This window comes from Peromyscus eremicus, chromosome 6 (assembly GCF_949786415.1).
Source record: "Peromyscus eremicus chromosome 6, PerEre_H2_v1, whole genome shotgun sequence".
Classification (NCBI taxonomy): Eukaryota; Metazoa; Chordata; class Mammalia; order Rodentia; family Cricetidae; genus Peromyscus; species Peromyscus eremicus.
In genome coordinates this window covers 7,295,874-7,584,231 of record NC_081421.1, presented here as the reverse complement: position 1 = coordinate 7,584,231, position 288,358 = coordinate 7,295,874, and the positions used below count along the sequence as shown (strand labels likewise).

General features: G+C 35.8%; 1 pseudogene; it reads right to left on the bottom strand.

The window, feature by feature from the left end:
- Positions 1-113,244: 113,244 nt before the first annotated feature.
- LOC131912814 (large ribosomal subunit protein uL10-like) lies at positions 113,245-281,485 on the bottom strand (annotated as a pseudogene).
- Positions 281,486-288,358: the final 6,873 nt, after the last annotated feature.

Sequence of the window (288,358 nt, the reverse complement as noted above, 5' to 3'; positions counted from 1 at the left end):
TATTTAGATGTAGAATGAGATAATTATATGGATTTCCCTTTAGTTGTTGTTTTTCATTTTTTTCTAGTCATTTTGAAATCTGCTTAAAAAGTGTCTGCCAAAAATGCTACCATCAAAGTTATGCCTGCTGTTTCTTTATATCACCATGTTGTTTATCCTTATCCATAATTCATTATCTAAATATATAAGTTAAAAAGACAGAACAAAGTAAAAATAAATGGTAATACTGTGTCAAAGATCCCTCAGGGCCTGGCACTGAAACATAGTTCATTTTGCTTCTTGTGATCACATTGTCAGCAAACACACATTGTGAATGCTTGCTTAGTCATTTTTAAAAATCTAAAATATTCCATTAATTATCTTTATTTCAGTAGGAAAAAAAACAATATTTCCTTTCCACTCATCTTGACAAACAAAAATCCAAAAACTCAATTACAATTTTAAGATGATCTGCTTACATATAGATTACCTATTGTTGAATAATGAACTTCAGTAACCTAAGGTAATCAAAAATGCATTTTTCAGTATGCTGCACTGGGCGAAAATGCTATATCAGGAGGAGATGATACCTGCTTCCAGGTCCTTTGTCTTTCTATACTCTTCTTTCCTAAAATGAAGCCTGTCAAATGTCTACTAAGTGTGGAACCAGTAAAACATGAACTTCTGTTAATTGTCAAGGATAATGTGAAGGACACAAAATTTAATGACAGGACTCCATCTATCATGAAAACATTGAGAGACAACACTTGGAGTATGGAGTATGAATATCTTGTATTAATCTGAACTCTCTATTTGGAATAATTCACTACATAAAACAAGTTATTTTGCATTTCAATTTCACATTTAAAATGGGAGTATCTATCTACATACATGGCAGAATCACTAAGAAGTTAGTGTAATCTATGTTCAGTTTTTAAATTAAGTGTTGACATATTATATAACAAGGGCATAAATCAAAATATACAATTGAATTGACTCCTTCAAGATTCATTCAATTTTTTCATTGCTAGATCTAGCAATTAACAAAGAAGAAGAGTTTACTAAAGTAAAAGAAGTTATTTATCATTTGAAAAGAATTTGACATTAAAGAACAGCATAATTTAAAAATTAACTAAGTAAATTTCCAAATGTTGACTAATAAAGATTGATACTTTGTTAGTAGAAAAAGCAAAACACTCCTTGAACATGTAATAAAAATGGATTTTTGGCTATTACAAACACATTGTTTGTAATAGCCAGAACATGGAAACAACCTAGATGCCCTTCAACTGAAAAATGGATAAACAAAATGTGGTACATATACACAATGGAATACTACTCAGCAGAGAAAAGCAATGACATCATGAGGTTTGCAGACAAATGGATGCATCTAGAAAAAATCATCCTGAGTGAAGTAACCCAGACTCAGAAAGACAAACATGGTATGTACTCACTCATAGGAGGATACTAGGTGTGTAACAAGGATGACTGGACTGCTACTCACATCACCAGGGAGGCTACCTGGAAAACAGGACCCCAAGAAAGACACGGGGATTGCCCAATGATGGAGAAATGGAAGAGATCTACATGAACAGCCTGGACATGAGTGGGGGTAATGAGGGGTGAGGGTCGAGGGAAAGAGAGCTTGGGGGAGCAAGAGATACCAGCTGGATCAACAACAGAGAGGGAGAACAAGGAATAGGAGACCATGGTAAATGAAGACCACATGAGAATAGGAAGAAGCAAAGTGCTAGAGAGGCCAACAGAAATCCACAAAGATACCCCCACAACAGACTCCTGGCAATGGTTGAGAGACAGCCCGAACTGACCTACTCTGGTGATGGGATGGCCAAACACCCTAATTGTCATGCTAGAAACCCCATCCAACTACTAAGGGATCTGGATGGAGAGATCCATGGCTAGGCCCTGGGTGGAGCTCTGGGTGTCCAATTAGCAAGAATGAGGAGGGTTTATATGAGCAAGAATTGTTGAGACCAAGGTTGGATAAAGCACAGGGACAAATAGCCAAACGAATGGAAACACATGAACTATGAACCAATGGCTGAGGGGTCACCAACTGGATCAGACCCTCTGAATGGGTGAGACAGTTGATTGGCTTGATCTGTTTGGGAGGCATCCAGGCAGTGGGACTGGGTCCTGTGCTCATTGCATGAGTTGGCTGTTTGAAACCTGGGGCCTATGCAGGATTGCTTGGCTTGGCCTGGGAGGAGGGGACTGGACCTACATGGACTGAGTCTACCAGGTTGATCTCAGTCCTCCGGGGAGGCTTTGCCCTGGAGGAGGTGGGAATGGGAGGTGGGATGGGGGGAAGGTGAGGAGAGCAGGAGGGGGGAGAACAAGGGAATACGTGGCTGATATGTAGAACTGAATTGTATTGCAAAATAAAAATAAAAAAATAAAAAAATGGATTTTCGTATATTTCAAGGTTTAACATAAACTGAAATATACATATAATGGTACAACCTGAAGATCTGTGCTAGTGATTGTTCACAACTATATGAAAATTAGAAAATAATGAACAGCTCCAGAAGCATCTGCTTATAAAAACATGAAATTCATTTAAAAAAGTCCTTTGAAATAAGTACAAAGTTATTAACTAAATTTATTCAGAAGTAAAATAGTAAGAAATTTGTTGTGCTATATTAAGTTGGTAGACCAATGAGTAATGTATTATTAAATAAGCTTGTATTTTCATGATTATTTTTCAAATAAAAAGGCAGAAGAATATTGTGGGGTTTTTTTTTCCACATGATAACTAGAACAATTTGACCATCACACGTGATAGTAAGAGACTTCGTTACTACAGTCTTTACAATGGACTGTAGCCCGAAAAAGCTAAATGTAGAAATACTGGAGTAAACTGGCATTATAAATCAAATGAATATAATAGATATTTACAAAATATTTCACCCAAACATGAAAGAGTATACTCCCTTCCCGGTATCTCATGGAACACTCTCCAAAATTGACCACATAGTCAACAAAAACTGAGTCTCAACAGATACAAGAAAATTGAAATAATACCCTGCATCCTATCTGACCACAATAGATTTGGGCTGCATATCTACAAAAGGAACAGCAGAAATCTTACAAACTAATAGAAATGGCCAATATACTACTGAATGATTATATGGGACAAGAAACAAATTAAAGATTTTTTTTAAATAAAATGAAAATGAATACACACCATACCAAAATTTATGGGAAATAAGGCAGATCTAGAAGGCTAGTACATAGCACTAAGTACCAAAATAAAAGAAGCAAGTAAGCAAACAAACAAACACTGAAGAAGCCAGGCAGTAGTGGAGCATGCCTTTAATCCCAACACTCGGGAGGCAGAGCTAGGCGGATCTCTATGAGTTTGAGGCCAGCCTGGTCTACAGAGCGAGATCCAGGAAAGGCGCAAAGCTACACAGAGAAACCTTGTCTCGAAAAAAAAAAAAAAAAAAAAAAAGAAATCTTATACTTGGAACTCAACAGCAAACCTGAATGATCTAAAACAAAAAAGAAAAATAATCATATCAATAGAAGTAGACGACAAGAAATAATCAAACTTGGGGCTAAAATCAATAAATTAAATAAACAAAGGGAGAAAGAAGAGAGAGGAAAAACCCAGCCAAGCAGTAGCAGCTCACAACTTTAATCCCAGCACTTGGGGGCAGAGGCTAGCAGATATCTGTGAGTTTGTGGCCATCCTGGTCTACAGAGTGAGCTCTAGAACAGCCAAGGGTACACAGAGAAGCCTGTCTTGAAAAAGGACACAAAAGCAATAGCAACAACAAGAACAAAAACGATTGACAAACCCCTATCCAAACTAACTCAAAGGCAGAGAGAGAAGATCCAAATTAACAAAATTAGAAATGTAAAGAGAGATATAACAACAGATACCAAGGAAATTCAGAGAACCATAATAACATAATTACAGACTTTCCCCTAAACTGGAAAATCTAAAATAGATGGATAATTTTCTCCATACATACAATTTTTCAAAGTTAAATCATGACAGATAAACAATTTAAACAGACATATAATATCATATCTAGTGAAACAGAAGCAAGACTTAAAAGTCTCCCAATGGTAAGTAAAACAAAACAAAGCAAAATAAAAACAATAACAACAACAACAACAAAATAAAACCTCAGGGCCACATAGTTTTAGCTCAAAATTCTACCATACTTTCAAAGAAGAGTTATTGCCAATATTTCCCAAATTATTCCACAAAATAGAAGCAGAAGGAACATTGACCAATTGCAGTTACCCTTATATCCAAACCACATAAAGCCCCAACAAAGAAAGAACAATTTCACTTATGAACATAGATGTGAAAATTCTCAAGAAAATACTTGTGAAATTAATCTAAGAACACATCAAAAAGATTGTCCACCATAATCGAGCAGGCTGCATCCCAGAGATGTGGGGATGGTTTTACATATATATGTAAGCTGATAAATGTAACTCATAACATAAACAATCTGAAAGACAAGAACAATATGATCATCCCATTAAGTACAGAAAAGGCCTTTTACAAAATTCAACACCCTTCATCATAAAAGCCCTGAAGAAATTAGACATATAAAGAATATCCCTCAGCATAGTAAAGGTAGTTACATCAAGTCCATAGCCAACATGGATGTAAATGGGGATAAAATCAAATCATTTCCATTAATATCAGAAATAAGAAGAGTTGTCCACTTCCTCCATTTCTGTTCGATATAGTAATTCAATTATTAGCTAGACTAATAAGACAACTGAAGGAGGACAAGGGGATGCATATTGGAAAAGAAGAATTCAAATTATCTTTATTCACAGATGATACAATAGCATACATAAGTGACCCTAAAAATTCCACAAGGAAACTCCTACATCTGATACCTATTTTCAGCAAAGAAGCTAGATGAAATAAATTAACTTACAATAATCAGTAGACCTCCTATATACAAATGGCAAACAGATTGAGAAAGAAATCAGAGAAACAGCACTTTTCATAAAATAATCAAATAATATAAAATAATTTTGGATAACTCTAATCAAGGAAGTAAAAGACTTGTATGATACAAATTTCAAGTCCTTACAGATAGAAATGGAAAAAAATATCAAAAAATGGAAAGATCTCCTAAGCTCATGGTTTGGTAGGATTGATATAGTAAAAATGGTCCTACTACAAGGAGTAATATACTGATTCAGTGAGTATAATCCTCAATCAGATTCTAACACAATTCTTCACAGATCTTAAAAAGACAACTTTCAGCTTTATATTGAAACACAAAGATCCCAGGATAGCTAAAACAACACTAATTCATCAAACAACTACAGGAGGTATCATCCCTCATTTCAAGTTTTAGGGCCAGGGATATAGTAATAAAATTGCATGCTGTTGGAAAAAATAAGACATGTTGGTCAATGGAACTGAACTGAAGTCCCAGATACAAATCTACCCACCTGTTAACTATGGACATCAGATTTTTACAAATAATCAAGAAATACACACTTGATGAAAGACAGTATCATCAACAAATGGTGCTGGTAGCACTAGATGGATGCCAGTATGAGAATGTAGATCCATACTATAAGCCTGCACTAAACTCAACTCCAAATTGATCAAACATCTCAACATAAGGTCAGACACAATGAACCCAATAGAAGAGAAATGAGAAAATAGTCTTTATTTAATTGGCACAAGGAAATACTTTCAAAAAAGAATAATATTAGCACAGAGACTAAGAGCAATGGTTAGTAAATGGGACATCATGAAACAGAAGCTTTCTGCACAGGTCAAAGGACACCATCATTAGGACACAGGGGCAGTCTACAGATTGGGAAAATATTTTCACCAATTACACATCCAATAGAAGGCTAATACCCAAAATATATAAAGAACTCAAGAAACTTGATATCAAGAACACAAATAATGCAATTTAAAATGTGGTACAGATCTAAACAGAGAACTCTCAAAAGAGGGAATTCAAAATCTTAGAAACAAAGAAATGTTCAATATCCTTAGCTATCAGGGAAATATAAGTCAAAACTACTTTAAGATTTCACTTCCCCAGGTCAAAATGGCTAAGATCAAGTTTTAAAATATGAAAGCTCAGTCTGGCAAAGGAGGCAATCATCCCTTGTTGGTGGCAGTGCAAACTTGTATATGTACTATATAAATCAGTGTGACAGTTGCATAGGAAACGGGAATCAATCTCCCTCAAAATCTAGCTATACTACTCTTTGTCCTATATAAAAAGGATGCTTCATCTACAAGGATAGTTGCTCCAACATGTTCCTTGCTGTTCCATTAATAATAACTAGAAATTGGAAGCAAACTAGATGTCCCTCAACAGAAGAATGGATAAAGAAAATGTGGTACAAATCTCCCCCAAGATCCAGCTATACCACTCTTGGGCATATACCCAAGGAATGCTCAATCATACCACAAGGGCACTTGCTCAGCTATGTTCATATCAGCATTGTTTGTAATAGCTAGAACCTGGAAACAGCCTAGATGCCCTTCAACTGAAGAATGGATAAACAAAATGTGGTACATATACACAATGAAATACTACTCAGCAGAGAAAAACAATGATATTATGAGGTTGGCAGGCAAATGGATGGATCTAGAAAAAATCATCCTGAGTGAGTTAACCCAGACTCAGAAAGACAAACATGGTATGTACTCACTCATAGGAGGATACTACATGTGTAACAAGGATGACTGGACTGCTACTCACATCACCAGGGAGGCTACCTGGAAAACAGGACCCCAAGAAAGACACGGGGATTGCCCAATGACAGAGAAATGGATGTGATCTACATGAACAGCCTAGACATGAGTGGGGGTAATGAAGGGCGAGGATCGAGGGAAAGAGAGCTTGGGGGAGCTGGATCAACAACAGAGAGGGAGAACAAGGAATAGGAGACCATGGTAAATGAAGAACACATGAGAATAGGAAGAAGCAAAGTGCTAGAGAGGCCCATAGAAATCTACAAAGATACCCCCACAATAGACTACTGGCAATGGTTGAGAGACAGCCCGAACTGACCTAGTCTGGTGATAGGATGGCCAAACACCCTAGTTGTTGTGCTATAAACCCCATCCAATGACTGAGGGAACTGGATACAGAGATCCACGGCCAGGAGCTCCGGGAGTCCAATTAACGAGAAAGAGGAGGGTTTATATGAGAGAGAATTGTTGAGACCAAGGTTGGATAAAGCACAGGGACAAATAGCCAAACGAATGGAAACACATTAACTATGAACCAATGGCTGAGGGGTCACCAACTGGATCAGGCCCTCTGAGTTGGGTGAGTCAGTTGGTTGGCTTGATCTGTTTGGGAGGCATCCAGGCAGTGGGACCGGGTCCTGTGCTCATTGCATGAGTTGGCTGTTTGAAACCTGGGGCCTATGCAGGGTCCCTTGGCTCGGTCTGGGAGGAGGGGACTGAACCTACCTGGACTGAGTCTACCAGGTTGATCTCAGTCTGTGGGGAAGGCTTTGCCCTGGAGGAGGTGGGAATGGGGGGCGGGCTGGGGGGAAGGTGACGGGGGCGGGACGGGGGAGAACAAGGGAATCTGTGGCTGATATGTAGAACTGAATTGTATTGCAAAATATAAATTAAAAAAAAAAAAAGGAAAAGAAAGAAACCTGGGGCTTGTGCAGGGACACTTGGCTCAGCCTGGGAGGAGGGGACTGGACCTGCCTGGACTGAGTCTACCAGGTTGATCTCAGTCTGTGGGGAAGGCTTTGCCCTGGAGGAGGTGGGAATGGGGGGCGGGCTGGGGGGAAGTTGAGGGGGGCGGGAGGGGGGAGAACAAGGGAATCTGTGGCTGATATGTAGAACTGAATTGTATTGCAAAATATAAATTAAAAAAAAAAAAAGAAAAAGAAAGAAACCTGGGGCTTGTGCAGGGACACTTGGCTCAGCCTGGGAGGAGGGGACTGGACCTGCCTGGACTGAGTCTACCAGGTTGATCTCAGTTCTCAGGGGAGGCTTTGCCCTGGAGGAAGTGGGAATGGGGTGTGGGCTGGGGGGAAGGGGAAGGGGTGGGAGGGAAGAGAACAAGGGAATACGTGGCTGATATGTAGAACTAAATTATATTGTTAAAAAAAGTACATATGTAATGGAGTATTACACAGTTATTAAAAATATTGCATCATGAAATTTGCGGACAAATGGAAGGAACATACAAAAATTCATCCTGAGTGAGGTAACCCAGATCCAGAAAGACATACATGGTACATATTTGCTGATTTGTAGTTATTATCTGTTAAGTCAATGATAACCAACATGTAATCCATGGAACCACTGAAGTTAGGTAAGGGATATTGTAAGGAGTACAGGTAGTTCTCCCTTGAAAAGGAAAATAAAATAAATAGTTAAGGTTGGATGGAGAAGCAGACTAGAATGGCTAGATTGTGGATAGATGGTCAGTAGTTATGAATGAGGGAGAGAATAAAGGGACAGACAAATAAAATTGAGAGCCATTTTTGGATTATTATGGAATCCTAACACAGTTTAAGATTCTATGTATATTCCATATATATGTGTGTGGTGATATTGTGTTCCCCAATATATTATGCACCATAATAAATTTATTTGGGGTCAGAGAACAGAATAGCCACTATATAAACATAGAGGCCAGAAAATGGTGGCACTCACACCTTGAATCCTAGCCTTCTGGAGGCAGAGATCCATTCAGATCTCTGTGAGTTCAAAGCCACACTGGAAATAGCCAGGCATGGTGACTCACACCTTTAATTCCAGGAAATAATGGCAGAAAGCAGAAAGGTATATAAGGCATGAAAACCAGGAACTAGCCTGGTTAAGCTTTTAAGCTTTTATCAGCAGTTCAGCTGAGATTCATTCTGGATGAGGACTCAGAGGCTTCCAGTATGAGGAAACAGGATCGACTGAGGAATTGGCAAGACGAGGCTGTGGCTTGTTCTGCTTCCAGCATTCACCCCAAAAACTGAACTTGGGTTTTTTTTATTAATAAGACTCTAAGATTCATTATATATATATATATATATATATATATATATATATATGATTACAAATATATCAATAATATGTGTATATATGGCATATGTACATGTATATATGATATATCCATCATATATAAATGGATATATATCACACATATATAAATGTGTGAGTGTGTGTGTGTGTATGTGTGTGTGTGTGTGTGTGTGTATGATGGAGATATAAATGAAATTGCCAGATAATGGGAGATAAAGAAAGGCCCCACTGGACATCTTTTGTAACAAATGAAGCATCCAATACTGGGAATGGATTACATATAATATATCTAATTTAGTAGTTGGCCAAAGAGATTCCAGGGGGCCCTTCAAACACGCCAGGCTCTTGTGAAGACTATATGTTCCTTTCCACAAACTGGTGGCAAGGCCCTGTTGCTGAAGACAGCACCCACACAAATCCCTGTATATGGAGAAGTCTAGCTGGTGCCTACAAAGAGCCTTTACTCATACAGTCTTCAGATTTTTTTGAACAGGAAGGTACTCTGTAAGCCAAAAGAGAAACATAAACACAAAGCCAGCCACAATCCTTTTGATCTACAATGGTGACCTGTCTGCAAGATATGCTAGTGCAACGGTGGCACAAAGCTTGTGGGGTAACCACACAATATCTGATTTGATGGAACCACCAGATGAAACCCATGCCCGACAATGCTTCAGTGACCACAATCCTGAGGCTAGACTGCCCAGGGACCTAGAGGAAAAGAACATATTATTATAAAAAACAATAAGACGAAAAAGGGTAGCAGTAAAATGATTCCGAAAAGCCCAGAGCCAGATATTGGGGTGAAAACTGAGAGGTCACAGGAATAGGAGAAGCCACAGCCAGCTTCATCTTACCAACTTTTCAGCCTCCAGAGAGAGCTACTTCCTGTATATTCACGCCTATATCCTTTCTGAGACTTGTCATCTCACTTCTTCTCTCCACCTAGCTGCATCACTTCCTCTTTCTGCCCTGCTCTATCACTTCCTGTCTGTTTGTGCAGACCTCCAGACCTCTATGGTTAACAGTGCTGGGAATTAAAGGCGTGTGCAACCACACATGGCTCTGTTCCCAGTGTAGCCTTAAACTTGCAGAGATCCGGATAAATCTCTGCTTCCCAAATGCTAGGATTAAAGGTGTGTGCTACCACTGCTTGACCTCTATGTTTAATATAGTGGCTGACTTTTTCCTCTGATTTTCAGACAAGCTTTATTGGGGTGTACAAATAAAATATCACCACAAGTGTCCTGCTCAGCCATCATCAGAGAAGCTTCTTCCTTCAGTAGATGGGAACAAATACTGATACCCACAGGCCAATATTATTACGAGAGTGAGAGATCTTGGAACACTCAGCCCTAACCTGGATGTCACCATCAAGTCTCTCTCCTCATGGCTCAGGGAACATCCTTAGGAGGGGACAGAAAGAGTGTAGGTTCCAGAGAGACTGGAGGAATTAAGAATACAAGGCCCTCCAAATCAAGAAGATTGATGCACATATGAATTCACAGGGACTGAGGTCCCATGCACAGGGCCTGCCTGGCTCTGCACCAATTAGGTTCCTACAACTGAAAAATGTTTAGGGGGCCCCCAGGCAGGCAATGGGATCGGGACCCATCCCTGGTACATGAGTGGGTTTTTTGGAGCCCAGTGCCTATGGTGGGACACTTTGTGCAGCCTTGGTGCAGGGAGGAGGGGCTAGGACCTGCCTCAACTGAATGTAACAGGCTCTGATGACTTCCTATGGGAGATCTTGCCTTGGAGAAGGTGGAAATGGGGATGGTTGTGGGGAAAGGCTGGTAGGGCGGGAGGACAAAGGAGAGGGGAATCTATGGTTGATATGCAAAATGAATAGAAAATCTCTTAATAATAATTAAAAAGAAAAAAATTAAAAGAAAAACTTCCATAAAAAAAAAAGTAATGGACACGTGTAGCTCAGAAGTAATCTCCAATTGATAACTACTTGCAAATGGAAATTGAGTTTCCTCTAAGAGAGTCTCGCTGGGAAAGCAAACTACCCTTAAACATAGACTGTATGCAGCACTAGATGGCCAACAGCAAATGAACTCAATAGCATCTTTGAGGTTGCTTGTCTCATTATGTCATGTCAGAGTTCTTCCTTTAAAAAAATGCCTATCTTATTATGTTAGCTCTAATTTTTTCCTTCTCTCTTTTACCCTACTGGTCTTCTGTGTATGTATTATGGCTTTCTGTTTAGTGTTTTTATGGCATTCCTAAGTATGCAAACCAGTAGATCTCTGTTTTAGGGACTGTTGGTTTTGTCCAATTCTGATGTGTTAGCTTTTGTTATATTATGTTACGATATGTTATCAGAGAAGCCTTTTTTTCTAATGAGACAAAAAAGGGGGCAGATCAGGACAGGCAGGTAAGTAGAGAGGAGAAGGAACTGGGAGAAATAAAGGGAGGGGAATCAGGACGCATTGTGTGAGAAAAAAAATCTATTTTCAGTAAGAGGAAAAAATAGGATTTTTTTTTTCAATTTTGTTATTCAAAACTTGAAGAAAGCATGGTCACATTCAGTATTATAAAACTCAAAGTTGGGATTTTCAAACAAATTCTTCATTTACTGATCTTAAAAATAAGTACAGATGATATTTGAAGAGATTGTCATGGAAAATCACTCATATTTGAAAATAATGGCATGAATCAAAGAGACCACTAATTTAAAGTAGTCTAAAAATGTTAATATAAAAGCTAGAGGGAAGGTTACATTGCTAAGAAGACTTGCCTTCTTTTCATAGATTCCCTGCTAACATATCAGGAATCTATAAAAACGGCTACCTGTAGCTTCAGGGAGATCTTGTGCCTTTTCTGACTTCTCATGGCCCCTGTAGATATGACACACACACATGGTCTCACACACATACTGAAAGTAAAAGAACACTTTAAAAGTGAAAATAAAAGTGTAATTCTGGTTCCTGTCCTGGATCTTGCTCTGTAGACCAGGCTGGCCTCAAACTCACAGATTCACCTGGCTCTGCCTCCCGAGTGCTGGGATTAAAGGCACGTGCCACCACCGCCTGGCTATATTTATAACATTTAATAAATTTAATAGTGATTAATATAATATAATAATAAAGAATTAATTGTTTATTTAAATTTGATAGAATTGAAGATAGCTGAGTAAATTATAAAGCAATAGGAGGAAGATAATTGGAAGACATTTTGCAGTAGCTACTTTACTAATGAAATATACTTGTTTAGCACTGTGTTCATTTACCTCTTGAGTTTTATCGATATGAACTATATATACATTTCAATCTACTTTTAAATGCAATTAAATTCTGTGTCTTGGTATCACTTGATGATTTTTTATGAAATATGGGACTTTATGCTTAGAATATTAATCATAATTAAAGAGAACAAAAAGTAAATCCCTTGTTTGTATAAATAAAATGCCCAGAAGAATGGAAAATTTACGCTGTGGATTGGGACTACTTTAATGCTTTGATAAAAATGATTTGTCTTCATGTGACATACTCTGTCTCCCCTCATACACAGGATTCAACAGGATTCAATGACTTTTATAGAAGTTTACACTAAGGCAGAATCACACACCCTAATAGATTTGTAATATTTCATGATCACTATTGATTAAGTTAATCAGAATAGTCTAGATGTCACAACAAAATACATTTCTTATTTGCATTTGTTTTGTTTCTCTGAGACAGAAGGACTGAGGAAGTTAGTAATTGTTGCCATTTGTGAGGAGGGGACAAAGAGGGTTAACCCAAGGTGTACACAAGAAAGAGATGGATTACTGTCACAGTTTCTTGTTGTTTAGCAGTCTAATCACAATTATGGCTTCATATGCACATGAGGTTGAATAATATGTCTGTCTTGATACATTTTTAATGAACAATGATATGTATTTGCATAATCATAATCATATTTATTTAAATGTATGTTAATCTTTATCTATACATACATCTGTATGTATGTATATATATTTATGCAATGTATTTGTAATATTGAATAATATTAGTATAGGAGAAAAGGAAGTATATAAGTAAACATTTTAAATTTTGTACATTGATGAAGGAATGAATTCTAACTAACCCATTAACATTTAAGTCTAGTTAATATGCATGATAGATTTGTTTTGAAATTAATATTAATATATTGCAAATAGAACCAAGAATTTTTAATGTTTAAGACATTTACCATAGTCTATATGCCAACTGGTAGCTGAAGCCTTACTTATGTCATTAATATATGTCACGTATTCCAACTTTTACAAATGATAACAAAAGGAAAGGTGTTGTTACTATTAGTTTGATGTTTTCCACAAATGGAATAATTGATATTTTACCTTTTTCTCTTATTTTATAGACTTCTGCTTTTGCTAGTGTTGCCAATTCATTGTCATTTACCTCTCCCCAGTTACGAAAATATTTTCTAACAACATAGTTCTGAATTGGATTCCTCTGAACATTCATTTTTCTTAAAAATATGTTACTAATATTCCTCATGATATGCTAAAAATGAACTTATATCAAAATACTTGTTGCTGACATTTTTGGTTTTCTTCATTGTCCAATGAGCATTATGAGCCAACTCTAAGCCAGCTTCAGTATAGCTAGCTATCAGCTCATTATACTTTATAACCTTTACTACAAAACACTTAGTTAATTTTCTAATGTGGATCTGAGTTTCATAGCTTCATCCCTCATTTCAAAAACAGTACAATAATGGACAAAATATCTCAAAATATTTTACAGTGTACACACAAGCTCACAGTAAGAAAAAGAAAGGAAAAGCTCCAGAAGCAAGAAATGAAAAGGAAATTCAAACACAGAGCATTTAGCAGTTATTAAATTCAAACAGTGAAGCTAGGGATTAGAATCACGCCCAGACACTGAGCTGCTTGCAGCAATACTTTGAGTGGAAGAAGGTGAAAATGAATCTCTACAAAAATGTGTGTGCCCTGAAGGACTGAGCACAAAGAACTGAAGCAAACTGACCTCCTTGAGACTTGGGTAGCAAAAGAATCACTTCAAATAATTGGGAGCCATGAGTGTCCCTGAAACTCAAATGAATGGGAAGACTACCCCCTGAATAGCACAACTGTAAATGTGTTTGCATCATAGATTAAAAAAACAAAGCAACAAAAAAGCTTTATGAATGCTTAATCACAATTTAATTATAAAACACATGAAGTGAAAAAGCAAAATGAAACAAAAAGTAAGTGTCCATTTGATAACTAAATTACAAAAATGATATCTTAGACAAAACCTTAAAGAAAGTTAATATATTCTTTCTATTAGGCAAAGTAGGTATATGGACATAAAATGCCATTGATGAAAAGTGGTAATTTATTAACTAAACCTAAAAACACCTTTTCCATAGAAGTTTCTGAAGCATCTACATAACTATGTAAATAGTAAATATTTAGATAATGCTTTTTAAATGTTATAAATTGCGAAGATGTGAAGTCAGTATGTTGTCACATGGCTGTATTAGCACTTATGTGGCAGAGGTAAAGGAACTTCTGTAAGTTCCAAATGAGTCAGAGCTACATATTGAAACCTTGTCTCAAAAACTATATATAAAATGTTGATTTTCCAAAAACAAATGGTCAGCCCTGAATACATACATACAAGTAATGTTATACAGAAAGAGCAAATAAGATTTTGAAATATATATGTATATAAATATACATATTAGTATGTAGCAACAATTAATAAAAAGAGGCCATGAATCTGAGAGCAAAGATAGGCATATGAGACTGTATGGGGGAGGAAAGGAATGAGGGGTATGGTACAATTATATTATAATCTCAAAATTAAAGAAATAACTTTAAAAGGAATCTAAAAATTTGTTGCCGAGAGAGTCACACCTTTATTTTTATCTCTTATAGCTAAAGAATTCAGTATTTTAAATTCTGAAAATTGTTGATGAATCATGACAGGACACCAGTAGAATTCAGATGTTTCTGGTACATAGACTACTCTCACCAAATGTGAGGTAGAACTGTTGGCCTTGTGTACATCCTACTTCACGAATGAGTCTGTCAGATACGTTAAGCCTATAAGCTGAAGATGATGCCCCAGTGCTGCAGAGAAACCTCGGGTGACTGTCCAGGCAGTTGGCTGTTTCTGTCAACTCACAACTTTTTTGGAAGCAGCTAGCATGCACTTCCCGTTTTTATTTTTTTAGGTAATATTATTTCCTTCTTGGGTCTCTGAGGGAGTTGAAGATTAGACAGTTATAGCTAGTTAAATATTAGATAGTTATAGTTTTCCTTGTTAAGAATTTAAGAAAAGAAACTCACTAAAGAGGTGTAAGTGTATACATTTGAAAGACATTATAAAATAGTTCTGTTAGTAATATAAGTTAGGATAGAAAGTGAATCAGGCACATTTTGGACTTACCAAAATAGGATAGATAATGGAATTATTTTCTCTGAGTTTGTCAAATGCAAATGTACTAGACATTGTTTAGGTTTTTATTGCTTGTATATATTGTATATAGTTATTGTACTTATTGTATATAGTTTTTCTTATATTAGTTATAACTTTTTTCCTTTTTTTGTTTGTATTAGAATAGAAGGGTGAAATATGATGATATTTTATTTGTGCTGAAATGTGATTTTATTTGTATGTTAATAAATAAAGTTGCCTGGGGGTCAAAAAAAGAATTCAGTATTTTAAAAGCAAATATAATTTTATCAATAAATCATTGCTGAATACTACAAAAATATCCTCAATTTTAGAATGGTAAATAAATCAGTACATTAATAAAACACACAGCATACAGAACCTATCTCAGAGTGAATGAATTAATTCTAAACTTGCTAACATGGTTGATTCTTCAAAATGTGAGAGGTAGCGTGAAACTTTAAAAATATAAATTAAAGAGTGATGATATAATTTACTATTGGACATTTACCTAGTGTTCATAACATCCTGGGTTAAGCCTTAGACCTGGAAATACACACACACACACACACACACACACACACACACACACATGCACACACACACACAATTTAAATTAATTTAATTATATCTTATTGCTGTCTGGGGGACCGCAGTGCTGGGCTCAAAGTGAAGCCGCAGAGTTGGTGCATGCTAGACTTTTTTTTTATCTGAAGGGGTTAAGGTAAAAGACACTCAAACACTCTTGATGGGTTACTCTAGACATTGTCTTTATTCTTCTTTTGCATTTTCTATTCTTTATTTTCTTGGTGGTTTCCTTCTCTCATTCCTGATGTTTTCCTTCTAACTCTCATTCTTGATATTTTCCTTCTAGCCCATTTTAACTCTCTTTAACTCTATCTCTGTTCTTTCCTTTATGGCTTATACAACTCATCAATGTTGTTAAGGCAATATAAAAATTATAATGTGGTTATATTCTTTTTTTCAAGTGGATGATTACAATGAATACAAAACAAACAGTAAAAAAATAGCATGTTTTCCATACATATTACAGGTAAAACAATTATCACTCCATATACAATCATACCCAAATAACTTGTTATAGATTAACCATGTGGGCAAGTAAGGTATTCTTCTTAGGCAGGTCTTTTACTGGCATGCTGCATTTTGCAGTTAAAAAAAAAAAGGGCCAAATACTTTATCTTGAAAGGTAATCTTATAGGAATCTTAAAGGAATCACAAATCTAAACTTTTATATTTGAAAAAGAATCAGCCAGCTCTACTTTAAATCTTTAGGGTACATACCTACTCATCAATAGATTTTTATGTCAGGAGATTGGGGGCAAAAGTGTGCACAAGGAATTAACCATCACCTTTGGTCATCAACCAATCCTAGCTAGAAAAGTGTATCAGCAAGTGAAAATTGGGCTGCTTTGTTCTTGATCCCTTACCTTAAGGAGTTTCACATTCAACAATGTGCTTTCTAAAACTTTACATTATCTTCTTGGGTTTTTCATCTCAAAGTTATTTGACAAAAGCATTTTAGTCTAACTATTTTGAAAGCTTTGTTTCTGCTATTATGCACTCCAAAACCGGTGAATACATCTCCCAACCTTAAGGTTAAAAGAATTACTAGGACTCAATTGTTTTTCTTAATCATTAACCTAAGCCACAGTCTATACAGCTCCTCAATAAAAACTCGTGTTCTAGCTGTGTTCTCCTTTCCTTTAATTTCAAAACTCTGTATAAACTAACATTATTGTTTATTATTATTATTATTATTATTATTGTTATTATTATTAATTAGACATTACAGCTTAGGAAGAAATCATCTTCATAATAGTCCACAGGTAAAAATGCCCAGTAGAAAGAGATGTTTCCATGAGAAAAACACACTACATTACAGGCTGTGGGAATCTCCACACACCCAACCACACCATGCTGCATACCAGAGAAAGACAGCAGCAGCAAACATGTAAAGGCAAGGCAGGAGCAAAATATATTCTGGGGTCTGTGGTCTCAGGGCCTTGCCTGTCTGAGATTGATCCATCAGTTTCCTCCTGGTGGACTGACACCTTGAACTTCAATTGCCAACTGCTGCTTCTCTGACGTGGCAACAGGCAACATCTAAACATAAAAATCTCAATCCATCTTTGAGCTGATTCAGACGGCCAATTGAAGGGAATTATTACCCATCTCCAATACTCAATATCCAATGAATTAGGAGCAGGGCTTCCTGAGCTCCTGCTCAACCATGCTAGACTGTGGAGGTACCATTCTTATGTAGATACAGTGCATCCAATCACAGCTTGTGTGAGTTTATGACTGCGATCTTCATGTATTTCCTAGAAGATGGCTTTTGCAACTAAACTCTCTACTTCCAGTTCTTACATTTTTTTTTTATTCACGCTTCCCCAGTGTTCCCTGAGCCTCTTTTAGGGCTAAGAACAGTCAATCATTTTTTTTACTATCAGCAAAATGAACAGCCACGAATATGTATTCACCTGCATTCATTAGAAAATGTCAAGGGTCAGAGTAGCACTTGCCTATGAATATAAATGTGTATCTATAATAGGCAGGTTTATGCTCTGTCTATTTAGATAAATGGAAGTACTATGTTCCCCTATAGGCCCTCTGGCCTTTTTGCCATTTTTTTTTTGCCAGATTTACACTACCATGCAGGGGTTCCCTTCTTTGGAGAAGGTCTTAAGTCCAATCAGAGAATGGTCCATCTCTTTCCGAGATAGCTGGACCATGGTAACAAAAGCACACATGCTTTGCCAGCCAGATTGCTCTTACATTTTACAGTGTTCGTGACTAAAACAGTTTTGGAATTTCATGGTGTTATGGAAAAATATCAGAATGGTAATTGGAGTAATTTATTGTGGCTCATGTCCAATGCATGTAAAGTCAAATTACTCACAATATTATATATCTTTTGCCAAAGAGTCTTTGGCAAAGCTTGGCAAGATATTTGAGATGGTTTTCTATATATTGTACTTGTGACAGATGTATGTCTATCTACCAACTTAGCTTGCACATCTCTCCTCAGAAAGGATTGAAAGAAGTAATATTCAACTGCTATTTAGTCTTTGACTTTAGAGAATCATTTCAATATTATATGATTGAAATATTTTAATATTTATATACGTACTGCTTCAATTTTATTATGTGACTTTAGTTTCTTAGCCAACATTATCCTCCAGTTCCATTAATTAAATAAAAATACAAGATTTTTGCATATTTTGATAAAAAGGGTTATACAAATTCTATTTAAAAATCCAAAAGTATCCTGTTATGAGTGAGTACATACCATGTTTCTCTTTCTGAGTCTGGGATACCTCACTCAGGATTATTTTTTCTAGATCCATCCATTTGTCTGCAAACCTCATGATGTCATTGTTTTTCTCTGCTGAGTAGTATTCCATTGTGTATATGTACCACATTTTGTTTATCCATTCTTCAGTTGAAGGGCATCTAGGTTGTTTCCATGTTCTGGCTATTACAAACAATGCTGATATAAACATAGCTGAACAAGTGCTCTTGTGGTGTGGTTGAGCATTCCTTGGGTATATGCCCAAGAGTGGTATAGCTGGACCTTGGGGGAGATGGATTCCCAATTTTCTAAGAAAGCGCCATATTGATTTCCAAAGTGGTTGTACAAGCTTGCATTCCCACCAGCAGTGGAGGAGAGTTCCCCTAGCTCCACATCCTCTCCAGCATAAGGTGTCTTCAGTGTTTTTGATCTTAGCCATTCTGACAGGATACTAGATGTGGAACAAGGATGACTGGACTACTACTCACATCACCAGGCAGGCTACCTGGAAAACAGGACCCCAAGAAAGACACAGGGATCGCCCAATGACAGAGAAATGGAATGAGATCTACATCAACAGCCTGGACATGAGTGGGGGTAGTGAAGGGCGAGGGTCGAGGGAAAGAGAGCTTGGGTGAGTGGGAGATCCCAGATGGATCAACAACAGAGAGGGAGAACAAGGAATAGGAGACCATGGTAAATGAAGACCACATGAGAATAGGAAGAAACAAAGTGCTAGAGAGGCCCACAGAAATCCACAAAGATACCCCCACAACAGACTGCTGGCAATGGTCGAGAGACAGTCCGAACTGACCTACTCTGGTGATGGGATGGCCAAACACCCTAATTGTCATGCTAGAAACCTCATCCAACTACTGAGGGATCTGGATGCAGAGATCCATGACTAGGCCCCAGGTGGATCTCTGGGAGTCCAATTAGCGAGAATGAGGAGGGTTTATATGAGCCAGAATTGTTGAGACCAAGGTCGGATAAAGCACAGAGACAAATAGCCAAACAAACAGAAACACATGAACTATGAACCAATGGCTGAGGGGTCACCAACTGGATCAGGCCCTCCGAGTGGGTGAGACAGTTGATTGGCCTGATCTGTTTGGGAGGCATCCAGGCAGTGGCACCGGGTCCTGTGCTCATTGCATGAGTCGGCTGTTTGAAACCTGGGGCCTATGCAGGGTCCCTTGGCTCGGCCTGGGAGGAGGGGACTGGACCTACCTGGACTGAGTCCACCAGGTTGATCTCAGTCTGTGGGGAAGGCTTTGCCCTGGAGGAGATTGGAATGGGGGGCGCGCTGGGGGGAAGGTGAGGGGGGCGGGAGGGGGGAGAACAAGGGAATCTGTGGCTGATATGTAGAACTGAATTGTATTGCAAAATAAAAATTAAAAAAAAAAATCCAAAAGTATGAACTATTATAGGCTCAGAAGTAGGATGAGCAGAATGAATGGTAGTTCTTTCTAAAGTGTTTGGAAACTTTGATTCCTTAAACAGTCTAGTGCTTTCTTTGTGGAATAATAAGTATGTGATTAATATTTTCAATCCTCTAGGGAAAAAAATTACATTTTCCAATTCCATCAGTTTTGGTGAAATTTATATTTTATTATTATTATATGTTAATCTTGGCAGTCTTTCAGCATGTTTTGATGTTTGCAGAAGGAGGACATTCATTCCTTTTCCTTCCTGAAACTACTGGGCCTCGTATTCTCACAGTTTTTTTTTCATATTTCTCATGCTTCCAAGGCTTCTGAAATACTTAATTTCCTATTCTATGGTCATATGTGTCACTGCACATACTTCTATTAAGTCTATTATTTCTAATATTGGTTTGCTTCTGTGTTTCAGTTCTCCATAAATCATTCAAATTGTTCATATACATGCTATTTTCTGGTATGTGTGTGTACTCTTCAATATTTCCTATTGAGAAAAAGCATACATTCTTTAAAATTGCATCCACCATATTTTCATGACCATTTTGGTCTGAAATATTTTTTATTATCAATTATAAAATTATGTACTAATAAGGTAAACAGTGTTTAATTGTCACATGTTTAACATAATCAATTTATTCTACTATTGATTTCCAGTTCAACTCTCCATCTAGTCAGAAAACATGCCAATACTATTTTCATGTTTTAATATATATTGACGTTTAATGGTCAGTATTTGCCTGTCCTTCCATTAATAACATAATAACATTGTAAAATGTATTATCTATCAAAGAATTGTTTTTCTCTCAAGAGCAGAAACTATGGGAGCATGAGCAAAGCACTGGGATCTATTTTATGTTTGTGATAAAACTGCACTATCAGTCCACAGACCAGTCGCTGGGCTGTAATGAAGCAATTAAATGTGTGGAAAAGATACAGAAAAAAATGTGTATCATTGTTTCGTTTCTCTGATTGCTCTGAGGGCAACCCATCCTGGCAGCAGCTTTCAAATGAAGTCATTCCCCACACACTCTGTCTAGTCCCAGGGCTAACTTCACTGAGGCCTAGAAAGTATTTGCTGTCATTTCCAATCTTTTCTCTTTATTAATATATATTTTATTTTAGCAAGGCGGAATTGCCACAGCTTAAACTTATGAAGATCAGTGAAGTTTGAAAGGGAGATGATGGGCTTTTATCTTCTATGACCTACCATGCACACAGACTCATTACATTCAACATCCTTGATGGTGGACTCCTAAAATAGAATGAGGGTATGAATTTGAATGCAGGAATGATGAAGTACATTGTGACCACATATCAGATCTCCCACCTGCCGCCTTTGGTTCCAAAGTGGATGGGCTTGTGTCCTTGGTCTGTGGAGTCTTCTTTGTTGTTAGACATAGCCCTTTGGGGATTGAAGCTTATCTCTCACTGCTATTCTTTCTTTACTTTGTTATTTATGACATAAAACTCCTGAGGTACATGTTAGACACCTAAGGCAGGTAGCTCCAAAACCCACATAATTATATGAACGTTCTGCAAAGACTTCAGGTCTCCAGAAGTCGTCACTGAATCGCCAGTTTATGATTGCATATTTTATTAATTAGACATTGCATATATTTTCTTTTCTGTTGTTGCTTTGTTTTAGTCAATTTTGATTTAAGCTTTGCTTTGATTTGCTTTATGGGAAGGATAGCTATTTCATTGTCTTTTTCTGCATCTATTTCATTAATGTAAAATTTAAAATACTGAGAACAACTCTCAGCCAATTGCAGCTAACTACACATAAATTTAGTGAAAATGTTTAACTGCATTTTAATTTTAAATAAATCTGACCCAGGCTTTTTTTTAATTATACAAGTATGATAATAACCACAACACTTGACCAAATCTTACACATGGTAAAAATAAAATGAATTATCATTTATATTAAGTCACTTTTGCGAGAGGAATATAAAAATGCCTTCAATTATATAGTATTTGAAATAATTATATGGTTTATATACCCATACACTCATATTGTTTGATACATGCATTGTTGTGACACTTTTTACAATTTGAATCACCTTGTATATCTTTGGTATTGTATATACAGAGGTGTACTCTTTAACTTCAAAGAAAGTAATATTGAAAACCCAGATAACAGCATTTTCCAATGTTAAGATATAAGTAAAGCAGAATTATTATTCTTTCATAAGTATTTTCATGTATTTGCTTACCTATATTTTTATATAATGCTTTGCTACTAATATTTTTAAAGAACATATTATTGTACAAGGTCCCTTAAAGTTACATTTTATTACCAATTATAAAATCTTTAATTGACTCTTTTCTGTCTGAAGTTAACATTTTGAGGAAATAATCTCACCCTTAAGGGTTAAGTAGGAAGGAAATTACATTAGCTATAGTTAATAATACCATTGACTATTCCTTCATTTTTATTATTATAATACATAACTAAAATAAACTCAACATTTTTCTGGGTATTGCTTTTTTCCTATAGTTCTTAATATTTTGTATAACTCTTTATTCCACCACCAAAACTCATTAAAATTCTTGTCTATACTTAAAATATTTTGAGTGTTTGCCAAACTAAAATGTTCCACAATCATAGTCTTACTGAATTTAATTCCATTCTACTACATAATGTAAATGTTTCTAGTGCAAACGGATGCTTCATCCAGTGACTTTTCCAAAGGTTAAGAAACTAATTAAAACAAGTATGCAATTTCAAAAGAAAGTCGTGCATCTTATTGCAGATTTTGTCATTTTTTATATTCAGTTTCTTTCTTCCTTCAATAAAAACAAACTTTAATGTCTTGTTTTACAAGCTTTATTTTCAACGATTGCAATTCTCTGAAACTTAAAAGGCTAAAAAATGGATGCTTTCATTAACTATGTTCTTCCAAAATTTCCAAGTAATTTTGAAAAAACAGTTTAAATTTGGGGACTCATTAACATTTAGTAACCACATAGATTGTTCATAAGCTCATTAACAAACTGTTATTCAAATGTTTGAACCTTAAAAGTTCAATGGTGAAGTTACCATAGAATAAGATACTTTAATATTAAACTTTACCTTTGCCCCAAATTTTCTAGATTAGTAATTCTATTTAGCAATTATAGGTGTATTTTGACAAAAGTAGCCTTGGTTTAATAGTTGAAATTTGGTGTTTCACACTTAAATAGGTATTACAACTAATCTTCAGTATAGTACTGTTCCAAAGAATTTTTAATTTATTAAAAAGTGGGGATACACGCTGATGTTGAATTTGACCAATGTTACCTAATTGTGTTGTCAAAGGCAAGCCCTTTTCCTTCAAGGTTACACCTTTTATCTGAGTTTTCAGTGGAACTTATAATAATAAAAGTGTTTCATAACTGAAGAAAGAGCTTCTAAGTCTTGCTTTATGGACTGCCACAACAGTATTGAGCTATTATTGGAATCAACTTGTTTTCTATTTGAAGAAAATGTGATACAACCTGTTGTAAAACTAATAATTTTTTCTGCTAGTAATACCAATGTTTACGGCTATTGTCTACATACTCTGTGAGCAGAAGTTATTAGGGATTTTATAAGAAAATATTAATTGTAGGTAGCATGAAAATGTGTCATTTTGGTCTGGTCAAATGAAAGAAAGTATTTGTCTTCCAGAAGAATAGTCAGATGAGAGAGAGCCTTCACCTGCAGATACTTTGGAATCCAGCACATCCTTGGCATCTGTCTGCTCAACAGTTGAGAAAAAGGCTTGTTTGTCCAGGTAGACATGAAGCCTATCACCTAGTACTAGAGTCCCAAAATGATTTGTTGATATCTTCAAACCTGTGATTCCTCTTTGGACCATTCATTATCCTAGACAATTGTTTCTTCTGAGACTTTTGACAGATGTAAATTGAAAATCTCTCACACTGCATAATTCCCTTCTTTTTATATTAGGAACTACATCAAATACCCAAATGACAATGCTCTAATGCACAGTACCTCAGGGTGTAAAGTTACTGAAGACAAAATATCTGAATATGTGATTGAAACAGCTTTCTGTTAAAGGATTGTTTAGCATAACTAGTGTAAGAAATACACACAGCAGAAAAAAGAGGTTGTGGCATCACGGTAAGAAGGCCCTTGAGAAGAGAAATTTCCATGGCACTAACTCTTGTGCACCTTATGAATCTAGACCTCCAGCTATGGCAACTGTGACAAAACACATCCCAGTTGTTTAAAGTAGTGGGAGGTTAAGTACCATATAATTAAGACCTTTCCACCATACCTCTCCTCCCTCAACCCTTCCTGGTCCTGTCTTCTCCACCTCTTCTCAAAGTCACGGCCTCCTTTTCTTTAAAGGTTATTGTTTCATTTAAACACACAGATATACAAAGACAAACACACACACACACACACACACACACACACACCCCCTTACACATATGCACATGCAATCTACTGAGTCCATTTAGAGCTGAACACTTGAGGTTGGATAACCAATCAGGGAACTTAGCCCTGCGGAAGACTAACTGACCTTCCTCACCAGACTTCAACTGCTGGTAGCTATTCATCTAACAGAAGATTTCCTCCACCCATGTTGCCATGTCAACTGATGTTCTCATTGTTGATATCTCGTTAGGAAGCCTCCTTGCTGAGATTTCATGGGTATAGTTTCCCTGTCATAGCCAAAAGGAAAAATCTTACAGTTAAACAATCTTCAACTTAAATAATAGTATGTTTTACAGAACAATATTTAACTGCATTTTCAGCAGTAGTTTACTTTAAACAATAGCCCTAAATAAAATTTCATTTTAGTGGCAGGAGGTTTTAAAATAGATGCATATTCATCATCAACCAATTACATAATCAGTGAGGTCTGTGTATTCGTTGGTTAGGTAATAAATGTCAGTAAATATTTTGGGCAAATTGCATGTGAAAATCAACTTTCTTAAGAAACAATCATTTGGTAGTTAAGTATTTCTTTTTTAAAAATACATATGTTCAATGGTACTTTTTGTTTAAAAGTAAAAGAGTTTTGTCTAATTAAAACTTCTGTCATATGGAAGCTAGATTTTCTGTCCACTCTGCCTTTGCTTTGCATACATTTTATATTTTCTCCAAACTCTTACTTATTTTTCTCTTTCTGTTACACATTACTTAGAAGCTTTCCGTGTTTTATAAGCTCCTGTGCAGGCCACAGAACAAGGCTCACAGCAGAAGCTTGCAGCATCAGCACTGTGACGATCTCCCACCACAACCATGTGGAAGGAGATGGTTCTCTTGCACAACCAGCTTGCTAAATCTGTTCCACTCTAAAGTATCTCATTTTAATAACACAGCCAGAAAGAAAACAGCATCAAACTCTCCTTTAGTCTACAGTCATGAGTCATGTTAACATGAAAATTCAGCTGATTCTCAAACACTCCCAGGTACAACTTGTTATAAACATTGGAGGATTAGGATTGATTAAATTCATAATGACTTATTGTTGTAGCTACTAATGGAGGCATCTTATTAAAGTGGAAATTATTCAAAAAATTAACTGGATAATAAGGTAGGTCAAGAGGAGCATGACTTCCCCACCTTTATGCTCCTGATCTGTCTCATAATATAAGAAAATGAGCTGGCCATGCATAACTTATTCACAATAGTATCTTCTGTAAAATACTTGAAGGTGTCTCTGCTTTTAGCATAGTGGGTAACAATTTTTCCTAATACAAAAATGTCACATGGCTGTCATTTTGTCTGTTTTTCAATAATTTCCCTCATTCAAATTTATTCTATGGTTAGATCTGGGATATCCATCTACCACTGTGATGAAGAGATTTATTTTCAGCTTTTTAAAAAAATTATTTATTTTTTTTAAGTTTTTTTTTTTTCATTTTACATACCAATCCCGGTTCCCCTTCCCTCCCTTTCTCCTGCTCCTCCCACCTCCCACAATCCCACCCCTTATCCACTCCTCAGAGAGGGTAAGGCCACCCCTGTGGAGTCAACAAAGTCTGGCATACTAAGTTGAGGCAGAACCAAGTCCCTCTCCTGCTGTGTCAAGGCTGAGCAAAGTATTCCACCCTAGGGAATGTGTTCCAAAAAGTCATTTTTTTAAGATGAATAGGGAGAAACCAGGAGCTAGGGAAATCTCCAGGAACCCACAAGGATAACACCAAATAAGACTCCTAGCAATAAATGGAGAAGGTGCCTGAATTTACCTTCCAATATCATTAGATTAGTGACTACCTTAATTGTCATCATAGAACATACATCCAGTAATTGATGGAAGCAGATGCAGTGATCCACAACCAAGCACTGGGCTGAGCTCCTAGACGTGAGTTGAAGAGAGGGAGGAGGGATCATACGAGCAAGTAAGGTCACGATTATGATGGGGGGAAACCAGAGACAGCTGACCCAAGCTAGTGGGAGCTCATGGACTCTGACCTGTCAGTTAGAGGACACTCATTGGACAGAACTATGTCCTCTTATGTATGAGACAGTTATGTGGCTAGATCTGTTTGGGAAGTCCCTTGCATTGGGACAAGAACTTATCCCAGGTATATAAAACGACTTTTTGGAAAGTGATTTTTTCTACATCTTCACATAACTTGTAAAAATACTGATTATTGTCTCTTAAATATTGAAGTCAGCTATCAAGTATTTATATATAAAATAGTTCTGAGCTGGGTGGTGGTGGCACATGCTTTTAATTCCAGCACTCAGCATGCAGAGCCAGCCAGATTTCTGTGAGTTCGAGGCCAGCCCAATCTGCAGAGTGAGATCCAAGACAGGCAGCAAAACTATACAGAGAAACCCTGTCTTGAAAAAAAAAACAAAATAAATAAATAAATAGATAAAAAAATAAAATAAAAAATAAAATAGTTCTGACATTGAATGAAATGCAGAAAAAACTTTAAATATTAGTTAATCATTAAAGAACTACTTTTATGCAAAATTGATAAAGAAAATTATTATTTCTTCATATAATTCATTCACAGAACTGATTTTGATATCAATAAATTCTCATATATGTGTATTTATTTGTCAATAAGCCAACTGAGACTGACAGGCCTTTTGTTAATTATTATTTCTAAATGAAAGAGTAGAAATGTTTAAGAGTATAGGGTTTATATCCAGGGGAACTTTAGAATCTCACAGTAAGTGACAACTCACTAGTGCGGCATCAGTGTCTATATTTGAGTATAATAAGACAATAATCTCTAAATGATTGTTAGATATTATCAATTTAAAATAGTGTTTAAACTTTCCCATATTTAACTAGGAATTGCTATAATCAGCACAGCCAGAGGTTTATGGCAAGTTAATGGTTAACAAAATTACTCTTTTGTGGAGCCCAGGAGAAGGCTAGGTGGATCACGCACTTACAGTGTGAAGACAACGGTTCAAATTCCCAGCACCTATGTGAACTGGGTGTGCATGTCCCCCACCCCTTTAATACCAGCACTCAGAAGGCAGAGACAGAGTACCAGTATCAACTTGGCTAGCTAACATAGCCATTTGGGTAAGTTCTGCTTTCAACTGAGAAGTACTGACTACATTAATAAGATAGGAAAGAATCCAGAAAGACTGTTGACATCATCCTCAGTCCTACACACACATGCACAACACAAATATATGCATCGGCCCTCACACATGTAACCCTACTAATGCAAAAATGCCTAGATGCATGGACAACACATACAAGCATATTTCCAAAATTCATCTTTTTAGTTGTTTCTTAGAATCCACAGATAAAGCATTAGAAAAGTTTCCATAGAATTATCAAACAGCACAAGGAAAGCAATAACAAAAGGCTCGAGAGTTTGAAGGCAGCATGAGTGAACATTTAAAAAAAAAAACAAGTAATGAAAAGGGGCTGTAGAAGAGTAGAGGGAAGTAGAAGAAAAGCAATAAAAGAAGGGAAATAGGATCATCAACGACACCAAGAAGAATTAATTATTACTAACTGCAAATCATGATATCATCTCCTAAATTTTAATGGGAAATTTGTGGGAGTTTCTTAGAAATTAGGCTATGAATTCTATGAATTGTTTGTTTGTTTTAAACAACAAAGTTTTTTTTTGTTTTGTTTTGTTTTGTTTTGTTTACCAAAAACTTCAAGAACGATTCTAGAAGTGCTGCCTTGGTCTCCTGAAATATTTTACCTAGAAATGTTAAAGGCATGGCAAGACAAATCAAACCTACTAGGTTACATCGTTCTCTGACTTGGGCTAAAATGAATACAAGTTCCGTCTAGCGAATTGGGAGTATTTGTAGGGACACAGATGGCGTTTTTATCTCATTTTCCTACTGAATAGTATGACATTGTAAGTGAAAGGAGTGTATGAAAATGAAGTATTGGCTAGGTAGATGGTGTTGAAGATCTGAATTTGGTTTGAGAGTCTTGGCAGAGATTAGACACTTCTCACATAACCCAGGAAGAATGGATCTGGCAGGAACTGGTGATCTAATTAAAAGCATTGGCAGCTAAAATAAGGATAAAAGGCAGTATAAAAAAATGAAGGTATTACACAGCTAAGAATCAGAACTCTGTAAAGAATTGGCAATTGAATAGAAAAGAAGAGAAAAAGCATCCAGTAATGCCTGTGAAATAGTAACTGTCATTTCAGACATTCACATAATCTATAGCGTGAGATAAAATAATGTCGTATTTTCCTAATGCGTTTATTCTAATTAATTAAAACATTTACCAATATTTTGCTGGACATGTAGAGATCCATAAGGAAGTAACAAAACATTAAGTATTAAAGACATTTACAAATTGTCATATAAATGGCCTTTTTAATGCCCCATTTTGAAAAGGTGCCATTTTAGGGATAATAAGATTCCTTAGCAAGAAAAGGCTGCCAGCCTGAGGACTTGAGTTCTGTCTCCAAAACCAACATGGTGGAAAGAGAAAGCTGCAACTTTCTCTCTGAACTTTGCATGCTTCCCATGGCAAAATGTACACATACATGCTCTCTCTCTCTGTCTCTCTGTCTCTCTGTCTCTCTGTCTCTCTCTCTCTCTCTCTCTCTCTCTCTCTCTCTCTGTCTCTCTCTCTCTCTCTCTCTCTCTCTCACATACATACACTTTAAATAAAATGAAATAATAAATTAAATTTTAAAAATGTGTCACATTATAATCAAAGAGTTTTGCTCATGTAGTTAATATTATTGCATTCTATTTATAACATTTGATATTCTTTATTTCAATCTAGTTTTCCAACATAGTGTACACACTTTTATTCACTTATTATGTAAATTTGACTATATTTCTTATACTGATGGAGAAAGATGGGTATATCGATTTCATCTAGAATTTATAGAGATATCTCTAAAATGTTGGCCTTTTGATTAATGAAGCTCTATTTTTATCAAATGTAAATGTAAACTATTAAACTTTTCATGAGGAATGAAAACAAATGATTTGACACTTGTCCACTTCTGAGGACATGAAAAGCACATTTCTTTGTAACTGACATCTTGCAGACTAGACCAGGTACTTACAGCTCCAGGAATGACTCTTAATTCTGCTTTTTTCATTATATATACTCATTTATATATCTGACTGAAATATTTGTAATCTGAATATTCTCTGAATATTGCTACTCAGAGGCTGGCCTATTCATAATGTAAATCACACTTCACACTAGTCAATATTAAATCTATCTTACAAACACATGCAAGAAACATGATTGCTCCTAATTTCAGCAACTTCTGGCATTTGTTTGTTTGTTTGTTTGTTTTTGTTTGTTTGTTTGGTTTTTTTTTTGTTTTGTTTTGTTTGTTTTTTTGTTTTTGTTTTATCGAGACAGGGTTTCTCCGTGTAGCTTTGCGCCTTTTCCTGGAACTCACTTGGTAGCTCAGGCTGGCCTCGAACTCACAGAGATCCGCCTGGCTCTGCCACCCGAGTGCTGGGATTAAAGGCGTGCACCACCACTGCCCGGCCGATTTGTTTGTTTTGAAATTGTTTTTGAAAATATTAAACATTGCTTGGTGGTGGCGCCGCATAACCTTATTCCCAGCACTCAGGAGGCAGAGTCAGGTGGATCTCTATAAGTTCGAGGCCAGCCTGATCTATATAGGGAGATCCAGGACAGACACCAAAACACAGAGAAACCCTGTTTCAAAAAAAAAAAAAAAAAGCAAGCAAGAAAGAAAATATTAAACATGAAATTGAATTTCTGACAATACATTGAGTTGCTATTGAAGACCAGATTTACCTTGTTTTTCTAAGTCCAACTTGTTTGATTCTATAGGTGAGATTCTAATTCAAACTTGAAAAATCTAAACATTTTTTATTTTATTTCACACTGATTGACGCAGATATATTCAAGTGGAAAAAAATTATGGCGTCCAAACTAATGAACAGAACACAGATAATTCTTTCTTTTTTATTGGAGCAGGATAAATTGGGAAGGAACACATTTTAGCATGAGATACTGGGACAAAATGAAGCTCAGATATGCATTTTCTAGTCCAGATTCCCTAGATCTTTCTGATATCTAAGCTTCTCTTCCTGTTTGTGGACTTACAGGTGCATTTTCTCATTATTCATCCCTTTATATTTCTTTTCCTGTTTCCTTCTTTCATTGTTATTTTTTGATATTTTGTTTTAGTTTTTTGAACTGAGTTACTAGACCATTCACATGAAACAGTAACATCTACATCTCTTGAAATTTCAAACAGAACCTCCCCTCTAGGATTTTCTCTTCTGATTAAGTTTCAGCTTGTGATCACCTCTTTTGTGTTACTAGTGTATAAAGATCTGATTCACATATAATGTTTCACTAAAGACTGCTTCAGTTGCTTTGAAATTATATTTACAATGGCTCTGCCATGTGTTGGTTATTGATGTGGTTCATAGGTGTCACAACTAGTAGAAATATAAATTACTTTCCTCCATAGACAGCTTTGCATATTTGCCCTTATTATATCTCAAGGACCTAGATCCCCTTAACTGTAACCCTGTGGTTTTCCCAGTAACTTCTTGTACATACTGGACCTTTACTGCTACATATCATGTGGGAAGTAGGAGTGGTGGTTGCAGAGGAACAGCAGTACTCAGCAATATTACATGGCTTCTTTATCATGTGCTCTTCAGATGCAGTGATGAAGTAAGTTGTTGTTTTTAGATTTTTCTTAAAATTAGGTCACATGTGTGCAAGATTTGCCAATTGTTAACAGATTTACAAATGATGCCAAACATAGAAAAGGAAACAACAATAAATAAAGATTGTTACTAGGAAATTTAAATGTTTATTCTGCTTCTTAATCATTATTTATAACACTTTAAAATCAAAAGGATATTTCCTGATTCTTTATTCAGACTGAAACACACTCATTAATTCATGCACTTTATTTATTCAGGAATTTCCCCATATACAATAAATGACTGCCAGAATGATTATGAATATAAACAGGTATTATAGAGCTTTTTCCTGTGTAATTCGGGCAGTCAAGTAGTTTACTTAATTAATTATTCATTTTAATGCAGTTGAACATGAATATGAGGCTGAAAGATATATGAATAAAACTATATTATTAACTAACTCACAAGCAAAAGGTTCAGGCCCCAACAAATCATATTCAGCACATTAAATTAATTTTAACTCAGAAAGTCTTCTTCAAATGGAAAGGGTGATGATAAATTGCTTTAAGCATCTACATGAGTTCAGGGACTTCTAATAAAACATCTTGACCCAATAATATTTAAATACAATAATAAGTTGCTGATCTCAACTGAACAAAAACATTGTCAAATTTTAAATCCATTCACACAATGATTGAGTTTCCTATCTCCATCATAGACTTGTGACTAGAAATCTACATGAGCTTTCTTATGTATTAAAAGAACTATTTACTTATTTGTAAAGCATAGTATATCCAAAGACAGAAGAAATACTCATATAAATGTAATGATCCTGTTCTTATTATTAATGTAGATAGAGATTTGCTTTCTTGACCTTGATGAAGACTCTGGGAGACTTTTTGAAAAGTAAACTACCTATGGATGTTTAAAATGTAAAAAGTAGAACAATAAGTAATTTGTAGCACCTCACACTATTGAAAACTCATTAAAAATTGATATATTTGAACATTGAACTTAAAGATATACTTATATATAATAGAATATTAAAAATGAAATTAATTATTGTGGAATTAAAAAATAAATATTCTTGAGCTGGCATTAATTAGGTGACCAGGAAAAATACAGTCTTTATAACACTAATAGTTTTTAATTTAATATGAAAATATAGCAGGTATAGTTAAACAAATAGCACTTTTATTTAATTTTATTTTTTCCGTTTTTATAAAGTTTATTTGTTTTATTTTATAAGTATGAGTGTTTTCCCTGCATGTGTTATGTGTACCAGGTATATGCTTGGTACTTATAATTGCCAGGAAAAGGCATGAGATCTTGTGGAACTAGATTTAAAGATGGGTTGCGAGCTTCCCTGTGGATGCTGAGGATTTACACAGGTCTTCTGCAATGGTATCAAGTTCTCTGAAACATTCAGCAATCTTTCTGTCCACTATTTCTTTTTTTCAAAAAAAAAAAAAAGTTGGTGTGTGTGCTTATGCCTGTGAATGTACGTTTGCATGTGAGTGTTTAAAAGCTGTAGGTCAAACTTAGATGTTCTTCAAATAGCTGCCCACTCAGTAGGATGTGGATATTCCCTATTAGGCTACCCTGGCTGGCCAAGGAGTGAGAGAGAGGCTCCTGTTTCCATCGCCTAGGCACAAGTGTTACCAACAGGCATCATCTTGATTGTTTTTACAAGGGTTCTGAGGATAGAACACTGGTCTTCATCTTGAGCATCAAGAACTTTACTAACTTAAGCATTTCCTCATCCCCACTCCTCTCTGTTTTTATAGCTCAAATATCTTACTAATGTCAAATTGATGTGAATGATTATAATATTTACAGGTACAGATGGATCTTTAGGTTTTAGGTATAACTGAGCAAATTAATAATTAGACAACTCTACAAATTAGATTAAATGCAATATTTCTCATAAATTAGGAACTAAGATGAATCCTGTTGAGATGTACATGAGACTTCTTTGTGTTTTTAAACTAAGTAACTCTCCTCCACCCGCCTTATCTTTCAAAAGAAAAACATGAGTGAAGAGTGGAAATATAAATGAATTTCAGGAATTCAGGCAGCATGCAATCCTTGACAAATCCCTGTGGATATTAAAGACTGTTTTTGAATTAATATATGTGAGGGAATCGAATTGCTACGGCAGAGATAAAAGTGATTTCAGAGGCACATTTAAGAGAATTAATTGGAATAAGACTTTTAAAAATAATTCTCTTCTCTGTTATCCATGCTCATCCTGATAAGCTTTGCTGGCTTCCTACAGATTGTATCAATGCAACACTAAATCTGTGTGCAGATGACAGGCTGAAGACGGCATTTAATGACCAGATGCCATCGGGCACTCTGGCTTCAGGACATTTAGATGCATATGGTACAGACATCCTTCTCGCCTTGCTGCTCCTCAGTTGAAATACTAACCAAGCTTAAGAAGTTACCTCCATCCACATGGGCCATAATGACCTCCTCCTTAGAATTATTCAAAGAGATAAAGTCTGGGCTCTTTCTCCAACACTGAAAACATATTGAAGAGAATCTACTTCCTAGAACCTACGTGCATATCTCACAAATTAGGAAAATTTACATAGGGAAAGATGTCTAGGAAAGGCCAGTTTAGATGTAGAAATTGACTGTAAAAGTGAAGTTAAGAAAGCAGTTATGCTTTCTATACAGAATGTTCTGAGCTTTCAATTTCTATCCCTAATCGTAAGATTGTCACTATCATTTTATACAAGGAAAGATGAATTTAATGGGGAAATTTTATCCCTGGCTTGTCTAGAAAAAAGAAAAACTGGAATGTTTTCTTGCGTCTACTGTTTCTCAAGTTCCTTTTAACTCAAAATAGTCATTATGCAAGAGTGGCAAGTTCTGACACACTCATTAAGACAACTTATGGTTCCAGCAGAGGAGCAAGTGTGGTTTTCACATGAAAGCCGGTTGATGTTTTCTTTACATTAACAAGCAAGATAAAAATGAAATAGCAAAGCCATATGTTAAAATTTTACTTGTCATCGAATGTATGTGACTTCTTTGTTGAAACAGATTATGGTTTTCAAATACTGGAAAGATCTCATCTCCAGTCTTGTGATATTTAAAATGTAATAGCTACAGGCAGCCACAGTGTTGATTTTAATTTGTGTTACTAACACATTCTTTTAACCCTGATTGGTAGCATTTTCCAATTTCAATCTGCTAAATGAGTGTTAGTAGCAGTAAGACAGGAAAATTTGGAAAGCCCAGTTCTCCAGTGCTGGCTCAGATGAAGTCACAGAAGGAAATGGCACAAAAACTTCCCAGAAGAGGAAAATAATGACAGTCAACCAGATAGCCCAATAGTGCTGCATACTCTTGCCAAGGAAATACCTGCTGCCCATTAAAAATGAAATATGTTTTTGACAAGTTCTGTGACTGGTCTAAAGTAAATATTGCATAGATACATATTACAGTATTTAACATATAGTTGTATTCATGATGTTCTATAAGGAAGCAAGTTAAGTACACAGTTAACCGAAGAACTTGGGCTTGGAGTGGGATACAGTAAAGCAAGGAAGACTTGTACTGGTTAATGTTGAGATGAGAGAAGTTTATAGTGTTTGTTTAGATGATTGTGTGTGCACTAAATATGTTTCTTTTATTTTCCTTCATAATTAATTCAATCCAAAGTGTTATTATGCTCATATTCCCCCTAGCATTATTATAAGTTCCTCAATGTGACTAAATTCATCTAAAAAGGAGGAGATGGTAGGAGGATTGAAGGAGGGAGTGGGTAGGGGATGAGGGACAAAGAGACAGAGAAAGGGCTTAAGGCTAACCTTAGCAAGATATCTTGACCTGAGTAAGGCTGATACAAACAACACAGAGATATGACAGAAGACAAAGGGAGTTAGAGCATTAATTAACTTTAATTGATGTCCCTTTCTCTGTAATTTCTGTAGCTCTTGTTTGCAACTCATGATACCTGAGGAGGAAAATAGTGAATTGCCTTCTCAATTACAAACTACTTCCACCAATATATTGCCAATAGGAGGGAGCTTTTTCAGTCCAATAATTTCATAATAAAATAGTTTTCTTCTTCAAGCATGTATTTTGTAACTCTATCAAAAAAAAGACAAACACATTTCTGTGTCTATTGTTCAGTATATTCAAAACAGACATGTTTGTACCATAACTGTGTCAACTGAAGCAAGATATTTTAGTTATTATTATCTTTCCTGTAAAGTAGTAAATAAAAAGAGAAAACAAAAGGTACAATTTACATTATCTGATTATAAAATGATGGAGACACACACGTTCTCTTGATATTATGCAATTTTTAAATTTACTTTTATTTGGGGTTTTTTTTCCTTTCATTTTTGAGATTTTAATTGCATAATTCCCCCTTTACTTTTCTACTCTCTGTATCCTGTCATATACCCTTCTTTATTCTTTTTCAAATTCATGATTCATTATCTTTCTTGCATTAATTGCTATTGTATGCATATCTGTATACACACACACTATATATATATATATATATATATATATATATATATATATATATATATATATATATAATTGAACATAATCTGCTCAGTCTGTATAATGTTACTTGTATGTATGTTGTCAGGGCTAGTTATTTGGTAATGGATAGCCAATTGGTGTGCCCTTCCCTGAGAAAGACTATTTGTCCCACGCTCAACTTTTCTTAGCTCATTGAGATTTTAGTTAGGGTTGAAGTCCTGTGGTCATTCTCCTATTAACCTTGACAATATTATGGTTGTCTTTGTTAAGCTCATATTTATGCAGTCATGTCGGTGAACCTTTATGAATATAGTTTCTATGACATGCCCAGAAGACACAATCACATGGCAAACTGTTTGATTCTCTGGCTCTTGCTATTTTTCTGCACCGTATTCTGAAATGTTCCTTGAACCTTAGGTGTGGAAATTGTTTTGTAGATATATCTATGAGGACTGGATTGCACAATTCTGCACCTTAATTGGTTTTGTTTTTCTGTAATTATCTCAACCCACTGCATATTGAAGTTTTCTTGATGAAAGATGAGGATTATACTGATACATGTTTATAAAGATAAATATTTAGAGTATAGTTAGGGATTTTGCTGGTTTAGTAAAGCGGTGGTTGTAGATTCTCTCCTTAAGATCCATGAATTCACTAGCCAAGAATATTTGGCTAGGTTTTCAGTACCAAACATGATTCCCCTGTTGTGGGGCAGGTCTCTAAGTCCAATTAGAGAGCTCTTGGTTACTGCCAAGGTATGCTTACTGCTGTAGAACCTTTGGCATTGTCCTGCCATGCTGTTCATTTTTGTGGTTCATAGATGCCTTAGCTGCATAGGACTGTTGGTTGCTTTGTTTCTTTGGAAGATTGCATGGTGTCTTTTGGTACTATAAAGGCTAGTCCTATGGGAAGAGGCACTCAGGTAAGTTCCAGATCTGAGAAGTCTAGACCCTGGGTCTGAAGTGCAATTGTGTCTTCAGCAATAGGGACTAGCTTTCTACCTCCAAGGGGAAAACAAGGGCAATAGCAATAGCTTATAATGTGCTGGGAGCCTCTTTGAATAGACTTCTCATGCCTGGCATTACTGTTGTTTCACTCCCTCCTTCCTTATAATATATGATCTTAATGCATACCTAAACTCCACAAGTTAACAGGATGGACTTGACTATTTATTTACTTAAATGACCAAATTATATAATATTTGGTGCCTAAAATCCTTATCTTTATATATTTTACCTATGTAGAGTTCACATATTTCTGATGACAAATAACATTAGCAACTAGTTTCTACTCAAAATTTATTTTCTCTCTCTATGTGTGGCTGTGACAGCAAAAGGACAAAAAAGAGAAAGCTTGAGAACAAGCTTGGAGCTTTCCATGTCAGTCCTCACTTTCCTTCTTACAGAAGACAACCCCTCATCCTTCCTTCTTTTTTCCTTTGCTGTAGACACCAGGCTAGATGTTTAGGGAACTTCTAGAGAGCCTCCATTCTCTGCATCCTACCTTGCCATGGGCGCACCCAGACTGTAGACACTCATTACTATGTTCAGCTTTACATGGTTTCCTGGAGTTCAGACTTGGGTTCTGATGATGAAGAGGCAGGTATTAGCCACTGAGCCAACTCTTCAGCTGTCTGCACAGGGATTTTGAATAAGTAGATACCCAATATGTTCACTCATTTTGTCTTCATTGATTCAGCGGCAGGGAGAGTCTTGTATGCCCTGACAGTTGTCTCAATTCTCAAATGAATGGTGTCATTGAAGCATTCTGCAGTGGAAATAATTTTCCCTGACAGAATAGAAACTTTAAACAGAGATGGATAGTAGATTATTTGACACAATAGAAAGAGGGACCATCTTCTTTTCATGAGCTTTCATTTGTGGCAGCATATTTCTGGTTACAGAAGTGATACCATCACATCCTCCTGGCCACTGGTTATATTATGATCTGAATCATTTCTGAAAGCACTAGAGTCTTGTACTATCTTGTTGCAAGTTGTCTGCCAGCTGGCATTGAAAGGGAGCCTTCCTTGGGTCATTACATAATTCTGTGAAACTGGCTGCTTTTGGATTTTGAAACATATGGAAAACACCTCTGTGTGTGCGATCCCTCATCTTTCCTCCTTTGTCAAACAATCTTCCCCTCTCCATGCATGATGTTTCAGTGAAAAAATATAAAATGGATAAGGCCTTTATAGACAAGTTCTGTGGGCAGAAATATCTTTTTTTTAAGAAAACAATTTTATTACATTTCCTGTAAAAGAAAACATCCTTTGTAACACTGATTACTCATTTTCTGTAATGAGCAGACTCCTAGGTAAATGCCACATATTAATTTATGGAAGCTACAACAAATACAGTTAAAGCCACATAGCCATGTAGCATTAAACCACCAAAAAATGGAGCTATTTGTATGTATCTTTGGATGTAAACTGGATTTGATCTGGTTGATGTGAATGAATGATTTAGACTTATTTTGTAATGGATACATTAGCCCCTCAAAGTTGGTAAAAGACACACCCAGACACCAAATTCTCAGCTCAGAGATGTATTACCCCAGAGGGCCAAGCAGGGGTTGGGGGCTGCCCCGGAATTTGGCAAGGGTAGACAACAAGAAGCAGCAGCAGCAGCAGCAGCAGGTGTTTTTTGTTTATTTGTTTGTTGTTTTGTTTTGCTTTATGCTGACAATCGAGGCATCATTGTTAGTTATCCAAGGAAGCTGGAATGTTGGCCAAGGACTGGAAGAGCAGGCTTGTCAGTTGATGTCCAAGCTCGGCTGGACCATCCGGTACTAGGAAAGTGCAGGCAACACTGGAGGGAAGTGTATCTAGTGTTGGAGCAGTCTGTGGGACTAGCCTCTTTGGACCTATCTAGATGCAGACTCAGAGATATCATCTGGGGCTGGAAAATTGTGGGAGCAGCTTTGTAGATTATTCAAAATCTGCGGGGACAACTGGACTAGAAACCGAAGATACAATTAAGGAGTTTAGGGAAAAATTCTTATCTTGGATGTACATTTGAAACGTTTAGACTCATCGTCCTGGTAATTGGGGAAGTGGACTCCCAAGACCAGAGAAAGGAGAAGGGGACCAGGAAGAGGGGGAGTGATCCCACCCTCAGGAAGAGCCAAATGGGAAGCTTAGGCTGTGGGATGACAGGTGTACTTATGTGGAGTTTATTTACCTGTGACAAGTAAATTCAAATTTATTTCCTGAAGCTTACAAGAAGTTTTTAAGTTTATAAAAGATTTTTAAGTTTTAGATATGGCCGGGCGGTGGTGGCGCATGCCTTTAATCTCAGCACTTGGGAGGCAGAGCCAGGCAGATCTTTGTGAGTTCAAGGCCAGACTGGTCTACAGAGAAAGATCCAGGAAAGGTGCAAAGCTACACAGAGAAACCCTGTCTCAAAAAAAAAAAAAAAAAAGTTTTAGATATGTTAGAATTACCACTGTTTGTACTCTGTACTGAAGTTCATATTGTAGAAAAGGTAATCTATTTATTTCTTTGAGTCATATTAAAAGTTTGAGGATTCAAACAGTAGCATAGAGAGAAGGAAAGAAATCTAAAACTATTTTTCATATGCATTAAGCCACTTTCTCAGACCCATAAATCACTTTCTCAGACCCTTATGACTTACTTAGGCTTTCATATTCTCAGACTTTAAAACATTTTTATAACATATTTACAGACTTTTTTTTCTTTTTGGTTTTTTGAGACAGGGTTTCTCTGTGTAGCTTTGGCGCCTTTCCTGGAACTCACTTTGTAGTCCAGGCTGGCCTCAAACTCACAGAGAACCACCTGCCTCTGCCTCCCAAGTGCCGAGATTAAAGGCGTGAACCACCACTGCCCAGCTTACATTTACAGACTTTTACAACTAAGCTTTCACATCCTCAGACCTTCATAAGCTGTATTTATATACTTAAAACATTTTCTTAGACTGTCATGAATTCAGACCTATACAACTTGATGAGTGGGAAAGGTAGGGTGTTACATAGTGGTGACAATGTTAGTTTGTTGACATACGTTGTAGGTTTGGTCTGTGAGGTGAGGTCAGATATTTTTGGAAAAACAACAGAAGAGATTTAGTATCAGAGTGAAATATCTGATCTAAGTAGGGAATAATATCCTGTGTTATAGGAAGGTCATGTATGTTTTTATCTGGGAAGTGGATAAAGTGGGTGAAGTGTAAGTCATACAGAATGAAATGGCAGCTTGATTGGCTATCATGTTGGCTCAACTATTGCCTTTATTAATAATGGAGGAGTTAGTCTGATATGTCTTATGATGAATCAAGCTAATTGGAGAGGGTAAAAGAAAGGCCTGGAGGATGTTATGGATATTATGAAGAATCAGTAATTGAGTTGTCTTTGATGTTTAGAAATTCTCTTTCCTTCCAGATGGCTAAGTGTGTTAGCAAGATATGGAAAGCATATTTGAAGTTTGTATACACTATTAATGGTATAATTTTAGTGATTTGGAAGGTTCTGGTGATAACTTTAATTTTGTCTGTTGATTGGTAGTGTGTGAGAGTTAGGAGGTTGCCTCAATAATGGCATTATTGGAGACTACTGTGTGTCCCACACCATGGAGGCCATCTGACAGGAAGGAGCTGCCATCTTTATAAAAATGTAGGCAGATGTAGCTAGAGGAACCTCTTATGTATGAAAGGGATAGGGGAGGAGGTCTTTAAGAGTCTCGGAACAGGAGTGAAGAAGGTCTAGTGAATGTTGGGGTAAAGGGATAGTGTGGATGGGTTTAGGGGAGACAGGTAACAAATGTGAGTGATGAGTTTTTGATAAGAGAAGTTTGGAGGGATGGAATCTGAGATGGTGGAAGGGATTGTAGTCCTTTTTACATCAGAAGTTGACAAAGAGAGAGTTGTAGGAATAGACTGAGAGGGGGGAATCTCAAAGTTACTTTGGTGGATTTAGAGATGAACAGAGAGGCTGAGGCAAGAGTGTATAGACAAGGAAAATAGCTGTGAAACGATGTTGTCTGGAGTATTGGAGAGATTAGGAAAAGAAAGAAGGGTAAAGGGCAAACCAATCAGAGCCATGTTAGCCATGTTTCTGTTAGATATGACTTCATATACAGAGTCAAATTTCATTTCTTTTTCCATGATAAACAGTGCTTTACAACATGGCCAGTTTTCAGACATCTTGTACTTTTTCCTGTTCTTTTGTTTTGTTTTGTTTTTTGTTTTGTTTTGTTTTGAGACAGGGTTTCCATGTGTAGCTTTGTGCCTCTCCTGGAACTCACTTTGGAGACCAGGCTGGCCTCGAACTCACAGAGATCTGCTTGCCTCTGCCTCCCGAGTGCTGGGATTAAAGGCATGCACTGCCACTGTCCGGCATATTTCCTGTTCTTGTCGATGTGACAGAATCCCAAATATTCAATCTGTAGTAGACACCCACTCTTTTTTTTAACCTTTTTTTTATTTGAGATTCTTTCATTTTACATACCAACTACAGTTCTCCCTCCCTCCTCTTTTCCTGCCCAAAAAGACAACTTTAAAGGTTGTATTGTAGGTAAAATTTTGAAAGAATAGACTGTATCATTGTGGGGAACACATGGAAGCTTGGGTTGTTAGTGGATGTAAGAGCTGGTAGAATCACTTCTTATTTCTCCAGCAGCCAGGAAACAGAGACTTTGGGCTGAAATGGAAATAGGCTTTAATTCTAAAAACATGTCCTCTTCCTAGACACTACCTTTTAAGTATTCTACCTACCCAAGCAGTACCACCAGCAGAAAAAAAAAATAGGTTAAAGCACATAAAACTGTGTGGGCTATTTTATATAAAACCATAATAGACTTCTGTGCATTGAACCATTATCATTGATACATTATAAGACCAAAGACCAACAAAACACGGTTTCAGATAATCATAGTTTCATTCAAAGTTTTTCTCTGTTAATCATTATATTAAGAGAAATATGCCAGGGCTAGAAAGACAAACATCACAAGTTTATTCCCATATGTGAAACCTAGATTTTTAACTATCTCTGATTGTAAGAGGTAGAAAGAGAGAAGGATATTAGAAAGAGACCACAAGAAGGAAGAAATCTTATTGAAAAGAAGAGTTCAAAAGGGAGAGCATATCACAGAAACTGAACTAAAAACCAGGGAACCTGCATGGAATTGACCTAGGCCCTCTGCATGTATGTTACAGTTGCATAGTTTGGTCTTCTTGTGGGACGCCTAACAGTGGGAACAGGGGATGTCTCTGACTCTGTTGCCTGCTTTGAAGACCCTTTCCTCCTATTGGATTGCCTAGTCCAGCCTTTAGAGAAAAGGAAGGGAGTAGTCTCACTGCAACTTGGTATATCATGGCTGGTTGATATCCATGGGAGGTCTACCCTGTTCTGAAGAGAAACAGAGGAGGAAACATTGAGGAGGAAATGGGAGGAGCAAAGGGAGGGGAAATGTTGGTTGGGATGTAAAACATATATATATATATATATATATATATATATATATATATATATATATATATATATATATATTTCAAAATATAAAGAAATTGAATACCATTCCTTGCTTGAAAAACTTGACATCATGATGACTAAAAAAAAAATGAGAGAGCATGATGGATTACATGTGGCATGAAAATAGCAGGAGGTGATTAGATTAGGTTGAGAAAGCAAGATGGAAAATAACAAAGAGAAGGGATGATTAACAATGCTATAACTTTGAATACTATAATACTTTATATTTATATTTATACTATATTGAATATATAATACTTTAATAAAATATAAATGTATCAATCCTTTCATGTAATATGGAATATAATATAAATAACTTACAATTCTCAGTAAGGACAAAGTGGTACTAATGGAAAATGGCATTTAAGAAAGTGGGTGTCTTTGGGTGCATGAACTGTCTCTTTATAGCCCATTCCCTATGGTGGGATGCCTTGCTCAGCCTTGATCCAGGAAAAGAGGGGCTTGGTCCTGTTCCAACTTGGTATACTAGCCTATGTTGACTACCCAAGGGGAGTCTTATTCCCTCCAAGGGCAGGAAAAGAGGAGGGAGGGAGAACTGTGGTTGGTATGAAAAATGAAAGAATCTCAAATAAAAAAAGGTTAAAAAAAAGAAAGTGGGTGTCTACTACAGATTGAATATTTGAAGAAAAGAGGAAAGAATTGTATTAATGTGTGCTTATATATAAATGGATGCATGTGTGTGCAAGCATCCATACATATATGTATGCATAAACACATACAAATACATACATTCCCAGTGGTAGAATTTTCTGAAGATTTATATTTATGACCATGCTTTGGATATTTTCAGACATCAAAGTAATAATTACAGAGTTGTCTTAATTGAAATATTCTATCTTTGTTTAAAAAATGGTATGAAGTGTCCTGATATTTATATTCTGTCAAAGTTTTCCTGGTAAAACAATTTATGCTATCTATTTGATTCTCTTGACAAGTAAATACTATGAAGGGCATTTTCCTTCCTTTTTCAGTCATCCCTTTTGTAACTAAAATGAGGTGGGATTTGAGTAAAAGATTTTAAAGTTAAGAAGCCAAGGCCTACAAGGTTTCTACAAGTCCATTAACGGGAATGTTGTCTCTTGCAAGATAAGAGTTTGTCTCTCCCACACAAAATATGTCAGGTGCTTCAGAACTTCTTTGTTGAAAGGCACTGATTCCTCCCTTGTTCCCTCTGTTAACTAAATGCTAGATAAAAATCAGACATATCAGTTTCGCTTTGCATTTACCTCCTTTTCTTTAAGCCAGATTTCTGCTTAATGGTGCACATAGACATGTCAATCATTCAATCTGACTTTCTAAATGTAGATGATACTTAAGGCTTCAAGGCTAAGAGCACACAAGTAACAAAAAATGATGCCACTTCCTGTCTTCTTTTACAGTGTCTTCCCCAGATCTATGGAAAGGGGTGTGAATCTCTCTAGTCATTGTCCTAAGACTACATTCACACAGGTTCTAGGAGCAAGAGAGGTTTTCAGATTGCCCCAGGATAATCATGAACTTAAGCACTCACATGCATATATATATATATATACCAAACATGTATAATCATGCCCTGGGAATCAGGCTGTCTTCTTAAACAATAAAAATATTTTGAACAACCTAGCAGACTCAGAACTGAGATAATACAAATCAGATATCCCCTCCAAGGTAGCTTAACTATGTACGCTTCTACCCCACTACCCAGTTCTTCTAATTAAACTTAACATGTATGTCACATGGCTGGAAAAATGAAATAATGCATTGTTCAAAGGCACTCATTGCTCTTGCAAAGGACCCAGATTCAGTTTCTAGTACCCACATGTTTCACAACAATCTATAACTCCAGTTCCAGAGCATTGGACACCATTTTCTAGCTTCCTTGCTCACAAGGCATGTATGTGGTACACATACATACATGCTGGTACGTACTAATTCACATTTAATAAATAAACAAGCAAACAAATAAGTAAATATCTCTTTTATTTTTTTTCTTTTTTTCTCCCCGAGACAGGGTTTCTGTTTAGCCCTGGCTGTCCTGGAATTCATTCTGTAGACCAGGCTGGCTTTAAACCCAGAGATTTCACTGCCTCTGGTTCTGGAGTGCTGGGATTAAAGGCATGTGCCACCATTCCCAGCTAAAAGTCTTTTTTTTACAAGCTCATGTAAATAATTCCAAATGGTCGGAGATACACAGCCTTCCCTAAACAGTCATTTCATTTAAATGCCTGTGTGTCCTTCATTACTATTTTTGTTCTCTTTCTTTGAGGGCAGTGTCTTGTTCTGACAGGTTTACAGCAAACTCAGTCCTTTTGTTTGTAGCTCAGCTTGTAGCAATAAACAAATAATGAAGAGTAACATACAATCAGATAATTTTTTATAAAAGAATTTCCCAGTTTTGAAGACTTATTTTAAGATTCAATCTAATAAACACAAAGTTCATAAGAAAACATTAAATAATTAGAAAAAAAAGGACTACATATGTCTCTATTCACACATATGGAAATACTAAGGCTATTATGAGTTTTTGTGATTGTAGTTATATGTTTGACAAAAATATTAAAAAATATATACTTTTATAGAAAACCACAAATGACCAGAATAATACAATAAAATGAAAAGTAATAGAGCATAAATAAAAATTGGAGCATATTCTAATATTTTGGCCATAATTTATTTTTACTTTTAATTTAGTAAAGATGTATTACATAGCCCCCATTGGCCTACAGCTAACTATATATAGCACACCCCCTGACTATGTCTTTACAGTCCCCAGATTAAAGGTGTGCACTACCACTCTCAGCAGGCATTTTAAGACAGAAGGATTAAGGTCTTAAAATTTGTTTTTTGACCTAGAAAGTAACACTTTATAAGTACAAACAAACGTCATTTTTAAGTTATTCAATTGATTTTATTTAACTGCAAACAATACTATAAAAAGCTTATCTAAAAAAATTGAACAGTCTGTATATCAATAGTAGAAATTGGAAAAAAATGATGCTGTCAGTTTTTATAGAGGATTGTCAACACTTACATGTTATAGTGCACCTCATCTCCTGGAATTTGCTAAACATACCTTTGCCCCAAAGAAGGTGTATAAAAATATCCGTTGGAGTGACAATGGATGAGAAGTCTTTGCCTCAGACCTACAGAAGCCATTTAGTAATGAGTAGCCAAGTTTTGCAAAAAGCTTTATTATATCCTCTACCAACTGAGCTCAGGAACTAGCTCACATCCAGTGGGCTGGTAACTGAGAATTGAGGGGAAGGAGGAGAAAAGCCACATATTGAGTGGAGAACAGGGAGCAATTTAGGTTTCATGTTTTACAGATATTAAATTTTTTCATCTGATTGTGTCATATATCACATTATTTGGGGTCTGGAGATAATAGATTTGAGCCTATGACCAGAGAAGATAGAGTTTTCATAATGTCCATTCTGAAATGTAGGTTTCAAAATTATTAAGAAATTTTTGGACACAAAATTAAAACTTGGGTATTTTGATATTGTAAGAGATAGCCTTTGGAGGAATCCAAGCCTAGATCAGTTTCAACAGCTTGCAAAAAAAATTACAACACATACTTGTCATGAAAACTTATATGAAAAGCTCATAACTGAAAACATAATTTAAAGCCATATAAACAAAGATATTTCCAAAACCTATTCATCAGTAAAATAAATATATTCACAAGACAGACAGACAAAATTCAAATTGGTGTGGTGAATGTTTAACATCTGTTAAAACACTGAACTGTTGGAGAGAAGTGATAGCTGCACACTAGAGACACATGGAACAAGGAACCCGGAAGGTTAACCTTTGAATGTCCCCTCCCTAACATTCATTTTGTTTCATGTTTTAAAATAAAAATTTAAATAAAATATAAGGCAATTCAAATAAGTTAAATACTAAAAAAAAAATACATAGCCATGACAAAATAAAATCTAAGGGTAATCCCCTCATAAGAACATCATGACTTACAAATATGTCTGTGATGAAGAAATTGATGTTTATTTAAAAACTGCTGACATGAGTATTCCAGCTTAAGTTGAATTTGATAAGAAAGTATATACTGTCCAAATGGCAACACCTTGGATTAAATGCTGAACACGACCTGGGATCATGCTTAGCATCTGCTGCCCCACATAAGCGAGTCCATTTGATCTGTAAAAAGTACAAGTGCCTCTGGACCATTATGATAGTATTGAGCTACAAGGCTCATTTAAGTGGTGTGTCTTTCTTGTTTGACTTTTACATTTACAAATCATCCATTTCTGTTTGATTTGAAAGTGGAGATATTAATGTAACATTGAATTTTTAAAAGCTCATGTAATAGAGCATATCAAGATCGATTATTATTAAATGAAATATCACACTTTACAGATTCAGTTTGTGTATCAAAAATATTGTATTCCAACTGATATCAGCAAAGTAATAGTAAGATTGCACAAATATATAGAACATAGCTGAGAAAACTGAAGCAGCATCATAGGATATGTGTTCACTATTAAGGAAATACAGTTTATCCATGTGTCCAACTTCTTTCAAATGAATTTTCAAAACAAGCTCATGTTTTCTCTCAAAGGATGAATGATTCTCAAAATCCTATGAGAATTTTTTTATAAAACTTCTTATACTTAACTGCTTAATAATAGAAATAATTTAATTTTAAAACAATCACATAGTAAAACATATTTCATGAGTGGTTATTTTAAAACCAGTTACTTGAATTCTAACAAAAAGTTACAAATAAAAGTATTTGTAAAATAGTTTAATTTATTTTCTTTCTTTCATAATATGATCTAGAAGGAGCATTTCATGCTAATAAGGAGGTCACCATAACACAACTGATCTCTAACTAAAATCTATCTTTTGAACTATAGCATACCCAGGTTCATAGAGCTTAAAATGACTTCAAACTAAAGAAATTGGAGTTATTGAAGTGATAGAAAAACATTAAGTGTACAAAAGACATTGCATGCAATACATTTTCCATGTGCTATTGGCAGAAAGTACTCACAGAAATTATTCAGAACACAGATGAACTCATGGCTTATAAATGATTTATCCTTTAGCTGGGATTTTATATAACCAGAAATCACTAAGGCTTTTATTATGGGAAAATGGTAGAAGGAATACTAAAGACAATTCATAGACACACAAAGTTGTTTATAAAAAAAGGTTTATATCAAGCAAAAAACATTGTTATGGTGCTATGAGGATTGTGATAAGTATATTAAATTGGCAAAACTTCAAGAAAATATAATTAGAATGTCTGTCAAAGTAGATTACAATATTATGGATACAATACTCTTAAAAACTAGTTCCTTCTTGGTTTTTCTCCCAAGCTATTTCTGATCCTTTTCTATTTACCAACTCCTTACTCTAAATGCTTTCAATTAGTGTTTTGATGAGATAAAGAGGCAGACTGCAATATTATAGGAAAGCTGAACGTACTTTGTTAGTTTACCTTGAAAGGCAATAGACCCTTTATTTTTCCTGTTATTTTCAAGAAGAGGATTTACTTCTTGTGTACACTAATGCATCCTTTTAGAAAATTACTGTGCTTCACAACTTACTTTCCTAGAAAATGTTCTTTAATACTTTTCAATTCTATGCATTCATTCCTGCATAAAATTTTTACACCAATATTCATTCCAATGAATTTAAGGAAGATATTTCGTCTTCCAATGAACTCCATTATCCATTTCCCATTGGGTTTATTCCACTCTACATTTCATGTCAAATAAAAGTCCTGCAGCTGTTATAAAAAACTACTTAGAATAAAAAAAAAATCTTGCTGCATATGATTATCCATAAATGGAAATAAAGTCAAATCAAATTATATATTTGCTCAAGATGTCGACAGTCTTACTGATTTCTTGCTCTTTCTTTAGTGTATGACTAATTCATCATTTCTTCTTGAGGTTTTTCTTCAGGGTTTTTTCCATATACTCCCTTAAACATTATAATCTTTCTTCACTTCTCTTGTCACAATCTAGAACTTGAATGTAAAACCCATACCACGAACTTGATTCAGAATGCCAACCTGGAAGCATCATCTCTACTGGATAGAATCCATAGTACTAATCAATGCTGTACAGACTAGTAGGAGATAAACATAATCAACAGCCTTCTACAACTGTGAATCCTGAAAGCTACAATAAAAACTGGCCTAGCAGGATATGCCAACTAGAGCACCATTGGTATGAATATTATGGGAGTAACCAACCCCGTTTTGCTTGGATTTAAAGCCTATTTTAAAAGATGGATTTATGACTGGTACCATTAACTATGCCAGTTACCCAGGTCTGGATAGATGATAGGTTTTAGGAGAGAAACTAATATTATTTTTTCTGCTAAATGGATATGTTTATAAAGTAGCTACTATGTTCTTATTTCATATTACAACTTTTGGTAATTATTGCTATAAGTCATCATTTTCTTTTACTAGAATAATCTTCAAATAGAAAAATTATTATATTTCTCATAGATTTACTTTCACCTTAAAATGAAGATAAAATTTACCAATTAAGATCATTTATTTCAGTATTAACAATTGTCCATAATCTATTTTAATAAAACTATTTGATGGTAGTTTCGAATATACAGCTGTAATAAATAACCAATTTTACTTATTTTATGAAATAATAGTCTTTCTAACTGCATTTCAAGGTTGAAGGGATTTCCCCTATTCCTAAACTTTTGGTTATGGGTTCTTGTTTGTTTTATTGTTGTTGTTATTTTATAGTGTGTGCTTTCCAATTTAAAGTTTGGCATAATATTTTTCTTGATTCTGGGTGTATACAATCAATATTGCATCTCTTTGCCCAGGAAATTCTTGAAGAACTCTTCTCTTGTTCACATTTTAAGAAAATTTACTTAGAATTTTATATGATTTACTTCTTTCTGTATATTACTTGAGATTTAATAACACTTTAGTCAGTGTTTTTCCTCATTAAATTAGAATATATTTATTTATATTCCATACTTATAACTATAGAATATATATTTGTACATGTATATTATATATATAAACTTAGGTTCTTGCATGTTTAATTAACCAATCTGTTCTTCCTTACATTTATTATAAACAGTTGATATTGATTTCAAGTATGAGATCTGATTTTAGAAGAACCTTTTTCCTTCCGTTTTTCCTTCCTTTCTTTCTATTATCACTGTTTCTTTTAATTATTTCATTTTATTTTTTTATTAACTAACATGAGTTTTTATGCAACCAAACATGCCTCTCACACATCTTGTAGGTGTGAATGAGTTCATCTCCTGATTTTCCTACTAAGATTAGAGGCCTGTGCCACCTCCCAATGTTTTCTATGAAGCTGGGAACCAAACCCAGGTTTCCCTGCAGGATGATCCAGCCATTTACCAACTGAGCTACATCCCTAGCCCCAGCCCTGACTATAATTTTCTTAAACACACACACACACATACACACACACACACACACACACACACACACACACACACATACATATATACATATATACATATATATATATAAATGAGTAGACATAGAAGGAAAGAATACTCTTTGGCTTCATAATGAAAATCTCCGCAGCATTTAGGTCTGTGCTGAAATCATTTCAAACTTGTATCTATCCATTTATTATTTAATAAGCATGATTTTCTCTGCTGTTTCTGTAGCTTTTAACATCTATGTGGCATCAAACCATTATCAACTTCAAATTAATGCAGTCAGGTTAACAGAAAAAAATGATGTATTGTGTCTTTGATGTAAATATGCTATTTTTAAAAGTCATTTCCTAATCTTGTTATGCTGTAATTACCAACCAGTAGCCATGGCATGTCAACAAGATGCAAAGAGAAATTTCTGCTAACTCTTCAGCAATGATTTTCGTGTGCCTCTCTGACCTTTTCCATATTCTTCTCTGTCAGGGTTTCCTAAACCATTTCTACACAGACATAGAGAATACACAACAAAAGGTCATTGTTAGGGGCTATATTCTCATAAATGAATAAGGGAAAAAATTATTTCTTCTGTATTTTATAAATGATATTTTTATTCAAATTTTCTGATGATTTCCATATTGTATAAAATACCAATTAAATCTACAGAATAACAACAGCTTGGTTTCAAAGCTCTTAGGGTCAGTCACTAGAAAAACTTAAAACTTTGAAGTGTTTATGTGTTGTCCTTACATCTTGCAGATAAGAAGACACAGATTTTCATAACTAAATTTTGGAATTAAAGGTTCCAGTACAGTGTTTTCTAGTAATGGTTTAACAAAGTTAGATGAATTAATTTGATACATTGTTCGAGAGCAAAATATATTTTATTTTGCATCCTAATTATCAAATAATTGCATAAGTTCATGTATGTATAAAACATACTTTCCCCATCAAAATTCTAAAAAATATGAAACCTATAAACTTTGAGTTTCTGCCAGCTAAATCTTTACCCTAGAAACAAATTGTGGAAAGAAAATGACATAAATTACAACTAATACAAAACTACTCTAATACATACATTCATGCTTACGTTCATGCATTTATATGTATGTTTGCACAATATTCTTTCTTATTTTCTTTGAATTTTAATATTTTATCATTTTATATATTATATATTTTCTTTAGTATTATTAAATGATATGTGTATATTAATGCATGTGAAAAAATGAACAGGAAAAGAAATTGCAGATTAGAGTGACTAACATCAAAATGGCCCTTTTGTTAAAGGCTGGAAGTCCTGAGGAAGCAAGGAAGGTCCCATAGTAAACAGCATGATGTGTGGTTGTGGAGTCTATGATCTTAGAGAAGCACTAGGAGCAGAGATTACATGGATTTGTAACTCAAAGAAGAGCCCCAGGACCTCTATTCTGTTATAATCTCATTTGCATTGTAACATTCTCTGCATTCTTGTTGAGGATAATGGAGAGACAGACAGTGGAAAGGGTAGAAAGAGAGTCCTAAGGGACTTCTGAACAAATCGAGGTAGCTTCAGGTGAGGAACGTGAAGAGTTTTCAACGAAGAGGGCACTTCATTTGATGACATTGACAGCATTGAAGCTGACGTGGCCTTAGCAGAGACAAAGTCTGAGTGTAAAATGAGCAGAATGTGAGGCAGCGAGCTCGGAGACCCCGCAGGGTGGCTTGATGAAGCTGGACAGGTTATGATATGACGGTGAAATAGAGAGGAGTACAAGAGAAGACCATGTAAGTAGCATGAACCACCAAGATGGTCAACTAGATAAGCACAGTCTAAAATATGCAGAAGGTCAGGGTGGTGTCAGGTGTCCAGGACCATGGTTTCATGGTTCCAAATGGGAACGCTTTGGTAACATAATAACAGAATTATCAGCACTGAAGTGTGTTCTCAGAGGAAGCAAAATCCAAAGAAAGCTGATCCAGGGACTTTCCATCATTTAGAGTGGAGAGCAAGGAAGAGAAACTATCTTAGCTATTACATGAAACAAGTCAGTAAAGCATTAACCTCTAATTCTAAAGCTTTAACTTAAATGACACCTTCAGCCTACCATGTGAATGTGGCTTTTCAGTTTCACCAAGTATGTTTAGAATGAAGAGAACTAGTTGAGTTACATTAAAACATAAGTTTTTTGTTGTTGTTGTTGTTTTTTCTTACTTGGGGGAGTGAATAGTTGAGAAAATAATAATGGAAAGGGTTAATAATTTGTGAAGTCAGAAAATAAAAGGATGGTAAACAGTATTATAAATGACATATTTCCACAATTGCTTTTGAATTTTGAACAAGAAAACTGTATTGTTTGAAAATTTCACTACTGGATAAGCCTCTCTGCCCATGCAGCAATCCAAATCAGACAGATTTAGAAAAAGTCCCGGTTTAATGGGTAAAGTGTTCCTGGGTGATTTTCCAGCTCCCCTCAGAGAGGAGTCCAGGAAGAGAGACCAAAAAACCAGGTGTCTGTTTTCTGGGGTGCAGTTTAAATACCGTGTGGGAGTGGTGTTGAGTATCTCTGGGGGAGGAGCCTTGTTTGATGAGATTTTCTGAGGGACAGCGTCTGGGCAGAGAGGTGGGGCTTCCATCAGAACATTGTCCATTCAAAAACAAGGTATCAGATTTGGAGTTATAATAGTACTATGAATACTAATGCTTGGTTATATATATATATATATATATATATATATATATATATATATCTTCTTCAGTACTGTATTTTCTATTAATTTTCTACTGCTTTAAAAAGGAGGAGAAACACACTTTAAGTATGTAGTGTTTTTCTGGGTGAGGTGATTTTAAAGTTAACATACTTCTGCTTGTTGTTTTTCACTCTGTCAGCCTTTACAAGCCTGCTGCTAACTGTTTTTCACCTAAGACTGCTGTCCAGTAAATGGAGGTCCCCTTGCTTTGCTTCTATACTCATTAACTACCAAGAGAGCAGCAGGAGCAGGCTGAAGTTCCTGGGTTTAGTCTGCATTTGAATGGCCTTGTATACATACAGAGGTGAATGTGTCTACTCTGAAGAATGTAATTGCATAAACCAAACAGCAGCCACTGCAAGGTTAAATCCTTGTGTTACAGAGCTCAAGAGGAACTGACTTCCAGGCCTCCACGTGACTTTTATTTATGAAATTGACCTCCAACTTATATGCTCTGTGCTAAATTTGCTTAGATAAGGTTTCCAGCACAGGTGTTAGTTCAACATAATGTTTGGTTCTTTTGTATTATACTCTCTTTACATACTTGCTGTTTCCAATAGCCAAAGATCACACAGGACATTTGGGGAACTAACAACATGCACTTACTGGTAAGAAGTGAAAAAATATGTTCAGAGACGTGCCAGGTAAAGGAACCTACATTAATTGTCAAAAATTTTGGATTTCAAATGTAATTAGAATTTAATTTACTAAATATGTTTTAGAGATTGTTCAACAAGAAGAAAACATGGTTGGTACTAGATATCTAAGTAACTTCTTAGTGATAGTGAATGTTGGCCATTGAAGGGGAATCTACATCCACTAATTTACTAAACTGTCATAATTCCCACAGCAATCTATAAATATCTGCCTTATACCAACAGATAAGTGTAGTCTTCACCCCCTCATCAAAGAAACTTCTTTCTGCAACAGACAGATGCAGGCCACTACAGAAAACCACAATTTATTAAAATGGAGAGTTGCAATGGATACATCTACAAAATACTCCAACAGGCAAGTCTCAGGAAACATTGTGAATGAGAGGCTAGAAAAATTGTAAGAATCAGAGGATCAGGGAGTTTGGAGTGAGATTTTTGTCTCCTAGTAATAACAGAGTTACACCCATGTCTCACTAATATGACTATCCAAATGTAAGCTGAACAAAGACAACACTAATTTATATGTTAAAGTAATAATAAAATCTACAAGGCCTCAGTCCTTCTAAGAACTATAGGCAAATGAAGAAGGCTCAGAGTGAGAGAACTGACCTATTTTCAGGGAGGAGAATACCAATTGGTTGTCCAGTTACAAGTGGTCAGACCTGAAAGCAAACATACAAGTAATGTTATGTAGACTGAGAAGGTTATATTTATGAATATATGTATATATATATATATATATATATATATTAACAATTAATGAAAAAAGAAGGCCATAAACTTTAAAGAGAATAAGGAAAGCTATATGTGAGAGTTTTCAGAGAGAAAAAGAAGGGAGAAATGTTGTTATTAAATTATAATTAAGAAAATGAACAAAAAAAGCATTAAAGTAGCTTTTAACTCAGTGGTTCTCAACCTGTTGGTGGTGACCCCAATAAAGTTTTGTACCAGGTATCCTGTATATCAGATAATTACATTGTGATTCATAATGATAGCAAATTTACAGTTATAATGCAGAAAATAATTTTGTGGTTAGAAATTATCACAATAAGAGGAATTGTATTAAAGGTTTACAACAATAGGACGGTTGAAAATTACTGTTTCAATTTCATATTTACTATTGTGTTCCCCAAAATATTGTGAACACTAGTAAACTTATCTGAGATCAGAGAACAGAACAGCCATTAGATATACAGGCCAGAAAATGGTAGCACACACACCTTTAATCCTAACATTCCAAGGACAGAGATTCGTCTGGATCTCTGAGTTCAAAGCCACACTGGAAACAGCCAGGCATGGTGACTCATGCCTTTAATCCCAGAAAGTGATGGCAGGAAGCAAAAGGTATATAAGGCATGAGGACCAGGAACTAGAGCTTGGTTAAGCTTTTAAGCTTTTGAGCAGCAGTTCAGCTGAGATCCATTTGGATGAGGACTCAGAGGCTTCCAGTCTGAGGAAACAGGATCAGTTGAGGAACTGGCGAGGTAAGGTGGCTGTGGCTTGTTCTGCTTCTTTGATCTTCCAGCATTCACCCCAATAACTGGCTTCAGGTTTATTTTTATTAATAAGACCTGTTAAGATTCTTGCTACAATTTATTTTTTATTTATTTTTTATTTTATTTTATTTTTTTGAGTTTTGAGGCAAGGTTTCTCTTTGTAGTTTTGGTGCCTGTCCTGGATCTCCCTCCGTAGACCAGGCTAGCCTCAAACTCACAGAGATCTCCCTGCCTTTGCCTCCAGAGTGCTGGGATTAAAAGCGTGTGCCACCACTGCCTGGCCTTATATTTACTTTTAATTATCAGTGATCTTGTGCGTATGTGTGTATATGTGTGTGTTTTTATGTGTGTATGCTCACAACTATACCTATATACATGTATGTAAAGATGAGTGTGTAGAACTTAGAGCACACTGGTAAGAACTAGTAATGTATTGATATGATGTGGGTTCTATGATGTGAACTCCAGTCATCGGCCTTAGCAGAAAGCAACCTTACCCATGGAGCTATCTCAATAGCCCTGTCTGAGTTAAATATTAGGTGGCATTTTATTATCCTTTGAAAATAATCCCATTTTTTTTTCTTTTTTTTTTTTTTTTTTGGTTTTTTGAGACAGGGTTTCTCTGTGTAGCTTTGCGCCTTTCCTGGGACTCACTTGGTAGTCCAGGCTGGCCTCGAACTCACAGAGATCCGCCTGGCTCTGCCTCCCGAGTGCTGGGATTAAAGGCGTGCGCCACCACCGCCCGGCGAATCCCAATTTTTTTATTGGACTTAGTACCTCCAAAAATTTTAATTTTCAAGACATTTGATTTTGTTTTTATAGTATGTTTAGAAATAATAATTTCCCACTTTGAGCAATAATAATAAATTTTATGAAATAATATCCTTATTTTCCTGTGTGTGTGTGTGTGTGTGTGTGTGTGTGTGTGTGTGTGTGTGTTGGCTTGTGTTTTGTGAAGCTGATAAAAGCAAAAGTCATTTGGGAACAAGGAACCTCAATTGAGAATGCCCTATACAATTTGTTATATTATGTCAAATACTGTGGGGCATTTTCTTAATTAATGTGCATGTGGGCCAAGATCACTGGTTAAAGTGCTACCTCTGGTCAGGTAGTCCCACATTGTGGTGATATTTAATTTGTGCTCTAACAAATAAAACTTGGGGATTAGAGGAAAAATCCAGCCACTATATTAAACACAGAGGTCACTCAGTGGTAGCACAAACCTTTAATCCTAGCATTGGGGAGGCAGAGATTCATCCAGATCTCTGTTAGTTCAAGGCCATACTGGGAACAGAGCCAGATGTGATGGCATACACCTTTAATCCCAGCACTAGTTAACCATAGAGGTCTGGTGGTATGTACAGACAGACAGGAAGTGATAGAGCTGAGCAGAAGGAGGAAGTGATGTAGCTGATCAGAGAGAGGAAATAAGATGGCAGGGCACAGAAAGGTACATAAGGCATGAGTATACAGGAAGTAGCTCTCTCCTGGGTTGAAGATTTCCTAGTGGCAAAAACTTGTGGCTGGCTTGTTCTATCCCTCTGATCTTTCAGCTTGCACTCCAATATCTGGTTCTGGGTTTTTTTATTAATAAGACTGTTTAGCAATTCGTGTTACACCAGATGGTATGAGAAAGCAGTCTGAGAAACCAATGAAAAGAAAGCTTGTAAACTACATTTCCCTGTGGCTTCTGCATCAACTACTACCTCCAGGTTTTTACCCTGATTGAGTTTTTGCCCTGACATCCCTCAGCCAAGACCTGAGTGCTGTATGCTGAAAAAAAAAATTCTTGCAAATTTTTTTTTTGTTTATCATTGTAGTATAAACCCTAAGAGAGAAATTGCTACCAAAAGTGGAGTATCACTGAACAGAGATAACTATGTTGATTTGGAGAGGATTGTGGAAGAACTTGGAACGTTTGGGTGTGAAAGCCAAAGAATGTTCAAAGCTTAATGAGCTCTTACAAGAACTAAGAAAATAATATTGAGAGCAGTGTAGACTGTGGAGTTTCAAAAGATGTCTGATATTTTCAACTCAGAATTGATTGTCAGCTGGGGTTGAAGAGGTGATTATGACTAACACATCATTGTTCATCATCATTGAGGTAAAATATTGGAAGTGTTTTCTCAGGATCAGCACACAGAAACTGTGATCCAGATGTATCAGTTTTTGTTGTTTGGTTTTGCTCCTTTGGAAAGCCTACCATCCAGCTCCCAAATAAATCACACACAGAGCCTCATTCTTAATTATGAATGCCTGGCTTTACCTTGGCTTGTTTCTAGACAGTTTTTTTGTTGTTGCTGTTTGTTTGTTTGTTTTTGTTTTGTTTTGTTTCGTTTGTTTTGTTTTTTGGTTTTTGAGACAGGGTTTCTCTGTGTAGTTTTGGTGCCTGTCCTGGATCCTGCTCTGTAGACCAGGCTGGCCTCAAACTCCCAAAGATCCATCTGGCTCTGTCTCCCGAGCTTGCCAGCTTTCTTAACTTATCCCATGTTCCTTTTCCTTCTGGGCATTTCCCATTCTCTTACTTCTATAAATCTTACTCTTACTCCTTGACTTGCTGTATAGCTGGGTGGTTGGCCCCTGAAGTCCTCCTTCCTCTCTGGCTCCTTCTTCTCTCCTCCCACATTTCTCCTTCTATATATTCTCTTTTCCTGCCAGCCCTGCCTATCCTTTCTCCTGCATTACTATTGGTCATTCAGTTCTTTATTAGACCATGAGGTATTTTAGACAGACACAGTGGTAACACAGCTAACAGAGTTAAACAAATGCAACATAAACAAAGTAATATAACTTAAAACAATATCCCACAACAACCAGTGATGGACCCTGTTCTGGCAGCTGGACTTGGTAAATAGTTAGAATCTTCCAGCTGGTACTAGTTTTGAAGGCATGAATGAAGAGCAACTGAGGCTATAACTGTGAGAGGCCAGGGGAAGCCATTGGTAAAGGCACAACGTCAGTTGCAGGAGAAGTCCCAAGATTGAAGAGGCTATGAAAAGAGTTGAAGATTGCCATCATGTGGAAGGGTCAGAGAGCCTGGAGGGATCCTACAAGAAGTTATTGTTCAGAGGGCCCTCTTAGTTTCCCTCTTACATATTGAAGATGCCAGAACTATGAGATGATGACCAAGGACAGCAATAATTTTGGAGCTGGAGATAGCCTGAGCTATAAAACATAACCCAGAAGGCTGACTGTGAGCTTTTACCCATTGGACTTTGGTTTTGCTTTAATCTAATTGTGATGGTGGTCTGATTCTTACCTCTTAAGGTAAGAAAATGCTGATGTTATTTTTGATTTTATAGAAACTCACAATTATAAAACTTAAATTTTTAGAGTGATTGGATAATTGAGAATCTTTGAAAATTTGAAGGTGATTTGTTCATTGAAAGAGACTTTGGATATTCTAAAGAAACTGAATTTTTTAATGTGTTTGAATTTTTAAAGTCAGTAAGATGGTTAAATATGGAGGGTTTTTCATGTGATACTAATACACCATCTTGGGGACAAATGAGAAAGGAAAGGTTATAGTGGAATAGCAATATGTTTTGTGTTAATTTGGAAATGTTTAAATGATGCAAACACTAGTTTTGTCAAGTTGACATAAGTTAAAGTCATTTAGAAAGAAGGAACCTCAGTTGAAAAAATACACTGACCAGATTGGCCTGCCAAAAAGCAAGCGGGGGCCGGGCGGTGGTGGCGCATGCCTTTAATCCCAGCACTCGGGAGGCAGAGTCAGGCGGATCTCTGTGAGTTCGAGGCCAGCCTGGTCTCCAAAGTGAGTTCCAGGAAAGGCGCAAAGCTACACAGAGAAACCCTGTCTCCAAAAACAAAAACAAAAACAAAAACAAAAAGCAAGCGGGGACATTTTCTTGATTATTGCTTGTACAGATGTGCTAGTTCAGTTGGCACAGTGCTACACCTAAGAAAGTAGTCTCAGATGGAATAAAGAAGTAGGCCTAACAAATCAAGGAGAGCAAGCCAGTAAGCAACACTTCACCATGGTTTCTCCTTCAGATCTTGCCTCTAGATTTCTGCCCTGCTTGAGTTCCTGCCCTGACTTCCCTTAGTTATTGGGTGTGTCTGAGGACTGTAAACTGAAATAAATCTATTCCTCCTCAAGTTGCTTTTGGTATGGTGTTATCACAATAATTGAAACCACAATTAAAACACCATAGAAATATCATGACTTTCAAGCATGTATCTTTTCCTTATTTCAAGCAAATAATTCAGTAATATGACACGTTTCTAGTTTGCTTTACATATGACGATTGAAAGTATGAAGTTGGTTATTCTACTCTCATTTGTAACTGAAAGACGGAAATGACATTTAAATATATTGCAAAGCTGCACAGATGAAGAGACATATGAATTATGTAAAAGCAGAGTAAAGATTTAGAGGAAGAAAGACAGAACTCCACATCAGGAAGTTCCCTGAGAGCTTATTAGAATAAGTGTTACAGAGAGTCAATTTGGGTGCATAAAATGGGAAGAATTAAGGTCATAGTAAAGGCTGAGAGACATTCACTAATCTCAAGTAAGAGCACAAGAAAATGATGGCAAAGATATTTTGTAAGGATATATATTTTATAAATTGTGCAAAGAATGCAATCTTCAAGGTATATTAATTATCGTGAAAATAAGTTTGTAGAAATAGTAAAAATTATGTTTTGATTGGATTTATTCATTGTTACATGAAAGATGAACCATCTATACTTTTTCTTTAATTTTGAATATAAATTTTTTTTGCTTCCATCTGCATGTGTATGGGGATATGTTGTTTGTACACATGTGTATGCATGTTCTCAAGTGTTTGCTTGCATAAGTATGTGTAGACCAATGGCTGATATCAAGAACTTTCTTCAATTGATTTTCCACCTCTTTCTTTGAGGCAAGGTCTACCAGTTAAACTCAAGTTTTTCCTTTAGTTAGTCTTGTTCGCCAACTCACTTGTGTGATTCTTTCTGTCTACCTGTCAAGGCTGAAATTATAATGGTGTGTGTGTGTGTGTGTGTGTGTGTGTGTGTGTGTGTGTGTGTGTGTGTTTATGTGTATTTGAATACATTTTCAACCTTAAACTATACTGTGACTTAATATATTTTGTTCTTATATACCCATAGTGTTCTTCTAGCAATATTGGTCTCAAATTTCTCTGAATACTTAGAGATATATTACTCAATAAGATGTATATTTTACTGTTTACATTAAGCCATTGCTTATGTTTGCCTACTTTGTTGAAAAGTCCCAAAGTCTGTTCTTCCTATTTTCATAGTCTCTGTGTTCCCCTTGAGGTGAGAACATTTTTCTTTCTAGTAGAAGAATTTGTTGTCCTTTTAGTATAAAGTGGCTATCTCTAGCCACAGAGGCAGAAGTTTGAAATTAAGTCAAATGCACTTGATTCAATCTGAGAAGGACATTTCCTGTGTGAACTCATGTTTTAAGTTAGCACAACAGTGATGGAAGTGGATAGAACTGACCAAAGTTAATGATGGACAAAATAAAATATCCATTTGCTTTATCAGTATTTATTACTGTGTCTTGAAGTTACTTGGGTTGAAAAGTAGAACTATATTTTTGATAAAAATAGATACATATTGTCCAGTTGTGTGGTTTAGAAATCAAGAAATGCAATAATAATATACATAATAGTATAACTTCAGGAAGTGAAAATACAACCAAAGGAAATAAGTCAAAATGATAGACATTTTCATTAGAAAAAATAAAATAAAAAACAGGGTATTTGATGCCAATGGGCCAGTGAGGCATTAGGAATGTTTCTTCATATTGTGTGGTACCTAGGGAAGACAGGAGGCAGAGAGAGAAAATGGGAGCTAAGTGAACTGTGCTTTCCTTGATTTGGACAGCAGCTAAACTTCACTAATTATTTATTAACAGGAAAAGACATGAGGGATAATCAGTTCTCCAGTGTGTGAGATATGAAAGAATAATGAGATTCTGGATTATTGCTACTGAGTTCCCTGCATTTCCTCCTACTCCTTCTACTTCTAATGTTTATTCTTTTGACTTAATGAGTTATAGACATTGTGTCTTGAAGCTGATATTAAATGATATTGATGATATTCTGTTTCTTTATATTGCCTTCTCTTCACATTTGCCTTTATGTCAAAAATTTACCACTTATAAGAACAATAGTAAACAGTATATTGGATTGTATTTTAGTGATCTTATTTGAACTTTTTATAAAGACTTTGGCTATACCTATAAAGACTCTTTCAAAATAAGGGTACAGCTGAAAGATTCTTGAAGAAATCAGAGCGGAAATGTAACTGAGAACCAATTGGAGTACAAATACACAACATCCTAAAACTGAGAGTGAGATATAATGTGTAAATATATAAGTGTGCTGCTGTCTAATAGCTAACAGCCAAGGGGATTATTTGAATGTATTTCAAATTAAATAAAAAAAAAATAATTCCTCAGTCACCCCAGCCATTAATAATGACACATGTTTTTACTGACTGCAACCTGAACACACACTTTTACCACAGATTTATTACATACTACATCTCTATAGCCTCAGTATTTTATGGCTCTCATTGAGTATTGTTTCTTTTGATGATTTATGACAATTTTTTTTAGTGTCAGTGTTATTACAGGGTTGTTATCTTACATCATCTTAAAGCTAATTCACATTCTATCATGTTAAGGTACATTCTCCTGCTTGGAAGCACATAATAGAGCAGGGCTGTAATAATAAGAAATGAGATCTGGCATCCACAGCAGCTCTGAGATGTGTAAGGAACGATGTCCATGCAAGGTGTCTCAGAGGATCAGGAATTTTCCTTTTCCATCCTAAAGCACAAATGAATATTCTTTAAATGAAGTGGGATATTACTGTTTTCTGTGTTAAGAAGGTGTGAGAATATGTAAATCTTAGGAAACAGAACATAGGTGAAACACACATTCAGGTCATACTAAAGAAACATTAAAAACATAATGCATTCCAAGGTTTAAAAAGAAAAAAAAATCAGCAGCTTTATAAACATAGAGAGAGACCTCGATACTTGATTTAAAAGGTAAATATATTCTACATGTTTTCACAAACACAAGGATTAGAGGATGTTCACCATCATATCTTTAAAAAACATATTTATTTTTATTGTATGTGTAAAGGTAGATTGAGTGTATGTGCAGCATGTAAGTGTGTGTGTGTGTATGTGTGTTTGTGTGTGTGTGTGTGTGTGTGTGTGTGTGTGTGTTTGCATGCATAAGTGAGCACAAGGATGTCAGAGAACAACTTTTGAGAGTTGGTCTGTCCTTTTATCTTGTCAAGGCAGGGTCTCTTGTTTCTGCCTTTCAGTATACTCCAGGTTTGTTGTGAGGTGGTGTCCTGCTTCTGCCGCCCATCTTTCTTTAGAAGATCTGAGATTACAGATGGATATCCCCATATTCTGAATGTTTTTTCCTGAGATCCAGGTCTCAGGCTTACACTGAAGCACTCTTAGCCATTGATTCATCTTCCCAGATCTCATCACTATTTCTCAGGATGCTAAAAAAAAGGAAGTAGTTTAAGTGGTTTTCAACACTTTTTCTTCAGAGCACTGTGTGCAAAGAGGGTGTCATTAATGATTCTTAGCATGTATCATTCCACAAAGGTTTTCCATATGAAAAATCATATTTTAACAGTAGAGTTAGGGAGGATCTACGTGTATCTGGACAGTGCAATGAGTACTTCTTTGACCTTTAGATAATTACTTAATTTCACTGAAACTTAATATCCTCATTTGTAAGATAATGATAATATTTTCTGTGTAATTGACTTCTAATACTTAAATGAGGGAAGGACTTTAAATCATATAGAAAACAGTCTGCTACAAGTAAGGAATAAGCAATAGGTTTTAGTCTACATTTTTGAACATACCAGTTTTTAAAATCAGACTATTTATAAAGTCCATATTTGTTGTTACAATGGTTATTTATACTTTATATATGTTTTATTTCAACACGTGAATTTCTAGCAAATACAACAAAATCAATTTTTTGGGTGGCATAAATTTTTGGGGAATAAAATCTGTGGGGCTTGGAAAGGAGAATCTTGTTCCACTCCTGGCTTGAGCCACATTGATAGGTAAATGCAGTACTCCTGTATCTTTCCAAGATCATTCCTTTGTTTTTACTTTCTACTTGGCATTCATGCTTGCAAGCCACTCTTTGAAGTTATTGATACACTCCCTTGATAGGTCTTAAGCTTCTTTTAAACTGTAGTGAAGTTTTGGCAACAGTTCTAATCAGCAAAACATTCTTTCTGAGCATTGTGCTTTGCACCTTCATTTCATAGGCTTCCTGATATCTTATAAAGGGAGAATGGAATTTTTTTACATGTATTATGGATGTGAAATTTTACTTAATTTGACAGAGTTTTGAAAATTCCATCTTTTCTTAGATTATGTTTTCAGGGAGAGAAAAGGAAATCATGGTTCAAATGAAGACTTACAATGTGAAACAAAGCAAAATCATTCAAAATGCACATGTTCACATATACAACAGCACAAGATAAGAACACACAAGCACACAATATGTACATGTCCTCAAAACATGTGTACACTACTCACAACACAGCCATACACATGCATAGTTATATCACAACAATATGAACACATGCATTTGCATGTGTACACACATATAATACTGCTTTGTGGTAACATTCAAGGAAACTAATTTTTCCCATAATGCCAGCACTATCCTAAGAATAATGAAGAATCCGGTGTTTTCTTTGCCCTTGCTCCTCTGTCTGTCTATAACAACCACGGTCTCCATAAAATGTCATTTAGAGTACAGTTTATTATTAATGTATTTCAATCACATAAGTTTCTAGAATAGAATACCAGCCAACTCACAAGCCATTATCAGAAATAAAGAGTAAAATGTAAAATTAGGTTTTGAACTTAGTGGTCACATGTATATCCACTTTGACATGATGTAGAAAGTGGTATCACACAACTATTATAACCTCACTACATGGAATGTGGAGGCAGGAACATCAGGAGTTCAACATTAACCTTGACCACGTGAATGTTACAAGGCAAACCTGGGCTATAAAATTCATTGTAAAAATAAATAAATAAATTAGACAAAAAAAAACAAAGACGGAGTTTAGATTTATTTGCTATTGTCTTATGACCTTATAATGAGCTACTAACAATTGATTTAGGAAACAACAAAAAACAATTTAACAGTAATATAGGCAGTTGTAGAATACTGTTGTAAGTACTACTCATTCTACTTAGAGCAAATAAATGATTCAGTGTGACCTTAACATAGAAGGACCTTTGTCTTTGATTTTCCACTTTCTAAGAAAATTGGATTTAACTACCTTAATTTCTCTGACTTCTTAGTAATCACATTCAAGGATATCTATTTATTCTTCTCTATTCCAGTGGGATTTTTTTCTTTTTTCTTATGGTAGAAGTAAGTGGTCTATGTGTGTCTAGGGAGCAAAACCAGATCCAGGAAAATTGATCTTGCTTCCTAAGCCTCATTCCCATCCTCTGTCAGGTAAACCTGGGTGGGAACATTCAAATTCTTCCTTGATTCTCATCTTCTTAAGGAATTTTAAATTGACCATATTCAGCAGAAAAATAATCTAAGCACATGTTGGTTGACTTCAACAATCTTCCCACTTATCCCTAATCATTAGAAATAGAAGGAGACAAGTGTTTAATCTGGCCATTAAAATAAGCAAAACTAGAAATTCAATATAGTGCAATGTCAACAAAAATGTGCTTGCTTATTGACAAACTGATGGCAAAGTGTGTGTGTTTAGCCAAACACCGATTCTTGTATGGTTCAAAAGAAACTAAACTAAACCTGTCAACAATAAACATAATCCGCTTAAGTTGCTTGATAATAGCTTCTGACATTGACATTCATGGTCTCATAACCTCTCATCCTGAAGATTCCAACAAGCTTGACAACATTTCTCAAGTATACTCTAAATGACAAAGCAAACAAAGGGATTACTCTGACACTTTCAGAAGTAAATATGCTCAACACTACACAAGTGAGCATGATAGAAAGTAAAGAGGCAAGCTGGATCCAATTGAAACTACATTAAAAATTTAGGTGAACAGGATTATCCAGTCTGGACTGTGGCCAAAAGAAGGATAAAGTATTCAGAGTTAGCATGGAAATAGTAACAGCTAACAGAATATAAACTTTAGTTATTAAAATACCTCTGTGAATTCCAGGTTTTGCAGACCACTCAGACCTGCAGGTTCCTGTAAGCCTGGGCTCTTCCTCCCACTCTACTTTCATCAACATAGGACGCAGGCACTGGGGACAGAATTAGGGTACCCCTAGTTCTTTCCTACTACCCATTTCAACCTTTCCTTTAAGCCAATCTACATTCCTTTTTGACTCCTAGAGGACCCATGAAACCATTCTCTATCAAGAAACTACAGCTGCCACGTGTGGCTCTGAATCTATCAACTGTATTTATCCTTTTTCCCACCTTTTGTACCTTAAGTCCACTAGTAGATCTGCTGCTGCATACAAGCCTGAACCCTCCTCCCAGCCCACCTCCAAGAGATTGAGATTCACCCCCTTAGTGGGGACCCAGAGTTCCCTTAATTCTTCCCTAATATATGTTTCAGCCTTTTTTGTTTGTTTGTTTTTGTTTTGTTTGTTGAGACAGGGTTTCTCTGTGTAGCTTTGTGCCTTTCCTGGAAATCACTCTGTAGACCAGGCTGGCCTCAAACTCACAGAGATCCGCCTGCCTCTGTCTCCTGAATGCTGGGATTAAAGGTGCGCCACCACCGCCCGGCTGTTTCAACTTTTAATTAAAACCCATCTCCATTCCTTTGTGACAAGCAGAATCCACCCACCCCATCCAGAAGCACTCTCTACCAGCGATGAACTGTAGAAACACTTGTTAGGGACCCAAAACCATTCCCTCCCAGGGAATCTACAGCCAGTACACTTGGCTAGGACCCAGACTGAAGTAACAACAATCAAAGAACATGACACTCACCCACCAAAGATGAGATCAGATATTTACACCAAGAAGCACCCTAAAGGACATAACTCCAGAAACTTAGATACTAGCACTAAAACACAAATATGAACAACCAAGAAAGTATGCCTCCTCCAGAAGCCAGAAAATGTATTAGAATAGAAGCTGAGGAGAATAATTTAACTGAATCACAAGACAAGGGCTTCAGAATACCAATTATGTATGTGTACAAAGACCATAAAGTGGGTATGAATAAATGTGTGGTGATATTCTGTGTACCCTAACAAAACTTGCTTGAAGATCAGAGAACTGAACATGCCACTAGATTAAACACAGAGGCCAGGCAGTGGTGGCACACACCTTTAATCCTAGCCTAGGGAAAGATATCTGTTTGGATGTCTGAGTTCAAAGCCACCTGGGACTATACGAAATTAATTCAGTCTAGGAGAGAAAAATGGCCAGACAGTGGTGGCACACACCTTTAATTCTAGTACTTAGGAATCACACACCTTTAATCTGAGCACTTGAAATCTCATGCCTCTCCTATCAGTATTTGGGAAGTCACAAGCCTTTTAATCCCAGCACTAGGAAGGAAGTAATATGGCTGGGCAGAGAAAGGTATATAAGGCGTGAGGAGACAAGAACTAAAGCTTTTAGGCTGAAGAGCCCTTTACAGCTGGACCCATTTCGGGTAAGGACTCAGAGGATTTCAGTCAGAGAATTCATGGAATTGGTGAGGTGAGATGTAGCAGTAGCTTGTTCCTTTTCTTTGTTTTTCTGATCTTTCAGCATTTACCCCAATATCTGGCTCTGGGTTTTTTAATTATAAGACCATTTAGCAATACATGTTGCATAAATGCCTTAATGAAGACGAGAAAAGTACAAACCGTTGGATGAAACAGTGCAAACATTTCAAAATATGAATGTAGAATTTAGCAAAGAATTCAAATGAACAAAAATCCAAGCTGAAATAAAACAAAACAGAAAACTCAGAAATTCAAAGAAGCTCAGAGGTAAGCTTCACAGATTGACATACATGAAAGAGAGAATTTTAGGACTTGAAGACAAGGTAGAAGATGTAGCTAGGTCAGACAAGGCAAAGTTTAAACCAAAATGATTCAGGCATAACACCTCTAGGAAATCTTGGACACTATGAAAAGAGCAAATCTAACAATAATAGGTACAGAGGAAGTAGAAGCAGTTCAGGTCAAAACACAGAAAATATTTTCGACAAAATAAAAGAAGAAAATTTCTTGAACCTTAATAGGAAGATGGCTTTCAATGTACAAGAAGCAGAGAGAACACGAAAAGGATAAAACCAGAAAGGAAATCCCCCATGGCATATAATAACCAAAACAGTAAATGTTACAGACCAAAGAAAGGATTGTAAAAGCTGCAGTGAAGTAAAACCAAGTCACATATAAAGGCATAAACATTAGAAAAGCACCTAAGTTTCAGTGGAGATACTGAGAGCTAGACAGGCCTAGTTCTACAGGTTCTGAAAGATCATAGATGCCAGCCCAGATTACTGTACCCCCAGTCCCCCCCAAAAAAACTATCAATCACAATTGATAGAAAAGGAAAAACAAACCTTTCACAATAAAAATAAATTTGAGCAGTTTCTGTCTACCAAACCAACTCTACAGAAGACCCTGGAAGGGAAGCACCCAAGAAGGCACAAGGGGTAAATAATTCCAGAACAGTAAATTAAAGGAGTCAGAAAACTACACATATCAACAAATACATCAGGAATGAATATTCTAACTCTCAATATTAAATATATCAATTTACTAATAAAAAGACAAGACTGAAATACCATATTACAAAACAGGATCCATTTTTCTTTCTTTTTTTTTTTTTTTTTGGTTTTTCAAGACAGGGTTTCTCTGTGTAGCTTTGCGCCTTTCCTGGAACTCACTTGGTAGCCCAGGCTGGCCTCGAACTCACAGAGATCCGCCTGGCTCTGCCTCCCGAGTGCTGGGATTAAAGGCGTGCGCCACCACCGCCTGGCTAGGATCCATTTTTCTACTGCATTCAAGAAACACACATCACAATCAAGAACAGATATCATCTTTGAGTAAAATGGATGGAAGGTTTTCTTTCTTTTTTTATTAGGATATTTGCTATTCATTTTACATATCAACCACAGATTACCCTGTTCTCTCTCCTCCCACCTCCAACCTTTCCCCCCAACCCACTCCCCATTCCCACCTCCTCCAAAGAAAGGTCTCCCCAGGGGAGACAGCAGAGCCTGGTACATGCAGTTGAGGCAGGTCCAGGACCCTCCTCCCTGCACCAAGGCTGAGCGAAGTGTCTCAGCACAGGCACTAGGATCCAAAAAAAGCAGGCTCATGCGCTAAGGACAGGTCCCAGTCTCACTGCCTGGGGGCCCCCTAAAAGGTTCAAGCTAAACAACTGTCTCACTTATCCAGAGGGCCTAGTCCAGTGTGAAGGGAGCTCTTCTGCTATTGGTTTACAGTTCATGTGTTTCCACTAGTTTGGCTAGTTAGCTCTGTACTTTTTCCAATCATGGTCTCGATATCTCTTGCTCATGTAATCCCTCCTTTCTCTCGTCGATTGGACTCTTGGAGCTCCACCTGGGACTTGGCTGTGGATCTCTGCATCTGCTTGGATAGAAGGTTTTGTAAGCAAATGGAACTAAGTTAAAAGCAGGCATCAATATTTGAATATCTGACAGAATACTCTTCAAACCAGAAGTATAAAAAGATATAAAAAAGGAAACTAATGGAAAAATCCACCAAGAGATATTACATTTCTAACCATTTTCCAAACACAAGGACACTGACATTCATAAAAACATAGTTCATCAGCTAAAATAACATATTGTACTTTACACAATGATTGTAGAGGCCTTCAATACCCCATTCTGACCAGTAGACAAGTCATCTAGACAAAAAAATAACCAGAGAAGTGCTGGAGTGAAATAACATCTGAAATTAGATTTAATAGACATCTTGCAGTATCTTCTACCCAAATACTAAGGAATATGATATCTTCTCAGCAACCATGGTACTTTCTTCAAAATTTACCACATATTAGGTTATAAAGAAAGTTTTAACAGGCATGGGAAAACTGAAATACCACTCATCATGCTATCAGACCACCATAAATTATAGCTAGATATCAGAGACAACAGAATGCTCATGAACTCATGGAAACTGAAAACTTACTCCAAAATGAATAACAAGTCAAAAAAGAGGGGTAAATAGCAGAGATTTCATGGGTAAACTGAGGGAGGATGGGTATGTATACATAAATAACCAGGTTTGGGGGATGAGGGATGGGGGAGAGTACTGAATGAGATGACTGGAACAGGGGACATTTTTTGATCAAGTAGAAACCTGGTGTAAGGGAAACTCCCAAGAATCTACAAGCGTGACTCCAGCAAAGACTCCTCCAATAGTAGATACCTAATGTGAACTGGCTATCTCTTGTGGCAAGGCAAGACCTTCAGTGGAGGAACTGAGACATCATCCTTTGGCTCAGTCTGTCCTGCCTATGGGATATGCTAGGGTAGATTGTGGGAGTGGCCAGCCAATGACTGGTCTAGGCTAAGACCCATGCTATGAGAATGGGCCCACCCCTGGAGTACCAGAACGCAGAGGCTGGATGGCACAGAGACCTAGGATAGAGCCAAACACAACTGGCAAAAAGTAAAAGAAAGAAAGGAAAAGGAAAATATCAACACAATGGTGCCTAACAATACTCTACTCATAGGTGGTGACTACTCCATTTGCCATCAAAGAGGTTTCATCTAGCAACTGATGGAAACAGAGACGGAGACCCACAGGTAAACATTATGACGAGTTCAGGTAATCTTGCTGAAGAGATGGAGGAAGGATTGTAGAAGCCAGAGGGGTCAAGGACATCACATGAAAACCCACTGAAACAACTTACCTGGGCTCATAGAAGCTCACAGAGTCTGAACTGACAATGAGGGAGCTTGCATGGAACCAACCTAGGCCCTCTACATATATGTGAAAGTTGTGTAGTTTAGTCTACTTGTAGGACTTCTAACAGCAGGAGCAGGAGATGTCCCTAATGCTTTGGCTGGCTTTTGGTAACCTATTCCTCATACTGGATGCCTTGCCCAGACTTACTACAAGGGTAGGTACTTTAGTCCTACTGCAACTTGATATGTCATGCTTTGTTGATACCCATAGGAGGCCCGTTTCCTTCTGAACAGAAACAGAGAGAAGTAGATTGGGGGTGTAAGGGAGAGGAGAGGTGGGAGGAGAGGAGGGAGATAAAACTGTGGCCGTAATATAAAATAAATAAATAAATGTAATAAAAATATTAAAAAAATTAAGAACATTTAGAATTATGGGACACAATGAAGTGAGTTCTATGAAGCAAAGACATAGCATTAACTGTCTGCAAAAAAGTTGGGAGAGATATCATATTAATAATAACTTAACAACAAAACTGAAAGCTCTGGCTAAGGAAAAAGGATTTGAGCATCTCAATCATTTCCCAGATTTAAAAAAAAAAAATCATTTACTTGCTGAAGTCACTCTTAGAACACTGATGTTCTCAGGTGGAATCAGATGTCCTGCCCCCATGTTTCCTTTCTTTCTTCTGTTAAATGTGCCAATAAAGACAGTATTTTTGTACTTAAAGACATTCATGAAAACTCAAACATTTATGAATATGTGAGAAGTAGAATAATATTGTACCTGAGCAAATTAATAAGGATAAATGTGTATTTATCAAAAGCTAAACATCATTGCAATTGCAGTGATGAATGAATGCAATATGGACTTAATATTTTATAGTCCAGAGGATGCATGATATTATATTAAACTTGTGTGTGTATTTCCTTCTCAATTTTGCATAATCATGTATGTCTTAATGTATTGTGACAAGTCCCCCATCATTACTTATCTTCTCCTTATCAAGAAAGATTTCTTTATTTTTAGTTTATGTGTATGGGTGTTTTCTTACATGTATGTCTCTGTATCACAGCATGTTGGTGTCTATAAGGTCATAAAAGGGTATTGAATCCCCTAGAACTTTTGCTATTATTGTTTTAAGACACCATGTAGCTGTTGGAAATCATACCTTGATCCTCTGGGAGAGCAGCCAGTGCACAGTGCCCTTAACTACTGAACCATCTCTCTAGCCTTCTCATCCACTCTTGGTGGTTACTTTCTTTAAAATTAGTCTCTCTCTTATTCCCCAACTCTCTCTCTTTCTCTCTCTCTCTCTGTCAGTCCCTGTCTCTCTCTCTGTCAGTCTCTGTCTCTGTCTCTGTCTCTCTGAGTGTGCGTGTCCATGGATACACACACACATGTACATCTAAAGGTGTTTGTGCATTCAAATGCAGTTCAACATTAGCTGTCGATTTCAACAATCATGCCATGTCCAACATTCCTTCCATGCTGTTCTCTAACTCTATTCCACCTCTTTGATGTTCCTCCAGCCTTTGAAGGAATGTTACAGATATCTTGATTAGGGCTAAGCAACCAAAAATAGATTAAAAAAAAAAGTCAGTGGAGACACACAGACTCAGATAGGCATTTTAGGAGTTGATAAAATTCCAAATCCGATGCTGAAAGACCCAGAGTGGGATAGTAGATCTATGATGGAATATAGTATACAATGTTTAATTGATAAATTCCTACTGTGATAATTCCCTGCAGTAATTACCATCCATCTGTGAGATGACAGTAGGCCACCTACTTTCTTGAGAGAAGCATTATATCATGTAGGATCCTATGAGCTTTCTATCAATGTATTATAATTCATAAAGTCATCTATGGCTAAATAAATCTTAGGGATGTTATAAAACCGACAACATGATGAAATGGCTTACAAGAGGATATTGTGCATGTTTTTCAGCAAGGAAAGAAAATATGAAGAATTTTATTAGTGAAACGCTTTGGCTGGGATACTTTTTAGTCTTACTTTTTTTTGGTCACTTCTTAAAAATAATAATCTTGAAAAGCTTTTTCCTCCTTTCAACAGAAATCCAAGGTCAAGTCAAGTGTTAGACATGGAAAAACAGTAATTTATTGGCTTCTAAAATTTGAAAATATTGAAAATGCAGCACTAAGGACAATAGACATTAATTTGTGGGTTAAAATAAAGTATATTCTTGCTACTGTAGGCTATTTGAAAGCATGATAAGGTTCAAGCATTTGTTACTACATAGGGCAAATACAACTTCTCTAACATAATGAAGAAAATTTACTTTTACCGACTCTTTACAGCAAACCAATCTAATATATAACCCAACTGCAAAATAACCTTTCTCAGAAATTTTATAATCATTATAGAATAATCTTTACATGAAAATAAGTCAACATGATTGATAAAAAATAATTGCTATTAAATTAAATAATCAAGGACAATTAACATGTATAAGACACATTCTACCCCAAAATAGTAACGAGCCTATTATTTCATAGTTTGTAAAATCTAATTAGGTCATGGCACAATTACTGCTCTGTGAGTGACAGAAATCTATGCTACTCAAGTCTGCTGTGAACAGATGGCAAGAAAGTGAAATTCAAATTATTATTGTCAAGTGAAAGTTTTTATTAGCCAAACATACTTTTCTATTGTAATTCATGACTTGTGAAGAAATCAAAGTTCACATGTAGTCATGTGTGGTGTCGCTTAACCCTAAAAATATATTGTCTTAAATAGGACTTTATCATTACCACTAATAACTTAAATGACTACCGGTATATTATAGAACATAGTTATAACATGCATCATGACATTTGTTGTCCCGTCCGCCTCGACCAGCAAGGAAGACGCAACACCAGGCTCTTCTCCAAGCAGTTTATTCAGGTACCTTGAAACAATCTTCTGACCCCAGGGAGAGCCAACCCACAACTTAAATAGCCTCTGGGTAGCCTACCCCAGTCTGCCACCTGGGTACCATGGATAGGTCCAGGTACGCAGAAGCAAACCAGATCCCAGCCTTAGCCAAATAAGGAGTTGTTTTTCAGAGTTGTTTTTCAGAGAGCACTCACTGTCAAGGTGGAAGCCAGCGCCATCTAGGAGGCGTGGCTGCACGCAGCTCTCTACAATTTGTTATTTTAGGTTTGTCCTTTATATCTTATATTATTATATATCCTACAACAACCTTAGACAATTTCTGATATTTCTTATCTACTGTTATTTAAGTTTTTTTTTAAATTTAGGTCATGGATTCATCTATGTTTACATCATTCTTATTATAGTTGAATTTTTCTAAAATTTGCAAAAATATCTATATTTTTGTTGTTGTGTTTTAACTTATATAACTTGCTCAATTACTTGCTTTTGTGTTATATCCTTCATGGACATAAAGTAAGTTAGATATATTTTAAGTGGTAACTACATAATGAGGAAGTGTTTGTAGCCATATAATATCTTTTTCATTTATTATGCATTTTGAAGGGAGGGTTCAGAGTGGGTGGGGGAGGATAACAGTAATCATGAGGTACAATAAATGTGTCAAACTGTCAAAAACTAATTTTATAGAAGTATTTAAGCAAGTGTATTAGCTTTAGTACATAGAACAGATCACAATGCCATGTGTTGCTTACTGACAATACATGTTTGTATTTCATGTGTTACCTTAGTTCATGGTCTGTAAACATAAGTGATTATTTCTCTGATGATAGCAGTGGTATCTGACCATCATGAGGAATGTGGGAAGAATAAAAGATGGAAGGTAATTTTGAAATCCTTCTACTTTACTGTGAAGTGTGAATAATTGCAATAAAGTAGAATGAAATCAATTTTGAAAGAAAGAGATGTTGTAGCAGATTGTTTCCTCATAGTAGTTGCCTACAGCTATCATGTATCATGTAGGAGAGGGAAGTTCATTGAACTTACAGACTCTTTCTTGCTGCTTATCTGATGCTCATGAAAGTTATCTCTGCCTTCTTTGTTTGCATTCTTTGCAAAGCAGGGAACTTTGAAGCTGCACTTAGCTTTGAAGTGTACAAACTGAACATGTTTTTTTTCTTTTTTTTTTCACCTTCCTGAGATGTGTTTCTGGGTACTTCCTGCGATGGTTAATGTTCTAGCTAGGCTATGTTTCCCAAGTAAATCTGGAGTGTGAGTTGCAACTAAGAAGGTCTCTCTGTAGTTTAAGAAAATTATCATGACTATACCATACCAGATCCAATGGTCTTAATACTCATTTTCACTTTGATAGACATCAAAATCATTGCTTGCTAATCTGTGTGACTGGACCAGAGACAAACAACATACTATAAAATTTTAGTTATTCTTACTTTTCAAAGTTCCACCAGGCTGACGTTTCTACAGTTCTCTTTAGCCATTTCTCCTTTTTCTGTGGACTCTCCATAGTTTTTCTGAGCAGGTGAACTTTATACTGTGTTCTAAGAGATCTTTGAATTATCTTCTGCTGCATACATCCTAATGTGTAATGCGGAAGGCTTACAGAACCTACAAGAAGTTCAAAAACATTGTAGCAAAAGTTATCTGGCTTATAGGTATATCAGTTGCCCTACACCACTAATAAGAAGGTCAGGTTTACATGGTTTCAACAGATACCCTCTTTGAGGCCAATCTATCAAGGTGAAAACTATGTTTAAGAGTAGAACATGTGGTCCAGAGAAAGTTTTGGAAGAAAAGGCTTTTTCCAACTAACAGTTCAGCCTCTCATTCTAGGTCAACTTACATCTCTTCCCCAGATTCATTGTTAGTTTTCTGATATTGCAGGAAAATAATCTAAAAATAGCATTGTATAGACACAGGAAGAGATATCACAAAAGAATTGCCAGAGCTATATAAACCAACATCTGATTTTAGTTAAGGAAAGATATAAAAGTTATATATTGACTATCTGAAGTGAGTAGGCAAGTTCATCAAAGTGTAAGTCTACAACAAATAATGTACATGATCAAAGTTTAGAATGACTAATAACAGGGTAGAAAACTAAAACTAAGTTTAGTACCATGAATCTGAGTATTTCTTCTTATATCAAGAGAGTATAATTGCATACATAAACCGTGTTAACATGAAGAACTTATTTTGTAGTAATTTCTTAATCTTAAAGCCCTATAGCCTAACAAACATTACAGAAATTGACAACTTTAATTTTGCAGAGAGAAAATAAATGGTGAACAACAGTATTACTTATGAAATATTCTTAGAATATCTGATAGATTTATAGGAATGAACGGAATATTCAATTCCTGATAATTTTTGTAATGTGTCTAATATTTTCCCATGGGATTATTGTAATATAAGAGGGAACTTCATTGTTTGACAAAAGCATGTTTTTATAATTCTCTACTCCTTTGTACATGGCCTTCATTTTGGGTTGGGTTTTGTGTACCATGTCTGGAACATTTAAGCTAGTGGGCATTGCTGCTCTTCAAATAATCAATAATGATAATTTAAAGGAATAATTTCATTAAATACTTCTTTATACTGGTGTGTCGAATACATAACTCAATGAAAGAAAGAAAATAAAGAGATGAAGATGATGAATGCACTTATATATTAAATGTATATATTGATTATTGATTAATTAGCATGTGCCAGACATATTCTTTATTACTGGAATTGAAGATAGACCCAGTCTTTTTGTCATAGAAACTTTGTATTTATAAGCAAATACCTAATCAAGAAGTGAAATCCAATCAGAATTTAGTATTTTTAATCTCCTGACAGCATACCTGGAAAAACACATACTTCACTTTTATGAGAATTATTAAAATATAACAGTAAGTTTGTAACTAGAGTTTTCCTGCCTTGCCCACAGTCAAGACAAATCTTTGTCACCCGCCAGTGTCACAGCCACTCAGACCCAATCAAACTGTATGGCCGTGCAAGCTTCTTGCTAACTGTTCTTATATCTTAAATTAATCCATTTCCATAAAGCTATACCTTGCCATGTGGCTCATGGCTTACCGGCATCTTCACATGCTGCTTGTCATGGTGGTGGCTGGCAGTGACTCCTGCCTTCCTATTCTTTCTTTTCTCCTCTCTGTTAGTCCCGCCTATACTTCCTGCCTAGCCACTGGCCAATCAGTGTTTTATTTATTGACCAATCAGAGTAATTTGACATATAGACCATCCCACAGCACAGATATTTTGTAAGCATTCACTTCCTTAGTTTCCAGTATTCATATAAATGTTTGAAATTCATCCTTAACAAAATTTAATATATTAGCTTTGCTTATACTTTAATAAATCAGTATCCCTAAAAGTACAAGTCCATGGTTTCATTATTTATATATCTTGGATCAATCACAAACTTGTTAGGAAACATGATACCATACTAATATATTCATAATTCCCTACAGGTCTAATAACAGAATAAAGACAAAATTTATATTTTTATTGGATGCATAGCCTTTCAATATTCTCTTCAAAATGTTTCTTATTCAAAATCAGGAAAGCATTCACAAATTTAAATATTTTCCATTTCTACATCCTTTATAATGAATCCTGAAGTTTTTTCAAAAGCATTGTAATAGTAACTAATTAAAAAATATACACTTACGTAAAGTTAGTGGGTTTTTAATTCGTATTCCCAAACCTCCATCTTTTCTTTTAAATTCAAGGCGAAACACTATTAAGAGCGATATGTATTGTTTAATCTTTTTACCATGCTTAAGGAAAATAAACATTCACAAATTATCATCTTTTTATGTTAATATCTGTTCAGTATCCTACAGTTTTTATAATAACAATTTGTGTAAGTATTCCCCCACTGATCGACATCCATACAATTTAGTAATTATGGTCTCTAAAGGGAAATTGCTAAGGTAAACAATATGTACTTAATTTTTATAGATAAGACTGGGATTTCTTTTTCTCTCTAGAATATTGAACAAGTTTAACCTACGTCGTGACATTCTAAATAGCACTAAATGATTCATTTTTTATTTGGCTAGCTAAATGAGTGAAAACTTATTTATGGAGTTTTCATCTGTGTTTATCTGAATGTGCATGAGACTAAAATTATCTTAATAGAAGTACTTTATCTTGCTTTTAATCAGCTTTATGAGTAACATGTTATTGACTTGGCATTTCTGTTCTCTAATTTAGTTACCTGTCATTTAAAATTATATTTTCTTTCGCTTCCTCCTGTCTTTACATGTGTATTTAAATTACACAAATAATTCTAATTTTATCTTATATTTTCCTCATGAAAGCACCACTTTATATACATATCTAGTAAATTAAGTGTGAATTCTAATCCATGTAGAATATATATACACAAGAGTTATAGGAATGCATGCCTCTCGTCTAGTTTCATGCTCAAGAGTTACAATATCCTGCTATATTTAAAACTTTGCTTTAAAATGAAGTCACATATACTATTAAGGATATTATATTTTATTCAGGCTTTTTATTTATTTTTTCCTTTCTTAACAATATTCTACTTATTTTTGTTGTTATTATATTTATTTGAGGACATTCACATGTAAAGGGCTACTGTCTCACCCGAACACCATCCTAATTTGAGAGTATTAGATCACTGTGGATTCTTATATGTGCATAACTTAGTACATATTTAATTTTATATATTGTCCTTTTATGAATTCAGTAACTACTTTTTAAAACAACTGGATTCCAGTAAAAAAGATTCTCTTCATTCTTTTGTAAGGAAAATTGAAACTTTAGTGCAATATGTATTTCAGGGTAGATATTTCAAAATCACTAATATTTTAGTATACAGTGATGTAATTGGATCTGAACCTGTTCAGGTAACTTTGTGTGCTTCAGGAAGAAATAATATGGTTTGTTATTTTTCCAAATATTGTAGGACATTCGTACTAGGGAAGTTTTCTAACTATTTTTTTTCTTTTTTATTATTAAAATTAAGTAGATGCATGCCTTATTCAGAGAGAGGACTAGCTGCTTCTGCATGTCTGTGAGTTTCTTCCAATCATCAGGGGTCTCTGCTACCTGACCACCTGATAAGACACTCATCTGTGTTTCTGTCCAGAGCAAAGACGAGGCCCGCTGTCCCCTGTATCTCTCACAGATACTTTTCACAGTTACCAGAATCATCCAGGTCTCCTATCAGTCACAACTATGGAAAAATTAACAATTCTGAGGCTCAGTATTTACTCTGTTCTAACCCTCAACTGCTTTAATTGATCACTGCTAATTTCCCCACTTTACAACAAAGACAATTTCAGATGAAAAATACACCCAAATGTTTGGGGATAATCCATCACTGTCAAAAGCAAGCCATGTTACCTTTCATTGAGTAAGTAAACATCATTGGAGAAATTTTTATGTGAAACAGTCTCAAAAACTAGTAGGAACATGAAAATGGGTTATTGATGCCCACGTGTCAAATCTATTTAATGTATTTATTATGGTATCTCTCTCTAACTTACTCTATTTGTATTTTTCCATCAAGTTACTGTTCCTTTAGTCTAAGAATTAAATAAAACCAATGAAACAAACAAAGCATATTACAAATATATGTCATATCTGTCATAAAATGTAAAGCTGACAGAGTGTCCAGGTACGGGGAGGTTTTTAGCTCCGCTGGCAAACATTTCACGGTTTGTTGTACCTGTTTCTGCAATTAGAACACCAGGAATTGACAGCACCTGAAACAATGACAGTGATACCTGGGTCACATTCGCACAGAGGCAGTCTTGTAGGTAATGGAAACATGAAGGCTGAAATAGAATGAGAATGATCTGAGGGGAAGATTCAATTAACAGCAGGACTTCTTTCACTTGTATTGAAAACTGAGCCCCTGAAGCGTATGTGCACCCTAAATTCTCTATAGATATCAGCTCATTTCTTTGCTGACTTGTTCTACTAAAGAGGGGACCCAACAGCTGGCTCACAGCTTCCCTCTCTGTATTGTGGCACTGCCAGGCTTGCTCCAGTTAAAATGTTATCCTTGTCGTCATGCTATTTCATTTGTGCCTCAGAGGATCTTGCTTTCAGTGCTAATTTGCAAGATGCTGATTATAGGTTTTGTGTGATTGACTTAAAAAGATACACTCTCACATTCACACATACACTTAATTAATTTTGTTTCAAATACTATTCTATATACTTTTTTATCTTAGCAGCTAGATTTTGTTGTCTCTGGAGAGAGATCAGTTACGTGGACTGATGCCTTGATCTCTGAATTTGAAAACTAAGTTACTGTTGATTTAAGCCATCAATTAATCCAGACCAGCCACTTAAAAATAATGTGATTTAGTTCACAAACTGAAATTTACAAGGAGAGAAACCTGCATGTTTCATCTTTGTCAAGAAGTGGTAATTCATTCTGAGAGAAAAATCCTTCTCTTTAGCTGAGATTAGAAAGAAGGGCTTTTTCCTGAGAAATCCAGTGGACCATAAAAACTAGATGCAAGGAGGCTGGGAAGATAACTCATATGGACCAAGTAATCTTGCTTTGTATGCTGAAACAAGCATTTGATTTATAAATGTTCATATAATGGTTATTTTTGATCAATCTGTCAAGGATAACTCCTGCAAACCATAGGCAACATCTAATAAAACAAACCTTTCCTAAAAATTTGAGCCATGTACTTTTCTTAAAGTAATATAGTTTGCTCAAGAATTTTTAACAACCAAATTACTGGTTTTCTTGCATACTTTAATATCATCTCATAAAATAATCATGGTTGTTCTTTTGAACTATGTGTATTGACTATAGAGTTTTACTTAAGATGCCCCATAATTTCAGATTCACTTTTCAAGGAAATGGTATTAATCTTTAAGAACACTTTATTTATTTATTTATTTATTTATTTATTTATTTTGGTTTTTCGAGACAGGGTTTCTCTGTGTACCTTTGGCGCCTGTTCTGGATCTCGCTCTGTAGACCAGGCTGGCCTCGATCTCACAAAGATCTGCCTGGCTCTGCCTCTCGACTGATGGGATTAAAGCCATGCACCACCACCGCCTGGCTACTTTAAAAATTTTTGTATGTTTTACTCATAATGGTGTTTCTACATTGCTAAGACAGTCTCTCTCCAGTTTCAAATAAATATTATATTTCAATATTAAACATTAATGTAAGACTAATTTTATACTATTTTTTTCCAAGATTTTTCTAATAAGTCACAAGAAGATTTTGAAAACATGTCCTTTATTCAAAAAAATATTTGAAAAGTATTTAAATATATGTTTTAAAACATTGCCATTTAATATTGATTTAATAATAGAAAACAGAGACATGCATTAATATCCTATAGTGTTAAGGAAAATATAGAAAACCTACAGTGTGCCATTCTATACAACTTTAAAAATATCCCAGGAGACTTTGTAATTTTTTCATTATATTAAATAGTAAATATAATAATAGTCCGGGCTACAAGAAAGCATATTTCAAAATAAACAGATAACTGAACAAAAAATGTAAAAATGAATATAAATTTAAAGCAGAGAGAAAATATCAAACTATCTTTAAAATCATAAAACCACTAACTTGATCACAAGATTAAGTGTTTTTATGATTATTTATTTGAACATAGCAGACATCCTTTAAGTTTGATTAAAAAAAAAAAAAGGATATCTATTCTTTTCTGAAGTCAAACTGTTGAAAGATCAAGGCATAAATTGCCGTTGAAATGGCCAATAAGCCAATTCCTTTCTCAATTTGAGGTCCAAAGGTGATGGAGGTTCTAAGGTAGTGGATAAACATATCAAAACGTATGTTTCACAGGGAACATACTACTGTAGTTGGTTGTGGCTAATAGCCTCACAGTTTCACTTCACTGAACAGAAACTTTATTTCTTCTCTAATGTCCCTATGTTAGCTGGACGAATGCAAGTGAGGGTTTTTCTCTAAAAGAGAACATTTGTTATGCAAACTCTTGCTATGCATTTGTTTCTCTCGGCACGTCATTTTAATTTGAAAATTACCCTAAATTGATAAATTCAGGGAAATACGCTCTCACTTTCACTACTGTTTTTTAACTTCCCACAATAACTCTTACTATACAGAAGTAGATCATTGACTTGCCCAGTGATGTCAATACAAAAACAATGCCTGTAGATATCAGACCATTCACAAAGATTGTTACAGTTTGGGATGAGTGTAAATGGCCAATATTTACTTTTATGTCTTAATTGGATATTTTAATGCTAGAGAAAGTAAATTTCCCCTAGCATCCTTATCCGAGTTCTTACAACGCTCTTGTTTCTTCAGCCCTTGCATTTTGTATGCCTTTATATAACACCAAGTCAATATTATTTGCTATTTTTCCACAAATGGTGAGAGAAATTTTATTTTACAGGAGAAAAGGACCAATTTGTCACCTTCTTGTAGACAGAGGTCAGTATGAGAATGTTATTCTGATTAGTCTCCTAAAAACACCACTTAAAAAATCAGTTTCTTAGGAAGTTATTTTCCTTTTACAAAGTATGAAGTAGGGGTAGTGTCCCCTCCGATTGCTAGGTTAACTGTTTTGCTCACCTTGTCTCCATTTTCCTCTTAAGGACTAGGTTTTTAAACAGCCTACTAGTACGCCTGCAACGTGGGGCCCTAGTCTTCTTTAGAATTCAATTCTAAAGGCAGATCTTGAGTTTCAACAGTGAACAATGGATACTTGATGGTTGGTACAGATAATAGTGTCCAGGAAAGAACTGAAGGACTTTACCATGTCTCTCCGAGCCCCTATAACACAGAACCTGACAAGTAAGTTTCAGAAAAGAAAATATAAAAGTAAATGATGGCAGAAAAGCTGAACAACAGACTACCCCAAGTATTCAGAAAATGAGTAATCAGTAAGAATAATCCACCAATTCCGTAGCTTCACAGAAACACAATTTCTTAAGGCACTATTGTGTTTTCCTTAAAATACACATGTGCTTTTATGAAAAAGGGGCTTTCAAACACTAGTGTTATTGTCATATTCAAAATAACCATGCTTTCCTATAATAGTCTAATAGAAACCTTGAAATGTGTTTCATAACATATTTAAAACTTGATATATTTTTATCTATATCATCTTATTATTAAATATTCAAAATTTTGTTATAATATTGTCATAGGAGTTAGATAACAAAATCTCATGGTACCCCTCTTAAAGGATTGTTTTCTTAAACCACGTGTTTTGGTAAAGATTAATCTTGGAAGCTTGATTTTGATATTCTAAAATGGTAGTTATTAGTCTATATATTGTTTTAAGGTAACTAAGTATGAGCCATCAACCAAAGTTGACAGACAAAAAAGATAACACACTAATGAACATTTTTACAAACTGAGTCTTGTCTCTTTAGCAGTGCATATGTCTCTTGGGGAATGCCTTTTTACTTACAGACTATGCTTGCCTTTGGAGTATTTGTATTCTTTTTTAAGACTCAGGGATCATTCACAGAAATGTATCAGATAGTAAGCACTTAAGTGCCATTAATGGTATCTTAGTTGGGACTATCCTCCTGGGATAATACATACCAAAAGAAAGTTGGGAAATAAAGGCTTTCTTTCAGCTTACAATTTTCAGGTCACACTTCTTCACTAAGGAAAAACAGGGCAGAAATTTAAAAAAGAAAGAAAGAAAGCAACCTGAAGGCAGGAACTGGAACAGAAGCCACGGAAGAATGCTGCTTACTGGCATGTCCCCATGACTTACTCAGTTTGTTTTCTTGTCCACCTCAGGACCACCCACACTTAGATGGCACCACTTTCAATAGGCTGAGCTGGGCTCTGTCACATCCATCATTAATCAAGAGCACATACTATGGACTTGCCAACAGGCAATATGATACAGATACTTTCTCAGATGAGGTTCTCTCTTCTTGGATATACCAGGCTTGTGTCAACTTGACAAAAAGTCAAACAGGTTAGGTGGTAAACAACTGTCAAAAGGCTGTTGATTAATAACTATTGAAAGCTGTATCTTTCAAATTCACTTATGAGTAACCTTGGGAGTTGTGCCTCAGAAACATTGACTCAGGATAGGAAAATTTTTCAAAGGACTTCTAATCTGCAACTGTTGAAGTCTCATTTGAAGCTGATAAATCATCCAATAAAGTCTTACCACAGTAAAATGGTAACTCACTGATGAGTCAGTCAAGTTAATAATCCTACTGTCTCATCTATACAGAACACAGTGCAAAGACAGTACAACCCCCAATCCTTTCCTTAGTCACAAAGGTATTTAGTTAACTGAATTTATTCTTTCTGTATTGATCCTGACATCTATGGCTTAATTACATGGGGAATTTAGGAAACCTGTAATTTAAAGGAAGGATAAATTTTAAATGTTCTGGGCTTTCTTTGTCCTCTTAGTACAAAAATAAAATGTATCTAGTCAAAGAATATTAACCCCAAATTAATACAGGAGTTGTCATCATTAAAAGTGAAGTAAAACCAAAATGAGGTAGGTTAGGCTATAAAATCATCCAGGTATACAATGATTTATGTTTGCTTAGCAAAAATTAATCACTATAAGACTGAAAGAAATTTTAGTAAACCTTAGCAAATGTTCTTTTGAATATATGTGGGAATCATAAAAGCTGATGCACTTTTGGACATGAGAAGTGATAGAATGTGATTCTTCAAGCAAACCATTCAAATTTGCTATACCTTTGTGTGTACACATTTGTCTGTGTTTAAAAAGATAATCTTAGTATTTTATAGGTAGATATACTAATATGGGGTAGTATAAACATTAACTGAATGGGTAAAAATATTAGTAACAATCTCTCTCTCTCTCTCTCTCTCTCTCTCTCTCTCTCTCTCTCTCTCTCTCTCTCTCACTCGCTCTCTCTCTCCTTATTACTCTGTGGTGAACTACTCTTTGGTAATTCATAACAATGTATCCATTCAACATTACATTCCCTCCCTGGAACTGTACCCACACATTTCTTTCTTTGAACCTGTGACATATGATCTCAAACTGAGCAGAAAGGAGACTCCTTTGCATATTATGAGAAAACTTCCATATATAGATATTTGTAGGTTTCCTCATTACAACCTCTCAATTTCTTTGTTTGAGGGGGCATTGCTTTTAGAATTATCTTCAACATCCTTCAAACTGGCCATATGGAATAAACACTTGCTCAGTGGTTCATCTCCCTCTGTGCTTCTCAGCCTCTACCTCATCAGTTAAAAAAAAATACTTGAATTCATTACTCTGGTAAAACGCTTTCTTTCAAGACCTGTAAGCTGATGTTGCTTCCAATCGGTGAAGAAGAAGGCTAATTTTCCCCATTATTCTATGGCTCTCTCATTTGAAAGCTACTTGTTTCCCCCTGAACAGTGTTAGATACGGCAATTTGGTAACCAAGTGTTATGAGAGACTAAAAAATGTTCTAGATGATTATCGTAGGTGAGACTTGACCATAGATTGAGCAGACTACAGAACTGTGGTCTGGGAAATTGTAACGTATCTCCGTCATAAATGAAATCAGCCAGTGTTTCTGCATTGGGAAACCACTCCCTTGGTTGCAGAGACATACAAATCCCTTCCATGGGAGTATAATTTTGTGGTTTGAATAGTATGGGCTTACTTGAAGATAGACCAAATGTGCAAAATGGACCCGAACACAGAATTATATGATTTGTGTTTAGAATGTGTTTTTTTTTTTTCTCCAACTCTTGGGTAGGTGGAATGGACAACAGGTACCCATATCAGAGGACTGGCTACCATCATTGTTGGTTGACATTTGATAGCTGTTCAACCACTAAAAAGTCACCTAGAGAATTTCTATGAGTAGCTTCTTAGGTACTTCTGTTTCTGTTGCGCTCTTTTGGATTATTTTTGTTGGCTTGATTTGTTTTTCCCCCATTATGCTGATGATAACATTTTTTTGGAGTAATCTAAAAATTTAATTCATTATTAGTTTTGCGTGTCTCTTTCAAAGTTTCATTTCATACAAAGACCCTATTTATTTTTTTTATAAATACTATTATGATGTTTTAATTGTTGTTATTTTATTTTATGTTTAGATGTTTGCCTGCATGTATGTATGTGTATCATATGTGTGTCTGGTACCTGCAGAGGTCATAAGAAGGCATCAAGTTCCCTGAAACTAAAGTTGCAGGCTTTGTGAGATGCTTGGTATGGGTGCTGGAACTGAGCCCAGTTCCTCTGCAAGACAGCATGACCTCTTAATCACTGAGCCATTTCTCTAGACTCTCCATTAAGGTAAGTTTAAATTGCAATTATACAGTTAACATGCAATTTCATGGAACTGCCTATCAAAGGATCTTAAATCTATTGAAACATTGCCCATATTAAGATAGAATCGTTATTCAAGGTCTCTTAAAGGTTAGTTAATTCACTCAGTCTTAGCTCAAATCCAAACATTAAAGATCAGCAGATGTAGAAAAGGAAGGGAGGGAAGAATATAATTATATTTTAATTAAAAAAATAAAGTATTAGCTCCTAAACATATCTGAGGCCAAGAAAAACAAAGAAAATAACAAAAACAGAAACAAAACCAGTAAGAAAGAAATAAGAGTGTAGAAACAGATGTGAGTCCCAAAGAAAATTTTGAAACAACAATATGAAATGTAAACTGACTCTTTAAGTCAGTTACATCTACAAAGTCTATGTTTTTCTTTTTAGGTCTTTATGTCAAATAAAACTCTAAGTATTGATCAATAAAATACTTAAAAACTCTAGAAGACATGTGCTCAAAAACTTTATCTCAATATACCAGGAATACTACATATTTTCTGGAGAATTCATTTTTTCAATTTTCTGGTTTTGCATTTTTTTTGCATATCACCCCTAGAGCGTGAATATTAGTGTTATACAGCATCCTAGTTATGCCCCATTTATTTATTTATTTAGTTATTTAGTTAGTTATTTTGTTAGCTAGTTATTTTATTCATGTTAAATCTCATGAAACTACTATAATCCTTATGTAGCATTCTATAAATAATATGTTATAACTGTGGTTTTAATAATTACAATATACTCAACTTATATATTGTCCATACTACAAATTTTTCTACTTGGCAATATGACATAAGCTAATCTTAGGATTTCTAGTTATGGTAGTGGTACCTAATAATCTTTGTGTTATAGACAAGACCTTACCCTAGTTCTGAGACTATTTCCATATGTTACAATATAAATATTTATAAGGCTAACTTTAACTCCTCTAATGAAAGAAATATCAGTTGGTCAAGAATGAACATAGGCGGCTCCTCAGCAATTGGTCCACAGTTTATGTGTTTCCACTAGTTTGGCAGGTTGTCTCTGTACTTTTTCCAATCAGGGTCTTGATATCTCTTGCTCATAGAATCCCTCCTCTCTCTCGTCAATTGAATTCCTGGAGCTCTCCCTGGGACTTGGCCATGGATCTCTGCATCTGCTTCCATCAGTCACTGAATGAGGGTTCTATCATGACAGTCAGGGTGTTTGGCTATCCGATCACCAGAGTAGGTCAGCTCAGGCACCCTCTCGACCATTGCCAGTAGTCTATAGTGGAGTCATCTTTGTGGATTCCTGGGGACCTCTCTAGCACTCTGCTTCTTCTTATTCCCATGGTGTCTTCATGGTACTGGACTAGGCCCTCTGGATAAGTGAGACAATTGCTTAGCTTGAACTGTTTAGGGGGCCCCCAGGCAGTGAGACTGGGACCTGTCCTTAGTGCATGAGCCTGCTTTTTGGAACCTAGTGCCTATGCTGAGACTCTTTGCTCAGCCTTGGTGCAGGGAAGAGGGGTTTGGACCTGCTTCAGCTGAATGTACCAGGCTTTGCAGACTCCCCAGGGTAGGCCTTGCCATGGAGGAGGTATGAATGGGGGGTGAGTTGGGGAGAAAGGATGGGTGGGTGGGAGGAGGAAGGACAGGGGAATCTGTGGTTGATATGTAAAATGAATAGACAAATCTCTTAATAAAAATAATAATAATCAGAAAAAGAATTTTATATTCTTTTTTTTTTTTTTTTTTCAAGACAGGGTTTCTCTGTGTAGCTTTGTGCCTTTCCTGGCCCAGCAGATTTTATATTCTTAATCTGCCAATGCATAACTTGAATGCATTGTTATAACTGTGTATATATATATATATGAAAGCTAAATTGTCTCACATATTAAACTATTCATCCAAAAAAAAATACCAAAGCGTAAAAAAAAAAATGAACATAGGAACTAAGAAATGGAAAAGTGTTTTTCCTCAAACTTGGTAATGGCCTCTAGATGTAATCTCCTCTTGCAAAAAAGAGTGAAATAATTGCAAAAGTCTGGGCAATGTTCTTAAATTTTTCCATGGAGACGTCTCTAGAAGTAACCCTCCTAACTCTAACTACACTTGTCTCAGGCTTCCACTCTGTTCCTGGTGTCTCTCTTGTAACATTGCTTCCAGGATAAACTTCTTGAACATTATAAGGTCCCTAAGAACATCTTCAACCTGAAATGGACAGAAGGAAAAATTCTGTCACATGGAGCTGGTCAACTAAGTCTACCGAAGTCATTTGAGTGAGCAATCCTGATAAATCTGCTGCTTACATTGCAATATATAAGCTCATATATTAAAAAGCAATGTTAGGGTTTTTAAAATGTAACTCTACATGTAGAAATTATTGAGGTTTATTAGAGATTTTTTTTTCCACCTACCAAATGCTGCTGGACATTTAATTGTCTCTCAAGATATTTTAAGTTATTTTAAAATGCTAAACTGAAATTTGGCCATATTTTATGCAACCTTGGTATGTTTTTGAAAGTGTGTGATTGCTGTTCAGAGATACTTTCTGATTCATACATTCCTGGTAAGACTCTACAATGACAAGCTGCTTAAGAAACACTTGTAGAATTTGCTGGGCGGTGGTGGCGCACGCCTTTAATCCCAGCACTCGGGAGGCAGAGGCAGGCGGATCTCTGTGAGTTCGAGGCCAGCCTGGTCTACAAAACAAATTCCAGGAAAGGTGCAAAACTACACAGAGAAACCCTGTCTTGAAAAATCAAAAAAAAAAAAAAAAAAAAAAAAGAAGAAAGAAAAGAAACACTTGTAAAATTCATATAAAACTAAGCATACGCTTACCATTTGAACCAGAAATTACTTGTAAGGTATTTATCCTCAAGGAATTAGAGCCAGTGTTCAAGTACAGCCTTCTGATGTAGAGTTATAGAAGCTAAAAACAAAAAACAAAAAAATTATTGAACAAAATGAAAGTCCTTCAGCAGGTGCACGAAGAAACAAACAGCAACCTCGTTTACTCAGACCATGGAGGAACATTTACCAGTGATAAATTAACATGTGCACCCTGTAATCACACCACAGAGGACCTTTTATCAGTGAGAAATAAACTTAACGACTCTGAGAAAGATTTCACAGGAAAGTAGAAAAAGCCAATCTACAAGTTTATAGTACATATGACTTTACTCACATGAAACTCTCAAATTGATAAAGTTTTAAATATGGCAACAAGATTAGAATTTTTTAGGATGAGTATAGGTAGGCAGATATAAGACTACAGCTTTAATGAACAGCAGTATGAGCTCTTTTATAGAAACACACTGTATCTCATCTACACCTAAAATTAAATATAATTAACACATATGAACATACAAAGGGTGTGTGAAGTACTTATATTGTAAATAAAATTGTTAGATATTCTCAGCTGTCTTTGCGTGATATTGTGTTATTGCTCTCTTGGGTGACATTATTGTTGAAGAAAGCTGAATGAAAACTGTAAATTTTTTTTTATTAATCCTGGGCAGCATGTAAATTCAACATATCTCACAAACAAATGTCTAATAGGACTATAGACAGAAACAAGGAATTCTTTTAATTGACTGTTTTGGAGGGTTATTAGACAGAAAGGCCATAGTACGATTTTAAGTTTATTGCCACAATCGAAACTACAACAAAATGAGATATATATTATAGAACATTTAAATATTTGAACCAGTTAGCTACCCAGGTCATTAGATATTATTGTAGATCCAGTTATAATTTCATATATATGCGTTTTGTCTTCCTAATCTTTATGCCCCTCAACTTAGGTACTGATTTGGCCAAACAGGTCTTTGAAGAAATGAGAAGTAAGGACTGAAGTGTCCTGCTAGGCTTGTAATATCTGTCATTTTCCTTGGCATGAGATTCCATTTATCATAAGATGGAGATTCTTTTTTTCTTTTGTTAATGGATAAAAATACTACAGTACGTTAGGAAAGAAATACCTGTCTTCATTCAATTAAAAAATGAAATAAATTACCATGTTAGCATAATGTAAGTAAGCACAATAAAAATATTCAATACACACACACACACACACACACACACACACACACACACACACACACAAAGCAAAGCAAAACAAAACAAAACAAAACAACAAAAACTAAATCCAGTCTGATTTAATGATACAGTCAACACTCTGGAAGTGTCCCGAGACTGTTGGATAAAGTTGAACAGACTCTTCTCCATCAGTACTACACTGCTCCTGAGGGAGGTGCCACTATCATGCCCTGTGGATGGAGGTGCCACTATCATGCCCTGTGGATCCGAGACATGCTGGGAGAATTCAGCCCAGAGCTTGTCTCTATGCCCAAGCAACGAATGTGGCAACCCATGGGCTGAGCAGGTTCAGAGGGTTCTCATGGGCCTGAGGTAATTGGAGGGTGGGTACAGAGGGGATATGGGGGAGAGTGACTGGGAGAAGAAGAGAGAAGGAAAACTGTGGCCAGGGCATAAAATTAAATAAATACATTTATTAAAATATAAAAGAGCCCTTTGGCAGCCCTTATTCTCTTCTCTGTGACTGTTTGAGCCAGAGCCAGATAAAGTCAAGTCTGGGCACACACAAAGTCAAATCTAGGCATACACAAATCATGTGCAGCCCCTTCCTCTACAGGACTGTTCTTCACAGTCCCTGGGGCAGGAAGAGCCAGGATTTTTGCTTCCCAATCCAGCAATAAATCTCAATGTGTTTCACTCTAATCACAAGTTTTCACATGTCTTCGTGGCATCAGAATCGGGTCATCTCGGATTGATTGGCTCCAATGAAGGGTGGGGAGGGAGGAATTAAAAGAAAAATCACTACAATTATCCAAGTGATTTGGATACATAGTAGGGTTAACACTTGAAGAGACAACTCTGAGGATTTTCCAGAAGAACAGAAATAAAAGGGAATACCATTGTACTTTTATTTGCTAATGAAAAGAAAATCTGGTTTTGTCTTGACCTAAGAAAATATGAATCTAAATTAATGTTGAGAAATTTTAAATGTGTAATGTTAATAAATGTATAAGATAAATAATTCCCATTAAAATGTTCTTTTAAACTATATGTTGCAAAATTATTCTACTGAATTAAATATTTAAAAGTAAATTGACATTAGAATCATTAATCTTTCTTAAATATTGTTTCATCGATGCATCATTTTGAAACATACTAAAGACTCAAGAGTGTTTCAGGTGCTTCAACACAGTTGAAATATATAGAAATGTGTGCAATACTGCTTTAGAACAGATCTTCTATGTAAAAAATAAAAGAATATCTGGATTATAACTAAGTAATCATGTTATTTTTATAAATAGTTCAATGTTCCAAAAGATAACCTGAGATAAAAGGCATGTACACGAGATAAGACCGTGCTAGCTGATATAAGAGGTGATGTGTTAACAGAACAAAACGGAAAAAAAAAAAGAATATGTAAAAGGAGCTGTGGTCTCTGCAATGAGGAAGACAAGTTTTCACTGGACCACCACTCAATGAAGCCTGGATGCTTGCACACTGAGAAAATGCCCTCATTAAGGGAAATCCAGAACAGTTTACAGGAGTTGGGTCACAGAAGCCCAGCTAAAGATTTTGGTTTCATTACAGACCAATGAAAATAAATTGAAGAAATTTAAGTGAGAAAATTAGATAATTTTATTTACTATTAAAAACACTGTTTTTTCTCTGTAGAGAAATGATTAAAATAGAGCATGAGAGACATTACTCTAATCACCCAGCTCAGAGCTACTGATGATTAGATCATGATTGAAGGAAAAGTTTAATTCACAAAATGTCACTCAAAGAATAAAATGACACTGAAGAAATCTTTAGTTTTAATGCTCTTATTCATGATTTTAACTTTTGAAAATAATTTTTATAGTTAATTTTACCATATGTTTAAAAACAAAATCCAGGACCAGTTAGGTGGCACTGACAGGAAATGGTACCTGCTGTCCCATCTAATAACATGAATTCATTCTTGGACCCCACAATGTGGAAAAAGATAACCAGCTTCTGCAAGGATCCACTTATCTCCATGCACATGATGTCACACCCATTCTTTGGTACATACACACACACACACACACACACACACACACACACACACACACATACACACACACACACACACGAGCACACATGAACACATTTTGATGTTAATTATTGACATTTAAATAACCAGTTCAAACAGAATACAAAAGGCTATAATAAAAATGAGAAACCATATTTCAGATATATTTGAAAGAATAATCAGAAACCTGTACTTAGTATTCCTCAAGTTAATCATAATATGTATTGATGAAAGATATTGGAAACAGTAGTAATCAGCTTCTTAATGGATGTATGGTATGTGCTTTTGTATAATTTCAATGGTTTACTTTATACTGATTATCAAATAAACATGGTCATATATGCTGTGGGATGTTCTCTATACTGTGAATGTGTTGTTCTGATTGGTTAATAAGTAAAGTGCTGATTGGCCAGTAGCCAGGCAGAAAGCATAGGGTAGGCAGGACAAGGAGGAGGAGAATTCTGGGAATTGGAAGGCTGAGTCAGAGAAAGGCTGGCAGCCTCTGCCATGAGAAGATGTTAAGATACTGGTAAGCCACGAGCCACGTGGCAACTTATAGATTAATAAAAATGGGTTAATTTAAGATATAAGAACAGTTAGCAAGAAGCCTGCCACAGACATACAGTTTGTAAGCAATATAAGTCTCTGTATGTTTACTTGGTTGGGTTTGAGCAGCTGCGGGACTGGCAGGTGAGAGAGATTTGTCCTGACTGTAGGCAGGACCAGAAAAACTTCAGCTACACATATATACGAATAATTACATTTGAAAAACAAAATTAAACATATAGAGTTAAGATTATAATTAACAGCATCAGGTGGAACATTTATTACTCCAATGATAAGGAATAGTTTTGTCCCTGGATTTACAAATAGACAGATGAACCTTGCATAATAGTAAGTGGCTGAAATAGTGTGAGAATCCTAAGGTACTAGTAACATTGAGTGCCTAGAACATTATGAAAGATAATTTTTATTCAGTACAGTCAAATAATTTAATTAGTCCCAAATTACAAACTGAGTGTTGAGGTGCTCAATTCAGAGGCTTTAACAGAAGACATTCAACAGTATTTCACAGTAGACTTTACTTAAAGTTCAGTTTATTTCCTACAGGGGAAAAGTGATTCAACTTGGTCTGAAAGTAAACCCTCAGGGTCTAGCTTTTCTAGTAGAGGGGAAAAAATATTGAGTCCATCTCACTCAGAAGATTAAAATAAATTGCTTAAAATATATTACCATGAAACTGCATTTGAGTCCCCTATCACACTGAATTTTATAATAAGGAAATGAGGGAGGTGCCATACATAGCCAGCTAGCAGCTTATAAGATCTCTATTAGCAATTTTGACAGATGGATGGGTACACATGTTATTTTCAGTGTGATTAAAACTAATTTAAATTTCATACTTATTTCTTCGAAGCATATAAAAACATATATGCTATTTAGAAAAATAGACTTTCCGGGGAACCTTGAGTCTACTTACACAATGAAACAAACCATGCCTCAGCTTGCAAATAGCCTCTTCATTGCTCTTCTGAGACTCAAATATTTTATTTTTATCGTTACTATAAAATTGTTAATTTGATAATAATTTGACCAAATACTAAGGTTCCATTTACAGCTTATCAACCTTTCATTGCCAAACGGATGTAATATAGGATCAAAGATTTTATATATACATATACATATATGTGTGTGTATGTACTTATACACATGTATGACAAATATATGACATATATATGACCTCTAGGAGGTTCTATGTTGTTTAGACAAAAGGGGGTTTGAATTCAGAAATTCTCTCATTATTCTTCTTTATTTTTTTGTTTTTTGAGACAAGGTTTCTTTGTGCAATTGTCCTGGTTATCCTAGAACTTGCTTTTGAGACTTATTGGCCTCAAACTCAGAGATCCACCTGCCTCTGCTTCCTGAGTGCTGTGCCCATGCTCCTCCATAGCTGCCACCACCACCTGGCTAATTCTCTCATTCTTAAGGGTAGGCTGCAAGTTCAGCAGTAGATGGCCAAAATAGAAGGATCACAATGGAATATTTGGAGAGCTCATAATGTTGTCATGTCATTTTAAATTATTTAAATTTATAGTTTTGACTTTACATGACTATTGTGTATATATTAAGGCTTCCCGACTTTGAGTTTTTATTGGACTATTGACTGTGTGAATGTGTGTCTCTAGATCAATTTGTGTATCTTGTGTTTTTCCCTTGACTCTTCCTTCTTGGCTGTTTGATCATATTCTGACTTGTTTGTTTGGGGTTTATTTTAATTTATTTTATTATTATTCCTGAGATGCCAATTTGTTTTCTAACCAGAGACAGAAAGCATGTGGATCTGGATAAGAGGAAAGGTAAAGAGGAACTGGGAAGAGAAAGAGGATGGAGAACTATAACCAGAATATATTGTATGAAAAAATTTATTTTCAATAATAGAAAAATAGAAATTTAAATAAATGTATTTTTCTTAGGTCCATAACTCTACTGTTTTGGAGTTTTTATATTTTTAACTTTTTCCTACATCTGGCATTCCTTGTATATCTTTCTTGATGTCTAGTACTACACAGAGACTTTAAAACAAGACACTCCAGGTGGGCCTTGTGAAGTAAATTTTCCAGAAAAACAAAAAGCAAACAAACAAATGAAAAACAAGACTAGTTAAAGATTTTACATGGGTGACTGATTAGAGATATGTTAAGGAATTGTATGTAGCAAATCTATAGTCAAGTTATCCTGGGTTGTCTTCAAAGAATGTTGAAAGTCTTCATAGACATTTCATTGCCCAGCTCTCTCTCTCCCACTCTCTCTTTCCCTACAGTGTATATGTGGAGGTACCCACATGCTTATGTGTGCACATGGGGGCCAGATATAGATGTCCAGTGTCTCCAGCCATCACATTCCATCTTTCTTTTGAGACATGGTCACCCCCTGAACCACAGTGCTTACAGTTTGACTTGGCTGGCTGACTAGATCATGTGTTTGCTTCTGACAGAGCTCTTCCTTACCAATGCTCACAAGAACACCTGCTTGTTTCTAGAAATACTATTTATTCAATTTTCTCTTCTCATGTTAATCTGCTTTTTAGAATTCCATAAGTTGTATCATAAAATTTTTCAAAGATCTAAAACTCATTTTACACTATTCATAAATTAAGATGTAAATTTGAACTAAAACCAATAAAGGTTTAAATTATTTTGTTATTTACTTATATCTGAATTGCATACAGCCTTATGATAATGCCTCCAAAGTGAAGTACAATTAACTTGGCCAATAAATTACAGTAAAAATGAATAGAAAGAAATATTTTGCAACACCACAAGTTTTATTGTACTGTCTTTATTATTGTACCTGAGTCAAGGTCATATCCTCTTTCTATGTGTACACATGCGTCCTTGAGGAATAAGGACTAACTTTGAAAGAAATAAGTTGGATAAGTTGGATCTTAATAATGTTTATCTTAAAGTGTTTCATATGTGTTAAATTGATTCCAAATTAGTTATTACAAAAATTATTTTATATTATTGATAACGTTTCTAGAGATTAATTTTCAAATCAACTAATCAACAGTAGGTTAGTAATGCTATAGATCTTGTTTTCCTTCCCTGTTACTGGAATCATTTCATCATGCTACATTGAGGTGGTTCTCTTTATTATATGGACATCCACAGCTGCTTGAATGCATAAGTTGATAACTGAAGATGCGTTCCTTTTTTCAATGACTGATTCATGAAGCAGCTTTGGAACCCTTGGGATATCACACTGAGCTAATGAATTTTTCATTAGAGGTCCTATTATAAACGTTTTATCTCCTGAGCAAATACCTAAGTGAAAATCTAACATTCACTGAGCAGCCTACTGTTCGTTCTTATGTTAATGAGGAGGCTAATTGCAAATTTCCCTGGGTAATCTCAATGTCAATTATTCATGAACCCATGACAGCCAATATGACATTTCTGAATGACAGTTCTCAATCCTTTTGTTTACAAGTTCAAAATATGTGCAGGTATTTTATAAGTCATTAAACATTAAGGTTACCAGAAAGTAGGTTTAAAAGCAAACAAGTATTGTGAAATTAGAAAATCTAATGTGTTGCTTTTGAATTTATTTGTGACTAACAGAGTTTGGAATATAAAGTTGCTTTTCCCTTGCTTCAAAAGAAAATTAAAAACATCTTTTCAAACTTTTCATAATTATGTTATTGTATTAGTGTTCTTGAATAAGAAGTATGCATTTTCAAGAGGATTCTACCTGATTGAGGGTGATAATTATGCTTTTCTTCCTGAATGATAAATAAGATTAAATTACAATACAAATTAATATGAGAATACTAAGTGAATTTTGTATCCATGCTGTTTTCATATCGTTTGTCATGTATTGTTGTTCTTTTTATGTTTTTTCTGTTTTCTTCTTTGCTACTTCTGATAACTTTCCTTTTGATCTTTGAATTCCTGATCTTCCTTTTAGATGAGAAATTTAACTTTGGAAGTAGTACTGTTTATGAGGGGAGGTTCTGGGTATTTGCATCTCTTAAGAGGCAATTTCTTTATGACTGTCCCTGGAGTTTCTTGGTTTCCAAGCACATTTTAATTATTCCATGGTTTAGAGTCTTTCAAGCATCAAATTCAAAGTATGTCCTTTATACTTCTGTGTTTTGATGGATAACTGTTTTTAACCCTTTATATAATTCTATTAGCTAGGAGACATTTTTATTTTCTTTCTGATATCTGTTTCTAGAAATCAGCTAACTTAAACATATGTGTAAATTTTTTTGTACTTAGAGCCCAGAATATATGTTTTTTATAGACCCTTGTGTTTAAATATGACACTATCATTTTTGTTTAGTAGAAGTTTATATGCAAATCACTAACACCAATTTTTCTTCTGTATGCCATATTTATTTTAAATTGAACTAATAATTAAAAGTTAGCTGAATGTGGCTATTAGGACAATGATATAAAAATGTCTTAAGATAATAGATGACAAAATATCATGATAATACAGACAGAAAAGATATATGCCCTCCTCCCTCTCAGAATTCTCTAGAATGAAATGACCATAGACAGTTCTGTAGGAAAACAACTCTGCAGATAATTACCTAATGACATTAGTATTTTTTTCTCTTTTTCTTTAACTATCAATGTTAAATATCTACATCACATAATTATATAAATCCCACCTGCTTAGTTCCTTTAATGTTGCTAATCATTTGATATTGAAAATTTATGAAACTAATAATGACTGAGATAAAGATATTTAGGCTTCTTCAAAGATTAATTCCTAATTGTTTATCCAATACCAAGAAATCTAGACATTTAAACATTGTTCTTAATAGGTGAAAGGGAAATAAAATAACTAGGGGAAAATGCTCAACAACTTTCCTTTACTCTAGTATTGATATTACCACTAACACATTAGCTGTAGTTTTTTAGTTGTTTTATCCCATATACATCAGGAAAGCAGTAGTTTCTTCATTGTACTTGAACTTGATGTCCTGTCCTACATTCCATTTAAACTTTTTGTAATGTGTAAGCCACAGACTGGTGACCAAAGCTCTACCCATATTACTAATCTAATTGTAGACTCTAGGCTACTTAACCTGGACAATTAACTATAAAATAGGTTGTTCATATCAATGTTGAATTTGGTTAATATTTTAAAGTAGGGTAAGGATTGAACAACTTAGGAAGAAACATTAACCATTTTAATATCAATGACATTACAAGGTGTGGTTATATTGTGTTCTCCCAAATATTGTGCACCCTAATAAACTTCTCTGCGGTCAGAGAACAGAGCAGCCACTAGATACACAGGCCAGAAAATGGTGGCACACATGCTTTTAATCCTAGCATTCCAGAGGCAGAGATCCTCTGGATCTCTGTGAGTTCAAAGCCACACTAGAAACAGCCAGGCATGGTAACAGGAAGTGATGGCAGTAAACCGAAAGATATTTAAGGCATGAGGATAAGGAACTACAGCCTGGTTAAGTTTTCAGGCTTTTGAGAAGCAGTTCAGCTGAAATCTATTTGGTTGAGAACTCAGAGGCTTTCCAGTCTGAGGAAATGGGATCAGCTGAAGAATTGGCTAGGTAAGGAAGCTGTGGCTTGTTCTGCTTCTCTGATCTTCCATTATTCACCCCAATACCTGGCTCCAGGTTCATTCTTAATAATAAAACCTAAGATTTGTGCTACAACAAAGAACACAGATAAATAAATAGAACACAGTAAAGAGAGAATGGCCATGTAGTTTCACTGTATTTCTTTGGTATACTACCTACCAAGCCACCATGAATTCAGCTGTATGAAACTTCCCTACCACTTATTGTGTATTATATTTCCCTTCCCCCATTTTTCAAGTGTATGAAAATGCATATTCCACCTAAGACACATACTAAAATGAATTTCTTTACAAATGCTGTCTGTCTATAGAGTTTGGAGAATAAAATGAATACAAGAACAAACATAAATAAATGTGATATACTTTTTCATTGATTATCATTTTTATTTTTAAAAACTTAATGGCTGCTATTCCAGGAGACCTGAGTTATTCCTCGGTCCCCACATGGTGGATATCAGCCATCCATAACTCCAGTTCTGGGGTTTTGGTAGGTGAAACTCTCTGGCCTGTATGGACATCAGGCATGCAAGTTATACACAGACAAACATACAAACAAGGCACGTATACACACACAAAATATTCTATCATTGCTTTTTGGTATACTACTATAGGAATATATTCTTTAATCATTCTGAAGTATTGGTCATGATTATATTTAAAACTTTTTTTTCTCTTAATAACCATTCATTCACATCTTGATCATTTCTTGGGCATCCAGTTTTCCTAGATGACTAATATGTATGTATGTGTATAATTTCCAACTCTTGTCTGGAATGAAGATTTCTTCTGAGACCTATTGAAACTTATGTGTGCATCATGTTCTTCTGTGTTCTTGGCTGTGTAAAAATTTTCCTTTGGATGTATCTACTGCCATCTCAAGGGGGATGTAGAGAGAAACAGTTGTTCATTTGACAGTTCCAGTGTGCATGCTTCTTTTGATCTCAATCCAAGAATTACAAGACTTTCTATAATAATAAAATAAGTGGTTTTCTCCATGCTTATTTTATTTTAATGTAAAAGTGTGAGCATGAGAAATAATATTTAAGGTTGTCAACTACAATTTTACCTTTTCTTCTTTTAACTTTTATTATAAATGAGAAAAGAGGGAAAGACAAATGTATTAGAGACAGATGAACTGTCTGTCCTATTTGAAGTAAATCCAATCAACTCGCAGTCTGCATACATCTACCTCCTCAAAAAAAAAACAAAAACAAAAACAAACAAACAAACAAATAACCAAATAAACAAACAAAAAAAAGAAAAAAAACAACCTATGAAGTTTGAATATGATTTAGGAAGCAGAATTAAACCTGTCCAATTAGAGTTCACATCCCCAAATACTGCACACATTTAAACATTGTGAGATAGGATGTGATTACTGATGTGAACCATTTCACTTTGGTTAGCCTGAAGAAAGTTTTCACCAGATCCCCTGCCTCAATAGATGAAAAAAAACTAATGAAATCCAATTTAATTAGCTAATTTATTAGTTTAGACAACATTGTCAAATCAATGAAACTAGTTTTTTTTTTTTTTTTTTTTGGGTTTTTCGAGACAGGGTTTCTCTGTGTAGCTTTGCACCTTTTTCCTGGAACTCACTTGGTAGCCCAGGCTGGCCTTAAACTCACAGAGATCTGCCTGGCTCTGCCTCCTGAGTGGTGGGATTAAAGGCGTGTGCCACCACGGCTATGAAACTAGTTTTTATTCAAACCACACCAAAAAAAAAATGAGATTTTTGCATCCCTGTTTGACATTTGTGAATACTCAGATAAAATTCCTCACAGTAAAGATACCTTGTGAAATGAGATTTTTGCATCCCTGTTTGACATTTGTGAATACTCAGATAAAATTCCTCACAGTAAAGATACCTTGTGATTGTGTAACTGGCTATGCTAGTATACATGCAGAGACATCAAAAGCAATCTTATCCTTCTAACAAAGCGTGTACAGTCTTTTGACCCATCTGAAGAATGTTTTTAAACATGCTAGAGTAGCTATTTTGTTGGTTATGACATCAGCTCTCTTTCGAAAATAAGGCTTTTGTGTTGATTGACTTTGCAGATCTCTCCACATGATCTTTTATATACAGTAGTCTTCAGTAACTTCATATTGAGTGGGTGAATTATGCTGATGTTTTTCATTATCCCTTCCTATCTGTATCCCTTGTGCAGGTTAAATGGTCTACTTTATTTCCATGGTTGTCCCAGGCATTCAAGTCCTGTCTGCCATGTGGCCAATACTCGGTAGACACATACATCACCCTGTGTCTCCTTGTCTCAACGTTGTACTGTAAGTTTTTCCAACTGCTCATTAATAATTCTCAGAGCTTTGGGGAATTTAACCTTTGACATGGAACCACAGATTTAATTACCTCACTCTTCACATTAATGGTCTTCCAGGGAGTGCTCACTGACCAGACTGCTACAAGGTTGTGCACCTTTCAGTTTGTATACATTAAGTGGATTTAGAGAACCCTGTGGCCACCTAGACAATTAATCAACATGGTCACTGTGGTCAGTCCATATTTTATGATGGTAAAATAAAATATTAAATTAAATGTGATTACAGAGAAACGTTAGACAATTTCCCATTCTCATCTCTCTACTTCGAAACTAGACTTTGTACATCTATGCATTCAAATGCATACAAAGGTGCACACTTCCTTTCTGTGTTACAGTTTCAGTGAATAAATACTACAGCTTGTATTTGTGTGTGTGTACACACGTATTGTGTGTACATATTTTTTTGGTTTAATAATTATTGTTTGAGGATAAGAGAAAACAGATTCTGGGAAAAGATAATGTGGTCTCCTGTGACTGCCAACTCTCTCTTATCTCTATTAAATGTTGCTTACATTTGTTTTTTTGTTTTTTTCTATTACAAACAAGTTATGGAGTGTTGTTTTTCAAATTGTTTCTTGGTGTTAAAAAAAACCTTTAGCACTTTTAGCAATGAATCAATGTTACATTAGCGTTATTACTTTTGCAAAATAAGCTTGTATTCTTGTGTTTTACCAACTTGGTTCAAGGACAGGGAGCCACATTGACCTCAATTTAAGTGTTGGCTCTAGTGCTGAAATGTTTTGTGTCCTTGGGATATGTTCCTACATTCTTCCTCTGTTTCCTCACCTAACTAATTGAGGTTATTATAATAGTAGTCTTCACACCGGGTAACCCTGAAGAAAGCGTGAAGGCGGTTGAAGGGAAACAATTTCCTGACACTGACTTCCCTTGAAGTACTCATTCCTAAAATTAGTCCTGTTTCTTAATTTCCTCTTATCCACTTTAGAGGAAAATTTAATACACCTCACCACTTTGGAATCTTACCCTGTCACATTGCTCTGAGGTATAGAAACTGCGGGTCATTAAAAGAGACAGTGGGAAATACCACTGCCCACTTTGATTGAAGCCTGGCATGTGTCTGCATTCATCTCATTAAGCAAGGTGTTTCATTACTCTTTCTCTTCCTGTTTTTTAATAATTTATTTGAATGAGAATGTATATATTAATTTTAAATGTTGTATCATAACAGCTTATATTATAAAGCTAAATCTGTTAGAAGAAAATACTTTCTTGAAAATTGCAGAATATTCATTTTTAATTTTAGAACATTTTTTTTTGCTTCAGAAAAGTATGCTGTAGTTGTTGATATTCAAACACAAGAATGGGATTCTTTTGGAAAGTATTGATAACATTTTTTAAGATAGTCAGACACCTTGCTCAGACTTGATGCAGGGGGGAGGGGCTTGGTCCTGCCTCAACTGAATGTAGCAGGCTTTTTTGACTCCCCACGGGAGGCTTCACCTTTTTGGAGGACAGGATGGAGGGTAGGTTGGGGGCTTGGGGGGAGCTGAAGGAGGGATGAGAGGGGGATCTGTGGTTGGCATGTAAAATGAATCAATTTTTTTAAATAAACAGAAAAGGATTTATTTTATTTTTAATTATGGATATTGTGTGTGTCTATGTAGGCACATATGTGTTAGTTAACATGTCTGTGGAGGCCCCACTGGTTGTTGGACCCCCTGAATCTTGAGTTACAGTTGATTGTGAGCCAAATGATGGTATGGGGGACCTTTCTTAGGACCTTTACAAGAGAAATAAAAAGTGTTAAACACTGACCATCTTTCTAGCCCCTTAGTAACCCTTAACGAGAAAAATAGAGCATATAGTTAGTTATTAACCACTAACAAATTTGTCATTTGTTTTTAAGGTAGTGGTTAGAATCAGTGTGCCATGATACTTACACTTAATCATACACTTTTATCATAAAGATGGCAACTTTTATTTAAATCTCTTAAAGTTTTAGTGTTACAGTGTGCAACTGTTGTTCCTGAACAGAGTCCACACTCTGGAGATCATAAAGTCCTATGGTGGTCACATGCCTAGAAAAATAGGCAGGGAAGTTAATGAGGAATCAAGAAAAGGAGCTTGAAATACAGCAAAGCCACCAGATATGTGCTAAGACTTCTTTTAGGGTGAAAACAGAAGGCTTGGGTTTAGACTGAAAGACATATTAAGTCAGGGATTGGGGGTTCATTTTTGGTCACAGAGTAATATTAGTGCCAAAGCAGTTGTTGTACTGCGATGTACATAGGGATGTCTCTATTTGCTTTGTCGAATGTTTATCAATATGGCTTGCAATTTGGGTAATTAAAATAAACTGAGAGAAAGAACAAGAAAACTCTGAAAAAGAAAGATCTATGACAGTAAATTAATCATTAATTACACTCTTCTATTATATGATGTCCTGCATATGAATAACATGGAACGTCAGCATCTACTTCATGTTGAATATGTTTAGCAAGTTTTTCAAAAGAAAAATGATCTATATACTCAATTATTGAACATAATAGAAATTGTGGCATCCATGTGTAAATTGTACATAATATACTCAAATGCACAATAGTTTCTTCTCTGAGAAAACATGCCAACCACACATATTGGAGAATAATTCAAAGTGTGAGTGTAATTATTTATGTTTCAAAGTTTGGCTATATAATTGAGAACTGACCATGAATGTCTTGGCATAGCCCATACAGTTCATCATATTTATAATTTATATACTTCTTTGTACTTCAACATTTTGTCTGTCTTTGAGTTGTTTTCGGTAGAGCTGTTTGTCTTTCTGTAAAACCGTGTTGTGGAGATGCTTCCTGTTTTGCTCGTTAAAATCTTCACCATCTATTTATGTCAAGAATGGGTATATAATTTAAACTAGAATGTAACAACAAGAACAGAAATTCATTTCTTGAATTTGTAGGTTATTGAGAAATAAAACTCTTTTCCCTGATCAACAAGATAGCTGATAGAAGAAACACATCGTGATTTCTAATAGGATACTGTCAAAAGTAAATGTACAGGAGTCATATGGACAAAGAACACACATGAAGACCGGGCAGAAAGGGACAGGAAGAAGAGAAACAGTTCTGGGGAAAGAAAAGCAGCTTCTGCAGATCACATACAATTATGAGCAGACTAAAAATGGTAAAGACTGACAACTGTAAAAAGGACAAATTAGCCAATGTCTACCCTTATTGCAGGACAGGTTTTATCTGTTTACTGCCATGCATTTTGGGATGCGAATCAAAAGAATGTGAAAGATGCAGAATGGTTCAGAACTCACTTGACTAAAATTTAGAGGTCATATCCAAACAATGCTTTTGACACAATAGTGAAATACATGTTAAACATCATGAATACAATAAAACATACATTTGGAAGGAGAATATACCATATAATAAAAATGAGTGAATTAAAATTTAGGTTTTTTTCCCCCTTTGGAATTCAAATAATTTTACTACTCTATGTAAGTAAGCTTATATGAATAGTATATTTTATGTTAATAGCTAAGAATTCACAGCAGATTGTAGGTAAATACAATAATCATCTATTGTATCTTACTAGCAGCACTGTTTTTGCATTTTAACCATAATACAAGTTAGGATTTTGTATAGATAAGAAGAAATTGCACTAATGCTGAAGGTTTTATTGCAGTTTTTTACTACTATTAATCAAACTTCAATTTGGGATCCACAAGGTAAAGTTCTTTTTTTTTTTTTAACTTGTAGACACAAATAATGAATCACAGTCATTGACTGTGTCATTACGAGGCTGTGGCTAGGAGTAAGTCCTCATTGTGTGAACAACAGAGTATTACAGCATTTATTTCCCAAAGTTGGCTATACTACCAAGTGATGGAACCTCACTGGATCACCATTATTTATGAATTACTTGAAGCAGTTTTTGAAATTAGAAAATTCTGATGGAAGGCAGTTGATTGAAATATTTGCCCTTCAACAATATACTGTAATTAGGAGTCTATACAATGAATGAGGGAACCCAAATGCATGTAGGGTAATGAAGTTGATAAATGACTAAATGTTTAATGTTTTACCTATCCACCAATGCTACTTTTAAATAACAAAAAATCAGAGAATGTCAGAATCAAGCTACATTCATGTATGCCAACTTCAGTACTGGATAATTAGATTAACATTTAAGAGAATCAAAAGAGGAACAATGGTACAGAGAACCAATATAAACAACGTGTTTTACTGGGTGACTCTTATTCTATGGTCAAACAATAGAATGTTTTCAGTGAATTTAATTATTTTACAGTTATAACTATAACTACTAGTATCAAACAAAATAGTACCAGTATCACAACTACATCCATCCATCACTTTTAAACTTTTGTTGTACTGTGGCAGAAAAACAAAATCAAATTGTTCATATCTTCTTAATTCTGTTTAACAAATTACAATTATTTTGATGTATATGAGCGTACAGAATATATTTACCTGTATACATGTGTCAACATATGGTGTCCATATTTATATATGAAATTGGCATGTGTATGTGTGCAGGTGCATGTGTATGCGTGTCATGGGCATGTATTTGTTCATGTGCATATGCATGATAGGTAGTTGTATGTGTATGTTTGTCTGCATGCATTTGAATGTCCCTGTGCCATGGTTGTCTTACTAGATCACTCCTTATTTAGTTCATATATACAATATTTCTTGATGAACCAGAGCTCACCACTTAAGGTAGTCAATAGAGGCAGCTACACAGAGTATGCCCTGGCCTGCCTTTTGTGTGAGGAAAATGCAATTGGCTATCTTGTATGTCTGACTTGTACATGGGTTCTGAGGATCTAAACTAGTTTCATTCTTGGTCAGTAAAATGAGCCATTTTCTAGGTCCCTGAGTAACAATTTTTGAAACCAATACCAAGCAGCCAAATATAGTATTAGAGACAGGAAAGTGACTGAAATTATTCATGAGAACATTAAGGATCTAACTACATTTATGTTTTATGAATTAATTACAACATTAATACAAATTTCAATATATCTACTTGTTAGGTTATAGAATATGTGTCTTCAAATGCTACTTCCAGGAGAATAAGCAATTTTTAAGAGAAATTGAAGCTGCTATGTAAATATTAATTTTCATGTGTAGTAGAGCTAAAATAATAATTAGCATTATGTTATAAATGAATCAAATATCTCTTGACCAATGACATTGTTCCAATTTCTCTTAAAAGTACTTAAACCTTATTTTTTTAAAAATATTAAACAATATTACTGATTAAAATGTATATATTGTTTTATTTTCCTTTGGTGGTTTCTTAGAAAATTATTACAAGCATACTGCTTTTTGTATCTTAAAAAAATTATTTCAAATGTCTCTTTGTATAAATCTTTGAATGCAATATAGACATCCCTTCTCCATTACATTATGTTTTTACTTGCAATTTTTGGATGAAATAAACTAAATTGGAACTATACTCCAAATTTCCATTCTACAGCTCTCCCCAGGCTAATGTCCACATAGAGTATTCTCTTTAGGCCTAGGTAGAAGAGCAGCCTCTTGTAGCTCCATGCCAACCACTGTTACATCAAGGTAAATAAATAGTATTATTTTTATGCAGCAGTTTCCACTGTGTATTGCTTTGTTAAACTGTGATACTCAGTAGGTGAGCAATATTAAAGGCCTTTTCAATTTACAGAGTTTATTGATACAAAATCCAATCATAGATCTGAGTATCTGTCTAATATTTCCCTTAGGTGAACAGCCCCTTTTTCCTCAGCAAGTAGGTAATGCAAATTATTTTAATTGCTTCCTATACAGAGAATTCTGATCCTCTCACTAACCTAATTGGCTAAAATGAAAGCTGTCCTAATTATGTTATGTTTACAAACCTCTGCCTAATCTGGCATTCAGATGGAAATCTTCATTTAGTGTCAGGAGAAAACAATAACAAATGTTTCTTAATTGCATAGACCTATAGCAGTGTATTTCAGAATTTGAATCTCCAACAGTGTTTCCAATATTGGTGTGAATATGGTGTTCAAACTTCTGTCATGCTTGGATATTATCTGAGAAAATTGAAATCAAAGGAAATTTTTCAGAACATTCAATAGGAACTAAGGAAAGATCTGTGTGTGAGAGAAAAGAAACATTATTTCTTTCTGCATTTTTATTGAAGATTGAATTATTATCAGTCAACTGAAATGATCACTTCCTCTCAATGTTTAAACATGGGGGAAAGAAAGTAAATAACAAAACAAAACAAAAAACATACAAAAAAACCACACAAACAGAAAACATAACAAAATACTTTGTCTAGGTAAACTTAAAAAAATCACCTTTGAGAAAGCATCTTCAACAAATGGTGCTGGCAAAACTGGATATCAACATGTAGAAGGCTGCAAATAGATCCATATCTATCACCATGCACAAAACTTAAGTCCAAGTGGATCAAGGACCTCAACATAAATCCAGCTACTCTGAACCTGCTAGAAGAGAAAGTAGGAAGTAGTCTTGAACGCATTGGCATAGGAGACCACTTTCTAAATAGAACACCAGTAGCACAGACACTGAGAGAAACAATCAATCAATGGGACCTCTTGAAACTGAGAAGATTTTGTAGGGCAAAGGATAAGGTCAACAAAGCAAAGCGACAGCCTACAGAATGGGAAAAGATCTTCACCAACCCCACATCTGACAGAGGACTGATATCCAGAATATATAAGGAACTCAAGAAATTAGACATCAAAATGCCCAACAGTCCAATTAAGAAATGGGCTATAGAGCTAAACAGAATTCTCAACAGAGGAAACTCAAATGGCTGAAAGACATTTAAGGAATTGCTCAACATCCTTAATCATCAGGGAAATGCAAATCAAAACAACTCTGAGATACCACCTTACGCCTGTCAGAATGGCTAAGATCAAAAACACTGAAGACACCTTATGCTGGAGAGGATGTGGAGCTAGGGGAACTCTCCTCCACTGCTGGTGGGAATGCAAGCTTGTACAACCACTTTGGAAATCAATATGGTGCTTTCTTAGAAAATTGGGAATCCATCTCCCCCAAGATCCAGCTATACCACTCTTGGCCATATACCCAAGAAATGCTCAACCACACCACAAGAGCACTTGTTCAGCTATGTTCATATCAGCATTGTTTGTAATAGCCAGAACATGGAAACAACCTAGATGCCCTTCAACTGAAGAATGGATAAACAAAATGTGGTACATATACACAATGGAATACTACTGAGCAGAGAAAAACAATGACATCATGAGGGTTGCAGACAAATGGATGGATCTAGAAAAAATCATCCTGAATGAGGTATCCCAGACTCAGAAAGACAAACATGGTATGTACTCACTCATAGCAGGATACTAGATGTGGAACAAGGATGACTGGACTGCTACTCACATCACCAGGGAGGCTACCTGGAAAACAGGACCCCAAGAAAGACACAGGGATCACCCAATGACAGAGAAATGGAATGAGATCTACATGAACAGCCTGGACATGAGTGGGGGTAGTGAAGGGCGAGGGTCGAGGGAAAGAGAGCTTGGGTGAGTGGGAGATCCCAGCTGGATCAACAACAGAGAGGGAGAACAAGGAATAGGAGACCATGGTAAATGAAGACCACATGAGAATAGGAATAAGCAAAGTGCTAGAGAGGCCCACAGAAATCCACAAAGATACCCCCACAACAGACTGCTGGCAATGGTCGAGAGACAGTCCGAACTGACCTACTCTGGTGATGGGATGGCCAAACACCCTAATTGTCGTGCTAGAAACCTCATCCAACTACTGAGGGATCTGGATGCAGAGATCCATGACTAGGCCCCAGGTGGATCTCTGGGAGTCCAATTAGCGAGAATGAGGAGGGTTTATATGAGCAAGAATTGTTGAGACCAAGGTTGGGTAAAGCACAGAGACAAATAGCCAAACGAACGGAAACACATGAAATATGAACCAATGGCTGAGGGGTCACCAACTGGATCAGGCCCTCTGAGTGGGTGAGACAGTTGATTGGCCTATCTGTTTGGGAGGCATCCAGGCAGTGGGACCGGGTCCTGTGCTCATTGCATGAGTCGGCTGTTTGAAACCTGGGGCCTATGCAGGGTCCCTTGTCTCGGCCTGGGAGGAGGGGACTGGACCTACCTGGACTGAGTCCACCAGGTTGATCTCAGTCTGTGGGGAAGGCTTTGCCCTGGAGGAGATTGGAATGGGGGCGGGTTGGGGGGAAGGTGAGGGGGGCAGGAGGGGGGAGAACAAGGGAATCTGTGGCTGATACGTAGAACTGAATTGTATTGCAAAACAAAAATTTAAAAAAAAAAAATCACCTTTGAATGGAAAGATTGTCAATATTTAGACTGAAAAATTTTATTACCAAGGAGGTTAAAGAAACAAATTGAGAAATAGACACAGGCCAAGAAATCTACCTGTTTCTAATCCACAGGACATCTTATTTAGAGGCTAATAGCTCAGCAGGACCATTTCAGATACTCATAGGAGTAACCTGTGTAGGATTCAGGACAGAGTACTTAAATATGTGTCATTTTATGGGACACTACCTTATTTCTTCAGTATAGTAATCTAGATAAATGTCATTTATTTCTGCAGAGTCAATTTCAGCAAAGGGTATGCCACATATGAAAACTAGCAAAACTGCTACTTGCGTCAGAAAATTAACGGTCACAGTTCTTTTGTTATGTAGGAACAAAGAGAAATATAAAAGAAAATATAGCAAATTTTCTTCATTTTAAGAAACATACAGAGAAATGAGAGATGCTTGATTCAGTCAAGTGTTTGCTGTCCAAGCATAAACATGTAAGTTCAATTTCTTACATTTTTGAGAGCTAGGGGTTTGGGGTACAAGAATTCATGGGATTTCTCACCATCTAGTCTAGCCAAATTGGCAAGCTCCAAGTTTGGTGAATACTTCATCTCAAAAACGTAAGTGGGGAGTCACGGAGAATACACACTCAATATTGACATCTGACTTGGTCCTGCCCATAAACATAGGTGTATGCACAGCTATGTAATAGACACATATATACAGCAACACAAAACACTTACACAGAAACACATATAAAATAATGAGCAAAATATTTAATTTTCTTTACCTTCTAATAATTTCTCAGAAATATTTGGAAACCATGAAAATCATTTTCAGAAAGTACAGATTACAGTCAGATATTTATAAAAGAATGTTTTATAGCAAACATGAAATGTAATAGGATTATACTTAATTTGGAAATTTTTCTTGATATTTTCTATGGATAAAAATATTTTTTTTTGTTCTAAAGTTACATTTGGTTACATGGACTGCTTATGACTAAATGCTAAGCATTCTTTATCTTATCATTTGCAATGCAGTTCAAGTACTCTTCATAGTCTATTGTGCTTGTCAATATTCCATATCACAGTTTTCTACAGAAATACAATATCCTGAGTATTGTATCTGCAGCAACAACAATGACAATATTCTTGTGAGACAGAAAAATATTAATAAAAGCATAGATAACAATTGAACATTGCTGAAAAGATATCCATCTTCATTGCTGGATCTGATTAGGTGTCCCTTGCTGCTACATGGAAGGTTGATTATCATGAGAGCTTAAAAATTAATTTAGCATAATCTTATGTTAAAATTCTAGTAAAAAGCTTTTTAGGGTTGATGAATTTTGGAATTATGGAGTTATATATAATTTTCAGTCTGATATAATATGATAAAAAGAAAATACATCTGTTTGTGTTTACTAGGGTTGACAGGTAATTTCATCTTTAATAGAATAAATGAATATCTTTTTTTTCTGGGAGGTAGAATCCCAATAAGAAGGCTTTTGTAGGTTGGAATTCTCCTGATATCTTTTTACTTGTGTCCACACATTACTTTTCCATGTGCCAGGGAATAACTGATGTTATCGAAATTCCCAACATATTCTTATGGGAAAGATCTTCTCATTTGGCTAGGACCATGTGAATGGCATTATATAATTTGATTTCTCTCTTTTGTGCCTCATGTCCAGCTGTTCTGAATGTACTGATGTAATGGAGCTCAAGTTCTACATGAAGATTTGGGGACACAATCCAGCACATAACACTGTCCTTTGCTGTTTGAAAATTAAAGTACAACTGTCTGCATCTTGCCCTTGTGTATACCACCATCCTGGGACAAAAGTGGGAAGTAATAAAGGGAGAATGTAGTAATGGTAAAGGGCAAAATCCTTAGAATCTTGTCTCAAAAGCTCTCTCAGGCTTCTGTATTATTTAGAGAAGTACATACTGGGAAACAAATATATATGGAGAGAAAGAAAGAGACACACACAGAGAGACAAAATATCCAAATGTAATGGAGATGGAGACAAAGAGGGCCTGACAGAGTACGTGGTGGCTACGATTCTACATGGGACAGAAAGGGCAGTTTCCTCTCTCAGCCCAGACAAATCCTAGACACACATCCACGTGCCAATGTTCACAGACACATGAGAATACTCTGTAGCATTAATTCTGATTGAGACAATGTAATACACAAAATTTAGTTCAAATAGTTCGTCGGATTTAAATCATCATTCAGCATAAACACAGTCACAGTGGTATCTTTCATACTTTATGTATTCGGAATCCCACTATGGAAAAGAATTCCACCATTTCCTCATGCTTCTAAGAAAATACAATAAGTTTTGGAAAGAATATCAGATGCCTCAGAAAACGGCTGATGGGATTCTTACATAATAAAGGTATTACAGAAAATTAAAGTTTATACAAAACAATCTAACATCAATATGTTTTATTGTGTGTTTATTTATAGTTTATGGATTAGGGTAGTATTTTATAAACATTTTGCTCTACATTTTGAGTTAATAACATATTTTGATTGTTTATTATGAGAATTCATAATTATGAATATGTTTATGCTATATCCTCTACTTCCTAGTCTCACTATATGTGTCATTTGATTGAACTGTCCAAATTGTGTAAACAACATAATTGCCTGGATAGAACAGTAGTGTAAATGGATGACAGTATTTAATCCTGCAATTAACAATTGCTCCTTTTGATAGAAAAGGATATGACATTGCTAATGTAATACATTTCCCTATAAAACTTGGGCTTTTAGCTAACTTTTAAATTCCAAGATGCAATTTTTAACAATGTATTTTCCGGTACTCTTCAATAGTAGCACATACTTGCAGATTTCTCAGCCAGGTTTAGCATATAGCAATTGGCTTTCTTTAGAATGAGTTGGTTAACCTTACATTTTATTCTAAAAAAGAATCCCATTATTCAGGTTGGGATTAGTCAAATGCTTTGAATTGAATACTACTCAATTCAATGAATTTTTTTTTTTAAAAAAAAGAACATTGAAACATAATTCTAAACTAAAACAATTAAAAATGGTAAATGGAATGCTAATAAGGCCATTTCTACCTTAATTGTTTACTAAAATACTCATCTGTGAAAAATACTAGAGTTTGAAGTTTAAGTGCCTAAAATAGTTCTTATAAATGAAGATCAGAAAGGATGAAGGAAGCAGAGACTTAAGATCATGTCTTATAGTATCAGAAAATGTAGGGGAAATATCTCTATAACCATTGTCTAAGCGGAAAGATTCTGAAAATCAGGAGGTAGACAGGGTACATTTCTAGACACTTAGTGTAGAAGAAAGAATTGTGGTAGAAAATTTGGCTAAAAATTGAAGCACCTCCCATCCTGACATTCTGATATAAAGCATACATGTTTGGTAATGACATGATTCTTGTTAGAAAATTAACTCCTTTCAGATGAAAAAATAAACTGGGATAATTACTGAAAGTCTGAATAAATTTACAGGCTCCATCATTGGAAATGAAATCCACAATAAACTTTGAAAGAATTTAGTCAGACTTAACCACAGTGATGATAATTAACACAGAGCCAGGAAGGAAATAGATTAGGACTCATTAAAATTTTAACATCTTGACTCTTCCAATGTTAGAGTTCATAGAAAAGATGTGTTGTAGAGTTGAGTAGAATCTATAGAAAAGGTTTAAGACTGAAGTGAATATTGAACTGATAAGATGTAAACATTTAGTTAGATTCTTATTTAAAATTTATAATTAAATTATGAATTATGTACTTATATATTGATATACTTTGATATTGTTCAGCAAATTAGAGTGGTGATATTAGATTAAAAAAACATTTAAACATTATTAAAAAATAACCCCTAAAATAACGTTTTGTCTAAAAGCAGATCTCTTTTACACATTAAGAAAATGTGGTAGCTCAAACCATGTGTATTTTATGGTTATAATTTCTATGGTCCCAGAAGGCTATGGACAATCATCAGAATAGAAAAGACCTCAGATATTGAGGCACATTATGCATTATCCTAATTTATTCATGAGAGGAACTCAGAAGGACTTTGTTTATATAATACCTCTGAATGTTAGAGACACTGAAATAAAATTAGTCATTTATTAGTCACTGACATTTTATGAGTAAAGTGAATATGTTATGGAGGTTCCAAAATGCAGATGTATAAACAAAGTAAGACCCCCCAAATGAAATATCATTACAAGAAAAGCTAGTTTTAAATGCAACCAATAAACATGACCACCACAGACATCAGTTTTTTTGTTTTTGTTTATGATTTGTTTTTTATAAGATCCTCCATCAAAGGATGAAACCTATTTCTTTTCCCAACACATCAGTGCCCAATCCTGCATATCAGTAGGACTTTCTTCTCTCAGTTATGAAGTGCAAGTCCAATTAAGTTCAAATGTTTTTAAAACAACTAATGCTCAACTGCCGTAAATGTATCATGTCATGAAATAGTTGTGCGTGTGTGTGTGTGTGTGTGTGTGTGTGTGTGTGTGTGTGTGTGTGTTTATGCGTGCACACATGCACGTGCATACATGTATGTGAGAGAGAGACAAAGACAAGGAAAGATCAAAACACACAGAGATATAAATGTATAGATAGAAAGAGAGAGACAGACAGACAGACAGAGAGAGAGATAATATATCCAAATAATATAGCTAAAGCATGCTCCAATTGATCTTCTGTATGTGACCAAATGAAAAGAACAATGAATTACACACTCCAAAAGAGTAAAATGATGAGAAACTGCACAAATAATTTTAGAACAGAGTATTTAGTAGATTTTATTGCAGCTAGTGATAACAGGGATAATTGCTTGGAAAGGTACTTGGCATTTTGAAATAGTATCAATGAAAACCCTATTTGTTTTCCAAAAAGACAATGTGAGTACTATTTTGCAAATGCTCTATTTCTCCTATCTTACTTTCAACTTTTTTTTATAACTAAGCACTACAGGACTATTGAGAAACTGTGTATTATTCTATTATCTTTTCAATTCCATATAACTCAATATATGCGATTATTAAACACTTTATGTCATAAAATTCTTATTTTGCTCTCAGGACACTAAAATATGAATCTCAATTATCTGTATGCCATTTAAGAGAAAATAGAGGTTTTTGCAACAAACTGCAATTAAATGTGTCTTTAGAGTGAGGAAATTAGGTGTCTTTAGGCAATTTCATCAGTGTGTTGCCTCCATAGAGTAGAGTTACAGTGACCTAAAGTTGTTCATTGGCATCAAAAGATGTGGTAACCATGAGATGGAAACAGTCTAATGGGTGACAACGCATACTATCTTATACAGATATTTGTTTTAAAAACAGGAGTAACGAAAAAGTCAACAAAAAACAGCAGAGAAGGCCAGTCAGTGTCACTAGCACCATAACCATGGAGAACAGAAAGTACTTGAGTTTCTGCCTAGTTAGGGTGTCACATGGAGACAGGATTTTTCTTAGCTGCGTATAACAAATTCCTTTTTTCAGTGTGTACAGTCTGCCCTTGACATAAACCTTGATACGTGACACATGATTTCATTATCAATATTTGTAGTAAATTACACAGAAATTTTATATATGTGTGTGTGTATGTGTGTGTGTGAATTTTTAAATGTATTTCCTATTTTCCATGTCCTAGTTTTCTAGTCCATTATTTTTTTTAAGAGAAATAAGCCTTTATTTCCGTGTTTCTCTAAATAAGCTGGCTGAGTTGGTAGCTTTGAAGGGGATTTGTCAAAGAGACCAAAGCCCATATGTTCTCCTATGACTCTTACTCTACTTCAATCTTGGCTGAGGCTACAGAACCAGCAGAAGCAGAAGTGGCAGCAATAACCACAAGAGTATCAGCCACAAACGCACGTGGATCGCCCAAGAAGTCCTTCCCCTTTTCAGCAAGAAAGAAGGTATTCTCGGTCTCTACAAAGCCTGGACCTGATTGTATCATTGATGAAAGAGTGTGGCACTGAGGCAGCTGTCAGGGAATCATCTGCAGACAAACACTGGCAACATTTCGGACACCCTTTTAGGAAGGCAGAATGCGGAGAGCTCTGTGATGGCAAGCACTTCCGGGGCTGTGTAAAGGCTGCATCTTCTGGATGATCAGCCCAAAGGAGAAGAAAGAACTGTTCAGCACGACTATCAGTGTGGCTGTGCTGGCTCCCCCTCTCTCCAGCTTTTATCGGTTACACATCACTCAGCATTTTAATGGTACCCCTGAAGATTTTAGTGATGATGCCTAAAGCCTAGAAGAAAGAGGGCTTCTCAAGCCTCATACCAGTGTTGAGGGATGGCACAGTGAACTCACACTGCGTGGGACAACGGCATCAGCACTGGAGACAGTCTGCACCTTATTGGCCTGCAGCATGTCCCTAACCTTGGTGAATTTCTCCTTCGTGAACATAAATCTCACATCACCCCGGATTTGAGGTGATAGTTCCCCAGATCTAGGTTGCTCTATCGTCAGGACTCCTCATTAGAGTGGCATTGCCTTTAAAACCTTCGTGACAATCCCTGAGGCAAGGCCTTGATACTCAGGGAAGGCAAGGTGACCCGAAAATCCAGCTGCTTCCTTAATGTCATATAACTTTTGGATGATTATCCCAAATCCTTCATAGTGGGAGATGACAATGTGGGTTCCCTGAGAGGGAAGGCCATGGTGTTGATAGGTGAGGCCAATCTATTACTATTAAGCCAGGTGAAGTAATTCTGATGGAAATTATTAGAAACCATATTGAAGATTATGCTAACATCTTGTCACCTTAATTTTAATTACATAAAATTAATAATATAATATGTGGAGAGCACAAAAGAATATAATAGAGAAGTACATGCATAACATGAATAAGACAGAAATCAAGAATCCTCATTCCTTTTATACAGACGGAACTGCATTTTATTCTCTATTTACTCACTTGGCATGAGTTAGAAAATGTTAAACAATGAAAGTCATGAAAATCAATCAAATGCATTTCACACCCAAACATAATTGCTTAAAACACTTAGAAAATATTATATTTTATTGTAGGATGATAGAACATCTGTGTTACTTCTTTGCATGTCAAGTATGATTGCCAAATATTTCAAAATAACAGTTGTCAGGTCTCTCAAAGTGAAGCTGCTTTGAAAAGCAGTAAAATTCATTTCTCCAATGCATTGATGAAAATGTAGAACAACCATTTAATTATTCAGATTATTAAAATTATGTGTATCTTTGTGTTTGAAAATCGGTACACAATAATTTCTTAGTAATGACAAGTATTTTTAAAATATTCATTTGTGGTAATCCTGCTAAACAATAGCTTTGTTTAAACTAATGTCTTACAAAAAGGTAGCTATTTATTACTGTCTAAAAAAGAAGGGAAGGTAAAGAAAATTATATTACTTTTAATATGGTAAATTATTTCTCCTACACAAGATGCTTCTGTCAATTCATTTATACATTTTGAACAGACATAAAATATTGTGCAGCTATGAAAATGTACACACACACACACACAGGAAGAGAGAAAATAGACAGTTGTACTCTTTTTGACAAGGATATTTTATGTCTGTTCATCAAATACTTTTTTACACGTTATTGAATGTTGCATTCAAATGTCAACATTGAAGCTACACCCGGTCATTGATTCATATCACTACATTGTATAAAGTTAGCCAGTGGCATATCATATCCAAACTATATATTGTGAGTTATTTCCAAAGATAATTTGCTAGTATGTTATCTCCTATTTTATATATTAATTTGCTTTATTGGTAAGCATATAAATATAACACATTGATTTTAATCCTCAATTGATTCAAATCCTAAAACAGATTTGAATATGTCTGTGCTTAAAGTTTATAAGTTTATAAGTATCATGTGTTTCCCTACTTAAGTACAAAGATATGTAACAGAACTCAAACACACACAAGGTGATGGTCAGTGTAAGACCATGGAAGCACACAGTGTGAAATCTGTCTGTTGCTTCTCTTCCTCCTCCTCCTCCTCCTCCTTCTCCTCCTCCTCCTCCTCCTCCTCCTCCTCTTCCTCCTCCTCCTTCTCTGCCTTCCTCCTCTTCTTCTGCTTCTCCTCCTCCTCCTCCTCCTCCTCCTCCTCCTCCTCCTCCTCCTCCTCCTCCTCCTCCTCCACACTCCTCCTCTTCTTCTGCTTCTGCTTCTCCTCCTCCTCTTCATCCTTCTCATTTAAAGACAAGATTCTTTGTGTATCCCTGGCTTTCACTCTGGAGGCCAGGCTGGCTTCCAACTCAAAGCTGCTTCTCCCTTATGCTGTGATTAAAGGCACATTGCCACACCTGTTTAGAAAACTGTTTGCTTTTTAACATGATGTGGAAGAAAGATTTCACATATAATAGAGAAATACACAACCTAATTGGAAAAGAAAAACATAAGATAGTTTTCAAAGTATAAAGTGGGCTGTTTATTGAACCTGTTAGTACTTGTGAAGTACTTACCAAGCCTCATACATATGAACTGTTATATATTTCATATACAATACATATTGTAAGGAGGTTGATTCCACAACAGTGGTTAGAATCAAATGATAAGCAAGTTATGTATAATATAAGCTAAAGCATATTTGAAAGATCTGAGAACATTACACACTCTATCCATGAGATGATAGTGAATGTATTTAATCAGATAAGACTTTTTGCAAATTTTACCTAAATCTCAAATAGATTTCTTTTTATAACATATCAATCTGTAAGAGTAAAATTGCATGAAAAGTGTTGAATTATACAAAAAAAAAAATGTTGGTTTATGTAAGATCTTCTGCATTATGAAAAGACAAATAAATGGGAAGAAGATTAATAGATCATAGAATAATCTACTAAAATTTAGATAATATTAAATATGACTCATAATGTAAAGACTGTTAAAAGTTGTGAAACTTGAAGAATGGCAGCATAAACTAAATTAGAATATACCACCTGGAAAATCTCATACAAACTGTTACAATTGCACTGTTACTTGAAAACTTTATGATTTTAAATCACAGTGCAGGAAGCACAGATGGAGGAAATGATAAGAAGGCAAAATTTCCCTCTTCAAAGCAGCTCAAGTTCACCAATCACATTGGATCTTTAATGTATACAAGCACACTCTAGGCAGTAGAAGAAGCCCGCTTGGCTCTCAGTGATAAACGCTGTGATTTTGTGTATCATTTCACCTCATTTTGGATGTTGGCAGGATGTAATAATTTGATAATAAATGAAAACATCTTTAAGCACATAGTTGGAGGCAAACAGCAATTGGTAATCTTCCATGTTTATTTCAATTTACTCCATTTATAGTTGCACTTGTAATCAAGAAGACAGGCAGTATCTGATGATGCTGGGGCACAAATACCAGTGTACTCTCTAAACTATTGGGTGTTTAATCAAATCAGAACTTATTTAAATGTTAGTTTTAAAAAAACTTTCTATTTAAAACTTTTTCATTGGTAAATTAGAACAAAATCTAGTGAAATTATGAATTCAAATAGGGATTTTTCTCCAACATATATCTGGGGAAATTTATTTTCAGCATAACCAGCCTATGAGACATGCTTCTAACTGCATCTAGAGGCTGCAATATTTCAGAGGATACAAAACCACTATGTATTTCTTTAATGTGCAAAGTGATAAAAACAGATTATATTAAAAAGCAAGACACTTGAACCAGAATAAATAATAATCCTGATTAGTCACCTAACTCACAGTTCTTTCTTTCTGTTATGGGCTGTTTTCAGCCTTATTGAAATGTACTGTTTCTCCTGGTTCTTGTACAGAAAACCAATTTACATAAAAACACATTGTGCTTAATTGAGCAGCTAATTATATGAAAATGGCTGTCAGTCAAGCAATAGTAATTGGCTATTTTCAAAGTAAACAATGGTTTAGTGAATTCTACTACCATTTTGCATGTAGTTTCTATGTAGACAATTCTGTAATTGTTATACTTGAGATATATTCAAGGTATACTCATCACATTGTGTGACTATTAAAAGGAAAATTAATCAACATATTTCACTGAATTATAGTTAACTAACAATAGACATTATTACACATAAAAGCTAATATGAAATAGACCTTTTTAGAGATACTAATTTTGACCCTAGCATGTGATGATGCCTGAATATGAATTTCTTGCAAAATATGGGGATTAACCCAGTGCTGTGAATATCACTCTGTATGCTGTGAATGTGTTGCTCTGATTTGTTAATAAATAAAGTGCTGCTTGGCCAGTAGCCAGGCAGGAAGTATAGGCGGGACAAAGAGAAAGGAGAATCCTGGAAAGAGGAAGGCTGAGTCAGGAGTCACCAGGCAGACACAGAGGAAGCAAGATGTAAAAGTACTGGTAAGCCACAAGCCACGTGTCAACTTATAGATTACTAGAAATGGGTTAATTTAAGATATAAGAACTAGATAGCAAGAAGCTTGCCATAACCATACAGTTTAAAAGTAATATAAGTCTCTGTGTGTTTATTTGAGTCTGAGTGGCTGCAGGAGCTGGGTGGACATAGGAAAACTTCAGCTACATCCCAGAGACCATAACTGGACAATATGCTGAGAGTAAGAGACTTTGGGGCAATCAGTCCTATTTGGGTTGTCTTCACCAATCCCCAGTCCTCTCATATACACACTCTTCAAGGCTCAGGGATCTATGTGGATGACAAATCAGAAAGATTGTAAAAACCAGAGGTGATAGATGATTTCAAGGAAACAGTGTCTTCCAGACACAGAAGGACAGATGGCCTTATGAACCACAGAGCTTTAGACCTGCACAACTCAAGACATATGAAGTCCCATACTGAGAGGCCAAACAGGACACTGGGTCCAACCTATAACCAAGAAGCTATCTGCAATTGATACCCACTGGAAAAGGAAAAGTAAGTTTTCTCCAAGGAAGTGAAACAGAAGTATATCAACTACACTCCAGGAAAGTCCTCATGTTCAGGAGTAGTTGGACAATACCGAACAGATTGTACACTTCTGGGTGTGATTGTGTGGTGTGTGATTTGTTTTTGGAAATTTTGTCTTATTTGTTTCATGTTTGATTGATTTTTGTTTTTGTTTACTGAGAGAGAGTAAAAAAAAGAGAGGAAGGACAAGTTGGGTGATTTAGAAGGTGGAGTGGTTGTAGGAGGAGTGGATCAGGGAAGAGTTAGGGGAGGGAAATATTATCAAAATACACTGCATGAATAAAAACATTTCAAATAAAAATGATTTAAGAAATAAAAAGAAATGGTTTCTGTAGTGGGTTACCAAACCATTATGACTCTAAATGTTGCCATTTTATCTTTTTTGTTTGTTTTTTTTTTTTTTTTTTTGGTTTTTCGAGACAGGGTTTCTCTGTGTAGCTTTGCGCCTTTCCTGGATCTCGCTCTGTAGACCAGGCTGGCCTCGAACTCACAAAGATCCACCTGCCTCTGCCTCCCAAGTGCTGGGATTAAAGGTGTGCGCCTCCACCGCCCGGCGCCATTTTATCTTAAGTACATTTATTACTATTGAACATGGATAATAGTTATTTTGGGTACATATATAATAAATGCTTCTGTGAAGTTCACAAACTTTCACCTCATCAATCAAATATATTGTTTTTTCTTAGTCTGATATGAACAGTAACAGATATTTGTCTTATTTCACTTGGAATTATTAAGCCTCTTATCACTATTATAAAATCTGTTTGTCTTTAAAAGTAAAATAATGCTTATCTTAGATACTTTTCTATTGTGGATGATATTCACCATAACTTTGGAAACTTACAGAATACAGTTTATTGGGCCTTGCAGTTTCAGAGAATAAGCCCATAATCATCACGGCTAGGAACATAGCAGGGAGGCAGGCAGGCAGGCATGACCTTGGTACAGGAGCTGAGAGCTTCCATTGGATCCACAAGCAATAGTCAGAGATAGAGACACAGATATAGATAGAACTGGAGGGTGGGGGGAAGATAAATCAGAATGGTGTGGGGTTTTTAATCCTCAAAGCTTGTCCCCAGTGGCAAACTTCTTCCAAGAAGGCCACACCTCCTAATCATTCCCAGATAGTTCTACCAATTAGGGACAAGGACTAGAAATATATAAGAATATGGTATCCATTTACTCTCAAACCACCACAATTTTTTGGTAGGACTTAGTATTGTAGCAATATATATCACAGTGTTGGGAAGGAGTAGAAGCCCTTCCTTGTAATTTGGGCTGTGATTTCTAGGCATACACTGTAGTTGAAATTTTCTCCAGTCCTGCCTGGCCCACAGTCAGGACAAATCTCTCTCACCCACCAGTCCCATAGCTGTTTAGACCCAATTGAGTAAACACATAGAGACTTATATTGTTTACAAACTGTATGGCCGCAGTAGGCTTTTTGTTATTTAGTTTTTATATCTTAAATTAACTCATTTTATTAGTTTATAAGTTGTCACATGGCTCGTGGCTTATTCGTACCTTACATCTAGCTTTTTAAGGCAGCAGCTGGCAGTGTTTTTTTGACTCAGCCTTTTATTTTTTAGGATTATTTTTTCTCCTTGTCCCACCTATACTTCCTGCCTGGCTACTGGCCAATCAATGTTTTATTTATTAACCAATCAGAGCAAAACATTTAACATACAGAACATCCCACAACAATGCACTTCAGATATCTAGCACAGCCAAGGATAACTAAGGATAACTGCAACTATAACTATTTAGTCTTCGACTCCATCAAAGACCCAGAAGGATGTATTATTTAACAACAGAGACATTTGGCCACCTGGACAGACAACCAAAGTTAGTTCCTCTGGAAAGTTAGGGCACCCATCTTCAGCCTACAGGCCTAGAATATCTGGAAGGCTTTTCAATGAAGCAGGAATTTTGTACTGTCCTGCCTTGTTGTGGCAATATTTATCATTCACTTTCCTCTGTGTCCTGCAGAATATCTGGTAGACTCTTCTGTGAAGCAGGAATTTGTAAGGACTGTCCTGCTTTGTTTTGGCAAAGTTCAACAGACTTTTTCTTTTGTGTCCTACATGTCCAGTCTGCACAGCACATTATCAGTAGTCAAAGGCAAGAACAGTTTCTTTGCCCAGAGGCTAACCTTGCCATAATGAAAGCAAACTCCATAAGGAGTTTCTTCAATGCCCATCATCTTCTCTGAAGTAAATTGGTGCTGCCAGGAGCAGATGTATTTCATTGTCATGTAAAACTTCAAATTAACAAAACATTTTAAATGCTATATTCCATAGGTCTTTGAAACATTTGAAGACTACCAAATTATATCTACATATGATCTGGAAAGCATACCTAACATATCTACAAATTTGATTATTATAAATGATTTACTACTGACCTATGTTTCTTGATGTCTTATATAGTTTATAATAATAGCTTTCAAAAACTAGAACTTTACCTTACATTTTTTAATAAACTGCATAGGTACAAAACCTTAACCAAGAGTAGAAACACATACAATATGTGGTAATAAAAACAACTTTAAATTTGCATCGATTTACAAAAACCCTTTAGACAAGAGTAGAAACATATACAGTGTAACAATAATAATTTTAAATTTGTATCAATATACTATATTCCTCTAAATGATAGCAAAAACACATAACCCACCAAATAACAAAAACAACCCACCCACAACCCCCAACTCTTGGGAATGTGGATATAGATTTCTTCATACTTCATCCTGCTGTGTGTGGATGAAGTATCTTTAGGGTTCCAGAGAGAAAATTTTGAGATAATGACCAAGTCCTGGGAAGACTAGCAGTAACCTTTCCTGATAGATATCACCTGTCAAGTTTCAGGAGGTCTCGCTTGATCAAACCTGATCCATATTAACCTTGAAGGAATCCACAGCCTCTCATCTCCTGTGGGAACAAAACTCCAAAGTATTTTTGATTTCCATTTGACAAATATATTTTTTTTATTTCTTTAAAGTTAGGACATTTCTAAAATGTCTAAATAGGTTCAATTTAGCAGTCCAGTTCACAATCCCATGTGTCTTAGCAGCTGTCTTTTGCTTCTCAACAGTCAAAAAATTCAAAATCAACACATACAAGATCCAAACTACCTGTGCATTTCCCATCTTACGTGTTTTTTTTTTTAATAAACTACTCATTTTTATGACTATACTCTTTTCCTTTTCTTAAGCCTATGCATTGTTAAACACACTATAACCTGTTTAGAGGTGTTTCCATCTGGACCTCTTTTACTTCATATCTCTAGCTCCCCTTTTTTTTCCTCTTTGCCACTTCCAAGAGTTTTTCATTTTTTCAGAGCTTTATTTATTTATTTGTTGTTTTTGTATGAGTCCATCTCCAGTCTTTTAGAGTAAACTTTAGATTGCTAATGTATACCTGGATTCTCCACACGAGGCTCTCAGCTGGCCCTGCACTCTTTTCGGGTCTTGAAAGCCAAACCTAAAGCTCATCCCAGTCAGAGGTTCCTGACTGAAAACTGTATTCAACCTTCCCAGCTGTGGAAGCCAGTACCTGTGTTGCCACAGGCGATTTTCGCTTGCTGTTTGTTTTTATTTAGCGCTGCCTGATAAACAGCAGCGCCTCTTAAAGGAGCCTTGTCCTTTTTCTGTTATTGTTCAGTTTTCCCAGGCTCTAGATGGATATCCGAACCTCAAGTTGGTATGCCAATTTGTTGTTGTTAGTATTTTACTCTCTTTTTTTTTTGGGGGGGGGGCCACTCAGCTCCCAGATAAGTTACACAGGGAGGCTTATTCTGACTTATACATGCCTGGCCCTTGCTTGGCTTAGTTTCGAGCCAGCTTACCTTAAATTCACCCATCTACCTTTTACCTCTGGGCTTTTCCCATTCTCTAACTTCTGTAAATCTTACTCTTACTTTATGGCTTGCTGTGTAGCTGGGTGGCTCGCCCCTGGAGTCTTCCTCCTTCTCTGGCTGCTCCTAGATCTTAGATCTCTCCTCCCAGATTTCTCCCTCTCTATATATTCTCTCTGCCTGGTTGTTCTGCCTATCCTTTCTACTGCCTTGGTATCAGGCAGTTCTTTATTAGACCATCAGGTGTGTTACACAGGTACAGTAACACAGCTTCACAGAATTAAACAAATGCAACATAAACAAAAAAAAACCATATCATAAAATGTTCTACATGAAATGGCACTTCAATAGTTGATTTACACTTTTTTGGGTTAGGAATTACTACTTTTGTAGCTCATGGCACATTATTTTAGTCTTACTGAAAAATCCTACACTGTTTATAAATAAGGAAACTTAGTTTGAAGATGCTACTTACTTTCTTGCAGACAGTGCACACAGACTCCTTAAATCATTATGAAACATTTTGAAAATAGAGAAACCATTGAGTCACCAAAAGGTCAAACTATCCTGAAATATTTGAAATGATTTTCTAACCTCATAAAATTGAGAAATCACAAAAAAGTAAAAATGTTCAAAAATTTACTACATTGTTAATACTTAAGAAAAAATTCTCAATGAAAAAATCAAATATGGAGAATTGACTTGATAAAATAAAATAAAAACATGGCATATCAAATAAAAATTTTTCTAACATACAATTATGCCATCATACTCCTGATGCAAAATTTTAAATATTATTAGAGAAAAACAATTCAGGCCTCTGATACAGTCATAAGATTGATTTCCTTTCTGCCTAACCTAGTGTTTGTGCACACTTAGAGGCATTTTGAAGTCTGCCTAGTTGTGAATAGATAAAATAGAGACATTTGTACTTTCACTGGTTATAAATAACAAAAACCTAAAATTCCACTATGTTCTAAAAATAAAATAATTTTATTCCTAAAAAATTGAAGAAAAATGAAACCAATTATTTTATTACCCTCCAACTTTCTTACTTTCAATACAGTCAGCTTATGGTATTGGGTGATAGATAACACTGTTCATGTTTTCAATAAGGTTTTCTTTCATTCTCCAAACATTTCTTTGTTCTACCAGTTCCTAATCTGTAAAATTATTACTTTTCCTCTTGAAATTTTGGATTGACTATATTCATCTTATTAAGAGCTCAAGTGTTTTCTGTACATTATTGTAGTTTCTTTACATCATAGAAGTGTCAAAGTGTTGTTTATGGAATGTGTTCTAGTGAGTCAGCCAAGGAACACAGCTGAGCGCCACAAGGACCTGAATATAACCAGAACACTGAAACGTTTCTAAGTCAATTCAGCTACAGAGGAAAGGGTCCACTCTTCTTGTCAACAACAGCCTCTGTGATGTCTTTACCAGTGCGTAACTGATATATGTAACATCTCCCATTAATCTTAACCTCTCATCTCTGCTTATTTGGTTTAAACCTCTTATTTTAAACAGATCAACATATCCTTTTTTGTTTTGTTTTGTTTTGTTTTTAAAGAAAATTACATACCTGAGAATCTTTTAATACTTTTTTTTCGTTATTTTACCATGGCAAGAGACACAATATTTGGAGAATGCACATCATCAAATATTGTTAATACAGTACATTTTCAAATGCCAAATACATTAGCAGTATTTGAAAGCAATTAACAGAGGAAACACAGCAACCAAAGCAACCCATTATGTAATCACCTTCCATTCACAGCTGATTTGTATGGAGAAATGACATCAGATCCCAGCTGAGGAAATGGAGATAGAGAAGGAGGTCTGGGCTGATAAAGCACCATCGTGTTGCAGTGTAATTTTATTTAAACAGTGAGACGCTCATCGTCCTAATTAGAAATTAAAATCACTTGGTAACTATTGAAGAGTATTGCCTGCATCCATGGCAGGGGCTGGAGGGAAAACTGCCAGTCACCTTATATTATAATTGGTTAGGGAGAAAGCTTCTAAACTGACATATGTGATGCCATGCACAGTGGGATTGGTAGGATAACATCCTCTGAATAAGAAAAAAAATTGAAATCAACTTATGCCAAGTCTTAAAGAGATCATGGGTGTTATTCACATGTTGCAAACATTTTCACTGAAGAAATAATTACAAGTTCAGTGAATATCAAAAGTTTAGTGTGGTGATATATTGTGTCCCCCAATATATTGTGCATCCTAGTAAACTTATCTGGGGTCAGAGGACAAAACACCCGCTAGATAGACATAGAGGCCAGAAAATAGTGACACATACATCTTTAATCCTAGCATTCTGGAGGCAGAGATCCATGTGGATCTCTGTGAGTTCAAGGCCACACTGGCAACAGCCAGGCATGGTGACACATGCCTTGAATCCCAGGAAGTGATGGCAGGAAGCAGAAAGGTATATAAGGTGCGAGGACCAGGAACTAGAGCCTTTGTTAAGCTTTTAGGCTTTTAGCAGCAGTTCAGCTGAGATCCATTCAGATGAGGACACAGACAGAGGCTTCCAGTTTGAGGAAACAAGATCATCTGAACAATTGGAGAGGTGAGGTTAGCTGTGGCTTGTTCTGTTTCTCTGACCTTTCAGCATTCACCCCAATACCTGGTTCCGGGTTTGTTTTTATGAATAAGACCCTTTAAGATTCGTGCTACAGTTTAGAACATATTTATTTATATCAACTGGCACGTCTGTCATCAAAATATGCTTTGCTTTTTCTTTTAACTCAATAGCCTAAGATTTCTATTTTCTTGTAAATGTATTTAGAATAATTAGAATCAAGATGATAGACAAAGATCACTTGCAATTATGAAAAACGAATTTGTGTAAAAATAGAACACTGAAAAATTTCATGAATGTCAAAATTTTGATTCATGAATATACACATTTTGGGATTACCTATTTGATTTGAAACCATTTATGAACAGACAGTATGTAGTTTATCATAAGTTTTAGTACTATTTTTCATATTATCATCATGGGTACATAACACTGGTCACTACTAGGTCATGGCTACTTACACACAAGCTTGAATGTGAAGAATACATTTGTGACTATAGCTCAGATTTTTGTTATAAATTTTCTTCATTTAGCAAACTATGGCTTTCTGGGCAGTTCTAAGCTGACACTGGAGAGGCTTATGTAGTATCATATCAGATCCATCTGATTCATAATCTAAAGGATATAAACTAGCATTTCCTTTCAAAGAGAAGAAACAAAATCAGGAAGAAGGAAAATAATTCAAAATATCGAATATTTTCTTCTTAAACATTCATTATCATTAACTATTCCTCTTAACATGAAAAATAATTCAATCAAATGCCAAAATGATGTTTTCAATATTTTATTACTCTTTTGCTTTTTCTGATTTCTTTTTCCTTTGAAGATAAAAGAGGCGTTTTAATTAAGATGCAATGGGAATAAATTTGGAATTAGCATATGATGCTATTCAATAAAAGCAACTTTAATTATAACCTTTTCCTGTTTATCTCACAGATTCAGGGGGAAAACATCACAGGCAAAATAAATGTTATCCTAAATATTATATATAATTATATAATGCCATAAAACTTTATTTTGATGAGGGAATGCCTCCGTATGTTTTAGTTTGAAAATCCTAAGACTTGTAGACAAGAAGAATTTTACATATATTTAGGAACTGCTCATTGCCTTACTTGAGAGAATGGTTCTTTTTTCTTACATAGACATATTCTTACATGGACATATGTGCTTGAAACATATTCTCATTTTAAAAATTTCCTAAAATTAGTAAAAGTTTCAGATACACTGTTTGACAGGCTAAAACCTCACCATCAAGATGATCATGGATCTCATAAAATATAATAGACTCTGTTTACCTAGTGACTTAAAGTAATCTCTGCTGATTGTCTAAGCATTAAGATATAGAATATCTTTTTCTCAATCATCATTCAGAGAAAAATAAAGTGAAATCAAATGTTTCTAATAATTTCAGAATAAATCAAGAAATTTCTTCATAATTTTGATAGGCTTATTTGCACTTAATGTGAAAGTCTTGTGAGTATAAGAATATAGACATTCTATTGAATCAAATTAAAACTAAAAATAATTTATTGTTATTTATATATAGAAAACTATTTTCTGTAGTATATACATTTTCATTTTAAGTCCATGAAAACATCTATAATTTTATTTCCAATTTAATTCTTCTTTACATTGGTCTACAAAAGTCTTTACGATTGTTATTTTTGGTTTTATCATTTATGATGGAAATTGTAGAGTACTTTAGCAATAGTTGTATAGGGACTTGCTAAACTATGAAAAATTAAAGTGTTTATTTCAGGAGATTTAAAGATGGCTCAGTGGTTAAAAGCACTGTCTGATCTTCCAGAGGACCCAGGATTTCCCGTATCTTCCAGCACATATATGGCATCTCAGAACCACATACGACTCCAGTTCCAGGGGATCTGTAACTCTCTCTCTGGCTCCATGAGATTTGCATGAACATGGTGTACATTTGTACATTCTTGCCAAGCACTCACATATATAAAAATATATATAAATGCATTTAAAAATTTTATTTCATACGGTTACATACTTTCTAAAAATATTGGAGCGACTTCTCTATGGATAGACATAATAAATACAATAATATACATTTGAATGCATGAATCAATATATAAACAATATCTCACTGTTCTATTGGATGAATTTAAGATCTTACATAGTTTTACTTTCATTAATTATATGATTAAATCTTAGGGGGTAGTAAGAAAAGACACAGCTTCTAGAGATTCTGGTTTGATAACTGATTAGTAGTACAGTAGCTGAAAGGTCACAAGTTTTAAATAAAAGTAAGAAAAGAAACAAATTCATTATTAAGAAAAGAGTATTGGAAGTAGAGGAAGGAAAGAAAGTTCAGTAGATATAAATAAGCAGTAAAACAGATTTTAGGAAGGTTTTCTAGTAGAGATTCAGGTATACAAATCTTATATACATAAAACTTAAAACGCATGGCTCTTATTTATAACAACTTAAGACCTACTTTTCCACCACCTTAAATCTTTTTTATATTTCAAATATTATATAATAAATGTTTCATATATATATATATATATATATATATGTGTGTGTGTGTGTGTGTGTGTATGGTTCTCTTTCTCAAAAGATAATAGATGTATCAATTGATAGATAGCTAAAGGATAGATGGTATGTAGATAGATAGATGATAGATAAATAAATTATATAGATAGATAGATAGATAGATAGGATAGGATAGGATAGGATAGGATAGAAAAGACAATATAGATAAAGGTATGGCCAAATGTCCGTGTTGTCTCACTTTAGACAGAATGTATTTTTTTTTTTATGTGCTGTTAGGCTGGCTGCAAACACTTAAGAGTTTAGTTTGTGAAACTGAAAGTTTACAGCATTGTGGAAGAAACTGGTCTCTCTAAGTAAACGTTTTGATTACTTCATCGTTTGCCAGTGACTAGCCAGAGTTCTGTCACTGAAGTGTAAAACCAAGGTTCTTAGCTTACAAAAAGATTACTTAGCTCACAGTTCTGAGCTTTCTCATCTAAGAGACAGGCCTATTGTATGAGCCAGTCCTATAGGTGCTAGATAGAGTGGTGAGTAGCAAACTGGAATCAACTGTCCCTTTCATAGGCAGAAAGCAGAGAAAGAATGGGTTAGAGTCATGTATTCCCTTTTGAGGATGTGCCCCAGCAACTTAAGGACATCCTATGAAGTCATTGCCTAAAATCCTACAGAACCAAAGGTTGCACCTCTCTGGGAACTTCAGTGACATTCAATCATGTATTTATGGCACTCAGTCAGTGTAGCTAGAGTTTTCCTGCCTGGCCCACAGTCAGGACAAATCTCTCTCACCTGCCAGTCCCACAGCTGCTCAGACCCGACCAAGTAAACACAGAGACTTATATTGGTTACAAACTGTATGGCCGTGGCAGGCTTCTTGCTAACTGTTCTTACAGCTTAAATTAATCCATTTCCATAAATCTATACCTTGCCACATGGCTTGTGGCTTACCGGGATCTTCACATGCGGCTTGTCATGGCGGTGGCTGGCAGTGTCTCCCTCACCCAGCTTCCTGTTCTCTCAATTCTCCTCTCTGTTAGTCCCGCCTATACTTCCTGCCTGGCCACTGGCCAATCAGGATTTATTTATTGACCAATCAGCAACACATTTGACATACAGACCATCCCGCAGCAAGTCAGTCTGAGATTTTTCACAGAAAGAGAGAAAATGAGGAAGAGTTCATGAGAGGATCTGACATAAATCAGTAGAACATAAGTCGATTCAATTATTGAACTTCGTGACATCAATTTCTTCCATTCCCATAACCCATAAATATGTGAGAACATACCATAGTATGGTGGTGTATTGACTAATATTTATTATATTTTTTAAAAAAACATGACCAGGAAAATAAGAGCTATTGAAAACATGTATCAGTTATAATATAAAAATGTGGTTCAACTGTTGAGGTGAGGCTATGCCCTGCCTTACTTACTCCAATGATGTTCAGTTTGAACGTACACAGAAATGTTGCTTTAAGTATTCCATTACTTCCTGATTTCTAACCCATTTCATGTTAAATCCTTCTAAGAAAATAGTATTTAGAACAGCTTAGCCTGTGGCTTACTTGAGTATCTACTAGAAAGTTTCTGTTGTTCCAGAGGGCTGATAATCCATCAAACAGAAGCCTTTAAAGCTCAGCAGTCTCTTTCTTGGGCAGAGAGAGGAAGTGCATCCAATTTTCTGGTTATTTGATACTATTTCTTGGGGGACCCATTTCCCTTTGCTCCAACTCAAGCACATTATGACACCTGGCAGAACTAAGGGAACACCTGGCAGACCGTAGAAGGGAGCATTGATACAGAGAAACTCGTTATAGCATAATGACAACAGACTGAACATGAGATTGGGATCCCTAGATAAGGGGGGAGGATGCAGGGAGGGAGAGAGTAAGAGAGAGAGAGAGAGTAGAAGAGAGAGAGAGAGAGAGACAGAGAGAGAGAGAGAGAGAGAGAGAGAGAGAGAGAGAGAGACAGAGAGAGACAGAGAGAGACAGAGAGAGACAGAGAGACAGAACGAAACTAGTCCAGGAATAGGAATTTACATTATCTATGAATCTCTATAAGCAAACTCAGATAAGATATAGTCAAAAGAAATCTTAAGTAATTCATGACTATCTAGCCAGGGTACTTGAGGAGGAGTATTTTTCTGTATCAATTGATTTTTAAAACCTAGATCTTATGGTGACCTCTCTGTCTCTCTGTCTTTGTCTTTCTGTCTCTATCTCTGCTTGTTTCGCTATGTGTATGTGTGTCTGTGTATGTGTGAATGTGTTCCTAATTCTCAGACATCACACAATGTAACAAAACACATGAAAAAAATAACTTAAGAACAAGGAGAAGTGCTCTAACCATAGAAACATAATAAATCTTCAAACGTCTGTGTATCTAAAGACACTGATACATTAATAATTTTATAGTAGTTCAAAAATAACCATCTTAAAGATGCTAAGTGAGTTCAGGAAAGTGAGAAGTAGATAACTACACAAAATAAAGGTTTCCAAAATAAAGCAGGAAATATTAGAACAAATAAAAAATTTGGCAACTGAAAAATGTCATACCTTTATTGAAAAATTCCCTAGAGTAATGAAGACCTGAGAATGTAGAAGTAACAATTTGAAGAAAGAGAGAGAGAGACAGGTCATTTTACACAGACCAAGAAGCACCTTGAAAAGAAACACAGAAGGAGAAAGTAAGAAAATCTTATGAACCTTTTAAGACAACATGAATCAGGAAGATGCACTCATGATGATCTTGATGGGCATCTAAGGACAGAAAGAGGCAGACGGACACAAAACCTATTGTTTAATGAACAATGACTTTAAAATTCTCAATTATGTGAGAAGTAGTAGAGAATCTGCATAAAGAACATAAAATAACTCAAAATAGAATAATTTAAACAGTTTCACATAGGTGGGTATTATAATCAAGTCTGAGAACGTTACAGTCAGATAATTGAAGTAGAAAGAGGTGGGCAATTTTTGCCTTTGTTTACACAGGGACCTCTATAAGGATATATCAGTGGGTTTCTCAGAATGGGAGTTGTAGATCAGAAGGGAGTGAATAGTAAGCTCAGATAGTGAAAGAAAAGAAAAGAAAACAACAGGAAACTGCAAGACCTGAGCAGTGATCCTGTGTAAAACCAGTATTCAACAGAAATTGATTGATATTCCTGAGAAAAACAAAAATTTAAGGGTTTTTAATCAACACTAACTTGATCTTGAAAACAATGACAAAGGAAGCCCTTCAAGATGAAACCACAGGGTTCCAAAATGCAGCAGAAAGCTGTACAAAAAATAAAGCAGCTTGGAAGGGTAAATATGCAGTGAAGTAAATGTTACGATATTGTCACAGTGGTGTGCAAATCATTTCATCATATGGAATTAAAGTGTGAAGGAGTAAAGAAGTATAAAATATGATCATGAAACACAGTATAAATAAATGTGATTTGCAATATCAGTAACACAAACAATATGTTGTAGCACTGAAAATTAAGAGTGTGGGGTTCAATTTGCAATTGGATTTAGGTTACCAGCTTAAGAGAAATAGTTACAAACGTAAGACTAAAAAGACTTAGCAAACATGAGACACTAAAAATCCATACATCAACAGCACATTAAATTAAACAAGACACAAAAATAGCTGTAGCACAGGGACCTTGAACAAATTCAAACTTTATCAGTTATACCATAAATGGATCACAACAAAACAGATACAAGGCCTAAAGAGATAAATCAGCTGTAAAAATGAATAGTTTATAGCTCATATGCTGTAATTGAGATTACTTACTATTTTTATTTGTTATTTGATTTAAAGATTAAAATCAAGACTGAGGAGTTAACTCAGTAGTCATTTATTGCTCTTGCAGAGGTCATGAGTTCAATCCCCATTACCTACATGGCAGCTCACAGCCTTCTGTAACTCTAGTCCCAGGAGATTAAAATCCTCATTCTGACCTTTGTGGATAATCAGCACACACTTGGTGTACATATACATCCAACCAAAAAAAAATCCTATAAGACTTTGGAATGTAGCAAAGAAGAAGTATAAATAATAATGTTAAAATTCAGCTTTGTAGTCTATTTCTCTAGAAAACACAGATCTTATTTTCATAGCAGACAGGCCTGTGAAGTAAAGAGAAGGCAGACACTCTGAAAATATGGAGATCTATTAGAAATTTTAAAAAAATTGTATTTTTTTAGTTAAAGCACAATACATGTGATGATTGTCTCCTTTTCTAATGAATAAATTGAATTGTGTGGTATTAGTGTAACTCTCCCGAATTTTTTCAGATGGCAAGGTCTAGATGCTTGTTTTGTGTTTTATACTATTGTTTTATTAGAATTTGCAAAAATTTCCCACCTTCATTTTTACAATGGGGGAGTACAAAATAAAGATAAAAGTGAGTAGCAAATTAGATGCCCCATGTTCTATTTATGATATCTTTATGAACTTCTGGCATCATCCCACTGATTTGTGGTATTTAAAGACCATATCTTTAAATCAGGAACAACAAAAGCATGTAGTTTAGATTACCTTTAGGGTCATTTGTGGTTTTATCATTCACTGACAGTATGGTATGAGAATCCCTGTTCACCTTTAGAAATCATTGCCATTAGCTTAATAGAGCTAAAAGTCAGAAGAGTTGCAGTTAAAGCATTGATTCCTACCCTGCTTCTCCTGAGAACTGTGTGGATTATTAACAGGAGCATCTCATGGTAATAAAATGATTCTATTTCCTGAGTATTGTTCAAAGTTTTAATAACTTAAATGAATTAACCAGCTTTCAAAGGTCACTTTTCCAATAAATGGCAAATAAAAAAAGGTTAATAAAATGATTCACAGACATTTATTGTTACTTACAAGGGTTATTCTGTCTGACATCTATATGTGCATAATTATAGCCAAGCTCTAAAATCGTACAAAAAGCTTTTTCCTTTTTCCCAGTCAGCAGAGCAAAGATTACATCTCACTGTGGCATTTTCACATATTTGAGAGCAACCTCTCTCATAAATGTGCAACTGATCTGGTTGAAAAGTGCTGTGACTGCTGTTAGATTTTTTCTGTTTAGTTTTCATATAGCCATCTGAAAGAGAGTCAAAACTTTTATTTTTGAAAGTTTTTGGTTTTTATTTTGTGAAAGGGGGTTTAGCCTATAATGGGATTATTAAAAACAGGAAACCACTTTTAAAATAGAAAAGAAAAATTAAATGAACATCAGCATGACTGTTACCAGGGATTAACATCGTACAAAATTTAATATCCAGTTAAAGGATACAGAAAATAGTATATCACATGTTTTATTTTTCTCCCTTTGGTATTACCTGGATATTTGCAATAGGGGTGGATTCAGCCACACTGACTGATGCATGGAAATTTAGGAAAACCTTGAATTTTAAACTTAACTAAATTTTAAATTAGAATTTTTAAAATTACTAATTCTTTGGAAATTTTCAATAATGTGCTTTTGTGAAGAACATAGTTTTATTAACTCTTGAGAATGTCATACAATGTAGCATGATATTCAGACCGCATACATTCCCCCAACTCCTCCTAACAGAACCATCTTGTCTTCTGCATCACCCCCAACTTCGTGTCCTTTTTTTTTCTGCTTTTTTTTCATTTTTTTTTTTTTTTAGAAGAAAGTATCAGGAAACAGGTGCCTTAACATTTTTTATTTGTCTTACACTATCTCCACACCATCTTGGATGTTCTCTGAGCCTTAGGTCTAGGCATTGTATTGTGATGTATAAATTGGAGCTGGACACCACATGATGACTTGATATTACATTTTGACCAGTTGTGACTTTTTATAATGACATCTATCTGCTGCAATAAGAAACTCCTTTGATAAGAAGTGAGATCAATGCTATCTGCAGGTATTTAGAATTCAGTGAGAGATTATACTGGTTAAAGAAATAGGCAGCAGTAGAGTTTTTTTCCTAGGTTCAATGACCACACCAGATGCAGGTAATTGGTTAAATTCACTACCGAGATTTGAATTTCCTCCTAATGAGCCAGCCTGAAGTCCGATCAGGTAAACGTCAGTTATATTCAAAATGCAAGTGCAATTTTTGCACTTTTTAAAATGTTTTATCTGTTTATCATTGTTGTGGTCTGTAAACTTTACAGCAGCCTAGAACTGCAGATTGTTTTTCTCTACTGGAAGCTTAAAGGGCTCCATCAAATATCACAGAAGCAATACCTCTGAGCAGAGTGGAGGCTTTTAAATCAGCCCCAGCTCAATTCAAAGTCCTGTGCCACAAGTATGTAGTGTCCTCAGGCTCAGAGCCTAAGGACTAAGGGAATACCCTCTACTATTTCTAGACTCTATTATACTTTCCTGACCAACAACTCCAAGGGACATTTTCCACTACTGCCATTTAGATTCTGTTAGTCTACAGATTTGGGGGAGAATATTATCACCCAGTTGGTTAACTTCAATTATACAATAAAATTACAAATATACATATATAATTTTAAATCAACAGTATATTTCCTTATGACTTTGTGTACATCTTTAGAGTTATTTATCCCTCTTCTTTCCCTCTTCTTTCCCTCTCCCTTTGGATTGTACTTCTCTACTTAAGTCTCCTTCAACAAATTTTCCCATGTCACCTTCATAGAAACTGTGTGCTAACATTACCCTTCCTATTTCCCTGATGGTGCTTGGGGCAAACCTATAAATTTATCCATTTGTTTTAGGATTTCTAACTTAAAAGAGTATATGTTTTTGGAGTTTGTTATCATGTTTTCTTGTTCAGCTCTGAATCTGTGAATTTAGATCATCTCTTTCTTTTGATTAACTGGGTCAAAAGTCTGCTAATCTTGGCTATCTTCCAAAGAACAAGCTCTTAGACTTGTTGTTTCTTTGTATTGCTTTCTTTGGTTCTATTTCACTAATTTCTGCTCTGATTTTTATTACTATTTGCAGTCTATTGGGCTTGGGTTTGGTTTATTCTTGTTGTTCTAAATTATTGAGTTGCATCACTGTATAATTTATTTGTGCTCTTTCTGGTTTTTATGTGTTTAACACTAAAAAATTCAACCCCAGGCTTGCTTAATGTCTTCCTAGGTTTCATTGTGTTGCTTACATTTTCATTTAATTCCAGGAATTCTTTGCTTGCATTTTTAACTTCTTTGAACTAGTAATCTGTTTGTAATGTGTCATTTAATCTCCATGAGCTTGGGTTCTCACTAGAAGTTTGCTTGCTCTTGATTATAAGTTTTGTTGCATTGTTTTCAAACAGGATACATGGACTGATTTCAATTTTTCTAAATTTGACCAGATTTCTTTGTGCTCTGTGATAGGGTCTACTTTAAAGACTATTCCATTGGTTGTAAAATAGAATGTGTATTCATTGTGTTTGGGTGGAATATTCCATATTCATTAGGACTATTTGATGTTTGATATAATTTGATTCTGAAGTTTCTGACTTTCTGTACTGATGACCTAACTATTGGATAAAGTGGAGGTACTAAAGTCACTTACTATTACTGAATTAGACTTAGTCTGTGTCTTTAAATTCAATAGTTTGCTTTTTATGAAATTGGGTACACCAGAGTTTGATGCATATATGTTTAGAATTGTGATATATTATTAGTTTATTATTCCCTTTGAGTAGTATGAAAAGTCCTTCATTATCTTTTTTTATTTGTTTTAATTTGAAGAATATTTTGTCAGTTTCCGTTTGGTAACATGGACCTTATCCTCTTACCTGGCTCTTACAGCCTTTGACCATTCTGTAGTCTCAGTTCTTGCCTCCATTTACATCTCTTTTCTCTCTACCACTTTCATTCTCCATGACCTGGCCACTCTGGAAGCTTCTTCTGTCAGTTATGGGCTCCTCAGCTGAGGGAACTTTCTTCTCTTTCTGTGCTGATGACCCTCCTCTATTTCCAGCCTCCCTCTCCTTGTTTCCAGTTCCGTCACACTAGTGAAAGTAGCAAAGAGAAGACTTATGAAAAGAAGCCCTTTACTGGAGCCAAGACTATATATTCAAAGTAGGCATCAGAGGGGAGTGTTTCCCAGCCGAAGTCCCTAGTGAGCTTGTTGAGGCCATGTGAGAAGGGGTGTTTGTACAAACCTACTCATTTTTTTTTCTGAACAATCACAAGACTGACTCCTAGCACAATCATAGAAAGTGGTAATTTGAGCAAATAACAGCCTTGATACTCAGGATAAAATCACATCCATGGGCCTTGTGTTTGGGGCAACCATAATATGGATTTTTAGCCCTGTCATAGCCATCTTTTTGCTTGATCAGTTAGGCAAGTGCTGTCATTCTGGCCTAGGTGAAAATGGTTGTGCGGATCTAGATTTATGGAGGCTGGTGATAGAAAAACATCTGCAAAATTTGCTTCAAATAGCTCTGACTAAGGCTTTGCCTTCAGGAACCAGAACAGTCAGATCCACTTACCTCTCCTGTAGCTTCCTGAGTGTAACTATGGAATGTTCCAGGAGGTCACACTGACATAAGTAGAATCCATCTGGTTATTTGTCTTTTCTCTCAAGGTAACCATGGAAGCAAGGGAAAGTCTAAAATCTGCTACTCACGCAGGCACATTTTCTCATCAGCAGTGCCTTTGGTTATTCACGTGAATAAACATCAGAGTAGATGCATTTGAAGGCGAAAGAGATGGTTTACTACATACTGCTCTTGCAAAGAATTGAAGTTCAGATCTCAGAACCCACATCTGTCATTCACAACCACCCAAGACAGAAACTGATGAAGGAGACTGGAACAGGCTTTCTCAGAACACCAGCCCCCAAATCATGACATGGAGACCTATTATTAGTTATGAATGCTTAGCCTTATTTTATACTTGTCCCACTAACTCTTATAACTTAATTTAACCTGTTTCTCTTCACTGCTGTTTTGCCTTGGGGCGTTTTACCTTTCTTTCATTCTGTATGTCCTAATTTTCCTGCTTCTTCCATATCTGTCTGTGTGGTGGCTGCCTGGTTGGCCCTGTGTGTTTCTTTCTCTTTCTTCCTCATTCTCTCTTCTCTATTGTTCTCTCTCTTCTCTTGAGCCTAGATACCTCCTTTTATATATTCACTCTGACCACCAGTCATGCCCATCGCTCTACTGCCTAGCTATTGGCTGCTCAGCTTTTTATTAGATCAGTCAGATGCCTTAGGCAGGCAAAACAATACATCTTCACCTCATTAAACAAATGCAGCAGAAACAATAGTAACACAACTTTACATAGTTAAAGTAACGTTTCACAACATTTCCCACTTTTTGTCTAAATAAAAAAAAGAAGGGTTTTAACTTTAACATAGTAAAACTATATACAATAAGAGCAGTTATCAAGAGTAATATTTACAGCATCCAGTCCATTTGTATTTGGCAAAATTGAAAAAAAAATCACTCTATTATCTATCCTTTCTTGATGAGCCCAAAGTTTTGTATCTAATTTACCTTCTATCATAAACTAAGGAAAACTGTAGCTATAACTATCTAGTCTTCAATGCTATCAAAGACCCCAGCAGGATATACTATTACCTGAGTAAACAGGACATGCAGTGCAAGACACTTCCATAACTATAGAAACAAGAGAGACATCTGGCTGCCTGGACAGTCGAAAGTTCCTCTGCAATGTTGAGGAATACATCTTCAGCCTACAGGCCTAGAATATTTGGCAGATTTTTCTATGAAGCAGGAATTTTAAAGGACTCTCCCGCCTTATTTTGCAAATTTTACAGTCTTTTTCCTTTGTGTCCTGCTTGTCCAGTTTGTACAGTATATTGTCAGCAGTTGAGGCAAGTGCAGTTTTTTGTCCAAAGGGCTAGCTTTGCCACAATGAAAGCAAATACTATACAGAGATTCTTCAATAGTTGTAACTTTTTTTTTTCTGAAGTAGACTGGTGCTGCCAGGAGCAGATGTGTCTTACTGTCATGGAAAGCCTTAGGTTATTAAACATCTTAAATGTCACGTCCTTTAGTTCTATGAAGCATATCTATCCAAAATATATCTGTTTAACCTTAAAAACATACCTAACATGACTACGAGTTTGATTGTTGAGGACTAACTACTAGCTTGCATTTCTTAATTATACAATACATTTTTGAATGAGCTGCATAAGTACAATACCTTAAACAAGAATAGATACAGGGATAACGTATAACAAGAATAACTTTAAATTTGTACCAATATAACAAAATCCATATCAATGTAAAATCTTTGAGATTAATAGTTGTCTTTTTAACCTATATTTCAATATCTCCACTAAATTTTGGCAAACATCCATAACCCACCAAATGACCAAAAACCACCTACCCCACCTCTTGGAAATGGGGTTGTTGTGTTCTCTAGACTGTTTCGTTTGTCTTGGAGCAACAGAATCTTTAGGGGATTCTGAAACAACTGAAATACTGGTCAACTCTTGGAAAAACTAGCTATAACATTTGTTGCACAGTCTCAGAACTGTTCCCATAGAGAGGGATCAGCATATATGTCACTTGGCTTATAGTTTTTCTTGGTTTATTTCTGTATGTAGCTAAGATGACCCCCCCCATCACATATGATTACTATTAACCTTGAAGGAATCCACAGCCTTTCATTTCCTGTGGAAATAAAAACATAACCTTTCTCCCAATACAGTACGTTTTCTTACTCCCATTTCAAAGTTAAGTCAACCTTAAAGTATCTAGGCTGGTTTAATTTAGCAGTCCCTTTTACAATCCAGTGTCTCTCAGCAGCTGTGATTCACTCATCATTATTCAAAAAATTAAAAGTCAACACAATACCACAGGATCCAGACTCCCTGTGGGGTTCCCATCTTTACATGCCTTTTTTCTTTATATTGCTTCACTCTCTCTTTAAAGACTCAATTTCTCTTAAACTATTTATTTTTTAAATTTGACTACTTATACCCATTTTCTTTTTCTTTTCTTTCATAAGCCTACATTTTAAACAAACTGCAGCATTTTTTGGGGGGTAGGGGGTCCTAGGCCTGCCTGGTTGCATGTCTCCAGCCTTTTCTGACTGTGTGAGCCAAACCTTAAACTAATTGCTAAGCTGTAGCTAGGCCCCCTTTGTTGCTCTGGCATTTCCACTCAGCTTGTTTCTATTTAATGTGCTGGCTACTCAAGCAATCTCTGCATGGTAGAGCCTTTTGAAGAATCCGTATTCATCGTCAGAGATAGGAAGCATCCTTTATACAAAACTCACATCCAATCCCATACGGGTCTGTCAGGTCCTCTAGCAAAAGGTAATGATGGGATTAATAAACTATTGACAGGAAATTTGCTGGAGGCTTCAGAATTTCATAAAAAAAAAATCATGTCAACAGTAAAGGTTTAAAAAAAGTGTTTTTCCATAACCTGGCAACAAGCCAAGAATGTTGTAAGGAAATGTCCTACTTGTTCTTTTTACAGTCAGACTCTTCTACCAGCAGGATGTAACCCAAAGGGTACTCGGAGGAATTAATTCTGGCAGACGGATGTGTTTCACTTTGCAGAATTTGGAAAACTGAAATATGCACACCACACTAACTGCATTGAGTTCTGATAAAGCTGATTCTGTAATCACACATTTACTAGAAGTTATGGCTGTCATGAGCATATCTGCACAAATTAAAACTGACAATGCTCCAGCATATGTCTCTGGTAAAAATGAAACAGTTCTTTGCTTATTACAATATAAAGCATATTACAGGTATTTCCTTATTACAATATAAAGCCTATTACAGGTATACCTCATAATCCTACAGGCCAAGCAGCCATAGAAAGACCAAATTGAACTCTAAGTGATATGCTAAATAGACATAAAGGAGTAAAAAAAAAAAAAAAACCAGAAACTGATTACATAATGCTCTGTTAACTTTGAATTTTCACAATGCCAATGAGAAAGGAACAACAGCTATGGAGAGACATTAGATATCAGAAAAAAAACCACAGAATTAAATCAGCCTATATACTTTAAGAACGTGCTGATTTCAGAATGGAAACCATGATATGTGTTACATTGGGGATGAGGTTTTGCTTTTTTTTCTACAGGAGAAGAAAGGCTATGGATACCTTCAAAATTGATAAAGGTTCGATTTGAACAAGAGAGACCTCTTAATTAGAAGAGGTGATAGTTCATCAACTAGCATGACCATTCAATTTAAAATAACAAATGCTTTTCATTTGGTCAGACATAACCTGTCAAAAGTGAACCTCCCCAAATTTAGGCTTGGGGAAGGATTTTTGTTTTTGTCTTTCAGGAGAATGAAGACTAAGGAATCTGAAGAACACTAAACAAATGAGACATCTGAAGAAAAGGGACAAATCATCCAGAAAAAAAAATGTCCCAAGAAAAAGAGTAAATTGGACTATTGGTATATCACATATAAAATTTCATAAGCCTTCCTAAATGTTTGTTTCTGCTCTTCTCTACAGACACTTAACACAAATGGTCTTTTCGTAGTCCCAGTTCAATTAAAAATCAAAGCTGACTTTGGAGGTGCAGAATGGCTCTCTCCTTCTCTACACTCAAGCATGTTTATTAAAAAGAAAATGTAAAATCTCTGCATCATGTCGGAAGAACCATCTGATATGGGCTGAAGGAAACTAAAATTAAGGAACTATTCTATTGTCACTAATCTCTCAATTCTATCATTCTATTTTGATTCTTTGAACTTTTCTTAAGGTATGAAATTAATATCAATTCAGATTTTTTTAAATTTTTTATGACTATGAGACATGTCTGCTCCTGGCAACACCAATTTATTTCAGAGAAGACATGATCACTAAAGAAAATACATATGGAGTTAACTTTCATTGTGGCAAAAGTTAGCCTCTGTGCAAAAAAGTGCCCTGGCATCGACTGCTGACAGTATGCTATCCAAAATGGACAAACAGGACACTAAACAAAGCTCTACTGATCCTTGCTAAGACTAGTATGGTTGCAGATTTGGCAACAGGCATCCTCTGAGGCCAGGACAATATGACACCATCGCTGAAGTGGCTTTGCAATCCAGTAAAGGTACAGCGCCCCTTTCTTTGAAGGCAGCTGAACAGGCAGTGGACTGATGGCTCCTGGTGTGCAGTGGTAGCTGGAACAGTTATTCTTGAAGGAGTAACTAGGCTGATGGAGTCTGGCCTCTCAATGGTAGACTGGCATTTAAGAAAGGAGATGAAGCCATTCACAAACCAAGAAGAATGGGAAGCTGAATTCCAAAAACACCAGCAATTTCCAGAATTTAAGATCCTGAATCATGACATGACACTGGTGGAATTCAAGTTTATCTGGTAAAAAGAATACTGGCACCAAATGGGGGTTGAGCTGTAAGCTTTGCATATATTCTACTTCATAAATGAGTCTGTCAGATATGCTAAGCCTGTAGGCAGAAGATGATGCCCCAGTGTTGCAGAGAAACTTTGGATGACTGTCCAGGCAGCAGCTGTCTCTGTCATTTTCAAAATTTTGGAAGTTGCTTACAATGAATTTCCTATTTACTTTGGTAATATTACATCCTTCTGGAGTGTTTGATGTAGTTGAAGTTATAATTCTCATTGGTTATGATAAAAGATAAATTAGATATGAAATTGAGACATACAAATATAGGATAGATGATAAAATATTTTCTTTAATTTTGCCAAATACAAATAGACTAGATATTGTAACTGTAATTCTAGCTTGGTAACTTTTATTATATGTAATTTTACTCTGTAAAAGCTAAAACTTTCCTTTTTGTTTAGACAGAAAGGAGGAAGTGCTGTGGGATGTTGCTCTGTATGTTGTGAATATGTATTGCTCTGATTGGCTGATAAATAAAACACTGATTGGCCAGTAGCCAGGCAGGAAGTATAGGTGGGGTGAGCAGACAAGGAGCTAGAGCAGTAACTGAGAGTCTTACACCTTGCAGGCAATAGGAAGTAGTCTCAAGATACACTGGTGGTATCTTGAGCATATATAAGGCCTCAAAGCCTGCCTCCACAGTAAAACATTTCCCCCATACCTATTCCAACAAAGCCACATCTCCTAATAGCGCTACTCCCTTTGGGAGTCATTTTCTTTCAAACCACCATAGATACATAGTTAATATAATTCCTTATGATTATTTCAGACATTCTTACTGTTATTTCATATTCCTCCATCTTTCTTCTATATTTACTTTCTTCCCCTTCCCCTAAAGATCCACCATTTTTTCTCATCAAATCATTTGTACCCTGATAGTCCTTTCTCTGTCAGTTCCCAAGCTTCCTACCTTACCTAGCAATTGTTCCTTTTTATGTCCCTGGTTTCTGCAATGACTTCAGGCTATGAACTCACATCTGAAGATTTGGAGCTAGGAGCCTCTGAAGTGAGAGAACATGCAACATTCCTTTCTGGGTCTGGACTGTCTTACTTAATATTTTTTTTTCTAGTTCTATCCATTTACCATGCAAAGTTAATGTTCTCATTTTTCTTCACAAATTAATAGTATTTCATAGTATATATGTGCTATGTTTTCTTTATCAATTCACCAGTTGAAGGGCTTTTAGGTTGTTTCCATTTCCTAGCTGTAGTTGGAAGTTTTCCTATGTGCCTCCCAGCTGATGGTCAGGACAAATCTCTCCCACTCATGTCCTTCAAGTAAACACACAGCGGCTTATATTAATTATAACATCTTGCCATTACATCAGGCTTATTACTGACTAGCTCTTACACTTAAATTAACCCATAATTCTTATCTATGGTTAGCCACATGACTTGGTACCTTTTCTGGGTCAGCCTTGTCATCTTGCCTCCTCTGTGTCTGGCTGGTGACTCCTGACTCTGCTGTTCCTCTTCCCAGCATTTCTTTAGTCTGCTTGACCTGCCAACACTTCCTGCCTCGCTACTGGCCAATCAGCATTTTATTGAATCAGTGTACAAGAGTATTATCCTACAGCAATTTTTCTTTTTCTTTTTTTTTTGTTTTTTTATCTTTCTGAGTTCCTATGTGGAAATTCATTCCCACATTGGAATGACAAATGTAGCAGGCTTTCTTGGACTGCCAGACCCCAATCCATGACCTGGAGACTTACTATTAGTTATGCATGCTCAGCCTTATCTTATTCTTGTCCCACTAGCTCGTATAAATTAATTCAACTTATTTCCCTTCATTGATGTTTTGTCTCAGGGTTTTTTGCCTTTCTTTTGTTCTGTATGTCCTATTATTCCTGCTTCTTCCATATCTGACTGTCTGGTGGCTGCCGGGCTGGCCCCAGGTATCTCCTTCTCTTTCTCCTTCATTATTTCTTTGATCTTATTCTCTCTTTTCTCTAGAGCCTAGATTCTTCCTCTTACATATTCACTGTTACCACCAGTCGTGCTTATCCCTCTATTGCCTAGCTATTGGCCATTCAGCTTTTTATTAGTCCAAGCAAGTACTTTAAGCAGGCAAAGCAACACCACTTTACATTGTTAAACAAATTCAGCATAAACAATTGTAACACACCTTTACATAGTAAAAGTAATATTCTACAACATAAACAAATGTAATACATCTTTACATAGTGAAAGCAATATTCACAGGAGAGTTCAAAAGGAATAAATTGAAGGCCAAAGAAGCTTGCCTATGCAATTATTAAATTAACTGTTAACACCACTATAATTGAATCACATAAGAAAAATGAGATAAATAAAATACACACACATACATATACACATCACATCACATTTGAGAATAACATCTAACATAAATAATACTCACAATTGAGACTGTTTTATAATCAATGGGTGAAGAAGGTGTATTAAAAGATTTGTACTTTAGTATAATTTCCAGTTTATTGTTAGAAGTATAATTTGCAGATATATGAATATTCAGAGTCTAGAACAAACATCCCATTGGACATAATTTTTCTTAATTGAAAGGTATCAAAGAATCCTTTCTTTTTTTTTTAATATTTATTTACTTATTATATATACAGTGTTCTGCCTGCATGCATGCCTGCATGCCAGAAGAGGGCGCCAGATCTCATTATAGATGGCTGTGAGGCACCATGTGGTTGCTGGGAATTGAACTCAGGACCTCTAGAAGAGCAGCCAGTGCTCTTAATCTCTGAGCCATCTCTCCAGCCCCCAAAGAATCCTTTCTAAAATATCTATTTTTGATAGCACAGCAGATGAACCAAAGTTTTCTTTTTTTTTTTTTTTTTTTTTTTGTAATGAATGGCATAGTAATTGACTGTACTTAATCCTGTACTGAAGTTTCATGAAAAGAAATTTAAGTGTGAAAATTTCTGAAGAAAATGTGAATGTATGATTATCTGAGTTGAAAGCACTGCCATAGGGCTTTATGCTAACTTCTGTGGATTCCATTCTCTTGGGCACTGGAAGGGAAGTCAGCTGTGTGGGGCCCCAGCCTTGTCTGCACTCAGTCAGCCATGCCGTGCTTTTCTTTGCAATTCTTGGACTTTACAATGAAAAAGCATCATGGTAGAGATAAAGGCCATGTGGTTCATTGTCAAACACATCTGCAGATATTTATAATCCAGCTATTAGATTCCTTTCAGGTATAGAGACAGATCTCCAGAGCAGACACAAACATCGCGGCCCAAGAGTATCTGCATGTTCACAATTTGATATCACTAATTTTCATATTTTGTTATTCAACTTTCTGGATTTTATGAATCTATACCAAACAGATGTTTGCGTAGTATATTTTATCACCACACCTTTAAGGAAAAAAAATAGAGCAGCAAACACATCCTCAGATATTTCCTTCCAAAGGAAATATGGAAACAGAGCACCTAGAAATCATTCTAAAGTATTCTGATGGAAGTTTTAAAAATAGAAAAGAAGTCATAAGAGAATATGCTATATTACATGGACTGGATGAAAACCAAAGATGTTGCCAAAAATACATTGCTTGATATAGAACAGAATTTAAGCTATATGTTATATATAATTTTAAAGAATAATAAAATTAAGGAAAATTATAATGAGGGCAGAGACAGTTAGAGAATGTTGTAGTTGTTAATATACTGTTCGTAATAATGAGTCAGTAAAAACACCGAGATTATAAGAAAACAATGATGATTCCTAACTGTACTGAACTATCTAATAAAGTGACATTTTAATATTTTAATATCAATAATTATTATTATTTTTCCTTTCATCAATATGTTCATTCAAACAAATATCATCAAACATGAAGTGAATGCACATGTTTAAAATAATATGACCTCAGTGTCAGAGGGCTTGTTTCTGGTGGCTGCAGCAGCAATCATCCAATACTCAACATATATGAGCAGCTGGGAGTCCAGCATCAAATCTCAGCAGAAGCAGAAGAAAAACAGTGTTACTTATGCATGACAGAATGGTGCAAATTGCATAGTTAGGAGCCAGATTAGAAAGGAGAATGACAAGGCATTTGATAAAAATTAATGGTGACAAATTAGAAACAACTGTGTTTTGTTAGCTTTTTTTTTTTTTTTTAATAATTTGTGTGTTTGTTTGGTTGCTTTTGCTTTGTTTGCCAACATAGAATCTCAAGTATTCAAGACTGACATACAACTCATGGCATAGGTAGGGACGAACTTTGAATTCTCATTTCTCTTGCTTCAATTTCACAAGTGCTAGGAACACAAGCATACACCCCAACAATGTTGAATATTTTGTCTACACATTCTAACATCAGTTTAATATGGTAAAAGACCAACAATAGCAAGTCATTTAAATATTCTAATTTTGGGTTAAAAGGGAGACAATCTAGTATTTCTTAACATTTTAAAAAATGTATTTTTATCTCATTGGCTGTCAGTTCTTTAAGAACTCCTCTGCTCAAGCCAATCTTCAGGATGTTGCAAACATGTAGTTCTCTGGGTGTATATAATAGGAAGCATTTCGCTTCCATCTCATTGGTATATTTCCCAACTGTGCCCACACCATCACTCACCTACAGTTTTCTGAGTGCTACTCCTTTCTCTTCCCACCTCATGACCAAGCTCTGAGCAGAGCAGTGTCACTGCCTGCCTGCAGCCTTATGCTGCTCAGCTCTGGCCACCCGACCATTCACCTTGTTGATATCTATTTTCCATGTTTGTTGTCATTGTTGTTGTTGTTGTTGTTATTTTTATTATTATTATTATTATTATTATTATTATTATTATTATTATTATTATTGTCATCACGATTATATGTTTCTGCTGTTGAAGACAGTATGCTTGGGAAAGAACTAGAGTTATATACAAGTACTTTTGCCCCTAATTGTACTCATGTGAAAACATATGGGAACATTGTCAGCAGTGTTATTTTGAATCCAAAATATCAGCTCAATTGCTTGGAGTAGAAAATCACTGGTCATTATGTGTGTGTTTGTATCAAGCAGTTTTCTTTGGTACATTGACTAATAGCACTAATAACAATTGTAACAATAGCAACTTTGTACAAGACAGATTTAAAGAGAGAAAAGGAAATGCAGTGTGGCCATTCTCAAAGTTCTATATGCCAGCATTTATAATCATTTGTGGAGAAAATGAAACCAGGAAAAGTTAGGTTCAGAGTGCTGAGTTAGAGTGTACTAAAAAAGTAGAAAGCATACATTTAAATTTCAGCCCTATTATTTAAAAAATAATTTAACTGTTGTCATATGCCTATTTTGTAGTTAAAAAATGAAAAACAAATATTATATTTGAGGTACATTAAAACACATAGAAGCACTAAACCTGGACTTACTTTTATATTAAATAAATTAACACTATTAATGTTTAAATATATTAAGAATGAATTTTGAATTTTAGAACTGGCAATTTCTGAAAAGAATGTTTACAGTTAACCGTATATCAAAATTGCATATTTTAACCCAAATCTATTCTGACTACTGAAAAGAAAATCAATATTGAAAAATGATTTAAAATCAAATATTAAAAATTTCATTTATTGTATTCTAATTAATATTCACAGCAAAAGCCATTACTTCTATAAATGCAAGTGAGGGAAATCTTAAGCATCCGTATGGAAAATACAGATTTTCTTCATATCAATTGGAAAAGAACATCTTTCATATTTCTGTTGAAATATGCATCATTTAACCTCAATTTCATGTTACTTGATACTAACCACATTAAACCAAATCCCATGCTATATGAACAAACCACAAGATCTACTGCAGGATTTTTGAGCTTGTCTACAGTGGTTCTGTTCCTACTACAATGTTAATCTGCCTGTAGAAGCAGACAGACTTTTGCTATATTCTGTGTAACCAGCAATGGGAACCTTGATCTTTATGCGTTTTTATTATTTGTTAAGCTGAAGGTTTTATCTGCATTGTCATTAGATTTCTCTTACCTCAGATTAACTCATTTTAGTAAATTTTGAAGGCACAATTAGCCCCAAGATGAGATTTGTACAGTTTTTGAACATTCTGAACTCTTTTAGTTTAGGACTCTGATTCTGTGATGCTCTGACAAGGCAATTGTACTGATGGATACTGAAGGACTGAATATAGTCCGTAGCAGTGGCCTCGAGTTTAACTGGAGTATGGCTTCCTTGTAATAAACTACCCAGCATGGCTTCACGTTTCTTATTTCTACTCCTAGGCTTGGCCTTATACAACAGAAACAGAGGCAATGCCTCTGAAACCTAAATGCTCACATCCAAAGGACCACATGCTGGTTGTAATTAGCTTGTATTGTTATATGCAAATAATGGACTTTATTCTTGTATATAATATCATTTGACCATATTCATATTTTATTTTCTCCCTGTCCCCTTCTACCCACTTATCTTCCACAAATGTTCTCTTTTTACACTCATTTCTTCTTTTAAAGCAAACCCACACTAAATATTACAGAAAATGTCTTTCTGAATATGGCTTATTTGTTTGCAGACATAATCTCAGTATGCACATACTTTTATGCAAATATAATTATATTTACCTTAGGATTACATGTACTCCATCATGTTTATGTGTTTCTTTGTGGTGTGTGTGTGTGTGTGTGTGTGTGTGTGTGTGTGTAAGAGAGAGAGACAGAGAGAGACACACACACACAACAAGAGAGAGAGAGAGAGACAGAGAGACAGAGAGACAGAGAGATTTCCTGATTCCATTCATCTGTTCATTATGTCAGTTGATTCCATAATGGGATTATTGGAAGGATATCAAGATAAACATGGATAGATCAGATGATTTTACTAGTTCTCTGATTTCTGGATTTTGTGATTTATTTTCTTTTTCTTTATTTCTTAAACTATATCAAAATACCTATTTATTCTACTTTCGTCAAAACAGCTAATTCACATGTCAATTCTCTCATCAAAATTTTACCCCAAAATTAATGCAGTCATTTTCTTATTATATCCATTATCTTTAGAAAACAAACATTCCATATGAGGTATGCATTTAAACTGAATTAGTTTGCAATTTGTAAGTTCATAGTATTTTGTGAGGTTTATAAAATCTTTTCTTATTTTAACTCTTCAAAATTACTTCTTTCCATTGCTCTCAGCCTTTGGGCTGAGATCAAGTGCAAAATTACTTCTTTCCAAATCTATTACAGATTTTTAATGAAAATGAATATGCATGAAAGTGAATAGAAAAAAAAAGCCATTATTCTGCACCAGAATCAGAATGAGATGGGCATAGTAAAGTCTAAATGAGGAAATCAGATATTCACATTCATATCCTTTCATTAACATTTGAATTTCATTTATGATGGACCTCATGCATTTTTCTTGGTTCTTTTGTTTGAATATCAAAAGAAGGTCACTTCATATTTTGATAATCTCCAAGCACTTTAATTTCATGAGGAAGACAATGAAATATATTTTCAATAGTTTTCTTTAAAATTTTAGTTTATGTTTGTGTGTATGTGTGTGTGTGTGTGTGTGTGTGTGTGTGTGTGTGTGTGTGTGTGTGTGTAGGGGTTGGGTATATGTACAGGAGTGCAGATGCCTGCTGAGGCCAGAGGTGCTGGATCCCTGGATCTGGAGTTGTAGGTGATTATGAGATGCCTGATGTCAGTGCTGGGAACCAAACGGGGTCCTCTGCAAGAAGAGAATATGCTCTTAATCACTAAGTCACCTCTCCATCCCACCCCAACCATATTCTTTACTTGAAGTTATGAGTCCAATATTTCAAAGTTCCTACAGAAGAACCCTGTTAATGATATTGTTTAAAAACAAGGGTACATTTTCCCAATATAATATTTACAGTCACAGTAACAATAACTAAACCTTGAAATTTCTCTCTTCTAGTTATGTTTTCTTTCAGAATTTAGGATTGCTTTCTCACTTTTATTATCCAGATCCAATCAATGCACGAAAAACAGCTTCTTGTTATCCTTCGTGGCAAGTGCCCTTACTCACTGAGTTATTTCACTTTCCCAAATTTTACTTTTTAAATGTATTTGTTACACATTCCTTTCTTTCTATATTTACTACCAGTGAACTAATTCACAGATTAATACTGTTTATTTCTCAGTCTATTTTGATTACCAACTAACTGGGTCATCAGCTTTCCCTCTGCTTCCATTCCTGATTCATTTCCACAGTAATGTTAGAGTGTTTTAGATGAAGAAGAGATGACTTTGATCTAACCCTCTGTTGGAAATGGCTCTTCCTGAGTCCCAGAAATTTGAGCATCCCCTTTTCCTGTCTTCTCCTTCCAGACACCATAGTATTTAAACACTGTCTTTCTCTTACACAATACAGTTGCATTGTTCATAAACTCTTCTCTGTCAGAAATGCTGTTTCTGTCTGTTGTTTTCTTTTAAAAGAATTAAAATTTCAATTCAATCATTGTATCCTCTGGGCAGCACATTTGAAATTCAGTGAATTTTCCTCTTACACATGACTTTCCTTGTCTATGCTCTGAATTAGCCCAAATACATCCTTAGTAATAACCTTATTTTAAGATGTACAGGTTATGATGCATGGACATTTTTAACATTCACACGTTTTTGGATGCTAATAGATTAGCTCAAGTTTAAAACACCCATAAACAAAGTGACAGTGAATGTTCTTGCACTGTGTATACATGTTTATTTATTGCAACAAACACTAAGTTTATTATTCTTTACAAATATACACACCCACACAGAGACACTACACTAAATTAATATATATTATATTTTAATTTTTTATTCTTTCAAATAATGACAGAAACAAAAAGAAGCAAATTTCAGAGACAATCTAGTATGTAAATGGAATAACTGAGTATTGAATTAAAACTGCGAGTCATCCTGGCATAAGAATGCCACTGAGGTCCCACAGAACATGGTCATTCACAATGGAGATTACTAACAAATTGATGGATAGTGGCTACTCTTCTAAGGATGATCAAGATTCATAATAAAATAAATGTTGATTCTAATCAATTAGTCAAAATTAAATTTTATAAATTAGTTCATAAATAAAATTGAATCATTCCAAATATAGTCTCCAAATGCTGCAACAATGCTGTAACAATTGATTTGTTAGCATTTAACATAATATACTATAGACAAAAGAGAGAATATAATTATGTTGACTTAAGTTATGTGAAAAGTTATGCAGTTCCTTCCAGTGCGTAGGCTGAAAACTGCAAGCAAATATTTGAGAGTTTTTCTAGAAACTGAATAATATACAAATGTTTAATGAAGGATTTTGATGGTGTTTTTTCAATGTCTTACTCAGCCAAGACTTTGACATCCAAGTTTGCTTGTTGTTTGTGGAATGATAGATGAGACTTTTCTGTGTTTAACCTGTTATTTCAGACAATCTTTCTGCTGAGAGCATTTGCCTGCCATGTGACAAACCTGGAGCTAGGCAGCACAGATTTATTTTTTAATTTGCAAATAGATTCTTATTTCATACAATACACCCCCATCGCAGTCCCCCTCTTCCCAGCTCCTCCCACCTCCCCAACGTCTACTCCACCTCTGTTTCCTTTTCAGAAATGAGCAGGTCTCCAAGAGACATCAGCCAAACAGGAAAAAATAAGATACAATAAGATAAGGCAAAAGTCCTGATATTAAGGTTGGACAAGGCAACCCAATAGTAGAAAAAGAGTCCTATGAGCAGGCAAAAGAGTCAGAGATACACACCTCTCTTACTGTTAGGAGTCCTACAAAAAAGTAAGCTAACAGCCATAATGTATATGCAGAGCACCTGGTGCAGACCAATAGAGGTTCAGTACTTGCTGCCTCAGTTTCTGTGAGCCCACCTGACTCTTGCTTACTTGATTAAGTGGGCCATGCTCTGGAGTCCTCTATCCCCTTCTACAATGAAAATCATTCCTCTCTTTCTAAGGGGAGGGTCCTGTGTATTCACTAATAAGTGGTTATTAGCTTTTAAGTAAATGATAATCAAGTTACAATCCACATACCCAGAGAGGTTAGGTAAAAAGGAGGGCTCTATGGTGGACATATGGAACTCCCTGCAAAGAAGAAATAGAATAAATTTTGCAGGTGGACTCAAGGAGAGGAGGATGAGATTACAGAGGAGTGGGGGAAGGGATGAAGGGAGAGAGTGTGGGGAGAGACAGCTGGAATTGGGGGATATTGTAGAGGGAGTGTGGAAACGTAGTGCTGTACAAATGTCCTGGAATCTATGAGGGTGAGCCTAGTGAGGATTTTTATTAATGGGGGATACAGAGTCTGAACTAGCTGTCTTTTCTAGCCAGGCAAGTGGTGGAACTGGGTTGCATTTGGTTGAGTTGTTGCCAGAGGGGGTCTTACAGAGCTCCCTAGACAATGGAGACTGATGCTAGGACATAAGGCTGACAGCAGGGCCCCACTACTGAGGACAATTTCCACACAGTTCATTGAAGGGGGGGTCAAGCTGGTACCTCCATGGACTCTTCACCCCTACAATCTAGTTTTTTTGGAGCTGGAAGGTATTCTGCAAGCTACAGAAAGAGAAACGTGGCCACCAACCCAGCCACAGAACCCTCAATCTACAATCTGTCCTGCCTGCACGATGTGCTGGTTCAATGGTGTAGCAGAACATGTGGGAGTGGCCAATCAATATTTGCTGTAAGTTGAAGCCCATGTCATGCCATGAGAGGGAACCCATGCCCTACATTTTCTGGTTGGCCAGGAACCAGAGACTGGATAGCCCAGAAACCTAGGATAAAACCAAACATGACTAAAAGACAAAAATCAATGAAATGATTCCTAATGATACTCTGTTACACTCATAGATTGATTCTGTGTCCAATCATCATCAGGAAGGCTGTCTCTGGCAGCAGATGGGAGTGGGTGCATATATCCACAGCCAGAAATCATGTGAAGAGAGAGTCTAAATTGCTGGCCTCATGTATTTAAGTAAGAAAAAGTTAATTGTACTTTTTTTCTTTATGTGTGATGTTGAAATATAAGTCTCACCAAATGAAAGCCTACATTTGAGCTGAACAAGGACAACAACAATGGACATGCCGAACTCTATGACAAAAGCCCACAGCATTTCCAACATGCACAAAGAACTTCAGGCATCTAAGGAAGACTGAGGGGGAGAAATAGTTTTCTCTAGGGAAGAGTATAGAAATTAATTGTCATATACCAAATTCTCAGCCCTAATGCTGTATATATGAGTGGCACTGGTCACACTGAGCATATGTTTGGAAATATGTGTGTACATACATATTCATTATGCATTATATACCTATATATCTCTCTCACACACACATACACACATATAAATATATATCATATACATATACACATACACACACATAGACATACAAATATACATACATATACACATACATGTATACATATAGCAACAATTTTAACAAAGATAGGCCATGAATTTGAAATAGAGAAATGAGGAATATATGGAAACAGGAGTGTTTGGGGCAAGTAAATGGAGTGTAAATCGATATAATTATATTATAAGCTCAGAAATAAAAGAAATTTAATAATAATAATTAAAATAGCAATTCGTATCATTAAATGCTTCTTAGAAATAGAAAAAAGTATTTATTTTAAAAGTGTCTTAGAACTATTAGCTTGTAACAGCTATCTAATAAAATGAGACTTTTTCTCTCTAGTAAAGTAGTAGAGTTCAAAGAGTTGTCATTTGTACATCTCTGGGCAATTTATTGCAACTGGTTTTATAGGATGTGTTTGATCAGCTGTTTCAGATGATGGGTGAAGAGTGGGTGGAAAATACAGTTTAAAGTGTTATATTTGCTGAGAACATAAAGATATTTGATGTTATAATATGAAAATAAACTTTCCTTGAATGATAAAAGGCATTAAAATATGTTGAAGAAACATGATACATTCATATTGATGTTCCAAGAGATATATTTGGAAATAAGGTGCAGACAGATATTATAGGAGTTATTGAATACATTTAATAACAGTTGAGGGGTCTTTACTATTTTGGTGATTTACCATAAATGAATATTGAGGGAAGAGAGGCTACAAAAGATTAAAGCAAGCAAGATTAAAGAAAGGATACAAAAGATTAAAGCAAGCTGTGAACTCTGACAATATAGAGAATGATAGTGAATGTTTCCTCGGTCTTGTTATTGTATTAAAACTGCTGTAGAATATACACACAAGAAGTCAGCCACTGTGCTTGGGAAGCATAATGCTTCAAGTGTTAGTATTCTCATAATATTTGACTATCTTACTGTATATTTTGGTGACTTAATAGAAAGGAGGAAATTTTCTAAGAATAATGACAATTTCAAAATATTAAGGCTGGAGACATGCCTCAGTGGTTGGAGTGTGTCCTGTTCTTGTACAGTTCAGTTGCCAGCACAATGGATGACTCACAACAATCTGCACCTCCCGACTGGTGGAATTTAATGCCATGCCCGGACACCTGGGGTGCTAATTAAAGAGTCATTGCTTAAGTGTACTCTATTTTAGAGCATTAATGGCTTCCGTGATATTCCAAATGTAACATTTTAAATTTGTTAACAATGTGAATATTTTTAAATTGATTTTTTGTTCATTGAAAACCATTTTGTGTGTGTGTGTGTGTGTGTGTGTGTGTGTGTGTGTGTGTGTGTGTGTATGTATGTATTTGTATATACCATGATGTTTGCTTGTGCATTGCAATTATCCGTGGAAGCCAGAAGAGGGTATCAGCAACCCTAGAGTGGCAATGACACAGTTTGTGAGCAACCAAATGGGTGCTGAGAGCAAAACCCTGACCCTCTGGAAAAGCCACAAGTTATCATACAAGTGTGGAGTTAACTCTTTAAACTCTCTTTAAGTTTTAAGGGTCAGCAGAAGAAATTGAGAAAGCCTTATATTTATTACATTTTGTGCTGTTTACAGAATAGAGAATATCATAACATAAATTTCAAAAGTATTAGAACAACATTCTTTGTTTTTTTTTTTTTTTTTAAATTTTTGTATATAAAGTAAGTTTAGTACCTCTCAATGAGTCACCCTCATGCAGCTCCAGTTTCGGCCAGTGCCAACTTCCTAAGAAGACTGATGCCATATGCTGTGGAGGTGATCTCCATTCTTTTATGCACAGCTCCTCACTTTCCAGTGATTTCAGACATTTATAGTGGTTGCCACAGACTCTAGCACAATCTCCTACTCAAATGTACAGAACTTAAGCATGGAAACCTCTGAAACTCATTTTCACTGGATCAAGGCTATGAGAATCCATATGAGTGGTCTCCTTCTATACAGAGAACAAAGGAACATCTTTTATTTAAAAATAGAATAATTGCAGGGGGAGATTGGGACATGGCAGCTTGCTCAGTTTCCCTAAGTCTAGTACTGGAAACTGTTCTACTGGCTTTCTACCACCACTCAATAGTAGTAAGCATTGCTGTGGCTACATTCCTGCTGTGACACTCCTGGCCTGGCTCCAGAGAGGAGCACCTAGCCCTAATCTATTCTTTGTTTAACCTGTATCTTTGTTTCTTTTAGAGCCCTATGTGAATCTTGTCTGGGAGTCTCCCAAGGATCAAAGGCCTATGCAAAACTTGGTTCAGGAAACCCAGAAAACCATGATCCCTGATAAATCGAGGAATGTGCACTTGCATTGTATTTTCGGGAGCTCCTTTCAGGTTGTTTTGAGCATATGGAAATCAACTGACTAAACTGTAAATATTAAAAAAAATAAATCAAAATGCCCTGGGTGAAAGGAAAGGCTTCAGTCCTTAGAGGCTGGAACCCCTTCAGCGTAGAAAGGCTAGATTCATTCTTAAGAGACCTCTGAGTCTTCCTTCCACAGCTTCCCTGAACCCACACACCAGTGCCACAACACTTTGGGACACATTGTACATTGCATCAAATAATATTTAATTTTTTTTTTCAGGTTTCCCTTTCCCAGCTGAGTCTCACACACCACAGAAAGCTCCCATTCCACAAAGCTCTATGATGTTCTCTTGATAAATGCTAGTTTTTAAAAAAATAAGGTTCCAAGCAAGAACATAGAATTGAGCAATATATATATAATATATATATATATATAAATATATATATAAAATTTAGTCCTTTATGCTTATATTGAAGAAAATAATTTTTGAACAGTACCTGTAACCATTTGAATGGCAGACAAAATGCTTATTAAATTGACATTTTTTTTGTTTGTTTTTTGTCTTTTTGAGACAGGGTTTCTCTGTGTAGCTTTTTGCCTTTCCTGGAACTCACTTGGTAGCCCAGGCTGGCCTCAAACTCACAGAGATCCGCCTGGCTCTGCCTCCCGAGAGCTGGGATTAAAGGCGTGCGCCACCACCGCCCAGCTACGTTGACATTTTAAAGGAAGTGAAAACTGACAATTAGAAAGGGAAGAAGTGAGGACTTGGTGACTGAATAATTTGAAAAAGTTTTCAGCTCAGGTTGGAAGTTTTAAATATAAAAAGATAAAGGTCAAACAAAGCACAGCAAAACACACACACACACACACACACACACACACACACATACATACATACATACACACATAATCATTAAGTGCAGTTCCAGCAACAAAAGAAATAAAATGCTAAAATGCTATGGGTTTAGGTTTGGGGTTTTATGGGATTCCTATGTGTGAAAATGTGTGTCTCTGCATGTATCTGTGTTTGTTGCACTTTTCCATTGGCTAATTTTCCTGTTTGGTTGTTTTGCTCTATTTCTATTTGTTTGATTTTAATTTTTTGATTTATCATATTTTATTTTGTTATTGTCCTGAGATGCCTTTTTGTTTTCTAACAAGAGACAGAAAGGTGTAAATCTAGATGGGAGGGGAGGCATCTCTCAGAAGGAATTGGTGTTTGGAAGGAAAGTGAAGAAAGATATTCAACTGTTGTAACTTGTTTTGCTATTTGAATTTTTATATCTAAGTAAAATTAAGTATATTTTGTGCTCTATTCCACTAAAGTACCAGCTCTACATTAAAGTTAGGAAAATTAACTTACCTCTTCAATCTTAAAGAACTCTTGAATCCACTTACTGAAAATATTTCCTAAAATTGCAAAAATGTGTTTTAGAAATTTCTAAGAATGTTAACTATTAGAGTAATTCTTTCCAGGTTGAAATATATTTGTGAAGGTGCTACATTTCTTTTCCTGAGAGTTATAATTTACTTTAATTATAATACGTTTTGATGTTTTGGAAGGTGTATGTTTTAAAATGTATTCCAATTTCATTTGAAGTATGTTATTAGAAATATATATAAATCTAGAATATGTTTCCTTTTAATTAAAAATAGTACATGAATCAATTGTTTCTGCAAGATTTATCTACATAGTCAGCTGTTGGGAGGCCTTGTGTAGCTGAAAGTTTTCCTATGTCCCACCCAGTCCACAGCTGCTCAGACCCAAGTAAACACATAGTGTTTTATATTAATTAAAACTGCTTGGCCATTAGCTCAGGCTAACTACTGACTAGCTTTTACACTTAAACTCAGACCATTTCTGTTAATCTATATGTTACCACATGTTCCGTGGCTTTGCCTGTGTGCCATTATGTGCTGCTCCCTGAATGGCAGGCTGGTGTCTCCTCACTCAGCCTTCCTCTTCCCAGAATTCTCTTTGTCTGCTTCTCCCACCTATACTTCCTGCCTGGCTACTGACCAATCAACATTGTATTAAAACAGTGTATAAAAGCATTATCCCACAGCAGTCTTGCTGTTCAGACATTGCAGACTTCTATGGCTTGGAAGCTCTCTCCAAGCTCCACACCATAAAGGACTCCCTCCCAGGGAGACTTCCTGCTCTCTACCTGCCCTTGTTTGGAGAAGGTCTCTATGCTGAGAGGCCTGGCCTCATCTGAAAACCTTCCCTAAGCCTGGATGCTTGATTTATCTCTAGTGTGACTCTTGGCATAGTTCCCTGCTAGAGCTGTCCCCCTGCTGCTCATATGGTAATCAAACATTATGCTAGGAGCTTAATAATAGGACTATGCTTCCACATATGATAACTATGAATAGTACTGAGAGCCTTATGATAGGAGCATGGTGTTTAACTCAAATTAGGTGATGCCCAGCCATTCCCAACCCTTTAATAACCCTCTCTTTCTGCAATAAAGTGGAGCTGAAAGAGTTAAACGGTCCCCCAGGAGAGCTGTCTCCATTGACCCACAAGCCATGTAAATCTCCTCACTTGCTTCTGCTCCCTGCCCACTCACAGAAGAAACTTGAGTGATAAATAAGCAAGTACGGACATTGAGGAACTATGTTTGCAAGTTTGGAAGTTTCAGACAGCAAGAAAGAATTGAAATCAAGTTACATTAATGCTGTATCTTATCACAGCTACTGAGGAAGAAAAAGACAACATGAAAATGTTCCTCCTAAAAGAGTTAATGTCAAGTAAGGTATAAAGTTGAAGTTACTTCTCATTGCAAGGCTCCCAGTGGATGCATAATAATGTATATACTACTAACTACAACTATATATTGTGTTATATTAATTATATGATGTTTTATAACACTATAGTGGGCAGGGAGATATCTTAGTGGGTACAGTGCTTGGTGTGCAGGCATAGAGACCAAGTGTTTTGAGGAAATTATCAAATAAAACCATGATTACTTGAACACAAGAACCACAGAGTAAGTCAGTTTGATAACCAAGCTACCCACTGGTGACCAATCATAGGAAATATGAAAGGTTCAGATATGTGAAAAAAGAGAAAATTGCCATACTGGGTAGCATGAAAGAAAGCCATGGAATTTCATTACTCTGCTTTGTAAGTTGTTTAATTCTGAAAGTTTTTGAAACTGAAGATCACTGGGATAATTGTAAATAATTATTTTTGGAGATGAGACCTACTCGCTATTGATGAAATGTTTTACATCTCACAGATGGATAATATAATTTGAACCATTCTGATAAAATGTGAAAATGGTCTTACAGTTCTGGCAACTTTTGAGAATTACCATGTTCTTTAATATTGCTGTTACTTTAATTGTTATACAGATGTATAATTAATATTCATATAACATGCCTAATTGAACTGTGCAGTACTTTAAAGTTTTGTTTTACTTTTCAATAAATTGTATGTGAAGTATGTTTGGTATGTTGTGGAGGCATGAGTGATGTGTGTGTTTGTGTGTGTGTGTGTGTGTGTGTGTGTGTATGTTGATGTCCCACATATATACTTTGGCTCTCAAAAAAAAATAACACTTGCCTCGATATCAGAGGAAAAAGCCAGCCACTATATAGAAGTCAGGCAATGGTAGCACATGCCTTTAATCCTATCACTTGGCAGACAGGGATCGGTCTGGATCTTTGTGAGTTCAAAGCCAAACTCGGAACAGAGCCAGGCATGATGATACATGCCTTTAATTCCAGCACTAACCATAGAGGTCTGGAGGTCTATACAGACAGGCAGGAAGTGATAGAGCTGTGCAGGAAGAGGAAGTGATGTAGCTGGGCTGAGAGAGCAAATGACATAATAGAAAGTCACATAGGTGTAGGTAGCAGGAAATAGCTCGCCTTTGGAAGCTGCACAGTTGATGAGGTGAGGTTAGCTGTGGCTTTTCATATTCCTCTGATCTCTCTAAGACTTTAACCCCAATTTCTGACTTCAAGTTGTTTTTTTTTTAATTAATTAAGACTGTTTAGAAATTTGTCTACGTGTGTGTGTGTGTGTGTGTGTGTGTGTGTGTGTGTGTATGTGTGTCTGTGTCTGTTGGTTCTCTCTTTTGATTTCATGGGTCCCAGAGACAGAACACAGGTCATCCAGCATGTTGGCCAATGAAATATCCTTACCCACTGAGATATTTTGTTGGTTCCTATACAGAACAATTTTTCAATGTTATGTGCAAACAACCTTAATTTTATAACATTTTTACCATACTGAAATGAAATCTCATAATTGTAAGTAGATTATTCGTATTCCAAAATTCCAGCAATAATGCCCCAAATCTACATTACACTTTTGCTGGGGTCCAGCCTTGACTCGGTCAGATCCTGAAATGGGGAAGGAGCACTAGAGAAAGGAAAATTTCTGAACACCAGGTGGATTGCACTCAAGTGGCCCTGAATAATTCAAGCCATATTTATTTTTATTTTAAAAGTTTTTTTTCTACCAGGCATACATGACAAACTTTATTATTGTCTCTTATTTTTAAGTTTTAAGAAATTCATCATATTTTAAGAAACATATCATCATCATTATAGAAGACCCTATTGTCCCACTTTATGCTTCCATAAGTACACTTACCCACCCCCTGCATTACCCGCATAACCTTACTCTAGACATAGTGTTCAGCACTTTTACAGGTTTATCTACTGCCAGACATATCCTACTCTTGCAGCCTTTATGTCAGCTGGTTACAAAGTAAAAAGTAATAGAGTGGGCACAATGCTTGAAGGACTACAATATTTAAACCCAAGCAATTCTTTCATGTCTGAAAGATATACCTTTAAACAGTTCCTTTTCTACAAGAGGGTCCCATGTCTCAATCTCTCTATAAAAGTCAGAGTTTGATAAGGCACTCATTTCCCACCCTACTATACCAACAGTTCTTCTACCAACATAAGCTCCTCTGATCATCCCATTTACATTGCTTTTTTCCCCCATTGGATTATACTAGATCCAACATTGATTTTATATGCTTGGTGTCTAGTGACCTTATTCTCAACAGTTATATATATATATATATATATATATATATATATATATATATATATATATATATATTCCTGAGGCTTTTTCCATATTCTGTGTATGTGTGCCTTACTCTCTTTACTCTCTTTCCTAGAACTATGAGGCATGGTTAATTTTCCAAGTGATCTTTTCTCATATGTATCTAACTGTCTCTATTGAGGCAGAAACATTTCCAGAATTAGGAGTTGTAGCTAGTAATACCAAATAAGAGATTTGAGAAGCATTAGTCCCTGCTAATTCTTTGGGGGGAATATTAAAGGAAGTACAGAATTTTTAGGGAAAATTACAGCTGTTGCATGCGTGACTGACAAAATAAAACCAAAAACAACCCCTAAAACCAACAATATAATGAGAAAAAAAAAAGAGATTCCAAACTGCATGAATTTTGAAAATTCCTACACTGTACCACAGACTACTTACTACTGCCAAGTGAGAACCTCTTTCCATGGTGTCTTGCCCTTCAGAAACACCTTGAACAGGTAGTCATATGCTGGTCCGAGATTAAGCTGCATGGCTCCTGACATACTTTAACTGTTGCCTTTTCTGGCTATTTCAAATAAAAGACATAATTTATGAGAATTTTGGAAGAGCATACTACTGTGAGTATTCATTTATGTGTAACTTTATTTAGTGGACAGACATGTAATATTAATTATCCTGAGTAATTACTTGGGATTAAAATTGTTGGCTGATAATGTAACACAAAGGTGGTTATTTTGAGGAACTGCAAAATGATTTTCCAAGATGACTGTACCATTTTATTCTGGTTCAAGTAGTGCCTGAGGGTTTCCAATCTTTCCATGACATCAATACTTCTCATGTTTTGCATTTTGATTATAGCCATTGTATTGTTTAGAATGTACTAGTGAAGAACTCAGAATTACTGAAAGTGTATTGGTTTCACATTAAAGAAAGGGCGTTTAAAGCATGGTGTCTTGTTGCAGTAGTTTAACCCATAGTACATCAGGACTTGAATTCTATACTTCTCTCACCATGTCCTCTGTTGTCCCCCTCTGTCTGATGTATACATAAATCTGAATCTATAGTGTGAATCTTTGTGTGTGTGTGTGTGTGTGTCCATAAATAAGGGCTTGTCTCTCTCCTTTATCTAGCAACACAGAAGACAACACATGGGAAAGGAACAAGAGATATTTTACAAAACATCTATTAGTTTTACAAGGGGTTATCACTTACTGGAAGTACTTCAACTGATCTAGATGACAAATGTTATCAAGGAATAGCCAAAGGCTGCTTCCAGCATTTATGGTAGACAATTGTTTTATTTTTATAAGGTAGCTTTCAAACTATTTGCTGTTTCTACCATTTATTATTGTAACATACAAACACATGCATTATTGCAAGTAAGGGGTACAGAGGAGTATATACCTTAATATTAAAGCTATTATTTTAGGTTGTAAATGTTGGTTATGTGAGAAATCAAAGGCAAGTAAGATGGTTCTTACACTGTTCTCTTAAACAAAGGTTAAATATACAGGTCAAGTACAGAGTCAAACATCTGTTGTTTGGGTTTTTGTTTGTTTGTTTGTTTTTGTTGTTATTTTTGTTTTTTGAGACAGGGATTCTCTGTGTAGTTTTGGTGCCTGTCCTGGGCCTCTCTCTGTAGACCAGGCTGGCCTCAAACTCACAGAGATTTGCCTGGCTTTGCCTCCCGTGCGCTGGGATTAAAGGCACGCACTACCATCTCCTGGCTCAAATAGCTGTTACATTAGTCACCTCAAGATGTACTTATATTTCTCTAATTCTGTATTTACATAACAGTTATTTCTCTTTAATCATTGAATGAAAAATTTTTGAGAATGATTTCATTTTTGGAAAATATGTTTATTCTACAGTGTTGTTATAAATATTTTATTTAATTTTTTTGAATACTAATAATTTAGGTATAAACATTAAAAAAACTGTAAGCTCAACAAATACCTCAGGTTAAAGAATACTGTATATATTTTAGCTGTCTAGGATCTGAAAATCATATCTTTTTGTAACTTTAATTTACATAACTCTAATGACTAAAGGTTCTGAACATTTTCATAGGCTTATATATGTTGTAATATTGCTGATGTAAACACTTAAGCCTGTTTCAATTTTAAATATTGTGTTTTCATTACAGAGTTATAACTGACAGATAAATTATACTTAGACAAATGTTAGATTTCCAGATAAATTGAAATGTATGAGCCCCAGATTAAAATATGGCTTGCATGTTCTCCCCCTCATATGAGACAATGGATTAGAAATGACCTCCTTGCGAGAGAAAAAGAGTGAAAATATGAAAAAGAAAACAGACTTTATTCCAATGGGAAAAACTTCAGAAATTCAAGTGGTAGTAATACCTGAAGAATGAAAAGGGAAAGATGAGCAACACAGAAGCTCCAACTGTTCAGTTTTTGAAATGTGTGGGAGACCACATTTATTTACCCCAGGGACTCTTGAGGAATGAGTAATAAGAGACTTAGTTAGAAATAGAAGGGAAAGAAAACACAGGATAGACTCGAGTGGGCCTGGATCCTTATCCACCGGCCCAGAACTTTATTCCAAAGGTCTATTTATAACAATGCCAAGGGGTGGAGCAAAAGACCTCCTCCTTGCTAGCTACAGTCAAGTGTAGATCCTTACAAACACCTGATACTCAGGCCTGTGGTGCAATCAACCTCTTACGCATTTCTGCTGGGTACAGTCACTAGGAAACCTAGTGGGCTACAACAGAAATGGAGGGGTTAGTATTGCATAATACCATTCATTCACCAATATGAGTTCTGCTGAAAAATGGCTGGTGTCCAACCTTCACAACAAGTATATGGCCCTCACAATCCACAAATACAATGACAGATTTTACTGAAATCATTTTTCTGTAGGCAGATAGTTGAGAAGTAGAGAAGTATCCAATATTGACACTCTATATGTCTGGAGTATATGGAATGCATGCTTTATTCAAAAGGAATCTATTGTTTAGTACTGGACTAGCCTGTGGACTGATGGATAGGATGGGAAGACCATAAGTCAGAAAGGCTGAATTTAACTTGCAGTACCCAGAAAGTAGGAGTTCATCATGGAAACTGGGAAGATTAAGTGCTGACAAACTAGAGGTTGGAGATGTTAGCAGGCTCAGCTCAATGAAGTTCATGAGAAAGCCCTTCCCTTGGTAGCAGCCAGTAGGCAATCTCAAGCTTTCTTCATGTGTAGGTTTCAGAGCTGTGGTTATTACAACACTCATGATATATATATGGGAAGAGAACAGAAGAAGAATGTGAGACACCCTGGAGATTATCATCTGGTGATGTCTTGAGAGTATGAAAAAACATTTACTGAGAATGGACTGCATAGCTGTGTGAACATCAGAGTTCCATGGCATTCAAATTAAGGAAGCCACAAAAGAAAGATAGATCCAGTGCACAACAGATATTTATCCAGTACAAGTTCACTACCAACATAAACCAAAGGCAATGCAAGAGTCTTCAAGTCCAGTTGGGTATTAGCATATGTAAAGAATTAATGATCGGATTTTAAGGACACAGGAACAAATTTTTAGGACAGTTCAACTTTTTGTCTTCTCTCTTTTTCTTCTCTTTCTTTTGCCCTCTGTCTGTTTTTACTATACCAATAATACTATTGTAAGTTCATCATATTTTAAAGTATGTTTCTACTTTATTTATTCATATAATTTTCTTTATGCACTATTTTTATTACTGGGAAATCTTTTTTTTTCTTTTCTGCTTTTTATATGACAATGCCACATTAATACACAAAATACTTCAAGATTATATTGCAATTTTAAATTCATGTACTCTGAATATCAGGGCTCCCACACATAAGTGAACCAAATAGTCTTGATAGAAATATATTGCATGAACTAATCTTCACCTTTATCAATGTCATTCAACTAAAAATTGACAGAGAAACTGGAATTAAGATGAAGCATACATGAAATTGTCTTAGATAAAGAATGTTCCAACCAAATGGATTTGAAACCTACATTCTTCTCAAAACTTCTTGGAACCTCCTTGAACAACATTATAGGCAGAAAAGCAATGTTTACACAATGCAAAAATAAAAATAATTTATTGTATCTTATCATATAGTAAAGAATTTAGAAAACAACATCAAATTAAATTTGAGAAACTAAAAAAATATTTGGTGACTGAAAAATACACCTTTGAAGTGGTCAAGTCAGGAAGTCATTGAAGAAAATGAGGATAGAATCAACAAAATTCTTATTGAAAAAGAGTATGTGACTCACAGGATCCTATAGGATGCAGCAGAAACAGTGTTAAGAGGAATGTTCCTAGCTGAGTGTTTGTAAAAAGAAAAAAAAAGATAAAGCAGAGAGATCTCAAATAAATAACTTAATGGTGCAAATCAATATCTTACAGAAACAGACATAAGTAAAATCAGAAGTGACAGGAGATAACCAAAAATAAAAATGAAAGAATTTAATTGCATTTGAACAAAAAAATACATAGAACCAACAGAAATAGAGTTGGTTTTATCTAAAACATAGTTTGTTCACATTGTCATAGTAATAGTAATTTACATGTTAATTAAAAATACTATATAACCTTATGGTATTTATTGTCAGTGAATAAATAATTAAGCAATTATTATAAAACTTTGGTCTTTGTTTTTCTCAGAGCTATAAGATCAGGCAAAGTAAATTTCTCATCTTTTTTGTCTGCTCTTGGCATGTGCATGGTCTTTGCCATGCACTCAGATGTCTATAGAAACATCTCAGAGACTATAAAAGAAACATTATTTTCTATAGAAACATCTCAGAGGCTATATAATCTCCTGTTCTCAAGATTCTTGCTTACCTACACCAAAATTCGGCCATTCCCTTAACTGGCTGGGATGTTACTTATAGATTGTCTCATTAATGTGAAGGTGATACATCCACCTAGAGAGCAGAATTTCCAAATTACTTCAGTGTATAAAGTAAGCTCTACATAAAATCTGTTTGCTGCAACTCACCACAGATAAGTACTTCCTGCAATGTGTAGAAATTCACACACTATAATGACATGGACAATGTGTCTAATGGAGTTCAAAGTAGGTGGGGTGATAATATTGTATACCCTAATAAAATTTGCCTGAAGATTAGAGAACAGAACAAGCAACTAGATTAAGCATTGAGGCCAGGCAGTGGTGGCACATAACTCTAATCTTAGCACTAGGGAGGCAGAAGTCCATCTGGATCTCTGTGAGTTCAAAGCTACCCTGGACTACATGAGATTGACTCAATCTAGGAGAGAAAAGAGAGCTAGGCAGTGGTGGCACACACCTTTAATCCCAGTACTGGGAAGCGCATACACCTTTAATCCCAGGAAGGGATGACTAGGCAGAGAAAGGTACATAAGGCCTAAGGAGAAAGGTACTAAATGCTTTTCAGCAAAAGTGCCTCTCTCAGCTAGAGAGCTTTTTCAGACTGAGGAGCTGATGAGGTAAGAGGTGGTGGCTGTGGTTTGTTCCTTTGTCTCTTTACTCTTTTAGCATTTACACCAATATCTGGTTCTGGGTTTTTTACTAAAAGACCTTTTAACATTTGAGCTACATCTGGCACCAACTTGTGGGGCATGAATTCATGAAAAAGCCATTTGCCTGTGGCTTTGTAGTCCCTGGCTCAGGCCTGAGCTACATGTGGCCAGTATCTCCATCCTGCCTGGTCCGGACTCCCTAACCTACTGGCTAAATTTTTGTTGCAGCTTCTCTGCAGCAAACTCTATAGGTTTTTAGGCTCCCAAAATCACAGGAGTTAGGCACTTTTGCACACTTCCCCCATGCAGACAGCTGGATCTTTCACTTTTTTTTCTCTCCTGGTGGGTTTTGGCTGTCCTTGGGCCCCCTCCTTGGGCTGCTGCCACACCATCATCTGCATCATCATTCTCAGCAGATTTGTTGAGTCAATTGGGATTTCCTAAAGGGAAGAATTAGTTAAAAGAATGTTTTTTCCACATTAAAAATTGGGAAACATTTTTACAATGGGGGGAGTTTAGTCAGAAAGTAGAACAATTAAATGACAGGATAATTTATGTTAATGGATAGATATAATGTCAATTATAAATATTATCTTTTTGATAATTTTTGTTTTATCATTTAAAAAGTTGATTAATATGAGTGCCAAGATAAAAGTTTTAGAAAAACTTGTTAAAATAGATCATAGAGACATTCAGACCCAGACAGAAGAATTTAAAGGAGAACCAATCTCAACATTACATTATAAGGTTATAGAGAAACAGCCTGAGGCTTTCAAACAGCCAACTTTAATTTATCCAGTAACCTTATAGGAACTACCCAGTGATAGATATCCTCAAGGCTGTGTAAGAGCTGATTGGACTCCTGTGCAAATGTTAGATTTGAGGAGATTCAAAAAAGCAATCGTCTCATATGGCATCCACTTATCTTTCATCAAGCAGATGTTAAACTCATGGTCAACTTGTATTAGAATTATCCCTCAAGACTGGAGAGATTTGGTTACAGCAGTCTTAAAGGCTGGTCCCCAATTACAATGGATGACATGGTGGAAGGATGGAGCTAAGACCATTGAACAATGATATAGGGCTAGAGGTATGGAAATTTGCCAAGATCAACTTCTTGGAGAAAGTGATTATGCTAATATACAAAGACAATCTTTATATGATGACCACAGCTTAGCTTTATACCATATGTCAGCCTTGAATGCTTGGGACAGAATTAAAGAAATACAAAAGTAATTGAGTCATTTACAAAAGTTATACAGGGCCCAATAGAAACCTTCTCTAATTTATTGCAAAGACTGACTTCAGCAGTTAATAGAATGATACCAAATTCAGTAACTAGACAGATAATAACCCAAAGTTAGGGTTGCAGAAGAGTTTTGTTTTCGTCTTTCAGTAGAATGATGGCATCCAACTAAGGAATCTGAAAAACACTGGACAAATAAGACATCTGAAGAAAAAGGGAAAATTATTCAGAAAAAAAAGTCCCATGAAAAAGATTTTCTGCAGTGAACCCTGATGATGCCTAACAGCAACCTTTGAAATCTCCAAAATGATGATGGGCCCCACAACAATGATTCCATCAGGACAATGATAAAGCCATTAAGCTGACAAATAACACACAAAGATCAGCTTTGGACTACAATCTGCTCAGGACAATATGGAGATAGATAGCTGAGATGATACAACCTCACATAATACTCCAGCAAGGACTTGACCATAATCCTACATTTTCTTTGTGTCCCCATAAGATTACCAGTGCCACCAATCAGCAGGAAGTAGCCTAGAAAACTATGCCCACATTCTCCCAAAAAATGGATTATGGATGTTTGTCTTTGTTTATGGGTTGGCTAAAGATTGTTATTAGTCATAGCCAATCTCTTCCTAAAAGAAGAAATGAGGATATGATATAGAAATTTATTATATAAAAATAATAAGATAAAGGGTAGATCATTGAATCTACTCTGAAAAGAAAAATGGAGAATATGAATATAAGATAAAGGGATAGATTATTGAGTCTACTCTGAAAAAAAGATACAGATATGACAGGATAAAAAAGCAGATTATTGAATATACTCTGAAAAGAAAAAAAACAGAATACAGATATGATAAGATAAAAACATAGATTATTGAATCTATATTTAAAAAGCAACTACTAATTTTAAATATTTTACATTGGACTGGAGTTTTGTATATTGTATATAAATTTTGTATAGTAATACAAATTTGAGATTATTTTTGTTAGAAAAAAACTGTACATATACTTCTAATCTTATTTAAAGTATTGTGCTTGAAAGTTATTACCAAGTAATTAGGATATAAAGAAATGAAAGTTAGTTGTTAGTTATTACAATCAAATTTGTCATCATATTAGGTATATTTTCAAGTTGAAACAGATATATTTTAGATAGGAGTCTTCAAACACTTCAGAGGTCTACAGAATATGGCATTTATGATGTTTTAATAACATAGATTTTTTTTTTTATAATTACAATGAGACATGTCTGCTCCTGGAAGCACCAATCTATTTGAGAGAAAATGATGGGCATCAAAGAAATTCCACATGGAGTTTTCTTTCTACGTGGCAAAAGTTAGCCACTGGGAAAGAAAGTGCCCTTGCCTCAACCACTGACAGTATGCTGTCCAAATGGATAAGTAGAACAAAAAAGAAAGGACAGCCAAACTTTGCCAAGTCAAAGTAGGACAACCCATCAGAAAATTGTGCTTCACAGATTAATCTGTCAGATATGCTAGGCCTGTAGGCCAAAGATGGATGCCCAATGTTGCAGAGGAATCTTGGGTGACTATGCAGGCAGCCAACTGTTTCTGTCATTTCTCACATTTTTTGCAAGTCACTTGCTTGTACTCCCTGCTTACTTAGGTAATATTATTTCCTTCTTGCATCTCTGAGGGGGTTGAAGACAAAATAGTTATAGTTGTAGCTTTCTTTGTTAACAAATTCAGAAAAGAAATACACTAACAAAGTGTAAAGAGTATAAGTTTGAAAGACATCAAAAGATAGTATTTGGTTGGTAATACAAGTTAGGAAAGAAAGTCAATTAGTTACAACATTTTGGACTCACCAAAATAGGATAGACAATGGAATATTTTCACTGAATTTGTCAAATGTTTGTGGACTGGACACTGTTAACATAATTCTTGACTGTGTATATTGTATATACTTATTGTACTTATTGTATATATTTTTCTTATATTAGTTATAATCTTTTATTATTTTAGACCAAAAGAAGAGAACATGTGGTAATACATTGTTTACTCTAATAAAATTTGCCTGAAGATAAGAGAACAGAACAAGCAACTAGATTAAACATAGAGGTCAGGCAGTGGTGGCACATAACTCTAATCCCTGCACTTTGGAGGCAGAGATCTGTCTGGATCTCTTTGAGTTCAAAGCCACCATGGACTACATGAGATTGACTATGTTTAGGAGAGAAAAAAGAGCCAGGCAGTGGTGGCACACTCCTTTAATCCAGGTACTGGGAAGCACACACACCTTTAATCCCAAGAAGTGATGGCTAGGTGGAAAAAGGTATAGAGGGCATGAGGAGACAGGAACTAATTTTTTTTTTGGGGGGGGGGGCAGAAGCTTCTCTTTCAGCTATAGAGTTTTTTCAGGCTGAGGAGCTGGTGAGGTAAGTGGCTTTTTCCTTTGGCTCTCTGATCTTTCAGCATTTATTTCAATATCAGACTCTGTTTTTTTTTTATTAAAAGACCATTTTAGTATTTGTGTTACAAGTAGGTCCTTTTTCCCTTTTCCTTTTATTATTGATAATTCTAGGCTTCATTCTTACCATAAAAAAGGGAATGATCATGAACAAAATCACCCTAGATCCCACTTTCTTATAAAGATATTTTTCTGTTAGAGTGGCAATTACAACTATCATGTGCTCTAGGATTTAATTTCAAAATTTCTAATATATTTACTGTTAGTTGTTTTGACAATATTTTCCCATTTGGTATATGTAAGGATGATCTGTTAAAGTTCATACTCCAGCACCACAAAGTAATGTTTCATTTGTAAATGTCCCAAGCATCAAGACTAAGGGTTTTACCTCAGAGAATGGCAAGAACAAAGTCCTATATTTGATCTTTTGTAAAAAAAAAAAAATAATAAACTAAGCAAATACTGCTAGGACTGGAGAGAGGGATCAGTACTTAATAAATTTCATTGTCTTTGCAGAGGACCCAAATCTGGTTCCCAGAAGCTGTGTTAAGTGGCTCACCACTGCTGTAAATCCCAGCTCTCAGGGAACCATCTTCTGGTCTCCATGTGCATGTGGCCACAGACAGGCATACGGAAATACAATTTGAAGAAAAAAAAAAAACCCTCAAAATCCAGCATAATTTTTTCTTGAGAATTTTAAAGATGATTTTCTTTATTCTAAGTACATATGTATAAAATAATAGAGAACTCCCATAAAAAAGGGTTGATGTAATCATAAAGGGCATATCTTGACAAAACAATATATGTATTATTTACACAGCATTATTAAAAATTTGACTTAAATTTGTGGGCGTAAAAGCGTTAGAGTCTTATTATGAAATGAGCAGTGTGTTGAACAGGTTCCCCATGGTTTTCTCTTAAAGTTCTGGGAATTTTTAAAGGTCAGCAACCAGCTGGCTTGTCATTTGATACACAGGTGACTCAAAATAAATCAAAACAAGGATTGGAAAGTATTTTGAAATGAGAATTGTGCAGTGGAGATCCAACAGGGAAGCCTATATGGCTTTTGGTCCCTGAGAATACAAGGGGAGGTAAATGTTTGGAAAAACAGCTGTAGGGTGCTCAGAGGTAACACAGTGCAAAAATATAATTTGTAAAACAGGACACAAAGGATTTATGTAGCATTCATAATGTAGCTCTTTATCTTATGAGCAATTACCCAGTGCCTAGGGCATTGCTGTAAAAGGCCTAAGTCCATATAATGGGAACCCTGTTGTGCTGTTTGAGAAGAGAATTCTCCTAGCACCATGAAATAAAGGAAAAAAGACTTTTTCAGTTGGAACCTGGAAAATATCTAACTTGCTAGATTAGTTTTGACTCTTTTCCTGGGCCTGTCACTGTGGGTGTGAAAATTTGAAAAGACCTCTAGTTCACTGCTTTAAGAATATATAACCACATCACTGTTAAGGGGGAGAGATGCCTAGAAGCAGATCTCCTTCAATTGAAAAGAAGAAAGACATTCTGAAATCATCATATTCTCATATTCTAATAAACCCAAGTATAACAGAGTTGAACTATTTATATTAATATCCTGTAATTGTAGAATTCTTAATTAAATATTATATATAGTATTTATTTACTTCTCTCTTTCCCTGTTTGTGTGTGCATGTGTGATTGTGTGTGTGTGTGTGTGTGTGTGTGTGTGTGTGTGTGTGTGTGTGTACATATGGAAGTGGGTACCTTTGTTTGTGGAGGCTAGCAGAGGGTGTCAGATCCTTTGGTGCTGGAGTTCAGGTGATTGTGAACCATGTGAGGTGGATGCTGGGAATTGAAGTGGTTCTTTGCAAGAGCAGGAAGTGCTTTTAACTGTGAAGTCATCTCTCCCTTCCTAAAATATGATTGTTTTAAAATGACACATGTTGCTACTTATTATAAGAGTCATTTGAATATCCATGCTACTTAAGTGTCAAATGAAACAGTTTATAAGCAGTTTTAAATGTTAGGAAGTTATGCACAATTATTTGTCTATTTTCTATTTCAGTTCTTTCCATATGCATTTCACATCACATTGCTAGGCAAGTATTAGAACCCACAACACCTCAAGAGGTAAATGACTCCTTTGAGATTCTGAATTGAAAGAAAACATCTGAACACTTGTAACAGTTGTGCTATCTCTTCAGTCAGAGAAAGTGCTTAAAACCTATGGAATCCAGAGAATATAGGCTTTAAAGAACAAGTAGTATGATTTTCCCTATCCAAATATCCAGTCACATGAGAGACAGCCTCTGTCTGTCATAATTTTGTGCAATCACTCAATTTACTTTAAAATGTTCTTTACCAAATTGTGACTTGTAAATAATTGTCAAGTGTGTGAATTGTTCTTAATTTCCTGGTTTTTGAAGTACAGTATTTCATTATTTTATTGATATCAATTTGATAAAATGTTTAGTATTATCTGGAAACTTAAAATATTGTTATAATTAATGCTATATGCAGGTTTTAATTTTAATATTTATCATTAATAATTTTAATGATTATAACATGGATCTTAAAAGGTCTTATTAATAAAAACAAAGCTGGAGCCAAGGCTAAAAGCTTAAAAAGGCCCTAGTTCTTGGTCCTCATGCCTTATGTACCTTTCTGCTTCCTGCCATCACTTCCTGGGATTAAAGGCATGTGTCACCATGCCTGGCTGTTTCCAGTGTGGCTTTGAACTCAGAAATCCCGATGGATCTCTGTCTCCCAAGTGATAGGATTAAAGGTGTGTGTGTGCCACCATTTTCTGGCCTCTATGTCTATCTAGTGGCTGTTCTGTTCTCTGACCCCAGATAAGTTTATTAGTGTGCACAATATATTGGTGAACACAATATCACTACAAATGATAAATGTTTTCAAGGAGAGACAGGAAAATCCCTTCTCTACTCCAGGGTTTTATTCCACCCATTTGCAACTAAAAGCTATTGGCATTTTTCAATAATATTTGCATTTATCAATTTATGTAAAGCCACATCATGAGCTGGATGAATTAGCACACTTGTTTGCATGTACAATGATCAAATTTTGTTATATTAAGAATATATATAATAGCCGAGTGGCGGTGGCGCACGCCTTTAATCCCAGCAATTGGGAGGCAGAGCCAGGGGGATCTTTGTGAGTTCAAGGCCAGCCTGGGCTACAGAGTGAGTTCCAGGAAAAAAATACACACACACATATATATATATAATAGAAATAACAATTAAATATTAAGTAATAAGCTTATGAAGTACTTCAAATTTTACATAATATTTGTAAAATTAATGGTGTTTTAGATATTTCATGACATTTTAAGAAGCATGAAGAGTCATTTGACGAGAACAATGACTCAGCAAGCTCAATTATCTAGTGGATACAATGCAAAGAATTGTATTTCATTGAGCAAGGGAAGTAATAATACACCCACTTTAACACGCCTTCTTTCTTTATCGTTCACTAAGCAATTCCAGTGTGTAACTTGACTTTCTTGCTTATTTCATGAGTTGTTAATGGAATGTCTCACTGTCTGGTGCACATTAAAGATTATATGTTAGCAAACATTATAAGGAGGTCTAGATAAATTTTTATAAAATGATATTGTAGTGTGGATTTACAATCAAATAAAAAAATGGAGTCTTTTTTTTGTCATTGCTTTTTTTTTAAGTATGGGAATAAACTAGAAGGTAATTGTGCAGCTTCCAGAATAGTAAATTCCCAAAAGGAAGCATTTATCCTGATAATAAATCTGGGCTATAAATATTTCAAATGCTAGTTTACTTGAGTAATACAAAATATTTGTCACTCATTAAATATGAAAAATAATCTAACTTACATGTACTCACTTAGAAAATTTGAATTTCAAATACATATACCCATTGTTGATTCTTTCCTTCTGCCTACTGGTCCTTCCTCTCCCTACCATATCCAGCTTTGAAGTTTAGACATACGTTATCTGAATAATTTCTTCCTTTGGCCATCTCTGATTCTGCTTTCAACTCTCCTTCCTCCGACTTTCCACATTTACTTCCTTTTATTTTCCCTGTTATTTCTTTCATCTTTACTTCTCTTTCTGACTTTCCCTTCTATATGCCTTCTGTGTTGAGTGTTTTCTATGGAGTTCCACACAGAAAATCCATATACCTCAGGTGTTGACACAGCATCGTTGGACATACACAGAGAAGGTTATCATCTGCAGCTTATTCTAAATGGATGATACAGTCTTTTCCAGCCTGGAACATCTAACCTTGTGGTGATTGCTGTGCATCATGTTCTGCCTGCCCCATCAATATAGCTCTTGAAGAACATCTCCAGACAAACAAGAACATACTCCATTTTTTTTTTTCACAAAGGACTGCGTTTTACTATCCAGGAAATTTCAGGACCTTTATCCTTCTTATGCCTTCTTCTATAGGTATATGAGTAGTACATAAAACATTAACTCAGAATTCATAAGCATCCAGCCATGTGCTGTATAAATATGAAGGACATTAAGTGACATATAAAAAAAACGATATTGATGTACAGCAGCACTTTGGATAGTGTACAATTTGTTGTTTTAATATTCAATACCTTGTAAAATTAAAAAAAACTTTTCCTAATTTGTATTTTAACAATTTTTATTTATTCTTTGAAAATATTATACAATGTAATTTGAACATATCTCTCTTCTCCAACTCCCCTCATGACCACTTTCTACCCTTCTCCATCCATTCCAGCCCCGCTTTGAGATTTCTTCTTTGTATTTTCTTTCTCCATTGAGTCTAGTTTGTGTTGCCCAATTAATCTTAGGAATAAAGCCTGGGCCTATGTGTAACTGACCTACTGGGGTCATATCATTAAATACAATTTTCTGTCCCTCTCCAAGGAGCTATTAATGCTATGTTAGTGTCAGTAATGACTCAACAATCTTCTGTCTTCAAGCATTTATAGGACTTACTGTTAATTCAGCTGGTTACACAGTCTGCTCTGCCCATTATTCTTTGCAAACGGATCTTCTGATTTTTTTAAGTTTCAGAAATTTTATATATATATTATATTAAGAGATTTTCTATTCATTTTACATACCAGCCATAGATTCCCCTGTCCTCCCTCCTCCTGCCCCCAAGCCTTCCCCCTCAACCTACCCTCATTCCCACCTCCTCCAAGGCAAGGTCTCCCATGGGAAGTCAGCAGGGCCTGGTACATTCAGTTGAGGTAGGTCCAAGCCCCTCCTCCCTGCACCAAGGCTGTGCAAAGTGTCTCACCATAGGCACTAGGCTCCAAAAAGCCGGTCCCACTCCCACTGCCTGGGGGCCCCCTAAACAGTTCAAGCTAAACAACTGTCTTGCTTATCCAGAGGGACTAGTCCAGTACCATGGGGGCTCCTCAGCTATTGGTCCACAGTTCATGTGTTTCCACTAGTTTGGATAGTTGTCTGATCTCCAATCAGAAATTTTCTGAGACTTGTGAGTTGTTTAATTTTGAGGTTTACTGAATCTTCATTCATGATAGACAATTGCTACAGAATAAAGGCACATCTCATGGCCTTTCCAGGTATAAGGATGGCAGAAAAAAATTCTTTCTGTACAAAAGTTATTTGAAAAGGGAGTCCTATTGGCAAAGGAGTAAACCTTGAGTGCCAAGATTCCAGCTGTTGACCATTTTACTAAGTTTCTGTTGGACTAGGAATCAAACCTGTGACTTTGTCCTAACTAACCAAAGACTACCATCAGACCTATGTACTCAGCCACAGTTATTATTATCTAATTCATGTTTATTACTTTCAAATGTACATCACTACACACATACACACACACACAAATATGCACACACACACACACGCACACACACACACATACACACGCACATGAACACACTAGAAAAGTTGTACATTAGTGTTGGGATATAAGGAAGAAACAGCATACATCAGAATAACCTTAAATTTCATTTCTAGTCCTATTATAAGTGCTAGTAAGTAGCATTGTACTTATCTCTATTTATGTATTTTGTCTGCCAGGACATTTCTCTAACTTGGAAACATATAGCAAGTTAAATATTTTCCTCCCAAATTAAGGAAATAAGTAAAACAAATCTCATAAAACAATTATACTGGGGAATGCAATCACAGGAAATTAAACTTGCTAGCTAGGCTACTCTCCCTGAAAATCTGTTACCTTTATTTGTGTCTGACTATATTGTTTCTGGAAAAATTTACCTATACTGAAAGCTTCTTAGATCTGACCCAAAAACAAAGCTGAAATTCTTAATTTATATGATTTTTCCATTCAAAATGTGCAGTATTTGTCTGTTAATTGTATTGGGCATATTTCAGAGTGTGGTCTCAACCAAATAAACGATGAATTATCACAAGATAAATGAAAGCTGTGCAGTCCTGGACAAGAAAAACTATTTACACACCTGAGACCCCTGGTACGTTGTATAAAAAGACCAAATTGATTCCTTGTTTGATGGTTTTCCGTCTGAATTTGTTTTCTGTTTCTTGTTTTAAATTACTTCTATATCAAAGGCTTTTTGTTACATAAATGGCTACATTGAATTATTATAACAAGGTTTTTCAAAAATGCCATTTAATTTAGTTTTGTGTAACAATAATGTATTTTATTTTTCTATTTACAAGATTTGCTATTTTCTATAAATTTTCTTTTTGAAAGTTTGGAAATCTAATTTTTAATTTTCATATTTCAATATTTTTTGCTAATAGTAAGATATGAGTTCATTGATAAAGACATTCTTTTTTTTTTTTTTTTTTTTTTGGTTTTTCAAGACAGGGTTTCTCTGTGTAGCTTTGCGCCTTTCCTGGGACTCACTTGGTAGCCCAGGCTGGCCTCGAACTCACAGAGATCCGTCTGGCTCTGCCTCCCGAGTGCTGGGATTAAAGGCGTGTGCCACCACAGCCCGACGATAAAGACATTCTTAATAAGCTTTTTAACATGACCACAGTGGCATTTGACTTCTGTGGGGAACAAGACTTGAGAATAGCACAAATGCTTCTCCTTGTGGCAAGACCCTGGAGACTCTGACCCATTTTGCAAAGACCTGTGGACAGTTCTCTGCATAACTCCAAGCATGACCCCTGGAGCATCTTACTGCACGCTCTCCTTGCTTTCATAGTTCTAGTCATACTGCTGGCCTGAATGAATCGCAGTAGACCAGGAAGTTTAATATTACATATTTATATAACTGTTCTGGGAAGAATGATTTTAACCACAAGAGTCTTGAAAAATGCTAATAAATCAATGACATCAGGAGGTGATGGGAACAGTCTTAGAAGAGGCAATGAAGCAGAATCATAAAAACCCACAGTTTGTTCATTTCTACTAACTATGCCAATACCCTATGAAATTAAGAGAGAAGGACATGAGAACAAGGGATCAACAGCACCAACTATTAAGAGAAAGTTTCCATGTATTGTTGCATGTAGGATTAAAGGAAAAAACAAACAAACTGTTATGTCCCAAGAGCAGATGTAGTAGTACAGAATGTAGAATGAATTGATCTGGTTTTGGCTTGTGAGTTGATTGTCAGAACACAGACCCTACCAGATGCAAATATTAACCACTAGAGACAAAACTGTCACCCTGGATGATGCTATAACTGCATATGCTGCCACCACGGCACAGTGTTCTACACACAGGTGTGCCAAGTTAGAAAACTTCCTTTGTAGTTTGCAAGTCTGCTTACACTTCCAGTAGCAAAGATATAGATCAAAAAGGTAATGGCTAATGTTGCGAAAGTTGGAGGATGGAAGAGAAAAGAAGCAAGGAACAAACTGGTAAATATTGTAATCATTTTTAGAAATTTAAATTATAAAATTACAATTATAAAACTGTTCATGTGAGCCATTGAAACAACACACTTGTTTGAACAACAGGTGTCACAGTATCTTTGTTGCACTGACTTGGCACATCCATCCCAGGTAATCTAACCCATTTGTAGCAAGGCTCACAACAACAACGCTATTGATAGAGAGTATGATTTCAAACGACTTATTAGTATTATATGTCATAGATGCTTGTATTTCTGTATCTCAAATGTGGGAATATATTAATATTTGTTTTACTGAATGAATACAATACAAAATTAATGTTTCTACATTTCCAGTTAGCCTAGCATCAGAAGCAAGCTCTTAAGTTCCCAAGGTATGCATTTTATCTCCTATAGAAGACCTCAATTCCAATCACAAACTGGTTGGTCAACCCCAATAATTTCACTATTATACAAGTGGTAACATCTGCCTGGCAGGTCAGTACCAGAGTACCTAGGGACAATGCTGCTAAGATCCCAGATGCTCTGTCCTCCTCGGCAGGCTGCACAGTAGCTTCTGTCACAATGAAGTGATAGTGGGGTGTAAGGCTCATGTGGTGCCAGCTTGGTTTGTATGAAAGCTGTATTCACAGTGTGTGATGTCTTCGCCCAAAGCATCTCTCTGTCTGTTGTATGACCAAGAACAAGGACAATACTTTCTGGGACTTGCTTTGCGTAAATTGCAATTTGTTAAAATACACATAAAAACAATAATAAAAAACTGTTATGATTTTATTTTGGGTACCAATACTTACTGTGTTTTTCTTTCCATTTTAAAAGTTTGGTATTTTCAATAAGCTTTCTTTGAGGGAATTAATTGCCTATCATTAGGAACATGAGACAAAGAGAATTAGTCTTGTGCACTAAGCTAGCTTTTGCTGACTGTGAAATCCAAAGTTAAACATATACACACCTCAGATAGAGAACACTTTCAAGTCTCATGTCTGAATTCAAATGATAATTGAATTTCATGGGCTTTAACTTTTTCTTGGATGATGAATATTTCATATTCAGAATAATAATTATAAAGTAAATGAAATAATTACCTAAGCTTAGCACAAATTGATTTAATTCCCTTTTGGCTTAAATGAACATGCCAGTACACACATAAGCCTTTATAAAGAGAAAATTGCTTTGGAAAAGGGGAAATTTAAAAATAGAATGTTATTATGATTCACAACAAGAAAATTACCAAAATGATTTTGAAAAAGATTAACTCATTTTGTGATGTTCTTAATTTGGGTATATGATAAATAATTTTTAAGGTTAAAAATTGCACAAAGATGTTTTAAAAGTTTTTCTTGTTGAGTATTTTTAAGTAGACCATGATTAGAAAGAAATAAATGGTGAAAAAGAATGAGTAAAACATTTTACCACCTTCTAAATTTCATTTGTATCTTTAAACCACCCCCACACAAACACACACATTACCATTTTAAACACTAATCAATCTCTACCCTTGCTCAAAAGCCCACACTTTCTATCCTTCTGTGTCAACCGAACTACAGAAATCTGGGGGTGCACTGAGAATATCGATTTGTGTTCACACCCATCCTTATCTGTTTCATTTCTACTTCTACTTGGTCTTATGCATATAAAGACAAAAGGTTTCTGTTTCCTTTGCAGCTCTCAGTGAGGTATCAGCTCTCAAAGAGCAGCTTGTTCTGGTACAAACTCTTGACATTTGTCCCTTTGACTGCTGGATGAGTAAGCATCATTTTAATGAATAAAAAAAAAAAAGGAAACAGTTTGATTCAGGATGTGCTGACATTGTGATTAGGTATTGGAATCCTACAACTCTATAAGTAAAGGAGATGACTCAGTGGACACAGTCCTCAGAGAGGACTCAGGGCATCATGAGTTTAGATCTAAGTACCTGAAGAAAAGCCAACTGTCTGTAGCCCCAGCACTGAAAGGGCATGGAGACAGGTGATTAACTGTAGCTTATTAGGCAGCCAGTCTAGACACAAAGTGAGCTGCTGATTCAAGTTCACCCTTTGTGAAACTCACCGAGCATTGTGAAAGAGTGGGTGGAGAGACTCCAAGGGCCAGAGGATCAGTGAGTTTTCTGTGAGGGTGGGTTTCCAAATAGCATCAGAAGCTTCACCCATAAAAATCTCACAAACAGGACCACCCAAATGTTGCTCACAAACCAGGAGCACACCAATGAACATTATAAAGTTTTGGGTGGAGAGGGGGAGGCCTCAACCCTACACAAATAACTATAGGCAACTGAGAGATGTTTGGAGGAAAGGTGATCTTCTTCAGAAAGAGCACACCAGTTGGTTTTCCAGTGTGAAAGACGAATCAGCCTTGAAAATATGCATACAAGTAACATACAGAGTGAGTAGGTTATATTTAGAATTATATATGTAGATGTATATATGAATACATATCAATTAGTGTAAAAAGAGCCCATGAATTTGAGGAGGGGGTATATGTGAAGGATTGGAAGGAGGGAAGAAAAAGGAACAATGTTGTAATTGTAATTGCAAAGCAACAGCAACAACAAAAGTAATATTTACTAAAGAAGTAAATAAAGTGAAAAGTGACAGAAGCCACCAAATGAAAACCTCCAGCATCAACATGTATGTGCACAGATGTGGGGGCTGCATACTTTCACACACAACATACACACTTTCACTCACAACATACACACACACACACACACACACACACACACACACATGCATGCATGTACAGAAAAAGAAGCAATAACATTTTACTGATGACAAATCTTTCTTTAAGTTGAAACTTGGAGATTTTTGTGTTTTTTTTTTAACAAATCTCTAGTGTCTGTTTCTAAACCTTAGTTTTGAAATTCAAACATTACAAAGTGACATGGATGCTAGCCACTTCTATAAGCGAGCATGACAATCGAGATTGTACTTCAGAAAAAGAGCAAACTATGTTAAGATCCAACTGTATGGGATTCCACAAGCTATAAAGGGAAATTGTCAATAATATAGTAGGCATCCCAGTGTTTAGTATATAAAAGTGCATATGAATGCAAGCTTGGCAGCTTATAACATCAGAATGAAATGGGATTGGAAAGTGCTTTACAAGCCCCACCTTATAAATAGAAACATATGGGTAAACACACTTAGCTTTTGTATTTCTAACACTGTGCAGGAACTGTTAAATGATGATGCATAAAAAATAGTATTTTATAAAAACATTTATTTATATTTGTCCCTGAGATCTTTATTGAAATGTTATAAGTGAAAGGAAATATAAAAAATCAGCATATGAACGTATGCACATGCATATATGCATATACAAATGTGATGAACTAAGCATAGTCACAGTGATACCAGAGAAGCACAGCAAACTAATGTCAAACTTCAAGGACTATGTCTCATTATAAAGTGTAATTTGGATAGAATGTGTTAATAGATGATGAGATAAACAGACATTAAATGGACCAGAATGCCCAGGAAAATAAGTGGAGACATTTTCTACACATAAAATAAACCTCCTGAAAACATACATGCAACAAATATACAGACCAGGCAGTTTATATTTATGAATATATGTATATGTGTATGTTTATACACACACACAAACACACACACACACATACACACACACATACACACACACACACACACACACACACGTAACAACAATTAATAAAAAAAGAGGCCATGGCTTTGAAAGACAGTAAGAAAAGGGTTATATGGGTAGGTTTATAGCAAGGGAAGGGAGGGGGAAAATGAACTATATTATAATCTTAAGAATAAAAGATACAATTAAATATGCTATATATTATTTTTGTTTTAGTAAAGGAACAGAAAAACAGAATTCTTCCTTATGTCAACTAAGACAGCTTTTACTTACATGTAACAAGGAAAATTATAAACATATCTGAAAATATTTTATTAAGTTACAGTGGAATCTCCATCAGTGAACTGTGTCAATCCATTTAGCACCCAAACTAGGGATAACAAGATGGCTTACAATGGATATCTAAATTGATCCAGTACAATAAAAACCTGGAAGTCAGAAACTGAGATAAGGACCTGATAAATCCAAGGACAGTGGAGAGTCCATTGGTTGATCCTCTTTCCACAAATTTCTCAAACCATTTCTCCCAGAAATCTCCTGGAAAGCCTCCCTTCTCTCTTCCTGTCATCTCTAGCAGAACCACTCAGCCCTCTAAGAACTCTATGGCTAATCTTGGTCAGCCAATCAATGACTATCTGTTGATTCAGTGAGGCTATATTGGTACAGGAGAATGTCTGTAGGAACAATTCTCCTACAACATTTCCCTCTTTTTGTCTAAATAAAAAGGAAAGGTTTTAATTCTAAAGTAGTAAAATTATGTATAATAAGAACAATATCAAGTAAGAATTACATTCACAATGCCAAGTCCATTATTATTTGGCAAATTCATAGAAAATACTCTATTATATATCTTACCTTGGTGAGTCCAAAGTTTTGTACCTAATTTACTTTCTATCATAACTAAGAAAAACTGTAACTATAACTATCTAATGTTCAACCTGATCAGAGAGCTAAGAAGGATATAATATTACCTGAGGAAACAGGAAGTACAGAGTAAGCAACTTCCAAAACTAAGAAACAGAGACATCTATCTGCCTGGATAGTCACCCTGGGGTTCTTCTGCAATGTTGGGGCATCGATTTTCATCCTAGAGGCCTGTTACCTGACAGACTTTTCTGTGAAGAAGCAGTTTTGGAGACTCGCTCACCTTGTCTTGGCAAAGTTCGGTAGTTGCCTTCTTTTGTGTCCTGCTTGTCCAATTTGGACAGCATACTGTCAGCACTCAAGGCAAAGGAAGTTTCTTTGCCTAGTGGCTAACTTTATCACACATGAAATCAAGCTCCATATGGAGGTTTTTTGATGCTCACCATACTCTTTTGGAGTAAATTGGTGCTGCCAGGAACAGATGTGTTTCACTGTCATGAAAAGCCCTATGTTATTAAAATATTAAAATGACACATTCTGTCGGTCTGTGAAATATTTCAAGACAATCTATTTAAAATATGTCTGTGATTGACCTTGGAAATATACCTAACATGACTATAAGTTTCATTGTTGTAGATAACTACTAACCAGTATTTCTTTATTATCCTAAATAGTTTCCAAGGACTAGAATTTTACATTACATTTTTAAATGAGCTTCATAGGTATAATACCTTAAACAAGAAATTAAAAAAACTTATAATACGGTATTAAAAAGCCTTAAATTTGAATCAATATATAAAAAATCTTTAAAAAGAGTAGAAGCATAAACACAGTATAACAAAAATAACCTTAAATTTGTATTAATATATGAAAATCCATACCAGTCTGAAATATTTGAGACTAGTAGTTACCTTTTTAGTTTGAAAGTAGATTCAATAATCTACCCTATTATCCTATAATTTTAAACTCCCCTTTTGTTTTCAGAACATGATCCCTGCGATCAAATTTCCTTTGTTTAACTTTTTTCCTAACCATGGCCAATAACAACTTGTAACCAATACCCCTAAATAATGACATAACACACTAAATGAACAAAAACCACCCAACACACTTCCTGGTAATATGGGAATCATGTTCTCTAGACTGTGTCCTGTTTTCTGAGTGTGATGACATCTTTAGGGGACTCTGAGAAATTTGGGATAATGGCCAAGCCCAGGTAGAGCTAGCTGTACCACTTGTTGTCCAGTTTCTCTATAATAGGAAAGTGCAGGGCTTATCTGAAGTCCTGATGAGAGCAATCTGTGAGGATGGACCACGTCAACTAGCAGCTTTGATGATGTTTTGATGCAGAATTTTGACAAAACTGCAACATAGACATTCAGAGAGGCTGGATCACCTGGGCTACATGTTTTTATTGGTATCTGGTCCTTTATTTTCTGAAAACACACAAACTTTTAAATGTAACATATATGTATACATTAACACAAGTATGGAATGTGCAGTGTGCACAAGTCAGTTAAAGATGATTTTTTGTTTTATATTTGAGCAGGTAAAAGGCATCTGTTAACTTTATAACTTTTTTGGACTGTATAACCATACTTTAATATAAATCTCTAACCATGTCATGTTAAAAGTTGGCATGTAATATTAAGTCATGAGGATTCTTTAGCCAACAAGTTTTATCATGTCTCATTCAGTTTCAGAGCTGGTCCCATGTCAAGGATAAGTTTACATATCACTTGTAGTTTTGACTGTTTTTTGTTTATTTGTTTGTTTTGTTTTATGATTATAGCCAAGACTTTCAGGCTACATTAACGTTAAAGGAATTCATAGCTTTTCATTTCCTGTGGAAACAAAAGCACAACCTCTCTCCAAATGCAACACATATCCTGGTTTCTATTATGAGGTCAGTACATTTTTAAAGTATACAGGCTGATTCAATTAATCAGATTTCTTTTTTTCATTAGCCCCTGTTTCTCTGGCTGCTATTCCTTTCTCATTAGCCTTAAAAAATTAAAGTTAATAAAGCATTGTTTAATTGACCTCTGGGAGTCTTTATTACCCCTTTCTGTTTATTAAGCCTATCTGTTAAAGTGTAATTAGATCTTTCTATAATTGCTTGTTCTGTAGAATTTTGTGGTATACCTGTAATATGTTTCATATTGTGATATACAAACAAATTATTTCATTTTATTGAAGACATATGCTGGATCACTGTCAGTCTTATGTTGTTCAGGTATCCCCATGATGACCATAACTTCTAATGAATGTGTAATTACAGCATCAGCCTTTTCAGAACTTAAAGCAGTTGCCCATTGAAATCCTGAACAAGAGTCTATGGTATGATGCATATACTTTAATTTTCCAACTACACAAATAGGAAACACATTCATTTGGCAATTTTCATCCTTTTTGAGTACCCTTCAGGTTACTTCCTGCAAGTGACGCAGTTTGGTTATACATAGAACAAGTAGAACACTTCCTTATATTTCTTTGACTTGTTGCCAAGTGATAGAAAATCCTTTTTTCAAACCTTTGGTGTTAATGTAGTGTTTCTTATGAAATTCTGAGGTTTCTATCACATTTTCTACCAATAGCTGATCAATTTCATCATTAACTTGTGCTAGAGGGCCTGGTAGACTCGCATGGGATCTGATATGTGTTAGATACACGGCATGATGTCTATTTCTGATTATTTCTTATAATTGAATAAATAGCAGAGTTAATCCTCAATTATCTGGAATAAGTTCAGTGGTTTCAATATGTAAAACAACTCTTTCTGCATATTGAGAGTTGGTATTTATATTAAGAGATTCTACAAAATCTAGTAATACTATGAGAATAGCATACAATTCTGAATTTCAAATTAAATTATAAGGGCTTTTAACCACTTTACTTAAATTTCCTGATATATAATCTGCCTTTTTTGACTTGTTTGTGTCAGTAGAGAAGAATGTAAAGTCTCCAGAAATTGGGGTTCCTCACAGAATGTGAGGAAGAATCTACTTAGTTCTTTCTATAAACTGAAGTCTCTTGCTTTTGGGTTATTGTTTACTAATCTTTCCTAAGAAATTGCTGCAAGATCTTTGCCAGTGTTTACTTTCTCCCTATAATTAGGAACTTTCAGCGTTAGTAAAAGGTGCTACAATTTCTGATGAGTCAATTCCTGTTAATTGATGAAGTCTTGATTTTCCTTTCAGAATCAATTCAGAAACGTTTTCTACATAGGTCTTCAATTTTTCACTCTATGTGGCAAAAATATCCCACTCTGAGATATTATTTTCACTCTGCATAAGAAATCATGTATAAAAAAAAAAAAGAAATCATGTATAGAATGTAGAGAAGGTAAAGTAACCAGAACACAATCGAGCCCTAGACCTAGACAATCCACATGTGCATCATGCATCTTGTAATTTCTTTTCTACCAAAGCAATTCTGTCTCAGCGTCAGCTGATATTTCCGTGGACTATTTAAGTTCTTATCACTATATAAGTTTTGAAATAAATTACTTAGTTCCTGAGTTGTTAATCCAGTTGTGGGCCATAGCCAGTCAATACTTCTCAGCAAATTTTGAAAATCATTAAGAGTTAATAATTGATCTCCCCTGATTTGTACTCTCTATGGTTTAATATTTGTAAACCTATCTTATATCCTAGGTAATTAATAGAACCTCCTCTCTGTATTTTTTTCATCAGCAATTTATAATCCCCAACAAGACAAATTTTTCTTTTCCTCTTCAAATACTTTTTTTTCCTAAAGTATCTGTTTTTGAACAATCTAGTAAGATATCATCCATATAATGTTAAATTATAGATTGAGGAAACTGTTTATGAATTATTTTCAATGTATAAATTATTGAAACAAAGTGGAGCTGTTTAACATCCCTTATGGAAGAATTTTCCACTGATACCTTTTAACAGGGTGGGAATAATTATAAGTAGGCACTGTGAAGGCAATTTTTTTCTCTATCCTGTTTTGTAAGGGTATAGTTTAAAAAAACAATCTTTTAGGTAATAGAGTAGGTAAAGGAATTCCAGGTTGCAAAGAGACCATTGGCTGAATCACCATATTTATGGCTTTTAAATCTGTTAACTTTCCCCTTTTTCCAGATTTCTTTTTAATGACAAATATAGAAGAAATTCAATGACTAGGCAGTTCTTCAATATGTTGAGCATTATCTCCTCCTGTACTAGCTCTTCTAATGCCTGTGATTTTTTTCTGATGTCAAAGGCCACTGTTCCACCTATACAGGTTTATAAGCTAACCATTTTAAAGGTAGGCCTCTTGGTACCTTTGAAAGGTCAAAAGCTGTTGTGCCTTGCTTATGTATAACCTGAACAGTCTGTGACAACTCTTGATAATAACTTTTAATATTCATCTCAGAGCATTCTTTATTTTATGGTTTGTTTCTTAGGTTGGAGGAATGTCAATATGTTTCTTCCATTGCTGCAACAAATTACATGCGCATTAATTCATTGCTATGTTGGCCATATTTGGTTTGAATTTTCCTATCTGTCCTTCTTTCACTACGCATTCAACCTATCTTGCACTTTGTTTTATGTGAGATAAAGTTCCAATCCCAAGAAGCTGAGATTTATCCACTGAAGAGGCCAATCTGGATGCCCATATGTTGGTAAAATTATTGTTATATCTTCACCTGTGTCTAACAAATCCTCAATTTTGATGCCATTTGCATTTAATTGTAGGTTTGGTCTCTGATCATTTATAGCAGTTTGCCAAATTGTTTGTTTTCTGATCTCTCCTGAACCTTTGTTGCATCTATATAAGTTCTTTTGCCTTTTATCATATCCAGAGCAGTGTGGTTTTCCCAACAGGTATTAAGTCTCTTAATGTTTCTGAAGATGGTTTTCCCTGATGCTTACAGGGAATGACTGAGCCAAATTTGATATGGGGGCCTGTGTGAAGCCCCCTCAGGTCATTTCCCAAAGGTAAATGATTACCTTGCCTGTCCCTTGTTGATCTTCACTCATTGGTCCAATGCTGGCCTTTGCCACACCATCTGCATACTCCAGAAGGCTGGGGCCTTCTGTTTGGATTATCTCTAGAAAAAAACATTATTCCTAGGAACAACTTGACTATAACCTCTTCTCAAATAACCTTGTTTACCACAATTAAAACATCTGACATTTGTATTTTTCTTAAAATTTCTATAAATTACTTCTGCTACCAAGGCAGTGTCATAAGCATGAGTTCCAGTATCAGCTGTATTTCAGATTTATTAATCTATGGATAGTAATCTTTCCTTTAAAGGCCTAATCACATCTTTGTACTCTAAATTAGCATTTTCAAAAACCAAAGATTCAATTAATATTTATCTAAATTCTGGATCTGATATGATATCATTCTATTTTCAGTTTGTGTAAATCTTTGTAAAAAAAAATCTGTGAAGGCTTCTTTTGGACCTTGTATAATTTTAGTGAATAACTCAGTCCTCTTTCCTGATTCTTCAACTCCGTCCCAAGCATTAAAAGCAGCTATATGGCACAGAACTAAAGTGCGATAATCAAACTAGATTGTCTTTGCAAATCAGTATACTTGCCCTCACAGGAAAGCTGTTCTTGGGAAATTGCAATACCTCTAGCCATACTTAATTGTTCTATGATAACTTCCTCTCTCCACCATGCGTTCCATTGTTACTGAGGACCAGCTTCCAATATTGCTGCAACCAAATCTTTCCAGTCTTGTGGAATAATTCTGTTCTTAATTGCCCGTGAATTTAACATACGTTTCAAAAAAGGGAGAATGCATACCATAAGATAAATCTGCTTCCTTAAATCTCTTCAATTCTAACATTTGTACAGGATCCTAATTAACTTCTGCATAGCCTTGGTGGTGCCTACTATCTGGTAGTAATTCTTGTATAGTAACTGAATAATGCTGGATTTCTAATAAGCTGAAGCTGCTCCTCTTTAGTTTCATAATTCATAAGTGCAGTAGGTTCTGCTCTAAATTCCTCTGTCTGTTTCTGTGTATTTTTCTTATTTTCATTAGTACGTCTTTCTAAAGCTTGTATCTTATTAATAGGAAGCCCTAAGACTTGTATCTTTGTGTCAAATTTTTATAATTTTAGTTAGTAAGTCTTTCTAAGGTTTGTATCTTATCAGTCATATTCTTCTTATTTTCATTAGTAAGTCTTTCTAAGGTTTGTGTCTTATTAACAGTATATCTTTCTAAAGCTTGCATTTTACCAATCTTAAGTCTTTCTAAGGTTTGTATCTTGTCAGTCAAAAACTTATATTTGCCACAGTTATCAAAACGTTTTTAAGGATAAAATATTAACTACCAAAATGATAATAAATTTGATCAACACAATGTCAATACCAGCAAAATTGTTTATCAATGCATTTATTTTTTCATTTGCAAGTCATCCATAGTAGAACTAAACAGAATCCTCACTCCCTTCATTGTAATATTTTCTATTCTTAACATGGGAAAGATTTTCCTCCCTTTTTTGTTTTAACCCATTTCCACATTTAAATCATTCCAAGAGTTCTTACCTGTTCTGATGATGCTGACAGTATAGGTGGAGATGTGTGGAGGTCATCGGCTTCAGTGATAAGGTTCTACTTCATTGTCACAGAGTGTGAGCACAGCTGGGGTCACTGTGGCTGCTCAAACAGTGTGTAAAGACAGGGGTAAGCTGTTTGAAGATATAACACAAGGAAACCAGTAGGAGAAATCTGCACATCAGGGATGCAGCATGGGATATGACCACACTCCTGTCACCGATGATGCTAGCTGTAGCTGATCAACATGGCTGGGCAAAGGACACCAGCAGTACAAGACCAGGCCCCTAGGCAGCTCACATGGCAGTAAAAGCCCAAACCCAGAGTGGGTCTCAAGGTGGCCAAGCTGGCCTTTGTTGGTGGCCTGGGGAGGGGTTCTATGGGAGAATGCCATGGTGGAAGGTAAAGGCATGGGCCAGCAGCGGGGTGACTAACCCCAGCAGTGTTTGGACCTGGGTGTGGGCAGCAGCTGAAGGCTGCTATAGAAAGAGTGAAATGGTACACCCCTACCTCAGCTGGCTGCTGAAAGCAACAGCTTGGCTTAGTAGTGCCCTGCTGTGCGATAATGCTCTTATACACTGTAAAGATTTGTCACTCCAAATGGTTTAATAAAATGCAGAGGAATTTTATTAATTTTATTAAATTAAAATAATAAAATATAGAGGAATGACAGTGTCATTAGCCAAACACAGAGAAAGTAAGATGAGAATGTTGGACTGAGAAAAGGTACCAAGCCACATGACTAAACATAGACAAGAATTATAGGTAAGTTTAAGTGGAAGAGCTAGTTAGTTATAACCCTGAGCAATAGGTCAGACAGTTTATAATTAATATAAGCCTCTATGTGTGTGTTTGGGACTGAATGACAGTGGGACTGGGCAGTACAGAAACTTCCAGCTATAATTGATGCCCACCATTGGGCATTCATCCACATAGAAATGATAAAGCTTAAAAAGGATTCTTCACACACAGAAACAGAGCTGCACTGTGCTTCCTAGTCTCGCAGTCTCATGCCAGCAGCATTGCTGAGAGGCATCTCCAGACAGCTACCAGTGAGGTGGAGCTGGCCACCAGCCTCCATGAGCTAAGTGGTGTGGCAGGCTCCTGCAGTCTTTCTCATAGGCCAAGATACAGAGAGGTTCCTCCCAGCCTCTGCCACTGCCTGCAGGCTTAAGAACACAGCTGCACACTACTTAATTCTGTTTCCCAGAATTTGGAAGGTAAGCATGATTCATCGGTACCTGTGCCATGCTGGAAATCTGAGTGGGGCAGAGCCAGCCATCAAAGCTGCACTTTCAACCTAGCAGCACAGTTAGCAGTTTAAAAACTCTCTTTGTCAGAAAAGGATTAAAGATACACAATGAAACAGATTGGTATGGAAAAAACTCTAAATGGGTTACACTGTGTTTAAAAATAAATGTAGTCTTGGGAGAGAAAAGAAAAAGGGCAGAAAAAGTCCTTAAAACAGAAATAGAGTTTTAAAAAAAGGCAAGGTAAAAATAGAAAATGCATAGAGTCTGGATACTGTATATTATTGTGTTGTCTTTGGGATTTTTAACTGCAGAGAGACATTTGATTGTAGGGACTACTAAGTAAACCAACATATATACTTTAAATGTATCTTGACTTCAGAATTTGGGTCTAAGGATATGTTCCTTTAGAAAAGAGTTACTGCTTTTGTTTCCACAGAAGATGAGAAGCAGTGGATTTCTTCCAGGTTGATATGGGTGGTCTCCAATGGGAGTGATGACCCAGATGATCGAACATCCAGAACAGCTTCAAGGCTTAGATGATCTAGCCTCACAGACTACTCCAGTCAGGACTTGAATGGCCGCAGAACCAAGCAGTACAGAAACTTCCAGCTGCAATGCCCAGTGTTGAATGCCAGGTGTAACAAATATCGAAATTGTTCCAGTATAATAAAAACTCAGGAGTCAGAAAGACCTGATAAATCCAAGGACAGTGGAGTCCATTGGCTGACCCTCTCTGCACATTTGACCTGAACCACCTCTTTCAGAAAATCTCCCAGAAATCTTCCCTTTGTTCTTCCTGTTCTTTCTAGCAGACCTCCTAAGTCCTCCAAGAACTCTATGGGTAATTCTGGTAAGCCATTCACTGACTGTAGCACAAGCCTTAGAAGGTCTTATTAATAAAAACAAACCTGGAGCCAGGTATTGGAGTGAACGCTGAAAGACTAGAGATGCAGAACAAACCATAGATACCTCATTTTTTTTGGGGGGGGGGCGGTGAACGCTGAAAAATCAGAGAAGCAGAACAAGTCACAGCTACCTCACCTTGCCAATTCCTCAGCTGATCCTGTTTCCTCAAACTGGAAGCCTCTGCATCCTCATCTGAATGGGTCTCAGCTGAAATGCTGCTCAAAAGCCTAAAAGCTTAACCAGATTCTAGTTCCTGGTTTTCATGCCTTAAATGACTCCTTTGATTCAAAGTGCCATTACTACCACAATGGAATGGCTGTACAAACAATTCTCCTGCACCAATAGCTCAACAAATAAAGGCACCTGCCACCAAGCCTACCATCCTTAGTTGTATACCTAGGGACCATAGGCAGACGGATAGAAATGACTCCTTCAAGTTATCCTCTGACCAACACATGTGAATATTGGCATACATGTCACTGTTTCCCCTGCCCAAATCAATCACTCATTGGAATAAATATAATTATGATAAAACAAAGTTATTTCTAAAAATTTAAAACTGAACCAAAAACAAAAAAAGGAAAGCTTCCTCAGAAATAAAAACAAGTGTTTGGTCTTGATTCCATGCTTTATCCTGACTGCTTATACCCCTCCTCCATGTTTTAAAACTCATTTCTGAAACACACCCAGTTGCATAGGCATTGAGTCAAGAAGTAATGTCAGAGGAATGTCTTGGGGAAAATTTACCATCTCCAAATATGGTGCTTTGTCATTCTTTTGTATTTACCAGCATCTTGTCACAGAATGATACATGTTGTGCTGCATAGAAACAGCTGAGCCTCTTAGTAAGTCATTCTAAAAATACTAGATTTTCATCTATGTGTCTCCAATGAACTGTCTGGTCATTCTCCATCTGAAAATTTGGGACTTCCTTACATGGTCAGGGTGGGGAGAAGTGAAATGCAAGACTCTAAATTCTCAAAGTTATATAGATGTTCTTTTTGAGTTTATAAACAAAGCAGGTTGAGTTTAGGTAAGGCTTCCCTGTATGCATAGAGAGAAATCCACAAAGGTGTTTTCAAACTGGCTTCCTTCATCACCCTCATAACTGTGAAGGTCTACAAAGTACGTGTTGAAATGAACAAATTTCAAAAATCAGGAAGGTCAATAACATAATCACTATTCCAAAAGATACTGTGGATGTGAAGATTTCCATAGTACACTATAGTTAACAAGTGTGAAACTTCCTACGCCACACACTTGTCAATTGTTTCTCCAATATTATGCATTGCACTTTCATCAGTTAACACAAAACCATTCTTGCGCTTGCACTGATAAATGGCAGTAGGTGTTTGAGAGCAGTTTTTGTTTTACATTGTAAATTGAACTTGAACCAAGAAAACAAATAAACGTGCAAGTGCTATGTTTTTTCCTTAAACACGATCAGCTTATGAAGCACTTTTCCAGACTTCTAAGACACTTTTTAAAAATGGCACTTGTTTTGTAAGATATGCCTCACCATGTCTTAAAGCCTCTTTATAATTTGATAGAGATGGTGAACTTTACTCAAGTGGTTAAAGAGATTTTAAATGCCATCATCTTTGTACCTTTTTCTTCCTTCATCCTCCTACAGTCTCTCCCTGTCAGGGCCAAAGCAGGCTCCATAAATGGCAGTGCTGCAGACAACAGCACAAAGGACAGACCAGGAAAGACTCTTGATTGGGTGAACAAAAATTGCTATCTGGTATACAAAAATCTAACATCAACGTGCCTCAGAAAACTTATAATGCAGATTTCTATTTATCGGGAATATCTACTCCTTCCCTCATCCATCCCAAATGGTCCTCTAGTTCCTGATTAACCCAAGTAGCCTACAAAGGTTCAAATTGTGTATGCAAATTCCCAGGCTGTGCTGGCCTGCACTCCTCCTCCCACTGGTACCTGTCCCCATGAAATTGACAAGGCTTTTGATGCCAGCAGCTATTCTCTGCACCAGTAGTTTGTTTTCCCAAAGGAACATCTCTTTCTGCCTATGGAGTGGTCTGGGTCAGTGATTTCACTACACCTTGCTTACACTCTCCATTGCCTGAAAGAGTTTCTTCTTGCACTTGCATGCTGTCTAGAAATCTGGCCAGAGAATGCCGGCATAGCTCTAACAGGTTCATGATCCAGTATAGTGCTCTGGAAAAAAACTGAGTGTTTGTTTAGTTGTTTCAGGCAAAGACCAATGCCTGGGTTATCCCGTGGAGAAGGTCTGATGTTCTAGCTCAAATACACAACAAAAGGACAGGCCCATCTCATACTTCTTCAAAGCACTCCTTTGCTTGGATTTTATATTGGTTGGCAATCTCGTTGAAATTCATTGTAGCCTATGTCTTAGACCAGGACTGGTCTCATCTACAGAAAAACAAACAGCCATGGTCTGCAATTGACCCATCATCCTCCATGTTGCTGTGAATAGCAGGTGGTCAGTTTGCACAGGTGGAGACAGTAGGCTGGGACACCACGTTCATTAATTTGTCCAGAGCAGTCTGGGAATTAAATTACCTGCACATTCACTGTAGAAGAGTTGTCAGGGAGAATTCCTGATTTTCCACCTGCAGAGCCAAAGTGAAAGGTATAGCTCCAAGGTCCCTGCCTTGAGCATAGGTTGATCAGAGATCAGCATAGATTCTCCCTATGCCAGGTACCAATGCAGCACAGTACCATGCACAACTTCAGTGTAGGCATGACTTTTTCTCTGCTCTTAGCCTGTACTGTTATCAAATTTAGCATCACTGGTGAATTCTTTGGTTTCCTACTGTCATTTGAATGTGCATCTTTTGCTACCCATTAGATTCTGTATGCCTTCCCAGTCCAGCTGCTGTTTCTCTGGAGTGTGTAACTGAGAGAGGTCTTCCATGGCCCAGAATTACTCTTAACACTTAGCAAAGTAGATCTTGATGTTCTGTAAAAGTCAATGTTTTCTACAAATGCTTTCAAACATGTTACTTACACACACAAGAATTTTTATTTCTGAGTTTGTCCTGGTGTTCTGCATTTCTTTGCCATCTCAAGATTCCTTATATAGTCCAAGAAGAAAACAGGAGTGGGAAAACTTAACAGTACTTACTAAACTTAGTTTGAAACCAATTTTTTTTGCCTGTATCTATTTCAATACCCTTCCCCTTGGTACATATCTTTTTTTCTTCTTGTAGGTGATCATCTCTATGATCCTGAGTCTGATTAAAGAACTTAAATAATGCTTCAGGGAATGGGCTTTCATAAAAATCATCCACCAATTCCATTATTATATATTGGAATTTGTCTTTCCAAACCCTGAGATGACTTTAAGGCCTCATCTCTTCTCTTAGTACACCCCTGGATCACAGAAAATGATTTACAGTGATAAGTCACAACAATTAAGTGAGCCCAATAGGCCACTTCCTGGATCTTAAATCATAATTTCCTCTCTTCTGTAAGACCTCATGTAGATGTAACCAACCTTCTTATTAAATAAGAAACACAGAACCAATGCAAAGAAGAAAGCCAAGAGGTCAGAGCTAAGAGCTAAAACCTTACCCTTCCTCCTGCAGTGGTCCTACCTCTCCGAACTAGCTACTCCTGTGTTAAAGTCTTTATATAATGTTCCTGTTCTGCCTTCTCATTGGTTGTAAACCCAACCTCGTGACCGCCTCGTCACGGCCTGTCTATATAGGCCTCCAGGTTTTCCATGCTTGGTATTGAGATTAAAGGCATGTGTGTCCAATACTGGCTGTATCCCTGAACACACAGAGACTTACCCAGCTCTGCCTACCAAGTGCTGGGATTACAAGTGTACGCCACCACTGCCCTGCTTTCCTATGGCTTGCTAATAGCTCTGACCCCCAGGCAACTTTATTTATTAACATACAAATAACATTTTAATACAAATAAAATATCATCAACCTCAAGATTCAGAAAGTTACCAGGGCCATGCCTCATTCCCTAGACAGTGTGTACTCTGGATCCAGAACAGTAATTGAGGCTGAGCATTTAATTATTTCACAAAAAATCAGATGACATGTATTTAAAAAAAGCAAACTAAGCAAGCCAACACACATAAACATAGTGATATCTAATTACAGTGTTTAATAAATGTATTGCTGTGGTAAAATTTAGAATAGAGGTTAAAAGAATTTTCATGTCTTACATTGATATTTGAAAAGTAGTTTGGATATTAATAAAACCAATACCCCTGTAATAATAATGTAAAGGCAAAGAATGAACCAGCTGTTTAAGTATGTAAGTCAAATAAAGCAGAAAAAGAAAGGTAGAGTGGGCAGGTTTCACAATCCAGTATGTTAAGTACTTGGATGTGTAATCTTTTGCTTCACAATGATGCTTACTTAAGAAGTTAGAGTTAAGTAAAATGACATTCTTTATATGTATTCTATCATCTACTACATCACGATAAAAACCTTTACAATAAATGTAAAATGATTCAATTTTGTTTTATTGCTATTATTTAAAGCTTAAAAAATCAATTCTCTTTTCTTTTCTGTTGAATCACATTTTCTTCCTTTCCCCTCTTGTTAATTTTTTTCTCATACAATGTAATCTGAATATAGTTTTCCCTCCCTCTACTCCTCTCAGTTCTCTCACAGACATAAACCTTCTCTCCCATCTGGGCCTAGTCCATTTCTGTACTCCATTAGAAAAGCACAATCTTCTAAGAAATAACACCACATATCAAAATAAAATACAATAAGATAAAACAAGAACCATCAAATTGAAGTTGGGCAAGACAAATCAATAAATAAATAAATAAAAGAGACCCAAGAGAAGACACTAGATTCTGAGACCCATTTATTTACACATTCATTGTATATACATATAGAAGACCTTGTGCAGACCTGTGTGGGCCTGGTGATTGTTGCTTCAGTCTCTGTGCAGTTATATGAGCTTTGTTCATTTATTTAATAGGGCCCTGTTCTTCTAGTGTTCCCCACCTCATCTGTCTCTCTCACTCCTTGAATAGAAAAAAAAAAAGTTCTTGAATCTTCATTACAGAATTTGAACACTACAAATATCCATTACTGTTTAGAATATCATCAAAATATTAGTAAAATATTTATAAATTTTACAATATGGGAATCTACACAGAGGTAAATGACCAACGTACCTATTAATATAAGGTGTCAATATTTCAGTAGATTAATTACAATTGAGATCATACAGATTTCTTTGTCTGTATTTGTACTTAAATATCACCCTAGTTACTTCCTTAGTCCAACTATGTAAACAAATGATTAAGAAAAGTTCTTCGTTTTCTGACATTATTTCTCTATCTGTAATTATAAGTTTAAATGGAATTCACAGTGTAATGCTGACAGAATCTGTTGGTTGCTTTTGAACAATGAACATTAATCGAATCGTATCAACTCCATGGTAAGCCAAACAAGCTTGCAAAATAGAAACAGTTAAGCACATTTGTCAGAACACAGTCCAAGAATGGAGTCATATGAGAATTCTGAGTGCTTGTGAGAAAACAAGACATGAGTTTTGTGTGACCTCAGTTTCTTGAAAACGCAGAATTATTCTTGGGATGTGTTTTCATTTTCATTTCAGATGTAGGAGACAAGAATGAGTTTATTTCAGTTGTTGTTATTCATGTGCCTCTGTGGAAAAGCATATTTGCCGTGTGTGGCTGGTCGTTGTGATTGAACAAGTTACTCATGTGACGACTCTACTTAACCCTCAGAGTATAAATTGCTTGAAGCTCTGAATAAAGTTTGCTATTGTTGATTTTAGTGGTAAATGAACAGAGTAGTCTTCTTCAAGTTTTATAGTGCTCTGTGGTCCTCACACTTCCTATGTTCTTGCACAAAAACCTCTTTTTGAACATGAAATAAATGGATAAAATTAGCCTAAACAGACAAAATTTTTAGAGTGCAGTACTTAAAAAAAAAAAACTGTCTCCTTACCTCTCTGACAGTGTTTCATTTTGAATCGTTCACTAGAAAAATTACTAGTCTTAAGCTTAATAATCACTCAAGATTAAGATTGTTCATTGCCTATTTATCATAGTATCTAGAATATAGAAACAGTGTAAAGGTCCTTGAACTGATGAAAAAATAATAAAAATATGATGCATATATACAATGGGAATCTATTCAGCTTTAAAAAATTGAAATTATAAAGTTTCAAAGTAAATAGATAGATCTATAAAATATGATATTGAATGAGGTAACCCAAACACATAAAGATAAACACTGAATGTTCCCTCTCATTATGATTCCTAGCTACAAATCTTTAAATGCAAGAATAAAACCAGGAGAAACTGGAGAAATCAGGAAAATAAAAAGAGACTATTGGGGGCTGGGTAGAAACTCGATATAGTGAAATGGCAATATGCAAGTGATAAGAATGGAGGAATGGGAAGATAAAGGATAGGAGATAACTGAAGAGAATGGTGGGAGGTCAATACTGAAGGAGGGGAGAAAAAATAACACTAATGTAGCTTGAAAAGACCATTAAGAATCATATTGCTCTTTAATTTATAGAAATTACATAAAATACGTATAAGTGGGGGTGATATTATGACACTTGAGCGGACAGTGCTTGTAATAAAGGCCATAGACTTTCTAACAAAACCACTAGTACTAGTAATGGGGGAAAAAAACCTTTTTTTCCATTTTTGATAAGGAAGTCAGGAGACTCTTAAAACAATTTAGGCTATTGCTGTTGCCCTTGGTTGTATTCTAGAGGTTGAAGGCATTTACCTATAGCTGAAGACACCATGCACTGTAGACATAGTTCTAGGAGAATTCAATTTGACTTGACATGAAAGCCTCCTTTATTATGACTAGATTTCACCATATTGCAATGTTTCATCTGGGCTAGTAAGGGAATGAAGCAACCAATAGTTTCAAATAGCTTTACCTATAACTACAATAACTAACATGACAAGTTGTCTCTAAGAGAGCCATAATAGCACTCATAACTTTGTGATAGCTATCAGCTGCTTGGTTGCACTTAAAGCCCTTTCAAAAAAAATGGAAATGATGTCTGGTCCTAGAGCACAGTGGTGAAGGTACAGCCTCAGTGTCAGTAAAAGCCTAAGGGTGGAAGGGACTATGGAGAGAAGTCAGTGATTGACACCACATGAGAGGTTCAGAATTACCAGAGAGCCGAGAAGAGGCTATTGATAAAGGTGCAGCTCGGTTACAACAGAAATCCTAACATTCTGGAGATACCACTACCATGAGATCTGTGCAGTAGGCATGGAGTGAAACTAGACTGAGCCAGCAAGACCAGTTGTGTGTGCTGCCAATGGCAGAACTGGGGAACTGATGTATTTTATAATACAGAAGATTGTGAGTGTCTGACATCTGATGTTGAATCTTTACACTTTTGGACTTTTGTTTTGATCTGATTTTAACTGAACTTTGGCACTTCCTTTACAGAGTTAAGAAGTGTTTAACTAATAAGGAAGTGATAACTGAAAGATCTGAGCTTAAAAAATATATTTTGGAATTTTGAAAGGGCTGTACATTTTAGAGAAGGTGAACTTTGTAAGTGACTTTGTGTATTTTTTATTTTTTTGGTTTTTCGAGACAGGGTTTCTCTGTGTAGCTTTGCGCCTTTCCTGGAACTCACTTGGTAGTCCAGGCTGGCCTCGAACTCACAGAGATCCACCTGGCTCTGCCTCCCGAGTGCTGGGATTAAAGGCGTGCGCCACCACCACCCGGCAACTTTGTGTATTTTTTTTTTAAAAAAATGTTTTTATTAATTAATTTTTTCTTAGCCCTATCACAGTTTCCCCTCCATCCCTTCTCTCCTCCAAGTCCTCCCTGATATTCCCTTCCATCATTTCCTTATCCTTTCTTTTCAGAAAAGTGCAGGCCTCACATGTACATCAGCCAGCCATGGCATATCAAGTTGCAATAAAACTAGGCACCTCAGCTCCTATTAAGACTGCACAAGGCAAGCCAGTGGGAGGGAAGGGTCCCAAAATCAGGTAACAGAGTCAGAGACAGCCCTGCTTCCTCTGTTTGGAGTCCCCCAAGAAAACCAAGCTACCCAACTCTAACATGTGCAAAGGGCCTAGGTCAGTCCCATGCAAGTTCTCTGGTTGGCAGTTCAATATCCATGAGCCCCTATGACCTCAGGTTAGCTGATTCTGTGGGTTTTCTTGTTTCCATGGTCCCTCTGGCTCCCCTAATCCTTCCTCCCCTAAATTTGTAAAGACTTGAGGAAAAGTCCCTAATGCTATATGGTCAGCCATAAAAACATACATGCAGGTAACATTATTCAGAACTGATTACGTTATATTGGTATATATGTATATATTATATACAATTACATATATATATATATATATATATATATATACTCAAACAATAATAAGTGATGAATAAAAAAGTATTGAAGGTGATTGGGTCAGGGTCTATGGGAGTGTTTGAAGGCAGGAAAAGGGAATAATATTTAATTATAATCTCAAAAATAAAATGTAAAAACAATTAAAAATGTGGAATGCATTTATATTGAGATATTAACAAAGATAATATATGATCTTTGTGCTAAACAAGAAACAAAATGTTGTAGTTGAATAGTGCTATGTTTGTCTCAAAATGACAAGGAGTTGATTTTTCTGCCAATTGGTTTTTGTTTGTCATCTTGACACAGTGAATGATATCAAAGAGGAAACAACAATTGCCTCTGGGCAAGCTTGTGGGACATTTCTTGATTAATCATTGAAGATGGAGGACCTAGCTCACCAAAGAAACCACCAGTCTTAGGCTGTTGGTACTAGATGCAATAAAAAATCCGGCTGAGAACACCATGATGACTAATCCAGCAATCAGTGTTCCTCCATGACCTCTGTTTAGTTAAAGAATATAGGTTCTTGAGTTGTTGCCCAGGATTTCTGTGAGAAAGAACTGTGAGCTAACATAAACCCTTTCCTCCCCAATTGTGTTTAGTCATGTGCTTTATCACAGCAATAGGAATCCTAAGACATTGACTATACTAAATGGGAAATGATGGAAGAAGGAATTTGGAACTCAGGCTGGAAAAACTATTGCGTATTCAGAGCTTATTGAGCTGTTCTGGGAACTTTGAAAATAACGAAATAATAATGCAGATGATGGAGGCCTGGGTTGTGAAGTTTTACAGTGAAATAAAGTTCTGTCAAAGCCATCTGTGTGCTGTGTTGTACTAAGCATCTATGGTTCTGGTCAGCTGAGACTGAAAAGATGGTTGTCATTAAGAAGAAACTAGCACCACTGGAGCAAACCACTGCTTGCTGGGACAACTGATGCTGCTTGGCTGAACCTGAGATACTGATGATTAGGAAGAAATCAGCATTTTTGAGATGAAATTTTTTGAGAAGTGTTTTCTCAGTGCCAGCACACAATAAGCTCTGGTCAAGAGGAGGTCCAGGCTGTGCACCTTGTGCTAGCAGCTGAATTTGATAATATGCAAGAGTCACCTAGGTATTGCTGGTTTTTAACACTGAAAGGGCCCTGTAGAGCAGCTGAGGCTTGACACTGTGGGTAGTACCAATTCCATTAATCAGTAGCATTGTGTTATGTGATTGTATAGGAGGAAATTTCTCTCAGATCCAGCATGGATTTCTCATCTATGTACATATTCTGCAGATTTAAACTTAAGCTGTATCCATCCTGTCAAAAACACAGCTATGGAAATTACCTTGGTCAACTTTCACAACAACATCTCAGGAACCTTATTTAGGGTGATTGCTTCTAGTCCTACCCATTTACCTGCAAATGTTATTATTTCACTTTTCTTAATAGATGAATACTATTTGATTGTGTAAATGTCCCACATTTTTAATGCCTATTCATTGGATGGTGTGCATCTAGGCTGTTTCCAGGTTTGTCTATTATAAATAGAACAGTAGCTGGAGTTTTCTCCAGTCCCGCTCAAGCCTGCAGCTGCTCTGATCCAAGTAAACACACAGAGACTTATATTACTTGTAAACTGTATGACCATAGCTCAGGCTTCTTGCTATCTAGTTCTTGTATCTTAAATTAACCTATTTCTATTAATCTATAAGTTGCCCCATGGCTTGTGGCTTACCAGTACTTTTACATCTCACTTCCTCTGTGTCTGGCTGGCGACTCCTGACTCAGCCTTTCTGTTCCCAGCATTCTCCTCTCTGCTTATTCCAACTATATTATACTTCCTGCCTGGCTACTGGCCAATCAACATTTTATTTCTCAATCAATCAGAGCAATACATTCACAGCATAGAGAAAGACATCCTCAGCCTAGAACAGAAATGAACAAGGATGAGTAAACATCTATATCAGATGTAGAGTCCATTGAGTAAATGCCCAAGAGTGGTAGATCTGGATCTTGTGGCAAATCTATTTTCATCTATTTGAGTAACTTCCACATTGAATTCCACAGTGACTCTTTCAGGTTGCATCCCATCAACAACAAATAAGTGTTCCCCCTTCCTCATTATCCTTGCTATCAGCTGTTTTATTAATCTTGGACATTCTGAATTCATTAAAATAGAATCTCAAAATAGTTTTAATTTCCATTTTCCTCAGCACTGAAAGAAATATCAAGCATCACATCTCTCCCCTCAACACTCAGAAATCTGTGGGGAAGAGGATACAGAAATATTTATGTATTCAATAGCAAAAATAAGACAATGTGTCTCTGTCAGTTTTCTAATTTTTCTTATCATGACTATGAGTGGCATTTCATAAGACATTTTTTCTTGTATATGTTGATTTCTGCCATAAACATTTCTATTACTTTTTAAAACATAGTGACTCTTCACTAATTGACCTGAGATTGGGGAGTGAGGGGAGGTGGGAAACTGGGATTTCTCAAGCTGAAACAACACACCTCATAAACCCACACTGTTTAACCCTTCTCTTTCCTAGGACATCCCCTCTGCAATCTATCTAGGTTTGGGGCATGCTGGAAGAAAGTCCAAAAGGAATGACCTGGACACCTAGATCCCTTTCTCGTCCATCCAGAATTGAAGAACAAAAAGGAGAAGACAGGCTCACTGGTTTTGTTTAGGCTCACCCTAATCCAGAGAGGTGAGAGGCAGGGAGATGGCAAGTCTCAAGATGGTTCTCTGGGCCCTTGATCTACATTGCTTTCTTCTTTCCCACTCTCCATGTTTTTAATAGTTTTTTTCTTGTAAACACCAGGGGGAGCCTTTGGTGTGGGGGGAGGTCCACAGGCCGGGAGAAGGTTAACATAGCTTGATTTCTTCCTTGGATAGAGATGAAGAGCTGTACAGGGAGAGAACATCCTGCCTCTCAAGGGTATTATCCTAGAGCCTGTAAGATACTTCTGAAAAGTTGTGCAAGTCCCTGATGATCCTGTTGGTAATAAGTGGGTGTGACAAAGCAGAGGGACTAAGCCTCTCTGAGGTCAGCTCACACCCAGCACAGCTTTGTGGGCGAAGTCACGATTTCCTGGTCAGGGTGGCAATGAACATCCTCTAAAGGGGTCCTTAGAATTCATGACAGGAGTAAGAGCAGAGCTGACTTAATGGAACAGTAGGCAGCCTGTGGGCAGCTGAGGGATAGGATGGCCTATTTGGCACAGTCTTCTCATTTGAAGTATTGGTTTTACCTGACCCAATCAAATGGATAGACATTGATAAGAAAAAAAAATAATACTAATCTGGCTCATTTTGGGAAGGGAACATTTTTTGACACAGAGTCATGGGATATCAGAGGGTGAACTACCTGAACACAAAGAGACATTTAGGAACTGATATGCTGCCAAGAGGAACTGAAAGTTAATTGAATTAGTGACTTTACAGGTATTTTGATTATTCTTTGGTTTTATTTGTTTGTTTGTTTTGAGATGAAAAGGAAGAGAAATGTGGTTGCAGTGGTTTGAATGGGATGCTTCTTTAATTTCAGGTGTCTCAAAACTTGATATCCTCTTTTTGACATTTTGGTGTTTAGGTGATTGGCCTTCCTGGAGGAAGTACGTCATTGGTTGGAATTTAGGGTTTAAAAGCACTGAGCCATTTCCAGTGCACTCTCTCTACTTCATGTTTGCTGTCCAAAACAAGAGCCTTCAGCTCTCAGCTTCCTGTTCAAGTTACTCTGTCTGCCTGCAGCCATGCTCCTCTGCTGTGATTGTGAGGATTCTAATCTTGAAGCCTCAAATAAACACATGCTTCTAAAAGTTGCCTCGGCCATGATTTTATACCACAGCAATAGAAAAGTAACTAAGAGAAGAAGTTGGTTCCAGGAGTAGAAAACCATGTAGACATATCTGAGAAGAGAGAATCTTAATTGAGAAAATGCCTCCATAGATTAGACTACAGTGTTGGGAAGTCTGTGGGATACTGTCATGATTAACAAGTGAATTTGTAGGGCCCAGATCGCCAGAATGATGCTATCCTTGAGCTATTGACCCTGGGTTTTGTAAGAAAGCTTTCTGAGAAAGAGAAATAGGTGCAAAGCAGTAAGCAGAACTCCTGAATGCCTTCTGCTTCAGTTCTAGCCTCCATGTTCCTGCCCTGCATCAGTGGGAGCCCTGCCATTTTTCACTAATTGACTGTTAATTGGAAGTGTATCATGAAGGGAATCCTTTCCTCTGTAAGCTTCTTTTTGTCAGTGTTTTATCACAGCAAAGGTTGAAAAGTAATGCACTTGCTAAACCTAACAATACTGAAAATTAGCTGTCTTTTAATTGAGATGGTAGAGTTAAGTCAACTTTACTAATCACTTATGTTCCTTCCCAGGATGCACCTAATTTTATGTTTGACTAGTCTTGCACAAGATAGGAAAAAAATGATTATCAGGAAGATTGAAATCAGATGATTGCTGTATTTCATATGCAAATAGTTAAGTATAGTTTTGCTCTTTGTTTTCATACCTGAACATATATAAGAACATATTTGAACAGAATTGTCCATAATGTGGGTTACATTAATAGTTGTTGTGAGTGGAAGAAATGTATTTTATTACTCCATTTGGACTTAACATGCAGCTTAATACAGTCTTAGATTTTATATTGCCAGTAGATTGGTAGTTGAATAGTTTAAAAAGGGGTGGGGGATGTGCATAGCCCAAGCCAACTATGGTCCTAAGTGAGTGAGTAAACTATTCCTCATGCTATATTGACCCATTGTGAGTCACATGACCATGACTTCCTTCCTATGGGCCTTATCCCTGGAATCTACTAGCTAAAATATACCCTTGCTTCCTTAAAAAGGTTTTTGTCTGTTATTTTTACACAAAACAAGAAAAAGTGTCATATAAGTCTGCATTTGTACATTAAAGTTTTGCTATTTGTTTTTAACTTTATCAGTTTTCTGAATTTATTCCAAAATACTTTGATCAGATTCAACTCCTAGAATTCTTCCCTTATTCCCACTGAACTTTGTACCCTTCCTTTGTTTAAACCCATCATGTCAAATTTGTTAGTTACTGATTTCCTCAGGAGATTTATCTATTAATGATTTAATCTTTCAGGATCTTCAACTTTGAATTAAGTTTTAATAGATAAGCCAAACTGTGAGGCAAACAGATCATGTAGACGTGACAGAGGGAATGTAAGATCCCATCTTTCTCTCTGGCTGTCTCTCATTCTGCTTTTCCCTTACCAGATGAGTATGTTTGTCCCTCAGGAATTTTCCCTCCACCACATAGACTATTTTTCTCAGGCTCTAAAGAAAGAAAGCATAATAAATTCAATAATAAATTTGAATCATCAATAACACAAGTTAATATGAACTGTTGTATGGAGCGCTGGCTCAGAAGTTGTGACCACTGGCAGCTCTCTCAGAGGACCCACCTTTTGTTCCCAGCACACATATTTTGTATCACAACCATCTGTAACTCCAGTATCATAGGATCCAATGTCATCCTGCTTCCAAGGGCACCAGGATCAAGTGTTTTCCAAATTTATATTTAGGCAACAGAAAACTTACTTTAAAGTAAAAAAATAAACATTTCATCAATCTGATCACATAGAGTCTGAGGAATCCTGAGTGTAGAGGGTGGAAGGACTCTCTTTACCTTTAAGACAGATTAACAGGGACACTTTCATTGTTCAAATTCACTTCTGTCTCAGAATCTAGCCCTTCTTATCAAGCTTGGAATGCTCTTATATCACCAGATATTCTGAAGATACCTTCAGTGATTAGCCCCCTTACATGAATAAAGGATAGTATGTCGTGAGAGAAGAAAGAGAAACACCTGTCACTTCACTGGCAGCACAGAGCAGGGTTTCCTTCTTCTTGAGAACCAGGCTAATGGTGTGCACAGGTGCAAAGCAAGAGCTGGCATGGATGAAGAGGACCTGAACTGGTTTGGGTGTTTCTATCTTCTGTTGTACCCATACCACCCTAATGTTAACCCTGAAACCTCAGGCAATGTTTAATTGTAATTGGATTTTCCACTACAGTAAAGTTATTTAATCCAATTTTTCCAATACACAGTTTCTGATGAATAGCTCTCTCTCTTACCTTCCTATTCTTAAGCCAATGATTTGATGCAAACTTGTTTCTCCACTTGATGATAGAATCAAAGGGGGGAGGTATTTAGAAGAAACAGGAATTTGTCCTCAGAGCAGCCAGAGGAGAACCATGTGAGACCTACCACAATTGCTGTGGGCAGATTGCCATCCTCACAAATGGCAGTCAGATTATTTCCAAAGACTTTTCCTGTCTTTGCAGAGGGCAGGGATGTGTATACTTGGTCCTGACAGGTCACAGAGCCCTTGTGGAACAACCAAGATATGAAAGGCCATCTCCTCTTAAGTGTTGGTTCCTCTGTATCTAAAGAGAAGATGAGATCATTACATGGAGTATTTTAATTTATGCAACTTTTATCACAAATTTCCAATTGCATATGTATCTGTTGTAATGCATACAAACAGAGGGAATCATTTATAATACAAAATTCCCCATGTTCCAAAATTGGCTAACCATCCTGTTAGATGTGTATCTTCTTCTTCACTATACTCTATGCTGTTCATCATAGAGACCTGGTCTAACTGTTCTCCAGTGGAAATTCTCAGATTCAATGCTATCTAACCCCCACATTGCATTATGAGGTACTTGATATCCAGTTGAACAAGCTTCCTGAGTTATGTACTGTCAGAGCCCTCAGTGGTCATATCATTTTTCATAGCCACCTTCACTAGTATTCTGATCAGGCAGTGTTCTATTGTCCTCCAATATCAGAGTGTGTCTTTTCCATTCCTAGCTTTCTTGCTGAGCTTTTTGAAGAACCACTGTCAGATTTCTTTCATCAGCAGCAGACGCCCTCATGAGAAAGTGTACATGACTACATTTGTCAGGCAGACTCTGGGCCCATGATCCCACTTTGTTAGTTCGAAGAAGAGATCAATGTTTGTTTTTCACTCCTAAGATTGCTTTTAGAATATTGGACCATAATTAAATCTTAAATAAGTTACTACAAATGCATTAACAGTACACAAAGCAATCACAGAACGAAATACAAAATAAACAGTCTTTCTCAGCATACTATATACTGGTTGGCTTTCCAATACCAAATAGTCAGGCCTGAAAAACACAAGTAATATTATTCAGACTGAGTAAGATGTGTGAGTGAGTGAGTGAATGTGTTCATGTGCACATGTGATTATACATGTATATACGTAACAATTTTTTTAAAAGACAGCATTTTGAAAGCAATCAAAGGGGATCATGGGAGGTTTGGTACAAAGGAGAGGAGAGGGAAAATAATGAAAGTATAGTATAATTGGAAAAAAAAATTAAATAGATTTAAAGGACTCAGTACATAAATATCAGGTCCATCTATAGTCCAGACTCAGATCTAAAACACACACAAAACACAGTTGATTTGTGAACTGAAATGAGATTAGAGACTAGGATAGAAACCTAAGGCCATTTCTACTCAAGCCCACAACAGATTATCTTCTATTCCTTACATATAACTTTTCTGTATAGCCTTCATTACATATTTGTCTAAGTGCAGTTATTAGATAATTTTCTGCTCTGGTCATAAAACCATATGATGGGGAACATATGAGGATCCAGGTATTAAAAATCATATTCTAATGGCATCAAATCATGTGTTCACACATGATTATATGTATGCAGTGCCTTGGCATACCAGTTTATGGTGACTATCTGCCTGGAAGAATGAAATGTTTACCCTGTAGACAAGCTGAGTCTTGCAGCACTTAGAATTCTCTTAATCCAGACCTGGGACATATTGTTTAGTTTCTATTTTCTACAGTGACCCCTTTCCAAATAAGAAATGAAACTATGCATTGATACTTTATGCAGAATAGAAATTAGCATTGAGAAAGGCCACTTGAAGGAAAGTCAGGGCCTGACTGCTCTGCCTCTGGCTTCTTGCTGGGTCTTTGGACTTTAGGATGAATCACCCCTTCACATATAGTCCAGGCAGGGAAGAAAAGCTGTGCAATTTCCTGATTCCCATGAACTGAAGGAATTTTGAATGTTGTTCCTTATAATGCCATAGGGATGTTCATGCTCTATGAGAAGAAAATATGAATATGAGTTGAAACTAATAGTAATGAATGTGAGCCAATGTACTTTAGCATGCATTGTTATAACGTATTTCTCCTTGTCCTTTTGTGCAAAGTAGACTGTACACCCCAGAGCATCAGGAGCCACCCTGGGATACTTTGATGAGGAAGGATGTGTAAGCTGACAACTCTAAAAATAGAGAAGAAAACTTTCAACTTGTCACTTTGTTTGAAGAACATAGGCGCGTCAATGCACTGTGTAGGGGCGGAATTTTGCTGTGTTCCTCTGTGATAGTCTTTAAGACCTTCTGTTTTCTGCCTTGATAGCAACAAGATTTTTTTTCCATCATTAGACTCTTACTTAAACTGTCTATAATAATATTAACCAATTTAAATATTTCCCATTCCATAATCAATATTTATAATAAAAAAAGAAAGATGTTTCTATTGGGGACTGATACTCTTTAAGTAATTCTCTTAATTATGTCAAGTACTGCTGTGCTCACTATTTTCTCTCTCATCATGTCTGCCACATTTATAAAGAATCCCTTTCCACTCACAGTATGAGGACAGGGTTCTCAGGAGCAGTGGAGTAGATTGGCTTCTGCTTTCTCCCATTGCTGTTCTCCCTGACAAAGGTCAGGTTGATGCTGTAAGGTGTTGAAAACACAGAAGCCTCCTAGACACACAGCAGTTGTTTACCAACGTAGGGGGCCATGAACCTGGTATATGGGGCCTTAAAATGAGATGGACTAAAGTCTCATACAGTAGCCAACTTTATTAAGGACATCAGACAATTTATACTCTGAAGGATAGGAAGGGTCACTTGAGTAAAATGTACAATCACAAGGACAAGCTGCACATGACAAAAATATGTTTTTCCATAGAGGGAGTTGAATAACAGCAACCCAGGTAAATTCACTCCTATCTGCTACACTTGGGAAAAACACAAAAACACATTCTAAGAACATTTCTGTGTTTTTGATGAAACTGTGGTCATAAGACCTTTGTCTTGTTTTCTTAGAGTTTTCTCACAAGCATTCAAAATTCCCCTCACAGGACTCAATTCTTGAACTATTTTCTGACAGTGACTGTGGGATAGAACTACATCTACAAAAATGGAATTAATGCCCAAATGTTTTATTTGCTTTCCCATGTTTTACATTTTTTTTTCTTCTCTAAAGGAGTCTTAAAGGTTTTTTGCTGTGATGTTGATATGGTTTTCTGGAAACTATGAAACTTTACCCTTGTCCATTTCTGATTAATCCCAATGTTATTAAGCTCTTGCTTTGCCTTTCCTTCTGACAGAGATACAGTCTCAGTGCTACTATCAGATCAAGAGTAACAGTAACATTTAAATTAGTAGACTCCAGAAAATTCCAAGGGATCAGTATTGAACAATCTAGGCATGAGTATACTTACTTGAGTATGGCCTGTGGGTTGAAATACACATTCAAAATGAATGCTGAGAAACCAACAAGACTGTTAAGTTCTTGGGATTTCTGAAGCATCCATGATGTACAAAGGTCTTCTAAACCACGAAATTAAAATATCAAGTTGACGTATTTCACTAATTATAGGATGTGCCCCCTCCACATTTGTCTTATCAATGACTAAGAATTGCAATTGTGTCTACCTTATAAAAAGCAAAAAGACCAGACCTTTTTGGCACATGCCTGTATTCCCAGCACTCATATGATAGTGACAGTGAGTATCAGGAGTCCGTTACCTGCCTGGGCTCAGTATAAACACCCTGTGCTATAAAGAAAAATATAGTCAAATGTGTGAGTGGACCATGCACCTGATATTGCCCAAAGTATTAAAATCATGAAAATAAATATTGTAGAAAAAATAGTATTCTGATTTCAGTTTATACTGAATAGCCAAAAAGATCCCCACAGATTGTTCTCAGGATATGTGAGAAAGGTTTGAACAAGGCAATGTTCTCTCATCTCCCACACACATTCTCTTTGTTAATTTTCTGAGGGTCACTACATGCCTTAGAACATCAGTAGCTTTTGAAGTTCAGCCTCATGAGCACACTTACTAATATCAGATGTTTAATTCTTATCCAAATGCTTCTATTAAATCTTCTTTTACTATTAGTTATGTGTCAATAATCTTGTGAAAAATTCCAGAAAAATGCAACATAAGGAATAGCAGGTGATTCAGTCAGGTAGGCGTCAGAAATCTCAATATGAATATCTCTCATTCATTGTGGGGGAAATACTTGACATACAGAGATGTGAACTGACTATATTTACACAGATTCAGAAAAATGGTTAGATTTCCCATTTTCGTTCCTAAACAGAAGCTATATAGTTTGAAGCAAACAGAATAAAATAATTTTTTAAAATTGATTTTTAGACTTATTTATGTATGTAACTGTTTTATTTGAATCATATCTGTATACAATGATGTGCCTGGTGCCTGAAAAGGTCAGAAGAGGGAGTTAAATTCCCTAAAACTGGAGTTGTGGAAGGCTGTGGGTGCTGCATGCAAGAGGAATAAGTCAACAAGTGCTTTTAATCACTAAGACATCTGTTTAGCCTCTAGGATTGTTTTTGACCATCAACAAATAAAAATTTTTAATTTTTTTCTTCAGAAACAAGACATCCAAACTCTTGTTTTGTTTATCTTTTTAGGAGAATTTTGTTTTTCAGGTGGAAATGCACACGAAAAGTCCAGGTTATTTTTCACCAGACCACAGACTCTTCATGGCATCAAAAAAGAGTCTGGTATCATTTGACTGCCTTGTGGTGTTATTTTATTTGTGTGCTACAGTAAAGCTAATCTGGAATCAGAGAAAAAAGCCAGCTACTATATTCAACATAGAGGTCAGACAGTGGTCACACTCTCCCTTAATCCTAGCCTTCGGGAGTCAGAGATTCATCTGAATCTCTGTGAGTTCAAGGCCACACTGGAAACAGAGCCAGGCATAGTGGCAGATGCCTTTAATCCCAGCACTAGTTAACCACAGAGTTCTAACAGTCTGGATAGACAGACAGGAAATGGTAGAGCTGGGCATAAAGAGGAAGTAATTCCTCTGATTACTCAATTTTCACCTCCATATCTGGCTCCTGTTTTTTTTTTTTTTTTATTAATATGACCATTTAGCAGTTTGTCTTGTACTGCCTTATATTAAGTAGTTGGTAATTATGAATTAAATGAATTCATTTTATTTTATTTTAATGTGCATTTAACTTTAAGACTGAATGATGAAAACATTGATAATTCAGGGTAGAAACATTGCCTTGGTCAGCCCTCTTTAGATCTCCTCTGTTACTTACTTTGGGGTAGTCTTGGGGCTTCATGGTGGCCATGACAAAACCAGAGTTGGTAGTATTTTGAGCACTCTGGGAGACAAAAAGAACAAATCATCATAGATAGTCTTTCATACTGGACTCTTGAAGAGTATCTATCCTTGCCATGCCTAGATCTCCAGAAGGAAGATTAGTAGGATCAGTAGTAATGATGGTATCTTCTGAATACAGGTTTAAGTCATCTGGGATGATTTCAGGAGAAAACTCTTGAATACTTGCCTTGCCTTTCTAATGGAGCCTAAGATCTATTGTTCCAAAATAAGATCTGAATGACCATGTGATAAAAATTACATTCACCCATCAACACTTACTAAGAAAAATGTTATTCCAGGTTCTGTTACATCTGTTTGTCCATATCATGTGTGGAATATTGAGCTATGCCTTGAAATGCCCACACAACCTAGTACCCAGAGAGCCATACACCTAGAGTGCCTAGGATGACTTGAGCAAAGTAACATTGGAAAGATGTGGTAACTCCAGCAACATGGGGAAAAACAGACAAAAATAGAGGCTTTAAGGATGCCTAGGAGTAAAAACAACTTTAGGCTTTCCTTCAGAGATGTCCAGATGTGGGATTTCCTTCCGTATGCTGTGAATATGTATTGCTCCCATTGGTTAATAAATAAAGCTGCTTTGGCCTATGGCAAGGCAAGATAAGAGCCAGGTGAGAAATCCAACCAGAGAGACAGGGAGAAGAAGGGTAGAGTAAGGGGGGATACCATCCCAAGGAGCAAAATACCAGTAGACTGGTAATGTCACAGCCATGTGGCAATATATGGATTAATATAAATAGGTTAAGTTGTAAGAGCTAGCTAGTAAAAAGCCTGAGCCATCAGACAAGCATTTTTAATTAATATAAGCCTCTGGGTGGTTATTTAAAAGTGGATGCAAGATGGGACAGGACAGAGAAAAGCCTCTGGTTGCAACATCTATTCTATATAGAGGAAGGACATGTGTCTATCCTAGAAAATAGGTCACTGTAGCTGGAGAGTTTCTCTCTGGGTCCCAGCAAGCCCCGCAGTCCCACAGCCCACTTATAAAATAATCACTCAGACACTTATATTACTTATGAACTGTATGGCCATGACAGGCTTCCTGTTATCTAGTTCTTCTATCTTAAATTAACCAATTTCTATTAATCTATATCTTGCCACATGGCTCATGGCTTACTAGTACTTTACATTATGCTCCTCATTGCAGCAGCTGGCAGCAACTCTCTAACTCAGCCTTCCACTTCCCAGTCTTCTCCTCTCTCTTTGTCCTGCCTATACTTCCTGCCTGGCTACTGACCAATCAGCACTTTATTTATCAATCAATCATTCGCAGCACTTCCCTTTTTCTTTTTTTTCAAAAAGGAAGGTTTTAACTTTAACATAGTAAAATTACATATAACAAAACAATTATCAATCAAGAATTACAGTTACAATATCTAGTCTATTTATAATATCTACTCTATTTGTATTTTGCAAAATTAAAAAAGATATCCTATCTATCTTATATTTGTGAGTCTAAGGTTTTATATCTAACTTGTCTCTTATCATAACTAAGGAAATTATAACTATCTAGTCTTTGACTACATTAAAGACCTCAGAAGGATATAATATTACCTGAGAAATGGGAGAAGGAAGCAAGCAACATTCAGGAGTCTTGCGAGAGTAGACAGAGAAAGCTGGGAGCCTGGACAGTCATCTGAAGTTTATCTGTAAAGTTGGAGCATCTGTCTTCAACCCACAGGCCTAGAGTCTCTCAGTCACTTCTCTCTGTGTCCTGTAGAATGTCTGGCAGTTTCCTGTGAAGCAGGAACCTGAAGGGCCATTTTGCCAAAGTTTAGTGGTCACCTTCCTATGGGTCCTGCATGTCCAGTCGATCAAGCAGTCCAGGCAAAAACAGTTTCTTGCCCAAATGGCTATTTTTGCCAAGAAGAAGATAAACTCCATACAGAGTGTCTTTGATGCCCATCCCCCTCTCTGAAGTAAATTGGTGCTTCCAGGAGCAGACATGTCTCACTGTCCAGAAAATCTAATTTTTAAAATATTTTAAATGCCATATTCTATAGGTCTTTAAAGTATTTGAAGACTACCTGTCTATCTGAAATATATCTATGTTTATCTAGAAAACTTAACACGACTATAAGTTTGACTATCATAGAAGTCTAATTGTTCCATTACAATTTAAGTGAGTTGTATAAACATAATACCTTAAACAAGAATAAAAATACACATAGAGTATAACAAAATTAACTTTAAATTTGTATCAATAAACTAAAATCTATACCAATGTAAAACATTTTAAACAAGTTGTTGCTCTTTAAAAGTAGGTTCATTAAACTACCCTTTCATCCTATCATATGTATATCATATATCCTTTTCTTTTTTAGAAAGAAATCACATTTATAATCAACTTACTTTAAATAAAAATATTGGTTTTGCTCTGTCCCACACCATAGGGATCTTCTGATATGGGACAGAATCAATCTTTTTTTCTTTTTTTTTTTTTTTTTTGCAATATGCTTGGTTTTAGAGAAGGAGTGAGCCAATGCCATCTCTAAAGCCAGCTTGGTATATTTGGGAATTTGGGCGTAGTTTCTCATACTACTTCCTGCTGGATGAGGGTGCTGTGTCTTATAGGGACACAAAGAAAATTTTAGGATTATGGACCAAGAAGTGAGTGACTTCTCCCACCCAGAGAGTCCTGCCTCTAGGACCTAGGCCCTGGGGCACAACCAGTACCTGGGAGCCCCCACCCATCTCTGTATCAGTTGCAGACCAGCAGGGAAGACTCCTGTTGACATGTTCCCTAACCAAACACCCCATCAGACCCTGTAATCTACAAGACTCACACTGTGGTTCCCTGAGAACCAGAATCTGCTTACTCTCATTGGACAAAGAGCTCTCACTGGACCAAAAGAGGCTTCCTGAGACACAGAATCTAACAGCTCTAATTAGACCAAAAGCTAAGACTAGACTCAGAGTGGCCCCCTGAGACACAGACACACCAAGCACAGATTGGACCAAGAGCAACTCACTCAGACACCGGCACCACTTTCACCTATTGGAAGAAGAGATGAAAAGATGCCAGTGCAAAAATACATACAACAGAGAGCAAAACGGCATCACCAGAAACTAGCATTTCTACAACAGCAAGAGCTGGACATCACAATGTAGAGGAAGCAGAAGAAAGAGATCTTAAAAATAACTTTATGAAGATGATAGAGGCCTTTAAATAGAAAATGAAAAGTTCCCTTAAAGAAATTGAGGAAAAGACAAAAAATTAGAAGAAATCAATAAATACCTTAAAAAAAAAACATGAAAAAGCAATTAAACATGTGAAGGAAGCAGTTAAAGACCTGAAAATTTAAATAGAAACAATGAAGAAGACACAAAATGAGGAATTGTTGGAAATAGAAAGTCTGAGTAAATGAATAGGAACTACAGATGTAAGCGTAACCAACAGAATAGAAGAGATGGAAGAAAGAATCTCTGGCATAGAGGATACAATAGAGGAAATAGATTTATCAGTCAAAAAAAAAAAAACACTAAAGCCAAAAATGTCATAACACAAAATTGTAGATGTAACCCACAGTCTTATTAAATAAGAAACACAGAGCCGATTCAGAGAAGAAAGCCAAGAGGTCAGAGCTAAGAGCCTTACCCTTCTTGCTTCAGCCAAGAGAGCTCTCCGAAAAGGAGAGCTACTTCCTGTGTGTTTGTCTTTATAAAGACTTTCGGTTCTGCCTTCTCATTGGTTGTAAACCCATGCCTCGTCACTGTCTGTCTGTAAAGACTTCCAGATCTTCTATGGTTGGGATTGAGACTAAAGGCATGTGTCTCCAATGCTGGCTGTATCTTTTTACACACAGAGATCTACCTAGCTCTGTCTACCAAGTGCTGGGATTAAAGGCGTGAGCCACCACCGCGGTGCTCTTGCTATAGCTCTAATAGTTCTGACCCCTGGGCAACTTTATTTATTAACATACAATTAAAATCACATTTCAGTACAAGTAAAATACCACTATACAAAATGTCCAGGAAATCTGGGACACCATGTAAAGGCAAAACATAGGAATAATAAGGGTAGAAGAAGGAGAAGAATACCAACTCAAAGGCACAGAAAATATGTTCAACAAAATCATGGAAGAAAACTTTCACAAATTAAAGAAGGAAATAGCTATGAAGATACAAGAAGCTTAGAGAACACCAAATAGAATAGACACCCCCCAAAAGTCTCCTTGCCATATGATAATGAAACCACTAAATATACAAAATAAGGAAAGAATATTAAGAGCAGCAAAGGAAAAAGGCCAAGTGGCTTATAAAGGCAGACCCATCAGGATAACACCCAACTTCTCAATGGAGACTCTAAAAGCCAGAAGGATCTGGATAGATGTAATGCAGACTCTAAGAGACCACTGATGTTAGCCTAGACTAATATACCCAGCAAAACTTTCAATCACCATAGATGGAGTGAACAAGACATTTGTAGACAAAACTAGATTTAAACAACACTTATCCACAAATCCAGCCCTACAGAAAGCACTAGAAAGAAAACTTCAACCTAAGGAAGTCAAATGCACCCACAAAACCGCAGGCAACAGATAACCTCACAATAGCAAATATGAAAGAATGGAAATACACACACACTACTACCAAAATATAAAACAAATTAACATTCACTGGTCATTAATATCCTTTAATATCAATGGATTCAATTTGCCTATAAAAAGACACAGGCTAACAGAATAGATATGAAATCAGAATCCATGCTTCTGCTGCATACAAGACACACACTTCAACATCAAAGACAGACACTATCTTAGAGTAAAAGACTGGGAAAAGATTTTCCAATCAAATAGACTTAAGAAGAAAGCTGGTGTAGATATCCTAATATCTAACAAAATAGACTTCTAATTAAAAATCAATCAAAAGAGATTGGGAAGGGCATTACATACTCATCACGGGAAAGATCCACCAAGATGAAGTCTCAGTTTATAACATTTATACCCAAAGTACAAGGGCACCCACATATGTAAAAGAAATATTACTAAAGCATAAATCACACATCAAAATCCACACATTAATAGTGAGAGACTTCAACACCCCACTCCCACCAATGGATAGATCTACCAGACAGAAACTTAACAGAGAAATAAGGGACCTAACAGATGTTATGACTCAAATGGACTTAAAATAGATATCTACAGAACATTCCATCCTAACAAAAAAGAATATACTTTCTTCTCAGCACCCCAAGGAACCTTCTCTAAAATTGATGAAATGCTCAGTCACAAAGCAAATCTCAACAGATACAAAAAAAAAAAAAAGGAATAACCTCCTGTGTTATATCAAAACACCATGGCTTAATGTTAGATTTTAACAACAACAAAAATTAAAGAAACCTATACTCTCATGGAAACTGAATAATGCTCAATTGAACCACCAAGGAGGGAAAGAAGAAATAAAGAAATTATAGACTTCCTGGAATTCAATGAAAATGAATGTGCTACATACCCAAACTTAAGGGACACTATGAAAGCAGTGCTAAGCGGAAAATTCATAGCACTAAATGCCCACATAAACAAGTTGGAGAAATCCCACATTAACAAGTTAACAGCACACCTAAAAGCTCTGGGACAAATAGAAACAAACTCACCCAGGAGGAATAGATGCCAGGAAATAATCAAATTGAGAGATGAAATCAATAAAATAGAAACAAAGAGAACAATACAAAGAATCAATGAAACAAAGGTAGGTTTCTTGAGAAAATTAACAAGATAGACAAGCCCTTATCCAAACTAGCCAAAAGGCACAGAGAGATCATCCAAATAAAATCAGAAATGAAAAGGGAGACATAACAACAAACAATGAGGAAATCTAGAGAATCATCAGGTTATACTTCAAAAATCTGTACTCCACAAAAATGGAAAATCTAAAAAAAGTGGACAATTTTCTGGACAGGTACTACATACCAAAGTTAAATCAAGGCCAGAAAATCAATTTAAATAGACCAATAACCCCTAAGTAAATAGAAACAGTTATTAAAAGTCTCCCAACAACAACAACAAAACGTCAGGACCAGATGCTTTCAGCACAGAATTCTACAAGATTTCAAAGAAAGGGTAATACCAATACTCTTCAAATTGTTCTACACAATAGAAACAGAAGGAACATTACCAAACTCCTTTTAAGAGGCTACAGTTACTCTGATTCCCACACCACACAAAGATGCAAAACAGAAAGAGGATTACAGACCAATCTCCATCATGAACATTAATGCAAAAATATTCAATAAAATATTGGCAAACTGAATCCAAGAACATAACAAAAAAAATCCACCATGACCAAGTAGGCTTTATCCCAGAGATGCAAGAATGGATCAACATATGAAAATATGTCAATGTAATACACCATATAAACAAACTGAAACAAAAAATACACATCATTATCTCATTAGATGCCGAAAAAAACCTCTGACAAAATACAAGACTCCTTCATGATAAAGGTCTTGGAGAGATCAGGGATATAAGGAACATACTTAAACATAATAAAGGCAATTTACAGCAACCTGACAACCAACATCAAATTAAATGGAGAGAAACACTAAGCGATTCCATTAAAATCAGAAACAAGACAAAGCTGTCCACTCTCCCCATATTGATTCAATGTAGTAATTGAAATTCTATCTAGATTAATAAGACAACAAAAGGAGATCAAGGGGATACAAATTGGAAAGGAATAAATCAAACTTTCACTATGTGTAGATGATATGTTAGTCTAAATAAGTGACCCCCAAAATTCTACCAGGGAACTCCTATAGCTTATAAACACCTTCAGTAATGTGGCAGTATACAAGATTAACTCAAAAAATCAGTAGCCCTCCTATATACAAATAATAAATGTGCTGAGAAAGAAATCAGAGAAACATTACCCATTACAATAGCCACAAATAATATAAAATACCTCAGAGTAACTGTAACTAAGCAATGGAACGATTTGTATGACAAGAACTTTAAGTCTCTGAAGGAAAAACTTGAAGAAGATATGAAAAAATGGAAAGATCACCCATGCTCATGGATAAGTTTAACATAGTAAAAAGGGCAGTCTTACCAAAAGCAATCTACAGATTCAATACAATCCCCACCAAAAAAAACCCAAAATTCTTCACAGACCTGGAAAGAACAATACTCAAATTCATATGGAAAAACAAAAAACCCAGAATAGCTAAAACAATCCTGTATCACCTCTGAAGGCATCACCATCCCTGACCTCAGACTCAACTATATAGCTAGAATAATAAAAACAGCTTGATACTGACATAAAGCTGACATGTGGACCAATGGAATCAAATTGAAGACCCTCATATTAAACCACACACCTATGAACACTGATTTTTGACAAGGAAGTCAAATCTGTACAATAGAAAAATGAAAGCATCTTCAACAAATGGTGCTGGCATAACTGGATGTCAACATGTAGAAGTTTGCAAATAGATCCATGTCTATTGCCATGCATAAAACTCAAGTCCAAGTGGATCAAAGACCTCAATATAAAACCAGTTACTTTTTTTCATTATTTTATTTATTTATTTTTTTACATATCAGCCACAGATTCCCCTGTCCTCCCTCCTCCAGCCCCCTCCCCCCAATCCACACCCTATTCCCACCTCCTCCAAGGCAAGGATTCCCCTGGGGATTCAGCTCAGCCTGGTAGATTCAGTTGAGGCAGGTCCAGTCCCCTCTTCCCTTCACCTATGCTAAGCAAAGTGACCCAGCATTAAAAAAAAAAATAAAAGAAAGGAGATGACAGACTCCCAAAGATTGTCCTCTTACTGCCACACATATTATGATATGTGCGCCTTCTAGACGCATTAAATAAGTAAAGCAATGTAATAAAAATGAACTCAGGCTGAGATAGGAGGAACGTGAGTTAAGGGCCAATTTGGGCTATATGGTGAGCTCATATCTCAAAAGCAAAACAACAAAAAACAATAAAAATCATCTTACTTTTCCATTTCAATAAATAAATAAATAAATAAATAAATAAATAAATAAATAAATAAATAAATAAATAAATAAAACCAGTTACACTGAACCTGACTGAAGAGAAAGTAGGAAATAGTCTTGAATGCATTGGCATGGGAGACTACTTCCTAAATACAACACCAGTATCACAGACACTGAGAGCAACAATAAATGGAACCTACTGAAAATGAGAAGCTTCTGTAAGGCAAAAGACACAGTAAATAAGAAAAAACAACAAGCCGGGCGGTGGTGGCGCACGCCTTTAATCCCAGCACTCGGGAGGCAGAGCCAGGAGGATCTCTGTGAGTTCGAGGCCAGCCTGGTCTACCAAGTGAGCTCCAGGAAAGGCGCAAAGCTACACAGAGAAACCCTGTCTCGAAAAAAAACAAAAAAAAAAATAAAAAAAAAAGAAAAAACAACAGCCTACAGAGCGGGAAACGATCTTCACCAACTTCATATCTGACAAAGGGTTGATCTCCAAAATATATAAAAAATTCAAGAAACTAGATAGCAAAATACCGAACAATCTGATTAAAAGTGGGCTACAGAACTAAACAGAGATTTCTAAACAGAAGAATTTCAAATGGCCAAAAGCAATATAAGGAATTACTCAACATCCTTAGTCATCAGGGAAATGCAAACCAAACAACTCTGAGATACCATCTTACACCTGTCTGAATGGCTAAAATAAAAAAAAAAAAAATACTGATTAAAGCTTATGTTGGAGAGGATGTTGGAGAGGATGTGGAACAAGGGGAACACTCCTCCACTGTTGATGGGAGGGCAAATTTATATAGTCACTTTGGAAATCAGTATGGCAGTTTCTCAGAAAACTGGGCATCAACCTTCCTCAAGACCCAGCTATCCCACTCTTGGGCAATTATTCAAGTAATGCTCAATCATACCACAAGGATACACTTCCAACTATGTTCATAGCACTATTATTCAAAATGGCCAGAACCTGGAAACAAACTAGATGCCCCCCAACTGAAGAATGGATTAAGAAAATGTGGTACATATACACAATGGAATATTACTCAGCAGTGAAAAACGGTGACATCATGTAATTTGCAGGCAAATAGATGGAACTAGAAAATATCATCCTGAGTGAGGCAACCCAGACTCAGAAAGACAAACATGGTATGTACTCAATCAAAAGTGAATACTAAATGTAAAGCAAAGGATAACCAGACTACAACCAACAGAGAAGCTAGCTAACAAGGAGAACCCAAGGAGAGATGCATGGTTCACCTTGGGAAGGGGAAATAGATGTGGTCTCCATAAGTAAACTGGCAATGAGGGGTGGGCAATGAAGGGCAGGGGATATGTGATGAGAATATAAGGGAAGAGGATGGTCGAACTGTAACAGGGATGGAGTGTGAGAAAAATAAACAAGATACCATAATAGAGGGAGACATCATGGGGATAGGGAGAAACTTGGTGCTAGGGAAGTTTCCAGGAATCCCCAAGGATGACCCCAGCTTAGACTACTAGCAATAGTGGAGAGGGAGCCTGAACTGGCTTACTCAGGTAATCAGATTGGTGAATACCCTGTCATCATAGAGCCTTTCTTCAGTAACTGATGGAAGTAGATGCAGAGATCTGCAGCAAACACCAGCCCAAGCTTTAGGAATCTAGTCTAAGAGAGTGAAGAGGGATTCTATGAGCAAGGGGCATCAAGATCATTATAGGGAAACCTGCAGAGACAACCAAACCAAACTAGTGGAAACTCATAAAATTTAGATCAATAGCTGTGGAGCCTGGGTGAGACTAGACTATGCCCTATGCATAATGAGACAGTTGTGTAGCTTGATCTGCTTAAGGGGCCCCCTGGCAGTAGGATCAGAATCCATTCCTGGCACATGAGCAGGCTCTTTGGAGCCCACTACCTATGATGGGACACCTCGCATAGCCTTGAGGCCGGGGGAGAAGCTTGGACCTGCCTCTACTAAATGTGCCTCCCCATGGTAGGCCTTACCTTTGTGTAGGAGGGAATGGTTCTGGGTTGGGAGAGGGAGGCTGGAGGGGAGGGAGGATTGGTATGTAAAATGAATAAAAAAGTTTTTAATAAATGAAAACAGAAAAAATACACAGGCACACACACACACACACATATATACAAAAAGACAACATTATACACAGATATGTCTGTAAATAGAAGGAACAGAGACAGAAATACCCAAACACATATGCATAAAAATAAAAAAGAACACACCCAAACACATACATCTACACTTCCATATAACCAGAAATGAAAAAAAAAGAAGGAATAGAAAAGGAGAATCAATTATATACCAAATAGAAAGTACAATATAATCAAAAAAAAAAAAGAAAAGAAAAAAGATAAAAACCATTATGCCCTCTCAGATTGGCAGCCTTTAAACCTGTTGTGTACATATGACCAAATAATCTCAATTTTTCTTTATAATAGAACATGTTTATTTTCTAATGAGACCAAAAGTATAGCTAAATATCATTTGGCTATGAATTTCATTTCACATGAACTTAGACAAATATTCAAGAAAAATGTCCATCTAAAGACTCTCATTATATCTTAAATGCCTTTGTTTCCAAAAGGTGATTGTAAAATATGTTTTATAAATTTGCCATGATCAAGTATCTTTGGTATATGGTTATTTGCACATTTGTACGTATGTGGATCTCAAAAACAAAACTCAGTTTTAACTCAAAGTTCTTGACAGTAACTTGCAGGCATTCCTATAATAGGCAGTAACTTCTTGATAACATCATTCACTGTCTCCAAGCCTATTGTTATTACATGCAAAGGTTATAAAAAGTGCAGAGAAAAAATGCTATAAAATGAGTTGAAAGCACATGATTACATAATTAGTTATTATCTAATCATCACCTACAATCTACATCTGTAAAGACAACTCTAATGTAGAATAAATACCTTGTTTTCTTCCCTTTATATTCCCTAGAAGACTGTCAGTCTAACCTATTTATCTTATGTTTAAGTACTTGGGTACTGGGTACTCAAACATAACCAGTACCTGGTTTTTATGTATGGTGATGTATTGTGTCTCCCAATAAAATTTACATGAGGATCAGAGGAAAAAGCCAGCCACTATACAGAAATCAGGCAATGGCAGTACATGCCTTTAATCCTATCACTTGTGACGCAGAGATCTATCTGTCTGGATCTCTGTGAGTTCAAGGCCACATTGGGGAACAGAGCCAAGCATTGTGACACAAGACTTTAATCCCAGCACTAATCATAGAGGTCTGGAGGTCTGTACAGACAGACAGGAAGTGATAGACCTGGGCAGGAAGAGGAAGTGATGTAGATGGGCTGAAAGAGCAAATAAAAGAACAGAACAGAAAGGCATATAGGTGTGGGTATACAGGAAGTAGCTCACTCTTTGGAAGCTGTGGAGTTGGTGAGGTGAGGTTAGCTGTGGCTTTCCCTATTTTCCTGATCTCTCAGGTTTTCACCCCTATATCTGGCTTCTTGGTTTTTTTTTTGTTGTTTTTTGTTTTTTGTTTTTTTGTTTTTGTTTTTGTTTTTTTTTTTTTTTTGGTTTTTTTGAGACAGGGTTTCTCTGTGTAGCTTTGCGCCTTTCCTGGAACTCACTTGGTAGCCCAGGCTGACCTTGAACTCACAGAGATCCGCCTGGCTCTGCCTCCCAAGTGCTGGGATTAAAGGCGTGTGCCACCACCACCTGGCTTCCCTGTGTTTTATTTAATAAGACTGTTTAGAAATTCATCTACAATTATGATAAAGGGTGAATGTGAAGCCATGGGTGCTGGAGCTCAGCATTCTGAATTTTCTTTCCTTATAGGGGGTTAAAAATAGGGCTGAGGCCTTTATTTTCCACCCCAGCTTTGCTTCTATCATGTTACAGCTTTATTTTCATGTGTACAGGTCTAGGAAAATCAGGATAAGAACTGGAAGCAGCCGGGCAGTGGTGGCGCACGCCTTTAATCCCAGCACTCGGGAGGCAGAGGCAGGTGGATCTCTGTGAGTTCGAGGCCAGCCTGGTCTACAGAGCGAGATCCAGGAAAGGCGCAAAGCTACACAGAGAAACCCTGTCTCGAAGAAAAAAAAAAAAAAAAAAAAAAAAAAAAAAAAAAAAAAAAAAAAAAAAAGAACTGGAAGCATTCTTTCTTTCTTTTTTTCTTCATTTTTTCCTTTCTTTTTTGGAAATACCAATATGGATGAGCATTTATTCAATATCATGCTTTGTAAGTAGATGATATTCACTGTAGAAATCTATTGAGGTAGTAGATCTGGAAATCCAAAATGAATATTTTTGAAATGAAACTTTATCTCTTAATACTCTTAAGAACAAATAGCTTATAGTATTACCTCTTTACCGACTCTCACATTCAGAATCTGCTTCAGAGATCCAGGAAGACAATGTTTAGAAAATAGGATGAAACCAATTAATAGGAATCTGATTTGATACTACTGATATGTTGGAATTATAGTACATCATCACAAAATATGACAATCAATAGATAGGTATAGTTTTATGCACATGGTTTCTATAATATCAGAGGTATCTGCAGTAAGGGTTGTAAGACTCTAGGAAACTGTCCTTCCCTTAAAGAAGAAAAACAGCACAAATGCCTTCTCCATATCTTTAACAACATTGAAGCAAGGCAAAAGGAAACCACTCCATAAGCTACCTCTTTGAATGCATTTTTATCATCGTTTAACTGCTAGGTATAACTGACTACCTTGAAAATTAAGTGTGTGTGCAGTGCTAAAGACTGATGCCAGACCCTACTTTAACATGCCAGGTTAATTGAATTTTTTGAACAAAGACATTTTACTAATCACACATTAAGAATTATGGAAAAGCATTTCAAAATCAGAGCTTTGATCCAATGGTACTAATATAATAGGAAGGGGCCAATGTGTTTTTGCTCAGAATGTGGAGTTAATTATCTATAGCCAGAAAGATAGAACAGGGCTCACAGAACAACCATGATGGAAGGAACCAGACAACCAACTCCTGAAGGAGACCTGCTCCCTCTTTTTCCCCAGCGTATTCTTGAGGAGGGAGAAGTGAGAATTATGTAAATAGAAGTATAGAGGAGAGAGACATTGTAAACACAGGATAGCTCCGTAGGGCCTGGATCAAAACCATTCAGCCCCTTCTGTCTTTACTAAAGGGCTCGTAAAGGAATACCAAGGGGTGGAGCAAAAGACCTTCTCCCAGCACAGCCAAGTGCAGAACATCCCAAACACCTTATGACTTTGCACGTTTTCAAGCCATCTCCTAATGCAGCCCTTCTGTGTCTCTAGAAAACCTTTGTGGGCTTCCACAGGTCCCTCTTAATTTTTTAAAGAGCCTCTCAGGCTCCATCAGATAGATTGAGTTCTGTCTTAGGTTGTTCTCCCTGATTATTTTTTCTATCACCCATCATGGAGATATGATTTCTATCATGCATACTCTGCCTTAAGCTGAAAGCTATCAAGAGAAAGTTGCCTGTCCTTGACGTTCAGCCTCTAGCAGGAGGGAGTACTGAGCTTAACTTAGCTCTAGCCCAGGTTCCTATAGAACTTACAACCATCTATAACTATCTCTATAGCTGCAACAACTCCTAGTACAGGAATAAAGGATGATAAAGATGGCATTTCTTTTTTAGAATGGGTCTTAAGGTATTTATAACAGCCTTAGCTGTGTCAAGCCCCTTTTAAAATCAATAAATTCTTGAGGCAATCCACATCAGATAAAATACAACATAAAGATTCCCTTAGCTTCTATCAAACTCTGGTTCATTAACATCAACATAATTTTAGTATAAATGTTATACATTTACAACTATCGTGACTATTTCCTATACATATTTATAACTAGCATGCCTATTTACTATACATATTTATATTTCTTATAAACTTACATCATTATATATATAACTTTTATAAGCGTATGTATTTATATTTCTCACAAACCTATATTTAAGAGAATATTCAATATAATTATTTCATAAGCTTATATTCATAAAAAATTCTATTAGCACATTTCTCTTAAAAGAACGATTTATCAAGCTTACATTCTAAAGGAAACTCTATAGAACTATACGGACAACTAGAACTAACTTACATTAGCAAGCATCTGAAAGAGATATCTTAACATTTAGAAAAGATTTCTTAACATCTAGAATAGATTTTTTAGCAAAACTATTAACAAGACAAGAAGTATGCAAATCATTTCTAAAGTTCAGAGCTTATAGTCAGCTTTGATATCATTCTGAAAGTTCTCCTGACAGTGGGAAAAAAGAGCCTGATTTGTCAATGACACCCTCAACCCTGGAATTTAGTGAGTGCTGTGGCTATGGAGTTGTAGCACTTATTGCTAGGGGGCTGTAACATTGTTGGAAAAATACCACTCCCCCAAAGTCACCTTTTCTACTGAGCTCTCTCAGCCATTCTGGAACTGGCAGAGATGCATTCAGCAGTAGACAGTTTCTAACTAGGGGCTGTCCTCATTGCAGCTCACCCTGTGCCACAATTCAGACAAACTTTTCTGTTACAGAAGAACTTTCTATTTGCTCTTCCAAAAAGCCTTGGCTCAGGATGAGGGTGAAACTATTGTACTGAGCTGCCATAAAGCTCTTAGTAAAAACTCCTTGTGAAGCTATTATGCACTATCTCAAGCCTGCACCGATCAATCTGCTGCTGGTCAGACAAAAGCAGTGTGGCTCCTAGCTCCATTTCTTTTCGCCTGTCCATTGGAGCTGATATTCTTCTGTTCCATATTTATCACCAAACTCTCAGACATCTCAGACAACTTTCTCCATTCTTAATATTTTAAAGCTGTATTTGCCATGAGTTCTTTTTAACAATTCTGATGTTTCTGATGGATTTTTATTAGCCCAATATTTCTGGAAAGGTTATTTGATCACCAAAACTGCTGGTGTTCAAAGGAATCTAGAACATAGATGTTGTTTTGTGAAATACATTCTTCATTAGCTTACTCTGAGGAAGAACATAGTTATGATTTCATATTATCATTTCATTTATTAGCTTCTAAACCCCTGATGTTATTTTTATTAGCAGCTGTGATATACTCTGACCATGAGTTAATTCAGACTGTAGGTGTAGCTTTTCAACCTTTAGTAAGAAAGCTAGATTTTTCTGGAGTTTGATCCCTATCTACAATGCAGTCACTCCTTTCTGAACACATACCTCCCCATTCCTCTATTAGATCTTCAAAGAAATCACCCATTGTAGGCTGTTTGTCTGTTTTTAGTTTTCAGGAGTTAAGAATAATCTTTTTAACATTGCTTTGGAAAGAAACTGCATTCTGAGCTGAAAAAAACATTTCTGGGCAGGATTGCCATTTCAGTCTGATGAAACTACATTTTCCATAGTGCCCTTGTCTATATTGCCATGTTGTTCCACCAAGTTCCTTGTTTCCCAGACTGCCCCTCAAACTACATTTCCTAGCTTACCTTTTGGGTACACCATATTTCCCACTTCTGGCCATATGGTTAAATTCAAGTTTTAATCTTTCACTTTTTCATCATGGGAAGTATTTTTCTTCTCTAAGCTTGTGTTGATAGGTCTATTTCCTTCACCTGATACTGTTTCCAAGCACACAAATTCAGATGGCATTTATTGGGAGAAGCAAAAATCCTTCAGGGCTTTGTTACCTCTCCTCACCAGGTCAGTGAAATGAAACAAAAGCATTTGAAACAAAACTTTTTTTTTTTAATTTATTTTTCTATTATCAGCTTGATACAGTATAAATTCTTATCCTAATAGTGAAACGTTTCATTGTGGCTTGCCCAGTAATTGAGTAAAACCAAAACTTATTATAAGCCACAGTCAGCCTAGGGTACCCCCTGCTATACAGCCTCCCTGTTTCTGTGGATTGCAGTCTGAGTGTTCTTTGCTTTATATCTAGAATCCACTTATGAGTGAGTACACACAATGTTTGTCCTTCTGGGTTTGGGTTACCTCACTCAGGATGATATTTTCTAGTTCCATCCATTTGCAAATTCCATGCTGTCATTGTTTTTCTCTGCCGGGTAGTACTCCATTGTGTATATGTACCACATTTTCTTAATCCATTCTTCAGTTGATGGGCATCTAGGTGGTTTCCAGGTTCTGGCTATTACAAATATTCCTGCTATGAACATAGTTGAGCATGTATCATTGTGGTATGATTGAGCATTCCATGAGTATATGCCCAAGAGTGGTATGGCTGGGTCTTGAGGTAGATGGATTTCCAATTTTCTGAGAAACCGCCATACTGATTTCCACAGTGGTTATACAAGTTTGCATTCCCACCAACAGTGGAGGAGTGTTCCCTTTGCTCCGCATCCTCTCCAACATTGACTGTCATTAGTGTTTTAGATCATAGCCATTCTGACAGGTGTAAGTTGGTATATCAGAGTCGTTTTGATTTGCATTTCCCTGATGACTAAGGATACTGAGCATTTCTTTAAACGTCTTTCAGCCATTTGTGATTCTTCTTTTGAGAATTCTCTGTTTAGCTCTTTAGCCCATTTTTTAATTGGGTTGTTCAGTATTTTGATATCTAGTTTCTTGAGTTCTTTACATACTTTAGAGATCAGTCCTCTGTCAGGTCCTGCCTCCTTCATTGCAGGGAGGATTTTTAAAACTGCCATTGTTTCCTCCTCACCTCCCTGGGACCTGTACTGCCTCTGTGGTGGCTTCATCTTGAGGGATGCTGTCCCTGCTTTGACTTTCTGACTGAACTTTCCTGAGTGTCTATGGTTAAGCTCTATCTAGCCTCAGGGGATATTGTCTATTGTTTTTCTAATATTAGCTTCCAGCAGAGAGGATCTGCTAATTTCCAAGAGGCTTGATGTTTCTAGAGCCATTATAGTGATTCTCCCATTCTGGTAGAAATTGTCTCCCAGTGTCTTAAATGTTTTCTCTTACAGAAAGAGATGCTGAGAAAGAAAGTTCTGAAAGGCTTTTTAATTTTTAGAAATAGATTAATTTTTTTCACAAGAAAGCTTTCAGTTTTTGAGAGAGAAAGACCACCAAGTTTTCCCAAGACTTCTGTTCTCTAAACTTTGGCTTCAATGGCCAAGAGGAAACTAGTTTTGTTGGTATAGTGTTTCCACATAGTGGCAGTGTCAGCAATGTGAAAGTTTTATTTCACCCACAATTGCTTCAGGAAAAATTCTGTCCTCTTCTGTTTGGAACTTAAAGCTTCTCATAGGAATCTTTTTCTCCTCATTAAACTCTTCTTTGATAGATTATTCTTTTTCTGATATTTTCCCTGTTTTCCCAGTTTGCATTCCTAGCCTCATAGTTAGAAAATTAAAGACATAGTTCCTCCATTTTGTTGTTTATCTTAATCCTAAAATATTTATGCTATATTCTTGTATTCTATTTTTTTAATTTTTTTTCTATATTATATTACTACCTTACCTTACATTTTTTCCTTAATTTTCATAGCTCTAATTTTAAGAGAGACAGAGAGAAAGAAAGAAACTTTGATAGAGAGAAATATATGCTGCAGCCTCACTTAGGGCATCTTTCAGCCTCCTTTACTCCCGAAAATAGATTACTATCACCTTAATTTCCATAACTGTACACATCCTAACTTCCTATGGAGCCCTCTATCCCACTTTTGCAAAGTCCCTGGTCACTGTTTCTGCCACCATTTGAGGGAAACCTGCTCTCTCTTTTTCACCCAGGGTGCTCTTGAGGTGGGAGAAATGAGAAATATATAGATAGAAGTATAGATGAGACAGACAATTAGAAACACAGGATAGCTCAGGAGGGTCTGGGTCAAAACTCATCAGCCCCTTCTGTCTCTACTAAAGGGCTTTTAAAGAAATACCAGGAGGTGGAACAAAAGACACTCCCCCAGCACAGCAAATGTAGACCATCCCAAACACCTAGTGACCTTGCACATAGTCAAGCCATCACCTAATGTAGCCCTGCTGTGTAAAGCAAGCTCATATCTCTCTAGAAAACCTTTGTGGACTCCCACAAACTCCTGCAAGTTTTCTTCTTACTTCATTATCGATACTTTAACACACATGCATGCACTAGAACTGCACTCACACCACACACACACACACACACACACACAATATATATATATGTATATATATATGTATATATATATATATATATATATATATATATATATATATATATATACAGAGAGAGAGAGAGAGAGAGAGAGAGAGTCCTCTAATGATAAGAAAAGCTTCTGATATTTTGTTGAATGTGTGAAAACTATTCTCTATAATTTTAAAACAACAAAGTGTTTTTTACAGAAAACATATGTGTGATAGACTAATAGTGTTTTAATTCACATCATTGTAAGACATTGTGTTTTCAAAGCATTTAAAGAATATTAAGAACTAAATAATTCTTGCCCATGTTGTGTATATTTCCTCCTGATGGTTATTTTATTTATAAAAAAATATACGTTTACAAGACAGAGTATCTTTAAATGAAACATTTCTAAAAATAAGGTTTATTAGAGAATTAAAAATGAAAATATAACTGAGAGTTTTGTTGCATATGTTAAAATATTACTTGATACATATTGAACCAGGGATATGTAAAAAATTTCAAGAGTGAAGAACAACCTCATAATAGATCACACGTTGAAATTGTGAGGAATAATACATTTTTATAATTATGTTCAGTGATATAAAGAAATTAAATTTCAAGTAAAAAATAACTATAGCCTCAGAAAGAAATAGAAATCATGAAAATATTATACAAGATTAAGTTAAAAAAGTCAATATTTTATACATGTGTAAATGATGTCAATAGGAGAGAGAGAGAGAGAGAGAGAGAGAGAGAGAGAGAGAGAGAGAGAGAGGAGATGAAGGTACGAAGGGATTTGAGGGCATTTTAGGAGTGATACAGGTGAGTTTGTAGTCAATTCGCATACTTGTATAAAATTATCTGATAATTTCAGAAATCATCTGCATCTATGTGTTTAAAAAGATAAACAGTCTAAGAAATGTACGTTCAATCCTAAGAAGTTTAATAAGAAAAAAGGAGAAAAATGAAGAAAAAAATCAAAGTATGAATAGTTAAAAATTTTCCCTAATTTATCCAAAGAAAAAAATTACAGGTTTATTTTAAATGTAATGAAATACACAGATGATTCAAAGAATTGTCAAACCTCAAAAGGCCAAATTATGAATAGAAAATCAAAGAAAACTATCAAAGAAGTGGATAAAAATATGTATGAGGGATCATTGCTGACTGCTTACTGGAAAACATGGAGAAAGAAAAATGATGGATGATATTTAAGTACTAAAAAAACTAGAAGACTTTTAGGTTCTGAGAATATCTCTTTAAGAATAAAAGGGAAATAAACACATTACCACATGAAGAAAGGCTGAAACATATCCATTGCTAATCATCTGCACTACACAAAAGGGTACTGGAAATTATTGTAGGATAAAATATTAAAGCAAGAGAATCTTTGATGAAATTGGTAGAAATTTTTATTTTAAAGTAATTATTTCTTATTTATAACTGTGTTTTAAGATATCAGGGAGATTTCTTGTGTACAATACTGAACTTTGCTACAGCTGAAATCAAGCAAGCAGGACAAGAGAACATTTCCCTACTGGACAGTCTGCTTTTCTCTGTCCTGAAGACAAATCTGGTTCATCAAAGCTAGCTACAGTGTTCTCATGATTTATGTTACAGTCTAGAAATTACTTTTACACAACAAATTTCTCCTTAAGTACTGTTTTGTATAATGGGGACCAAGTACGCAGAACCAGTTGTTGAGCAATCTAAACTATCTTCATCATGCACACCTTGTTTACTCTAGTTAAATTTCAACAGTGACACATTAGAATATTGACTCTAAATGTGTTTTATACCCATTAGCATTTATAAAAGACTGAAACAGGGTAATCCTTTCAGCTAGATTCCATCCTGTGTTTATAGTAAGAAAGTTTTTTTCAGTGCTCAGAATTCTACATAGTAGCTACTTTGCTAATCTTCAGTGAATCCAGTAGTGGAATAGGAACAATAATAGAAGAATTAGAAGAACAATTATTTTAATAGATATGGGTGTAGCTCAATGACAGAACAACTGTCTAGTATGTATGAAGTCTTGAGATTTATCCTGAGCACTATACACACACGATGACCCTCTCTCTCTCTCTCTCTCTCTCTCTCTCTCTCTCTCTCTCTCACACACACACACACACACACACACACACACACATACATACACATTAAGTTGATAAAGATGAATTCTGAACAGAAGTTACATGAAAGGTTATCCTTATGCCTATGAGATTCACATGGATATGAGAATAAAGAACCACGGCTATGTATCTGTTCTTCAAAAGCAAGTGTGAGAATACACAGTGAGAGACAAAGAGAAGGACCAAGGGACAGATATAAAGGGTAAAACATGAGCAAACAGGTGAATATGGAGACTGAATATAATTCTTGATAATATTTTGCTTAAAATGTGGCTATCATAATCATCTATGATCAAAATTATTAATTATTAGATAAAACATTTTAAAATAAATAAGGAATAGTAGAAACAACACATTAGTCTGTATGTAAACAATTAGGACTGGAAAAAAAACTTTAATTTAAGTAGGAATACTTAGCTTGGAAATTTTGTTGGAACTACCTGACTTAATTTCCAGTCATTTAATCAAAAATCATTTCTTTTGTGTTGGCACTGTAGCTAATGTAGATCAATCTCCCTTCATGTTGCTTTCTATATATCACATATGAAAGATATATGTTTATATGGCATACACATAAACATTTTATACAAAATACTGTCTAAATTTTCAAGCTCTCTCCCCCCTCTAGGCTCTTCTTATGCCCCCATCTTCCATTACTCTACAAATTGCCTGTTTCTCTTCTAGTCATAAACTTGGAATGCAATTTTTGCTTTTATATTCACATACACTGACACATCTTGAGATTTCCTTGGTGAATATCTGCAGTTCAAAATGCTTCCTGTAGCCCTTTTTGGCTTCATTAATGGATCTGCTCAAATGCAACAAAAACACAAAACACAGTAATGAATTTGCTAGGAGCTTACTTTGAGCCAATCATTTTTAATATTTTATCAATATCATGTTAGTTCTAAATGTAAGAGAATCCATTCATAAATATGCATTATATATTAAGGTATATTCAAAATATTTCAAAAACAAAGACATGGTAAGCTAGCACATTGCCCTAGTATATGAGATTTGGAAGCCTACCCAGTCCTCAAAATGTTTTGTCTGCAAAGGAAGGACAGAAAACTTCTTGACTTTGAAGTAGGAAGTAGCAAATGATTTCAGTGTGCATGATAGCATAACCTGCATTGACAGGAACTTAAAATAAGCCTGGAGAGTACTATTTACCCCAATATATAGACTAAAGAGGAGAAGATGAAGACTATTGCAAGCAGAACTCATTAAAATTAAACAAAACATGCATATTAACAGGAGAATTTAAAGCAGTAGTGAGGGAACATCTAATCCACAGCACATTTGGAGACAGTCTGTCAGACTATGTGTGTGTGTGTGTGTGTGTGTGTGTATATACGTTCTTATACCACCAAAGAATTAAAATATGAATACTAGTAAAGTATCTTTGGAGAAAAAAGTACCACTTACCTTTCTGTTCCATAGAACTATAATGTAAAAAGTGAAAAAAAATAGACTCTTGAAAAAATTATGCTAAGATTTTAAAAGACTATTCCTTGTAAATATATTATAAGGTAGTGGTCATCGATGATGCAGGAGTAGGTGACATTCTCCACATGACTGGGCTTCTGATTGACCTGTTATTTCACTGGAAACCTTACTTGATAGGAAGTTCACTATAGTGTAGAGGCTGGTTGTGGATTTCAAACATTGACTGTCACTTTGTGACAAGATCATGGCTGGGCCAACAATTCCTCCAAGCTTTAGTCTTATATGTATAGAAAGGTGAATAAGGTTTATAGTGTCCTCTTAGCTTGAAGCAATGTTCACATAGAAAGGTGCCAAAATTGACACTAAACTAAAAGTAAGATGTGTGACCTTTGGTTAGAATACACTTAACCTAGTGAAAACACCTTATACAAGAAAATAATTGTTATTTTCTCATATCAATTACAGAATTGATATATGACACATTATTAGTTCCTAGAAAACTTGTCCTTCATTTGTGTGAATCATAAACTAAATTCTCCTGATGCTAATTAATAATAAGCCCACCACTGTTACACCGCATCATTTAATACTCTAAATATGGCTTAAAAATGGATGGACTACTAACTAATTTTTTAAAAACTGTAAAGTATATGTTGAATGAGTTTGACCTCAGTGATATTTGAAACATATGCAGTCTTATAATCATCAACTTCATTTTATTTGAGAATATTTTTTATATCCAAAGACCAACCCTTACTCGATTTCCTATTTTTCTTACCCTTTACCCACAGTCCTGTGTCACATATTGTTTCCATTCATAAATTTAATATGTGAGTTGTATTCACTTTCTGAAAATAATGATCCATGCTGTCAAGGACAGTCATGCACAGACTTTTCTTCTCCCTTTTCTCATGGTGCTACATCCATGATTGGAGTTACATAGTCATGTAGTAATTTTCTGTAACTTGCTGTGGAACTATGGACTGATTTTTGCCCAAAGACCAGCACATTTCATATTTCCACAATTACCTGCTCATCCACTTTATATTCTGCTTGAAACCAGTTTCATCAGAAGGGTGGGTTATGCCTGTGATTCCCAACATTCACAGGTACATAGACTGTTGTCTACATAATCATCTAATATCACCAAATTAGAAAAGTGACATAGCAGGAAACTTTGAAACACTTAGTAATAGGCATGGTTGAAGACACTGATACATATTCAATTGAATGTAAACTAGTCTAAATATGATTCAAAATTTCACTCCTTCATAAAAAGAAAAGTTTAATGGAAATGCTGTCATGAAACTCTTCATAAATCCCTAAACACGGAGGCAGAGCCAGGCGAATCTCTGTGAGTTCGAGGCCAGCCTGGGCTACCAAGTGAGTTCCAGGAAAGGCGCAAAGCTACACAGAGAAACCCTGTCTCGAAAAAACAAAAAAAAAAAAAAAAAATCCCTAAACACAGTACTTCTTCTAATATTCAGTATGAGAGAAACACTAAGCAATAACTATGGATAATCTTCAGGAATATTAACAAGGGAAAAGAATATATTTAGAGAATGACACAAAGATGATCTTCTTCCACAAAGATTTCTGTGGAAATGTTTTCTTGGGTAAAGAGCAAAGTTGCAGAACCAAGAAAGTTTATAAAACTTGCAGGTGTTTTTGTTAGTTGAGTAAACTCTGTGATGTGTCTAGAAATTTTAACACAAGAACGTGGAGCGTTCAAAGTGGGAGGCTAAATCTGATGAATTTTTCACGTGGAAAAGAAAGAAGAATGTTGCTGTATGATTGCCCACAGCAGGTGTATGCTACACCATCCCTATGATTCCAACAACTGCACTCAAGGTATTCTCAGTATAGCATGATCACATCCCCTCATGAAAGATAAGAATGTGAATTTGACATTTATCTGCACTCCACAAATTAACTCAGACTCTGATGGTCTGTTGACACTGGTCCTCATGTGTTGACTACAGACACCAATGATATTCCACTACATAAATATTCAAGAACTTGTAGAATCAATGAGGAGCTATTTTATCTGTACAGTTAAATACTATATTTCTTTAGGAAATTGACTTGGGAGTGTAGGAGGTATATGTAAAATTTAATTATACTACACAATATCATTGGAGAGAGATCAATTAGTGTACTTTCAAAACCCAGAGAATACAAGATCATATTAGGGAAAAAATGAGGAGAATAGAGTAAGACTTTTTTCTGATCATATCCTTCAAGAACATAATGCACCTTACTTGTACCCCAAGGATCTTGTAGAGTCCTGATGAACATCATAGATAAAAATCTAAGGAACCCACTTTCATGAGGAACTATGTGTGGTAGAAAGTACAGACAAACTAGGTTCTTCATGACAGGGAAAACTTAAATTAGTAGCCGGTATACAATCAAACTAAAATGGTTTCTTTTTTGTAAATATTCTGGTTCATTGATTTGAATTAGACAGCATTAAGATGACACACAATTTCCACAGCCAGCCTCTTGTGAATACAGATCCAAACTTTAGGTAAGTCTTACTGAAAGTGGCCACATAATTTCCCATGGGCCAGAACTGGAGAATAGACTTGCAAGCAGAGCTTTTGTCTATCCAGACTATGTCCACATAGTCATCTATCCACAGATTACTCAGTGGAATGACATATTTTATCCTAAAGTTTCTCTTACACCTAGAAAGAGAATCAAGTAACTCTTTGAGTTTGATTTCATTGTAGTTGGAATTACTTGAGATAAGACCGAGTTCTTCCTGGTCCAGAGCAGAGGAGGACTCATTCACTTCTTTCAGCCAGGTAGGGCTCATGTCATGGTAGATGCACCTCAACAAAGCCTGTGCTGAAGGAAGTTTCAGAGTTCACATTTTTCAATGGCCAAGAATAGCCATAGTCTGCACATTTTTCTGATTGATGAATGTTTAGAATGACCATATTGTGTATTTTAAAGACATGGCATTTTTAGAAATCCATGTGCTTTAACATTTCTCCCCTCTATTTAGTTAAGTGCTAAACTTTTCTGCTTGTTTACTTTGTTTACTTCCATAACTTCAATACCATGAAAATTAGTTAAATGTTTTATATTTTACTTAAATAATTACATTAATGAAAATTTCAAAATAAATAAGATAAAAATATTGCCTGACTTAAAAAAAATCATATTCCATTGTCCTTCTCCTTGTTCTAGCAAGTCAGGAAGGAGCTCAGTATAATTGCTCCTTTTGTAAATCCACAAAGTGCATCTCATACAACTAACCACAAAGAGGATTCTGTTTTCCAATAACCTAGTCAAATGATTACAAATATGTCTTCCTATTAAGCCTTCTGATGATATCAAAAGTGTTCTTGGGAAACATTCTTTTATATAGAGTTTGCTCTTTGATAATTTCACATATATATACAATGTGTTCTGATTATTTTCTATCACTCCATCTTCTTTGCCTTCTGTCTCCTGAAAGCTTTCCTTCCCATATCCATGGGGTTTTTTTTGTGCATTTTTGGGGGGGGAGGGTGGAATGGGTTTTACCCGGGGCATTTGTTGTGTGTACCTGGGTATGGATCTCTTCACTGGAGACGGGTGAGATGATATGTGGCTATACTTTGAAGATAATGACTCCCCTCTATCAGATTCAAAAGACAATCTGTCACAAGTATAACCCCTAATTCAAAAATTCTACATATAAATCTTTCTAAAATCCAATAGATGTGAAGACTGACATGATACTCCAGACAAAGATTGCCCACCCAATGGAATATGCTGTAGTTAAAATACAAGCATAGCATATAACATTCACTACAGGATATACATACACATATACATCACATATACACATATGTCTCAAATATATGAAACATCTATATTTCCATTTGCATTTTACCGTCAGGACATGTAATCATGCACACACATATATACTTATGTATATGTATACAATTTGGATATATATGTATGTAATATTCAGAGGAAATGCTAAAACTGGAAACCTCTATAATTCCAATATTTCTTTTAAGGGTTAATCTGCCTTGAAAATGTAAATAATGACAATCATCTCTTATAATCTTGATAATTTTTTTCCATGTTATAAATGACAATCTCAGAATAGTTTTAATTAATATTGTAACACAACAGGAGGGGAACATATATATTGTCTTTTAAGAAAGTCAACCATTTTAATTTCAATTACCCTCAAAAAAGGTGAAATTCACTTATTTTCACAAACTACACTTATATGGGAAATGATCGGTACTTTCTATTTATTTCAAGTGAGTTTATTACCATCTTTTCAAATGAAAACATGAGGATTTCCAACCATGGCATGAAGGGGTGCTGAGGAGAAATGACAAGGAAGATGGGCAGGTTGGTGGACAGCCTGGCCATTCAACTGTTTCATTCTTGCTGCAGTCGGACACTAACTGACCATCAGGATCTAGACTGGGAACTTTGGGTGACTGTTCAGGGTTGAAGGGAAAATGGACCCAGTTTGTTGTGTCCAGAATGTAGAGCAGAACTCTCTCCTGCACTCTTCATTATTCTCTCTCACCGTTTGTGAAGTAGGTCTTCATCAATATTACTCACTGATGACCAGAAAGTTTACCCCCAAACCCAATGTACTGTTTTACTGATGCCTATCCTCCAATCCACTTACATATTTATGAGAACACTCCCTTAAAGTATTTACTTGATAAGATGAGTACCTATTTCATAACTTTCAGAGTAATATAAAGGCTATAATGATGGTCGCTGGAGATGTGATACCAGAAAATACCTCCACGGTTACAAGTGACAATACCACCAAGCATAAGGCTTCAATCACAGCAGTTCTGCTAGCATCCATAAGATCATCAAGCTGGACCTGGTTGATGCCTGCAGTTTTCCCTGATTGGTTTAGGGATAGCAGTTTCTTCTCATCTGCATATCAGATAATTACATTAGGATTTACAACAGCTACCCCCAAAGTGTCACTACCCACAGGTTAAGAACCACTGGTCTAGAGTGAGGGAAACGGTGAGTGATGTAATTCTATCTCATTTTAAGTAATTTTTTAAAAATTTGATAATAAAGAATATGCAATTTAAAAAAAAATAATTGGCATTTACTAACATTATTAATGTTATAAAAATAAAAGGAAGCACATTGCAAGGCATCCTAATGGAGAGAAGAAATATTCACACACTAGAGGGATTCACAAGAAAGGAGAGATCAATAGTAAATATTAAATGAATGCCAAAGTAGATGACTCCTGAAAACTGGCCTTTGGGGTAGCAACATGGATATCATTTCTACTCTAACTGTAATAATATATATGCAATAACAGGAAGAATGCTTTTGCAAAATATGAAATACAGGTTTATCCCAAAAGACCCTTAGTTCCTAATTTTTTAATCTACCACAGCTCCATGTGAGAAAGGCAGCATGCAGACATCATTAACACTCTGAACCTTAGAGTCTAACAGCTGTAAGAATCACAGGAGATATTAAAGACAAATGAACCTTACCAAGACAGTCAGAAAGCTTCATGTACAGGTAAGTCAGATAGCTTTGACGACTATGCAGAAGAGGTACATGCTTAGAAGTAAAGCCTAGAGGCACAACGGATTGTGACTTAAACAACCTGGGAGATATTCTATAAATATAATTAAATATGTAGTATGCCATGGACACATAATAATCATAGAAAGATCATGTAAAACTAGAATGTTTATATCTTTAAAATGATTGAATTTTGGTGATAGTAATAGATTGTACCTTCTGCAAACTGTGTTTTCTCTGATATTTGTAGTTATACAGTACTAATTAAGAAAGCAAAAGTCTACCACACTGTAAAGTTCTTTATAAAGATTTTCTCCTACCTAATTCTGATTTAAAATGATTGATCTGTTGGAGTACGGTAAATAAAAACAAATCAGAGAATAATCTGATTTTAAATAAAAGAAATTTTTTTAAAAAGGTATTTCCTAATGATTTAAACAAGTCAGGTCTCAGGGAGCACACATATCCAGACATGTCAGTCTTTGTCCAGCACAAGACAGATTATAGAAGGATCTCTGGTGCTTAGAAAAACAAGAAAAACAAACGAACAACAAAAATTAGCATTCATCCAGATTTTGGAAAATTGTTCTTGAACAGCAAAGGGAGTCATTTCTCTTGGCTCTGGCAAGAGAGACCTATGGCTCTCCAATGACCTGTGGCTGTTGTCAACACCCATGCTGCCTTCCAGGTTCCCTGAGTATTGATTGAAAAGTACTTGCTATGTATCTCACAGCCCCATCTACTGTCCTGTCTCTTTACAACCACCCCTACCTCCTTCTGCACTATGCAGACTCACAAAATGTTCTAGAATCCCCTTGCTCTCTTTGTGAAGTCGAGGTATTTTGCCCTGTCCCTGTCATCTCCACTATTCTCTTTTGATGTTCTCCCTTCTCTCACAGACTGTTTTGGTCATATTAAGTCCATTTCTCTTATCCACAATAAATTTCTTCCACATAATTATGGAACAGCTCTTTAAGGTCTTTCATTACTGTGCCATGCTCACACAGTTTGAATATTTAAAATATTTCTTTAAGTGGATATTACTCTGCCTAAGATATTTGTTATATCTTTCAAGAAAAATGTGCAGCAATACCATAGCTTTTACTTAGGATTGAAATCCCTGTGAATCAGAATCAAAGAGAGATAACAGCTAAGGGTTGTCCTCAAACATGTCAAGCACACGTCCTCACACGTGCAAAGATATGTTAAAATACAGTACCAACTCAGTTTCGTGGTAAACAAATTGAAAAGTAATTTGCATGTTTGGGAAGTCATTCCTGTCTAATCTGAATCAAGGTTAAAATATTGGGAAATAGATTCTAAAGAACAAATGCATGTTGGAAACAATAACAGTTTGCTAAAAAAAAACCTAGACTTCTTAGAGTTTCAATTGAAGAATGACCAGTTTCCAACAAAACTTTGTGGTCATAGTGGGTAAAATAATTAGTAGGAGCAGAAAAGAAACATCTCTCATAACTTGGACAGATAATTTTGTAGATTTACAGACAGTGTTCTCCTGTGTAGCCTAGAACATATCTCCCACTGTATTTTTCAGGGGATTGGTAGCAAATATTGCTAATATGGGTAGCTTTTCATAAAGCCACTACTGAGTTAAGAATTAGTTCACATGATCTGGAGGAATAAATACAGAATTCTTCCTGATAAAATTAGTCTATCATAAGAATCAAAACTAGTTATTAAAAATACCTTTATGGTAGAGCCTGGAATGGAGAACTTTCAGTGAATTTGAAATTATTTTTTCCTTTCTTGGCATTGAACACCAGAGATGACCACAGCAGTTGACAGACCAACCACTGAATTCTGAGGACTCTGAAGTAGTGAGGGTGACAGACCACTGTGATGTCAAGATTCTAAAACTCATGCCTCAGCTAGCAAAGTGACATTCATTTCATTCCCTTCCGTTTTTGGCTTTGAAAAATTATTTTTGAACAATTGTTTGTAATGGATCAGAGATTTTCACAACCATAGATAGATAGACAGATAAATAGATAGATAGATGATAGATAGATGATAGATAGATAAATAGATAGATAGATAAAGAGTTGAATTAAGTTATATAGTAATGTGCCTAGTAGATAGATTAAAATCAATAGTAATGTGACTCCCCAAACTCTTGTATACTACCATAATCAGAAATACAGGACTATTTTCTGTTGCTCATTCTTTTGAAAGGACAAATGCTCTAGTTTCAACTGTTTGTTCTCTGCTTATGGCAATCTGGTAATATGACATCATAGCAAATAACCTCATGGATGGAGCATTTTGGAGAGAGCATATGGTGTAAGAGGAAGCCAGACAGAGTAAAAAGGAGGCTGCCTTACTCCATGACAATAGTTCTGATTCAAGAACTAAAAGATTTCAGTAAAACATTAAACAATGGCAGAGTAGCCTCATTACAGGTTTTCTCTTAAAAGTGACACTACTTACCAGCACTGTCACACTTGAGACTAAATGTAGAGCTGATTAGCCCATTAGGGCCAAATCACATGGGTCAAATCACATCCAACTAAAGAACCAGGGTGTGAATCTTGATACAATGAACAGTAAGACATTTCCACTAAAATAAGCTTGTACAGTATTAGTCTTCACCAGACACAACAATTGATACCACATACTGAGAATCGTTTAAATGGCAATCAAGTAACTCCAATTCTCGAATTTTGTTTCCTTATTTGGTTTATTTTTTGTTTTGTTTTATTTTAAACAGATATATATATATATATATATACAGAAATATTTTGAATATTCAGTATTTTCATTTTATTCCAATCAGCATAACTTGAGGTTTCTTCAATCAGTCATATTATTGCATATTATTGGAGGTTCAGTCATACAGATAGTATGTTTCAGGACATTCTCAGGTAAAACCTACAGTACTTCTTTTTAAACCATTTAACTACTTATAGATTTATGGTTGCTTCTAATTTGGAAATACAAATTTTAAAATCATTTATATAAAGAACTTTTTAAAGGCATGAGAGTTTAATTTTTATACTCTACCCTAACGAAGTTGATGACAAGTGTGTATATGACAATAGATTTTCTCTTTCATATTTACATTTCATATTTTGTATATTAAAATATTTCAACAGGACTAAAACTGATAGAGAAAATATCTTAGGTGAAAATTAACATGATATCTCCTATGTCTACATTCTCATGATGTATTTTAACAACATCAGTTGGTGGACATTTCATTGCATAGTTTTGTAGAAGGAAAGTTCTTTCAGAATCGGCATGGACTTGTCTTCTTTGTATGTATTCTGTAGATAATGTAAGCTGTGTCCATTTGTCTAAGGCACAATCACACTAGGCACCTCAGGCAACCTTCCTGCCAACATTCTATTAATAGTGATTTTACTTACAAACCCAACCAATGGGAAAATGTTGAGGAAAATAATTGTAGCTTCCAAATCCTTAGTAGACTGTATATTTTTCCAGTACATAATCAAATTTAAGTAATATACAACCTCAAATTAGCTCTAATAAAATGCCTATGTATACATTCCCAATTTTGTTTATATCACTATTTTCAATCAATAAGTGAGCTGATTTTAGAAAACAGTGTGCTTGGTGGTATGTGTATATGCTTGTCCTACAAAAATAATTTACATGGTATTCAATTATTGGTTTTAAGCATTTTAAGGTACTATATCATGAATAAATGCAAAATTATTACTTGATCTTAATAACTTACCTTAATAAATTACTTTTTACAGAGTAGATGCGACTGATTAACTATTCAGATGATCTTGTGTTCTCAGGACATCCTATCCATTGTGCCTTTTCTACTTCTCACTGGCTGTGAATTTATACACCCTCTTTGCATTAATGTTTCTACTGCAAACCCATGGAATTATGGGAAATCATTGGTGCAATTTCTCAGAACTAGAAGATGCTTTCATCATACAGACACATTTTTAATCTGTAAATCTCAAAGCCCCATTACTTAGCTTGGAAATCCTGCAAATATTGAGATTTTAGAACTTCAAGACGTAATCTCTTTGTCTATGTGTCTTAAATTTAGTTGGTTTTAATTATTTTAGACTCTGTCCACGTGTTTTTTTTTTTTTATGACAACACACTATACTTCAACTAAAGTTTAAGGTTAAATATTCCAGTCAATAGATGGGCAGAGTGTTGTCAATATTTCATTTAAAAATGGAGTATGTATTAATATAGTTTTGCTTCAGTAAAGTGACAGAAAAAATACTTATATTCTTCCTTATGTCCATCCACACAGCCTTTGATTACATGTGAAAGGAAATTATTAATGTATCTGAAAAGTATTCTATTAAGTTACAGTGGAGTTTCCAGCAGTTAACAATGTCAATCTATTGTATAAATTTAATAGTTAATACTCTCAACCAACAATTCAGACTGTTACTTAGTCATAAAGTCAATAAATCAAAAAATTGTGATTCAAAATGTTCACAAGCCAGAATGTGGCTTTAAAGTCAATTATGATTCTAATTTCTTTGCATATTTCCCTAATTTTAGAATAGAATAAAAAGAAAAAAAGCAAAGAAAATAAACTAATGACAGTTTGAAACATAATATATTAATATAAGCCTTGATGAGTTATTTCCTTTGCATGCTGATAATAAATTAATCATACATAGAAAGCAGACAACCTATTAAAAACAATAAAAATTGTGAATATTTGTATTTTCATCATCAAAAATTCAGAGTATAACCACAAAATATTAATGTAAAACCATCAAAATTGCTGAGTGCAAAGAGGACTTCACAAACATTGAGAATGTAGTACAAAAATACTCTTTTATATTTAAAAATCACATATTAGAACATTCATTATTTTATTAAATGTTTAACAGCCTGACCTAAAGACTATGTTGTATCATAATATTAAACCAGAATACTTTTTCTTGGAATATAACCAAATACATATTTGTGTTTACCAAACTATGTACAGGGATCTTCATAGTACTTTTAGTTTTCATATTAGAAAACAGAAAAAAAAGAAAATATTCATTAGTAGAATATGCTGCATTTGACTTTCACAATGAAATAAATTGCATATAAACATGTAAACACTATTCCCTAAGTCATACATATACTTTACAGATTCTTTCTCTTCATAAATATGCCACAGTGTTGATGACTTTTCTCAAAATATACAATTTTTAGTAAATCTTAATCCAAATTCTAAGATATTTTGCAGGTGTCAGAAAAGGAATTCAAAACTTTATGAGAAAACTAAAACTATATAGAAAACAGAAAAGAGTCAACTTAATCCCTAAGACCAGATCTGGAATTATTTAGTTTGCAATTGTTTATAAAATAGAAGTGATTAAGAAAGTGTAGGGAGTAGTATATGTCAATAATCCTCTACACACACACACACACACACACACACACACACACACACACATTATTTTTGTTTTTTATTTTTTATTTAAAGATATCTGTAAGTTTACATTTGCTTTCTGGAATTTTATAAAGTAAGAGGGCAGTCATCTATTATTTTTCAGTTAGATGCACATGAATATGTATTTAGAATTTTGATTTTAGACGATTTTCTTTAGATGCTAAAGAGGCACTAGAGTCACTATTCTAAGTGGGGTGGATTTGGAAACATAAGATTTAAGCAAAACTACAAAAGTTTTCATTACAAATAGTATTTCCATGCTTTTAACATGTTACCCTGTTGTGTGATATTTTGTTTGTGTTACGACAAATAAAGCTTGCCTGTAGATCAAAGATTGGAGCTAGCCACCAGTTAACCATAGAGGCCAGGCAGTGATAGCATACACATTTAATCCCAGCACTTGGGAGGAGGAAGCAGGAAGATCAGAACTTCAAGGCCATCTTGAGCTACATGAGATTGAACCAGTGTAAAAGAGAAGCAGAGACAGGCGATGGTGGTGTAAGTCTTTAATCCCAGAACTATGGATTTGGAGAGAGGATTATAAGGTGTGTGGAGACAGGATAGTGTCCCCATTCAGTCTGAGGATTTGTAGAGACAGGATCCCTCCCATTTGGTCTGAGGATTAAAAGAGGTAAGAAGTGACTGTGGCTGCTGCTCTGCTTCTTTGATCTTTCAGCTTTCACCCTAATATCTGACTCTGGATTTTTATTTAATAAAACTAATTAGGATCACACTTCATCTGTCACCCGACTTTTGGGGCACAAATTCACACACACACACACACAAAATAGCCTCTTGCCTGTGGCTTTGCAGACATTGGCACAAACTGGAGGTGCATATGGGGCTTCCTGCTGGAGTCACTGCCTAGCTGGCTAGGTTCTCCTTTCTTTTTTTCCTCAAACCTCTAAGAGAGTTTGGGATTTTTCTGTGTCAACCTCTCTGCAGTGAACTTCACAGGGATTTGGTCTACAAGCACCATCAGAGTTACCCCTTTTGCACATTCTCCCAGAAGAAGGATGGCTTTTTGGCTTCTTCTCTCCTGGTGGGTCGTGGGCTTTCCCTGGACCCACTGCTTGGGCTGCTACCACACTGAGTAGCTGCCTTGACACCTGCTCTGGTTTCTACTATTCTACAAAGCAGCAGTCAGCCTCACACTTCACCATCACCTTCATCATCATTGTCAGAAGGTTTGGTGAGAAAATTGGGAATTCTTAAAAGGGGGAAAAAAAACCTTAAAAGACAGGTTTTTTTTCTCACATTAAAAGATGGAAAACATTATTACAATGGAAGGAGTTATATCCCTGTTTGATTACACAATACATGGTTTAAAAATGGAAAAATTAAATGTAGGGATAATCAACTTAAATGAGATTGATAAACGTTAGTTATCGTTTTGGTAACCCTTATTGTCAGTTTGATAATTCTTGGTTCATCCCTAACATAGTTGGTTGATATAAGTGCCAGGATACAGGCATTAGAAAAACTTATTAAACAGATCATAGAGAGATTCAGACCCCCAGACAGAGGAACTTAAAGGAGAACTAACCTCAGCTTTACAGCCCAAGGTTTTCGAACATCCAACTTTAGTTTATCCTGTTACCTTACAGGAACAACTGCCAAATGACAGATATTTCCAAGGCTGTGTAATAGTTGACTGGATTCCTATGGGAATGTTAGATTTGAGGAGATTTAAGGAAGAAATAGTCTCATATGGTATGCATTCACCCTTTGTGAAGCAGATGTTAAATTTTTGGTGAACTAGTAATAGAATTGTTCCACAAAACTAAAGAAACTTGGTTATATCACTATTGTAACCTGGTCCTCAGTGGAAGATCTGGTGGAAAGAAGAGGCTACGACCATTGAACAATAAAATAGGGTTAGAGGTATTGAAATCTCCAAGACCAACTTCTTGGGGAAGGTGATTATGCTGATGTTCAAAGACAGTTTCTATATGATGACTACACCCTGGCTTTATGCCTTGCAACAACTTGGAATGCTTGGGACAAATTTGAAGAGGTTAGAAAGAGAGCTGAGTCATTTACTAAAGTTATACAGGGCCCCCCAAAAAAGCTTCACTGATTTTTTACAAAGAATTGACTTTAGCTGTAAATAGAATGATAACAAATTCAGAAACTAGATAAATAATAATTGAGTCTTAGGCTTTTGAAAATGTTAATTCACAACAGAGAAGAGTATTTAGGGCTTTAAGTCTCTTAAGAAAGAAATCGAAGAAGATATCAGAAAATGGAAAGATCTCCCATGCTCATGGATAGGTAGACTCAACATAGTAAAAATGACAATCTTACCAAAAGCAATATACAGATTCAATGCAATCCCCATCAAAATACCAACACAATTCTTCACAGACTTGGAAAAAACAATACTTAACTTTATATGGAAAAACAAAAAACCTAGGATAGCTAAAAGAATCCTGTATAATAAAACAACCTCTGGAGGCATCATGATCCCTAACCTCAAGCTCTACTATAGAGGTATAGTAATAAAAACAGCTTGGTACTGGCGTAAAAACTGACATGTGGAACAATGGTATCGAATTGAAGACTCTGACATTAATCCACACACCTATGAACATATGGTTTTCGGCAAAGAAGCCAAAACTACCATGGAAAAAAGAAAGCATCTTCAACAAATGATGCTGGCATAACTGGATGTCAACACGTAAAAGATTGCAAATAGATCCATATCTATTGCCATGCACAAAACTCATGTTCAAAGACCTCAACATAAACCCAGTTACACTGAACTTGATAGAAGAGAAAGTAGGAAGCAGTCAGGAATGAATTGGCACAGGAGACCACTTCCTAAATATAACACCAATAGCACAGACACTGAGAGCGACAATTAATAAATGGGACCTCCTGAAACTGAGAAGCTTTTGTAGAACAAAGGACATGGTCAATAAGACAAAATGACAGCCTACAAAGTGGGGAAAAAATCTTTACCAACTATGATGGAGGCCTAAGAATTTCATTAAAAACACAATGTCAATACCAAAGGTTTGAAAAAGGATTTTTCCATCACTTGGCAATAAGGCAAGGAAATAATAAGAAAATGCTGACTTGTCCCTTGTATAAAGAAAATGCTGACTTGTCCCTTGTATAACCAAACTGTACTACTTGCAGGAAATAACCCAAAAGGTACACAAAGAAATGAAATTTGGCAAATGGATATGTTTCATTTCGCAGCATTTGGAAAATTAAAATATGTACTCCACACCGTAGATATATATTCAGGATTTCAATGGGCAACTGCTTTGAGTTCTGAAAAGGCTGATTCTATTAGAAGTTATGGCCTCATGGGAGTACCTGTATAAATTGAGACTGACAATGCTCCAGCATATGTCTCCAACAAAATGAACATCTTTTGAGTATTAAAACATAAAGTATAATACAGGTATACTGTACAGTCCTACAGGGCTAGCAGTTATAGAAAGATCTAATCAAACTCTAAAGGATATGTTGAATAAACAGAAAGTGGTAATAAAGACCACAGAGTTATATTGCATAATACTTTATTAACTTTAAATTTTCTAAGTGCTAATGAGAAAGAAATGACAGCTATGTAGAGACATTGGATAATAGAAAAATGTACTGAATTAAATTATCCTGTATACATTAAATATATATTGACATCAGAATGGAAACCAAGATATATGTTGTGTCATGGAAAAGGTTTTGCTTTAGTTTCCCAAGGAGAAGAAAAGCCAAGAATACCATCAAATTTGTTAAAGATTAGATTTGAACAGGGGAGACCTCTTGATTAGAAGAGATGATAGTTCATCAACCAGTATAACTAACTATTCAATCTAAACTAACTTATAAGACCAATAAATCCTTTTCATTTGATCACATATAATTTGCCAAAGGGGAAACTCCCCAAGTTATGACTTTTGTTTTTGTCTTTCCAGGAGAATGAAAGTAATTAGCTAAGGAATCTGAAGACCACTGAAAAAAGGACAAATCATCCAGAGAAAATGTCCCCAAAATAATAGTAAATTAGCCTATTAGTATATCACATTTCCAACAGGATAAAATTTCATAAGTCTTTGTAAAAGTTTGTTTCTGCTGTTCTCTACAGACGCATAATGCAAATGGTCATTTTGTAGTTCCAGTTCAATTAAAAATTAAAGCTGGCTTTGGAGTAGGAGCATGGCTCTCTCCTTCTCTAAACCTAAGCATGTTGTTAAAACAAATTTCAGAGTCTCTGTTTCATATAAGAAGAGCCACCTGTATGGTACAGAAGAAAACCAAATTGGGGGACTGTTATTTTCACAAATCTCTTACCCCTCGTATTCATTTATACTCTCTAATGCTTTCCTTTAGGTATAGTGCTATCTTAAAATTTAAACTTTCTGTTTTGATATTATAGATGTTTAATCTTTCTACAGTGGATGATAAACTTTCCTAACAGTGATCACTGAAGTCTCAAAAAAAAAAAAAAGTAATGGGGCTCCACAATTCCATTTGGACTATGGTAATGTCACTAAACTGACAAACATCACATGAAGATTGGCTTTAGAATACAAACTGCTCATGGACAATTTCAAGGTGGCTGGCTGAGATGTTCCAGTTTCACAAACTACTCTATCAGGACTTGGGATAAGCCCTGCACTTCCTATTACACAAAGACTGGATAACAAATGATATAGCTAGCTCTCCCAGGACTTGACAACTATCCCATTTTTAAAGGGTCCTCTAAAGATACCATCCTTCCCAGACAGGAGTAAGTAATTTTAGGAACACAACACCCACATTCCCAAGAGGCAGGTTGGGTTGTTTTTTTCTTGTTTAGTGGGTTATGAATACTTGTCATCATTTAGGGTGGTTGGTTACAAGTTATTATTGCTAATTGTCAGGAAAAAAAGCTAAACAAAAGAGATTAGATACAAGAATTTCATTCTAAAAGGAAAAAGGGGAGATATAGAAATAGGATGTAAAGGTAGATCATTGAATCTACTTTTAAAAATAAATTACTAGTTTTAAATATTTTAAATATTTTACGTTGACTTGGATTTTTGTATACTGATACAAATTTGAGATTGTTTTTGTTATACTGTATATATGTTACTGAAATGAGGGATAAAAAGGTAGATTACTGAAGCTACTTTTTAAACCAAAAAAGCAACTAACTATTAGTTTTAAATATTTTACTTGATATGGATTTTGGTATAGTGATACAAATTTAAGGTCATTTTTGTTAGAACAAAATGCACTACATTTCTACTCCTGTTCAAGCTGTTGTACCTATATAGCTCATCTAACAATGTAATGTAAATTTCTAGTCCTTGAAATTTATTATTACAAACTATATAGGATAATAAAAAAATGTAGGTTAGTTATATTTGGAAGTTATTTGCTCTGCACTTTTGGTTTACTCTGGTAATCTTATATCCTTCTGAGGTCACTGATGTATTTGAAGACTTTATAGTTATAGTTTTCCTTTTTAACAAATTCAGAAAAGATACTCATAAAAGAGGTGTAGTGTGTATAAGTTTGAGAAATCTAAAAAAGATAATTTTGGGTTGGTGATGCAAGTTAGGATAGAACGTGAATTAGGTACAACACTTTGGACTCATCAAGATAGGATAGAGAATGGAGAATTTTCTCTGAATTTGTCAATTGCTAATGGACTCAACATTGTTAATGTAATTATTACCTGTATATATTTGTATATAGTTATTTTACTTATTGTATGTAGTTTTTTTTAAGTTAGTTAAAACCTTCACTTTTTATTTTAGGCTAAAAGAGGGAAATGTGTGATCTTTTGTTTGTGTTTTGACAAATAAAGCTTGCCCATAGAATAGAGAGTGGAGATAGACACTAGTTAACCATAGAGGCCAGGCAATGGTGACACATACTTTTTTTGTTTGTTAATTTTTTTTGTCATATGAATAGGCAAGTTTCACTTAGCCTTTCTAATTTTCTTCACCCACAAAGCTTTTGTTATGTTAAGTCAAATCTATTTCAGAAACTTTTATATCAGAAACAGATGTATAAAAAAAAAGAAAAGTCTTCAAAATCTTTTACTCTTTCCAAACAGAAATATAATTTAATTCATTAATAAAACTCTTAAGTGTTTTGATTATAGTCATTCTTTTTTGTAATCTTAATTTTGGAGAGTGTTTGGCTGTCTACCCTTTCTTTGATGTCAAGTAATAATGCATCTCCAAATTGAATGTTATCATTTTGTATGCTGCATACCCAAGTATGATATAGTAGAGATTTAACTCTCAAGAAAACTTGCTTAACAAAATAACCACTCTATACAATTTTGATTCATGTAGAATAGTATGATTTGTTGTTAAATCCGTCCACATTTATTCTAGCCAGAATGGTATAGAACACATCATCACTCTTATTTCAATGTTTACCAGTTAGCCTATCCTAAAGAGCAAATGAACAGTAGCCCTTTGCCTTTCCACCTTCATAACAACACCAAATTTGAAGCCATAAATTTCCTATAAAGAGAGTTGGCAACATCTAAAGTCTCTCCTTTTCTTTCTTTCCTTTTTTTTGTGTACTTACTTTGTTTGACAGGAAATGAGCTCACATTTCCCTCTCCTGAATAAAGCAATTTGTGAATCATATACAGTTTGAGGAACGAATCACCCTATTCCAAAAGATAAATCATTTGTCATTGTTATGCTGAATGAAGGAGAAAGCCTGGATTCTAAATAGATTAGATGATTGCATTATAAAGACATGAAAGTAAACTAAACTGAAGAATATACTGTGAATGGGATAAATTTTGAACATATTTCTTTTTTACATGAGTCTATGGGAATCTAATGAGCAAATGGTGATTTTCTATCAGAGCTGAGAATTTATGTGAACTGCATTTAAGAAAATCTAGTGCATTTATTGCCCTCCTCATACATGCAATGGTTTGCTGAACTGTATGAATTTTATTAGTATGTTTCTTTGAAAAACTACCTATGCTACCAACTAAGTGATTAATTACATTTAAAATATTAAACATGATTATCAAAAGCACTTTTCTGCTGCAATAAAGTAGTACAACTTGTGGGGCTCCGTACAAAATGAATACATTGTCTTGACAGGAGGTCGGGATCTGAAGAAGGCATCAATCCATTTACGGTCCTACTGAAAATGGCAGAAAAGGACCTGCTCTCGGGGTTGCTCAGCTTCTGGGAGTTTCTCAGCTTGTAGTAACTAATTCCAGTCTTCAGTCCCACTTCTGTCTAGACACACCTGTGTACTGAAATTTTCTCCTGTCTTGGTGGGCAACACTTATTTTATTATCAGAGCACAAGCTATAGACCTCATTTTAAATATAGATCATCTCTTTAATGATGCTGTCCTAAATTTCTACTAAAAATCACTTTCTGAAATACTTCAGGTTGTGGGTGTTATATCAACTTACTAGATTCCATTAAACTCTAACAAGGATTGTTTATCTAGCTACCACACTGCAAATGCCCCAAATTTCATGACTATAATGAAGAAGGTTGTCCTGCTTTATAATTAAATATGTGATGACTTCATCAAAAACTCTGGCCTATTCCATTAGGAGTGACAGTTCAGTCCAAAGCTTATGATGTCTGTGACTCATATTTTATTTTTGTAAGTTGCTCCATGGCTTTGTAACTATAGCAACTCTTCCAAGGTAGAGAAAAATGAAACAAGAGTGGAGAGACCCTCCATTTCTTTCATTATGAGTGTAAAATCATTTCAGACGTCCCCAGCAAAAACCTTGAGAGGTGAAATGACCTGGATCTAGGAGAAGGACTGAAGACAACACAGTGATTAAAAGCATGAGTCCTTTCAGAGTGGTTAGATCCTGAGTTCTTTCCTGTATTTGACCACATCACACCTTAAATTCATGGTAGCAAGTAGAAAGATGCATTTATTTGGTCATCAAATGTGGAATATGTGAATAAAATATGTGAATATCTAGAATAAAATATTGTTTTTATTCATGGTAGAATAATTATAATCTTCTCTACAATATAAATATTGATATTTTCTTACTTAGGGTCACTATTACTGTGCTGAAACTCTATTACTTAAAGCAAGATGACAAGGAAAGAAGATATTTGGCTTACATTTCTACATCTTAATCCATCACTGAAGCAAGTTAAAACAGAAACTCAAACAGGGCTAGAACCTAGAGGCAGGAGCTGATGCAGAGGCCAAAGAGGACTTTTTCTTACTGGCTTGCTCCCCATGGCTTGCTCAGCCTGTGTTCATCTAGAACACAGGACTACCAGCCCAAGGATGGCACCATCTACAATGGACTGGGCCCTCCCCCATCCATCATTAATTAAGCAAATGCTTTACATCCAGATTTTATGGAGACTTCTCTCATTTGAGGTTCCCTCCTTTCAGATAACTCTAATCTGTATCAAGTTGACAAAAAATTAATTAGCAAAATTGAACACTTGTCAACTTGTCACAGAAACACCTTACTGTTAAGACACACCCTACCTCTTATTTCTGTCCATCTCCAAGATTACACATTAACATTGGCATTAAATTATAAAATATATTACAAACTTAAAATGTCCCACAGGTTTTAAATATTCAAACATTAAAAATACAGTCTCTTTAAAAAAAAATCGACTCTTAAAAATCCATTGTTTCTCAACTGTGGGATCCTATTAAATAAATAAATAAATAAATAAATAAATAAATAAATAAATAAATAAATAAATAAACAAAAGAGCAAACAAAAAACTTTCTTACTTTAAGAGGTAAAGAACAGGTCAGCCACAGTCTTAACAAAGCAAAACCAAACTCCAACTATAATGATGAAAACAGAGTGTCTAGTATCTAAATCCACTAACAATCTTCTGGGTTCCTCCAAAGGGCTTGAGTCCATTCTTTGGATCTGCCCTCTGGCTACACCCAGACAAGATTGTCTCCTAGGTCCAGGCTGCCTCTGCTTCACACCTGTTGATGTCCTTGGCAATCATCTCATGGTAATGGTATCTTCCACATTCTGGGGTCTTCAGTTGAAACTGTGTTATACTTTCACCAAGTCTTTCCTAGGTTGTCTTTATGGTTCCAAGCCTTAACTTCTGTGCATGACCCCTTCAGTCCTGGGCCTTCAAATATTACTGAAGCTGCTGCTTTCACCAATGGCCTCTCCTTTCCTCTCAATGTGCCAAGTCTCTGCTGCTTTTCATAATCCCTTCATGCCTTCAAAACCGGTAACACCTGGGTGACTGTTACACAACCAAGTTTGATTGCCAGCATGAGGTAAAAACTTGGCTGCCTCTAGATCACAGCTTCTGTGGGATCACTCTCAGGACACACTTCCCAGAAGATTTCACCTCTGTGATGCTGGTCTTTCCTTAATCATAGCTGATTCTTTAGCCCCAGTTAGCCAGCATCCATTGTCCTAGCAAAGCAAAGGTTTTGATTTAGTGGTTCTAGCAGTTTGTTAATCACAGCTGATTCATCAGTTCTAGCTTAACATACACCATATATTCTTCACACAAAATCCCTGGTAGAGTCTTTGCTTCCCACTGAAACTTTACAAGCCATGTGCCATGACCTGGTTTCAACATCCTTATTTGCCAAGGTCCTACCTAATAGCTTACTGAGTGATCAACATTCAATGGCTATTCTAGTCCAATGTTACAAAGTCCTTCTACCCTTCTACAATCTTTCCCCAAACAACATTGTCAGGTCTGTCACAGCAATATCCCATTGTCCTGGTACCAACTTGACTTCATTTTGGCAAGTTGGGGAGAAAAGGATTTATTTGGCATATACTTCCACATCATAGTCCATCACTGAAGGAAGTTAGGACAGAAACTCAGGTAGGAATGGAACCTGGAGGTAGGAGCTGATACAGAGGCTGTGCCTTATACATCATGGCTTGCTTGGCCTGTTTTCTTATAGAATGTAAGAACAACAGCCCAGGAATGGCATCACCCATAGTGGGCTGGGTTCTCCCCCATCAATCATTAATTTAAAAAAATGCCTCACATACTGATGTTATGAAGGCATTTTCTCCATGGAGATTGCCTCCTCTAAATTAGCTCTAGCCTATATCAAGTTGACCTAAAATTAGCCAGCATACATATTGTACTATGAAGGTAGCTTCAACATCCAAAACAATAAGAGCATAGTTAGATCAATAACATGCTAAAAAGTTCTTGGAAATTATTTGCATTTCAAAAGTCCACAAGTAAGTATTTGCACAGATTTAAAACATTTATTATCTGTTATATCATTTCTTTTACACTTAGGTGGAAAGCTCATCCCTTCAAAACTACTAGAAAATAAAATTAACTCCAACAAGCACTTTTTATTGAACCAATAGCTTTCATACAATATATCCCCTTGCTCTCCTCATATCACTCTCATGTCCCTACCACCCAAATCCACATTATTTCTTTCCTTCATCATAAAGCAGGCACCCAAAAATAAAAAATAAGATAAATTAAAAAGAACAAAAACACTAGAATGGTTAAAAAAAAACCTACAGAAAAAGACCCACAAAATAGAACATGAAACACATTCAGATGCAGAGAAACATGTATTTGCACACACAGAAATCCCATCACAACAACAACAACAAAAATCAGAACATATAACACACGACCAAAAGACTTATAAGGTAAAAACCAAACCAAAACAAAGTAAAAATAAACAAACAAAACTCTCAGAAAAAGCATTTTGAGGCCAAATTTTCCAAAAATGCTATTGAGTTCATTTTGTGTTGACCATCTATTGCTTGGCAATCAATCAGGCCTGCCCTTAAGTGTTATTTGTATACCCAGTGAGACTCTGTTGGAGCAAACTAATTTTCCCCTTTGGGAGTGGTTATCCATTAGAGATAGCTTTTATTTTGGGAATGTGCCTTTGTGTCTACTTCTCTAATCAGGACTGGTTCCCTATATGGCTGACCTCTGCACAGGTCCTATGCATACAGCCAGTCTCTGTAAGTTTATAAGCGCATGAGCTGCTGTGTCCAGAAAGCCTTGTTTTCTTGTCTTCTATCTCATATGGCTTTTAAAATCTTTCTTCGTCCTCTTCCACAAAGTTCCCTGAGCAATGTGGGGATAGATTTGATGGAGACATCCCATTTAGGACTAAGTGTTACAAGTTCTCTCACTCTCTGCACATTGTCTAATTGGGTCTCTGTATTTGTTCCCATCTCCGGCAGTAGGAAGCTTCTCTAATGACGGCTGATCTATGATTATAGCAGAATGTCACCAGGAGACATTGTATTCCTACATTCCTTTGCCAAATCGGAGTATTCAGTTTTCCTCTAGGACCATGGCTTACCATTCTCAGGTTCTTGACCATTTAAGCAGTGTTAGGAATGGGTTCTATCTCATGGGTTGGGCCTTAAATCAGAGAATGATGGTTGTCCCCACAACTTTTGTGCCATTATTGCACCAGTGCATCTTCCAGGCAGGGCACCATTGTAGACTGAAAGGTTTGTAGCTGGACTCATGTTTATCTTTCGTTTCTGGTAGTTTGCAGAGTACTTTGCAGCACCACGAACACTAGTCAGTAGGGGTAAAACCTAGATAGGAACCAGCTTCTCCATGTTCACTGCTCTATGGGTCTTCAGCAACAGGACCATACCATGAGGCTGTAGAGAGCAACTGACAGTGTTGGCAATACTTTGGGATGTTTGAAGGTTTCTGTGGGACCTCTTTGACCAACAACTTAACTAGATGCAATGAATTCCTAGCACTAGAGGTTTCATTTGGTGGGGAGAGTTGTCTAGTTGGGGAACTTGTCTCCACCATTATTTGGTTATTCCACTTAGATTTCTTTTATGTATTTATAATTTAAGAAACTTCTACTGTGTTAAGTTTCCATATGACCCCTCAAATGGCCCAGTTTAGTTGTGTCTTCCTCTATTTCCTCTCTCATCTGCTGCATCAATTCTACATTCCTTAAAACCCTTCCCCTCCATAAAGCACCCACACACACACACATACATGCTCTCATTCATAACTATATGTTCTGTTTCCCAGATACTTCCATTCCCTAATACTATGCTTAACCTCTGTGGTTATAAAGATTATAGTCTGCTTATCAAAAACTTACCACCTAACATTCACATGTAAGTGAACACATATTGTCTTTTTCTAGCTCTATCTATTTACCAGTGAATTTCATGATTATGATTTTTTAAAGAGTTAAGCAATATACCATTGTGCAAATGTACCACTTTTTCTTTATTGATTCATTCATTGATAGACATCTAGGTTGTTTCCAATTTCTGCCTGTTGTGAATAGAGCATCAATGAACGCATTTGAGTAAATATCTCTGCAGTAGCATATAGAGTTCTTAGCATGTACACCCAAAACGGGTGTAGTTGAATCTCAAGGCAGATTGTTTTCTTTTTCCTGAGGAACCTTGATCCTGATTTCCATAGCAGCTGAATAAGTTTGCAACCTACCAGCAATGGATGATTGCTCTCTTGCTCTATATCCTCTCTAGCATGAGCTGTTACTTGATCTTGGCCATTCTGTCTGATGAAAGATGTAATCTCAAAGTACTTTTGATGTTGATTTCCCCAATGACTAAGGATGTTGAACATTTTCTTAAGTATTTCTCAGTCATTTCTGTTACCTCTTGATAACTCTCTGTTAATTCTGTACTCATTTTTAATCAAATTATTTGTTTTCTTGGTATCTAGTATTTTGGATTCTTTATATATTTTAGATATTAGCCCTCTATTGTATGTGTAGTTGATGAAAAAGATTTACCCATTCAGTAGCTTGCAACTTAATCCAAATGATGATGTTTTTTGCCTTGCAGAGCATTTCAGTTTCATGGGGAAACTAATTGCTCATCTTGGTGTCTGTGTTATGTGTGACCTATTGATGAAATCTTTTCCTATGTCAATGAGTTCATGACTATTTTCTACTTTCTCTTCTATCAGACTCAGTTTATCTGACCTTATCTTGAGGGCTTTGATAGCACTGAAGGTGAGTTTCGTATAGAGTGAAAAGTATGGATCTATTTGCATTCTTGTACATGCAGCCATCCGGTTTGACCACGACTATTGGTTAAAAATCATGTCATTTTTTCCCATGTGATTTCTGGCTTCTTTATCGGAAATCATGTGCCCTTAGGTGTAGATTCATGTTTGGCTCTTCAATTGAATTCCATTGCTCAACACATCTGTTTTTATGCAAATAACGTTCTATTTTATTACCATTCTTTTATAATAAAACTTAAAATCAGAGATGGTGACACCTCCAGAAGTCCTTTTATTATTCAGGATTATTTAGCTATCCTGGGATTTTGTTTTTTTGGTTCCATGTGAAACTGAAAATTGTTCTTTCAAGTTCTGTGAAAAATTGTGTTGGAACTAGATGGGGAATGCATTGAATCTGTGGTTTTCTTCTGGTCGGGTGGCCATTTTCACTATTTTAATCTTACCAATCTATGAGAGTAGGAGAGATTTCATCCTTTGATATTACCTTCATCTCTTTCTTTAATCTCTTAAAGTACTTATTGTACAAGCCTTTTACTTACTTGCTTAGAATTTTCCTAAGATGTCGATTATTTGACACTATTGTGAATCATGCTGTTTCCCTGATTTCTTTCTCAGTCCATTTTCCTTTGTATATAGGGAGGCAACTGATTTTTGTGCGTTAATTTTATCCTGATACATTGCTCGTTGATAAATGTGTTATAAGCTTTGCGTTTTTCCTGGTGGAGTTTTAGAGTCATTTATATATAAAAACTTATCGTCTGAAAACAAAGATAGTTTGACTTCTTCTTTTCCTTCTTGTATGCCCTGAACTCATTCAGTTATCTTATTGTTTTTGCTAAGATTTCAAGTACTATGTTGAATAGGTATTTAAAGATTGGACAACCTTTTCTGGTTCCTGATTTTAGTAGAAATTCTTTAAGTTTTTTTCCATGTAGTTTGATGTTGGCTTGCTGTAAATCACCTTTATTATGTTGTGAGATGACTAGTCTTTCCAGGACTTTTATCATCAAGATGCACTGGATTTTGTCAAAGGGTATTTATAAATCTGATGAAATGATCATGTTGTTTTGACTTTCCATCTTTTTATATGATGGGTCATTGTAGATGTAACCAACCTTCTTATTAAATAAGAAACACAGAACCAATGCAAAGAAGAAAGCCAAGAGGTCAGAGCTAAGCGCTAAAACCTTACCCTTCCTCCTGCAGTGGTCCTACCTCTCTGAACCAGAACTACCCCTGTGTTAAAGTCTTTATATATAGTTCCTGTTCTGCCTTCTCATTGGTTGTAAACCCAACCACATGACCGCCTCCTCATGGCCTGTCTGTATAGGCCTCCAGGTTTTCCATGCTTGGTATTGAGATTAAAGGCATGTGTGTCCAATAATGGCTGTATCCCTGAACACACAGAGACTTACCCAGCTCTGCCTACCAAGTGCTGGGATTACAAGTGTACACCACCACTGCCCTGCTTTCCTATGGCTTGCTAATAGCTCTGACCCCTGGGCAACTTTATTTATTAACATACAAATAATATTTTAATACAAATAAAATATCACCATAGGTCATATTTATTGACAACACATTTTGAAGCACCCATGCACCATTTGGGTGAATCATGCTTGATCATGGTAGAAGAACTTTGTGATGGTTTGTTGAATTCAGTTAGCATGTGTTTTACTGAAAATGGTTCCATCTGTATTCATTCTTATTCTTTGTTAGATTTTATGGGTTTTAGGTATCAGGATAACTTTGGCCTCAAAAAAAGAATTAGACAATGTACTTTCTGTTTCCATTTTTCAGAAAAATTTGAGGAGTATTATGCTATATGTTCTTTGAAAAATCTGATAAAATTCTGCATTGAATCCCTCTTGCCCCTAAGCTTTTTTGGGGTTGAGTGAATTTAAATTACAAATTCTATTTCACTAGGGATTATAGATATGTTTAAATTAAATTATCTTATTTTGATTTAACTCTGGTAGGTAGTATATCTTTTACAGTATGTAGAAATTTATAAAATATATCATATAATAATAGAATGTCTCTGTAGATGATATTTCTCAAAATATCATCTCAAAAAATAGTGTATTTCTCAAAATACATTCTTGTCATATATATTATCTAGTTTTGTCCTAATGCCTCATTTTTTCTGTGACTCCTTTCTTTGATTCTAAAAGAAATCCACTTGTTTAAATATACATACAAGCAAAACATCACAAGCAAAAGAGTATCATCCTGTTTTTCAGTGGAACTATTGAAAAAGTTTTTCTATTTTTCTGTTTTTCTCATAAAGTTGAGAAAAACCTGCTCATAAATTGAAAAGTTTGTTCTAATAATTTCATATAGAATCAATTTTTGCATGAAATTTCTATACATCACAGTTATTTTTATTTCAGTATTTTTGTGCAGTGAGTAATAAAATACCTTTATGGAAACTTTTTGTCAGAGTAGAGCTGAAGGGAAAAGAAACATGTTCTACAGAGTTGAAACAAAACAAAGAAAGGCTGTCAGAGGACTATATGCCAGACACCAAACAGAATCAAATCCCTTCAGAGGAGACAAAGTAAAAAATAAATGGTATTAAAGTTAAACACTATTGCTGGAAGAAAACTTAATGAAAACACTGAATCAAAAATAAGTTGTCTTGAGGGGAGTAAAATGCTTACAATAACTTAAGGTTTGTGACTTTGGCTGATATTATTTCATATAAATCATATAAATGACAATGCCTGTTCTTGGGAAAATAGTAAGTAATACAAAAACAACATTTTTCTACAAAGAAAATCCATATTTACAATCAAATGTATCATGTGTAGGTACTTCTACAGTCCAGTAAAATTAATCACAAATAATCTGAAGCAAGTTAGATCTAGATGAAGTAATTCACAACTGAAAATGAGCCCGTATCATATAGGTCACATTATGTTTTGCAAGTTATTATAAAATATTAACTTTGAAATTTGCCTATAAAAATTATAATCACTGTTGAAGTAAGCTATTTATGACATGTAGAATATCATTCATGTTCAATAATTTTTCATATACCGGCATGCAGTCTTCCTTTGAAACATCTGAAGCCATGACATCATTGGAACTGAAAGATTTGTGCAACTGTCAAACAAGAAAATTTGTCTCCAGGTTAACACACTTACTGTTAATACTCACTTTCATCTTGAGTACAGTGATAGAGATATTCATAAATCAATTCAAAGTCTGTACAATATGGCTTTTCAAAAAGTAATGCATTATAAGATACATATAATAATTCATTGATAAATTTGTTGATAGTTTCAACTCAGCGATATATCATAAAATGCTTTTTTCAAGAAAAATATATTCATATCAATAGAAACGTTTATTTACACATAGACTTTGTCATTTTCAAATTCAAATTATGTTATGTTTATTTTATTATTTGCTACATCTCAGTACTTTATTACTCTAAATTTATAACTATTCAAAGTGTACTTATATATGTTTTGAGAATTCAGTCATTGTAAGAATGGAGGCGAGAACTCTTAGCTACTCTGGGATACCAGCTCTCTGCATGTTCTGTGGTGTGGAGCAAATAAATAGTTCAAAGAAGAAAGAAAGAGCTTCTCACATATATCATCAGGCAAGCTTGCTGAAGAGAGATGTTTTTAGTCTTTGCCCAGTATTGTCAGGTATTTTCTGACATCCGTTGTCTCTTTGGATAATAAAGTGCACATGACACAAGAAACACAGGATATAATATTATGTGTGGAATACAACCATGAATAACCTCATTTTTGTAATATTTTCCACAAGGAATATTTCTGCAGTGCTTTTTGAGAAAATATTGTGTAGTTCACTTATAATAATATGTTAATAACTCCTTCACTTTTCTCTATTTGTTTTTGACATTACCAGGTATGATACTTTGTTTGGGGGATTCATATAGGTAGGAAGAATATGAAAAGGTAGGGTGCTGCACAGAGCTGTAGTGTCTGTTCTTTTCTAGGCATGGGTAATGGAGGAATGGAGGATAAACTCTGACTCTAATTTTTGAGTTCTTCTTTGCAGATCTTTTCAAGAATGTGACTCAGAAACAAATGAATGAAAACCCATGTGTTCTGGTTTAGACCTTGGCTCAAGCCTTGAAAAATGGCTTCCAGAATCAATGGATAAAACTCATTAATGTATCCACATATGTAAATAATTATTTAATGTTCTGTAAACAAAAGAAAGTGTCAGCAGTCTTCTTTTCTTTTAGTTTCTTTCACTATGTAAACCAGTATAAATTCATCTGTTTGTTTATTCTGATCTGAAATGTATTATGAAATTTCCCCTAAATTGGGTGTATAAATAATAGTAATGTATCATTCTGCATTTTCAGCAAACATTTTAGAAAATACATTTGTCTTGACTTCCCCCTTTGAGTAACTTGTCTTATAATTCAACACAATAAGTATTTATGTATAAAAGCATATTTGATTTCATACAGCAATCACTGTGACTCCATACTTGTTCATAGGCATATTATTGGCTCTTTTCATGATCTAAAATTGGAGATCAGACTACTATGTGATATCTAAGAAATATACTTAATGGTAAACTTAGACAGTTTAAAGACATTTCTTTGATACTTCCAGGGTATTCACATTTATCTGAATTTTTTTATTTAAAAGTTTTTTTTCATTTTATATACCAATTCCAGTTCTTCCTCCCTCCCCTCCTTCTGCCTTCCACCGATCCCCAACCCCACCCCCAATCCACTCTTCAGAGAGGATAAGGCCTCCCATGGGGAGTCAACAAAGTCTGGCATATCAAGTTGAGCCAGGAACAAGCCTCTCCTCCTGTATCCAGGCTGAGCAAAATATTACTCCATAGGGAACGAGCTCCAAAAAGACAGTTCATGCACTCAGGATAAATCCTGGTTCCACTCCCAGGAGCCCCACACACTGCCCAAGCCACACAACTGTCATCTGTATTCAGAGGGCCTAGTTCAAAACAGTAGCCTACAGAATGCAAAAAGATCTTCGCCAACTCCACATTAGACAGAGGCCTACTCTCCAAAACATACAAAGAACTCAAGAAACTAAACATCAAAATACCAAATAATCCAATTAAAAAATGGAGTACATCTCTGCACATGCTCTCATCATGATCTCGATGTCCCTCGCCTGCAGTATCTCTCCTCTCTCTCATCAATTGGATTCCCGGAGCTCAGCCTGGTGCCTGGCCATGGATCTCTGCATCTGCTTCCATCAGTCACTGGACAAAGGCTCTATTATGACAGCTAGGTTATTTGCTAGGCTGGTCACTAGAGTAGACCAGTCCAGGCACCCAATGCCTGTGGTATGACACCTGGCACGGCCTTGATGCAGTGGGAAAGGCCTGGACCTGCATAGGCTCAGTGTGTTGGGCTCTGCTGACTCCCCATGTCATGCTGAAATCCCCCATGACTCGATTTTGGGGATGTGGGGATGCAGGGTGTCTTGGGAAAGAGGGCTGGGGGGGTGGGAGGAGGGAAGAGGGGAGATCTGTGGATAGTATGTGGAGTGAGTAGAAAATTTCTTAATAAAGAAAAATGAAAGAAAAAAAGGAAAAAAATGGAGTACAGAACTAAACTGAGAATTTTCAAGATAAAAATCACAAATGGGAAAAAGACATTTAAGAAATTGTTGAACATCTTTAGCCATCAGGGAAACACAAATCAAAATGACACTGAGATATGATTTTACACCTGTCAGAATGGCTAAGATCAAAAACACCAATGACAGCTTATGTGGAGTAAAGAGAACATTTCTCTACTGCTGGTTGGAGTGCAAACTTGTATAGCCATTTTGGAAATCAGTATGGCAGTTTCTCAGATAATTGGGAATCAATATAACTCAAGACCCAATCATACTACTCTTAGGCATATACCCAAAGGATGCACAGTCATACCAAAAGGATACTTGATCAACTATGCTCATAATAGCACTGTTCATAATAGCCAGAACCTAGAAACAACCTAGATGCCCCTCAACTGAAAAATGGATAAAGAAAATGTGGTACATTTACACAATGGAGTAGTACTCAGCAGTATCTTAAATATTTTTATATGTTACTTTGTTCTTTGGAAAATAACCCTGATTTATTAATCTTTTATTCCATGGTTAGGTAAGAGCATTTCTCAGACAAATTTTCTCCCAGTGTGTGGCAGAAAGTTTAAAAAGAAAGGCTTGCATCTTCTAATGTAGAGGCTCTGATATGTCATCTATTGCCCAACTACATTCTGCCAGGACTCTTTTGTTTTTACTTGATGTTCATTGCTGTATTGATAATTAATGACTGATACACTCTACATTGCTTTGTACAAATTCAAGACATCACTCATTACCAAATATGTCATATGTACAAACTCTTGTATACTCCCACACTCCTGCCTCCTCTTCTCTAAGGCTATAGTTAAATTTGTTAAAATAATATTAACTATGTATACAATTATCAGCACGTAAAAAAGAGAAATGTTTGCCTTTGCTCACAAAATTTTAAGTGGCTAGGTATTGGGTCCTGTGATAGAGTATTTCTGGTGTTTGTATGAAGCCCTTTATTCAACTCCAAGCTCTATAAAATCCTTTTTTATTCTAACATATATATGCCAAGATATTATTTCTGAATTTTGTTATCTTAAATGTTTCATCTTATTATATTTAGATGGTTTTAAATAAAATGTACACAAATTATTACTGGAGTTTCCTCAAATTACTTATCTTTCAGAATTACTAGTCTATATAATCATTTTTTGTTTGGAGTATTCTATTTAAATACCTGGTTGGAAATAATATTTTATGACAATAAAATTGTAGAAGTAGCTCATAGTTATAAAGACAAAATTATCTAAAGTAAAATTCTGCTACTAGTAATTTGCTAGTAATGGTGACCATTGCCAGACTACTTATTTTAAATTTTTCATACTTATCACACATATACAATCAAAATAGTGCCAATCTTTTAAAGGTATGACAAATTCATTTCAATAACTCTTTCCACAAATTGTTTGACAAAACTTGACCAATGAAAGAAAGCTACTTTATGATGATATTTTATTTGGACTGAAATGTGATTTTATTTGTATATTAATAAATAAAGTTCCCCGGGGGTCAGAGCTATTAGCAAGCCATAGCAAAAGCTGGGTGGTGGTGGTGGTGGTGGTGCACGCCTTTAATCCCAGCACTTGGTAGGCAGAGCTAGGTAGATCTCTGTGTGTTCAAGGATACAGCCAGCATTGGAGACACATGCCTTTAATCTCAATACCAACCATAGAAGACCTGGAGGTCTGTACAGACAGGCAGTGACTAGGAGATCATGTGGTTGGGTTTACAACCAATGAGAAGGCAGAACAGAAACTCTATAAAAAAAAAGACAGACACAGGCAGTAGGTCTCTTTCGGAGAGTAGGACCACCGCTAGAGGTAGGGTAAGGTTTTTAGCTCTTAGCTATTGCTCTGATCTCTTGGCTTTCTTCTTTGCATTGGTTCTGCATTTCTTATTGAATAAGATGGTTACTTCTACACTACTTGGATGTAAATATTTTGAAATCATTATTAGATTTGAGTAAGTTAGACAATCCAAGAATATCAATGAATATATTATCTAAATCTAAGTCAATTCCAAATATGAAAATATAACATATCAACTGTAAAAACCACCATTGCCTATTAAATTACCATTCTCCAATGCTGTAACTCAAAGACAAATAAATTCTTGTTTTAACTTTGTTTAGCTTTAAATTTAAGTTGTCACTATGTATTATTTGTAATGATATTTGGGAAATTTGAGTTCATATCTTACAACATAGTTGATGTAAAAATTCCAGATATATGTTAACCACCAAGACTTATTGAAAAATCCCTCGTGTTCTATTTGCACATATCATGTTTAGTACTACAAATAAAACTATCTGTTAGCTAGCAGCAAATTCTGTAAAGAGACAATGGAATAAATTTTTCCCTTTGACTATTTGCCCAGTTTCACTGCTTTGTAACTTTAAATGACAAGTATGTCCGGGTATCACGACCCTCCTTTTATAGCAGTTACTTTTATTTTGATTTTTAGTAGATTTCACCAAGTACTTGATGCATATAAATTTTAATGCAGGTTTTATTTACCTATTGTAAAAATTCTCAGAGTGGAGAGCGCTGGTGTAGATGCTCTTCTCATATATTTATTCTCAGTTTACAACACAGATATTAAGATTAAGAAACATCAAGAGAAAGCCCGAATTGACCTACTCTGGTGATCGGATGGACAAATACCGTAACTGTCCTGGTAGAACTCTCATCCAGTGACTGATGGAAGCAGATGCAGAGATCCACTGCCAGGGTCCAGGTGGAGCTCCAGGAGTCCAATGGGCAAGAAAGAGGAGGGAATGTATGAGCGAGAATTGTTGAGACCAGGATTGGAAAAATCACAGGGACAAATAGCCAAACTAGTGGAAACACATGGACTATGAACCAATAGCTGAGGAGCCCCCAACTGGATCAGGCCCTCTGGATAAGTGAGACAGTTGATTAGCTTGAACTGTTTGGGAGGCCCCCAGGCAGTGGGACCGGGACTGTCCTCAGTGCATGAGCTGGCTGTTTGGAACCTGGGGCCTATGCAGGGACACTTTGCTCAGCCTGGTGAAGGGAGGAGGGGACTGGACCTGCCTTGACTGAATCTACCAGGCTGAGCTGAATCCCCAGGGGAGTCCTTGCCCTGGAGGAGCTAGGAATTGGGGGGGAGAGGGGACGGGAAGAGGGAGGACGGGGAATCTGTGGCTGATATGTAAAATTAAATTAAATTATAAAATAAAAAAATGTAATGTTAAAAAAAAGATTAAGACACACTATCTTAAAGTAATTATTCCTGAGAAGAATTAGCTATACTGTTAAAATAAATATTGCTTTAAAAATTAAAACACAAATAATTGTATGCATTTTTTTTCTAAAATTTTTTACCCATCTATTAATGGTTTAGGTAGCATTCAGTTCAGAACCAATATTATGTCCTGTCTTCCTTTCATGACATCTAAGACTGCACAGAACATGTGTATACGAAGGAGTTTGAGTCAAATTAAGTAATGCTAGAATTAGGCCAGAAACGGACTTTAAAGTTCTACATACTCTGATTTGTTACTAACACAGACATGTATGGACTTATTAAAAGAAGAGAGAAAAATACTTAAAATATAGTTACTTGACTAGGTATTATATCTCAGTTTTAGGATTCTGACAGAACTCTTGCAAGACCCTGGATTCAGTTCTCATATTGACAAAGAAAGTTATAAAACAAATCAGCTTTTGGGATGTGTGAATTTTTGGATACTTCCATGCCCACTGCTCTCATTTCAGTATACTAAATGCACCTTTTATCTCTTAAAAGAGTCAGGTTACTCACAAAAAAAACATAGTAATTTCTATGACTCTACAGTCATATAAGACATTTTCACTACAGTTTGTTTTTACTGTATGTGTTTCTGAAATAAGTATCATATAAATTTTGTTCTATGAGATGGAAACTTTGCATAATACTTCTTTCACAATATTCATGTGTTTAAACATTTTAAGCAACATCCATCTGGGTATATCATTCTAATTTACCTAAATAATAATTTAAAGTTACTTTTTCCAAGTTTCTGTAAACTGCTTTGTATTTTAAGAATATATGTTTTCCATAGCATTTAACAATGTATGATGTTTAGATATAGGTTGCAACAAATACTGGTTTATAGGATCTTTATGTTCATTTTTTACATTATTTTGATGAAATGAAGATATTACATTTAATAATAAAGTTATATTTGACAGAGATCGTTTAATTAAAATAATAAAAGAGTGTATTTTGTATGATTGAGCATAGAATTGCTTATTATGTTTCACTCCTGATGTAAAATACATGCACACATATCTGGCTCTAGGTTTAACTTGCATAAGAGCAGAAACAACATGAAATATTTTTCTATGAATTTCATTAAAATTGTTTGAAACACTTCGAACTTTATCAACATCAATAGAATATCTGTGACTCCAAAACACTGAGAAAAACAGTATATACACTTTGAAATTAATTACTATGAGATCAAACTGAATGAATAATAAGCAGATATATGTTTGACAATAGTGTAAAATGAAGTGTGAAGACATTAGAAGATTATGAAAATGTCAGAATACCTGTTATAATTTTGAGTTTGGAGTTAAGGCATAAATAAAATATAGTCGAAAGTTGTGTGGAAGTGTCTCTCTGACCCCTCTGGCCTATGTCAAAATCGATTATCTTTGTTGTTGTTAGAGTTCATGACGTAAATGAAATGACTTGCTTTATCACATTCTATCAACTATAAAGTGTACCTGTATCATACTCACCTCCCATGTTTTTGATTTTTTTTTCTCTACAAATGTGGTATAGTGTGTGGTTATATTTTTTTCCATAGTCTGCTATTTGAGTGAAGGAAAATCTTAAAAGGGCAATTCTGCTGTCGCCAGACCCTTCCCTGGGTGTTTCTTCAAATAACCCAGGGAAGCTACTCACTGAGACAAGAATAAGCTGAAAAGTGTCACTATTCCTAGACAGAATTTTCACATCTACTACTTGTGAAACTTTGAATAGCAGGGGCACTTCACTGCAAATGTGTCTTGGCTCTTAGAACAATCTATCCTTATGTTCTCATATGCCAAGGGAAATTTAAACCAAATGCTTGTCTTGGTTTGGGTCCATGAATGTTCTCTAACAATGATCTATTGTCTTTGTGAGTAGCCTACACTCTTCTTTCCCCTGCCATCTGTAAAACAGAGGTTTTATTTGTCTGATTTCATTAGTTTATGGCTAACCATTCACCTCTGCTTCCCATGTGTCTTTGAATGCTAATCATTAGTATCCTTTTATCCTGTTCAACTTATTAAGCACACAGGAACACTAGGAGAGAAAGAAAGAAATTTCCCTTGCCTCTAAAAGAGAAAAATAAAACAAATTTCTTAAAATATCATGTCACCAAGGTAATTAAGTATATATACATGTATATATATACATACATATATATATATACATACATACATATATATTCTCTTTGAACTAACTTTCTCACACTTCACATGGTACATGCATTCTCTTTTGAAGATGCATTGTCACTCTTGCCTGAGGTCAAGGCTTACCCTGTTTCACAAATATGAAGATTTGTGTGTTCTCTGATTTGTTAAATAAAAGGTCTATTTTTGTGTTATTTTTATCACTTGTAAATACCCAGAATCTGATTTTTAACTATATATTTCACGTGAATTTCCTAAAGTCACATTTTTTCAGTATAAACATTTTTATTACACTCATGTTATTTTGTTCATGCGTATATATGGGGACATCTGTGTGCCAGAGCACATATGTAGAGATCAGAGGATAAGACAACTTGGAAAGTCAATTTTCTTCTTTCACCATATGCACCCCAGCGATTGAATTCAGATCTTCAGGCTTGTCAGCAAACATCTTTACCCACTAATCTGTCTTTTCAGCCCCCAACATTTCTTTATTTTCTTTTTGAGACAAGATCTCCCTGTACCTGGAACTATGTAGACCAGGCTGGCTTCAAACTCTTAGAGATCTGCCTGCTTCTGCATCTTGACTGCTGGGATTAAAGCTGTGTGTACAACATCATCCCCCACCCCCATGTGTTTGTGTTGTGATACAGTTTCATCATGCAGCCCTAGCCTAGAACTCCCTATGTAGACCAGGCTAGCCTTGAACTTGTGGCATTCCTTCTCCATCTGTCTCCAGGGTGCTGGGATTACAGGCTTGAGCCACTATACTTGGCGGAAAGTGAACCTTTTCCCTCCTTTTCCTTGTGCTAGATTGTTGTTATTTTAGCTTTTCTTGGGGGCCTGCCACCCAGTTCCCAAATAAATCACACATGGAAAAGACTTATTCTTACTTATGAATGCTTGGTCTTAGCTTGTCTTCTTTCTTGCCAGCTTTCTTTAACTTCTCAAGGCTTTTCTCTTTCTCTTATTTCTGTTAATCTTACTCTTACTCTATGGCTTGCTGTGAAGCTGGGTGTCTGACCCCTGACATCCTCCTCCTTCTCTGGCTCCTAGCTTTCTCATCCCAGCTTCACAGAGTTAAACAAATTCAACACACCTTAAAATAATATTCTACAACATTTCGCCCTTATTGTCTTAGTTAAAAAAAAAGGTTTTAAATTAAACATAGTAAGACTATATACAATAACAATTATCATGTAATGATTACATTCACAATATTCTGTCCATTTGCAGTTAGCATATTCAGAGAAAATAATGCATTATCTATCCTATCTTAGTGACTCCAAAATTTTACACCTAATTTGCTCCCTATCATAACTAAAGAAAGCTGCAACTATAACTATTTAGTCTTCAACTCCATCAAAGACCCAGAAGGATGCAATATTATCTAACAACAGAGACATTTGACTACCTGGACAGTCACTTGTTTTTAAAGTATGCTTTTGCAAGAAACTTCAACAATGTAATGACTTAGCTTATTTTAGTTCTATAGCAAGGAAAATAATTTCTAATTAATTCTCAACAAATAATTTTCTAAGTCTGTAATATTTAGTTTTAAAAATTATATATATATATATATATATATATATATATATGTTCATATATAAAGTATGTTCATGTGAGTGATGATGATCCAGGAGGCCAGATGTGTTAGATTTTCCTGGACCTGGATTTACTTGTCATTGTGAGCCATTGGACATGGGTGCTGGGAGCCATATATTGATCCTCTGTGCAAGCAGTAAGTACTAGTACTGTTAAATGCTGAGTTATCTCTTAAGCCCTTAGCAGAGGAATTTAGAGAATTTCCAAATTGTATGAGTAAAAATGTACCATATTCATGTTTATAGTTGTGTACACAGTCTATAAAAAAAAATCCTCCATTTTCTTGTTCACTGCTGGCCAGGTGATAGGAAGCAGTATAAAAGCTGGATTAATGTTCTCTAAGATTGGCAAACTGACAGGGAGAAAGTGGATGCTTCAAGAGCATTGTCTTAGCTTTGGTGAGCATTGCTAAATTTCAGTGAAGAAGGAAAAGCAGCAGTCAAAGACAGTAGTGTGTTCCTTCAGCTCCAGATACTCAGGAAGCTGATGCCAGGGTCAATAGAGAACACACATTTGATGTAAGCCTGGGCTAACAAATAAGGTTGGAGACTGTGTCTGAAATTTTTTTTTGTTTTAAATTGCAATATAATCACATTATTTCTCCTTTTCATCCATACAGCTCTTCCCACCTACCCTTCCTTGATCCCCTCAAATGTGACACTTCCACTCTCAAGTTCATAGAGTTTTTATTTTATTATTGTTGCTACATAAACATACACATATGTATGTGTATAACACAAAGACATGTATTCACAAATGCATGCATACACACACACACACACACGCACACACACACACACACACACATAAAAATGGTTTAATTGTTTTTATCTATGTGGTTTTGAGGTATAAACATAAGAGTGGATGTTCAAAAGTGGGCCTCATCCCTGGTAAATGCTAGTTTTTTTTTTCCCAGCAACCATTAGTTGCCTGTAGTTTTTTGTCTTAGAGGTAGAATTTTTTCCCCTTCCACATCAACATGATATTGCCATTGATGTTTCTGACCTTCTTTATACAGCACTTTGTAGAAGAGACATTCACAGTAGGCTTCATTGTATTCTGACTCTTACAATCTTTCCAATTCCTCTTCAGTGATGATTTCTGATTCACAGATGCTGGAGTTGTAATATAGATGTATCCATTGGAACTGAGCTCCCCATTAAATGTTGATCTCATCTCTGTCTTCGTTGTGTCCAGTCATGATTAAAAGATGTTTTTTTAGGAAGAGGTGGTAGCTACCCTGGATTTTTTTTTTCATATGAAGTTGATGATTGTGTTCTCAAGGTCTAGAAGGAATTGTTCTGGGATTTTAATGGGGATTGCATTGAATCAGAATATTGCTTCTGGTAGGATGGCCACTTTTACTATATTAATCCTGCCAATCCTTTAGCATGGTGGATCTTTACAATTTTCTCATATCTTATTCAATTTTTTTCTTCAAAGGCTTGGAAGTTTTTGCCATACAGATCTTTCACTTGCTTGGTTAGAATTACACCAAGATATATTATTTGAGCCTACTATAAAGGGTGTTGATTCTCTGATTTCTTCCTCAGCCCATTTATTGTTTGTATATAGGAGGGCTAGAACAATGCAAATCAATCCATAACTATCAAGCTGCACAAAACTCAAGTCCAAATGGATCAAAGACATCAATAAACGTGATAAAAGATAAAAGGGGAAATAGTCTCCAGCAAATTGGCACAGGAGACAACTTCAGGCACAGAACACTGATAGCACAGACACTAAGATCAACACTTAATAAATGGTACATCATTAGATTGGAAAGTTCTGTAAGACAAACAACACCATCAATAGGTCAAAACAGAGCCTACAAACTGGAAAAAGGCTTCATTTATCCCACATCTGACAGAGGGCTGATTTCCAAAATATTTGGAGAACTCAAGAAACTAAATATCAACAAACTAAGAAACCCAGTTAAAAATGGGGGTGTAGCTCTAAACAGAGAATTCTCAACAGAAGAATCTCAAACGGTCAAGAAACACTAAAGGAAATATTCAAATTCCTTAACCATCAGGAAAATAGAAATCAAAATGACTCCAAGTTTCCATCTTACACCTATCAGAATTCTTAAGATCAAAAACGCAAGTGACAGCTCATGTTGGAGAAGCTGTGGAGCAAGGTCATCACTCCTCCACTGTTGGTGAGAATACAAATTTGTACAGTCACTTTGGAAGCCAGTGTGTCATTTTCTCAGAAAACTTGGAGTCATCCTACCACACAACCCAGGTATGGTGCTCTTGAGCATATGCACAAAAGATCTTCAATCGTATCACAAGGACACTTGTGATATGCCAATTATGTTCTTAGCTGCTTTATTTGTAACAGCCAGAACCTGGAAACCACCTAGATGACCCACAACCAAGGAATGTATAAAAAAAATGGTGCATTTACACAATGAAGAACTACTCAGCTGTTAAAAACAAGGACACCAGGAAATTTGAAGGGAAATTGATGGAACTAGTAAAAAATAATGCTAAGTAAGCGAACCCAGATTGAGAAAGACAGAAATGGTATGCACTCACTCATAAGTGAATATAAGCTGTGAAATAAAGGATGGGAACCTGAGCGGTCATGTTGGAGGTGGGGAGCAGAAAGGGAGAGTTAGTGAAAGAGACTACTAGAAAAGGGGTGCATTTCTGGTCAGGCAAAAATGTGACCCAAAGGAATCTCCCAGGAATCTCCCAGGAAGACCCCAGCTTAAACTCCTAGCAATAGCAGATACTTACCCTGATCTGGCCATCTACTGTGACCAGATTGGTGCCTAGCCTAACTGTCTTCAGAGAGACTTCATCCACTGACTGATGGAAACAGACGCAGAACCATAGCCAAACATTAGTTAGAGTTTGCAGATTCCTGCAGAATGAGAATGAATTGTAGGCGCCAGAGGGGTCAAGAAACCACAAGACAACTTACAGAATCAACTAACCTGGGTTCATATGGGCTCACAGAGACTGAACCAACAACCAGGGAGCCTGTATGGGACTGACCTAAGCACCCTGCATGTATGTTACAGTTAGGTAGCTTAGTCCTCTTGTGGGACTCCTAACAGTGGGAGAAGAGTCTGTCTCTGATTCTTTTATAAGATGTTGGGACTCTACTCTTCATACTGGGTCACCTTGCCCTGCTTTAATACTTGAGAAGTTGCTTAGTTTTACTGCAACTTGATATGCCATGTATTGTTGATACTCATAGGAGCCCTGCCCCTTCATAAACAGAAATGGAGGAATAGTGAATTGAGGGGAGGAAATAGAGGGGGGATAGGCGGAGGGACTAGGAGGAAAGGATGGAGGAGAAAATGCTGCCAAGATGTAAAATAAATAAATAAATGTATTAAAAAAGAAGGGGTGGGAGCAATACTTTTCCAGTAAAGAAAGCTGATGCATAAAGATCTCAAATCTTCAGAAAAGGAAAATTTTTCCTGCAAGTCTACGTTATATTGTTATTTTATAGCTCTGAGAGGTAACAGTCATCACTTTTCTCTATAGAGTTATGGAAGGAGAAACAGAGAGGTTTCATATTTGATTAAGGAGTGATACAAAAGGAATGTGTTAAGTACATTAACATAATTCAGCAAATCCTGAGTAACATGGTCTTTTCTGGTTTACATTGACAGTGTGTGAACACACTATTCATGCCAGTTTGCAAAAGAATTCATGAATAACTGGGTAATAAAATTTAATTTTATTAGAATGTTAAAAGACTGTTTTTTTCAGATATTGTTATCAAGGAGAATTCTCTAATTTATGAATATTATCATAAATAGTAGATTTCAGCTTTCACATGTCCAAGTTGCCTAAGTTTGCACAGGTTTGTGGAGATAGTCTCTTTCAATGGAAGAAGGCATACCATTCTCTCTCAACAACAAAAAACTCATTAGGCTTATTTGAAGCCTGACCATGAGATACCACACTACATCTAAAGTGTTGCTCATACTATCACTCTATGAACTATTTTAAACCAAATATCCTGAGATTCATCTCTGATCACACTACTTCTTGACTTAAGGATATGTTCACATGTTAATACATCATAGGATAGAAACTTGCCATAATGGAGTGATTATAAATCTTTTAGATTTCTGTTCATAAATAAAGATTCATAAGCAATAGTGACTTTTTTCTTTTCTTTCATGTATAAATTAGCCTTAGGATTTTATGAATAATTCAATATGAAAAATATCATCTTTCAAAGATATGATAAGCAGGAAAGTGACTTCATGCAAGTAGGGCTGTGTGTATGCAAAAATAACACCGATTATAATGTATACAAATTAGTAAGACTTGCATTAATGTCTTTTAGAACTTCTGAATATTTTGATGAAACCTTAACTTAAAAATATACATTTTTGGCTTTTAATCAATTATATGTATATGGAGAAATAAAGATAAACATATTAATTATATTTAAATTATAATTTATCTAGTATATTACAATTTAAATGTACATTTTAGAAAGTCTGTGAAGAAAACATTTTAACCAATAATTTATTTTAATATACTACTGAATTGTTGGACATACTGATTCACTGTGACGCCAATTCTTCTGAAATAAATAGAAGTATTTCAGATTGGTAAACTATGTGAAAAATCACAAAAAATCTAATATCCACATTAAATTTCTTAGACTTAAAAGTTAAATCTGTTCTGAAATATATTTAAGATATTTATGAAACTTAATAAATGTCTTCTCTTCCGAGAAGTTTGATATGCTTTCCAAAATCCCAATAAATATATTAACTGTTTTAATGTATACACTCTAGTTTGTAAACTATTAATGTGTATGTTTTAAATTATGATTTATTATCTGATTTCTTGAATAAATTACACTATACTTTCATTCAAATGCTTTGAGGATTTTAAAAGCATTATGAGAACTAATTTTTAAGATAGCGTGCTATGTCAATTATAAACATCAGGGGTTTTTTTTATCCCTCAGAACTCATTCAAACCTCTAAAGTGATGAGACTTTTAGTTCAATTCTACATATATAAAAACTAAACATTAATACTGTTTTTCTTGGTATGTTCTGGTGAAAACTGAGTACAAGTTAGTTATGCTTCATAATGGTAAGAATGACTATCATATCATTAGATGTTTAAAACATTCATTGTTATTAATATCTTCATCTTCACAATTCTAGTTGATTTTTGAAACTTAGTAAATTTGAAAAAGGAGATCAATATCCTTGGACATGTGTTTCATTTTAGTATGAAGAGTAATAACAAATCAGTGAATAAATCCCATGATGATGCTTAGCATTTATCCAAAAATGAGTGCAGAGGAGCATACTACATCTTGTCAGAAGAGCAATAAAGGATCATTTAGCTAATCTCCTTCTGGTCACGAGGACAGAGCTTCTGTACTGAGTGAAGACTTAACAATCCTTCTGGTTTGGTAAATATTCCAGCTGTGGAAACACCACCAGGAAAGCAGGTTCACCTTAAGCCATGCTAAAGAGATAGACAGAATAATTATTCCTCCAGTGAGGCACTGTACTTTTGACTCCCAGAATTCTTGCCCCTTAGCACAGCCCCTATGGGCGACCATGAAATTGCCATGAGCTTCATTTTGTCTTCTCTGCTCCCTGAATTCAAACTCAGGAAGTAACTTTTTCTTTTGTTTTCTGTCTGTCTCTTTTGAACGCTGGTCAGATCCTGAGTTTGCTGTTTCTAATAAACATATAATAAATATCTTCTTCACTCTCACTCTGAAGTCACCTCCTCCCCCCCTCCCCCCTCCCCTTGCTCTTTGTCATGTGACAAATCTTCATACTGGAAATTCAAGTAACATGGATTTTATTTTGTTTTTCCCTTCTCTCCTTCAATTTCTTCCTCTAGTTATAAGGGAAATCAAATGAAAAAAATCATTGGTGTGCTTACATTAACTTTTAAATCATTCACATCTGGGAATTCTTGTAACTAAAATCTGGTAATTTTGATTGAATACAGAAAGATTAAATTGTTTTACACGGTTCATATGAAATATTGTATAGGGAATGGTGTTCTTGTTGATGATGGAAAGAATGAGGTCCCCCCTCTTTCTAATTAATAATTTAGTGGAAGATGTTTTATTTGTCATGATTTTGAAAAAAAAAGTGTCTTTGCCAAATGAAGACATGATGTTAAATACCTATGAGTGGTAAATGAATCTTTTCTCATTACTTATATTTGAAAATTAAATTGCCACATGCTTGGGAGGTAATGTCCATAGAAAAATGAAGCCATTAAGTTTGGTTCTGATTTTATTGGATAAATAACATATAATGATAACAGCTAAGACATTCTTATATCAGTATTTTGCCACCATTAACACCATCCAGACAATGAACCAAGTAAATAAATACTTTGATAAATCCATTTAATCAGTCAATTGAATTAATGTAAAATAGGGGTGAATTTTCACCAACCATATGGGAAAAGATCTACTAGAGTACCTGATTCAAAATGAATATGAATAGATGGTCCATTATTTCCTTGTTGGGATGCATGGAGTGGCACTTCTAACAAGGGGTTTGGGAGGCTCTGGAGCGGGTGACTTACCTTTCAAATTGGAGACACTATAGTTTTCCATTGAAACTGGGCTTATACTGAAAGATTGCCATGGTTTAGTGACCAAATCTTAAGAAGAAATCTCCTGGGAGATTGTTTGTTTGTTTGTTTGTTTGTTTTCATGAAGAGCACCACGGTATATAAAATATTTTTCAATAGTGATTCACAAAGTGAATATAATATGTAAAATCCCAATGTAAGTGAATGACAGAACTTAGGCATTGGAGTCAATACATTTATGTTGGCATTTATAAACTAATGACCACTTCTATAATGTTAAAGGAGATTGTACCTTTGGTTTTAATATATTTTGCAAGTTTATATCCTATGTACACAGAACTGAATAATTTTGCAACCAAAAATCACTAATGTATGTACTATAATTTTGCATAATACAAAAGTCAACAGCTTATAAATGTTTACTATTGATTTGAGATAAATAAAAATTTTCAATTGTGTGGTTTTATTATTTTTGCTTTGTAATTCTCCTTTATTTTTCTTGTGTGAGGCAGTGTGCAGTTACAGAGCTTCTGGTGCCCAGAAAGGTAGAATCAGGTGCTTTCAGAAGAAACTGCGCAGCTTGCTCCTGAGATGTGGGTTAAATATAGATGCTGTGGAGAAAGCAGTCAGCTTCAAGGTCTCTGCAATTCGGCATGGGTGAATGACATCGCTAAGGCACAAAATAGCTGTTCCTACAGGCAGAGCAAATTTATCCACTAGATAAAAGATACAAATTCAGGTCAGTGCATTAGTACAGAAAATGTTATTAGTAAGCTACTGTTTCCCCCTTCCCACTTAAGGTAGTCATTTCTTCTTCCTCAGTAAGTCTGTATTTTTGAGAACACAATGTGCAAATACTATTTCAGAAACATAACACAGCAAATTTTCTAAAACGAAATATTGGGACAATGAAGACAAATGGAACCCATGTCCATGAATTAGGAAGTGATAACCTAATCCTTTTTAAAATCTTCAACACTGAACTCCTCTGTTTATATACATTTAGAATAATATTTAACTTCATTTAAAACATCTACAGACAGGATAGGTAAAACACCATAATTAAAGCTGTTTTTGAAATGTAGAATATTTTATTTATGCTTTCCTTAAGGGAATCATCAATGCTAAGTTCTATGAACCTATACAATGTTCTTGAAGACATATCTTTGGCCAGTTTACATTGCACTCTTCTAGAAAAAAGAATTGCCATAGGAATTCAGAGTCCTCCAGAACAGTCTAATTTTTTTCACTGCCAAACCTGCTACCACTGTGATAGGATACATTTTGGTAAATGCAAATAGGAAGAGAATAAATTACAATTTGAGTATTTCATGTTGTAGGAAAAAGTTGATAGGACCTTCTTTGTACCCCAGACTGTGTATGTTGCTAGGATGATTCTGTGAACTGCGAAAGTTATTGACTAGAAGCATTTTTAATATCATAAGAACTAAGCTCTTTCATAGTACAATAAAGTGGTTTTAGACAGTGTCCTGGAATTGTGAGCTGTCACTAGTAATAAGTTGTGGAAACCAGTGTAAGGAATTGCATGTCCCTCTTTCCCACTTCAAAGCAACTTCTATGAACATTTCTAAAAAAATAAATTCTGATTTCTAGTTAATTCTGTATTCTTCAATTGCAATACTAACACACCAACTAGACCCTTTGCATAACAGTTCATCTGAGGCTTATTGAATGATAACTGTTATTTGTTCTTAGTATTGAATGCAAATGGAAGTTTCTTATAAGATTTTTATACTGTAAAAGTCAGTATAGATTTCCATGTGTATAGTTCATTAATCTATGCTTTTCACATCTCTGAAAACAGGTCAAGTTATCTATTGTAAGCCTCATCTTGGGCTGTAGGAATCTGTTTGCCCTGGGTATTAAGACCATGGTGGCACAGATTGTCTCCTGCCACTATTTCAACTCAGAGGAGAATTCCTAATTCTTGTCACATTCTATTGAGTACTTTTCAGCCTCACTTATTCAGTGATCAATGTTACATTGAAAAACACTGATTACTGCAGTGAGGGAGGCAAATCACTGCCTTGATCAGCCATCATCAGAAAAGCTTCTGCCTGAAGCATATAGGAAGAAATATAGAGACCCACAGTCAGATATTACACCGAGGGAGACATCTCAGAACACTCAGCTATAAACAGGATGTCTCCATCAAATACCTCCCATCAGAACCAAGGAACACTGCTGAAGGGTCAACAGAGGCAGAAGGAGTGTCAGAGGCACAGGAATGGAGGACACCAAGAAAACAGGCCTTTTACATCAATAGGATCGACATACACAAATTTACAGGCACTGAAGCAGCATGCTCAGCACCTTCAGAGATCTGTACCAGATGGAATCCTAGGGCTCAAAGAAGTGGACAGATGCCCTGATTCTTTTCTCATAAATTGCATCATGACCAAAGTTTCCCCTCCCTTCAATCATCCCGATCTCTCCTGTCATATCCCCTCTTCCTGAGATCCTCTCCATCTCTGTTTCCACTAAAAAAAAAAAAAAAAAAAAAAAAAAAAAAAAAAAAAAAAAAGAGTGAGCCTCACAGGGATCACAGGGATATCCATTGAAAAAGGCCTAACAAGTTCCAATAAGACTAGGTACAAATCAAGACTGGGCAAGGCAACACAGTAGGAGGAAAAGGGTCCCAAGATCAGGCCAAATAGTCAGAGACACTCCTAGTCACACTGTTTGGACCCTCACAAAAAAACTCCAAACTAAACAAACACAGTATGTATGCAGGGGACATGGCTCAGACCCACACAGGGTCTGTTTCAGGTTCTTTGAGCCCCTGTGAGCTCTGGTGATTGATACTGTGGGCCCTGTTATACTGGTGTCATTGAGCCCTCTGGCTTCTCCATTCCTTTCTCCCATGTCTTCTGCTGGGTTCTCTTGGCTTCACCATTTTTTGGCTGTGGGTTTCTGCACCTGCTGCAACAGGTGCAGGATGATATCCCTCTGATGAGATGACAATTGGGCTAGGCACTGGTCTATGAGGATAGAATTAGGAATCATTTCACTGGCTTTTTTTTCCAGTCCTGTATACTTTTCTCCTGGGCCTCTGGTATATCCATCCTCTGGTTCCTGATCATCCAGGCCCTATCAGGCCTGGACTCCCTCTTGCGGTGTGGGCCTCAAATCGGACCAATCATTGGTTGGCTACTTCCACAAGATCTGAGCCATCATTGCCCCAGCACATCTTCCAGGCAGGACAGATTTTAGGTCAAAGGTTTAATGACTGTGTTGGTGCCTGAGCCCCAATGCTAGGAGCCTTATCTGGTTATAAAAGATAGCCAGTTTAGGTTCATTATCCCCCATTACTAGGAGACTTCATTTGGGTCACTCTAGTAGATACCAATGAGTTTCTGCTGCACTGGGTTGCATCATCACCCCCCAAAATCCCCCAGTTCCATCTGTCTCTCCTAGTACTCTTCTTTTGTCTCCTACACAAACTGATATCTCCTATTCTGACCTCTACCTATACCCTGTTCATCTTCAAAATATATTCTATTTCTCCTTCCCAGGGAGATCCAAGTGTCCTGCATTGAGCATTCCTATTACTTAGCCTCACTGGGTCTGTGGATCATAGCATGACTATCATTTACTTAACAGCTTACATCCACTTAAATAAGTGAGTACATACTATGTGTGTCTTTCTCGGTCTGAGTTGCCTCAATGGGATGATCTTTTCTAGTTCCATCCATTTGACTGCAAATTTCATGAGATCATTGTTTGTAACAGCTGAGTAATACTGCATTGTGTAAATGTACCACATTTTCTTTATCAGTTCTTTAGTAAAAGACACATAATTTGTTTCCAGTTTCTGGTATTATGAATAAAGCAGCAATTAATGTAGTTGAGCAAGTTGCCTTGTGGTTGGGTAGAGACTATACTCAAGAGTCATATAGATGGGTCTTGAGGTAGATTGATTTCTAATCTTCTGAGGAAACACTATATTGATTTTCAAAGTGACTGTACATGTTTTCAACACCACTAGCAATGGAGGAGTGTTCCCTTGATCAACATCCTTTTCAGCATAAGCCATCATTTGTGGTTTTGATCTTAGCCATTCTGACAGGTATAAGATAAAATCTCAAAGTAGATTTGATTTGCATTTCCATGATGGCTAAGGATGTTGAACATGTGTTCTCAGCTACTTGAAATTCCTCTGTGTAGAATTCTATATTTATATTTGTACACCATTTTTTTAGATTTTTTTTTTTATTTTTTGTTCATTTTACATACAAACCAGAGATTTCTCTCTCATCCTTCCTCTCGCTCCCCTATCTTCTCCCTCATCACCTCCTACAACAGGGTAAGTTCTCCTGTGGGGGGACAGCTAAGCCTAGTACATTCAGTTAAGGCAGGGCCAAGCTACTCCCTGCTATATTAGGGGTGAACAAGGTGTCCGACCATAGGTAATGGGATCCAGAAAGCTGACTCATGCATCAGGGATAGATCCTTATTACACTGTCAGGGGCCCCTCAAACAAACCCAGCTACACAACTGTCTCCAGTATGTGGAGGGTCTAGTCTGGCCCCATGAAGGATCCACAGCTGTTGCTCTAAAGTTGGTGAGTTCCTTTGAATTTGGTTCAGTTGTCTCTGTAGATTTCCCCATCATGATATTGACCCCCCCACCTTGCTCATGTAATCTCTCTTTCCTCTCTTCAACTGGACTCTCTGAACTTGACCTGGTGCATGGTTGTGGATTTCTGCATCTGCTTCCATCAGTTACTGGATGAAGGCTCTATGATGACAAGGTATTCACTAATCTGATTACCAGGGTAGGCCAGTTCAGGCACCCTCACTACTGTTGCTAGTAGTCTAATCTGGGGTCATTATTGTGGAATCTTAAGAATTTCCCCTGCTCCGGATTTCTCCCTTACCCTATAATGTCACCCTCTATCAAGATATCTCTTTCATTGCTCTCCCACTCCATTCTTTCCTCTGCTTGACCATCTCATTCCCTCATGTTCTCATCCCCTACTCTATGCTACCTCTTTATTCCCAGTTTACTCATCAGAATATCCTCTGTTTCCCCATCCCAAGGTGATCTGTGCATCCCTCTTAGAGTCCTCCTTGCTTCCTAGCTTCTCTGGAGCTGCTGTAGTTGTAGTCTGGTTTTCCTTTGCTTTACATCTAGTATCCACTTATGAGTGAGTACATACCATGTTTGTCTTTCTGTGTTTGGGTTATCACACTCAGGATAATATTTTCTACTTCCATCCATTTGCCTGAAAATTTCATGATGTCATTGTTTTTTACAGGTGAATAATACTCTATTGTGTATATGTAATATATATATTATATATTTATATATATATGTAATATATATATATATATATATATATATAATCCATTCTTTGGTTGAGGGGCATCTAAGTTGCTTCCAGGTTCTGGCCATTACAAATAATGCTGCTGTGAACATAGTTGAGCAATGCCTTGTGGTATGCTTGAGCATCCCTTGTGTATATGCCCAAGTGGTATAGCTGGGTCTTGGGGTATATTGATTCCCAGATTTCTGAGAGAAAACCATACTAATTTCCAGAGTGGCTGAACAAGTTTGCACTCCCACCAACAGTGGAAGAGTGTTCCCCTTGTACCACATCCTCTCCAACACAAGCTATCATCAGTGCTTTTGATCTTAGTCATTCTGACAGGTGTAAGATGGTGTCTCAGAGTCATTTTGATTTACATTACCCAGATGACTAAGGATGTTGAGCAAATCCTTAAATTTCCTTCAGCCATTTTAGATTTCTCTGTTGAGAGTTCTCTGTTTAGATCTGTAGCCCATTTTTTAAATATTTTTATTATTAAGATTCATTTTACATACCAACCACAGATCCCCCTCTCTTCCCTACTCCCACCTCCAGCCTCAGCTGAATGTATCAGATTCTGCTGACTCCCCACTGAGAGACCTTGCCTTAGAGGAGGTAGGAATGGGGGATGTGTTAGTGGGGAAGGCTTGGCAGGTGTAGACCATTTTATAATTGGATTGTTTGGTATTTTGCTGTCTAGTTTCTTGATTTCTTTATATATTTTGGAGATCAGCCCTTTGTCAGATGTGGGGATGGTGAAAAAATTTTCCCCATTCTGTAGGCTTTCATTTTGTCTTATTTACTGTGTCCTTTGCCTTACAGAAGCATCTCACTTTCAGGAGGTCCCATTTATTAATTGTTGCTCTCAGTGTCTGTGCTACTTGTGTTATATTTAGGAAGTGTTCTTCTGTACCAATGCTTTCTAGACTACTTCCTACTTTCTCCTCTATCAAGTTCAGTATAGCTAAATTTATGTTGAGGTCTTTGACTACTTGGATTTGAGTTTTGTGCATGGTTATAGATATGGATCTATTTGAAGTCTTCTACATGTTGACATCCAGTTATGCCAGCACCATTTGTTGAAGATGCTTCGTTTTTTTCCATTTAACAGTTTTAGCTTTTTTTGTCAAAAATCTGGTGTTCATAGGTATGTGAATTAATGTCAGGATCTTCAATTTGATTCCATTGGTCCACATGTAGGTTTTTATGCCAATACCAAGCTGTTTTTATTACTATAGCTCCATAGTAGAGTTTGAAGTCAGGGATGGTGATGCCTCCAGAAGTTTTGTAGCTGGAGTTATCTCCATTCCCGCCTGGGCCAGCAGCCACTCAGACTCAAATAAACACAGACACTTATATTATTTAAACTGTTTGGTCTAATGGCTCAGGCTTTTTGCTATCTAGTTCTTATATCTTAAATTAACCCATTTCTATAAATCTATACCTTGCCACTTGGCTCATGGCTTACTGGTCTCTGGCATGTTGTTTCTCATGGTGGCATCTGGCAGTGTCTCCTCCTCAGCCTTCCACTTCCCAGAATTCTCCTCTTTTTTTGTTCTGCCTATACTTCCTGCCTGGCTACTGGCCAATTAGCACTTTATTTATTAACCAATCAGAGCAACACATTCAGAGCATACAGAACATCCCACAGCAAAGTTTCTCTATTTTAAAGGATTGTTTTAGATATCCTAGGTTTTCTGTTTTTCCACTTAAAGTTGAGTACTGTTTTTTCGAGGTCTGTGAAGAATTAAGTTGAAATTTTGATAGGGATTGCATTGAATCTGTAGATTGCTTTTGGTAAGATTGTCATTTTATTATGTTGGTTCTACCTGTCCATGAGCATAGGAGATCTTTTTATTTTCTGATATATTCTTCAAATTCTTTCCTCAAGGACTTAAAATTCTTTTCATACAGTTCTTTCACTTGTTTGGTTAGAGTTACCCCAAGGTATTTTATATTATTTGTGGCTATTGTAAAGGTGATGTTCCTCTGATTTTTTTTTCAGTCCCTTTTTCATTTGTATATAGAATATACAATTGGTACAATATATGGGCACTGGTTGCACACCTGGGCCTAAAGCCTAGATGCTGGGGTGATTGACTAGGAGAACAGAGACTCACCTCTTGTTCCAATTTGAGCTGGTGGAATCTGTATCTCAGGGAGCAGTTGCACTTTCAGAGGATGGGTGAGTTTTGGGGTGTTAAGTCCTGTAGTTGACAGAGCCTGCTGGTTGTACCCCATTTTTCAATTGGATATTTGGTTTGTTAACGTCTAGTTTCTTGAGTTCTTTATGTATTTTTTGATATTAGCTATCTGTTGAATGTGGAGTTGTCGAAAAACTTTTCTCATTCTGTAGGCAGCTGTTTTATCCTATTGATGGTTGTCTCCTTTGCCTTTCAGAAGCTTTTTAGTTTCATGAGGTCCCATTTATTAATTATTGATCTTAATGCTTGTGCTATTGATGTTCTTTTCAGGAAGTTGTCTCCTGTGCTTATGTGTTTAAGTCTTTTCCCCACTTTCTATTTTATTAGATTTAGTGTATCTGTTTTTATGTTGAGGTCTTTTGGTACACTAGGACTTTGTCAGACCAGCCAACCTGTCAAACAGTATCTGAATGGGGGATGAAAATTAGAAAGAAAGAGACAAGAGGCAGAAGATAGAATCGGGAGGGCTCTCAGTAAATACTGCAGCAGCCCCAAATTCATTTCTCATCACCTTTTTATACCCAAGGCAATGCGGGGGGGGGGGGGGGAAGAAGACTTCCTTACCATGGTTCAAGGAACAAACAAATGTAAACGCCTCCTTAAGTCTCAACATATCTAGTAACCATGCCTTTGGCCAATGGCCCTGTTATTTAGACTTGAGGAGCAAAAACAAGATTGAACTCTCTGACCTGAAGTGAAGATGAAATCAAACCATGAACTGGAGTCACTGTGGGCTCCTGCAGGACTTGAATTTTGTGCAGGGTGATAGATAGATATGGATCACTTTTTGTTCTTCTACATGCTGACATCTAGTTAGACTGGCACAATTTGATGAAGATGTTTCTTTTTTCCATTGTTAATTTCTGGCTTATTTATCAAAAATAGGATTAGCTGTGTGGATTTATATCTGGGTATTCAATTCAATTTTATTGATTAATCTGTCTGTTTTTGTCAATAGCATGTCTTTAGTACTATAACTATTACTGCACGAGAGAAATAAACTACTCTTAAGGGTAGACTACATGCCCAGAAGTAGATGTCCTATAGAAAATAAATTCAACAACATCTTTGGAGATTTCATGTCTCATAATGTCATGTCAGGGTTTTGTTATCTAGTTTACAGAGTGTGTCAGAATATTTCCTCTTTGATCCTTTAAGGCTCATGAATATACATTACTATAAGCAAATTAGTTTTTGCTAACTTATCTATTCCAAATGTGAGGTACTGTCTACCATTGTGCACAGATTTAAAGTTAAACACACAACAGTTTAAGTATATATAATATATTTAGTAGAAAACCAAAGAGTCTTATCAAAATCTAAATACAACACTACTTTGACTAAAAGTATGTTTGTTTTTCTTGCAGATACACTTTAATTAAATTGAAAAATTTTTATCTTAGAGAATAGAAGAAAATCCTGTGCTTTTATTTGAAAATTTGAAATATTTCAGAGATACACAAATAAACTAAATATTTTTGAGACTGCTTAACTAGCCTAATTGTCCTATTCATCTTAGAATAGTCTTCCAGTTTTTAATCTCCTTCATCACATGTTCCTTATAATTTAGATAGCATAAAGGATGAGTTAACATGTCACTGAATTTTATTATCATGTTTGCTGAATGCATTTGGCATCTCTGCTCATCTGTGTATTCTGTAGAATACCGATCTTTATAATATAATGAAATAAATAAGCTTTTTTTCAAGCTTTCATTCAGTTCATTATTTCAGAGTAAATATATCAGTGACCAATTTAAGAATGTAAGAAAGAGGAATAAAGAATTATTTGAGAAACAGAGTTGTTTATCTGTTTGCTTAATTCATTTTTCTCACCTGTAATCAGTTCTCAGAGTGTCTGCATATTCCTGTGTGGTATATCATAGAACCTTAATTGAGAAACCATCTTCAGGAGTTCCACTCCTTTTTATTGAACATGTAATTGGTATCCATTTTTATTAGTTTTCTTTTAGCTGGATGTTATTTTTTTGTTATTATTACTGTTGCTATTATATTTTGTTGGAGTAAGGGCTCAATTTATAGGCCATAAGGTGCTCAAACTTACTTTTTATCCTTGATGTTTCCAAACTGACATTCCTTAGTCCTTTGTCTCCTTGAGTCCTTGCATTGCACTTACATATCATCAGCATATGAAAGTCAAAAGTCCGTTTTTCTTATATATTTTTAAAATTTTATTGAGAAGTAGTGTAGCTAGAGTTTTCCTGCCTGGCCCACGGTCAGGGCAAATCTCTCTCACCTGCCAGTCACACAGCCGCTCAGACCCAACCAAGTAAACACAGAGACTTATATTGCTTACAAACTGTGTGGCCATGGCAGGCTTCTTGCTAACTGTTCTTATACCTTAAATTAATCCATTTCCACAAATCTATACCCTGCCACGCGGCTCGTGGCTTACTGGCATCTTCACATGATGCTGCTTGTCCTGGCAGCGGCTGGCAGTGTCTCTCTCTGCCTTCCTGTTCTTTCTTTTCTACTCTCTGTTAGTCCCGCCTATACTTCCTGCCTAGCCACTGGCCAATCAGTATTTTATTTATTGACCAATCAGAGCAATTTGACATACAGAACATCCCACAGCAAAGTAGAGAGGGAAAAGAGAGAGAGAGAGAGAGAGAGAGAGAGAGAGAGAGAGAGAGAGAGAGAGAGAGAGAGGTTTCAGCATGGCATATTTACAGAGATCAGAGAACTTGCCATCATTGTTTATCTCATGCCACCATGAGTGTTCCAGGACTTGAACTCAGTCCATATAGCCTGGAAGCAAGCACCCCTGTAAGGTGTGCCGTTTTACTGTCTACCAATGTCCATTTTGATATGATTAAAACTCTGCAAAGTGCTGACAAATTTTCTATAAAAACAGTAACTGATGATGTCAAGTGTTTGTGGAAAATAAAAGTAGTGAAGATATTGATGTGGCTATGGACAGTTTTAGGAAGAATAGTCAAGTAGAAACTCTTTGTGATATATGAGAAATGATGCATGAAATGAAACACTAGGGTACCTAACAATAGAGATGAAAGAACATTTAAGAGAGAAGAACATGGTTAATATTCATGAGACAGAAAGAGACAGTACACATTCATAGAATGAGGATGGCAAGTGCTTAGAGAGTGACGGCAGTAATTAATCAGCAACTTGCAAGTCAAGAATGGGATCCCCTAGGGAACCTTAAGCCTTACCAACAATATGCATATTCTATAAACCAGATACTTTACCTCAAATGGGGCTGCTAGAGAATTGACCTCTCTATCCCTTATCCTTAGAGAAATGAGTGCAAAGGAAAAACTGATCCTTTCTTTTCTAGAGCTGGATGATACAAACCTTGGCACACACAACAAAATTGTTTTTATGGTTCAGGAACATTGAAGTTCAGAATCAAGGTGTCAGCAAGTTGGATTCCTCTAATCTTATGCAGGAATGCCTATCAATATGGCTTTCCTATGTTCTGGAATTTTCTGGAGTACTTTGAACTTTCAGCTTCTGCCCCTTCCATCATATTATTGTTACTTCTTTGTATATTTTTTCCTGTTTTATTTATTCCTATATCACTGGATATGGAACTATTTTCTATCATTAATTGCCACTATAGGCAATGATGGGTAAGAACTGATTATTCAGTTCCCAGTGAAAGCATAAGGCAGTGTTGAATTCAAGTGTTCAAAATCCTGTAATCAGAAGCTTTAATAGACAATATTCACAGTGAGTAGAACTTCATAGAGCTATGGAGAATGTACAGAGTACATGGGAGTTAATCCCAATTAGAAGATAAACGATAGTGGAATTTACTGAGTGAGGAATACATGAGATAATTTTATTTTCCAAAAAAATTAATTGTTTTTTTTCTTTTCTTTTCTTTTTACTTCATGAGATATGCAATCTGAAATACTGAAGAGTTTAACATTCATTGGAAAGGGTATTGACATGCTGAGTAGTAGAAAAAAATGTACAAAGAAGTTCAATAATGTGTCTCTTCCTTTTAAAGTCGTGGTGCAAATGTCTTCCTCCTTTTCACATAGTTACAAAATTAGCACATCATAACATCATGTCATTCAACGAAAGTGAGTTCATCTTCATTGGCGTATGTAATGCCTTCCTGCATATTTTATCACAAGGCCCACATATGCCAGAGGCAACTACAATGCCAGTTACTCTCAACAATAGACTGAACCCAATGACATCAAAACCACGCATGCAAGTGACCATCTCTATGCTTATGTTATACCATAAGTGATGACTATGTAGTGTTCAGAAAGTCACTAAACTCTCTGGACCATTCCTTGTTTGATGTTCAAATGAAGACAATAGTAACATCCCTTCACAGAGAAGCCACACGGAAGATCTGATTCATGGTTATCATTAATGGCCTTTTATTCAGATTATGCCGTCTAATTTTTTTGTAACCTTATAGATCTTTTTGGTACATTATGTATTTATGATAAACTAGGAGAAGCTAAACATTTATGAGACAAAGAAGAATGCTGTAATTTAAACTCTTAGTGAACTGTTGTGCTTTAGATCACTAATGCTGTTATTTGAACATTTGGTATTTATCTTTCATATTATCCTTGAATAATTAATACCTGAGCAATGGAGGGTGTGCAAACATTTTATTAAAACACTTTCTAGTTGAATTTATCCATTCCAGCTTTCCCACAGGATTTTTGTGGGTCTACTGTGTTCCAGTGTTCACCTTCCCCAGGAAACTCTCTGCAACTCTGCTTATCCACAGTCCTAGATGTAAGACACAGCCATCTCATATTTCCTTAAATAGACAAATAAGATAAACATGCCTATTTCATCAAAAAAAAAAAAGAAATCCTACTATTACTAAAGTAAAATGTAATGTACATAATCAGGTCTGAGTAGTGGATCATTTTGCAGAATACTCACCTACCACACACAAAGTTGTTCATAAACCAAAGATTGTAAATTCAGGGGGAATAAATGTTCAATTTCATTTTGTCTTTCATTATGGAATTTTTGCTAGCCTTGGATGCATGAGTCTCTGTGAGATGGTTCTTTTTAATTACCATTTTGGCATAGTCTATAATCACTTGAGAAGGGGAAACTAATCAAGGAATAAATTACGCTGCCCTGTGATCTATGGACATGACTTCATTACATTAATTGATAGCAGAAGATCTAGCCTTAAAGTATGTGGCATTATCCTCCGGGTTTTGCTTCTGAACAGAGGGGGGGGGGGGACTAAATGTAAGCATGCATGTGGTGCATAAAAGCATTCTCTCTTCCCTTGATTATGGATGTTATTTATCAAGCTGTCTCTAGTCCCTGCTTTTCTGACTTACTTTCAGTGATGGACTAAAACACGGAATTGGGAGCTATAGTAACCCCCTTCTCCTCTAAGTTGCTATTGTCAGAATTTTACCATATCATGAGGAAATTAAATTAAGGCACCTTGACTGAAAAATCATTAAACTAATAAAAACTTAAAAGGAGTAAATAATGTAGCTAGAGTTTTCCTGACTGGCCCACAGTCAAAGCAAATCTCTGACACCCGCCAGTCCCACAGCCACTCAGACCCAACCAAATAAACACAGAGACTTATATTGGTTACAAACTGTATGGCCGTGGCAGGCTTCTTGCTAACTGTTCTTACAGCTTAAATTAATCCATTTCTATAAATCTATACCTTGCCACGTGGCTTGTGGCTTACCAGGATCTTCACATGCGGCTTGTCATGGTGGCGGCTGGCAGTGTCTCCCTCACCCAGCTTCCTGTTCTCTCAGTTCTCCTCTCTGTTAGTCCCGCCTATACTTCCTGCCTGGCCACTGGCCAATCAGTGATTTATTGACCAATCAGCAACACATTTGACATACAGACCATCCCACAGCAGAGTAAATGCTGTTAAAAGCAACAGTGAAATTTCCTTTTGGCTGTTCAAACAGATGCACAGTAAAACAGAGATATTAGAATTGGCAGTTACTACACAACCCCTAAATGCCAAGTACTTTAGAGAGTAAATTTTGTTTTATAATTGAAATACAGAAGGAAGTCTATCATTTTCCCCACTTTAAGAATATGAAAGCCAAATTTTAGTGAGACAAAGAACATCAAGGTGTCAAGTGCCAACTAGTACACCGACAGCCAAACCCAGAGTTATCTGACCTTAGGAAATCTAAAGCAACAACCCACTTTACTAAATGGCAAAGTAGTTGTAGGAGATATAATATGGCATTGCTGATGATTACAGATTATATATCCTTCCCAAATACCACGGTTCTGTGTGTGAGGCCATGATTAAGTAGTCAGGAAAAATGGATTTCAGCAATGCATCACTGAAAACAAATTACTGATCAGATTTTAATGACTCTAATGTTCATACTGATTTTCCTTCATAGGAAATTTTGCATCACTTTACAAAACCCATAATGCTCTAGACATAGAAACTGGTAATCATTTCCTGCTATCTTACTTCTTTCTTAGATGAGGAGATAGAATTTATGACATTTTGGTAATTTGTATGACTATAAACTTAGAGAAAAAATGTATTAGTATTTAATAGACTATACCATAGGATAACAGACTATACCATAAGCAATGTCTCAGGGTATAATTTATAGTTAACATTATTTTATGTGAAAAACTTTATAATGGTTTGAGTTCTCATAATTTTTAGATAACATTAAACATAATCATTGCTATTATGTTTACTTGTTTATTTTAATTAATGAATCCCACCAAAGATGTTAATAGTCTCTATTCAAAACACCAACACAGAGTGAAGGGTGACTCAAGATAGTTACTGCAGTTAGTCTTGCATAACAAAAATCTAATCAGATGGGGAATTTAAACCCTATCTGATAGGGAAGTCTCAAGGCTTCAAGTGGAGGAACATACAGTCCAAACTAGGAAATGCTTACAAATATTCAGAGAGC